The sequence below is a fragment of the Lacerta agilis genome, chromosome 4, assembly GCF_009819535.1.
Source record: "Lacerta agilis isolate rLacAgi1 chromosome 4, rLacAgi1.pri, whole genome shotgun sequence".
NCBI classification, from domain to species: domain Eukaryota; kingdom Metazoa; phylum Chordata; class Lepidosauria; order Squamata; family Lacertidae; genus Lacerta; species Lacerta agilis.
Window position 1 is genome coordinate 20,159,960 of NC_046315.1, and position 252,924 is coordinate 20,412,883.

General features: G+C 43.4%; 5 protein-coding genes across 10 annotated transcripts; 2 read left to right on the forward strand and 3 right to left on the reverse strand.

Annotated features, from left to right (window-relative positions):
* Positions 1-3,503: 3,503 nt before the first annotated feature.
* Positions 3,504-6,055, forward strand: LOC117045296 (vitelline membrane outer layer protein 1-like). The gene is made up of 3 exons (XM_033146221.1): positions 3,504-3,740; positions 4,885-4,979; positions 5,712-6,055. The coding sequence occupies exons 1-3, from the start codon at positions 3,570-3,572 to the stop codon at positions 6,004-6,006; spliced, it is 561 nt and encodes a 186-aa protein (XP_033002112.1). The 5' UTR covers positions 3,504-3,569; the 3' UTR covers positions 6,007-6,055.
* Positions 6,056-26,920: 20,865 nt separating this feature from the next.
* On the reverse strand, positions 26,921-98,664 carry CWF19L2 (CWF19 like cell cycle control factor 2). The gene is made up of 18 exons (XM_033146222.1): positions 98,516-98,664; positions 89,996-90,106; positions 88,392-88,508; positions 86,243-86,356; positions 81,069-81,188; positions 79,564-79,648; positions 77,236-77,351; positions 75,202-76,004; positions 69,224-69,320; positions 68,768-68,860; positions 47,385-47,507; positions 46,481-46,618; positions 38,737-38,949; positions 36,414-36,530; positions 31,299-31,454; positions 30,351-30,431; positions 28,296-28,397; positions 26,921-27,658 (listed from the first exon to the last, which is right to left on the reverse strand). Exons 1-18 carry the CDS (start codon positions 98,597-98,599, stop codon positions 27,518-27,520), a joined length of 2,811 nt encoding a protein of 936 aa, XP_033002113.1. The 5' UTR covers positions 98,600-98,664; the 3' UTR covers positions 26,921-27,517.
* A 20,397-nt stretch (positions 98,665-119,061) lies between these two features.
* ALKBH8 (alkB homolog 8, tRNA methyltransferase) lies at positions 119,062-167,139 on the reverse strand. The gene is made up of 12 exons (XM_033146223.1): positions 167,072-167,139; positions 163,463-163,620; positions 162,102-162,342; positions 159,506-159,637; positions 157,005-157,100; positions 154,815-154,919; positions 153,088-153,158; positions 131,440-131,546; positions 129,861-130,012; positions 127,063-127,319; positions 121,260-121,409; positions 119,062-119,714 (listed from the first exon to the last, which is right to left on the reverse strand). Exons 2-12 carry the CDS (start codon positions 163,589-163,591, stop codon positions 119,160-119,162), a joined length of 1,995 nt encoding a protein of 664 aa, XP_033002114.1. The 5' UTR covers positions 163,592-163,620; positions 167,072-167,139; the 3' UTR covers positions 119,062-119,159.
* An 8,885-nt stretch (positions 167,140-176,024) lies between these two features.
* ELMOD1 (ELMO domain containing 1) lies at positions 176,025-220,871 on the forward strand. 6 transcript variants are annotated; one of them, XM_033146224.1, is made up of 12 exons: positions 176,025-176,236; positions 188,886-188,990; positions 200,572-200,717; positions 201,126-201,154; positions 202,551-202,648; positions 203,992-204,121; positions 206,316-206,449; positions 207,456-207,524; positions 207,799-207,822; positions 213,743-213,793; positions 215,508-215,641; positions 220,225-220,871. In XM_033146224.1, exons 2-12 carry the CDS (start codon positions 188,974-188,976, stop codon positions 220,395-220,397), a joined length of 1,005 nt encoding a protein of 334 aa, XP_033002115.1. In that variant the 5' UTR covers positions 176,025-176,236; positions 188,886-188,973; the 3' UTR covers positions 220,398-220,871. The 6 variants fall into 6 exon arrangements, with proteins under 6 accessions (XP_033002115.1, XP_033002121.1, XP_033002116.1 ...); XM_033146225.1 differs by lacking the exon at positions 176,025-176,236 and adding an exon at positions 176,603-176,888; XM_033146226.1 differs by lacking the exon at positions 176,025-176,236 and adding an exon at positions 198,850-198,982.
* A 7,608-nt stretch (positions 220,872-228,479) lies between these two features.
* Positions 228,480-231,242, reverse strand: SLN (sarcolipin). The gene is made up of 2 exons (XM_033146231.1): positions 231,179-231,242; positions 228,480-229,015 (listed from the first exon to the last, which is right to left on the reverse strand). Exon 2 carries the CDS (start codon positions 228,982-228,984, stop codon positions 228,889-228,891), a length of 96 nt encoding a protein of 31 aa, XP_033002122.1. The 5' UTR covers positions 228,985-229,015; positions 231,179-231,242; the 3' UTR covers positions 228,480-228,888.
* Positions 231,243-252,924: the final 21,682 nt, after the last annotated feature.

The following is a 252,924-nucleotide window of genomic DNA, read 5'->3' on the forward strand; positions in this document are numbered from 1 at the left end:
GCATACAATCAGCTACGAAAACAGAGTCCTGTTTATACTGAAAATAAAATACCTACCCCAAACGAAGAGAAATGGTGAAGTTGACATACGAAGCACTTTGTCTTTACCCTTCCCTATAATTCTGAATGGCAAATTATTTAAATTATTTAATTGCAATGGTTCAGCAGCCGGTGGTTATGTAGGGAACATGTGGTGTGTTTATTCCTTTTTTGTAAATTGTGCCTTATACTGTCTACATGCCTACTCAGAAGTAAGTCCCACTAAGTTTGATAGGATTTACTCTCTGGTATGTGTCTGGTCGTAGGCCATGAGTGGCACTGTGGGTTAAACCACAGAGCCTAGGGCTTGCTGATCAGAAGGTCAGCAGTTCAAATCCCCACAATGGGGTGAGCTCCCGTTGCTCGATCCCAGCTCCTGCCCACCTAGCAGTTCGAAAGCACGTCAAAGTACAAGTACCTTCCAGCAGGAAGGTAAACGGTGTTTCTATACGCTGCTCTGGTTCACCAGAAGCGGCTTAGTCATGCTGGCCACATGACCTGGAAGCTGTACGCCGGCTCCCTCAGCCAGTAACGCAAGATGAGCGCCGCAACCCCATAGTCTGACACGACTGGACCTAATGGTCAGGGGTCCCTTTACCTTTAACTTTATGTGCCTGATAATGCTTACGGTTTCCTGTTTTAAGAGGCTTGCTCCAAAATGAAAAGTCACTATGGCTTACAAAACTCAAAAAGTAATAAAAACATTTAGCAATCCTGCTGATAAGATTATTTTCCACCTTCAATGGTGAAGGAAGTTCTGCAAACATATTTCACAACAGCTGACTCTGGTTTTTAAACAAAAATGGTGCAATACTTCTATCTTTCCAGAAATTGATAATATTTCTCCCTTCCTCCTGTTGAGGATGTTGTTCAAATATTAAACTAGTACTATCCACTGGCGTGCTCTGGTCCATGGGGTCACGAAGAGTCGGACACGACTAAACAACAACATCCACTGCAAAAGTTGTTTTATGTCAGTTAGTCTTTAGGATTCATGGCAGAAATTTATCCGCATTTACTCAGAAGTCAGTCTCACTATCTCAGCTGAACTTACTTACAAGTGAGTGTCCATAGGATTGCAGACTTAGGTGGCTTTCCCAAGGTCTCAGTAAAATAAATCTGAAGACTGGATATATCTTATCTCTGTGTGTACATATGTATATTGTGAACACTGTGAGGCACCATGCAATGCAAAGGTGGCCATTTTGCATAAGGACAGCTTGTTTTGAACTATATATTGTAAGGCAATAATATTTTTCCCAATTTATTTTAAACTTTATTTCATTCTAATTATCTGTTGGAGAAAAAGGTGTTGTACACGAACCCTTCCCTCACACAATTTTCCTCACAACAATCCTGTGAGGTAGGTTAGGGTGAGCAGTTGTAATTTGCTCAAGTTGGCCATGTGAGCTTTATGAGGAATCTGGGATTTGAACTTGATATCTGAGTGTGTTACTATGTGCATTGAGCAAACAGGGCAGGGGCAACACAGAGCTTCTTGGTATAAATTGGAATGCTAAAAGCATGTAACCTCTTGAACATTCCAGAGAGCACAAAACACAACAATTTGTTTTTTGTGTGCTTCGTGGTGTGGGGGCTACAGAGTCGTGTGTATTAAAGTTGTGCTTAGAAGTCTGGTTTTCGGCATATTCCATCAGCTTCATTTGCCACTCTTCTCTGTAGGGACTTTGTCTTCTTTCCAACTCTGGGCTAACTGGAAAACTCAGAAACCAAGAGAATAAAAACTTTGTAAAAGAATTGGGGGAAATTATAAGTTATTTAGGAGACCACTGTATGCAGATGGAAACAAGGGCAGGATTTTGACTCACTTGTAGTATAAAAACTACTACGGGCAATATGGTTTGATATAAAAATTGGAGTGCGGATGAATATGCAGCTGTAAATGCTTAAAATAAGAATCCGTAGATGGGATGGGGGGAAGTCTCGAGATTCAGAGAATCTCCTCATACAGATATCTTTTTACTAATTTGTGTTTATTTGTACATGGTATTTGTAAAACCAATAAAATGATTAAAAGAAGAAGTAGAAGAAGTCTGGTTTTCTTTTTCTTTTTTCAGATAAAGCAAAATTGCTTCCACACCATCACCTCCATCTCACTAAATTTCTTCCACAGCTGGAAGCAGCCGTGTTTCCAAACACTAGTTGCTGGAAACCACGGAAGAGGAGTGTGCTCTTGTACTCATGTTCTGCTCCCTGGTTCCCTGATCCTTTCTGCTTCAATGGGAACTCTGCTAGCACATGAAGTAGAAACCTGTAAATTCAGCTAGCATGACACATCTAAAGACATCTGCTCTGCAGCTCCTGGCAGCCAGAGGGAAGGGTGTGGAGGAGAGAAAGTAGATGCTCTTTTCACAGAATCCATGGCACACCCAAATTGACTCCAGAATTGACTATTTTCATGTCATTTGTTCTTCTACTGCTAGAACTGCTGCCATGGCTGATGCAGGGCCAGTCTTCAATATATCACTTTGGGAGAAGGCGTTCAAGCAAGAGGTGAAGACTCCACTCCAGGGATTCCTGAATTATACTGGTTTTCAGTCCCGCAAACAGACTAAAATGACCTTGGTGGATGATCTACACTGGAAACGGTAGACAGTGCATGAGATCCCTTCCACTCAGTGCTACCTTTAGATTGCATTGAATTTTTGTGTGTGGGGAATAACACACGCATTATAATAAGGGGAAAAGAGTAGGCCAGTGTGCCTGCTCAATCTGCTGCCTGCAAAGTGGCAGTGCAGGTCTCTGTCAGGTCCTTCCTCAGAGTGAGGCTGCGGTATATTTCAGAGGCATTGTGGGTGAGGACACCCTGAAGAATGCCTGTGTCACCGCTTTAAATAAGTGTTTATGCAATGGCTGGAACTGGCTGCATTATATAATCATGTAAGAAGCTAATAAAGGTTGCTAGTCTGGGACAACCTACTGCCTAAGTATGGGGTGGAAGGACCTGAAGGAGACCTGCACTGCCACTTTGCAAGCTGCAGATTGAGAAGGCACACTGGCCAGCAACAACAGTGGCCCCATGATCAGCTGGCTGTCTGGCCATTCAGTGTGCCACTATCTAAATGACTGGAGATGGGGCCACTCCTGGCTGTCTCCACAGAACGATCACACCTCCTACCTTCAGCATTTAGTGACAATTCCTCTGTCCTGAATTCTCATTATAGCTGTTCTAAGGGAATGGATATAGTACCCAAGTCAGTTGCAGGACGCCATCAAGACAGAATAGTTTATTTTGGTTTATTTTGGTTTGAAGAGGTTCCAACTCAAATACCCTGCTACTCTGAGGAGCTTATCAGAATCAAACTATTTCCTTAACTCCCTGGCCAATATTGACACACAATTTCTCATGCAAATGTATCTACAGGTGGTGCCACCTTGTTCTTTATTATTTCTGAGATATTTTCCTTGTTTTCCAGATGTGACTCAGCCCAAGTCTCTGGGCTATAAATTCTCAAGCCTGCTATTCTTCGATGGACTCTTTCCACCTTGATTCAGACTAGATTGCTTTCCATGGACTTCACCATCACTACGATGCTTTTCTTGATCCTCTTCAGCAGCCTTGCCCCTGCAGAAGCCAAGTACTATAATTCCATCCTCACAGTGCCAAATGGAGGACCATGGGGCACTTGGGGGAAGATCCAGTTTTGTCCACAGGGATATGCTCATGGCTTCTCACTGAAGGTAAGGTTTGCTGTTAGTTTGCTTTCACAATCAGATCTCTCTCTCCTTCCTTCGTTTTTGTCAGAACACTCTCCAGAACAGTTTTTGAACTCAATAAGAAATGTGGGGAAGCAATAGGACAGGGATGGACTCTTAACTAAGGAGATGATAGACCAAATGGCCAGAATTGCTATCAAATGTTCCCTAACCTCCATTATCCACAAAGGAATGTGTTAAGGAGATATGGATAAATGGCCATAAATCAGCTGCAGGGAGGAAAGGAGTCTACCAGCTGCAAGAATAGAAGTTTTGGATTAACTATCTGCAGTCTGGATTCAGACCGTTCCTCCTAGGCTGGAAAAACAGCAAAGACAGCTTGTTTACTGGAAGCTGAATCATGGGACAAAGTGATGCAGTGACTTTTAGAAACTGTATGATAACAGCTTCTACCGAGACAAGACGGGAACCATCAACAATTGTAGGATTAAAGGATACAACACCATATATGGATGGGAAAACATCATGGGGGGAAATTGTCACGGGCAGGAAAGAGTAAGAATTACTGTTAAAGTTCCTCACTTGAAACTTTATAAATTGCCTATTATATCAACACTAACTGAAATTACAAGATTGTAGCTGTTTACAGGTAGGTAGCCGTGTTGGTCTGCCATAGTCAAAACAAAATAATAAAAAAATTCCTTCCAGTAGCACCTCAGATACCAACTAGGTTTGTACTTGGTATGAGCTTTCGTGTGCATGCACACGAAAGCTCATACCAAGAACAAACTTAGTTGGTCTCTAAGGTGCTACTGGAAGGAATTTTTTTAAGATTGTAGCTGTTATATAAGGGATTATTTTAACTCAATGGAATGGAATAGAAATTATTAAAATTTTGGAACACAGAAAAAATGTAATGCGCTGTATTGCCGAGTCATGTTTTGGTCCGCCATTTAGATTCAAAATGGCTCCTGGTGCCCGAAATTCCACAAAGACCCTCACCTCAGGAACCATTAGGGCCAGGTTTGGTGACAATATCTCAAGAGGTGGCCATACTCATAGGGAACATACAAATGGAAAAACCATTTCCCAAAATATATACTAGATTGATGTCAGTAGTTCAGCAGTTCAAATTTATCACACTCTCTGCATCTATTTTTCCCTCTAGGTAGAGCCAGTTCAAGGTCGAGGTGATGATACAGCCCTCAACGGAATCCGCCTGCACTGCACCGATGGTTCAGTTATTGAGTCTTCAGTTGGACCGTGAGTGGCTTTCTTTCTTTCTTTTCTGCTTTGGTTCAATTCTTAGGAGGGTAATGGCTGGAGGAGCTGAACTGAAATTTGTTAGGGTGGGTTAGATCAGCACCTGATAGGAGGGCAAGTCAACATGGCTACCCAGTTCTCTTTTGGGGGGTGGTTGAGCAGTGGCAACCAACATCAATTGTCTACCACCTCTCTTCCTAAGATAGTACCGCTTACCCACCATTCCATACCTCACCAAGATCCTGTTGATAGGAGATCCCTGAATTTGGCCAACTGTTCCCTCTGGCCCAGTCTTCTGATGTCCTATTAACATCTTCTGAGGGTTCTGTTGCCTCAGAAGACCTACCTGGCTCAAAACAAGCTGAGCCCCAATAAACTGATACTTCTCCCCTTTTCAGGTTTGCCACCTCTTTTCCAGTAAACAGATAATTATTCTGGGTCATCTCAGACCCAGAAGATCTTAGGTTGTGTCAAACAATATTTGTTGCAGATATCAATGTGTAACTTAACAGTTTCATAGACTCACACACCAATAACACCTGATTTGTGATCATGGGTTTCTCTGCCTTCACCAGCAGTGGAGGGTAGAGGGGAAGGAAGGAGCAGCAGGTTCTTTTTGAATGCAATGCAAAGTCTTGTATCCTCCTGTAATGCTAGTAATGGCCTGATCCCTCTTGGAGCAAGCAGCTACCTGTCCCATTTCACATTAACGTTCAGTGTCTTCTTTGGCAGGTGGGGATCCTGGACACAGATTCAGTATTGCCCCCGTGGCAACCTAGTCTCTTTCTCTCTGAGGGTGGAAGGATCCCAGGGCAAAGGTGACGATACTGCCGCCAACAACATCCAGTTCACCTGCCAAGATGGAACTGGGCTGATGGGCCATGGACTTGCCTGGGGTAGTTTTGGTCCATGGAGCAGTCGCTGCTACTCTGGATTCATTAGTGGCATTGAGACAAGGGTGGAGTCTCCCCAAGGAAAGGGCGATGACACAGCACTCAATGATGTGAAATTCTATTGCACTGGCTAAACCCCAAGTACCTCCCTGTATCTCTGCTGCTTTTCAGTAGTCATGAATGTAAACCAAAACTAAATATTGGCATGAAAGTAGTGTGTGATTCTTTTCATTTTAATTACATAATTTTGCACCTATCACTTCTGCATGGGAAGCAATGAAATACACACACACACAATCTCCATTTCTAACTCAGCTTTCCTCCATGTACCTCAAGGGGGCACAGACATTTTTCTCTCCTCCCATTTTATCCTCACAACAACTCTGTGAGGTAGGTCAGGCTGAGAGGGAGGGAGTGGCCAAAGGTCATGCTGTGAGCATCATGGCCAAGTGGGAAGATCTGATACAATTGCCATACTGACTTCCTGTTGGACCATTAGCTGGTCTGCATTCCGATCTAGCATATACAGAATACAAGCTTTGAGGGAAAATGTGGAGGCACTATTCTGACCAACCACTTAGTGAGAAATAAGCCTGCTTCCATCTTTCAGTATTTTTAGCCAGTGAGTAAAGTCACAGATTGACGTTTGGAGGAGCAAGCCACAGAGACAATAAATGATGGAGGAACACACAAATTGTCTGCAGAAGATACTTCCTGCTTGTGTGTGAATATTGTGTATAAGGTAATACAGATTATGAAACTATTGTAGCATGCCCTCTAACAATAAAAAACCATGGGGAACCTGGATCAATTTTAATGTTTTCATTCAGTACTCATGGGCTGATTTTATACATTTATTTGAAGCCATTTTGTTCTGAAATGTAAACTATGAAATATGAGCCTCAATGAATGACATTTATTGATTCACTTGTTTTCCGTTTCTAAATGTGAAAAGAGTGCTTCCCTTAAAGAGCCTCGTGATAATACCTTCTATGAGGTTTTGACTTCTCTTCTTTTTTATTACTTGCCAGTGTATTAATTGTGATTTTCAGTTATTCGTATCAGCCTTGAAAAATTCTGTTCAAAAGCAAACTACAAATGGTAAATAAATCTTGTCCTTTGCACACATATTAAGTTGATTGCTAAATTAGTTAAAAGCTATCAATTAGTTATTTTTTCACCTGGCAATAGTCTTAGGAAGCCATTTTTGTTTGTTTGTTTATTTTATTAAATTTGCTTGACAACATTACATTATTATATATGGTATTTTGAAAAAAAAAAAAAGAAGTACAAATCAAAGACAAGTCTATGCAATTCAATTCACCATACATTCTTTCATATGTACACAAGATATGTAGAATTTAGCTGACTCACTGTATAATTCTCCCCCTCCCCCTGGATTATAAGTAATTTTTCTAGGGCCATTAGTTTGGTGCCTAGTGAAAGAATCCCACAAGCATGGGCCCACGGATGCAATATATCTCAATGGGAGAAACCCATCTCTAGGGCTAGACACATTCAAATGGCTACAGGCAGTACTTCAGATCAGTGTTCCTCAACCTTGGGTCCCCAGATGTTTTTGGCCTACAACTCCCATCACCCATAGCTAGTAGGACCAGTGGTCATGGATGATGGGAGTTGTAGGCCAAAAACATCTGGGGACCCAAGGTTGAGGAACACTGCTTCAGATAACCTGGTCTCAAACCTACTAAGCTTTAAAGCTAATGCCCTGCTCTTTAAATGGGGTCTAGAAATGAATAGGTCACCAATGCACAGTCTCCAACTGCCCTGAAAATGCCAAGACCACCACAAAACCCTTAAGCCATCACAGCTTTTCATTATGTCATGCAGGGTCAGGGCCAGATTAAGACCTTTAGAAGCCCTAAACAAGAGCTTTCCAAACTTTGTGTCGTGACGCGTTAGTTTGTCAGCTGCAGTGTGTAGGTGTCAGGAATGAGCCAGCTCCCAGTGAAGATTTGCAGCCAGCTGAGGAAAGCAGCCAGGAACAGAGAGGGTTAACTCTCATGCAGGAGGAAGAGCAGACAGAGCTAGCTCCTGTTCCCCTTGGAATGCCAGTTGATAAGGGGACGACTGCGAGCAGGCTGGAACCCAGCCAAAGTCAATCAGGCAGGAACAGAGAAGGAAGTAGTCTGTCAGACTGGGAAAAGACTGGAGCTGACCCAATCTCTCCTAAGAGTCGGCTGAGTGGCGGGCTATTAGGCAGGAAACAAAACAAATGATGCAAAGTCAGAAGATTCAATATCTTCTATAGAACCCAGAAACAGTCTTCAGAAGGGTCATCTTGATTGATGATACCAGAGGCTATGTTACAGGCGTCTGTAGCTATCTGTTTGTTTTTGCAATAATTCCTCCTTTTTAATTAACGGCGCTTACTGTGCTATCAAGCTGAGAACTTGGATGCATGACAGTAGGTGTGTCACGCAAATGCTCCCTGTGGCAGAGAAGCACCACCAGCATTGGCACCAATTTTGAGCAAGATCCCACCCCAAATTGGCATAATCTTGCCCCCATAACGCCGATGGCTGGGAGTGCAGTGGCAGCAGAGCAGGCGGTGTCGGCTGGAGTAGTTAGGTCGTGGTGGTAGTGACAGCAGCAGCTGGGCAAAGTGGATCTTCCCCTTTTGCCTCAAGCAGTGAAACAGGATGCACCGCCCCACCACCAAATAATCTGCCTGCATACCAGGGCTTATTTTTCAGCCAGAACTCTTCAGAACTCAGTTCCAGCAGCTCTCAAGTGGGCACTATTGCCATTCTAAGAGAAGAATGCACTTCTTTTTCTAGAAAAATAGCACTGCTGCATAAGTTGCTAATGTATTTCACTTGGTGGCCCAAATTACCATCTGGCTACTCAACCCAGTATTGTCTTTTTTTTTTTTTTTTAGATAAAGCAGAGGACTAATGGACTTAAAAGAGTCCATCAGTTCCCTATTGTTTCCCCATCTTCAGAAGGTGTTCAAAAAGAAAGGGAGGGAGGAACTTCAAAGCGAGCCGATGGTGACAGCAAACAGTAACCCTGGAGGAAACCTTACCTTCAGTGAGAAGCCATGAGCATATCCCTGAGGGCAAAACTGGATTGCCCCCCAGCTACCCCAAGGTCCTCCATTTGTCACAGAGAGGAAAGAATTAAAGTCCCGGGCTTCCACAGGCCCAAGGCAGCAGCAGAGGATCAAGAAGAACACAGACGAGGCAGTGAGATCCATGATATCTCTGCTCTGAATCGAGGTGCACAAAGCTAGTTGAAGGAAAGCAGCTTTGGGAATTTATATCCCAGAGTTCTGAGCCGGGACATACCCTGAGACAATGAAATATTTTCAAAACTTGTAAAAGGTAAAGGAAGACCACCAGTAGGTTTATTTGCATTGAATGTGCAATACATGTCAATAGCGACTACGGCGTTAAGGGAGCAGTTTGATTCTGCTAAACCTCTCAGAGCTGCAAAGGGTTTTGGGGCTGGAAGTGGTCTGAGGCAAAGTAAACCAGAAAAAGTGACCTTTTGGTGACATCGTGTTGCTCACTTAGCCATTATTATTCCTTAGAACTGCTATAACAAGAATTTGGGGAAGGTAAAAGGAGGAAGAAACTGTCACTAAAAGCTACTTTGTTCCGTTCATGAAGTGTTAGTCTCATTTATCAGATTTATGAACACGCAATAATAAAGGCTGCTGGTGTAATCATTGGGGTTAATGGCAATGCAATAGAAAAAACACCATCTGTGACAATTCAAGTACACAGAATTATCACAGTGACCAGAGGCACCCTTCTCTTCTTGGTTTCATCTTTTCTAGGGCCTGGTCCTGGCACTGAAAATAAATTCAAGGTCTAAACCAGGGATAGAGAATGTGGCCTTCCAGATACTGCGGACTACAACTCCCAAAAGCCACAGCTGGCATGGTCAATGGTCAGAGACGATAGACACTGGAGACCAACAACATGTGGAGGGCTGCAGATTCTCCATTCCTGGTCTAGCCCTTCTCAGCTCTACTTCAGTGTGGAACCTTCCAAAGATTGAACCATACTCTGGAATCTTCTATCTAGCAGCAATCTGTTTTGCAATGATTACATCCCTGAAATGGGTTTCAAAATGGATGCTATGTTGCACTTGCCAGACCTATTCTAATTTTCTAATTCCTGATCTTCAGAAATCTCTCCCCTTCTTTTTCTTGTATTTCAGTAGCGCATAAGAAAGAAGACTGGTTGCCGAAGAATTGATGCTTTTGAATTATGGTGCTGGAGGAGACTCTTGAGAGTCCTATGGACTGCAAAAAGATCATACTTATCCATCCTTAAAGAAATCAGCCCTGAGTGCTCACTGGAAGGGCAGATCCTGAAGTTGAGGCTCCAGTACTTTGGCCACCTCATGAGAAGAGAAGACTCCCTAGAAAAGACCCTGGTGTTGGGAAAGATGGAGGGCACAAGGAGAAGGAGACGACAGAGGATGAGATGGTTGGATAGTGTTCTTGAAGTGACTAGCATGAGTTTGGCCAAACTGCGGGAGGCAGTGAAAGATAGGCATGCTCTGGTCCATGAGGTCACGAAGAGTTGGACACGACTGAACGACATATATATATATATATATATATATATATATATATATATATACACACACACACACACACACACACACAATCTTGTTGTGTCACCATCACTCACTCGTTCTCAGGTTGGCTGCACAGCACATAGATTTTGCTCTTAGTGTTTCTTCCCAGTAACCTCAGTTCCCTGAGCCTTTCTGCTTCAGTGGGATCTCTGCTAGCACACCAAGTAGAAGCCTGTAAATTCAGTCGGCATGACACATCTAAAGACATCTGCTCTGCAGCTCCTGGCAGCCTGGGGAAAAGGTGTGGAGGAGAGAAAGTAGATGCTCTTTTTACAGAATCCATGGCACACCCAAATTGACTCCAGAATTGACCATTTTCATGCCATTTGTTCTTCCACTGCTGGAACTGCTGCCACGGCTGATGCAGGGCCAGTCTTCAATATATCACTTTGGGGGGAGGCATTCAAGCAAGAGGTGAAGACTCAACTCCAGGGATTCTTGAATTATACTGGTTTTCAGTCCCGCAAACAGACTGAAATGACCCTGGTGGATGATCTACACCAGGAACGGTAGACAGTTCATGAGATCCCTGCTGCTTCCGCTGCACCACTCAGTGACCTTTAGATTTCATTGATTTTTTTGGTGGGGAATAACACACACATTATAAAGAAGGGGGAAAGAGTAGTCAAAGGGGCATTTGGCAGTGTTGGGAAGCGGAGTGAGGAAAGGCCAATTCTTCGCAGGAAGAGTTAGTCACCTACTAGGTCATTCATCACGAAATAACAAATTGGCTTGTATCTGTACAGCTGACCACCTAAATTCCTCCAATTATGCAAAACCAAACAAAAAATAGAAAGGGAAGTGTTTATCTGGTCCTGTTAATCTAGATTGCTTCTCCCTAATATGTGTTTTGGAAGTCAGCCTTCTATGATAAGTGTCACTTTTTCAGCTTTTACTGAAAGGCACCAATTTCTTGTGTGTGTGTTTTTTTTATAATGCAATTTTTGATTTTATTTTTTATGAATTGACTTCAAATTGAATAGTTACATTATTTCATATATTGACTTTCCACCCACAGTGTTTTTGCTCATAACCTTTTCTACTGCATTATATATTAAACTATTATCTATTACAGAAATCCATCTAATACTTGTCTTTTTTCTACCACTACCCCTGTCTCGAATCCCGCGATTTCATTTGATTGCAGGGCTTTTTCAAATAGTCCAAAAAGGCCTCCATTCCTCTATTTAAAAGTTCATCATTTTGATCTCTTAATATTTCTGTCAGCTTTGCCATTTCCACATAGACCATAAGCCATCCCTCCTTCAATTTCTTATTATGTTAAGGCAGCTTTATATGTACATACATATTTAAGAATTGCCTTGCTGAGTCAGAGATCAGGTTTGTCTAGCCTAGCAACCAATTTCTACTGGACTCCTGGTGTTTTATTGAGGACCCTTTGCTGCCTTGTAAATTCTCCATCAAAATTTTAAATCAAATTAATAAATCCTGAGAGTGGTGGTGGTGGCAGCATAGGGAACTAGAGATGGGGAGAAAATCAATTCTGCTCACATTCAACAGGTGTACCTACCTGAATTGCATTTTCCAAAGCACTCAGAGAACCACAGTACAGCTGTCATTCAAAATTCACAGTTCTCAGAATTTTGCAATTAATACAATGTGCCAATGTACAAAAATGCATCTATCAGTGAAAATAGCATGAGGAAATGTCTTATATTTAGAGAAATGGCTGTATAAAAACATGCCTTTTAGGAGAAATTCACACTTAACTGCTGATGAATGGGGACGTTTAAAAAAAAATCTGAAACTGGTATGCGAATGTGGAGATCTGAACTTAACATTTGAAAAAGGAAAGAAAAGTAAAATTGACAGAATCACCCCTTTCTGTAGGGAACAGCTGCAGCCTGAACACTTCCAGCATGACCTGGGGCTTCTCACATTACCTGAGCAGTGTGTGGGGTACCTGCACTGAAACATCTTCTGAATTGTAAATGTAATATGAGAAGGGGCCCGTGCCATCCAGTGCCGTCTGCCCGGCTATTTGCTAAAACTAACCTGACAGCAAATGATATCAGCGTTGCAATTAAATGTCACATTTAACACTCGCTCTGCTATGCCATTATGAATGTAAATGGTAATGGCATTAGCAACTCATGTATCACATTAGAACACCAGCTGCCAGCTGTTTTGCTGCCACCTGCCTCCTCCTTTGTTTTCTGTTGTTAAGGGGCAGGGGCAGCTCTTATTTTACACGCACATCACACCCTAACAAAATAAAAAACTGGACCTCTCTCCCCCATTTTGTTCCAGGAACTTAGAGAGACTGATTCCAGTGTGTAAGCTGAAAAACATCTCTTTCAAGGACAGTTAAATAGGAGATTTAAATCTGATTCTGCAGCATCTTTGATAAGCTACATAGTCTAACAAATGGCTGTTTTGGAAATAAAGATGTTAACTTAATTTCAGTGATATACGGATTACACTGTGAAATGCTAGGTCTCTTTGGTGCTGCGGAAGCATTGCTTTCTGCAATCAGCTGGAAGCAGAGTTAAATGTGGGCTTGACAAATGTATGATGCTCTGTTAGCCAGCTAGCTTCACGACGAAGATCCTTTACTGAGATGCAAGTGCCCATTCAACAAAGTTCCCCTGCAACCTTAATTAATTAATGTTCCATTATTGTCTTTATTCACAAATGTGCACAGTGCTTTGAAATCCTGCAAACTAGACACAGTAAGCTTTGGCGATTTCACCAGGCTAGAGGTGAAATCTTTGCAACCTTGCTTGGAAAGAAAGACCCAAGATTCTCGGGAAGCTGAATTCTGCATACAGAAGAACATTCTGCACACTTTGTTGCTGTTCTGCAGCATAGCCCTGCATATGGGGGCTTCCACATAACTCTCGGTGCATCGCTGACAACAGTGGTGCAATGTGTGATGAGATAAGGATGATAAGAGGGAGGAGAATTTGAGACCTAGTAGCAGTGGGGAATCTGTGGCCCTCCAGATGTTGCTAGACTCCAACTCCCATCAGCCCCAGCCAGCATGGTCAACAGCATGGGAGCTGTAGTTCCGCAACATATGAGGGGCGAATGTTCTCAATCCCCGCGTTCATCTCGTCCTCATATATTCTAGAACAAACACAGAAACTATTAGGCTCTTCCTACCAGCTCATGAAACATGACACATCATAGGCTAAAAAAAATTAGAAGCCAACTAGACAACAGTAATGGATAAAAATGTAAACTTTTCAAATCAGCATATAATGCTGTCTTTAAAAAAAAAAATCTTATAAAAAAATAACTACAGATTAAGGTCTAGTACATTTAACATTAGCAATTTCTATGTGAACCATGCCAGGGGGTGGAAATAATATGCCAACTGAAACTGATAAATGTGCCAAAGTAACGCATTAGAAAATCGCTGGCGCTTGAAGGTTCTAATCTTGTCCATCTTCTTCAGCACAGCATGCTTAGATCTGGATTATGCAAAGCTCCCTCTTTTTAAAAAAAACAACAGTTTTTCAGAAATCCATATGGAAAAGTCAAATTGCAGGATAACAGCAAAAATGTCTAGGTCTCACTCCTCATATTAGTTCCTCATAACAGAAACTTTAATAGTTGCTACTAGTGAGAGCGGTCCACAAATGCATATATAAAAACCTAAGTGGAATTAATATATTCGTCTACTTGTCACTCAAGCCAAAATCAGGCACATTTCCATGTAGATTGCCTTGGAAATGAATATTAACGTGAAATATAGATGTTAATATTCATTTTCAAGGCAATCTAGATGGAAATGCACCTGATTATAGTTTGAGTGACAACATGACTGAAATGTGGAAATTTTACTTTTATAATATTAAAGGCTTTCAAACTTATTCAGTCAAGGTGCTTGGGATTGGGCTGTGGCAATGCCCTTTGCAGAAGACCAGTCACTTCAGGAGGGTTAGGAGTAATAATTGCCAAAGAAGGTCCTAAGAGTGGCAGACTTAGAAAAGAAAAAAGTGCAACTTTCTCATAGGATAGGAATTGCCAAGCTCCTTGGAGCCCCCAACCTATTCTATTGACTGCAAATTAATTTTTTAGTGTGGCAGCACCCATGTGTTTTTAACAGTCATTCAGTTTATTGTTGATTTTAATTATTTTTGAATGTTTTATACCGGTATATAAATTGTTTATCCTCTATTTGACCGAGAAGCTGGGTAGCTTTGGTACACATAGAGGGGTCCTTCACTGAAGAATTTGATAAAGTAGAATTTGATAAAGTTGAAACCAGACATACTTAAATCATTAGTAGCTCTCCACAGTTGTTTTTTAGTTAAAGGTTTGCCATTTTGAAAGAAATCTGCCATTCTAGGGAGCTCTGTAAGCCTTCTCATGAGTGTCAATGCCCAATCCTAGCCTAGCAATGTGACAAAGTGCCCCTGCTCCACAATCCAAACTGAGATCGCACAGGGCACAAATAGCCAACATCGATGTAACTGTACCTAGGTGCTTCCATTTACAAACAATAAGAGATGGGGGGAGGGAGGGAGACTGTTGGGGGTCTGTGTCGGATCACCCAAAGAACGGGATGTAGGCAAAGACATCATTTGAGACCCCATACTCTCTCCTCCCATGGGAAATTAGCATAAAATGTAACCATGCAATCAGTAACTGGGCAGTTTTTTCGGCTTACGCAAGCAAGTAGTGGTAGTGGTTGTTGCTGTTCTGGAGGGAATCTTCTTTTGCAAAGGGATCTGCAGTAAAGTAGGAGATTTTTAGTTATTTCAGGAGCTGTTCAGCTCATCACTAGCAGTTTAAAAATTGCCCTTGTGCTAGACACTAAGTTTAAATGGGAACGCCCAACAGTAGAGATCCCAACATCCTTCAAAGTCACTGTGTAGGGATGGAACCCTTGTCTCTGCTTCAAGACCCCAATCAGATATCTTGGAAGACAACCACAGTTAGCTCCTCATATTTGAGCTCCCTGAAGTTGTGACGTGTCCTAAAAACTGAGTTCTTCAAGCAGTAACCTTCCAAATGGATGGTGGTACTGCAGCGGAAGTCATCAGAGTGAGATCGCTGGCCCAGGGCTCTATGTGCCCTTTCAAAATTGTCAAGGGAGAGAGAAATGTTCAGATCCAATCCATTAAACCACTAAAAAGATGGCCATGTCTGCCCCTACTTTTCCTCTGGGGACCCCGCCCCCCATACCACTCAAAAAATCTTCCTACGCTCGTGGTTTGAATATTCCTCAAGCTTCAATAATAGCAGTCACCGTTTTTAATAGCGCAAACTCAGTCTGATTACCTATCACTAAGGCCATATCCTCACTACCAGTTTTTGCAATGCCTGGCAGCTGAGTGATGAGTATCTAGAGTTCAGCCACCCAGTCACCCTGAAGAGCTTCCCTCATTTTAGCAACGTACTTGTTCTCAGTCAGAGCATTACTCAATTTCGACTTCCGGCTGGCGACGCCATAGCGGGAGGTCGGGGCTGCTTCGGCTCCGAAGCGCCCGATCCATCCCGGGGGTTAGGAGCCCCGCAACCGCAAAGCGGGGCTCCGGTTGGGGTGCGGGAAGAGCGTCCCGCACCCTGGGCTCCCCGGCGGCGCCCGTAGTGCTCCGAACCCTTCCCCCGCTCCCCCTGTAAGGGGGGAGTGGGGGTGAAGGGACCACGGAGCCGGGCCATAGGGGATATGCCCCAACCGGGATGCAAATGCGGCGACCAATCCCGAGATGAGCGTTGAAGTTCTACCTGCGATGTTAGGTCCTGAAGAACCTGGTGGTCGTGAGTACGAGATGGGATTAAATACTATACTGTTTGGAACGATCCGGGGGAAGAAGAAAGGCAGCCTGCTTCCCTCCCCTTGGCTAATAGAAGTTAACCAGCTTGAATGACTGTTGCTACCAAATGGATTACAAAGTAACTAAATTTTGGAGAGTGAGACTGTTACAATTTCCCTTCGGGGAGTAAAGGAGTGGAAGATATCTCAGTTTGAAAGTTTCGGTCTTTGCATGCTGATTTCATGGAAAAATGGCGACGAAAAGTTCCAACCGAGGTGGAAAACAACCCTCACAGAGGAAAGGACATAGAGACAGGAACTGTAATATGATACTTACTCCTACCCCTCTTTCTACTGTGCTGGACTTTGTTTGCAAACTTGTTTTGAATTCCACTTTGACGGATGAACAAAGACTCCTTGAGCTGAGATCGGAGATTCTTTACTGGAAAGTGAAAGCCTTGTGTGGGGGCCTGATAAGAAATGAATTCCCTGCAGAGGAGGCTGCTGATCATTTTGACACTTTGGAAGGACGCGTCTGCAGCGAGCTGAGAGGGTGGATAGGAGGATGGGAAGAAGAGATAGGGCTGCTCCAAAAGGGAAAAGACTCCGTTTCTGGGGGTGGCAGCCCCAAAACGGTGGCAAGTTTTATTATATCCAGCCCCCGAGGTGTGAGCTCGAGGGCATGGGACAAAGAATGGAGCTACTTTCAAGAAGAATGGTTTGGAGAAATGGAGCAGCCGGAAGACCGTGGGAAGAACACCCGGGAGCTCGCTGCAAGGAGCGCTTTGAATTGTGCCTGCCTCTGTGACTTTCAGGGAAGAAAAGACAATGGGAAATTCGGCTCTGGCACTGCTAGGAGAAAGACAATGGACAGAAGGGGTGTGGGGTGAAGTACTAAATAGAATCTAAAACGGCTGGATATGGTAATATGAAATTGGAATGTGAAGACTCGATGGTGTATTTAGATTTTTTGATTTCTAAATGAGATATCTGAAGATTTATGTGATTAGCAGCAGACTTTAGGTTAGAAGAGTAAGTAATGTACAAGAATAAGATAATGAATAACAGAAGAGGATTTAAGATGAGGTATGATCATATTGGGGTAGAATTAAGAAAACTAGAATAAGATGAATTATAGATCACGTTGAGTAAGATGATTACTGTATTTTATATATAAAATTATGTTTAATTTTGTAAAGAAGGGGTTAAAAAAAAATAGATTAGGGGTAAAACCAAGGGTGAAAAGGCAGGGGAAGTCGCGTCAAGATATGGAAATAGAAATTTTTTTTTTCTGAGAAGAAGTTTAAGGAAGAAGGAGAAACTTGGCAATGTTTTTGTTTGTATTATTGTTGGTGTGGGTGGGGGTTTCTGTTGTAATAAGAAAAATGCCAATAAATTCTTATAATACAGAGCATTACTCAATTTCATGCCTCACAGTACCATAGAAATGCCGTGCACCATTTTGACAGCTTCTCCTCAACTGCCATCTTGGAGATATCGTTGTGAGTTTCAGGCTCTATATCAAGTCTTATCAATCTTGCATGAGATTCTCAGGTCTCTTGAAGCATCGCCTTAGTAAGCTTATATCATTATTTCTTAATTATTATTATTTCTTAAATTTCTATACTGCCCGTCATCCGAGGATCACAGGGTGGTTTACAATATAGAAATACAAAAATACATAGCACAGAAAATCACAGGATAGTTTCAGAAAGTCACTGCCCAGCGTGTTAATGGCCCAGTGGCCCCCGGAAACCTGAAATCAGGCTGAATTCATGCATGAGCCACACCCCTAATCACAAATACCATTGCCTCACGCGCAACTTTTCATGAAAGCCTGTCACAAAACAACTCCTGTCTGGATGCCTGACGTGCTAACTTTTGTAAATGTTGCTTGTCTGCTTTGAACAAAATTGCCTAAATACGGCTCTGTCATTCGTAATGAGGTAATAGGCCTTAAAATTACTTGTGTGTCATCTCATTGCTTCTACATCTGATCCTCTACCTAAATTGCTGCCATTATCACAGCATTCTTTCTGTTAGAGCCTATTCTGTATATAAATCAGTTTCCCAGAATATTTACAAGGTAATTCCTGAGGTGGCAGGTGGGAGGTTTAAAATGAGTTTGGGATGGTTCCAGTCTTCAGCACTCAACTTCTGGAGGGGGTGGTGGAGTCTTAGGAGTCAGATATGGCCTACAAGTTGTAGGTTAGCCCCCACTGCTATAGAGTCTTCGCTGATAAGATCACGAAGGTGCTGAGACTTAGTAATCTCACAGTGTAGAAATATTCACCGTCCTATTAACTATCCATGGGACGCGGGTGGCGCTGTGGTTTAAACCACAGAGCCTAGGGCTTGCCGATCAGAAGGTCAGCGGTTCGAATCCCCGCAACGGGGTGAGCTCCCGTTGCTTGGTCCCAGCTCCTGTCAACCTAGCTGTTCGAAAGCACATCAAAGTGCAAGTAGATAAATAGGTACCACTCCGGTGGGAAGGTAAATGGTGTTTCCATGCGCTGCTCTGGTTCACTAGAAGTGGCTTGGTAATGCTGGCCACATGACCCGGAAGTTCTACGCCGGCTCCCTCAACCAATAAAACGAGATGAGTGCCGCAACCCCAGAGTCGTCTGCAACTGGACCTGATAGTCAGGGGTCCCTTTACCTTTAAGTCATATTTGGCCCCTTCATGGATCACTGCCTTGTCGTGGTGAAGGGGCTTGAATAACTCCAAGAAGCTATGAGCTATGCCATGCAGGGCCACCCAAGATGGACAGGTTATAGCCGAGAATTTAGACTAAATGTGATCTACTTGAAGAAGGAACTGGCAAACCACTCTGGTATTTTGCCAAGAAAACTCCATGGACATAAAAAAGGAGAAGCTTTGAGAAGAAAGTAAGACTTTCCAAGGCATGCTCTGGTTCATGGGATCACGGAGAGTCTAAACAACAAGAACAAGTCACATTTGGGCACTCTGTTGAGATGGAGAAAATTTCCATTGTTATTTGTCTCCTATACTTTAACGTGGGTATTTGAACTTTTAGATTAGTAAAGCAATCCAGCCTGAAGACTGAGTGGATAATAGCAGATTAAGAAACTGATTGGTTTAAAAAAAAGAAAAGACATAAAACCACAGTTAAAATAAGTATGACATAATGAGCTCTAACATTTTCAGTCCATTGACAGCAAAAAAAACTGATTCTATAAAGCCTGTCCAAATTAAAAGAGCTTGAAAACACTCAATAAGAAGCTCCTCTGCTTTAAGTTTTGGTGTGAACATTTTCCAGTAGCTAGAAAAATTAAATCAGGATTTTAGGATTATCAGCCAGAATGGAATTTAGCACTTATTCAAGCCATAACACATTTCCCTCCATGATCGGCAGCTGAGATATATAACCAAGAATTGTATTTACAGGTGGGAAGCCATGTTGGTCTGCCATAGTCAAAACAAAATAAAAAAATTCTTTCCAGTAGCACCTTAGAGACCAACTAAGTTTGTTCTTGGTATGAGCTTTCGTGTGCATGCACACTTCTTCAGATACACTGAAACAGAAGTCACCAGATCCTTAAATATAGTGAGGGAGTGGGGAGGGGTATTACTCAGAACGGTTGTGGGAATGGGACAAAGCTATCTTTAGCCACCTCACCCCTTGCCTTTCCCTGCAAGGCTAATTGCAGCTGTTAAGAGTTGTCAACAGCTGATCACCCATTCCCACCACCCTCTTGCGGGGATTCAAACTGCCAACCTTCCGATTGGCAAGCCCAAGGTTCAGTGGTTTACACCACAGCGCCACCTGCGTCCCTAGCAGTAAACACATCTACAATTTGAAAACCCACTCATGTAAAACTACAGTAAAAATACAATCTGCATTCTTCTTTTGGAATATTGGAATCCTGTTTTTTCCCAGGAAGCATGGGAGATTTACAAGAATAAAATAATGAGATGTTGGCTATACTTTTCATTTTGTTTCTCCAAGAAGCTTTCTGTTTTCTCAACTGTTCTTTCAAGAGCTTTCTGATCTTTTCTTCGTATCTTTTATTTCTCAAGGGAGCCATGTTTTGTACAGTACAGAAGCAACAGATTGTTTAAATTGTCATCTGACACCTGTATGAATAAATATATCTTGACCCTGGATGCAACTGGATGCTGAGTTGTGTGTGAAAAGCAAATGTTCTCCCTTCCCATTCAAAAAAGGAAAAGAAAAGAAAAGAAAAGTTAAAAGTAGATCTTAATACCTAGGGGGGTTATGAGTGAAGGAGTGAGTGTGTTTAAACTAATAATAATAATAATAATAATAATAATAATAATAATAATAATAATAATAATAATTTATTTGTACCCCGCCCATCTGGCTGGGGTTCCCCAGCCACTCTGGGCGGCTTCCAACAAAGATTAAAATACTGGTACATAAAAATATCACACATTAAAAACTACCCTGAACAGGGCTGCCTTCAGATATCTTCTGAATGTAAGGTAGTTGTTTACCCTTACAACATATGTCACCAGTATTTTTGTAGGCTGATCGCCGTAGAATTGATGCTTTTGAATTATGGTGCTGGAGACTCTTGAGAGTTCCATGGACTGCAAGAAGATCAAACCTATCCATTCTCAAAGAAATCAGCCCTGAGTGCTCACTAGAAGGACAGATCCTGAAGTTGAGGCTCCAGTACTTTGGCCACCTCATGAGAAGAGAAGACTCCCTAGAAAAGACCCTGATGTTGGGAAAGATGGAGGGCACAAGGAGAATGGGACGACAGAGGATGAGATGGTTGGACAGTGTTCTCGAAGCTACTAACATGAGTTTGGCCAAACTGCGAGAGGCAGTGAAGGATAGGCGTGCCTGGCGTGCTCTGGTCCATGAACAACAACATTTTTGTAGGTATTAAAGTGATGAGCATGCCTTGCTCACGTTTACTCAAATCACTTTTCTCCATCAATGGTGAGGAATCTTTGACCTGCCAAATGCTGTGGACTACAACTCCCATCAGCATCAGCTAGCATGGCCCAAAGACCAGTCTTTCCCAAATTTGAACCCTCCAATGTAGTCCAAAACATTGGAGGGTTCAAATTTGGGAAAGACTGGTCTGGAGAGTTCTGGTGTTTGAACATGAATTATCTTCCTGCTGCTCCATGCCTCCTTTGTTCTGAGAAGGACATGTGGTGTTTTCCCTTTTTAAGAAATGTAAACAAGGGATTATTTACTGAGCCAAGTACTTGAGGACTTCCTGGTCAGATAACATCACTGGGCTGGTATTGCAAAAAGCTTACATTGTTCTTGGATTTTCCCATTCTGCTTCAAACTTCGTTTTCCTCCTGCAATTCTGAATGCCATGTAAATTCCCTCTTCCTTCAACTGAACATTAACACTTATAAACTCTATGCCTGAGATTCCCCCCCCCCTCTTCTCAGTCCTACTTTTGTCTGAACTTTGAAAATGATAATACATGAAGAAGCTGTGGCAGAAGGTTGTTAACTCTCAATCAAGCAGCTGTTCCTACCTGGTCATATGGCTCATTTCTATCTCTTAACCCAAGGTGTTCAGAACATCAGTGATGCAAGGGGGGGGGTTTCCTCCGCCTCTCATAATGCCAGAGGAAAAAGAAGAAGAAACGCCGTGGTGCATCTGCAGCAGCACAACCAGATGCCTTCATCTGCCCCAGCTGCAACAAAACATGTCTCTCTTGTATTGGTCTCTACAGCCACAGCAGGCACTGTAGCTCTCCAACGGTTTGACTTCACCCCTGAAGGCACACTCTTCCATTGTCTCCCAGCCCTCCTAACCTGAACCCAATTCCTCTGGAACAGAAGGGTGGAAAATTTGGGACAGACAAAATAAAATACTTCTTCACACTGCACACAGTTAAATTATGGTGCTTGCTATTCAAAGATGTAGTAACTTGAGCAGCTTTAAAGGGGGGGGGCTTATCAATGGCTACTAATATTCCTCCGAATATCACATACTGGTGGACAGCAGCAGGAGAGGGCTATCGCCTTTATCTCCTGCTGGAAGGCTTCCCATAGGCACCTGGTTGGTCTCTATAGAAAACAGGATGGGTCAGATAGAGATGGCTGGGGCCCCCACATTTAGTCCCCTGAGGTTCCCCCACCAGAGATTTGGCCATGTCCAAACATGATACACAAAATGAAAGAAAGCATGATTGTGCACACAGATATTGGGATGCACTGTGGGGGGGAAAGGCATCTTTGCAGCACCACAATGCTCCACAGAAGGACAAACAGCGCCACAACCTGTATCTATAATCACACTGTGTATTTTTTTTATAGAAGCATGGCAAGAGGCTGGTCCATTAACCTCTTTTCAGAAAATGGCAGCAACGAGAACTTAGTCATGAGAATACAATTCTTGATTCTTTCCAGTAGCACCTTAGAGACCAACTAAGTTTGTTCTTGGTATAAGCTTTCCTGTGCATGCACACTTCTTCAGATACAGTTACAGGTAGGTAGCCGTGTTGGTCTGCCACAGTCAAAACAAAATAAATAAATAAATAAATAAAATTCCTTCCAGTAGCACCTTAGAGACCAACTAAGTTTGTTCTTGGTATGAGCTTTCGTGTGCATGCACTGGAAGGAATTTTTTTTATTTATTTTGTTTTGACTATGGCAGACCAACACGGCTACCTACCTGTAATTAAAGGACAGTTAATGAAAATTTGCAACAAAACAGGCAGGCAAAGCGAAAATAAAATATAATCATGCACTTCATTCTTCCCCATTCTTCTTTTGCTTGGGCAAAAAGGAACATCTTTAACCTTTAACCAGGATGAAAACAATGTAGAGGATGATGCACTTTGGAAGGGAAACTATTCCAAAGCTCTGGGGTCACCACATAGAACGCCCTTATCCAGACCCCGGTATTGCAAATCTCGCTCCACAAGTGGCCACCAAGAGGGTTCTCTCTGCAGCTTGGTATGGGGGGTGGGGGGGTGAGCGACATTCTTTCAGATATTTGAGGCTCAAGCTGTCTGTGGCACAAACTCTGTGCTGTTATAGAAGTACCTTGAATCGGGCCTGAAGTATCACAGGCAGCCAATGCAACTTTTAAACTTGACGTTATTTGCAAGTGACTAGGACAGGGGTCAGCAAACCTTTTCAGCCATGGGCCGGTCCAATGTCCCTCAGACCTTGTGGGGGGCCGGACTAAATTTTGGAGGGGGTAATATGAACAAATTCCTATGCCCCACAAATAACCCAGAGATGCATTTTAAATAAAAGGACATACCTATATACTTGAGTATAAGCCTAGTTTTTCAGCACATTTTTTGTGCTGAAAAAGCTGCCCTCGGCTTATACTCGAGCGAGGCGGGTGGTGGGGGTGACGAGAAAGAAGCCCTTTCTCTCCGCCCGTGCCGCCACCCGCTCTCCCCAGTCAACTATTCCTTAAGAAGTGTACAAGAACGGCGGTTCTTACTCTCCCCAGGCAGCTTGTTCCATTCCTGAACTGCTCGCATAAATGCAAACTTGGCAAAGGAGGAAGAGGAAGGAGCAGCCCAAAGGGCTGCTTTCGGGCTGCTCGTTCCTCCTCCTCCTCCACAGCGGCAAAGGTGAACCGGCTTATACTCGAGTCAATAAGCTTTCCCAGGTTTTTGTAGGAAAATTAGGTGCCTCGGTTTATATTCGGGTCGGCTTATACTCGGGTATATACGGTATTCTACTCATGTAAAAGCACGCCGATTCCCGGACCATCTGCAGGCCGCATTTAGAAGGCGATTGGGCCACATCCAGCCCCCGGGCCTTAGTTTGGGGACCCCTGGACTAGGAGGAGCACCTGCTAGTGCCTTGGCTGCCACATCTTGCACGAGTTGTAACCTCCAGGCAGTTTTCCAGAAATGCCCATTTACTCCTCGGTAATGCATTCTCTACTAGATTGCCACTACAGACACAGAAGTCTCAATGCAGAGATTCAATGTGCTGCTGCCTGGGTCTAAAGCGAGAAATGCTACGAGAATCAGTATGTGCTGCGTATATGTACAGATCATGTGTGACAAGATGTGGTTATACACCCCACAATGGACTAATTTAATATAGAGTCAAACGTCTGTGCAATTAAGACTGAGAAGCCTATCCAAGTAAGACACAAAGCCTCCGAAAGTGGAGGCCACAGCACAGTGGGAGAGCAGAGTTTGCAAGAAAGTGCAGGGTTCAAACATCAGCTTCTCCAGTTAAGGAAAAAAGATATACCCAGCTGCAGGTCTGGAGAAAGCATCTTTGCCAGAGAACTGCTGCTGGAGTACACAAGCATAGGTCTGCTTCAGGCAAGTCGGCTTAATGTGTTCTTTGAAAACCTTGAAAAAGATTTCATGCCATCTCCCAAGGCACCAAGCATGCTATTTGCAGGAGCTTCTTACAAGCCCGATTGTGAAGGGAAGTGAGCTAACAATACTGCTTGTTTCTTCCAGTATTGCAGAAGGAGCCATAAAGACTATCATGGGGATAACGGCTGCAGTTCTTTTCCCTTGCATAGGACAACACTGCAAATATCCAAAGAGCTGCCTCTTTTTGTCTGACTAGTTTCTGATTCTTATCTTGGTCACTTAAAAAAGGGAAAAAAATATCCCAGTCTCTCTCCCTCGGGGGCAATGCTTTAGTTTCAGCTTTTCATTTCAGCTGGAAATTCCAGGGTCTTTAAATGACCGGGCCAAGTGACTCCCAGTATAGCATGACTTGGAAAGTTTATATTTGCTTTGGCTGGACTCTTGCCCTTTAACAGCAGCCAAGGTTTTCCTAGTCAAGTGCATACTTTAACATTCTCACCATATAAATGAAATGTATTTTGCATTGTCTAACAAAGCAAACAAAAGGAGATACCTTTCTCCTTTAACCTCTGGAACCACCCAGTAAGCCATCGGGAAGACAGAAGTCAGATAGTTGGCAAACCTAATGCAAGTGGGTGTTGAACTGTATTTGAGCCCAGATGATCGTTTAATGCAGATACAGCCACGGAGAGAGCATTTATGGTGTGCATGATGGAGTGCTGTGCTTTAAGTTTAGGCTTAGAATGGGAAGAAACCTCAAAGGTAAGTTTGTACAACCCTTTTGATGCAAGAAACCCTGCACTATGACATCTCTCACAGGTGGTCACACAACTTCTCCTTATCTAATATGGAAAATCCACCCCCAGTACAGTATATTCCACTGTTGAGCAGCTTGCACTAATGCACTATCAGGAAGCTTCTCCAAAAGGCTGAAATCTCCTTTCTTGTCCTTTGAACCTCAATCTCCCCTGGCAGACTGAGAAGGAATGTAAAGTAATTAATCTGTTAGACCTGCAGGCACTGGTTATCTCTGCTTAAGACAGGAGAGGCCTACTCTTCATAGGTTCAGATTCCTGAATAGGTATGTTGTCTGCTTGATCTCCTGCTGCTGTAGCTTCCAAAGTAATGGGGACTTCCATACAATACAGGGATAGTACACATGGTGCCCTCCAGGTGGACTAGAATTCGCATCAGCCTCAGTCACCATGGTCAGGGATGTTGGATGTTGTAGCTCACAGCATCTCAAGGGCATCATATTGGCTAACGTCAAGTCATCAATTTAGAATACGGTACTTGGCTACGTGCACTATTCTCCATGAAAAAAGAAATCATCACATGAATGTGTCACTGTCAAAGAGCAAGCCAGAAGTAAATCACACCATTCAAAGTTTGAGTTAACTCTTTATTAGCAAAATCACCATCTTCACAGACTTGATGCAGTGTCAGGCCCAATGAGCACAGCAGCTCATCCCTGGTAGGTCTGGCCCCATGAATCAGTTGCCGAGACTGAAAGTCCCCACAGCCGTCTAAGTTCCCTCCTCTCCGGGGCTTTTTCCAAGCGGAGGAGGCTTTGCCTGTGTGCAGCCAACCTCTCCCTTGGTGGTTTCCCAGCTTGTTCCTCCCACCATTACTCTGCGTCCAACCAGTCCATGACACAAATTTAGAGACTGGGCACTTTCAAAGTAGCTGATCCAGTTTTGTGGGATCCCAAGAATCTTGAAGTAATAACTTGTGTGCAGTGCACATGTGAACTATAGCTATAGTCCACCATGGTCTGCAGCAGAATTACCAAGGTATTCTAAGCACAACAGTAATTCAGTTTCTGGCAGTGTTGTGACTTCCCCAAGGAGTTTCCCCAACCCAGTTTAAATTCCTGTAAACTTTACAAGTACTTTCCTTTAACCACCCAAATCTGAACAAGCTGTTCTACTGCACAGGGAAGGGAATGAGTTACAGCCAAAACCATAAACAAGACAGGTTCAGATCCTTGTTTTGACATGACCTGCGAATGCATTTCCATCATGAGAGGAGAGCTAATATACTGTGTGCCCGTGTGACAAAAATATCCTACACTGTTTAGCTTCCCATCGCAGCGGTACCTATTTATCTACTTGCACTGGTGTGCTTTCAAACTGTTAGGTTGGCAGAAGCTGGGACAGAGCAACAGGAGCTTATCCTGTCGTGCAGATTCAAACTGCCGACCTTCCGATCGGCAAGCCCAAGAGGCTCAGTGGTTTAGACCACAGCGCAACCCACGTCCCCTATTCAAATTCCACTATCTGAATACTATCAAACACAGATTTCTGGACCATCTATGTACCTTTTCTGGGATTCCTCCATGCCACTGTGCCTTTTGAAATATTAATCCAATTGTGAGGCAGAAATTCCCTTCCTGCAGAAATGACCTAAGTCATGCTTTACCCATACCAGTTTACTTTGTTCCAAACCTTTATTTTGTTGCTTCACTGAAAAACTGTTAGTTACTGGACTTCAACAGGGGAGTGAATCATCTTGTGTCAAGATTCCTGCCAAGCTCAATTCTCTCTCTACCTAGTCACTCTCTCTTTGGGAGAATACTGGCATTTCCATTTTCACAAGGCTGTTGAGAAAGGTATTTGCCTAAGTAGTCTTTAATGCTGTTTAGCCAGTTTTGGAGATATTTTCTCTCTGTGACGTTTAAATGTCAATAAATCAATTTTCTTTTTAAGTGCACAGTGTGCATTTGACAGCACCTCCCAGAGGCCATGATTTAAACAAGGTATTATGAAAAGGGCTTTAAGAAAAAGAGCACAGAAGAAAAAATGAGGCATTAAATATAAATAAATGACACTGTTGAAATCAATTTGCCTTGTAAATAACTCAAATTAAATGTATGAACTGTGTTCTTTTAAAATATATCCCCCCCCCCAAAAAAAAATGTTCACCAGGAATGTAGAAAACATCTGTATCGTCCTTAACACATGCCTTTCTATAAAATGGACTGATTTTATGGATCTTGATAGTCTATTGGCAAGTACTGCATCGTCAAAGCTTCACTCTTTGCTTTTGGTGAAATCGTACGGTTTCCACCTCTGAGCAAAATGCAACACCTTCTTTCTCTGGTCTTCAAAGTTTTCTCGCAGTCCCTTTCTCCACAGCCTGGGCTCCAAATCCAGCATGCCACCAATTATTTCCTTTTAAAGTAGGACAGACAGAGAAGAATATTAGTGCTCTTAATTAACCTTGGAAACTCGCACCTGTTCAAAACAAGGACTGCAATGTACAATTGGATTGATGGGTGGGGTAGGGTCATTCCAGCTCTGCATTTTAACAAGTGACTCACCCACATGTGCTCTATGCAAACTACTTCCTTTAAGGACTATGGGGGTGGAGTGGGAACAGGAGATTTAAACTGACAACCACATCCCCTGCAAATCTACCCACAGCATTAGAGATTCTGTTTGTGGGGGGGAAAGAAGATTAAGTTATTCCCTAAATCCATTATTGAGTCTCTCTCTCTCTATCTCTCCACTCACAATATTGATCCTGCTAAAAAAATTAGTCCTTTACCTCCAGGCAAACATTTATTACAACTCTCGCTTTGAGTGGTAAGATCTCAACATCATATATAGAATGGCTAATTACACAACTCAAACCCTGAGATAACAAATGTTCTTCATGTCCCTGGGATGTTCTAAAGCACACAGTAATAAAACTGCCATGTATATTCAACTTTACTAATATATGCAGTGAGCTTCTCAGCATGGAGCGTGCAGGCAGGAGGGTCTCTGGCATCCGCCTCTTTGAACAGGTGCAGTACGCAATAAATACCTTTCCAAAATAAAGGGGGAACTTGCGTTGATCTTCAATGACGTGAGCAAAGCCCCCTTGTAGGCCAAAGTCTACGGAGAAATAGGGCAAACCTTTTGGAACCTAAAAAGACAGAGAGGCAAAGGAAAGACAGTTCATGGGGCTGTCTTTTGATGCTTAAAAAACTGACAACCAGCTTATTTAGACATATCTTGGAGGCTGATGAAGCAAAAAGCAACACATACACAAACAATTCTTAAACCCTGAACTGCAAGGAACTGAACAATGAAGGGCAGAAACATGTGAATAAGCTGTCAGGGTCATGAACTCATGGCTAAGTTCCCTCCTCACTCACTAACTACAAACCTTGGCTACAGCTCGCGCTCGGACAACACACCAAGGCACACTTTGGCTTATGTCAGAGCCACAGAGCATTGGAGTAAAAAGGACTAAGAAGGAGCAAAACGGCGCCATGGTCCTCCCCAGGAGACAGCAAGTTTGTCTTGCTGTCAAGTTTTTCTTACCACAGTTTTTGGCTTACCACAATGTGCAAACTGGACAGAAACACAATGTCCCTTTACTACTACTAATAATTAATAATACAGTCAAACCTCTTCTTACGTCCGCCTTCACTTGCGTCCATTTCGCCCAACGTCTGCTGCAAACCTGGAAGTAACCGGCGGGTTTGCCGCCATTCACACATGCACAGGAGCAGCGGTCGCCGTTCACACATGCCCAGAAGTGGGCGATCACTGCCCGCGCCTGCGCACAACGGCGCCTCTCCCAGTGACCTGTTTGGACCTCCGGAATAGATTATGGTCCCAGGTAGAGGTTCCACTGTACTTTATTATTTATACCCTGCCCATCTGGCTGGGTTTCCCCAGCCACTCTGGGCAGCTTCCAACAAAATATTAAAGATAAAACATCAAACATTAAAAACTTCCCTAAAACAGGAATAATAATAATTTACTAACAATTCCTCATGCTTTTTATGGTTTTTAAATATGCCGTTGTGGCACACACAATTTTCTTCTACTGAGAAAAGGTCCAATTTTTAAAAGGATAAATGGAAACAAAAGAGTAGCAGTAAATAAAACTCTATACACTAGAATTCCCTCTTGGGAAGCATCAAGTGATTACGACCCTTCCACTAATCCTGAAATGTGAATACGGTCCACACTGTCACTGAAAAGGACACGTGGAGACTAATTTTGGGAGGCAATGAACCACCAGGTGCCCTGAATAAGGACAAGGAAATAAGCAGAAAACAGGGGGCAAGAGCAAGATAAACAGTAACTACAACAGGCATAGGCAAACTCTGGCCCTCCAGATGTCTGGGACTATAATTCCCAGCATCCCTGACCACTGGTCCTGTTAGCTAGGGAAGATGGGAATTGTAGTCCCAAACATCTGGAGGGCTGGAGTTTGCCTATGCCTGAACTACAACTTCCAGCAGCCTTTCTGCATGGCAAACTATATTCAGCAGCCATCTTTGTGAAAAGAAGTCTGTATATTTCAGAGCTTTGCCTCTTGCCCCAGCCCTTGAGAAGGATATAAACCATCTTGTTGGTTGGAAAGGAGGCTGCATTGACGCCAAGCAAAGACAACCATTTCCGTAAGCCATCGCTACGTAAGGGCAGGCTATGCAGTGTGATCCTATACACGCTTATTCCAAAGTAAGTCCTGCTGAGTCAGAAGGGCTTATACCCTAGCAAGTGTGTTTAGGATTGCAGCCCTAGACAATCTGACACTTGAGTCGAAACATTAATACGAAACCCTCAGCCATGATAGCTAGTGCCTTGCAAAACCAGGAGTAATCTTTAAAAGGTTTGTGTTACTGGCATCAATTTATCCATTTTAACTTTCGGAACTCCAGCAGAAGATCTGTGTATTAACACCACTTCAACGGTATTTGACTTGTGAATTAAAACCTCACGTCTTACATAAACTGTATTTTAATTGTCTTTTCTCCTTTTACTGCTCTGGGTCCTTTAAAACCTGGCCCACTTTTTTTTAAAAAAATGAGAACAAAAAACAAGTGCCCACATGTTATAAGGGACAAGCTTCAATACATACCGACTTGCGAACATCTTTCGAAGATAGATCAATCAGCTTTTTATTCATGGACCATTCTTCATCAGACTCCATTATGGCTTTCTGAAAAAAATATTGCAACAACATATGAAACACTTTCAGAATGGCACCATATGCCATAAAGTAGAACTTGATTTGTAATAAATAAATAAAATGCAGTTAGAATACTGTGCAATTCCAAGAATGAATATTAATTTTATAATGCCAGAAACTAACTTTGTGACATTTCTCCAATTTGTAGAATTCAATTTACATGCATTAATGCATAATGAAGACTGATTTTATACTAATTTTATTCAGTGCCTTTCAGTTTTTATAGCTTCACAACTACGGTCTAACTTGGGCCTGATACAATTACCTTGAAATGAGAATTTTCAGTTTGCCGAATTAAAAAGGCCACAGGAATGAATTAAGTTATATTGGCCCTTTTTTGTACATAAGAAAAACCACTGAGACAGGGCATAAGCAAGGAGCAAAGCATGCTTTGTGTTCGTTCGGCTCCCTCCGCTCCATTATTTTTAGTGTGGGATGTCCGGTAGGGAGTTTGTGCAGTTGGAAAATATGGTTTTTAAAAAACCCTGGCTGTTCATGCTGCCAACTCATGGGCCATAGTGGGCTATCCAATCTGCACAGCAGGATTAATATGATACAACAATACCTGTTTCCTTCAGAAGTCTACTTTCTATACTTCCAGTTTCGCTCAAACAAATAGTTTGGGAAACTTGAAGAAGTGAAATAAATTTCACTTGAAGAAGGGGAGTTAAGTTAATCTGATGTATTTTAGGGAATCTATTTGCTTTTTTGAGCTTCACATCACCAACTTTAGTTAGGTTTAAAAAAAAGAAAACTGCCAATTCAGTTCAGTTTTAAAAAACCAAAAGTGGTATGGTCAAAACACAAAACTGAGGAAACTGGAAAATTTGTAGATACCTTAAAGTATATGGGAGCCATATCACCCACTTCCTTTGGGAGTGGGATGCATTCATATACCATGTGGTATCGCTTCTTTAAATTTAAGTTTGTCTCAAGGAAGACACAATCCAACTCTTGAGCTTCAAACATCTTCACCAAAGCTTTCCTGAATATCTGTAAAAAAAGAGGGGGAGTGGAGCAAGAAGTGTCAAAATACGTATAGTTTTCAATCACAGAAGTGTTAGGCAACAGCTGCGGTAAGTGTCTGGCATTACTGAGAAGTCAAACTTTCATAGGTTAATGTCGCATTGCATTCAAAATAAAATGAGCTCAACACTGGAACATGATGAGTAATTTTAAATATTTATACTACGTGCATAATGGCAACTTTAGGTGCTGTTTTCTGTCAAATGAAAGGCGCACTGAAGTTCAAAAAATTGGAGGGCATCATAAATGGAAGCAGAAACCATGGGAGGCCTCAGAGTTTCATTTCCTCAAAAGTTAATACCTTGACTTGCATAGACTCCAAATGCCACCATCCCTCCAATTACACAATTTATCAAAAAGTGACATTTTCATCAGGCATGATTGACCTTTAAGTCAGATACTAATATTTCCTTAAAGAAAAGCAATCTTGGGTCTCTCATCTCCATTGTGCAGAGGTTTACCCAACCTGGTACTGTAACAGACTTGACCCGTGTGTATAGTCACTCATTTTCCTCTATAGGATAGAATGTCACAACTGATTATGGAGTAGATCAGTTTCTATCTTGAGTGGTGCCTAGAAGCTGGCATGTTTTAAAACAAACAGATAAGGTAGAAATCACAGTCTAGCTTTCCAATAAATGAGAGATGATTTTGGTACCCAAACTTGAAATGGTGCGACGGCATCCGGCAAGAGGAGGCAGGTGCCAAGAACTTATTTCAAATTGAGCTCATATGAAATTATAACAAGTTGGAAACCAAAAGCCTGACGTAACTTAAGCTGACTGAGCATTTGAAATGTGCCAGGGCCATAAATCACAGAATTCACATTTCATTTTACAACCTCATTATCTTCATGGGTCACACTGGAAATCAGCTCCCTTGTGCTACATTTCCAAACAAAACTGCATATTTGCTTTTGATGTTTTGTCGTTCTAAACGTTTGTGGAAAACATGTGAAAGCAATGGCATTCGTTTATCACAAGACCAAATGATGCACACCAATGCACACATCCATAAATCAAAAGAAATATGCTCTTCTTTCCCAGAGAAGTCAAAGTTGTTGCCTAATTCACACATTTGACAATTGAAGAAGGTTGCACAGCCCTCTCCCTAAAAATTATAATGAACACATTATGGTGCTTTATACCAAGTGACTCTGACTGGTAAGAGTCCTCCAGGGTCTCGAAGAAAAATATTTCGTATCACCTGCTTCAGTGAGGATGGGCAACCAGATGAGTTATCCAGCACATTCATGCTGTACCAGAAACCACTGTGACACATGGGAGAATGGGGTCCTCAATGGTGCAGAAATACTAGTTTGTGGTCATCTTCTGGCATGCTAGGAATCCTGTGCTTCTGTACTCCAGTACTCCAGTAGAATAGCATATACATTTATTGTCAGGGTCGAGCTTTTGCATCTTTTAAAGAATGACACTTAAGAGATACTGGGTCTTTAAGAGCCACAGGGTCAAGTTATGGAAACATTTCCCAAGCTAGAATGGTATTTCCCAACTCTCTTGCCAAATAGCACTTGGTTCTGTTGTGCAGTGGTGCATGTTTAAAACAATAGCTGGGGCGGGGGCAAAGTTTATAGCACTTGTGAGGTCAAAGGAAGTTCTCTGCAAAATTTATTTAGAGAATATCTGAAGGAAGGGCACATGAAGTTTCCATCTCTGACTTTGCTTTACAGTTTACATTTCTCCCCGAAAAAAGCACATCTGCCTCAAGATTGCTATGAAGCAGCCAAGCAAAGGCCGTGAAGGGAAGCTAACGGCTGTCAAGCAAAAATACTGGCACCAGCATGTCCGAGAAGCCATGACATTTAAATGCAAATTAAATTGAAACGACCCCCTGGCCAGCATTTTCAAGAATCACACATCAGTAAGCAGAACTGTTCATTATCCTGTTCTAGTTGCGGAAACGAAGAATTAATTCAACAGCTGACACATTACTGCCTGTCACTTCCACTAGCACCCATTCTACCAATGATATTTTGGAGATTTTCAAAGCAAATTAAATGGGGAAATGCTCTTTTGCCGCCGCCACCGCAGCTACTAAGGTAATTTAAAGAGCTTCAAGAAGGCAGTAAATCAGTGGTAGAGCACTTGCTTTGAATGCACAAGGCTCTACATTCAGTTCCTGGCATCTGAAGCTCTGGAGAGCTACTGCCAGTCAGCACTGAACTAAATGGACCAACAGTCTTATTAAAAAAAAATAAGGCAACTTACTAGGTGGCTGTCACTAAACTTCTAAGCTTTTGATAAACAACCTACATTTGCTTTTCAAATTCTAGTTGGTCTAAACGACATTTCCCCTTCCCTGTGCAATACATAATTAACTTGCTACATACAATATTTTTTTAATGGAAGTGCCATATCTTGACAAAATTTTATAGCCAGAAGATGCTGAGAGACCCCTGTGCATTTTCACAACTAGGTAAGAGGTCCTCAAGCAGGATTGGTGCTGCAATCTTCCATTTTCCTGCATTCTTTCCATTTCCCTTGAGATCAGCACGCTTGTGCCAAGCATGGCCTACGGAGATACACTTGATCCTAAGCAAAACGGCCTCTCATTTTAAGCAATCAACTGAGCTTATGCCAAGATATTGACATGAGTTTTTATATCCTACAGAACAGACATGTCGAAAGTCCGTTTCGGGGGCCTAATCCGGCCTGCTTGTCGATTTAATCCAGCCCCTGTGGCAGTATATGTCCTGTGGTTAAATCCTCAAGCTCAACAACTCTGGTTGGCCTTTACACATGCTCACTTCTATCTGGCCATAGTAGTTTGGTGTTCAGTGAGTCAATAAGCCTTGGCATTTCAAGGGAATCATTTCATTGAATAATCACCTTCATGTGCTATTTTACCTTAAGTTTTTTTATTGGGGGGGGGGTCAAAAAATATATAAATCATCCTTTTACAAGACTGTTTCCAGGTTGGTCTTTAGAGAGCCTCTTGAGTATTTTTGGAAGAACAAACATCTTCACAGATGGTGAAAATTTGAAAACCTATCTTTAAGACTTCTTATGGTTGTCAGTTCTTAGCGTATCGTTTTATTTTATTTTGACTGATTTTTATTGAGGGTGCGATTCTGCATTTTGTATTTTTGGCTGGCTGGCTGTAAGAAATACACTAATTGTTCTATATAAGGTAAAAAAAAAAATTCCCACGTACACTTCTGATGTAACCACACTAATTTAAATCAATTAGACAACATAATGGCTCCCTATAGTTCCTTAGAATGGGCATGGTAGATAATGTTCATGCAATTCAGAAACAAAATAAAACTTACTATGCTTGTTTTAAAACTTACTATGCTTGTCTAGGCTTGCTATCAACACTGTTAACTTGGTGTTTACAAAGTATTACTGGAATATTGAGGGTGACCGAAACTTAGTGCATGATTTTGGGGTTTGCTTGTTTTTCATGCTTATCTCTATACTTTCTTAGCCTGAACTGGAATAATTAAGCCATGCACTACCAGTAGAAAGCAGAAACAGATGTTTTAAATGACAAGTGCCTCGGCATGTTGCAAGGGAAAGGGAGCATGAAAGAGATTTTGTTAACAGAAAACAAATTTAAAAGACCTCTGCATCTTCCCAGTGATTATAAAAGCTCTGTTAAGACTTTTATTTATTTAGTGGGTCCATAATTAGCCAAGCTACTCTGGAGACATGCTGTTTGTGGAATAAAGGTATCTTCTAAGCATTTTTTCAGAATTTCCCAGGCATATTTAATTACACTTTCCCATTATATTGATATTCCAAGAGTTTATATTTAGCTCTTAGTTAAATTTCATTTGCCTCCTACATGAGACCAAATCCTAGAAACTTGAATGACCTCTTGCTCACTCAATTAATCCTCCCAAATAAACATTATCTTCAAATGTAAACTGTCCATGTGCTTTCAGTTTAATAACATTAATGTCTGGTTTGAGAATAAATCGTTACCAAGGAGCTCAGCTAAGGTATTTTAAGTATGCTGGACTCCAAAAATCTCCATGTCGTATATTAAAGAGACTCTTGATGCACCAAGGGCAAAGTTGTAGTCTGAATTTACTATCCTCAACTTTAGACTGATCAGTGAGAGAGATTCGCACCAGGTATGCGAAGCAGCATGAGAACTCTGGAAAATGCAAACCTCTTTCTTTTTTGCTTGGTGTCTAACCTAACCAAACCATCACAGACGCATCCCAACTTGATCCACTTAGAGATTGCTCTATGTCCGAAGTACACAAGCTTGTTCAATATAAACTGGGCCCATATTCTTTTATGCCAATTTGTAGATATACTAGCCGTTTAATGTGGTCCAGTGCTTGGCATAGATGTGCAAGTACTATACTGATTCAAACAAACAGTATTGAAATTTCTCTTTCAAATCAGGTTATTTGGGTTGGATAAACTGGCATGTTAAATGTCGCTAACCTTTATACACCCACTTTGTGTTATTTTTATACTTCACAGCATATATTCAGAATGCTGATTTGTAGCCTGAAGAAAAAGTCTCAGTTGCAGAAAGTTAAGTTTTGGCTATGAACTTCCCATAACTCTCTAAATGATTTCAGTTATAAAAAAAATCCCATCTATTCAAAGTCTTCAAATAAAGCACTCAGAAGCCCCTTGTGTATTATTCCAACAGATGATGGAGAAGGCAACTCATCTCTGAATACATCTACCATATCACGGCTGCAAGGAGCAAGCTGCATATAACGGTCCCTTCCCCACCCCACCCCAAGCGGCAGCCTGCCCTTCTCACAGCAAAAGGGACAATCCCACCAAAAAGAAAACTCCAATTCCCACCAATTACAATGAAGGAGCAAACAGATGCTTAAATGTTCCCCACTGAAATTAAGAGGACTAAAAGTGCCAAGTTTGGCTGGTTCGGTGTTTAGATATGAATCCACGCAACAAGTCACATCAAGCCTACCTGGATTTCTTCCCAGATGTCTTCATCTAGAAGAGTGGCTGCAATGTGGTGCTGCATAGGAACTATCAAGCAATGGCCTTCAGTAAGAGACTGGTAGTTTGGCAATGACAGGAAGACCTAGAAGGGGGGGGGGTGAAATACAAGATGGTTTAAGCTTCTATTTATGTATTTTATGTTCTGTCCTCCCTCCTGAAGGAGCCCAAAGAGGCAAATGTGTGTAAGATACAGCAAGCGAAACACCTGAAAATAATTCCAGTACAGATGCAGACTGGGAAAGATTTTTACTTTAAACCCCCTTTTTTTTCACGAAGCCTCTGGCACAAATCCCCATGTCCCACACCCTGCACTAACTAAGCCAGATCTGGGTTACAAGTTAGATTTTGTGCTCTTAAAAAAAAACCCAGAAGTAGCCATTTCTTCTTCATCGCAGAATCCTGGGTATGCAACCTGATACCTGTAACACCTAGCAGAGAATTATTCCTGCAATTTCCACAGAGTGTACAACCTAACCCCATGGCTACAAATTCACCCTAATTTTTGTACTCTCCCTCCCTTGCCTCCCCAGCCCCACCCTTGTTTAACAATTTCCACAGTTAAGAACTCCAGAGAACTGAAGGGCATGCCACGTTTTGGTTGGTCCTCATAAATGTATTGCCCATTGTGGATTCTGGAATATTCTCTTATGGATCCAACAATGCTATTTATAAACCTCAGTATATGTAACTGCTATAATCATATATTACCCTCTTTTTTATGCTCCCTGCTGCCCTGGTCTCTTTACTGATTTGCAGATTGCGAGCCCTCCAGAGCAAGCCTTTTATTCTCTGTAAGTTTGTTACTGAAAAATCATCATCATCAACGCAAGCCTCTCAAAATAATCATTCTGCGGCAGCATTTCATACAAGAAATTCAAGGCAACTCAATGTGTTAAGGCAGCTCACTCTGACGCTTAAGCCTTTATCCTCACTGACAGTATTTAGTCTTAGTCTATTTTGCTGTACAAAAATAAAATAAAATAATCTTTTGTTATGGCAATTATATGCTAAAGCATACTGTAGAAACACTTTTATTCTATGATGCAGGGAATTTTTAAAAAGTAAATGCTATGTCAGATATTATCAAAGAGATGCCACCTAAGACGTTATACCACATACAGAAAACCGCAAACACAATTTCATGCAACCCTGAGTCAGTGTATGCTTCTCCTATGCGTGGTTATACTTGTCTTTTTCCTCATTTGGACAAAGCAATAAACCACACCTTTGCAAGGAGTGCAATGAGCCTTGCCTTTGCATAGAATCATAGAATCATAGAGTTGGAAGAGACCACAAGGGCCATCCAGTCCAACCCCCTGCCAAGCAGGAAACATGATCCTCCCTTCCCTTGTCCTCTGTTCCTTTTGTTGTGTTTTAAGTTTTAGCCCAGTCATTACTGAGGTCAAAGCTAAGCATGCATCCTGTGGTCTGTTTCTGGTTATTTTTATCTACATTTTGTTGAACTGTACATGTATTTTAGTTTAAATGTTTGGTCACCCAGAGTGTCTGGATGGGTGAAAGGCAGAATACTTTTGGGGGGCAATAAACTTGAAGAAATAAGATTCTTGTTGAACTATGGATCTTGAAGTAAGCATATACTTCTGACAAGTTTTTTGAGGTTGGTGGGTGGGGCAAATAGGAAAGTCTAAAACAGGAACAGTATCCTCCAAACATTTTGGGGGCTACAACTCCCATCAGTCTCAGTCAACACCGCCAATAGTTATGATGTTGGGAGTTGTAGTTCAATGCCATCTGGACTGCAGCAAGTTGGTGACCTTGATTCTCAATTAAAATCTTCCACATGCACTTTGCAACTACCGTAACCCAAAATTTATTTTAAAAGGCAGTGACTACTGTCTATAGTGCTGCTGAAATCTGGATGACTTTGCTTTGCCTTTGTGGACCTTATTATGTTTTCTGGCTTCTAATTTCAACTTCCCCTCTATGACCCTTTTTCTCTTACCACGATTTGGCCTCCAAATTATTTACCCACCTTGTGCAACCTAAATATTCAGCTCTTGCATATCATTGCAGCAAGGTCACCTGCAAATCTGAAGTACTGACGAAGATTAACTTGATCATTCAAGACAAGAATCGTATCATTTTAGTCGCACCCTTGAGGAAGTGGCTCTTTCCTCCTAATTGGAAGGGCCGGGAACATTCAAAGACAATAACTCATGTCACAAGAAGCAATCTCACTTTTAATCTCATAAAACCACGGAATGGAAAACAGCCCTCTTTTATTTCTTCCTATTTCCATCTCAGAACAGGCTGTGCTGCTTCCTTACCTTGTTACCAATTGCAATAATCAGGTGTTTTGGAAGTTCAGGGCTACCAAAGCAGTAAGCGCACTTCTCCATGCGTGCAGCAAGATGCTGATGCTCACGGATTGCTTGATTCCTTTGCCTTCCATCTTCCTCACCGCTTCGCTCGCCCGTTGCCGCTTTGGAAACAAACATATCATCCAGAGTGTAGTACTCTCTATCCGTTTTGTCTGAAAACTGAAGCAAAAGGAAGATTTAGTCAATGTGGACAAAGATGGACTTTGATCAGGGATTCCTCCTTGGCTATGAAGTTTCCTCGATGACCTTGAGCAAATCACCAACTCTCAGCCCAATCTCTCAGGGCTGTTGTGGGTGATGACAGGTAACACTGCCTTGCTGGGTGGAAGAGGCAGGGTACACATATGAAAAAAGCTGACAAGAACAAAAAATGCATAAAGATGAAGCACATTACAGCCTTACCTTGGTTTTCAAATGCCTTGGGAGTCGAACGCTTTGGCACTTGAACGATCAAAAACCGGAAGTGAGTGTTCAGGTTTGCGAACGTTCTTTGGAACCCGAACATCTGACGCAAATCCCATGGCTTCCAATTGGCTGCAGGAGCTTTCTGCAGCCAATCAGAAGCCGCACCTTGGTTCCCAAAAGTTCTGGAAGTCGAACAGACTTCCGGAACAGACTCCGTTCAACTTCCAAGGTAGCACTGTATTCTTATTATGTTATCATGCTGTTTGATTATTTAGGCAACATCCGTATGGAATATGATATACAACACGTGGCAAGGTCCATACGCAACTGCAGCACTTCAATTCTGCATTAAATTGGCTGGAGTGGGGGTTGCAAGAGAACGTTCTGAACAGCAAATGAGGAGGGATAGGGTAGTTGGTTCTAACAGTGTGACATTGAATTCCTCCCATGATTTTTGACATACTGACTACAGAAGTGTGGCCATAAAGTTTCCCACAATCCAGTATCACTTCCTTATTCCAATTCATTATAACAAGTTATTATTAATATATATGCTCTACTATTCTCAATTTTGAAATAAAATTAAAAAAATAAAGGGTATTGTTACCGTCCCCAGTTCTGCACTCTCTTGCAGTACACCACTATAGGAGAGCTCATCTAATCTTCTTTAAAATCAAAAGGCAAGCGAGAAAGCGATCCTGCCCCAGCAATGCGCCATTTTTTTAGCAACTTCTTATGAAACTGGACAAACTGATCCATAACACTGTGAGGCCCCATTAAAACGTGATGGTGAAGATAACCACAGGCAAGGAACTTACATAAGCTTCCCATGGAAGTGTAACCATACATGCCAGTCAGATACTCCTGGTATCCAAACTACCCTGGTCCGACATATATGATTAATTGAAGCCATTTTTATTAAACAAGATGGCAGCCACACAGAGCATTTAAGTGTGTTAGTACGTACCCTACAACCACAGTTACAGGCCAAAGGGGGTCTTTTAAGAAAGGCGTGTTATTTGAATGATGTGATCCCCATCTACAATGCTGAAGCGGAAATCTCCGCCTCTTAAGCAGCAGGACTGCTATCTCTCAGCTATCTTTTGGTTATCAGAATTCTGCCCCTTTTGGGTTTCCTTGCTTGCTGGATACAATGCTCTCTTGGACATCCAGAGCGACACCAGCTCTAGCACATCCTTCTCTGTTTTTCCTACAGAATTTATATCCAGAGATAACTACGATATGTCCCATTGGTTCTCTCTGTTCCACCAAGTATCCATCATCTCTATTCTATCAATGCCGGCCTCTAATACCAAGCACTCCAGTTCACTCACCCCGGCTCAGAGTCATTAGCATATACCGTATATACTTGCGCATAAGCCGACTTTTTCAGCCCATTTTTTGTTTTTTTTAAAACAGAATTTATTGACATTTTCACAAAATAACACAAACCCAACCCCCACACCTACAAATATCAAAACAAATACAAATACACATAATGTCAGGATTCTTCTTCTTATCTGTATACCTTACTAAAAAAAAAAAATTTCTAGTTCCAAATCTTGACGTTTGACTTCCCCCGCCTATACACCTTCGGTTTTAAAACAGTACACTATTTCCTTAACAACTTTTCTCTATAAAGATTAACTTTACTTAAAAAAGAAAAAACACCTTTGTCTTAATCTTTGCATTATAACCTAAAACTTAACCAAATATTCTTACAGCTAAACTTGTTTCTTCTATCATTTATCATGCTGCTTTTCACTTAAATTCAATATCTCCTTACTTATTTAAAATAGACTTGTAATTAACAGACTTCACACTCCGATCTCGGGTACCATGGCAGACCATCTATATTATACATTAATTGGTTCAACCCACTCCCCTTCTGTCCATTATCTTCTCCTGTCTTTCACCAGAACCGGATCTCCTATTATATTCTTCTGAATGTCCACAGATCCAGGTTGCACCCACAACAAACCCTGCATCGAGCTCCAAGATGTTCATCCTCTCCATTCGGAGTTTCTCCGTGCCTTTGTACCATACTTCTTCTTCTTGTAGAAATCTTAATTCTGTGTCCCTCGACCCCGAACTGCCACCTCGGAGTCTGGATATTAAAAATCTTTCCGTTCCAGGGCTACTGCCACCCCCTGAAATCGGCCCCTGTTCCACTCGGATTTGCTCAGCCATCTCAAACCATCCTTCCAACACATCTTCCAGCTCTTTGCAAAAGTCTGTTTCCATTGAATAAAACTTTCGAAAAGCCTCCTCTGTGGAAAACAAATTCTTTCCATTTATAATCCCACTCAAGGCTCTTAATTTTCGATCAAGCAGTTCCAATTGAAAGACAGTAAACTTTTCCTCATCCTCCCAGTCCTTCAGTGCCAACATAAGCGCAAAGTCCAACATCTTCGGGGGGAGGTGGGTATCAAGTTACGTTTCCTGTCTTTTCCTTCCTTTGTCTCAATTTTTTCCTACGCAAGTCCAAATCGCCGCCATTTCTTCCGATGTCGGAGTATAAAGACCAAAACTTCAAACGGAGATATTTTTTCCTCAGTTAACCCCCAAAAGGAGATCTCAACAGACTCAGCTTTCAAATTCAAAATGCTTTCAATTGATTGTTGTAGCAGCAGTCACTTAAAGGGTTAATTTCCTTCACCACCCGAAGGGAGAGAGGCGGGTTCAGCCCATTTTTTGGGCTGAAAAAGTCGCCCTCGGCTTATGCGCAAGTGAGGCGGGCGGTGGGGAAGGAAAAGCAGAGAGAAAGAGCTTCTCTCCGCTTTCCTATCCCTCCCCCCACCCCACCGGGAAATGTGCAGGACGGGGGCATCTTCTCCGATCCCGTCCTGTGCGTTTGCAGCTGTCTGCGAGGTGGTTGGGAAGGAAAAGCGGAGAGAAAGAGTTTCTCTCCGCTTCCCCACCCCACCCCACCAGGAAATGCGCAGGATGGAGATCTGAGACGCGTCTGCGAGGTGGTTGGGTAGGAAAAGCGGAGAGAAAGAGTTTCTCTCCGCTTCCCTCCCCCCCCACCCCACCAGGAAATGCGCAGGATGGAGATCTGAGACGCTCTTCTCCGTCTTCTCTGATCCCCGCACGATCCCATCCCGTGCGTTTGCAGCTGTCTGCGAGGTCCTAGCGCCTCCAGACACAAGCTGGAAGGGTAAAGACGCCTCTGCCTCCACTCACCAGCAGAAAGGCACAGAATGGAGGATCGGAGAAGCACTGCACAATGCTTCCCCCTCTGTCAGTTGGGGGGGGGGGAGAGAAGTGGAGAGAAGCTCTTTCCTGCGAAAGGCACAGGACAGGATCAGAGAAGCTGGGGGCACTGGCTTGCCAAGGGTTAAAAAGGATTGAGTGGGATTCCTAGAGAGGTCAGGAAATACCAAGCCCACCTACAAAAGGAGGAGGGGGCCTTTGTCTCTCTCTTCTGCACGTGCTGCATCCCTGGCGCCTCCTGAATCCAGTGAGTCTCTGCTCATCTTGCAAAGGGTCCATTGGGGAGAAGAGGGGGTCCCTGGGATGAAGGGGAGGGTGCAGGAAGGACCCCCAAGTCAAGGAACAGAGCCTCTTGCCCCCCTCCTCTCTGCAAAGCCCAGGAGGAGGCAAGGTCACAGGAGCTCTGCAACTCTTATCTTCCTTTGGATCCATTCACAGCTTGGCTGTTTGGGAAGGGAGGGGTCTTTGGGGAGGGAAGAAAAGGGCCTGAAAATAAACCCCCTCAGACACAGGAATCAGTCCCATTTATTGATAGAGGTTGTAGGGGGATGGAAATATTGGACATAAAATACACCAAAGAAATAAAAAGGAAAGCCTAACTGTTGGAAGAGGGGAGGGGGCAAATAAAAGAAAGCGCTTATTCCTGTGGTGCAGAGTCAAGCCTATGGAACTCCTTGCCCCTGTTTTTCTTTGAAATAAATATTCAAAAACATTTAATCTACTGATGTCTCAATTAATGTAATTTTATTTATTTTTATTTTTGAAATTTACCAGTAGTTGCTGCATTTCCCACTCTCGGCTTATGCTCAAGTCAATAAGTTTTCCCAGTTTTTTGTGGTCAAATTAGGTGCCTCGGCTTATATTTGCGTCGGCTTATACTCGCGTATATACGGTAAACACTTGAAGACCATCTCTCTCTTCAAGTGTGGTGCTTTGGCCTCTCTGAATTGCTATGCTGTGCTCCTGCACTCACAAGCCTAGTTCTATGCCACCCGCATTCTAAATTCATCCCTGTGGGTGAGATTCATTCCAAATGGCGCCTCCTCAGCTCTTACCAGCTTTACCCCCTCCCATCAATTTAACAGCTGCTCTGCCACCTTTTTTTATTTTAAGCGCCAACTGTCTGTTTCCATCCCAGTTCAAGTGGAGTCCTTCCCTTTAGTACAGGCTTGGCTTGCCCCAGAATGTGCGCAGCTGGCTAGGATGCTGAGGCACGAAGTTGACTACAACTTTTCTCTCTCCTTTCTTCAGTTTCCAGTTATGGGGACGGCTTTTAGGAAAGTGGCAGCAGAGCCACACACAAAAACCGACATAAAAATGTATACTTTGCCTAAGAATGCCATCTCAAAGTATAGTGGAGAAAAGCAAAAAAAAAAATTAAAAATTTTAAAAAATCCCACCTTCTGTTATATAAAGTCCTGTTAACACATGCTTGCGTATTTGGGCTCTATTTATTACTACGGTTGTGCAACTAGTTTTCCATTCACCGTCTTTCGTAAGCTGATACGCTTCTCCCTTGCCTTCACCCACTGAACATTTGTTTCTCCCATAATAACACTAACGCAATCGCAATTCAAGATACACCTTCTACATGAATGCAAGAAGCGTTACTGCTGTTCTGAAAATCTGCCAGAAAGGAAAAAGGTGTATAGATTGTATAAAATGGATCCGTGCGATTTTCAATTGCCATGGTAACACTGACATCACCCATTTTAAATGGAAGCATTTAGATTTCAGGAATGTTATACTCCAAATACATGACAGGAAGCTGGGGGGGGGGGAGAAACAGAACCCTGCTGGTGTTAGGAAAAACAATAGGTTTTAGCCGAAAGGACTGTGAATTATATATATACATATATATACATAAACACTGTAAATGTATTTAGGGCTCAGCTCTAATGCAATAAAATGAAGGGAGCTTTTATCCAGGTGTTAATTAAATATCGCATTGATGAGGATTCATTATGCAAATTTTCCTTATTACTAGTTTAAGTCCTACTATGACTGCTGAAGCCTAGGTTTGCCAACTAATCCGCACATTACTAGATTGTCTGCCAACAGCTTCTTCCTACTGAAACAAAACAACAATACTTGTCTTGCGCAATGGTGGATAGATCCAATGTCTCCTACTGTGTCTGGATTGCCCTTGTCTACAATGCAAAGCAGCTTTCCAAATGCAAGAGGTGGCCTGGGCAGGTGAGAGATATATTCAGTGGTTGGAAGAATAAGGGAGAGGAGCTGCTGGTGGTAGGGCTCTGTACTTCCCCTCTCACACTCAAGGCAGACGTCTATTTCCCTGTCCAGCTTATGAAACTGGTAAGTCCTCACATTTGGAACCTAGGAATCTGCCTTATGTTTATGTTTTCTGATTGGCAGCATTTCTCCATGACCTCAAACAGAGGGCTTTCTCTTCCATCATGTGCTTCCTGGCCTTTTTAGCTAGAGATGCCAGGAACTGACACTGGGGACCTTCTACCTGCAAAGCATGTAGTCAATCACTGAGCTACTTGCAAGCAATTTTAAATTCATCCAACTCCATCCCCTTCTCAATCTCTAGTTAGTAATTCTTCCCAACAGTATCTGGTTCTTAATTTTCAAACGTGTCAAAAAATGTCTCTTCCCTAAAATTTAACACTTCTCGTTTTGCTACTCTTACTCTTTCCGTTTCTCGGAATTGATTATTGTATTTACTCCAAGGTGCCTTCCTCCTTCACAAATCTCTATTTCTACCAGTAGTTTCTACTAAACATAATGCTGCTTTAAAACTATCTAGTTGGACAGCTTTACACACAAGTGAAATCTAGTTGACTTTCATGTTGACAGCAAAGGCACCGAGACTGATCTCAATGTGATTTTACCGTCAAGTTTTCAAGTTCAAAAAGTTTGTTTAAAGGATATATCAAGGCAAACTGAAAAAACAGAAGATACCCTTGCTTCCTTACTGCACATTAGAAATCACATTTCATTATTCTGCTGGTTGCAACAGAACTGAGGAACAGCCGTTGATTTAAAATAATGCAGACACACCAAAGCCAATATTTCAGTCAAAAAGATGAATGAAAATCCTCTGCAGTATTGAAGGGCCACTTTCTCACACACTAGTCAGAATATCATTTTTAGAGTTTCAGAAATATCAAGAAGACGACATCCATTTCAACTGTATCCCCGCTCCCCCGCCCCCCGTTTTCCTCACAAATGAAAGCATGAAAGAGAAAGCCATTATATGGGTGTCAATTCTGTGCACTTCATTAATAAAGATGACAAAATGGCTTCAGATGGTGCTATTACAGCAAAAAAAATTAAAATTGCTACCTTTCACTTTAAGTTTATCTACAGAGTTCACATACTTGAGATTTTTATAAGATGTATTGCACCAAAGTATTATGATTGTATATGCACTGAAAGTCAGTATGGTGTACTGGGGTCGGTCCAGGAAAATCTGGGCTCAAACAGAAGTTGGAGGGCAACCCAAATGCTGCTGCCTGTGAAGTAGCTGCAACTGCTTCCTGTCTCTCTCTTCTCCTGCCCCAGGACCCCAGTTATCTTTATTTATTTATTATTTGCAAAAATGTCTAAGCCACCAACATTAAGAAAATGATACCATTGTGTATTCATAACACAAATATAAAGCACTGGAACAAATCACATTGTTTCCTCAAACTTGAAACACTCACATGAAGATCTTGATACATCTTAGAGCAGGGGTAGGCAACCTAAGGCCCGGGGGCTGGATGCGGCCCAATTCCCTTCTCAATCCAGCCCACAGATGGTCCAGGAATAAGTGTGTTTTTACATGAGTAGAATGTGTGCTTTTATTTAAAATGCATCTCTGGGTTATTTGTGGGGCATAGGAATTCGTTCATTATTATTTTTTTCAAAATATAGTCTGCCCCCCCCCCCACATGGTCTGAGGGAGGACCAGACCATAGCTGAAAAAGGTTGCTGACCCCTGTCTTAGAGTATGTTATTCCAAACAATTTTTTTTAAAAAAAGGTTGAAAGTAAGGGTTTTTAATATATTGGAAGTGCTCATTAGGTTTCAATATAAATTCAGACACATTGGGCCTTACCTTTGATGCCATTCTCATGAAAAGCTTATTTTGATCCTCTGCTGTCCTCATCTTTTCATTTCTTACCAAATCCTTCAGGCTCAGATTATCATCATCCTGAAAATAGCGGACCCTTTCCTTCTCCACGTGAGTAGTGACCTGAAAACGAATAACAAGTACACAGATATTCATTTGGTGCCACTGTCTGGTTATGCTAAAATGAATCCAATCTAAAAACAACTTTATAAAAGTAAGCTAACCCAATTCAGCACTTGAATTTTACAAAGCATGCCTAATTTCAGCAAAGTAGCACCAAACTGATACACCGAGGAATTTGTGGAATTTCTCATTAGACACTGTCAACACAACAGTCTTCAAATTATTGGAAGATGTACATCAAAGGCAGGTGCTCTTACGCTTGTGGGGAAAGCACTGATAAGCATTTATTACAAATGGGACTACATAAGATTTATTATTGCCACTCCAGTTGGGAGAAAAACAGATACCAACTTCATGTCTGTGGCTTCATGTCTTTCACAGTGACATGAGAGAAGGATGCGGGGATGGGGGAGTTATTGACTTTTGACTATTTCATGGCAACATCGTCATGGTTTTATGCTGGTTTTCTGTGTTGATCTGCATTTGCACTGACGTTCTAGTCTTGGACTGTACTTGTATTTTATTGTTGTGAACAGCCCAGAGGGCATTGTTGACTGGGCAAGATACAAATGCCCCAAATTTATACAAGTAAATTCTGTAAAATAGTCTGGTAGCTTTCTTATATGGTATTTGGAGTTTCCTCACAATCCACCTGCCCGAACCCTTGTCCTATACTCTACATTTAAGAAAATAATAATAATAACAATAATAATAATAATATTTATTATAACAAAAGATGTGAAATAAGCATCTTTATTACACATACCTTCTGCTTCTTTTTTCTGCCACTTGGTTCCAACAGTTCTCCTGGAATGTTAACAGGCCATGCTCTACCAGACTGATCTGTTCTGATAAGGACCACTTCATTATCTTCTTTGAAGCCTGCTGTCTGTACGAAGGTGCAAAAATAGAGGACATAAATTGAAATGGGGGTCATTTAAAACCGTTGTCATATCATATGTCTAAAAATGGCACTTATAATAAAACCAAAGAAAACAAGCTATCCGAACTGCAATTTTTCAATGTAAGAATTACAACTGAGAGTGTTTCATTAAACATGGTTTATCCACTATCAGATGTATATAGATAGTTTGCCTGGAATTATCCACTTCAGAACAACCTGAGCTGTAAACTGCCCTGAAAAAACTTTCAGTTGGAGGTATGAAATATTTCAAATAATTACATGCATAATTACACAGCTATCCTATACATAAAGCATCCTTTAGGATGCCTGCTTTGGTCTTTCATGAAAGCAACGAAGGAAGCAAAGTGGTACTGTGACCTCCACTTACACGAGAACTTGTAATCCTGGTTTCAAGTGGTTGGCAAACACTGATAAAAGGAACCTCGAGGAGCACACTATACTCTAAACCAGAGTTTCCCAAACTTGGGTCTCCAGCTGTTCTTGGACTACAACTCCCTACCTAGCAGGACCAATGGTCAGAGATGGTGGGAATTGTAGTCTAAAAACAGCTGGAGGCCCAATGGGAAACCCTGCTCTAAACCATCATTAATACCAACAAGAGAAGGCAAGAACAAATTTGATCTAGAGAAGGTAAGAGGCATAGTTCTCGAGACTGGATTCGTAAACCATGATTTGCAAGTAACTAGCATTATATCTGTATCAGATCTTAGTCTGGTGTCTTTAAATTTAAAGAGGGAAAAATTAGAGGACAGAATATAAGCTTCTCACTCAGTAATTAGAAAGCAGCAGCTCATTGTATGTTAATTGATTAAATTAGCTCTAATAAGGGGAATGTCATCAAAATTGGGCTCATTAAAATCCAGCTTTGTCAAGTTCAATAAATGCCTATATAAATCTCTATCCAAGTCATTTTCAGACAAATCAACTATGTGTCTACCTCACATCTGTTCTCCTTACCAATAATGACAGCTTATCCCTGACAGCTCTGTGAGAGTAAGAAGGTTCTGTGGTTATGAAAGCACCAGGGCTCTAAGGGCTTAATTATAGACTTCAGGTGAACCTACACAGAAATATTGGATAAAGGCTCCAAAACAGAAAAAAGGGAAGCACAACTACCCTTTACTACATTTGCATCAGCAAATGGTCTTACTCCTTCTTTATTCAGAAGAATAAGCATAGATTTTACCTTAATAAGATTTATTTATACATTAAATCTCTGCTCACAAGGGTCCAAAGCAATACTCTGGGCTATTCCCAGCTACTGGGCAACCTCCAGTTACTAAACAATCTCAAATAAAAATTCTGCAAATTGTTGAACACAGAAGAAGAAATAATAAGTCATGTCAAGACCGTGCATGTATCTGTCTGGGGAAAGGTCAGTGTTTTTCATCAGTCAAGCATTGGCATGTAACAGAATTCACTGGAACATTTGAGGAGTGCAATGCAACAGGCCTCTCATGCTCACCAGATGTTTTATATGTCATATACTGTAGTAGTTTGATTTATTTCCCAGGGTTTAAAAAAAATTCAGATCCAAACCCCTATGCATACAGGTTCTGAAGACATGCTTCTTATAGCCCTATTAAACTTTTTCTCCAAAAAGACCAACTGGAAGTCACCTATACCTTATTCAGCTTGATACGTATCCTGAAATTCTACAAAATATCCTAGGGTGGCTTACAATTAGGGTACAAATACATGAAGTATAATCAAAACTATAAAATTAAAAAGCAGTATCGATACCAAGAGAGTCAAGGGTATAGAAACAATTTTAAGAATGGAATTCCATAAAAAGCTCTCCAAAATTGTCTTACACTTATCAAGACTGCACTACCATAGCTAGTGAAGAGCAGTGAAATCCTATGCAAGCTTACTCAGGAAGTAAGTCACATTGTGTTCTAAGGGGCTCCTCCCAGATAAGTGTGCATAGGATTGCAGCTTAGTTTTACAGTGAATGCCACACAAGCCTTTCCAGAAGTACTATTTGTTTGGATGGGGGCTTACTCCCAGGAAAGTGTGCACAGGATTTCAGCCTTAATAATGAGTTGACTTCTTTTGAAGTCAACACCCGCCTTCCGCAACCACACTCAGACTTTTCTCTGAAATGCAGGAGTGATAATGACCTGCCTACTGTACAACGATTGAATAATGTATGCCAAGTGAACTGGTTTTAAATCAAAACTATTTAGACCAGGGGTAGCTAACCAAGTGGCTGCCAGATGTTGTTGGGCTACAACCACTAGTCATAGAGGCAGTTGGAGTTCAACAACATTTGGAAAACACTACCATCAGGCTACCCCTGATTCAGACCAGGAAGAAAGCTATTGAAAAGGAAGTTTTACTGAACAAGAATTCATACTAAATGGTTAAAATAGCCATGAAAACATTTGATTTTCAATGAGATAGAGCCGTTAGAAAACCCAGAAACATAATTTACCTGCCATGCTACCCACACCACCTACAGAATTATAGTTGAGGTATAATTCTAATTAGCTGGCCTGGGGGCTGCAGAATTAAGGAGAACAACACCCTGGCCTCTGCCTTTGCCAACCTTTGCTCCCCATTATCCATAGCCAGCAGGAGCAGCAGTCAGGAATGATGGGGGTGGTAGTTCAACAACCTCTGGGAATCCAAGGTTAGGAAAGGCTGAGCTAGAGGAACAAAGACCACTAGGAGGATGTACTTCTCTCTCTCCATGGAAGTATCCAGTGGCAAGGAGAAGCATATTCTGGTCCTAGTCAATGGCCAGAAAACTGACAGACACAGGGAGACTGCTTCCAGTCTCCATACCAGAAAGAACACCCAAGACCTGAACACAATGAAGATCTCAGGAAACAGGAGGGACTAAAAGAGGAATGACCCATATGGCCATAAGCGATCTCAAGATTTGGCCTGAAACAGAAATGAACAGGTATGAGGGAGAATGAAAAAATGCCACAAAACCTTTCTACACTAATGATTGATTGTTAAGAGCTATTCTTAAAGCAATTATAAGGAAAGTAATCATGAAGCATATTATTGTTGTTGTTATTATTATTATTATTATTATTATTTCTACCCCGCCCATCTGGCTGGGTTTCCCCAGCCACTCTGGGCAGCTTTCAACAGAACATTAAAAACAGAATAAAACTTCAAGCATTGAAAACTTCCCAAAACCATGGTTTGTAAATTGTAAATTAGAAGCTAGCAATCTTCCTGCTTTCCTAGTGTTAACCGGGGTTTCATGTCACATGTGCACCAATGCAAATAAGTTTCCATCATAAAATGGGGACAGTATGTATCTTGGTTTGGATTGCACTGTGGTTTGCAATGTTATACAGTGGTACCTCTGGTTAAGAACTTAATTCGTTCTGGAGGTCTGTTCTTAACCTGAGGTACCACTTTAGCTAATGGGGCCTCCAGCTGCCGCTGTGCCGCCACCACACGATTTCTGTTCTCATCCTGAGGTAAAATTCTTAATCCGAGGTACTACTTCCGGGTTAGCGGAGTCTGTAACCTGAAGCATTTGTAACCCGAAGCATTTGTACACTGAATATGAAACTATAATTAGCACCAGGAATGGAAGCTAGCAAGGCAAGAATTGTATGGAAGAACAGAACTCATTGACTATGGTGCTGGAGGAGACTCTTGAGAGTCCCATGGACTGCAAGAAGATCAAACCTATCCATTCTCAAAGATATCAGCCCTGAGTGCTCACTAGAAGGACAGATCCTGAAGTTGAGGCTCCAGTACTTTGGCCACCTCATGAGAAGAGAAGACTCCCTAGAAAAGACCCTGATGTTGGGAAAGATGGAGGGCACAAGGAGAAGGGGACGACAGAGGAGGAGATGGTTGGACAGTGTTCTCGAAGCTACTAACATGAGTTTGGCCAAACTGCGGGAGGCAGTGAAGGATAGGCGTGCCTGGCGTGCTCTGGTCCATGGGGTCACGAAGGGTCGGACACGACTGAACGACAACAACAACAACACAGAACTCATCCCCTAAGGACAGCTTCTGATTTGTAAATCATGATCTACAGAGTGTTGGCATATTGAGCTGAGCAACTGCACAACAAGAAGGTTGAGGAGACTGTAGAGCAAAACTAGGAGTGGTTTAATGAAAAGCAAAAATAACAGAAATTACATCAGCTAACATTACATTACATTACAGAAACATGACCCATACGGTGACCCACCACCCAGGGCAACTGAGGAAGGTACACAGACCTCCTTATATACCGTACCCGATTACTGTCACGCCCAAATCAAGACAAACTCAGCATCACCTGCTGCACTGTCCCACAGCTGGAAAACTAGGTCAATTTACTTCTTTCATTCTCTTAAAGAGATATCCCTGTGGAACAATAATGAACCTTGAATTAACATCCAACATATCCCCTGCGGTTCATTAGTGTGAAACACAAACATTCAATATATTTCGTACATGTCTTTCATGCGTGACCTTCGGGAGTGCCTTAGTAAAAATGTCCGCAATTTGATGGTCACCTGAAACTCAATTATCTTATCAGCAATCAAATCTTTTACAAACTGTAAACGTAATCTTAAGACTCTAGTACGTTGTGTATTAGTCTCTGAACACAGAATAGCAAGTCCACTCTGGGAATCAAGGAAAACTTTTACTGGGAGTGTGGCTTGCATACTAATCCTTCAGTGGCCAGTACACCATCAGGAACACGCATAAAAATCTGTTCCTTTAAATCTGCAAACAAATAGGCAGTTTTTATATCTAGATGATAAACAGAATGTCCACGTTGGGATGCATCTTTCAACAAAAGCTTAACAGTTTCATACTTTACACTTGGTGAATAACACAAATCATAATCTTCACCTGGAACTTGCTGAAAACCTCTGGCTACTAATCTAGCCTTGTATCTTACAACTTCATTCTTGTCATTCATTTTCACTTTATAAACCCATTTAGAATCAATGACTCTCATCTCTGGGGTTTGTGGTACAAGAGACCAAGTGTTATGCTCTTTTAAAGAAGCTATCTCAGAATCCATAGCTTTGTACCAATTTACAGCTTCATGCTTAGGTAACTTCTGAACATCATTGTAGCTTTTAGGCTCAAAGGTTGCCTTATTGGCATACACAGTGTTAAACTGTTCTTTTGAAAATCGTTTTGGCTCCTGTCTCTTTCTATGGGAACGTCTCAGTCCTGAAGAAGAGCTAGACCCTTCAGAATCAGTGGAACTAATTGGGCTTCTAGCTTCTGACTTTAAATTATTATCGTCAGACTGAGAAAGCTCCTGTGGACTTTGCTTACTATCAGGAAATTCAAAAGAGCTTAATCTTTCCTCAGGTGTCTGTGACTTTAAATTTTCAAATAAATCACTAGACCCAGTAGGCTTTACATCTTCAGGTTCACCACTATCCCCTGCTGCAGGTTCTATTTCTTCATCTGCTTCTTCCACCTCAGTATCATCTCTACCATCATTATCTTGAAAAACAGCAACTCTATTCCATTTTACAGTTTGTATCATGCTTCTGGTTATATGAAACTTGCCAGTTGCTGGGATATAAACTCTGTACGCCCCCTGCTGGTAGCCCATTAATTTTCCTTGAACACTTCGCTCATCAAATTTGTGCTTAGCAGGATAGTGCATAATCACATCTGAACCCCAAATTCGCAGATATTTTAGATTAGGGCGCTTTTTAAACAACATTTCATAGGGAGTGACATTTAAACCAGAATGATAAGAGCGATTTCTCACATAACAATATGCATGGAGTGCTTCAGCCCAAAATTCTTTAGGCAAATTAGCATCATGCAGGTAAGTTTTAACACCTGCCTGCAAATCACGCTGTGCTACTTCAACAAGCCCATTTTGCCAGGGACTTCGGGGACAGGATAACTCATGAGTAGTCCCCTGCGCTTCCAGGAAATTCTCAAAATCCTCAGAAATAAATTCCCCTCCTCGGTCAGAAAATAGGTTTTTTATAGGTTTGTTAAAGTGGGTTTTTACCCAGTTGCAAAAAACTTTGTACTTCTCAAATGCTTGGGATTTATCAGCAATTGTAAAAATCCAAACATATTTACTAAATTGGTCAATCAAAGTGAGCCAGTATCGTGAAAATCCCAATGATTTAGGGAGTGGCCCGACCAAATCAGCATGCAAACGCTCAAAAACGTCCGTTACTTTTCTGTCTGAGTATTTACCCTTGCGTGCAACTTTTATCTTGTTCTTACAGCAGGATATACATTGCATATAGTATTTACATGGCTTCAAATTTAGTCCATCAACAATCTCTTTCGTCTTAAGCACATCAGTAAAGTTCAAATGTCCTAGAAGTCTGTGCGCTTCATGAATACATCCAGAATGTGGTTTTACATTTTTCAACCCCTGTTTTGGCTGTATTACCTTGCAATCTACAGGTGGTTGTGAATACTTTTGGAAATACAGTCTATATAAACCTCCAGACTCCCGGGCATATAATACACGTTCATTTCCTTTGAAAAACTCACATATTTTCTTAGTGAAACGCACAGTTATGCCTTGTCGAGCAAAGCAACTTACTGATAATAAATTGTCCACTGAAGGGCAGTAAGTGCAATTTGCTATGGTAATGTTTAGAGAGTCAAGTTTCACAGTACCTCTGCCAAACGACTGCATAACGTCAGAGTTAGCTAAATGTATCTTGCCAATCTCCTCTTCGAAAGACATAAACAGGCTCCGGTCATTACAGAGATGGGTCGTCGCTCCAGAGTCGACCACAAAAGAATTCCACGTGGCCCCTTTAACTCTTATGACCAGTAGTCCGAGCATGAAAGGCTTGGGGCTCATGTCCATCTTTACGATACGCTGCTGACTGCTGGGGCGTTGCCTGCGAATTACGACCTGAAACAGTCCTGGGAGCATTTTGCTTCCTTTTAGATCTGCAGTCCTTGGCAACATGGCCACGCTTATTGCAGACCCAGCAACGCTTGCCAGCTTTAAACGCAGCTGAATCTACACAAACTTGCTTACGGCGTTCCTCATTATCTCCAGAAATAGGAGTGCTTATCTCACAAGCCTCCCTTCTGTCCAGCTCGCCCATTAATCTTGCCGTCACCCCTTCCACAGTTTGTTGTGCTGGTGGAACGGCAGATATCTGGCTAGCTATAGCACCAAAGTCTTTGTTAAGCGAACAGAGAATAATAAACACATATTGAATGTCAGGTATTACCATGTCTCTTTGAATTAATTCGCCACGTATCGCCTCCAGACGCCTCAAGTGTGCTGCCAAATCACCACCAGGCTGCAACTTTGTCTGGTACAGCTGCTTAAAGAATGTTAAGGCAGACGCTGACTCCTTTCTGACATGAACTGCTGCAAGGCTGTTCCACATCTCCTTAGCAGTTTTCTTGTTTCTTATATAGACTACCTGCTGGTCACTCACAGCCAAGTTAATTAATGCTCTGGCTTTTGCATCTCCTTTCGACCAGGCATCAGTCATAGGGTCAGGAGGGCTTTCAGTTACATACTTCCAAACATCTCGTGAAGTCAGGAGCGCCTCCACCCGAAATGACCACAAACTGTAATTTTCATCAGTAAGTTGTGGAAACGTCAAAGCCTTTTCAACTTCAGAAACCCGGTCCACCATTCTTCTCAAACGCACAGGACCGCAACAGCAGCAGCAAAAAGAAAAAACCTTTCTTAAGCTATTCTCCAACTCCAAAACTATACAGTCATCAACTCAATGGCTGGGCCCATAACCAGATGTTGGCATATTGAGCTGAGCAACTGCACAACAAGAAGGTTGAGGAGACTGTAGAGCAAAACTAGGAGTGGTTTAATGAAAAGCAAAAATAACAGAAATTACATCAGCTAACATAGCTAACATTACATTACAGAAACATGACCCATACGGTGACCCACCACCCAGGGCAACTGAGGAAGGTACACAGACCTCCTTATATACCGTACCCGATTACTGTCACGCCCAAATCAAGACAAACTCAGCATCACCTGCTGCACTGTCCCACAGCTGGAAAACTAGGTCAATTTACTTCTTTCATTCTCTTAAAGAGATATCCCTGTGGAACAATAATGAACCTTGAATTAACATCCAACACAGAGATCTAGCATTCATTGTCCAAAGTAAATGATCCATAACAGTGGACAGTTTTAAATATATTTACATTTTTTAATAAGAATTGCAAGGATTCAAAACTAATTTCTGATCTAGACCTGCTTTCTGGGGCACTAGAATAGATTATTCAAGTTTAGGTTATCTACATTCAAGTTTAGGTTATCTACATTCATTAAGCGTTGCCCACATCAATGTAAACTTATGTAAATAGAGTATCTGATTACTCAGATAGCTGATTATTCAAGTGTTGTGCATATTCCCCCCAGATCAGCTGAATTATTGAGACTGTGTGCAAGAGACTCTCACCAATTAATGCATTACAATCTAGGAAGGCCAAAACAAAAATCTCAAAGGATAGCGTCTTAAGTGAAATACAATCTTAGGGACTTATTTGTGTAGCCTCTTGAGAGGGAGACTGTTCCATAATTTAACAGCAGAAAATGAAAAAGGCTCACAATGCACACAGTTTAATTTGCAGAACAGCCAGTTGACTCTGAGCAGCCAAGCAAAGGAAGTTGACAGAGGACTGATAACTTGGAAGTCACCAACTGGAACTGCTTCTCAGTGTTTAGCAGCTAAAGAAAATGATAAAAATTTCAAGAGTCCCTATATCACAGGGACATGAAGGAAAAGAAAGGAGTGTGTGTGTGTTAATGAGCAGATGCATATTGCATGATCTCAAGATGATGCAAGGATAATTGCAGTTCTACACCAAGTGTTAAACAAAATTAATCCAGGCATGATATCACAAAGGCATTAAAGATGATATATAATGTTTAGATAGAGACTAAATCTTAAAACAAAACACACATCTTCTGTTTGAAGATTTAGCTATGTCACTCCCCTTACTATCAAACTTGAGTGATCCCCTGCCTAACTTGAATGATTTGTAGGCAAAACAGGGACACCCAAACACAGGGTACCAGGAAGCTCTATGGTCACTTACTTCCAGAAAATATGAATGCCATCTGTTAGCTGGAAAAAGAGAGGGCCTGCTCTGAGCCCCCTGCAACATACTGTGTCCTGGAGACAGGGATGAGATTCACAGAGGAGTGAGAGGAATATGTGCCATTGAGGGATATTTTTTTTGTTTGTTTTTTTGTTTTTAAAGGCTTCCCCTACCTGTACTATAAGTGGAAGATACATAATGGAGGAGATAGGAAAGGGGTACCTTTTCCTTTCCCCACTCTCCAGAATACTCCCTTCCAACCTATACAGCAATAAAACATTTCAGAGAGGAGCAAAATATAAACACGTTCACTTTTGCACTACGTGGAATACTTGTGGAATATTGCAGGGAGGTGGAAAGGGGGTTTCTTTTCTCTTCCCTCCCATCTACAATCCCTACAAAGAGCCTGATTCTGACTAGCTGGACCATTCCTGCTATGGGCTGCATCTACAGGGCAACTTTTGTTGATCAGCAGGCACCTTCTGTGCCAACATCTAAATGCTTATTCAAAATCTTTTTTATTCTGCCAGGCCTCTGCAGGCCTATGGCTATCATTTTAGTGTTGTGAGCCACTTCGATATGTTTTGTGAGTTAGCATATATAAATAATTTTATTATTATATACTTATTTATTATACCCCACCTTTTTAACCAGACAGGGAATCATGGCAGCTTACAGATAAAATTCATAAATAAATAAATTAGACAGTTTCATGCCTACAAATGGGTTACAACAGGTCTTTATCAATGATATCTGCAGTCAGGTTGTGGCAAAAATAGTCTAGAATCTCAGTACTAGCATTGCAGCTACAGCAATTCCACTAACTTAAGCTGCTTTTCACTTTTGTTGGTTTAGTTTAAGCCCTTCTCTCGTTTTCTCAAGCAAATCTATGGTGTCTGAACCACTTGACCAAAACTCTGCATTCGGGGACACCATTCTACTTCAAAAGCAGCCTTAGAAATAGCTGCTGGTCTGGGTTCATTTGGTGAGTAGGAATTACCACTAGGCACTGAAGACTTTCATTAGGCCGGACATTTTGTAGAAAAGATTTCTACAGCCTTCAAGAAACTTACAAAATCTGAAATAGCACAATTAACAATCTAGCCATCAGTTAAAGAAGTAGAGGGAAAGTCAATAGTAATCACCATATGAAAGAACATAAAACATTTATGGCCAAAGATGTAAACACATCAGTTCAGTAATAGTTGTAATATCAACAGCATCAAGACCAAATGTCTGAATGATGAAAGAGAAAAGGAGTAGTTGCTACCCAGACAGGCAACCTCAGCTGCCAGGCTCCCACCAGCTAAATGTACTTAAATATGCACATATTACAAACTGTGCAGTTAATTGAAAGAACTTCCACACACCCCAGATGCATTGGCTAAAAGCCAAACATCTTCATCTAAGGAATATAGCTTAATTACTCATCTTAAACTGTGTAATTAGTTTCATGAAAGTGTTTTCCTTACGTTTTGGAGACTATTGACTAATGAACCTTAGAACGCCAATTACACATACTGTTATACTGATGAGCTTCCTTCTTAATGGATTTTCAAAACTCAAGCATCTCTAATTTTATCAACACAGAAACAGGGATGTACCAAATTAATGTTTAGTTAACATATAGTTTAGATTTTGAAAATGGGCCACACATGGTTTTGTAGCCCTCAAATATTTGCGCTCTCTGAAATGAGGGAAACAAGCAGTGAAAAACTGATGCCTTTTATGAAATAATCTAATTTTGGATTATGAGTGTTCAACCTGCCAAATTTAACGGTGCTCATTTAGACAGGATGAAAACACTAAATTTTTGCTCATAGCTTCTGTACAAAACCAAAAAGTACTAGTGTGGAAATCATCTACATTAATAACTTTTTAATATTTTACAATGATTTTCAAGAGTAGTATGATATTATTGTCTAGGAACCACACTCTCGAACTTTCCTGTAGTTCATAAGATGTAGTGTTCTACGACATTTTGCTTTTGTTCACTGCAACACAGCCAACCTGTCATATGGTTAAATAAGGCTGTAAGCCTGTAAAACTGAAGACCACACACCAAGAGAAGATTGCCTGCTACATCCCTGCATGACTCACTGCCCTGGCCTTGCCCCCTTTCCAATCAACCTCCACTGGGATCAGGTAATTCAGCAGTCTCTGAGCATCAAGTAAGATTTAAATGGCAGAATCATTCCCAATACAGGTTTGCAGGACACAAGGGCAGATGCTGCTCTTTGCTTTTCTACATGAACTCTGAACTTAACACCTTCCAGTTAGGAAGCATGCTCAGAACAGTGACTCATGCAGTAACTGTGAAATATATATTATCTGAAGGTAGGCAGTTCTTACGTCTAAAGCTGGCGTGATATGTAATGTGATTTAATTTAATGTGTCTAGTTTTGTCCTAAGTAACAGCCAAGAGGTAGTGAGGACTGTGACAAACGGGAGTATTAAGCCTTCCATTGCATTTAATATAATGTCTAGGGCAGCCCTTAATCTTTTTAGGAGCCCCAGAAAGGAAAGGTAGAGTGGGTTGGAGCCCTCCAATGTTGGCTGTGAGCAACTCAGGCTCCTTGGAAATGATCAGCCCCCCCCCCAAAAAAAACCAAACTTACTGTTGTAGTCAAGATCAGTTTTGAGAATGATTAGTGAAGCAACCCATTTCTAGATGCCAGCAGCTGATTGATTCCATAGCTTAACTTGCAACTCCGTGGAGGAAACTGCTGAGCTACAGAAAACTAAAACCTTAAAGGGCACGGAACAGTGAGTTTCTAGTTCTACCACTCTATAATATTTATGAACTGTGTAAAGGTAAAGGGACCCCTGACCATTAGGTCTAGTCATGGACGACTCTGGGGTTGCTGCGCTCATCTCGCTTTATTGGCCGAGGGAGCCGGCATACAGCTTTCGGGTCATGTGGCAGAGCTGGACATGGAAACGCCATTTACCTTCCCACCAGAGTGGTACCTATTTATCTACTTGCACTTTGATGTGCTTTCAAACTGCTAGTTTGGCAGGAGCAGGGACCAAACAATGGGAGCTCACACCGTTGCGGGGATTCAAACCGCTGACCTTCTGACCTCCGGCAAGCTCTAGGCTCTGTGGTTGAGACCACAGCGCCTAGAGCTAATTTTTTATTTCATACTTAGCCTGCTCTCACTTTTTGAAAGAGAGCAGGCTATTAATCTAACTGATCAAATCCATCTATATGTTTACTCCTACGTAAGTGTCACTGAGCTGAGCAGGGCTTGCTCACAGGTAAGTGAGCTTTTTAAATAAATGGTTGTATTGGCCTCAGCCAATGGTAGGCAAATTGGGCTGCCTGCAGATAAGAGGGAAGCAATGCCCCATAACGCAGAGAGGTGCCAAATAAACAAAAAATAAAAGCTATCAGAAGCCAAACTTTACAAGCCATCTGCTTCTAATAGTGGCAGCATAAGACAGAAACTGATGCTGTGTCTACTCCCCCTCTCTTCTCATTTTCTAAAAGATAAGTGTGGTTCTTCCCCTAATACTGCCCTTAAAAAAACCAAATAAACATTAGTGAAAAATCTGTATGTGCACAAACACAGTGGTAATTCACCAAACGTGTTGCTTAACTAAGAAACAAGACTGTTCTTGTTGAATGCCTGGCTGATGTATTTTCCAGAGGCGAGTTTTATTTGTCTTATCTTGTCCTTGGTACAGATCACTTAGCTGAGCAACTCGTGTTGTAGCTGACAATTATTTCTGGTTTTTGTAAATGCACAGTGTTCTTTAAGCTCACACTGTACAAATAACTAAAGGACTGAAAAAATGCATTTTTTCAGTTGAAAAATTCAAGCAAAAGGACTGTCAGATATTAAAAATTATGATGAGCTGGAAAACATTTGCAACTGGGTATACAGGCCACAACCCATCTGTTACTAAATGTATGTTATCATCCAAGTTTCTGTAGGAGACTGCCTGCATTACATGCACTTATCTCATTACTAAACCCCAAGGATGCAAAATCTCATTAGTTCTAACTAACAATACTATTTTCCTGGGTACAATATTTAGACATTTTTCCAATTTATCTTTAATTAAAGTGGTTAAAAAACCTAGGGGGGAATCGAACTTTGTGCTTCGATGAATGTTCTGTCTGCACAAGCCTTGCAGCCTGGCAGATGGAATAAGAACGCCTCTACTCCCCAAATGCTGTTCTGGGGGTTCCCCAGACCCTGTCCAGAGCCAATTTGGGAGGGTGCAGGGGCAGGAGAGCAATAAATGCCCACTGCCCAAGCAGAAGTCTTTGCAAAGGCCTTCCACAGATGGGGTTATTGGGCGAATCCCGCTCCTACTTCTCAAGAAATGTTGAGGGCAGAGTGTCATGGCTTAGCACATCATGCTGTTATATTTCAAGTGTAGTCAAGATCCTCTGACTTGTTTCACGTGCCCAAGGGAATTTTGGGCTATTATTCTCCCAGCAATGTCCCATGGTGTATATCAAACCTCTTTTAGGATAGTCTTAAAAGGAGTATGCCAAACAACAATGTTATTGGTTGTCTATGCCAACTGAGTCTAGTAATCTGGCAGAAAGTTCCATGATGGTGTTTTATGTCCTGAAAGGCCCTCTCTTGTCTCTATCCATCTCACCTGTGAAGGTGGTGGCATTATTCTGAGCATAGGTTCAGACAATAATCTTATTGACTGGATAATTTCATAAAAGAGCTGTCTGGCAGTCCATGTGGCACAGAACCTGCAATTCGACAGGCTCTCCTCCTCCTAGCCCAGGACTCTTCAATGAATATTAGGGATTGACTGAAAGCAGGGACAACTACAAGAAAGGATTGTCTAAAACCAACCCAAAATTTAGAGACATTGAAAGAAAGAGAATCTGACCAATTTGGCCTCTGCCATTAACTACCAGTACTACTGACACACTGTTCACAACGTTGTTTCTTATATTTGTAGTGCAATTTTTGAAAAACATTCAAGATTTAATCACCTGTAATAAAATCTCTGGCATAAATTTTTCTTGTTAATGCCTGCAATAAGAACACAAACACTGTCGCTATGAGGAACCCGAACAGCGTATTCTCTGCCATGGTACAAATATATATGGTGTATTTTTAATCTTTCCTAAGATGGCTTAGTCCCCAGAAGTCTCTGGCAGATTCATAAAACTAATTGTATTCTTACTAGTATATCTCTGACATGTCACTTGTCAAATTTCAGAGTTTGCCTGCCTTATTATGCATTTTGTCATGCTTGCAGGCACAGCTCACCTGCTTTTGCTTCTTCCATTTTAAGCAAGCTTTCTTCCCCTATGCCTCTACTCAACAGCTTGACTTTTTCAGTTTGTGGTGTGTATTTAACCCGAGTCTCTATTAACAACTTGTAACAACTTGGTGCACCTTCTACGATGTTTAATTTTGTGATTGCTCCTGTCATTTCCTTCCAACGTCAACAGGATACTGAATATAAAACCACACTAATTACAGCATAATTTGGATCAGAACCTGTGCCCCATTTAGATAAGATAAGATTTCTTGATTGTCATTGTACAAGTACAAGTACAACCTTGTACATGTGCAATGAAATTGAATGCCATCCCATAAAAACAAGACAAAAAACAAAAAACACACTTTCAGCCACACATGCACATACATACACACCCATCACAACTCTCCAAAGTCATATTATCTGGTTACAGCATTTAAGATGGTTATAGCTCTGGGGTAGAAACTATTTTTTAATCTATTTGTTCTTGTTTTAATTGTTCTATATCTCTTGCCCGAAGGCAGTGGTGCAAAAAGACTGTATCCTGGATGAGATGGATCCTGTAAAATATTGTTTACTTTTTTAAGGCAGCGGGAACTGTATAGTTCTTCCAAAGATGGGAGAGGGTGACCAATAATCTTTCAGGCTGTGGTTATGACCTTCTGGAGTACCTTCCTCTCCATGGCTCTGCAACTGGAAAACCACGCACAAATACAATATGTAAGAATGCTCTCTATGGAGCCTCGGTAGAAAGACACCAGCAGTCTCTCACTCAGATTGTTCTTCTTTAAAAGTCTGAGGAAATAAATTCTCTGCTGGGCCTTCTTTACCAGAGCGGTAGTATTTGCGCTCCAAGTCATACCCTGCTCGATTGTCACTCCCAAAACTTGAATACAGCCACCCTCTCCCCGCCGATATACAGGGGCTGAATATCTGCCTTTCCCCCCCTGTAATCCACCACCAGTTCCTTGGTCTTGGCAGTATTAAGAGCCACATTATTTTCTCCACACCAAACACAGAGCCGCTCCACCTCATCCCGAGAGGTGGACTCATCTCCTCCTGAAATGAGCCCCACTACAGTAGTGTCATCAGCAAACTTGATGATTTGGTTGCTGGAATAGATGGCTGTGCAGTCATACGTATAGAGGGTATAAAGCAGGGGACTCAACACACAACCCTGTGGTGAGCCGGTGTTAAGGCTAAGGTCTGTGGAGATATATGACCCTACTCTAACCCTCTGAGAACGATCTGACAAAAAGTTCAAAACCCAGAGACAAATGGAGTTAGAAAATCCAATCACCTCTAGCTTGGACACCAGTCTATGGAGAACAGTGTTAAAAGCAGAGCTAAAATCCACGAACAGCAGCCTCGCATAACTCCCCGGCTGCTCCAGATGAGACAGAGCAGCATGGAGAGTGGTAGTGATAGCATTCTCCATGGATCTATTTGCCCTGTATGCAAACTGGTAGTTGTCAAAAGTCGATGGAAGACAGGAAATAATGTGACTGCGTACCAGTTTCTCAAAACACTTCACAATAATCGGAGTCAATGCAACTGGTCTGTATTCATTCAAACTACTAATTGTGGATTTTTTAGGCAGAGGAACAATAGTTGACGACTTCAGGCAGGGTGAGACAATGTTGTTGTTCAGTCGTTCAGTCGTGTCCGACTCTTCGTGACCCCATGGAGCAGAGCACGCCAGGCACGCCTATCCTTCACTGCCTCTCGTAGTTTGGCCAAACTCATGTTAGTAGCTTCGAGAACACTATCCAACCATCTCATCCTCTGTCGTCCCCTTCTCCTTGTGCCCTCCATCTTTCCCAACATCAGGGTCTTTTCCAGGGAGTCTTCCCTTCTCATGAGGTGGCCAAAGTACTGGAGCCTCAACTTCAGGATCTGTCCTTCTAGTGAGCACTCAGGGCTGATTTCTTTGAGAATGGATAGGTTTGATCTTCTTGCAGTCCATGGGACTCTCCAGCACCATAATTCAAAAGCATCAATTCTATGGATCACTGCCCCCTTCATGGATCAATGCCTTGTCGTGGCGAAGGGGCTTGAATTACTCAGGGAAGCTATGGACAGGTCAAGATGGACAGGTCATATTGGAGAGTTTGGACGAAACGTGATCCACCTGGAGTAGGAACTGGCAAGCCACTCCAGTATCCCTGCCAAGAAAACTTCATGGGTGAGACAATAGACTGGTTTAAAGACTTGTTGAAGATCTTAGTAAAGACCCTCGGCAGCTGATCCGCACAGCCCCTCAACACCCTTCCAGTGATGCCATCAGGTCCAGCAGCCTTCCTCAGATTCACCATCCTCAATACCTGTCTCACCTCATGCTCCTCTACAGTAAATGAGGGGCCACTATGGGCTGGTGGCTGTAATACAGCCGTCTCCAGTGGCTCCCTCTCGAAGCCAGCAAAGAAGAGATTAAGTTCCTCCGCCAGCGAAGGGTCACTGTCGACAGCACCAAGGTTCGGTTTGTAGTTGGTAATATGCTGGATCCCCTGCCACACCTGCCTCTTGTTGTTACTACTGAAGTTATCCTCAATCCTCTGCCTATAATCCAGCTTTGCCTGTCGAATACCTCTCTTCCAGTTTGCTCTTGCCGCACTGTAAAGCTGCACCTCGCCCAACCTGAAAGCCCTGTTCCTTTCCCGCAACATGCTCTGGACCTCTCTGTTCATCCAGGGTTTCTGATTGGGATAAACCCGGATAGATTTATTTACTGTGACAGTATCTGTGCAGTGATTGATATAGCACAAAACTGCCACCGTATGCTCCTCCAGGTCTGAATGATCGAAAATATCCCAATTGGATATTTAGCTATAATAGTTGCGTCTCCTGTTGTTGGTTACAGCCTTAGCCTGGAGGAAGACATTTATTGTGTCTTGAAATTAAATGTCCACGTTTCACAAGGTGACATTGTCCTTGACAAAATGAGCATGAATTGGGGCGGGGGGGGGAACATGCTCATTATTATTTTTGCTGCATTAGTAGCTTCTAAAAGTAGAAGACGCATAAGTTTAACTGCTCAGGGAGGCACAAAGGACATTTAGGGTCGTTGTAGACGTAAGAATGAAAGATCTTATCAGCATATTTAAGAAATTAGGAGTGTGCTGCAGGACTACATGCTCCCTCCCCAAATCCCCCCCCCCAGTTAAACATTGCAAGGGTTACATTAACCAGTGTTAAACCAAGGGCTTTTTCAGGAGGAACTCACAGGAACTCAGTTCTAGCACCTCTCAGGTAGGCACCATTGCCATTCTAAGAGAACAAGGGAGGTGTTCATGGTGAGTTCCAGCACCTCTTTTTCTAGAAAAACAGCACTGTTTAAATCTAACCAAGTTCCCCAATTAACCAGCATTTGAAGCTGGTTAACTAGTCAAGCCTATGCATATTTACAAAGTGAGCCCTACTGGATTCAATGAGAACTATTATTGAAAGCGTGCATAACAACAACAACAACAATAACAACAACAACAACAATTTATTTTTATTATTATTTATACCCCGCCCATCTGGCTGGGTTTCCCCAGCCACTCTGGGTGGCTTCCAACAGAACATTAAAATGCAATAATCTATTAAATATTAAAAGCTTCCCTAAACAGGGCTGCCTTCAGATGCATAGGACTGCATTTTAATTAACTGTGATTAATATGTGTGGCAGCCTGTCCCTTAGCTTCTCTTAATGTGGGAGGAAGTGAATTCATTCTAGAGATGTAATGCACAATCATTACATCTACAGTGGTCCCTAAAGAAGAGGAGAACTGCACAGATTCATTTGGAAAGAGAGAACAATCAACAGAAATTTTGAAACTGTAATTCAACATTGGAACATCACAAATCTGCATTAAGTTGATTTTTCAATTTGGTACCAAGCTCAAGGGGCAGCAGATGATTTCAGTCTTGAAGGTAAATTTCAGTTACTTCTTGTGTACAATCAACTTTCAAAACATACCCAGAATTTTACAAAACTGTCAACACCATAGTCGAATTACTAATCCTGTTAAGATCTCAGAGCAAATACACTCTGAAGCAGTTACTGCAAGCTCTGAGTGTTCTTACTTACAAATATGCATATATTTTTAAACAAAAATGGGGAAAATAAATAAATATTCTCTTAAGGATTCCAAGGAAACTTTACCGGAAATTCTGTTTTTGGCTTACATTCAGTTAATTTCCTTCTTATGGCTCATGCATCATTATTAAAGAACTATCTGAAACAATCACACTGGAGTAAAGAGATTTGCTTTTGTTATTTGAATGCCAATAATAAAAGGAAAGACTGACTGTTTAAAACTATACATCACTGAAGTAGCCAACTTTAAAAAAAACACAGAAAAATTGTCACAGGAATTTCTGTATTATAACTGTGCAGTCTTGGGAGGACAAAAGCTACTTTTGGACTTTTATTTAACTAATTTGATTTTTGTTGTTGTTACATGTGTGCATTTATGTGTAATCCTAAGGAGAACTTTTGCATAACAAATGAATTCCAGTTGATCCAGCAGTCCTGAAAGCAAAATAAATATTTCTTGCCTTTAAGCTCTTGAGCTAACAACACTGCAACCAAGATGTTGATTTATGATTACAGGTCTACAATGTGAAATTTAGGTTGATGATATACTTTAGAGGTGTGAATGCAGGAAATTTGATCAAAGTGTCCTAGATTGCCAATTAGGTTTTCCTTCTAGCTTACGCATGGACATTTATTTAGTTCAGTTTGCTCGCACTCTTAATGCTTCTTTGAAGATTCAACAATTTTAAAATGCTTACTTTTGACAGAGAACGTCGTAACAAGGAAAAGCTTAGGCACCTTAACCAATACAGGGAAGTATTTAAAAGCTTAATCTACTGTAAAACTAACTGAAATCTTTGGAGGTGGGAAGGTTGAAACGCCTTCGAAAAAAATTATGTCAACCAAATAGTGCACTTCTAAGAAGCATGTTAGGGACAAAGAATGAGATAGAGCTATTACAAACCGTGGATCGCACTCCTCTATCAAGTATCTTTATTAAAACAAACATATCACAGCTAAGCATATAAACAAATTAATCAAGCCTGATACAATCACTCCTCTCCAACGCAAGACTTGACCCATCTCTATGACTACTGAAATAATGGAAGCAAAGGCATTGTAGAATATTACTAATTCCACTACATGTATCATCAGCTTACAGCTCTTCCTAACCAAAGACCACAATATGCCACAATCGAAAAAATCAAGATAGTGTTGGTTTTGAGTGGGACGTAGGATGAATGTTTGCTATTAAACAGAGAGCCAGTGGGCCACGGCTGCTGCAGAATATCACCATTCCCTGGAGATGCATCCAGGAGTCATCAGATTGAGCTCTGGATGCTGAGATAAGCAACCTGCCAGCCAGATGCAATCTTCAGGCCTTAATGCTTACAGGAGATGGAGAAAACTGCATTTTCCCTAAGATCGTCCCTAATTTACTTAACAATGGCGTTAGTTAAGCATTTGTGTAACGGAACTGGGACAAAGAAAGATTTTTGCTAATTATAAATGCCCAAGTTTGTGAACTATTAATTACGAATCACAATGTTGCACAAATATCTAGCGATATCAAAGAAGTTGAATTATGCTCCCTGACTTAACATTTGAATCCTCAAATTAACTTCAAATAGTTACAAATCTGGTTCTAAATAAAATTTGACACACAGCAATTATAGAATACAAAAGTTAATTTTTAAAAATGCAGCTGCAGAGCAAGGCATCAGAGAGTGGAGGAGTCAACGACTGTATTACATGCACATCTCTCGGATTCTCAGAAAGAAATTGGTCTCCTGATCTTTTAGAAGACTCCATCCAATCATCTTGCAGCTGGATATTCCCAAACCTTGAACTCATAATACTAAGGTGATGCCACCTCTCGTATCTCTCGTCCTTCAGACTTCAGCATAAAAACCACTTATTTAGCTAAGGCAGTGGTTCTCAACCTTGGGTCCCCAGATGTTTTGGCCTACAACTCCCATCAACCCTAGCTAGCAAGACTAGTGGTCAGGGATGATGGGGACCCAAGGTTGAGAAAGGCTGAGCTACTTGCTAACATTCGTCCTTCGCTTCATTATCCTACCTCTTACTTCCCACCATTGTCTACATTTATACTGTAAGCTCCTCAGACAGGAACTTGTCTTTGGCTTATTCTACTCTGTGGAGCTCCATATACATTAATGGCATAGTAGCAAATGTACAAGATATGCAAACATTCATGCAGATTAGTAGTATAGTATAGTATAGTATAGTATAGTATAGTATAGTATAGTATAGTATAGTATAGTATGGTACAGTGGTGCCTCGCTAGACGAAAATAATTCGTTCTGCGAGTATCTTCGTCTAGCGATTTTTTCGTCTAGCGAAGCACCAAGGCAAAAAGCGGTTTTCGCGCGACGGAAAAAAAATTTTTTTGTCTTGCGAAGCAGCCCCATAGACTTTTTCGTCTTGCGGGGCAGGCTTCCGCTAGCAAATGCCTTTCGTCTAGCGAGGCATTCGTCTAGCGGGGTACCACTGTATACCAATTCAGATTCTTGGGTCCATCTCAGAGTTGTCTACACTGACTGGCAGTGGCTCCCTAGGTTTTGGAAAGGAAGCCTTTCCCAGACCTACCTGGAGACGCCAGGGATTGAACCTGGGACCTTTGGTATGCAAAGCAGATGCTCTACCGCTGAGCTACATCCCTTCTCCACTGAATGTATAAACTTAGTTGAACATGGCATTTGCTGTGCTCAACTGTGTCTTAAGAAAGATTTTCACAGCTTCCCTCCAGAAGATAATATTTTAGCACACAGCATTGGTTCCTGATTGTTTTGTAGGTACACTCTGCCAATGCTAGCAGCCATATTCGATGGCACCACAGCTCTAGGTGCTGCAATTCTGTCGCTGCTGCTTTTGTTCTACACTCCAAAACACATACAGGACATGGTTTCCTTACCTCCTTCTCAAACTTTCTAGTTTGAGTCTGTGCTGCGCTTTCTTTCAGCCTGCGTGCATTGTCAAGCTTGGTCTGAAGTTTTACTGCTAAATCCTTTAAAGAGAACAAATATTGTTGAATTTTGTTTCACTAGCAATATCAAATGCATCATATACAGATTTTCATTTTTATATACACCACTTTTCAAAAAACACCTTACAGTAGTCAACAATCCTTACTACAAGCATCAAGAGCTTTCACTTCTGGCTGCTGTGTGTACCAAAGGCAAATCAGTGAAAGCCACTGAAGGAATTAAATGTACATTTTGGTAAATGGGCTTAATTATCTGATGGCTTCAGGGCTCCCAGAGCTTTTGAACAATGATCTCTCTTTATTAGTATATGTTTCAACTCTCAGTGCTTCAGTCTGAACATATAGCAATACATTAAGCACACTCAATACTCTTGTTCTACATACCTTTTTCCCCATCAATTCTGCTTTTACAATCTTGGCTCCCAATTTGTTCATTTCCTCATCACTAAGAATTTGAGGCTTTTCGTCCTCTGAAAGAGACCTGGTCAAACACACATAAGCCATTCAGCGTACAGAACAGGAGAAATAAAGAAAACATAATCAACACATGCACCCCCATTCACCAAGGCCGGTGCAAAGTTGAGAATGTTGTTACAAAGTAACTTTGCTTTTCTTCTATTACTATACCTACATCATTGATCTTTATTTGCTTACAATGCTACTGTATAATTCTGTAAATTAATTGGTATAAACTGCAAATAAAATTTGATTTCTGCATAAAATTTTCCCATTTTGAAGTGCGGCCAAATGATTACAATTTAAGAAGCAACATGAATAGCAACTCATCCATAAGCAGAAAAGTACTAACTCTTAACCAAAATTCTCCATTTGAAGAATATTTCACATATTATACACAAACACAAACACACACACACACACACACGATCCCAGAACGCATAAGCCTCATCCACCTTATTTTAAGATCCTCTGCAGTGAAAGACAGTATCTGCTAAATATCTGTTTGGCCCATGACAGCAGTGAAGAATCACAAAGTAAATGAAGAGGAAGAGGAAGAGGAAGAGGAGGAGGAGGAGGAGGAGTTTGGATTTGATATCTCGCTTTATCACTACCCAAAGGAATCTCAAAGCGGCTAACATTCTCCTTTCCCTTCCTCCCCCACAACACTCTTTGAGGTGAGTGAGGCTGAAAGACTTCAGAGAAGTGTGACTAGCCCAAGGTCACCCAGCAGCTGCATGTGGAGGAGTAGGGAAGTGAACCCGTTTCACCAGATTATGAGACTACTGCTCTTAACCACTACACCACACCCCTAGTAAAGCAATTCTGACTTGGTATTTTATTCAAGTTTAGAAAGAACTGCTTCTGCAGATGTAAAACACTATTGAGAATTTTATACGCCCTTAACAATATAAGCCACCCCCTTATCACAATTCATTAATAAAGTAATCATTGTCTGATGTGTTACTGTGTCAGATTTTTATACTCTTGTAGTATTACAGAAACATGTATGGTTGATATCTGCACACATTACAGCACCAAGCTCATGATTTTTTTCTTCCCATTCCCCCCACACCACTCCCCTTTTCTTAATGTTTTTGGCTGCAGGACTTCATAAAGATGAAAGCAGCTTGAAGAAAAAAATTAATGGGGAGCTAATTAAGGCTTCTAAATATTTAATTAAAACTTAAAGACAACTGAATCAATATTTGTCTCTCCTCCTCATTATAAAGAGAGGCTACTTTGTTCAAGGATGAACTTAATGAGCAAACTAAGTAGTGAAGGTTTGGTGTGCACATTTTAGTAGCTCCAAGTCATGGTAGAAACATCTTTAGGGGTTCTCTTCCAAATCCGACCCCTTCAATTACAATTCCACAGCTATTTGAGACTAAAGAAATTCTTTCTTTAGAAGAACTGGTAACTGGCTCTAGTTAATGGCTCTACAGTGGCTTGTTATTTTTTTTTTAACCATGCATTTTATTTCCACTGTATTATAACCTTCTCCTTGCCCTAGCCTCAAAATAGCACACGGAAAAGCCTACTGGATAGCACCTTAAACTTAATTCTGTAATTAAATTTAAGCAAGGACACATCATTTTTGCCAATGCTTCGAGGCCAAATCCAATGCATTTCTAGTGGGCTACCCAATACATCGCAAGTTGTACTCCTCAGTCCCAGGCTGACAGAGGAGTTAGCAACTAGCAGCAAACTTAGCTCAGTGCAGATCCTGGGAGCTCGCGAACAGACCTCGGAAACAGGGGTGTTTGCAAGGGCGTTTAGCGGGGGTGGCCCAGAGTTCTGTCTCTTGGTGTGTATAGGACCAGAAATATGGAGGGGCGAGGGAGCTGCTTGTGGCGATCACACAGGGTCCCCGGTCGTTTGACGGACTATTGATCCCTGTGCCACCACGGCGCTTTGCTGCCACCAACCAGGATCCCCTCCCTGGTAATAACTTTCACAGTCAGGGTGCAATTTTAAACAAAATAATAAGTGTTTATTTAAAAACTTCAACAACTCAAGATATTGGTTACAACCCTGCCTACGCTCACCACTAGACCTCACCACCAACCCTCACAATCAACAACCACCCACCAACCAACTCCCTCGATCAACTGCTCTTCAACAACTCCCTCAACTCCCCACTCTCTACTCTAACTGACTCCTTCAGCTGCCCCTAGCTCCTCCCCCCCCCTCTGTTTATTGGACAGCCTAGGGTCAGCCACTTAACCCCTTTTTCACTCCTGCTCTTATGTGTATTCCCTAGAAAGGCAAACGCCACACTGCTGCAGTGACCTGTAACACTTGTGCCGCGTTTGTCATTCTGCCGGAGAACAAGCAACAGTACAGTTGTGGCAAGTGCAAGCTGGTTGCCTTGCTGGAAGAGAAGGTGCAGCAACTTGAGGCCTGCCTAGTCACACCTCAAGCAAAAGGACAGCGTGCAGAGTTACTTGATAGAGCTGAGTTGGCTGAGATTGAGCACCAAGATAGATGGGGTGCCCCCAGGGTGGAGAAAGATTGCCCACTGCAAGAGTCTAACCCCTGGAGGGATGTGATGCACAGAAGTAGGACAGTCACAAAACACACTTTGTCATTAGAGTTGCAAAACTGTTTCTATGCTCTCAACCTTGGACACTGATTCTGGGAGGAGGAGGAGGCCAGAAGAATAAATGATGTAAGGAGGGAGCTGCAGCCCAAGATAGGAAAAGAGGTAGTAAGGGAACATCTAGCTACTTTAAATGAATTGAAATCCCCAGGGCCTGATGAGCGGCATTCAAGGGTAATAAAGGAGCTTGCAGGTGTAATTTCAGAGTCTTTGTCTATTATCTTTGAGAATTCTTGGAGAACAGGTGAAGTCCCTACAGACTGGAGGTGGGCAAATGTTGTCCCCATGTTCAAAAATGGGGGAAAGAAAAACCCAGCTAACTAGCAACCGGTGAGCTTGACATCGATACCAGGGAAGGTCCTAGAACAGATAATTCAACAGTTGATCTGTGAGCATTTAGAAAAAGATGCTGTGATTACTAAGACCCAGCATGAGTCTCTCAAAAATAAGTCATGCCAGACCAATCTGATTTTTTTAATGCAATTAAAAACTTGGTGGATCAGGGAAATGCTGTGGCCATAGTGTATCTTGATTTCAATAAGGCTTTTGACAATGTCCCACATGATATTCTCACGAAGAATCTGATAAAATGTGAGTTGAACGAGGTAACTGTTAGGTGGATTTGGAGCTGGTTGACTGACCAAACCCAAAGAGTAGTCATAAATGGTCCCTCGTCATCCTGAAAAAAAGTGACAAGTGGGGTGCCGCAGGGTTGTCCTAGGCCCATTGTTGTTCAATGTCTTTATAAATGAATTGGATGAAGGAATTGAGGTGATGCTCATCAAATTTGCAGATGACACCAAACTGGGAGGGGTAGCTAACGCTACAGAAGACAGAATCAGAATTCAAAATGACCTTAACAGACTGGAGAACTGGGCGCAAGCTAACAAAATGAAGTTCAATAGGGACCATAGCCTTCAACTTTCCCCTTTTTTTAAGGGCAATTCCCTTATTCCGAATAGGATTCCTCGCAAGAAAAGGGAAAAGTTGACAGCTATGATAGGGACAAATGTAAGGTTCTGCACCTAGGCAGGAAGAACCAGGTGCACAAATATAGGGTGGAGGACACCTGGCTTACTTAGCAGTACATGTGAAAAGGATCTAGGGGTTTTGGTGGACCACAAGCTTAACATGAGTCAACAGTGTGATGCAGCAGCAAAAAAGCTAATGCTATTCTAGGCTGCATCAACAGAAGTATCGTGTCCAGATCAAGGGAAGTAATAGTACCACTCTATTCTGCCTTGGTTAGACCACACTTGGAATGCTGTGTCCAATGCTGGGCACCACAATTTAAGAAGGATATTGACAAGCTGGAACATGTGCAGAGGAGGACAACCAAGATGATAAAGGGTCTGGAAACTAAGCCTTATGAGGAGCGCTTGAAGGAGCTGTGTATGTTTAGCCTAGAAAAAAGGAGAATGAGAGGAGATATGATTTGTTGTTCAGTCGTTCAGTCGTATCCGACTCTTCGTGACCCCATGGACCAGAGTACGCCAGGCACGCCTATCCTTCACTGCCTCTCGCAGTTTGGCCAAACTCATGTTAGTAGCTTCAAGAACACTGTCCAACCATCTCATCCTCTGTCGTCCCCTTCTCCTTGTGCCCTCCATCTTTCCCAACATCAGGGTCTTTTCTAGGGATTCTTCTCTTCTCATGAGGTGGCCAAAGTACTGGAGCCTCAACTTCAGGATCTGATATGATATGATAGCTATCTTCAAATATCTTAAGGGCTGTCACATGGAGGAGGGAGCATGCTTGTTTTCTCCTGCTCTGGAGAGTAAGACTCAAACCAATGGCTTCAAGTTGCAAAACTTTCTGACAGTAAGAGCTGTTCAGCAGTGGAACAGACTCCCATAAGAAGTGGTGGACTCTCCTTCCTTGGAGGTTTTGAAGCAGAGGTTGAATGGCCATCTGTCATGGATGCTTTAGCTGACGTTCCTGCATTGCAGGGGGTTGGACTAGAAGACCCTTGGGGTCCCTTCCAACTCTAAGATTCTATGATTCTATGAAGTTCGTGTTTCTCAAGACTTAAAAGTTCTTTGTACAGGAAATGCAAATGCTTGGGAGAAAGAGGTTAGAAAGTGAATCCACTCAACTCAGGTTTGTCTAAATGTGCATCGTAAATGTAGCACAAAGTGTTTCAGCCTTCCAAGTATTTCAAGTAAGTGGTATCATCAACTTCGCATCTAGGTAGTGCCGTTCACCCTGAAGAATCAGAAACACTTTGCTCCACATCCCTTCTCTTGGGCAGAATACAAAAAAAAAAAACCTATTTCGCAGTGTACAGACACACTCAATTGCCATCCAAGTTGAAAAGAAAAGCATGTTGTCTGCATACAAATGAAATCAACATACTACTAGGAGATAAAGTTTATACCAAGACTAATAGCTTTTTAACCTAAAGGTTCTGTGGATTTTTTCCAAAAAAAAAAAAAGGTTCAGAGATTAACAGCACCCACTGGCATCATACCCTAGATATTTGTTTTGTGCTTCCTAAAACTTTTTACACCTCTTTTTACACCTCTTTTATCCAAGGACCAGAGGGCAGGAGACATTAAAGACCTCCAAAGAGCACTGAACAAGATTTAGTCCAATGTGTTTCAAGTCTTGGAACACGTCTTAAGAGGCTAGTGGTTTAAATCCATTCAAATTAAGTCAGGGGCATATTGGACTAAATGAATTATTTCCAGTGCCCTTTGACGTTTCCTCTCCCCCATCCTTTCTATTCAAGTAACCAGGCACCTTTATGAGTTTAGGCTTTATACTGTAAGATACCCTGTGATCTTCAGATGGAGGGTGGTATATAATAGTGATAGTCCCTACAACAAATATTGCCCTATGTGTGGATGGTAGCCAGGCTGAGAAGGAAGCCTAATCCCACCAGGAACACAGAGTGTAATTTCAGGCACTCTTTTGTTTAATTGCAAGGCTTCATTTGCTTTCAAAGCCAACTTCATTTGCTTTCGAGGCCAGCTCTCAACTTACAGAATTTGAAAAATAGATTAAAGTTCCCCTGAGCAAATCCAGTGCATGTTTCTCTTGCCACTAACTACAGAGCTCCATGAATTAGGGGGAAGGACTTCCAGATAAACGGGGAAGTTGTTTCCAGGCTGATTTGAGCACCAGCTTTAAAAAAAAATATGTTTATTTTCTTTAAAATTACACAAGCCTCGTGACATGTACTTAACCAGGATGTAGGCAGAAAAGTGATGATCAACAACAACGAAAAGGTTGCAATCCTAAAAATTAAACCTCAAGCAAAACTAGTCAATACCTTCCCACAAAATTAAATTAAATTAAATACCCCATAGACGGTTTGCTGTCCAATGGCTCCTTTCTTGGTACAGCACCTCTGGGGAACTCTTCCTGTTTCTCTCTTGAATCTTTCTCCCTACTGGTAACAGCCATTTCAGTATTTAATAAGTTTTCAGCAAGGGTGGGTCTTGCTTCTTCTTCCTTGGGTTGTGCTTTGCGCCATCGTGGAACGGCACCTTTTGTTATCTCTCCCTGTTTATTTCTTGAATCTTTCTCACTATGGGTAACAGCCATTTCAGTTTTTAATGGGTTTCCATCCAGGGTGGCTCTTGCATCCTCTTCCATGGGTTGTGCTTTACGCCATCTTGGGGTAGCATCATCGCTATAGCCAGGCTTTCTGAAACCACGACTCATCAAACTAGGAGCAAGTAATTGGGATGCAGGACTCTGCAGCCTACTGCCTTGGTCCCCATCATCATTAGGTTTCAAAAATGCAGCTTTGAAAGAGCTTGAAAAAGGTTTATCATAATTTCTTATCTGATAAGACTCCTTTGCAGTTCTATAGGGAAATCCTTTATTGCTATGCCTTGGTTGTCTGTCTTCTGTTGTTCTGTCTCTCTTGTAACTTCTCTGTTCTGGAGAATGTTCTTTATTAAATCTCCCCTCCAGTCGTTCTTTCACTGCACGTTTTTCTATACTGCTTTCCTCTTGCTCCCCTTTTTCCTCCTCCTGTCTCGTACTACATTCGTTTCCTGAATATTTACATTTCTGCCAGCCTCTCCTATAATAAGCTTTTTGGGGGGCTACTGCTTTTTCGGCTTCTTCAAGTCTTGACTGAAATAGCTCCATTGACTGCAAGAAAGAAGGGAAAGCAAATGACATTTTAGCATAAAGCAGCAATTGAGAACGTAACTGCATGGCAAAAAGAGTGTGGTCCATTTTTAAACGAACTATGTTTGAAATGGACACACAAGCTATATAAGTCTGCTAACATCCCAAGAACATTAAAATCATTCAATACTTCGTTATTCTATGCTTTCCTGAAGGAGCTCACAGATTCCCTCCCTCCATTCACAACAATCCCATGCAAATTGGACAGGTAGGTCACCCAGTGAGCTTCATAGCTGAGCAGGCATTTGAACCCAAGTCATAAGAACATAAGAAGGCCAATGGCTCATCTCAAGATGCCTCTGGGAAACCGCTCCTGCAATTTCCAGTGGCAGGTATTCAGAAGCATTACAGTTTCCAAACACGGAGTCTTGAGAGTCTAGGCTACATCAACTATACCAGTCTGGGAAAGCTTTGCCTTCCACATGTCTGGAATTAGCACCCCCATCAGCCCAAGCTGGAACAGCTGTGCTGGCTAGCCCTTCTGGGAGTTGTAGTCCAAAACATCTGGAGGGCAGCAGGTTGGGGAAGGCTGTGTTATACAGTACCATTAAAAAAACTCTATTTATTGGCCAATTCACATTTTCTCTAATCCCAAACTCAGAAGCCCCACTGATTTTAACAGGAGATATTCCAAAGCTAACTCCATGGAGCTGGGTGAGTGTTTGGGGGGGGGGGGGGGATCTCGTTGCACAAACCTTAATCCTTGCACTAATGGGATGGTTACTTAGTGCTGCACTGGATTCAATCCTAAGTGTTGGTTTTCAACGTACTGATCTTGATACACTGGAAACCATTTAGAGATACTGGAGGAAATGTGTGGCCCAATACAGATAGGTTACTCTGTGCACAGGACTACACTTGCACAGCACTGACTAATGCACACACAGCTGGACAGCAACCACGAAGTGAACACTACCAAACATAAACTATATGTTATCACAAACCAAGTGTTTACTTACTTTTATAGAACTGGACCTATACCTGTGAGTCCAATTATAAATTATAATTTTATATCTACATCAATATCTACTGAAACCATATGAATTAATATTGGATTTCATTGGTCCTTTCTTTACTTCTTTTTTGCTTGAGACAAGGTAGATTTACTTATTGAAACTTTACAAGGGAACAACCTTTTCCCACTGCACTAATATTTTATGGTAGGGGGAAATAGTACTCTTTCAGAACTTACGCCGTATCTTTCAGCCACAATTTCTTCCAAATCCCGTTTCTCTCTCTCAGACTGCTCCTTCATTCTTTGGTAGGATTTCTTCAGCCAACTTAACCCACCATCTTCGACTGCTGTCACTACAAAAGAAAGCAATTAATTGGGATATTTGCATACTACAAGTTAACATCATAACCTTATCACTAACTACATATGCCGTGCGTCACAGACGTAACATGTGCTAGCTCTGCCAGAAATATACTTCACACTGGCACGGCTCTCCATTCTGAGCTCATGTTCTTACACTTATTTGGAAACACAGCCCAACTCGCTTTAATATTAGTCCTATTTCAAATGTGTCGAGAGCAGAATTAACAGGCTCCCCATCTTCTTGCCAATCATTATTCTAGCAAATTCAGAGAACAGGCTCCGAAAGAAGATTGTTATTCAGTTTCTGCTTGAGAAACTGGGAACATGGAAAGGGGATCTATAGAAAGAAAACTCATTACCACGGATAAGGCAGCATTCATAAAGGAAGCATGAGGTCTATTTCATACATTCCTCTTTTTACAGATGTACATCTAAACCATTTAAACTTGAATTGCCCAAATATGTCCCTTGCTTACTTACTTTCCCAAATGCAGTTCTTGGTCTGAAGCATTTGGCTCTATCACAACCTTTGCCAACCTGGTACCTTCCAAATGTTTTGGACTACACAAATGGGGAGCCACCACAGAAAAGGCCCCCTCATGTTCCCACCCTCCAGACCTCTTATAGAGGAGGCACACAAGGAATGATCTCAGATGATGATTGCAGAGTCCAGATCAGTTCATATGGAGAGAGGTGGCCCTTGAGGTACTGCGGTCCTGAACTGCATAAGGCTTTATAGGTCAAAACCAGCACTTTGAATTCAGACCAGAATCTAATTGTCAGACAGTGCAGTAGGTGTCCTGGAGAGCAACCTTGCCACCAAATTATGCACCAGTTGAAATTTCTGAACCACCTTCAGAGGCAGCCCTACATATAGTAAATTGCGGTAATCTAACCTAGAGATTACCAGAGCATTGACAACAGAAATTAAGCTATCCCTGTCCAGACAGGAGCACCAGCTGAAGTTGATGGAAGGCACTCTGCACTACTGAGACCACCTGAGCCTCAAACAACAGCCAAGGATCCAGAAGCACCCCCAAATTACGTGCTCACTCCTTCAGAGGGAGTGTAACCCCATCAAAAGCAGGCAACCTCCCATACATTCAGTCTAGGCAACCACCCACTAACAGTGCCTCAGGCTTATCTGGATTGAGCTTGAGTTCAGTGCCTCTCATCTAGTCCGTTACCAAGGCAAGACAACAGCCCAGTACATTCACTGCCTCACCTGCAGATGTAAAGGAGAAGTAGAGCTGTGTGTCATCAGCATATTGCTGACAATGCACTGCAACACTCCAGGTTACCCCACCCGGTGGTTTCAGGTAGATGTTAAATAGCATGGGGGATAAAATCGAACCTGGAGGAACTCCACATTCAAGATTCCACAAGGTTGAAGAGCACTCCCCAAGCATCACCCTCTGGAAACGACTATCCAAGTAGGACTGGAACCATTGCAAAGCGGGGCCACCCTCCCCTAACTCAGACAGCTACCCCAGAAGGATACCTTGGTAGTTTATTCCACCTCTCTTCACCTCCAAGCAAAGAAGGCTCTTTAATAGGACATACACAGAACTGAAATATCGAAACATTTCTTTTGATGGTGTAATAGGTAGATGGCATTTGTTCCTCTTAAAGTCTTTCTAAAAGGGCAGAGGAATAACTTTTATATGACAATCTCTACCATTCAAAACACAACTGTTTGTACAATTTTATAAAGTGGATACAATATGTTGAAAAGTACATTTTTTTCCTTCATCTGCTCTTACCACAAACAGACAAAATAACCCTTGAGGAAGAAGTGAAGTGGGGGGGGAAAGGTTACATAAATAATATTCTTCACCAACTGCATCCCGATTTCACTTCACTGAAAATGGGACTCACAGAGTTCAGCGGCTGAATATTTTAAAGCTACAATGTGTGTAATGGAATGAAAAGAGACCAAATGAGATGACAACAGTTCATCATGTCCTAACGCAATCAGGTTTTCTGTTTTAATTAGTTCACAAGCAAGAATTCCGTTGTACAAACTGAAGGTCAAGCCACTCAAGGTTTTAAAACTATATTCTGCAAGGCTATGTGCTAAGATTTTAATCCAGAGATTGTAGTAGAATCTGCATGCAAATATTTGGTTTTCTGTTAGCACGAATAAGGGGTTGCAGAGAAGAGAGACAGAGCTGCCCTATAACTTGTATAAAAAGATGTTACCTTTTGCTGATGTGCTCTCTTGCGATGGCAAGCCTGTGCCTCCATCTTTCCAGTAGGGGTTGAGCTCTCTTTCAGAAAGTATGGCCTGTTTACAAAACAGAAACAAAATCGACAGCAGCTTTGTGGAAGCCCCCTTCACCCCCATACCAAACGCACTTTGATACTAGCAGCATCTTAAATAATTCTGTATGGAGCACCAGTTTTTTTATATATAAATGTTATGCTTTCGCTTTTAAAAATATGCAGCTGCAAAAAGATGAAGTCTAGCGAGGTTGAGAATGTCTCCCATTACTTACTAAGCAGCAGCTGCCAGTTGCTCTCCCGGCTTCTCAACACCACACACACCACTGCTGCTTACCAGGAGGGAGAGGGGGAGAAGTTAGGGGGTGCATGTGTGGTAAATAGCTGAAGATAGGCTCTACCGCCACACCCACAGTGTGTCAAGCTTCCTGGTCTCTTGCCCCTCACCCTCCCAGTGAGCAGAAACCATGTTTGGAAGTTGTGAGACCCCCCACTGCCCTGCCAGCCACTACTGCTACTAAGTGGTCTTTTATATGAGCACCATAAGCATAAGCATGAATTCCTTAATTGTGTCCTTTGGTGCCTTTCAAATACAGCCCTCCTGGACCAGTTATGTATTTTGCTTGCAGGCAAATATGTGTTCGCTACCACCCAAAGAAACAAAATTTGCTCTTGCAGCTAAGTAAAATATGAGCCAGGATTCAAAAAACCTGGAAGTGGGTAGTTGAGGTGTCCTTTCTTTTGATGGCATTTTTAAATACCTATAGACCTTACTCTACATATGATCTGTATTGGAGAGAATACTATTTTTCTGTTTCCTATTTTTCCTGTGTGTGTGTGTGTGTGTGTGTGTTTTGCTTCCTTTATTTATTTCTTTTGTGAATGAGTCGAAATGATTGTTTGCTCTACTTATATTGTGATAGCTTGTGACTTTAAGCAATAAAGGATCTTAATTTGTTCAAAAATATCAATAGTATTTAAAAAATATAAAATCCCCTAACTGAACTGAAAATGAAGAGTGATTTAGCTTCATCAAACCTGTAATGCATTAAATAAGGGTGGCGGTGATCCAATCACTTCTTTGCAGTACCGAAGATTCAAATAAAAGGTAAATGAACAATTGGTTTACTTAAACTATCTTGATATAAATGATAGAGTGCTTTGCTAATATTCTTACCATATGACTGATATATTTTAGACACCAAAACAGAAACCCAATATAGAACAAGTAAACAATCAGGATTGTTGGACAGGTTTGTTTAGTGGGGAGCTGTTTTAAACATTAAGTTGTCTACTGAAAGTTAATCAAAGAACCAATGACTTATTTTGCAGAGCAATGCCTGATGCTAAAGTTCAATAAAAAAAAACCTAAAGTCCCAAAATGGAAGAAATCCAAATTTTGTTTAGGGCAGCTAATAAGTACCGTAAACGTACCACAATTACTAGTCTCTCACAGCACTACACTAGTTAAGAACCTAACATACCTGTTCATCTTCTTGCGCTTTCTGTTTCTCCAGTAATTTTTCCATTTGCTTTTCAGCCTTCAGTGCTGCTGAAGACAGTGTTTTCACAGACATAAAATCCAAGGACATCCACTCATCCCTCTGTAAATAAAACAAGACAATTTCTTGCACATTATGACCAACTCAAATTCAGTAATGACCTAGTCTGAGACAATTTTTTGGGAGTCAAAGCCAAACTTAGTGATGTTGAAATCAGAATGCTTGGTCGATACTTTGAATACTTTTTTTTTTTTTTTTTGGTACACGTAAAATAGGAATTCCATTAACAGGTCTTAGGAGAATTCATAGACAAGATTCCTCTATCATGAGATGGATACCCTGAGGCTCGTTGCAAGGAGTGTTCTGAACTGTGCCTGGATCTGTGGACATTTGGAAAAAGAAGGCAACTGGAAGTTTGGTTCTGGCGTCACTAGGAGAAGGATAATGGATAGAGGGGGAGTGGGGTGAAGTATTAAGTAAAATCTAAAACGGTCTGTTATGGTATTCTGAAATCGGAGGGTGAAGACTGTTAGTTGTATGTAGTTTTTCTTAATAAGAAAGGAGATATTTGAAGTTTTTATGTTATTAGCAGCAGATTAAAGAACAGAGGAGATAGTGTAGATTTGATAAGAACGATTTGTGAAGATTTATGATGATGTATTGCTAGTAAATCTAGTATAAGATGATTAAGTTTATAGACTAAGACGATTAAGATGATTGTCTAATTCTATATATATAATTGTGTTTAATTTTTAGAAGAAGAGGTTAAAAAGCAGATTAGGGGTATAAAACCGAAGGTGAAAAGGTAGGGGAAGTCAACCGTCAAGATTCAGAAATAGAATTTTTTTTTTTACGAGATGCTTAAATAAGAAGAAGAATCCTGGCAATGTTTGTATTTGGTTTATAATTGTATTTGTTTTGTATGTGTATAAATGTAGGTGTGGATATGGGTGTATGTTGTTATAAGGAAAAAATGCCAATAAATTCTTATTAAAAAAAAAAAGATTCCTCTATCATTCTTTGTTTTCATACTTTTTTACATAGTGTGTGTTTCTGTGTGTGTGGTGGTACATGTGGGAGTGAGAACATATGCAAATTCATATGAAGGTTAATAATATGGATTTTTTAATTTCCTCCATTTGGGTCTTATATTTTGTGACTCATTCCTCCAAGAGAATTTACATACCCCCAAACCCAAGAGTGCTGAAAAATAGATGGCTCTCTTTGCACACAGCTTCAGTATGTGTCCTGGCCAATTTGGCAGATGCATCATCCATCATGGGTCACAGGTGCACTACATAGCTCTCATGACATGTAGCTACTCAAAACTGTGCCCAGACATCAGATGGACCATTAAGTGGTTCCAATTAGTGTACATATTTATCTGCGCCTTCATTTGGAAGCACAAAATTGTATCTACAGTGTCAAGGACTGGGTTGAAGGCCTTTCAAGAAAAGCAATTTCAGAAGCCTAGCACAAAAATAAAATGAATGGGATGATACTGGCAGCTATACAGTAGCACCTGCCACACCAGATAGACAAGAAGATGCACTCCTGGCGCAAGGGAGGGAAGCAAGTAGGTAGAACAGGGAAGGCGCAGCAAGAATGCATTTGGATTTACAATAAGATGTAAATCAACATTACGGCAATACCTCTATTAGGAAAATCTTCTCACAAAATTGTGTACAAGTTTTTGAGCTCTCAGAAGATGGATGTGGTGAGAGGGAAGAGGAGAAAAGCTGGCTGGTGTTGAAACCATGGAGGGTGCATTTAGTGGCACCTTAAAATGGAATGTGAAAGGAGATAGCAGACATTCAAATTACAGTCTACTAGATGCAATGCAGGTGTGGTATTTCACCTAGAACTACCCCAAAGATTGCTGGCAACGAATCTGAATTAGTCACTGGAATTTACATTTTCAAAAATGGAGGATCAACAATTGATCTCCCAATTCTGAAAATATAAAATCCAGCTGCTAACTTGGATCTGTCTCCATCCTTAGGCAAACGTTACATTTAGGTAGAGTTTCAGTATCTGTACTTCCCCCACTCCCAACTTGTTACTGTAATTAACATTGCAATTTTTGCAAAAGCTTGGTGTGGTTGGCATCACAACACAACAAGCATAAAAGCAATCAATTCAGAATCAAAAACCCATACCGCAGAATGTAATAACCCTAGCCTGCTCTAAAACTTGCCAAAACAAATATTTTAACTTGGGTTCCAAAATCTTGCAAGCTCTGCAGGAATGTTCCCCAGCTGAGTCAAGGCATTTGTTCCCTTCTCCAAAAAGCAGTGTCAGAGTTTCTTATGGAAACCAGTTTCCTCTCTCAGAGGTTTTGAAGCAGAGACTGGGTGGCCATCTGTCATGGATGCTTTAGCAGATATTCTAGCCTTGCAAGGGGCTGGACTAGATGCAGGTAGCCATCCAATCTCTGCTTCAAAACCACCAAGGAAGGATAATCCACAACATCCCAAGGAAGTCTGTTCAACGGTCAAACAGCTCTTAATATCAGAAAGTTCTTCCTGATGTTTAGTCAAAATCTTCTTTCTTGTAACTTGAAGCCATTGGTTTGAGTCCTACTCTCCGGAGCAGGAGAAAACAAGCTTGCTCCCTCTTCCATGTGACAGCCCTTCAGATATTTGAAGATGGCTATCATATCTCCCCTCAGTCTCGTCTTTTCCAGGCTAAACATACCCAGCTCTTTCAGCCATTCCTTGGTTTCCAGGAGCTTGATCATCATCTTGTTTGCCCTCCTCTGCACACATTCCAACTTGTCAACCTCCTTCATAAAGTGTGGTGCCCAGAATTGGACACAGTATTCCAGGTGTGGTCTGACCAAGGCAGAATAGAGTGGTATTACGTCCCTTGATCTGGACACTAGACTTCTGTTGATTCAACCTAGAATAACATTGGCTTCTTTTACTGCTGCATCACATTGTTGACGCATGTTAAGCCTGGGGTCTACTAAGACCCCTAGATCCTAGACCAACTGTTTAATTATGAACTCTTGAAGATGCACTTCAAAATTTAATTGCAGAGAATCAACTTGGTGTGAATTTGCAGACCAACAAGTGCTTGGGTGAACCCCCTGGTCTGAAGATTTTTGCCTAGTTGTCAAAACTCAACCTTTACAGCCTGTCCAGATCAGTGAAGCCAGAAAGAGCATTTGAAATTATAGAAAGAGAATCATCAACCACTAGCCGCAAGTGTCTAGAGGAATAAAAATTCCTATAAATTAGCAAACTTTGCGTGAAAACTTCACATGATGGAGCAGCAGAGACACCTAGAGAGCAATGGTGCCCCCCAAAAGACCCTGGAGCAAGAATGGACAGCAGGTAGTTAGGAGCTTGCAAAGACATGTGACATGAAATAAAATCAAGACAGCATGTGGACATTTAACCACAGTGCATTCACAGTCCTAATCACCGGAGAAATGCTGCCACACTTGTGTTGAATCAACCAGAAATAAAGTGTTTGGATATAGATCCACCTCCTTCTAAACCTTCTAAACTCTGCCTGAGCAGAATGTTGTATTGCCTCGGGTGCCATCACAATCCCAATGCATAAGTGAATAAGGTTCACTTGTTTCTCCCCAACATCTTTTTTCCATGAAGTAATAAATAAACTGACTTCTTTAAAACATGTTCTAATTATTATAATGTGGACAAACAGATGAACAAGCAACCTAAAAAATTGTAATACAGGTTTAGGAAAACAGAATGTTCAGTTCTTAAAACTAAAGCTTGTGTGTGTGTGTATGAATTCCAGAAAGCACATATTAGCATTCAAGTAGCTTTATAACCTGCCAAATTCTTTTTTAAATTAGACCAGCACACAGAATTTTTCAGCTGTTCTCTTCCTCTCTCACTGATTTCTTGACATATCTCATATTCAATTTCTCAAGGGTATGTCAGCAAAATGGAATAGCTAATTCGTAGTATGATTAGGAGGGCTAGAATAGGAGTCAACAGTTAGGAAAACCACACAGGCTCAAATATGGTAGATTTGAAGCATTTTTGCCCTCCTCTTCACCCTAAAGGCACCCAGAGCAGCTTACAGATTAATAATAAAGCATTATCATAGTGACCATGAAACTTCCATGCAATCAGTATTAGTCTATAAACAAGAACACTTGCATAGGATACACATTTTTGTTTCAGAAATATTAAATTCATTCAAGTCAATTAGGCCAGTCTAGTAGATATTTTTCTACTGCATAGAAATAACTCTCATAATTATATAACTGGTCAGAACACTGTTCAGCTAAGAAAAAACTTAAACTTGCATGGCAGTCTCCTCCTTTGTGGAGCACCCACCCTGGTAAGGTACACCTGTCCCCCACATTATTAACATTCAGAAGAAATTTAAAAAACAGCACCTGGATAGCTCAGCTGGCTACAGCATGGTGCTGATTACAGCAAGGTTGCAGGTTCGATCCCTGTATGGGGCAACTGCATATTCCTGGATTGCAGGAGGTTAGACTAGGTGATCCTCAGGATCCCTTCCAATCAACAATTCTATGATTCCTGTTCAACCAGGCATTTGGCGGCTAGCTTGAAATTACTAGCTAGCTGCGAGAATGTGCAACTGTTTTTATAAATGCTTTAAACACGTTTGTATTTTATTTTTAATTATACCGACCGTAGGCTCCTTTGAGAGAAAGGGCAGGGTAGAAATGTAATTAATAAATAAATAAACTCGGGGGTAGTCCAAAGGGAGGGATTGAGCTTCTGCTCACCCGTGACATTTTATTGATTTAAACCATCACCTTTCAAACCTGCTCAAAGCTGCAGAAAAGAATGTGGGTTCCTTGAGTGCAGCTCCTGGATGGATAATATAAACTGGATGAGTGCCATGAAGAAAAGCATTAAAATCCCTACTCTCCAATCCAAAACAACTCTCCACTCCCCTGAAAGTTTCCTGAAAGTTAAGAAAACCACCACCTGTTTTGGCCTTAAGTCTTAAAACAGGCATCCCCAAACTTTGGCCCTCCAGATGTTTTGGACTACAATTCCCACCATCCCTGACCACTGGTCCTGTTAGCTAGGGATCATGGGAGTTGTAGGCCACAACATCTGGAGGGCCGCAGTTTGGGGGTGCCTGCCTTAAAAGAAATCCTAAATACTTCAGAACAGTTAACCACAGGTGCTTACCTGAACTGCCTTAGGACTTCCTGCACCATCTGATTCTTTCTTCTTCGCACTCCAGGCCTTTTCTGTGTTCGAAGACTGTGAAACTGAAGCCTCCACCCATTCCTCTGATGAATCCTAAAGACAAATTGGGGAGGCGGGGTGTAAATCGAAAATTTGTAGAGGACTGAAAAGGTCTTTATGCCTTTAAAATCAGTCCAGTTTAAAAAAGAAATAGTGACAGACTTTCAGAGGACTACCTTATGTCGTGAAGAAAAAGGGAAGTAGAAAGAAATTTCAAATTAATAGAATTGGGGTGGCATTACATGCATTCACGAGAAGGAGACATGAAGATAAAAAGTGTCTGAGTCAGGAATGGCTGAGATGCATTAAAGCAATTTTTTTCAAAAGGAAAAGCAGGACCAATTTATTAGTTTGGATGCCATCAACATTAATACAACACTAAATAAGATTGCGGACTATTAAACCTTGAAGCACGCTGTTTCAAAGAATAATGATGTGCGTATATTTTTCCTGTATTAAAATGACCTCTTAGAAATGAGGAAGGTTTTCCCAGTATCATTTGATTCTTACAAAACTGGGTTTATAGCACTACAGAATGGGGGTGATGAGAGAAAAGGCAACATTAATACTGTATTTCAATTATTTTATTTTAAATGACATGGGGCGGAATTAAGAAGGCATTCAGGAGAGAAACCTAATCAAACTGTTTGGGGGCAGGTCACTTGAAGACTCTTGTCTTTCCATTTATGCCTGCAGACCATAAGACCATCATCTGACCATCCTAAGACCATCCTCTTCTATGTGTCTCTGCCAAAAGAGGCAAGATGGGAGGAAAGAATATTTTCAAGGGTAGCACAAGTATTGAATAGCCTCCCTGGTGCCTACATTGCAGTCTTTTTGCTATCATGTGAAGCCCTTTTAATTTCCCCAGTCTTTCGAGTTTTAAGAACATGTTTTTGTGCTCGGCGTCTCTTTGATGCTACAGTTTTATTTTGATTTTTTTAAAAAATGTGTTCATGATTTATGTTACATTTTATATTTAATGGGCTTTTTAAAAAAAAATCTGTGAAAATTTTCATAGTGAACAGTTTTAAAACACTACAAATATAACAGCATTGTTGATTCAACCCCTGATTTTATATGAGAAGAACCTAAACTCTGAAATAAGAGCAGGTCAAAGTAAATTCACAGACTAAGAGAAAGCATCCTGGCCATCAGATATAAGGAGTTGCCTTACACAAAGTCAAACCAGTGCTGAAACTAGCCAAGTATAATGGAGTTTGACTGGCAGTAATTCTTCAAAGGTCTTCTGCTTATTTGAGGTCCATTAACCAGAGATACCAAGAACTGAACCTAGAACCTTGCACATGCAAAACACATGCTCTAATTTTGTATGATGTTCCCCTGAGCAGCACAGATCACAGCCACTGAAAATGCATCAGTAGAAGCAATAAATTTGAAAAAATATTTTTCTTCCCCAAGCATCCCACTAGAAGCGCCACCATCATTCTGCCTGGCAGCACAACGTATCTAATGGCTAATTGACATCTGTGCTGAGGCTACTACAGAGATGTGATGAGAGACACAGTGAGGAATTTGCCTCTTATTTCAGCTCCTTCCAGAAACACCCACAAATGTGAGCAGGAATGAGTGCTAACTTGATGATGTACTGCTGTGAACTCAACTTTCTGTCAATTCGCTGAACAAATTGTATCTGTCACTGGTGTTGAGTTTGAGAGGATTTATAATGGCAACAGAGAAAGTGCTCTCTTGGTGTAGAAAAATACATTAAGATTGTATTAAAACTTTCTTACAAAATAAAAAAATTGCAGCCAACTTTAAGCCCAAACAGATATGTTTATTGCACCCAATTGGTATCAATGCCCAGCAAAGGCCCAAGAGATTGGAGACACCAAAATGCTACCAATACTGGCACTTGCCTTAATTCAGATGCTATCCAGTTACAGCGGAGACTGAATCCACACTCTTGGTTTTAAAAGAGATTTATGTTGTATTGTACTGGCAATAGTACTTTAAACGTACAACATATTTGTCCTTTAGAAGTACATAAAAAATATATGAGCAACAATGTCAAATACTGCTGGCAATAGCTTTTGACCAACTGGTGACTCAGATTATTAAAACTTACAGAGGTGCTATCAGATGAATCATTGTTTTTTTCAACTTTATGCTTCTTGCTCTTCTTTTCTTTTTTATGTTTTTTTGAACGCTTCTCCTTTTTCTTCTTTTTGGTAACAGAATGTTCCTAAAGAAACACCGATATCAACATGTCAGGCTACAAGACTTGAAGTAAGAAGGCACAACTTATTTTATGAAATAGCAATATGAAACTACATGTGAAATAAACATTTACAGTGGTACCTTGGTTCTCAAATGCCTTGGTTCTCAAATAACTTGGAACCCAAACGCTGCAAACCTGGAAGTAAGTGTTCTGATTTGCGAACTTTTTTTGGAAGCCGAATGTGCTCCGTTTTGAGTGTTAACACTTCTGATTTAGGTGCCACACTTCCGCTTTGAGTGTTACGCTGAGATCTGTCTGTTTTTGCTATTTATTTTGCGTTTTTGTTTTTGTGGCTCTTTTTGTTTTTGCGACTGTGTGGAACCCAGTTCAGCTACTGATTGATTAACTGTGTGACTGCAGTACATTCTTTACTGCTTTCATTTTATGGATCAATGGTCTCGTTGGTAAAATTCATGTTAAATTGCTGTTTTAGGGGTTGTTCTTAAAAGTCTGGAACGGATTAATCCATTCTGCATTACTTTCTATGGGAAAGGGCACCTCGGTTTTGGAACGGACCTCCGGAATGCAATAAATTTGAGAACCAAAGTACCACTGTATGTTGATAGAAGCTGTAGTCAGTGCTCTGCAACAAGTGCAACCATTTTTCCAGAAGTTTCAAATTGTTATGATAAGAATTCCTGAAATGTATCCCAGATTAGATTAGCAGAGATTAACACAGTTTTGAAAAGTTAAACGAGAATCTATAAGAGGGTCCACAGCTGTCTCCTGTGAGAAATTATACACACGTTCCGATGAAGTGGGAAACAGGATTCAATCCAGGAGATCTCGGGGGTTCAGGTGTCGATCTTAAAGCTCATGCAGGTACATACAAGCGGCCCATTTAAAAACAGTTACATACATCCTGTAAATGCAAATACCCAAAGATGGTGCCATCACAGAAAAGGATCTTGCAGAAGATTTGTTTAAAATATTAATCTACTGTTTAAAGAAGCCTCCATCTTCTCCTATATGAATCACATGATCCTTAATATCTTCTTCAGACGACCTTCCCCAGATGCCTGTGTCTTCAGAGATATAATAGACAATGGTGAATAGAGAGCCTTTTACGTAAGTGGTGCTTGTTTTGGCATTAGCCAAGAACTTTTTGATCCATTGTTTTTACTATTATTATACTGTTGATGTTTTAATTTGAAATCTAATGAAACTTTCTTTTTCATCCTGAAGTCATTGAGAATTTCAGCAGGTGCTATATTTTAGTTTTAGTTGGCTACCTATCAGGAAACAGACAGTTAAGCACATGTTTGATATTTGCCTTTAAACCATTGTTACCTATCTGAACATCTTTGCAACAGGAGCAAGTGGAAGCCTTTTTACAGAGCAAATGAATACAACTGCAATGCCAAAAACAGCATCATTTTATATGATGCTGGTTTAGCACAGTCATTACACATTAATCACAAGTATTTATTAGTTGGTGCGACAAACATCACCTTTCCCAATTCCTCTAAACGTTCATTCACATCAGACAGCATCCACGTATCCTCCCCTCGCAGTCGCTTCAGTTCTTTGCATCGCTCTTCTTTTTCAAAATCTACTTTTGCCTTAATTAAGAGAAAAGAAGGAGAAAAAATTAACGTCACTTTGGTGAAATACAGTACTCTAATTTTGGGCAAGTATGCAATACTTTGTTACTTTAATTTGTCAGACCACTGGTGCATTATAATAGCAATAACAGCTTTTTAAAAACAGAAGAATTACAATCACTGCTTCTTCCGTGAAAGTTGGACTAAGATCTGAAAAGTAGCGTTATATCTGACCACACAAGCAAAAACTGAATTCCCAATCTAGTCTATTATAACAAAAACATAATTAAGTCATCCTGCAACACTTTATAAAGATTCGGGGCCCATATTAAAAGCAGAGCTTGAGTGTAAGTACAAAATATGTATAAATTTCCCCATTTTTATTTTTATTTTGCAACATAAGCAAAGTGTTAAAGAGTGGATGCAGTGGAACAAGCTGAGCACCTGGTGGCTTATCAACCAAAGCACAATGATTTATTGGGTCATCACTTCACTCACTCAACCAAGGAATGATAAAATGGTACTAACTTCCACAACATTACCTCCTCACTCATTTTACAAAAGCTTTCACAAAAGTTCGCTATCTGGTCCTGTGAGCTACTGCACTGAAAAATAAATGCCTACAATCGAGCACAGACACTGCTATATATACCACTGCAACATTACAACCTGCAGCACTGCACTAGGGGTGTAGGCTGATCTAGGTCTTTCTAACTAGTACAGCAACGTAAATCAGCACTATTGCTATTAACAAAAACTTTACCAGATGTATAACAGGGGTTTATACATGCCACAACACAAGTGCCCTCTATAGAGATTCAGTCTGAACACACAAGGGCCAGGCATGTGTTGGGGGCTCAGGGCAGGCTAAACCTACAACATCCCAGTGTATGCTACCCACGACACACCCAACCTTCACATGTTTAACACAAAGGTTGGAAGGGGACTTCGTAGGCATGATCAGTAGGATGCATTTAGAAGCGCTCCCCATACTTTCCCACCCAAAGCAGAAAGGTAAGGTTAGAAGCAGACATGCCCAAGGAGGATGGAGGCATGCCCTGCCCAATTTTTGTCTTCACGTCTTCAGGCTGACTTCCTGAAGAAGGGTAAGGAAAGGCAGTGGTTGGACAATGGCAACAAGGAAATCACATCAGGCATCCTGATCGGTCATCAAATCAGGTGCCATCCTTAAAGCCACCAACTAATCTTGTACCTCAAGTAACTCTGTGCCCATCACAAATACACACACCCTTAGGACTCAGGAGGATTTTGCTAGCAAAGATTTGGTCACCAGGTTTCAGGCCAGACTAGATGATATTCGTGATGTATAGCTCCTCCTCTTCCAACAAACAGCCCTATGCTGCTGTCTCCTCTCCCCACCCCACAAAAAATAATAATGCAAAGTATGTGATGCAACATCATTTTACTACAAATTTCCCTGCCTCATTAAATTAGCTGAGCACCGACTGGAAAAACAAAGGCATGACCAAGTGGTTTATATCACTATAAGTAACCGGAATGGGGGTGGGGAGGAGGATATGTGGAGCTACTCTTTGATGCCCAATTACAAGCTTGGTCACTCAGGGATATTTCATTGAAATTAATGCCAGGCCAAAAACATAGTTCAGGTGTTAATCACAGAACTGTGTACTACAGTGCTTTCTTTACCTACTCTTCTTTATTCTTCTTCTTTGGCGATCACTCATAGCTGAGTAAGATTGCCTTCCATGAACACAGTCTTAACAGTGAGTCTGTGAGTGAGTGTGGGTGTAGTTGATGGGTGTTGATGTTCACCTAGTGTCCTCTACTCCTACTCCCATCAGCCCAGTTGAGAAGGCCAATGGTCAGGCCAATGGACCAAACAACATTTGGAGGCCACTATGGCTGCATTACACAGGTTTCATTCCTAAATTACAATATCCCATCATTCCCACATCCAGGTCTGTTACACTTTCATTTAAACTAGCCCCTTGAAAACTTTTTTCGTCCAGACTGAAGCAGAAACAAAAATCAGGCAGTGACCTCTTGTTCCATTAGCCTAATACAATCACACATAGCTTACTGACATCAATCTCTTTCTTCCCTTCTGTATTTTATAATTAAATCCCCCTGCTAGTTGCTGGTTTCTTTCCTGTGGTACAAAAGCCAAGCCTAATTACTTCACATTTTTCAACTCTCACCCGGTGCAAGCTTTTCATTCTAAGCCAGAGCTCATTAGTGCTGTCCAATACTGCAGAAATACCTGCCAATTCTCCTTTTGCCCTTACAGATTAATTTATACCTTCCAGTAATTTTGCCTCATGTCATGAGCCTGGCTGCATTTAACTTCTATTGTTCCAGGCACAATAGGAAGTCTAAAGCTTTAAATGCATCTAACAGATGTGCACACACAAATGCACAAATGTATCAACAGGAAATTCTAGTAGCTAGGTTTGCTGTTGCATAAGTGGAATGGCCTCTAGAGATTCTAAAACATTTTCTGAGAGGACATACCAAGATAACAGAAGGTCATGTTTGGAATGTGTCAATGAATTCCAGCTCCCGACTCACTATTTTCACAACATAATCTTCAAAGTTCATGACAACACAACCTCACATAGCAGATTGCAAGAACCATGATCGACTATATATCCTTTGGCATAAACCAACCATATTTCATGCTTTGGCTACGAAAGTTTATATTTTAGTACCTATCCAGTCACTTATGCTGATAAAAGATCAACTACTAGCTTTTTTAAAAATGTGTTTCAATAATGCTGAATGCCACTCCAGGAGAAACTGAATAAGTATAAATCACAGGAAGCCCACAATTTATGTAGGTTTTACATTCCAAGGATTGTGCCTAAAGTCAAAATCATGTATAGTCAAAACACACTGGGTTCAATGGTGGGTGGGACTGCCAAAGCCATTTCCCACCCCCTTTTAAATGTTAAATGTGTGTAAATTGTGGGCTTTCTGTGCAGTCCTATCTGGGTGAGAGATGGAAAGAGAGTGGTTATGTTGCTGCTTGTTGTTGGAAAACGCCCTGAGTTGCCTGTGCGTACCAGAAGACGCAAACTCTGAGCATCCTCCAGTACGCACAGCTCTGAAAAAGGCATCTCCCTTCTCTTCCAGTGCGCTTCTAGCAACATGCATCAGAACGATATATGCACACTAAGCTTCTGGCACTTTCTCAGCAAGAAGAGTGAGACATCGTAGAGCTAATTTACTATTTATTTACACACTATGTACAGACAAAAGCATAATGGCGTCCGTTCTCTCCAGCTCCAAGAGAACAAACAGAACAAATAAAAGTGAAAGTACATTAAGAGGAAGAAATAAGACTGTCTTCCGTTTCCCACACTTGTCCCAGGCAGGCATGTGATTTACAACAATCTCATCTACAGCATCGGAGGAGTGAAATTGCTAACACTTGTTTGATACTAGATTGCCCTAGGTCAGAGATGTCCAACAGGTAGATCGGGATCTACTGGTAGATCCCCGGGAGGTTTTGGCAGATTGTGGTCAATCGCTGGGTCCCTTTCCTTAGCATAGGTAAAATAAAATCTGGCACTGCCCCGTTGCTCTGCCCTCCATTGTTGCCCGATCTGCAGAATGGAAGACGGAGTTTACTCAGTAATGCTGCTTGTCCCCCCAGCGATCTGTTGGTGAGTGGCTAATTCCCTTTCTCCCTTGAGTTTAGGCTTGAAATATCAAAAACTGTGCCTTTCCTCACTAAAAAAAAGGGGGGGTGGAAGTGGATAAATAGGCTGGTTGTAAATTATGCTTAACTGCTGCCATGAGTGGGATTCACCTAACCAGCCACATCAGTGGAAGCTCTGTGCAAGGACTTCCACTTGCGCAATTGGGCTTTCATCCCCTCACACCCCAAAATTGGCTTGGGGGGGCTTGGAGAAACTCTAGAATAGCATGTAAGCAGGTAGAAGAAGGGGAATCGTTCCATCTGGCAAGTTGCAGTGCTTGCGCAGATAGAACAATGGGAAGAGTGCAATGCTGTATTCCACCCTATGCGTTTTTGTACACCAAAAGTTTGCTTTGTAATAAATGGTGGGTTGGGGATTAGATGTCTTCTCGGTAGAGTGAGTGGTAACTGCAGAGCAGTTGCAGCAACATTGTGGGACCACACTCTCCTCCAACTTCTGCACTCTCATCTGGCGGGATGTGCGCAAGCAACCTGAGATTTCTTCTAAATGGAAGCCCTCGCTGCTCTTCCCTCTTCAGGCCCCAGGAGACAGAGACGAGGGATGGCGGGGATTTGACTAGCCTGTCACTCACCTGAACAGTGCTCATCTCCATCTCTGACAGCTCTGACCATTCTTTTCCCCCCTCCCTGCCTTGCAGGCAATGCCAAAGCCCATAAATCACTGTCCTCCTCTCCTGGAGGAAGAAGAGAATCTAGAAACCCCACTGTGTAGGCAGGTGGAAAAACTAGTACATTTTAAAAGCAAAAAAACAACAACCCAAAAACCAGAAAACTGAAAAACCATTATATTCCAAAAACCATTATATTCCATTATTTGGAGGACAAATGTTAACTATTTGAGTATGTTCACCTTTGCAAATGGAATATAGAAGCCACTCTAGAATGTTCTTGCGTAAATAGAATGAATGTAACAAAGATGGAGACAAAAGGACACTTTTAAAAATTCTTTCAAAACCCCTTCTGTATGAAATTTCAGAGAAAATCGCCATTTTACCACCATTTGGCAGAGGAATATTATTGTCTATTAAATCCTGCACAAAAGCTCCAATATCTCTATGGAGTAAGAAGCATTTTTCATAAAATTATAGCTATATTCCTGAGAGAGTTGACGTAGTTTCCAGGAGCCCCTCTTCAATGTTCTCAGAAGCAATGCTAAGCCTCACATTTTTCACAAGCAGGATAGAAAAAGAATTTCTAATGCACTTTAAGGAACAGTAAAATACACTACAATTTATATCTGCTGCAACACTGGCTGAGATATAAAGGGCTCTGAGAGGACCAGTAGCATTTAAAAACAATGATTAAAAGGCTTATTGTGATGAAACACCATGTCAAACAAACTGCTTTTAAAACTCCTCTCGCTTTTAAAAATGGTATATCCTGTAAGGCCATGGCAGGTTGGGGGAAATGTTTAAGCCAAAACAGAAGCCAAATCCCTCTCAGCCACAAGTAACTAATAGATCTTGAGATCTAAGCCATTGCCTGCTCACACCATAGTTCAGTTACAATATAAATAAAAATTAAGTGCAAATACATCACATCTTCTCAAACATGGATCACATATTGAATTTATAAGCAAATCTACAAAGGATAGGCAGAAGGAGAAAACATAGTGACTTGGACTGTCAAACAGGAACCTTTTAATTACTGGTTGATTGGAATTCAGTTCTAATAAATAAACCGCAGGTGCTTTAAGTCTGTTTTGTTACTTTTATCTTTAATACTAATAATTTAATTATTTGTTAAATTCTACAATATTATGCACAATACATGAGTCAGGTTGACTGAGCTCTATGGAGATTACCTCCAAGAAAATACACACAAGTACCAGATTAATCTCATGATTTCCTACCGAAGAGACTAAAGCAGATCCTACACAGCTATTTTTTTATTTTTGTATGAAATGTCAATTCAAAATGAAACCTGGTCATTGCATTAGTTTCCACAGTAATCAGATACCTTCAGAAATACTAGTACAGGTGCTGAAAGTGTCTGACACCACCAGCTGATGCACCCATGATGACATCACCTCGGGCACCATAACTGTTTTCAAATAACTGTTTTCAAATAATACTCTTGTAACTGCAATTCTACTAAACCAGTCTCTATTTTGATGCCCCAATCCAAACCAACACAACTTTCTCTTTCACACATTCTGATCTTCTCCAGGGTAGAAACTCTGTTCTAAATAGCCTTTTCCCTAACCCTAGAAAGGCAATCTGCACTAAAGGAATTTATAATCTGCCATGTTGCAACATCCCTAGCAAACCTCCTCAGTATTCAGCCCCATGCCACCTTGCATTTATCAGGTATGAAGGCCATTTGTTCAAAGCTGCTTGGATCATCATGGGTTTTGCATACTGTCATCAATTAAACAAGAAAAGGCAAACCAAGAAAACTGTTGCTGACTGCTGTAACCCATAGTTGTGCTCTTAAAAAGGGACCTTTTCTGAAGACAGCATCCTTGCATCGTGTTTTCCCACTAACATAGCATCACTTATCCCAAATCATGATATTCTGTTTCCCTTCACACCATGGGCTGCCACTAGCAGGAATGGGGAAAACATGTGCTATCACAACATGGAGTAAATAATCCAATATGTTGTGGAAGAGAAGGAGAACTCAACTTGGGAGTGCCTTTTCAACCACTGTAATTCTATACACTCCACTGCTTTGCGGCTATATTCGATTCATGAGAAAGGCTTCGGGAGCAAACCCTGAGGAAAAATCTGTAGTTGCTGCCTTTCAGGACAACTTCAGGAGAAGAAAAAGCTAAGGAGTAAACCCTACACAATTCCAAAGCGGAGTCCCTAAAATGGTTGGATGGTGGCTTGTATGCCTCCTTCCAACAATTCCTGCAGTCAAGCTAGAGCCAAATGTATTGCTCTGCTTTCCTTTGCACCACAACACCAAGGCCAAAAGGGTGGGGACTTGTCATCTGGGCAGCCCAGGCTTGTGCCCCAGAGACGTCATCTGCAACTGTCATCTGAGGCCCCTCACCATGTACCACATCAACAAGAGCTCAGAAGCTGGCAACACAAGAATGGGCCTTTTCAGTAGCAGCTCCCCACTTATGGAATGCTCCACCCAGGGAGGCTCACCTAGCACCATCTTGATTAACTTTTAGGCACCTGGCAAAACCTTTTCTTTTTACCTGGGCTTTTCACCCTTATTTGAAGACTTGTTACTTCTTTTAATGTGGCAGGTTCAATAAGACCTCTCTTTTATTGGAATACAGTGGTACCTCAGGTTAAGTACTTAATTCGTTCCGGAGGTCCGTTCTTAACCTGAAACTGTTCTTAACCTGAAGCACCACTTTAGCTAATGGGGCCTCCCGCTGGTGCTGCGCCGCTAGAGCACGATTTCTGTTCTTATCCTGAAGCAAAGTTCTTAACCTGAAGCGTTATTTCTGGGTTAGCGGTGTTCTTAACCTGAAGCGTGCGTAACCCGAGGTACCACTGTAGATTTTTAAAAGCTTTTTCATTAGTTTGCTTCTTTTAAATGGTTCTAGCAGTAATACTGTGCTGTAAGTCACTCTGAGTCACTTTTATGAGTAAAGCAAGTAATAAATATAAATAACAAAGTTGGGTGTCATCATCCCCAGATTCGCTGATGACAGCTCCCAACAGCTTCATATAGATGTGAAACAGAATGTATGACAAGATCAATCTCTACTGAATATTTCCCACAAAGGATAAATCCCACAGAACCAACCGACAATCAACCAAAGCTATCCTCATATTACTTGTGCATTTCTGAACATTTTCCAGCCCTCCAACTTCCTTTTTTGAGGTGTGGAAACTAGTACCGTACACAGCACTTCAAGTTCAGTCACAACATAGATGTACATGGTGGCATTATGACATCGGTGGCATTGTTTTTAATCCCTTTCCTAACAATCCTTAACACATAATTCATGTATTTGGTGCACGTGCATTCAACACATTGGACAAAATTATGAAAGGGGGGGGCGTTTACAAACAATTTCTTTCAAACAAGTAACTTTTGTGTAGGAAAGCTATGTGGTGTAGAAAGCAACACTTGGGACCTGTTGAACCTAAGTAGGTGGAAATGCATACACAGAAACCACAGAAGTTCAGCCATTAAATGTGCAGGCGATAAACGTATAACCCGGTCCTGTGATCTTTGGATGAAGGGTGCTTCCTAAATTCAATTTTAAAAAATATAAGACCTAAGGATTCATAGATGGAGACAAACATCCTCATGAAGATACTGTATCCTAAATATAAGAAGGCAGCCCACAAAAAACCCCACATTGGCTTTTCACTAGTTTTAACTGCAATTGCACTCTCCCACCTCCTCACCCAAAGACTCCTGCGGTTTGGGGAGGGTACTCAGAACTACCACGCAGGGGGGGTCCTTAGCCCCACTCCGAGAACTACATTTCCCAGAATTCTCGGGGATACTTCCTGCAATTACAGAGGAATTTAAACATGTCCTGTCGTTGCAGAGAGCTGCTGTTCCGAAATAGGGAAATAGCCCTATTACCTTTTTTGGGAGGGGGGGTTCAAAACAAGGGCTGAAGGGGGCGGGGGGGCGAGAGCCTCATGTTATATACACAATAAAAACAAAAAGGGGTGAAAAACGTCCCGTTGACGCTCGAATGGGGGCGGAGGGAAGAGAGAAAGAGGAGGGAGGTTCCTTCGGAAGTGGGGTGAGAACAGGGCCCAGCAACGGGGTGACAAGCCGAGCCGGTCCGTCACCTGCTGTAGCAGCGCCTCGCGGTGGCGGCGCCTCTCTTCCTTGCGCGCCGCCAGAGTCCTCTCGCTTTCAAACCCGGACGCCATGCTTGTTAAGGGAAAGCGCCGAGAGCCGCCGTAAAGCAAAACGGCCCCTCTTTCCGGGCCCCGCCCCCGCGCTAGTACGCGTGCGCAACGCGCTGCGCTACCAATGTAAAGAAGCGACGTAAAAAAAAAACCGCGAGGGACGGAGGGAGGAGCGAAAGGTAACGTCAATGGTCTCTTCCTCCTCCTCCTCCTCGCGCGTGCTCAGTGTTCCTAGGCGTTGCCATGGAGCCCCTTTTCATGTTTGCCAGAAGGGCTGAGTTCGAACGGATGACGTCCTACAGCTGGATGCAGAGCGTTGCTTGATGGAGGCACCACCAGCCTTGGTCCAATGAGGGAAACAGCCCTAGGCTTCATTATGGAGTTGCTTTTTTCCTTTCTCTTTAGAAAGAAAGAGAGGGAGATAATGTCAGCGGCATTGTTTATTCATTATTATTTGTTACATTTGTTAGTCGCTTTTTTTTTTCTTGCGCAGGGCAAAACCCAAAGCGACTTGTAACCAAACAAAAAAAAAAAAACAACCCTCACATAAATACGTTAAAGCCAAGGAGAGGTGAAACGCATTGAAAACACCCCACCCAATGTTGGACCAAGACTGAGGTGATGCAGGTTCAAACCCCACTTCAACCATGAAGCTCACTAGGGGATATTGGACGGACCTGTTACTCTCTCTTCATCTAACTCACAGGGCTATTATTAACATAAGGATGTTTGAGAAAAAGACAAGCATCACAAGAAAATGTCGGCAGTGGGGAATCTAGCTTTAATATTTTGAAAGTTTTTCTAGAAGAATAGGTGCCGGTACTCACCATGAAGTTGTTACAGTAACTGCCACACTTTTTAACAACAACAGAAGAGGTGTCGGTGCTGCGTGCCCCTTGAGTACCCCCTGAAAGGGTAGCAGTTTCTACAGTGTGTATATCCTTAATGACTAACTTTCAAGATATTTAAGCTAGATTTCCCCCTTGACATTTTCTTGTGATGGTTGTCTTCTCTTCAAACACCCTTGGACACGTAACATTACACATTGAAGTTGCTTCCCACTGCATATTTTAAAAATGATTTCCTCTTAGACACCTAATCACAAGGGGGTGGGCACAGAAGTTGGATTAGGCATCTGAGACCCAGATAATGTAACAGGGCTAATTATATACCATTGCATCGCAGCCACACATGCTTTACTTTCAAGTCCAAGTTGTTCATTAGAGGTGTGGTTCTAAGTTGGCCAGGTTTTCTTTCTATCAACCTCCACTGATTCAGGTAACTTACTGCAAACATTGATCATGGAATCATTGAATTGTAGAGTTGGAAGGGACCTCAAGAGTCATCTAGTCCAACATCTTGCAATGCAGGAATCTCAAATACAGATCATGCATGACAGATGGCTGTCCAACCTCTTCTTAAAAACATCCAATGAAGGAGAGTCCACAACCTCCCGAGGGAGACCATTCCAACGTCAAACAGCTCTTATTACCAGAAAGTTCTTCCTGATGTTTAGTCAGAATCTCCTTTCTTGTAACTTGAAGCCATTGGTTTGACTCATACCCTCCAGAGCAGGAGAAAACAAGCTTGTTCCATGTTCCTTGTGACAGCCCTTCAGATATTTGAAGATGGCTATCATATCTCCCCTCAGTCTCTTCTTTTCCAGGCTTAACATACCCAGCTCTTTTAGCCGTTCCTCATAAGGCTTGCATACATTTCAGCTTGTCAACATCCTTCATAAATTGTGCCCAGAATTGGACACAGTATTCCAGGTGTGGTCTGACCAAGGCAGAGTAGAGTGGTATTACTTCCCTTGATCTGGACACTAGACTTCTGCAACCTAACTTCTTTTACTGCTGCATCACACTGTTGACTCATGTTAAGCTTGTGGTCTACTAAGACCCCTAGATCCTTTTCACATGTGTTATTGACAAGCTAGGTTCTGCACCCACCCCAATCTTATATTTGTGCATCTGGTTCTTCCTGCCAAAGTGTAGAACCTTATGTTTGTCCTTGTTGAAATTCACTTTGTTAGTTTGGGCCCAGTTCTCCAATCTCTTAAGGTCATCTTGAATCTCGATTTTGTCTTCTGTGGCATTAGCTACCCCTCCCAGTGTAATGTTGATACATGGGTGTCATGATCTGGGACCCAGGTGGCTGTTGTGGCCCAGGAAGTATGTCAGAACCAATTGCAAACACACCTATGTTCACACCTTCTGCCACAGAACACATTTCTGATATACAACTGACCTCAGCTTGCTAAGTGCCAAGTATAAACACATTATCACAGCCACAACCACAACCACAAGGTATCTGTGCTATTGTCTATATTGGAAATGTATTGAAAGTATAGCAGTCTCTCTCCTGCCTGCTTATTTTGCAATGGATTCAGAGCTGCCTTGGCCCTGAAGTCCTGACAGCTCGTTAGTTTGAAGTTGCTTATTGGTTTAAACTTTTCTTTTCTCCCTGTACCCCCTACCTCTGAATAGAAGCTGCATTTCTGTCTTTTGATGGGATAGCACCCACCATGGGCCTCTCGCTTCACCTTATCAGGTTAGTAAAACATGCAAGTGCTCGCAGGCCATCAGCAGCTCCAGGGGACTGGGATTAAAGCCAGGAGAACAATAAATTCTCCAGACCAGTCTTCATGTAGCAAAACAACATTTTGCATGAGACAGAAGAAAAGTGAATTTATAAACTTTGTTAAAAACTATCCGTTGCCATAGTACAGCTAGTAGACAGGAACGTGCTTTTTGTAAACCAATTAGAAGTGAGTCCACAAGCTGTCCACACATCCTGTTACCCAATCATATTGCTGAAAAGGATCGTGCATAAGAGGCGATCACACATGTAATTGTTATAAAAGTGTCTTGAATTTTGTATTCAGGGTCCAGAATTTGGAGAATTCCTCTGGATCATTTAGTCTTGCTGCAGCCTGCAATAAATATGAACTCTTTCCATGCTGCTGCTGTCTTTATTTGGTTAAAGAGGACCAGCGTATTTCCAGACCCCCTTTGTAGGGTAACAGTGTCATCTGCAAATTTGATAACCATCCCCTCGATTCATTCATCCAAGTCATTTATAAAGATCTTGAACAACAATGGGCCCAGGACAGAACCCTGTGGCACCCCACTTGTCACTTTTCCCCCTAGGATAATGTTTTATTTCCAACATGGAGGAAATTCTAAAAGGGAGGGGCAGCCCCCCAAATAGCCCAATGAGGACTGAGCATGCTCAGTGCCATGGAATGCTGGCTAACTGTTGAAGTGGAGGACAAAAAAAAATGGGGCGTAGGGAATAGAATAGAAAATGCCATGAAAGGCTGCAGAGCTGGCTGGTAGGAGTCCAAAACAAAAGCACATTTTGTTGCAGTGCCCTCTTGTAATTACAAATACTGTAATGTAAAGGTAAAGGGACCCCTGACCATTAGGTCCAGTCGTGTCTGACTCTGGGGTTGCGGCGCTCATCTCGCGTTACTGGCCGAGGGAGCCGGTGTACAGCTTCTGGGTCATGTGGCCAGCATAACTAAGCCACTTCTGGCAAACCAGAGCAGCGCACGGAAACACCATTTACCTTCCCGCTGGAGTGGTACCTATTTATCTACTTGCACTTTGATGTGCTTTTGAACTGCTAGATTGGCAGGAGCTGGGACCGAGCAATGGGAGCTCACCCTGTCGTGGGGATTTGAACCGCCAACCTTCTGATCGGCAAGCCCTAGGCTCTGTGGTTTAACCCACAGTGCCACCCGTGTCCCACCACAAATACTGTAGTTGCCTCAATAATCAGCAACATGATGAAGGTTTAAGAGGAGATGGCCCAGGCTTGTACAGTAATAGGATTGCTCTCACTCAAATATTTATCCCACCTATTGGGTTTCTAAAACAATATAAAGGGCATTGTCAAAGTGTGAGATGGTTAATCCTACTTATGCCATTTTTGAAGGGGGGGAATGTCCTGCAAGTCCTCCCTCAGGCTCTCTAATAACCACAGGAAAAGCATTTTTAATAAATAAAGATAAAGGGGAATGAGAGGGCATTATTTCAACTGTCTGTTTTAAAAATCTTGCCTAAGTATAGATTCATGTTTACAAGAGGGTGACGTTTTGCTCACCTTTGCTCTATAATCCTTCCTACTGGGAGGAACAGCCATGTTAATAAAAGACAATGGTCTCTGGTGACATTGCTCCCCATAACTGAACTCCAACAGGGAGGCATTAACCTTTGCAGTGTGAGTCACCATTTCCCATTTAGCTGAGAGTTTTATGTGCTCTCAGCATGAACCACTGGCGATTTCTACAATGAGTGATTGCACATGCCTCCTTCAGTGCCATGTGCAACGTTATTCACAGAAAAGGCAATCATTCTCTTTAAAAAAAAAAAAAAAGGCCAGGAGGAAGAAATATTATTCAGTGTCTGTGAGTGGGGGCACTGTGGGGAGCAGCTCCTGCAAAAAGGAAGATTTCACCAGGGTGTCAAAGGTGGGAGGAAAATGCTTCTCCCTCTTTTTGCTTGGGGAGCTTGTGCTTTGTTTGAGACAATGACGACGAAAGCTGAAATTTAATGGGTAAAGCCTGGACGTTGCTGTATGAGCTCTCAATTTGAGCAGTATTCGGAGAGCAAAAATGCCATAACCCATGAGACAGAAAGTGGTAGGGTGGGGTGTTATAGGAAATGGCAGCCCTGAAGACCAAAAAGGGGCTATATCTAATTCTGTTTATTTCTGAGAATGCTCCATTTCTCAGATCAGTCTCTTTGCTTTTGAAAATGATCCCTTGGATTGAACTGGAGCTATTTTATGTATTGACCAAAAATAAATAAATAATAGAGTTAGGCTATTGAGAAATCATACAAACAACCAAAAACCACCCAGCTCCCCTGCTTTCCACATTGCTGGACACGTGAGCTGTAGTTCCATGGTAAAGCAACAGCATTGCATGCAGAAAGCCCCAGGCTCAGTGCTCAGCATCTCCAGGTAGGGCAGGGAGAGAACCCTGCCTGAAACCATGGAGAGCCGCTGTCAGTCAGTGTAGACAATACTTAGCTGGGTGGCCCAATGATCTAACTTGTATAAGGCAGCTCCCTATTTTCCTATGTGTAGGGAGTTTGTGCTAGCAAGCCCAAAGAAATGAACAGAACTGGTGGGTGGCCCTCTCCCATTTTTTTTCTGTGCTGGTGCATGTGTTGAAGATGTACAAAGCAGGAGGAGGTGAAGTGGTGCACACTTTTTTATTACCATTGGGTGATAGTCAACTAAATTGTTGTCCTAGTGAAAGGATTGGCTCTAGTGCAATGGGATTTCCCCTCCCCCCTTCCCTTTCCCCTTGTGCATATCCTCAACCCAGCCACAAAATCTCCTTTTGAGGCGGGGGGGGGGGGGCAAACCCAGAATAGGTTTAGGAAGTGTGCACAGGGGAGGAGACAGGGAGATCATTCCATTGCACAAGGAAAAATCCTTGCACCGACGGAACAATCTGCTTAATGCTATGTTAAATACAAACCATTATCCTTACAATCATTACTCTCTTTCTTTCTTTCTTTCTTTCTTTCTTTCTTTCTTTCTTTCCTGCCTCCCTATAAATACCTAACCCTCCATTTTGTCTACTGTGAAGCATGCTTGAGGCGTTTGTTTTGGCGGAAGTTCATTATTACACAATTCCAGTGGCAAAGCGTTTTTTTAAAGGTGTGCATGCACAGGTAAGCAGATACCTGCCCACACACCCACAATGGAGTTTGGGTTTCTAGAACTGCTGGATACTCATTTTTAAATGAATGAATGAATGAAGATGTGCAGAAAAGGAATTGGAAGGTGGGGGAAGTAATAATTGATGGGACAGGACAAGATTATACCATGTGAATACATCCCATCAAGCCCTATCCCCTAACATAGACACGAAACATCAAGATGGATATAAAATTGAATGTTAACGTGGGTGGACAAAAGTGCAGAAGAGTCTACAGAAAAAAATGGATCTGTGTACATACACATTAGCACCTCATTATGGTCCCAACTAGACAGAACTTCTGTACAAGTAAGAGTTGAATCAAAGAAAAAGAACCTGCCTAATATGGGTTCTCCTGTCATTGCAAAAGCTACACCTGGTGAATTTTTTTTCCTTTCTGTGCAAAATTTTAAGAGACACACAAATCAACTTTGAGTCCAGAGCAAGGAACCTCACATGTTGACATCCAGACACTATTGTGCCAGGAGCTTTAAAAAAAGGAAGTTCAAGTCCTTCAACTTTGTAATTTTTAGGCTGTTTATGGACAGCTGCAGGGAAACGCACTATTGCAGAAGAGACCATAGATTGAAGTGGCTGAATTGTTTAAAGCCTTCAGCAGCAAAAACATTTTTTGAATTACACACAGCTTCATTTTATGCGTCACCGATCGTGAGAAATGCGTGTGAGTCTCAGGAACTTCTATGCACACAAGAGCGCGAGGCCAACATCTTCACAATCTAGAGGGCAAGACCTCATACGTAAATGCCTTCACTGTAACATTTAAACAGATGGATTAAAATTTCACACACCAGATGGTTTCAAATAGTCATTGTTAGGGAATATCGCTAACAGCCCTGTATCAAGTTTTTAACGTAATCTCTGTGCTAGGATAGATATTTAGCCATAAAGAAATCTACAAAGTTCACACCAGAAAAAATATACCCTAGAACATTTATCCAGCAAGCAGAATTTCCTCTTATTTAATTTTAGTTTTGCTCTAATCATCCCTTAAGGATCCACTTACCTGGGAGTAAATCCCATTGAACTTAAGGGAGCTTACTTTTGAACAGACGTGTGTTAGATTGAGCATTGCAGTTCCAATTTCAGTTCTTGTAGTTTTCTATGTGAGGATACAAGAATATGAGGAATTGCTATTAATTTATGTATCACTTGTTGCAAACCAACCCTATACATCAGTACCCCATCTTCCTTTGTTCGTTAGGATCAGCAGCTTATCTAAAAAGAAACTTACCTATGTAGGGTTACCTGTTAAATAGGTGTCATGTCCTAGTTTCACACATGCAGCATTAAATTTAATGCCTTAATATGATGCATTAAACATTAAGTATAGCAACAGAGGATGCACCCTGAGTATGGGTTCATAGTGTTCTAATGCTGTACACTGAGGCAGAGTACCACTGACCCATGGACCAGTCTTGGCCTACCAGGGGCTCCAGGTTGGCCTGCACACTATTTTTTTTCCCAAACCATACTCGCCTGTCAATCAGATGGCATAACTCCAATGAGCTAGTGACCGCTGATGGGCAGGACTTGGGGACTTCAAAGCATCATATCAACTGGTGTCATTGCGTTGCCAGGTGATTGACAGGTGAGCAGCTGTGCCCACCTCTCTAATTTGGCCCACAAAGCCAATTCTGATAAGGTTCTGGCCCGTGGAGTCATCCCTGCTGTATGCACAGGGACCAATTTAAGTAGGATCATCTAACATTTTAATTCATGGAGTATAAAATGTGTCTCCTGTAAAGGCTAGAACTACCAGGAATGGTATTCATGCAAACCAAGTCAAGGTGCTGTCAGACAGCTGAGTGTCAGGACCATGGAAAGCTCCCTTGTAGAATAAGGTTCTGAATTAGGCTGAATGTAGATTCTGTGGGATGATGTCAGTCAAGTCCAACATTTTAAGGCAGGACCAACTACCACTTTGTGTCAGTTAGTCTTTGGTCTGTTGGTCAGTTAGGCTGCTGCTGCTTAAAGATGTGTTAAGAGACTCACTAATATAGTTTGTATAGTTTATATCTCCAGTTTTGTAACCTAAATGAATGTACATGAATGAATCTGTCAGTAAATTACTTTATTTCAGTTATTCATGTGTATCTTTATTTTGAAGGGGATATAGGGATTGACAATCAAGAAAGGACAAAAGACTCAAACGAGTCAGCAGCCGTTTGCCGCTGTGCAGGTTTAAATAAGGAACGTTTAAGTCTGCTACTATATTATATAAACGTTCCCACAGATTCATCAGATGGTAACTAGGAATGTTGCTCCAGCACTAGTCAGGAGCTGACCAACCTCATGAAGTCCTGCAGACCTTGACTGATGTAAATTATAACCCCACTCTTATTGTTCACACAATCCCAGAGCAAGGAGCAACATAAAAAATAAAACAAAACAAAATTTAATGTAATGCAACTTCATATAAAATCAAACAATGCGCTAACAACATAAACCATGTGAGGGACACCCCTTTGGCCAAATACTTGGGTGAACAACCATGTTTTTTACCTGGTATCAGAACTCTATTAGTGTTGGTGCTGATGACAGCTGAGAGAGGAGTTGAGGGGCCACTGTTGAGAATGCCCTCTGGCTAGTCACTACATGCTACATCTCAGAGAACTGCAGAACTGTGGGAAGGGCATCCCCCAATGACCTCAAAGCCTGGGCAGGCATATAAGGAAGCAGGCAATCTTTCAGCTACATGGGTTCCAAGCACTATTTCCCTAGAGAGAGCCTGATTATAGGTGAGTACTCTGACGGTGCTGAAGTGCCCCCTGCAGCCTCTGCTGTAGAACGTGGTTCTGGGTCCAAGTGTTGCATTGGGCGAAATGCCCTTCTTCTGAGCTACACCAATAAAACTCAGAGACTTGAGAGGAGCTTGGAGTCCATTTTGTTTTCTTTATTGCAAAGCAATAAGGGTTACAGTCGAATCGTTTCACAAATCTGTAACCCCGCCCAAAGGTCTGGGCAGGGGTATTTATAACATTTCAGACAAAGGATTACAATTTAACCAATCATCTTTCATTACCTCATTTCAGTTTAGTACGCATGTACATTACCTTATCTAATACGCATGCGCAATAAGCATTGCTAACTAAACCTTGATTCTCAGAGATTGTTACATTCTGTTAGTGTGCAATGCATGGGAACCAGTGTTACGTGTAGCCATTTTCATGTATCCACTTATGTTCTAACTTATGAATGCATCTTTATGATTGAATATTTGCTTGTTCTTCTATCTCAGTGTGAGACAGCATCTCGCCAAAATCATCGGTTCCTTAAAACAGCAGGTTACCATAATTCTCTATTAGAAGCATATTCAAAGATTTATTGGGGTTCACTGCCACACAAGGACAGAGCTACATTATTGGGAGCTAGGGAAGGAGTTCTTCCCGACTGCTAGGCCTTTACCTCCATTGAAGCCTCTATTGGGGTTCATCATTTTGGAGCCTCCCTACTGGGGAGTTTCAGGGATCCAATCAACTCCACCTGGGGAGTCTTTGGAGCTCTCCTCTGACCAAGAGGGGTCAGGGTCCTACACCATGAAACTATGGAGCTGGCTTCTACTACCAGCTATGACAGATGGAGTTGCACACATACAATAATAAGAGTTGGAATGGTTTTTGGAGGCCACCTAAGTCAACCCGCCGTTCAATGCAAGATCTAGCAAGAAGCTCCCCCCCCCCCGAAAGCCAGCAATGGGGCAGGGGGGGGTCTTTGCTTGGATTTAGCTATGATAATACATTTAAAGTTTTTTCTTAAAAAAAAGATACAGTGCAATAAATGAGAAGCTGTATATGCAGAACTAGGCCTAGAAGCTGTATATTAATTAACAGTGCAATTTGATTATCTGTGCAACAGAATGAAATTATGGCTCTTGTTAATGACATAAGGCTCTTGCTAATGGGATAATTCCAGATAAGTGAATCAGTATGCTCATCAAATTAACACAGTGATGGAAGACCTGTCCTTTCCCACAGCATGTTGTGAAACGTAGCACTGGCCTACAAACAAAGTGGCAAGGATAAGAATGAATTATTTATTATTATTATTATTATTATTATTATTATTATTAGTATTAGTATTATTAGTATTAACTGAATTTACATACTGCCCTATACCCGGGAGGTCTCAGGGCAGTTCACAGAATAAAATAAAAATACAGTGGTACCTCAGGTTACAGATGCTTCAGGTTACAGACACTTCAGGTTACTGACTCCGCTAACCCAGAAATAACGCTTCAGGTTAAGAACTTTGCTTCAGGATAAGAACAGAAATCGTGCTCTGGCGGCGCAGTGGCAGCGGGAGGTCCCATTAGCTAAAGTGGTGCTTCAGGTTAAGAACAGTTTCAGGTTAAGAACGGACCTCCGGAATGAATTAAGTTCTTAACCCGAGGTATCACTGTATAAAACCACAAAATACATAATAAAAACCCCAATAGCCCCCATTCCATATAATGTGATTGACTTACAACACCAATTAACAACAATACCTGCTCACCTCGGTTCCCCTGGCGGTGAGAAGTTCCAGGGCAACCCTGCAAGGTTTATTGACTGATTGATTCTACATATTAAAAGTAATCTCACAGCAACTTGCAATAGAACACATTCAAAACCAATATTAAACTAAAGCAAAATCAAAACTAAAAATATTCATGTACATAAAAGGTGGTCTAACACATCCAGTCCCCTAAACCCACACTATCTGAAATTCTCCATGTTAAAGGCCCAAAGCCTTGCTGAACAGAAATGTTTTTGCCTGGCGCTTAAATGTCAGCGTTACACCAAGAGCTGAGCACCCATGCATATCAAAAGCTGACCCAACAATGAGCACGAACTTGACATTTATCAATATATTTCAACTGTCCTGAAGAATACATATGAAACGAAGACCATACCCAGGCATCTGGTCAACCAGAGTCCTTCGTGTGCACAGTCTTATCTAGAAAATTTACTTCATAGTTGAACTATTGAACTCTACCTTGTGTGGATATTATTTTGAATCATAATCTCCCTGGGGAGAGAATTCCATAAGCGTAGAGCCACCACTGAAAAGGCTCATCCTTGTATTTCCACCAGTCACAGCTCCCTCTGAGGGGGTATACAGAGAAGGACCTAAGATGATAAACACAGGGTTCAAGTTCTTTCATGATGGGAGAGACTGTGCTTGAGGTACTGGAGCCCTGAGCCATATAAGGTTTTATATGTCATGGGCCAGGAGTCAGATTCATCTGCTGAGCAGCAGCCTGAAGGCAATGTGACTCCACCTGCTGCTGATCAGCCTTCTTGCTCCTGAGAAGAACCAGCTGGCTCCAGTTCTTAAGCAGGGTTTTCAGCCTCAGTCAGTTGCTGGAAACAACATTTCTCATTCCTGGCCAGACCTCGCTGGTTCTTGCTTCTTGAGAGCCAGTGTGGTGTAGTGGTTAAGAGCGGTAGACTTGTAATCTGGTGAACTGGGTTCATGTCTCCGCTCCTCCACATGCAGCTGCTGGGTGACCTTGGGCTTGTCACACTTCTCTGAAGTCTCTCAGCCCCACTCACCTCACAGAGTGTTTGTCGTGAGGGAGGAAGGGGAAGGAGAATGTTGGCTGCTTTGAGACTCCTTAGGGTAGTGATAAAGCGGGATATCACATCCAAACTCTTCTTCTTCTTCTTCTCGTGACCTTGGAGCCTCGGTTTTCTTGACCCCTAGATTGTTTGACTACATGAACTGGGATACTCCTGACCTTAGGACTGAACCTTTTATATGGACTCTGCCTCCAGGCAAGAACCCTCTGAGACTTGGCTGGTTGGCTGGCTTCTCCCTCCACTCAGCTCTGTCATGGCTGGCAGCACAGGACTACGACATTATAGGTCAAAACCAGCATTTTAAATTGACACTGGAAACTAATTGGTAGCCAATGCAGTCATGCTAGAATTGGTGGGATTTACTTTGGGTGAGACAGCACTGAAGATTTATGAAGTCCTCTTCCTTTGTACTTCTGTCCTGATATTGTCTTCTCTGGCTGGCAGGAGCTGTCCAGTGAAGATTCTCCACATCACCTCCTACCTGACCATTAAAACAAAAAATCCTTTTTGGAGATGCTGGAGATTAAACCCGGAAGCTTCTCTGTGCACGTCCTGTGCTCTGCCATTGAGCTAAAGCTACCTCTCATTGGTGCCTTTGTAGTATCGCTTTATTTATAGACCATGGTGGAAGCAAACAGACTCTCCTATAGCCACTGACTGCTATTCAAGCAAGAACACCAGCAAGGGAAAAGATAGACCTTGCCTAAAACTGAGGATAAATGCCCTCTTTATAGGTGATTTCAACATAAGAGCATCCTGCTGGACCAGGTCAATGGTCCATCTAGTCCAGCATCCTGTTCTAAAATTGGCCAACCAGATGCCTGTGAGAAGCTCTCAAGCAGGATCTGAGCACAACAGTACACTTTTGCCTCCTGGGTTTCAAGCAGTGAATATGTATTTGGTATTGTCTGTCCTGAATGTTCCAATATCCAGCTTCACTGGATGGTTCCAGGTTCTAGTATTATGAAAGAGGGAGCAAAACTTTATTTCTGTTCATTTTCTACAAACCATGCATTGCTTTACACACTTCTATTGTGTGTCCTTCCCCTTTCCCCCCTTGCCTTTCTTCTAAACTAACATGCCACAAATGTTGCAACCTTTCTGTTCATTTTGGCTGCTCCTTTCTGCAACTTTCTCAGTTTTGGAAGATTTCCAGGAGGTGCATTTGACAATATATAGGCCTTCCCCTCCTCACAGAGGCTGGCTGGATTCCTCTGGAACCTGCCACCAATAGGGATCTTGATGTTCTACAGATCCTCCCCACCCATCCTGCCTGGCTGTGAAGGAGACTGTACCACTGTAGACTGCAGGTGGTTAGGACTGTCTTTCTGAATGCTCCTCTTTGTTAATAATATTAAAGGAGGAAGAGGAGACAATAAAGAAAATGAGCTCAGCAGGGAATGGGCTGAGTTATACACACACACACACACACACACACACCCCGCTCTGCCAGCTCTCTTGTTGCAGGAAGCTTTAGCTTATACAGAAGAATTACATGTGTGGTTTCCCCCCTGCAGCCTGATGTGTCTCTCCACCACCTCATTTCGCTGCATGTGTGACAATGAATTTTGCAAGCAATACTGTAGTAATGAACCATCACTATCATTTTGCTTTTGTTACGTTAGAAAGGTCATTCCAGAATTCATAAACAAGCTGCACCATTTATCTGAATTTCAGCTAATCCAAATGTTGTCCTTCTTACTTCATATTTCAGAGTTTGCTTGGCAGAGTACTTTATCTAAATTGTTGACTGCTTAGGCCTTATTCATGCCAACCTGAGCCTTTTAATGGGATCCACAGTCAGAGGCAGCAATGCTCCTGAATACTAGTTGCTGGAAAGCACAGGAGGGCTGAGTGCTCTTGTGTTCAGGTCCTGCTTGAGCGTTTCCCACAGGCATCTGGTTGGCCACTGTGAGAACAGGATACCGAACTAGATGAGCCATTGGCCTGATCCAGCAGGTTCTTCTTAGGTTCTTATGCTGTACAGTATTTTTTACTTCTGTTACCTTGTCTGGCTGTTATATGGGGCTGACTACTTCTCAGCTGACTTCTGCCATTGTGCCTTTAATCTGGCAACCCCTGAAGCCAAGCTGGTGCCCAACGTATTGCTTTCCTTTCCTTTGGACCAGATCAATGAGGCCAAAAGGCAGCCCAGGACCTCCATGCACACTGCCCAGGCTTGCGCCCTGGGGAGGTCACTTTTGTGCTGCTAACACAGCAAAAGCAATATGGGAGGCATCCGTTACAAGATTCTGGTCTCTGCAGCCACATCAGGAGCTGTGATTCTCCAGTGGTTTGACTTCACCCCCAGAGGTGCATGCCATAGTCTCTCGAGGCAGACAGATGCCAACAACTGTAGATAACAACAAGTGGGATCTCCAAGAAAATCCTGCTGTGCGGGCTGCTCCTATACACCGACAGATCAGATCAGCCATTGAGCCACTTTCACTGTCCCCTCCACACATAAGCACCCTTAAGAGTTTTTCCCCTTAAGATTTTTTCAGACTTCTGCCAATCTTGGGGATCTCCTAAGTCTGCTGATGCACAATACAAAAAAACAGTCTTGCAATCAGGAGCCCCAAGTAAATTTCCTTTCAGCAAAGACATAGGGCCACCCCCCACTCCATCCTCAAATGAACCTATGAGAGCTTAATGGGTCTGGCCAATGGCCCATCTAGTTCAGCATCCTGTTGTCACAGTGGCCAACCAGATGCCTATTGGATACCCACAAGCAGAACCTGAGAGCAACCGACCTTTGCCCTCCTATGGTCTCCAACCACTAGCATTCAGAAACTTCTGACAGTGGAGGCAGAACTTAGCCATTGCGGTTAGTAGTAGTTGGTGGCCATTGCTGCCTCTTGTGGAAGAGAATTCCATAATTTAACTTTGCCACTGTGTAAAGAAGGGCTTTATTTTGCCTGCTCTGAATCTTCCGACATTCAACTTAATCCCTCTTGTGCACAGCCAGGGCTATGTTTTCGCTACTCATGCCAAAACATCATAAATAAAGGTAACTTATATCTCTGTAACATTTTTTTTTTTAAGTCGCCCTGCTGACTTCTGCATATCAAGCTTCTGTTTGAAGCACAACATCAGACAGCATGAAGGGTTTTTAAATGGTCGATTGGCAACCCTAGTTTGGAGAATGCTGGTTAAGGGGTGATATGATAGCCATGTTCAAATATATCAAAGTATGTCATATAGAGGAGGGAGAAAGGTTGTTTTCTGCTGCTCCAGAGAAGTGGACACGGAGCAATGGATTCAAACTACAAGAAAGAAGATTCCACCTAAACATTAGGAAGAACTTCCTGACAGTAAGAGCTGTTCGACAGTGGAATTTGCTGCCAAGGAGTGTGGTAGAATCTCCTTCTTTGGAGGTCTTTAAGCGGAGGCTTGACAGCCATCTGTCAGGAATGCTTTGATGGTGTTTCCTGCTTGGCAGGGGCTTGGACTGGATGGCCCTTGTGGGGTCTCTTCCAACTCTATGATTCTATGATTCTACAAACTACTGGGCAATTCTGCATCTTTCCCAGGCAGGGCCATACTAAATCGTTGATTTTCAGAGTGACACCAGGTTTTGCACAAAGGTGTGCAAGAGTTTTCAGAATCAGTCCCCGACGTCCCTCTTCAGCCTCTAGCTAGAACTTCCATGGACATTTGCAACTGTCTGCTTCTAACCTACTTGAGCAGCCTCTCAGTTGGCTGCTGCCATGCAGAATGATGACTGTGCTTCTGTGCTATATTTAATATCTACCATGGTCATTTATTTTAATTGCTCCCATCTCTGTTCCCATTCCACTGGGCTGACTCCATTTAATTGGCTGCCATTTGTCTCAGCTTCCCACTGTCATGCTCATTTATCTGGTGGCATTAAACCACAGCGGCTGCAGCGGCTGCATTAACCCAGTTCTCTCACTTTGCACCTTCTCCTGGCCTCCCAGATCTTCTGCTGGCTAGTGCCTCGCCTAATAATGTGCAGCGCTTTCTCTGACCTTCAACAAAGGTCTGTCCATCCTCTCCCCTTCCCCTTTCTCCACCAGGTAGTGAATTTTCCCATTCTCCTCCATTGGCAACTTTTTATTCTCATAAATTTATACACACCACTCAAAGAGGGCAGTGCAGGGTCTTTCCCGGGGGGGGGGGAGAGGCTATTCAGAGGGAATGTTCTACTTATTTATTTATTTCATTTATTGATTTATTAAGGGGCACCCCAATAGCTCAGACCTGGCAGCAATGTATGAATGATCTTGTACCCTATCCCTGATCATCAAAAGCCAGCTTTGTCCCCGTTAAAAGCAAAAATGGTGACCCATGACTTAAGACCATCAACCCAGTTTCTTCTGAACTAAGCCAATAAGCTGGGGAGCCTGGAGAAGTCTTCTCTAATGAGGGGTTGTGCAGGCATCACTGAACTCCCAACTCCCATCACCCCTGAGCATTGGCTATGCTAGCTGGGGCTGCTGGGAGTTGTAGTCCAAAACTTCTGGAGGACACGAGGTTGGGAGAAGCTGGCCTAAAAACTTGGGAAGAATCTGGCATATGACTCAGATTCCCAGTACATGTTTAGCATCTGGGTGTAGAAGTTTCATTTTCAGCCAAGTGAAATAAGCTTATGCGGTTTGCAAACAAGAGCTCACAGCCTCCACTCCCGAACGCTTCAGGTTCTCTTCGAGTGCTTAAGAAAAGCTGAAGATAATCAAGCAAGCAGTTTGGTTAATTCACATTAGCCCATCGTTTGCTTGACATCAAGGGAAACTGCTCAATGGAAATCAATGTCTGCATTTTAAAACCTGTTATTGCAAAGCTTTATAAATATTATAAATTACAATAGTCACTATCCTCTGTTTGAACTCCTTAAATGATGTGCAATGATCAAGGAACATATTTCATGCATTACTTTTATTTTCATTTCTTTTCTGTTAAAAAACACATGTAGTTTGTTCAAATAGCTAAAAAAAACAACCATGAAGTTAAAGAAGAGAAACCACAGAAAAAAAGTATAAACACTGCAGAGTTATTGCTGTTGTTTTATCATTGCTTTCTCCCTGGAGGTACTTAACTAGTCTATCTCCTTCCCTTCATTCCTCCAAAGTTAGCGTTATATACACTATTTACACAATGGGCCCCACGTGATTGGCTAATTCCGGGATACTCCAGTATGCCAATCGGGTTGCGGATTCACTTCCACATGGAGCTGGATTGGGTGGCTCCTGTGGACCAATCAGACTGCTGCAATCTCAATCCTATTGTTCTAGGACCAATCAGGCTGCTGCATTTTTGATCCTATTCAACTCAGTACATAACAGTTAGCAACTGCACTTTCCTTGGGAGACCCCCCACAACATAAGTCCACTGACATTGCAGGGTAGGAAATATTTTTCAGCCCTAGGGCATCTTACCTTTCTGGGCAATCTTCTGGGGTCCTATGTCAGTGACGGGCAGGGCCAGGGGCAGAGTGATCATGGTAAATTTTACCTTTTCACAGCTGCTTAGTTCCTGCACATCCTTACGGAACCCTCTTATTCCCCAATGCAGACAAGCAAGTGGCATTATCAGAGTTCAAGGACAATTTTCACCCAGTCTAAAACTAATACTCTACAGTCAGAACTCGCCGTGAACGCCTCCCTTGTTCTCTTAGAATGGCAATGGTGCCCACCTGAGAGGTGGCAGAACTGAGTTTCAACAAGTTCCAGCTTGCGGGGGGCGGGAGCCCTGTGTTTACTTGTGTTTTTACCTTATATTTTTATCCTGGGAGCTGCCCTGAGATCTTGCGACGCAAGGCGGTATATAAATCTAGTAACAACAACCAACCACAACACTAAATTCGGGCTGGTAAGAGGGTTAAATGGGTGCATCTGGCCTGCAGAGACTCCCAAGGGCCTGACCGAAAGACCTGGGAGGCCGCATTTGGGCCTCAAGTCCTAAGGTTTCCCCACTTCTGCTTGCCTGCTCAGAGATGACAATAGCAAGGAACAACAGCAGTGCATGGGGGGGGTGACCTGTGGGCCTTAACAGGTGCCTCATAAAGCTGACCCCCTGGTGGCAAGTCCCGGGGCTGTTCATCCTCGTGGATGAAATCAGTATTTCCTGAGGTAAGGCAATACCTCACAATTCTAGGCCATTTGTGTTTATGTTTGGCTGATTGGATTTCTCCCTTCTTCTCCCCACCCCCCGCCCCCGTGCACTGTTCTGGGGGGGGGGGGTTCTCCCAACCCTCCAGATCAAATATGGGTATTTGAGAAGGACAGGAGAGGCTGTTTCTTTATTGATCTGCTTTGGATGAGCGGTAAATGAATGGTTCAAAACCTACAAGCCCCCACCCCCCATGCATGCCTCCTTGAATTTTTTTTATTTGTGGTGGCTCACGAGATTGGAAAGTTTCAAGGTGCCGAGAAGGTCGAAAGGTATTTTATCAGTCCCACTTGGAAAAAAAGGTCAGAGAGGAATATACACTTGCACACAGCTGCATCTGAGTGGAACAGCTCACATTTTACATGCCGGGAATCTGAGGTTTGATTCCAGGGTATGACTCTATTTGTTTAGAGATATGATTGCATCGTACAACCTCATTTATTTATATATATAATGATTTGTGTGTGGGTGTGGGTGTATCTACACAATTCCACGTTCCAGGCAAACTTAATGAGGATTCTGTGTGTGGCTACATTTGAAATTCAAACTATGCGATGTCGGCAGCAGGGCCCTAATTTATTTCTGTTTTCTCAGAGAGACAAAACATGCAAGCATAATCTGTAGGTAATTAGGGGGAAAGCATTATAGGAATTCTAGCTGGAGACATATATTTCTGAAATGCTTGGTTGGCGCTGCCAGTTTCACCCTTTCTCCCTTCTCCTTTCATCCTGCCTATAAAGCGATTGTTTCAGCACCTGCAACCAAAAAGACCCACATAGATTATGATCCTTCGACCTGCGAAATCACATCTTCTGGTTTAAGTTTCCACAGCATCCAAAAAAACATATTTTTAAGGCTGCTCCCTGAAGTAATTTGCAAAAATTAAGTTTCACCCCCTAAAATGACACACCGTATTATGTATTGGGATTGTGTTATCCATTGACACAAGTTTGTTAGCTGAAGGGGGCAGCATGTGGGTGTCACCACCAACATGGCACCTGATTGGTGGACCTTGGTGGTATTTCTGTGGAAGTTAGAGTCGTGTCTTCCCCCACTGTTTGAGGATTTTCTGGTTGTGTGTTTTCCCCCTCCCCTCCCAGACAGAGTGGAGATTGGATAGGCTAGCCGTTCCACTGGTGTAGCAGCCAAGTATCTCCAGTGTGACTATAGGATTTCTTGGCCAGTGTGCTTTATATTGTCATTTGCATTGTGTTGTGGTTGAGTTGTCTGCTATGTCATTCTGGCAGTCTCGCTGGGCCTTGCAAATGCATTTGCAATAATGAAAGCAAATGCAAAGGAAAGTAATTGGTTATTGATTTACCCTCAGGGCTATAAACACGCAGTCTTAAAGCCAATGAGAATTCTTATCCACCCACACATTCTCAGGGTTAAAAGAGAGAAAAATATTCTCTTCACCCCAACATGAGACAGCATCAAAGAGACGAGCTGAGGATTCTCAAGGTAGTTCAAGCTATCACATAATTCCTGCCCAGCGCTGGACATCTCCAAGACATCAGTTTCTCTTACTTTGGCACACAGATGTGTTTACACCTACACTTACAAACCTCAGCAGTTTATTCCCATGTTAAGGTCAGCAATAAACCATCTGTTTGTCCACTTTAATTGGCAAGAGCCTGTGAGAATCATGGCAAAGAGGTACCCCAAGAGCACCACACATACATCAGCTGAGCCTTGTCAAGTAGTCTAAGAAGCTGTTAGGTATTGACCTATTTTTGAGATGGGCTGCAGGTGGGGGTCCAGTTAGGTCCATGTAAAGGAAGACTAGAAAGCCAGTAGCTGGGGTAGAGGTCAGGCAGACACAAGGAGCAAAGGAATCGGAGATAAGAGACGTGTTTGTAGAACAGCTGGAGGTCAGGTGCCAGAACAGGTAGACCAAGACTAAAGGGTCAGAATCAAGGACAGAGACATGCAAAAGGCTGAGTTCCAAGGAAGGATTGCAGCACTAAAGGGACCAGAAGTAGATGTGAGGCCTCAGGCAGGGATTCATCACAGTCTGAGCAACAGTCAGGAAGAGGAAGCAGCAACACCTTTACGATCAAGATGCTTAGGCTGATGAGTTGGCTTGGCAAAAAAAGGGCTTTATAGCAACAGATGTGCCTAGGTGGACTTGGGAGGGTCAGCTGACAGCATTCAGGAGGACTGGCGGTGCAAGAAGTAAGGAGCTGGAGAGCAGGGGCTAGACATCATGGTTTGAGACCCGCTTGGTGCCTTACAGAAACTTTAAACCCCTGCCTCTTTTAACCCAGCCCTCAATCCATTGCATTCCATCTAAAAAATAAAATGTCAGGCTTACAAAGATTGTGGAAGGTAAAGGGAACATTGCTGAGAACCAGAGATGAAAATTATATCTCCATAAAGAGTTGGGGAACATTTGTACATAAGGAAACTGGGGAAATGAGCCAATGACTGTGCTGAACATTATGGTCTCTTATTTGTGATTCTGCATTAGTTTAAAGTTTATGAGTCTCTGCTTATATTGCCTTTTTAATGGGTTCTTCTGTTTGTTTGTTTTCTACTTGCCAACGCTACTTAACTTTATATAATAAACTTTTACATTCAGGACAAACATTTGCTCTTATGCTCTTAATTGTTTTTTCCATGTAACTTCACGATCCATTTTCCTCAACCTCCTCTGATTTCAAAACCACTATACACACACACACACACACACACACACACACACACACACACACTGTCCTAGACAATCCTTCATTTTAGGCTCATTTACAGTATTCAGCACCTTATCGTTACTCTGTTGGTTGACTCAGGTTACAGATGCTGCTGCATGTAGTGACACGTGCTGATTCAACCATGTGTTCATGCAGCTGCTGGGGCTGTCCTTGTTAAGGGGTGTAAACGGCCTTGAGAACCTCAGTGCTGAAAGGCAGAATACCAAATTTAACAAGAGAAATGAAATATACTTGGTTGGTAAAGCCAGAGCAATATACAAGTTCCTAAACTGGTAAGTAAAATAATCCCAGCAACACTGTAAAAATAAGATTTATTTTATAAACATAAAGTCATGGCTAAAAGCCAAGAGGCTGCCCAAATCACCTTTTGCAAGCAAATATTTATGTCAAATATGTTCCCTTTCCACTCTGGCAGCCTGCAAGGTATTGTTGACAAGTTACCGCTTTTCAAGAACTACACACCAGTTCCCTTGGTCATAGTAACTCTCTTGCACCTCTATGCAATCTAGCATCTTGCAGAGCGCTTCCAGTTCTCCTTTGGAGAAGACATGGTAATAACGGTGAAATATGGGACTAAGTTCCTGCGAGTCTGCAGAGCATCCCACAGGTTGATGAGACTGGACATGCCTGGATTTTTTCTTCATGCCATCTTTCAGGTGCCAAGGGACCAGCAAGTCTTGGGAAACAAAGGATGTTCTGTTGGTATGAACGGGCAGTTTGGCATGAACAGCCTGGTTTGCATTGCAGCACCTGCTCTTGATATGACCGACGCCCTGGTTGGGGTGCACTGAACTTTGGCAGTCACTGTCACCCGTTTCCTCTACTGTGTCACTGCCGAGCTCTTCCGACGCACCACTGCTAGCTCTTTTTCCTTTCAGGTATTTAGACTTCTGGTTCTTGTATTCCTGTTCCATAGCCCAGACATAAATAAGGGCTCTTCCACCCGGCGTCAGCAACCGGACTAGTTCGCGGAGAGCGGCCAGCCTTCTCTCCTGGTCAAGGGGAAAGCAGATCAAATCAGTCCAAAAGTTAACAGCAGCAGGACTCCAAGTGAGAGTAACGCCTCAAGTACAGCAAAGGAAAACTGATGTGCTCTAGTGGTTTATATAATCAGGAACACCTGTACTGCTCTTTATCTGTTTATTTAGTAAAAAAAAAAAAAAATCCTGCTCTATAATACCCAAGGCAATTATCAACCTCCATTTAAACGTTGTTGTTTTTCTCTTAAAACACTGCTTATGCTTGCCATTTTTATGATTGCTTGCTCAAACGAAAAATGAGCAACCAACACCACAAGATGTGAGCACATTGTTGTAAGGTGTGCCTAAGTAAGAAAACAGATAACAATTGGTGCCTAAATCTGGATGTTTCCAAACCTGGCAGAGGGAAAACAAGCACTTAAGACAGTGTTTGAGTGACACCACCTTTTCTGCTGGTTTAATTTATGCTAGGTGGCCGGGTCACATGACCATTCTGAACAGGCTTCGGAGTTACGCCTGGGCAATATATCGTCCAAAACCGGTTTGAAGTCCATATCAGCTTCATAGTTTTTGACCTGGCAATATATCGCAAATTACCGGTGTGTGTGTGTGTGTGCGCTATGGAAAAATCACGATGAAGCCTTGAAGCCAGCTAATGCCTCTACATAGTCCCATCTTTATTTCAGACATTGTAATATATCAGTATATCACAATGTTTAGCTAGTGATATATTGTGATGTTGAAAACCAGATATCGCCCAGCCCTACTTAAGATCCAGCCTGAGTCGCCCCCTCCACACATCCTTTTTAGGGTTGCAATGGCTTAAGATCCACCAGGCTTAACTCAGCCAGCTGGGCCCTAGCTAAGCCTGGATGGGGAAGATACCTGCACCTCTGGCTGAGCCAAGAATGGGGTGTTATGCCAATGTAGCCTGGCTACACCAGAAACCTCCCAGCTCAGCCAGAGACCCATTGGATCCTGCCCACCCCTGGTTCACCTCGCTATAGGATGGCTCTCTTAGCTAGCTAATGGCTGAGACATTAAACATGGGTGTCCTGATGTTCTAGCTCCACCCATCATCGGGAAAGTGAGTGCAACTGAAACCAGCTCATATCAGCTCAGTCTTAGCCACTGAAAGTCCAAGTGGATGATGGGTCTTGGCCCGAGAGCCCTGGGAAGCTGCTGTCTTTCGGAAGACACAATACTGGGATAGATGGACAAGCAATCTGATCCAGTACAGTTGTACCTTGGTTCTCAAACGTAATCTTTTCCGAAAGTCCATTCGGCTTCCGAAAATATTCGAAAACCAAGGTGAGGCTTCCGATTGGCTGCAGGAGCTTCCTGCACTCAATCAGAAGCCACAGAAGCCATGTCAGACGTTTGGTTTCCGAAAAACGTTCACAAACCGGAAGACACACACTTCCTGGTTTCTGTTGTTCGGGAGCCAAAATGTACGAGTACCAAGGCATTCAAGAACCAAGTTATGACTGTATAAGCCATCCAGTGTTGCTGTGTAAAGGATATGGCAACAAATCATAGGAAAGAGTTTTAACTTGCCACTGTTGAAAAATGGTGGATGACAGCAATGGAGATACAGGCATCACATGAGCTGCTTCGTACTGGTACTCTGAGTGCATCGCACACAGAGGCTTGAAACCCCTTCTCTCCACAAATGTCCACAAGAGCCATGCTACGGTCACAGCCAAACTGCAAGAGAAAATGGGAAGGATTGCACTCTTAACAAGATACATACAAAAGTTTCATGTGGATTTTGCAAAAATCACCTACAGGCAAGAGATCTACTTTCCTTCAGACATTTTTTTCCCCCCAACAAAGCCTGCAAGTATTTTGAATTCCTGGCACATTTTTTGCCTCTGTGGAAGAAATAATTGAGTATCTCTAGGTTGGATCTCACTTCTTCAAAATTTTAACTGCATACTTGTATAGAAATTTGAATAAAAGAGGACTGTCGAGATATGACACACTCAAATGGCACCTTTGGATTTCTCCAGCATGTGTGGTAGAAATGCCGTCTCCTTTGAAATGCTGCACTGTGATGGCTGTCTTGTCTTCTGAGCCTCCTCTGTCCCACAATGTCTCAGTGAAGTAGTTCATTATTATTTGCATTTTGCAGAGGGTGTCAAAAGCTAAGTGCTCCTTACTCCCAGAATAAAATAATTCGGTTTCCTTTCCTCAAAATGTCATTGGCCTTTGGTAGAAGCTAACACCTATTTTTTATTTTTAAAAATGCAATAAAAAAAGAATTTAAAAAGTATTGCAAAGGAGGCAAATTTTGACCAGCAGAAATTTCTACCAGGAAGCTGAATTATAGAGTCCATTTAGCTCAGAACTGTCTGTGTTGATTGCCAGCTGTTCTCCAGGGTTTCAGATGGGGATATTCCATCCCAGGCCCAACTGGAGATGCTATGGGTCATGGACAGCAGATGCCCTACCAATGAGCTATGACTCCCTCCCTGAAATCTTGAGAGAGATGAAAGAAATTTAAGGCACCACTCAACTTCAAACAGGCATTTTAGCCAATGAAGTCGCAGCACTTAAGAGTCCAATGAGGTTCAAAGGTTTAAGTAACATTATAGCTCAGCTGGTTAAAGCATGGTGCTGATAACACCAAGGTTGCAGATTTGATCCCTGTATGGGACAGCTGCCTATTCCTGAATTGCAGGGGGTTGGACTAGATGATGTTCAGGGTCCCTTCCAACTCTAGAAGTCTATGAACAATTCTATGAAAGGGTCCCATGTACAAACAAGCAGCTGAAAAGAGGAGAAAGTTAGTGCTTCATTGACTGTATCTGTGGCCACCTTCCATGATTAAAAAAAGAGTCACAATTCTTCCGATTTCAATCACACTCTGTTCCAAATATGTACAGTATAAATTGACTGGGAAGCAGGAATTCAATCAAAAAGACAATACTGGAGTGACCTTGAAAAGAGGCAACACTGTACTCTGATGAAATGTAATGAGCTGCAGCTAAGCAAACCAAGAGGAAGAAAGCCTACGACCGGCAGAATATGAGGTTCCTAATTTGCATCTAAATTATATCAAATAATTGTGAAGTCGGGCTTACTTGTAATGTCCTATGTATTAAAGCGAATCCACTACTGCCCAAAACAAAAGATTAGATCTTGCACTGAGGGAGGGCGGGGGGAAGACCCCGGAGCATTGCCTACCTCAATTGAGATGCAAAGAAGAAACTGCAAAGGCTACACGGGCTTCAGATTAAATTTGCATTTGATATAAATAATACGATGGGAGCTGCAGGCATGCCCATAATGACTGGACACAGATAATTACGAGTTGCTAAGAAGGTGTAATGATCTTACTGGATTATCAGAGGCACTTTCATATTATTTTAATTAACTCATTCTCTCTCTCTCTCCCCGCCCCCAATGCTTATGTGAACCAAGGTTTCATGTGGCTCAGCCCATCATCCCATCTGAAATCCCAACGTTTAGCCTTGCAGCAGGTAAAGTAACAAAGATGAACACTCCTGAGCATCTGCAGAGTGCCTTTGCCTCACATCCATACCATACATTTGAAGCAGTATTATACCACTTTAAACAGTCACAGAATCACAGAATTGGAAGGGATCCAGGGGATCATCTCGTCCAACCCCCTGAAATGCAGGAATCTCAACACATGGTTCCCCCATGGCTTTCCCCAAAGAATCTTCCGATTCTTAGGATTCCAAAGAATCTTAGGAATCTTAGGATTCTGTTCTTCCTGTCCACATTTCTTGAGGCTGTGAAGGAAAGAAACCAAAGTGCCATGGTTTCACCCTAGAATAGAGCCATATTTTTGCAGTGGCCACATTTATTTCTATTACCAGGTTAGCAGCAGAGATAGGAAGATGCAAAATATAATAATTATTAGGGAGCCCGCAATCCACAAGATGCTGATTATCTCCCCAAGCTTGGGGAACAAAAAGAACCACAGGATACTGTGGTCATTTTAGCTTTACCTCACAATAACTAACTCCTCCTGGTGGAATTAGATCATTTAAGTCCATTTGAAACCTGATTGATGCGACTCATCAGAAAGCTGATGGAGAGAGAACTACATCTAATTTTGAAATCCAGCCACCAAATGAAATTATGTGGCTCCCTAGAGAAACATCTCAGCTATAACTAATAGCATGAGAGTCTCGAGGAAGCAAATTAAATTCGGGCAAATTCATACAAACACAGCAAGAAAGATGACAGCATGCAGCCACAGTGCGAGACAGAGAAAGGAGAGAGAAATTCCCTTGCTTCACTTGTTCTGAGGCGGACCTTTAACATTTCTTTCACGTAGTGTTTTGTTTTCCCTCACAGAGAGCTGCCGCGTCACCTTTCAGAGAGAAGGGGCTGTGTCTAAAAACTAGAAGGCCATCTCTCATCGCCAGGAAAAGGAGAATTGTGTAATATACCCAGTGGGCTCCCTATTTTTATTTTTGGCTTTCTTTTTGTTTGCCTGCTGTCCTGAGTCCTTCATCTGCAAGATATGTTCCCTTTTCATTGGCCAATAAAGCAATACTTGGATTGAAAGGATGCCCGAGGTTCCCATCATCCCAAATCCACATTTGCCTTTTGGCCAGTGTAGCAAATCTATCACACGTTTCCAATCCCCAAGGGTCTCTCTCAAAAAATCTCTTGGTAGTTTCAACACTCCTTTGGCCATTTCTCACACACTCTGTCAAACAATTCAGATCCAAGCTAAAACCACACCAAATTTATGAAGTGAGCCGTTGTGATGTTGCCGGGCATGCTGCAATAATACCGGAGCAACCTGATGTATGTTTATTATTATCATCGTCATTATAATTGGCAGGCATGTTTGTCTCTGTTCTTTCTGCTCGCTGATAAAATAAAAGTTCTTATTATAATTCCCTGTCTGGAATTATAATGCATCTGCTTTAGGCAATTTATTTTTAACCAGAAGGAATCTACTGATTTATAAGCGGGCGTGTTTATGCCTGAATGCTGTAGCCTGAAAATAATTATTAGTCGATTTGGGATATTAACTACATTGCAGGCGCCAGTTCCTGAATGAGAGAGCTTGCTGGAGAGACAAATTTTAATGACAGATTGCTGCAAAGAGGGAGAAAGTTAAGCAAGTCAGCTTGGGGTTTGCTTACTGTCTAAAAGTGGCTTTCGAATTGTGTGCCAGTTAACATTGTATTACTCATACGGAGCAATCTTAAGGCTAGGGTCTATCAGCTGAGATGTCATAGGATTTGTTAGAAGACCTGCTACACTGGCAGAAGCAGAATATGCCACCATCATGAGAGGTAGGCCAGTGGAAGACTTCAGATATGTCGATTGAACATCAGAAGAGCCTGCTGGATCAGGCCAATGGCCCGTCCAGTCCAGAACTGTATTCTGATAGTGGCTGACCAGATACCTATGGGAAACCCAAAAGCAGGATTCAAGCACTTGAGTTTCAAGCACTCTCTACTCCTTTGGTTTCCAGCAAGGGGTATTCAGAAGAATTGCTGCCTCTAACTGTGGAGGCAGAACACAGTCAAAATGGCAAGCCCATTGATTGCCCTTCCCTTCATGCATCTGTCCTTTAAAGCTATCTAGGTTGGCAGTCATCACTGCTTCCTGTGGGAGCAAGTTCCATGGTTTCACTATGCGCTGAGCTGATTAAAGTTCCTGGAATATTTCAAACTAAGGATACCCGAAAGAAGACGAGAGAAACACATTTGTGCATGTAGGCTTTGTGCTGTATAGCAGGGGTGGCCACCTCACAATCCACAGGGCCATATCTGCCCTACAAAGCAATTTCACCTGGCCCCTGACAATCTACCTACTTTTAATCAGTGTGGGCTTAACATTTTGCCCCCAGTGCGGTAATGAAAGAGAGGGATTTTCTTCCACAATGTCATGTTTCACGTCTCTGAACTGTGCATGTAATTCCTTGGCAATGTCTAAGATCCTTTTTATTAAGAGCTATGAAGCTCATACCACTAGGTGCCATTGACTTGACGATGGTCTGGAAGGCAATGTGGTTCCTGAGAAAACAGAAATTGGTCACTTTTGCTCTGGGGTAGGGAACCTGTGCCCCTCAGGAGACCTCAGCCAGCAGTCAGGGATTATGGGGGTCAAAGTCCATCAAAATGTGAAAGGCCACAGATTGCCCACCCTTGCTCTACCCCCCCCCTCTGGCTTTGTACTTTGAACAGCAACTGTGAAAAGTACTCTAAAGATGAAAAAGCTCTCCTGGGGTTTTAATCTTCAAGCACTGCCTGGAAAGGGGGGGAGGAGATGGAACTTTGCTCTCTGTGCTATCACATTTTCTTCACTTTTCTTGGGATTATTACATATAAACTCAGGTATCATTATATGGTAATATAGAATGAATCCAGGCACAGTCGGCCAAACCAGTTAGGCTTGTAATGGCAAAATTTAGTTGTCAAAATACAGACGCAGCAGTTTCAGGACACACTCAAGAGGAAAAACTCCAAAGGCAGTGGGAAAAGCCAAGATTGGACTGGGTGGCACAACTTCAGGGGGATCCTCAGCTGGAACCAAGAGCTGCAGAAGTCTAGGTCTATGGCCAAGCCTAAAAAGCTATAACAATTGTTTCTGCACAGGCTTGATCTGGTGGTAACGGCAGGCAGTATAAGTGTCCTGATCCATATCTCTGTCCCCACCAGGAGGCAAGATGCTACAGCTGCCCCTGCTGGCTGTGTGCTGTGTGCCTGGACAAGAAAGAGAAGCCAAGAGTTTCAGGACCATGGAAAGCAGCCCTGCTATTGAGAAGAGGAGGAGGGAATGAGTTCACTCAAAGATAAAAGGGATACTGTTCATTTTTATTCATCTCAAAAGCCAGTGCCAATCTGCCTCTCCACATCCATAATTTCCAGCCGAGTGCATTACAGCCAGTGCCAGCAACTGAGAGCCAGGATCCCACTGTGATGGCAAGCACATGCTCCAGTTCCAGATTCGGCCACCCACAACCCTGGCCTACCTGTAGTTCTGACACATGCCACAATTGTTACAACGGCTTTATTGGTCTTTAGGAACTCTTTATCATTTTGAATGGCTGTTTGAATATTGGCTCAACTCAGGTGACCTTCCAAAGCCAAATAAAAGTCCGAATTGCCATCTAAGGGATTGGAAACATTAGTCACAGGCTCCTCCCCATGATTCCAGCCTATGTATTCGAAACTCAACTACTGTGTTGTAAGTCACTTTGTGGGAGCTTTTCAGGAGGGAAGGTAAAGAAGGAGAAAGAAAAAGAAAAAGGGAGGGAGTGAAAGCTTTCCATGCAGGAAAAATGTCATAGGAGATGCAATCCTGATAGGATAACTATCCCCTTCAAAGCAAGGTGGACTGAAATCACATAGTTCCTTACCATATGTAAGTCTTTGCGGACTCCTAAATACTTTCCGTTGCCACAGCCAACATCAGCCACAACAGCCCCACATGGCAAAGTCCTCAGGAATTCAACGACTCGCGGCCATGGGCTGTGTCTCGTGCTACTGAAGTGCGTGGCAATCCCTTCATACACCTCGTGGACATACTTTTCTTCTAGCTTCGAGGCTTCTCTCTCATTGTCCAGGAAGGAGGGCTCTGTGTCCTTACGCTGACTGTCACACACAGAAGGATAAGCTACAGGGTAGGAAAGGATAAGGATTTATTTGTCCGTAAAGAACTAGAGCAGTCCATTTTGGATTGCGCCCACTTAACAGAGAATTCTGAAAATCGCAAACTGAATTGCACATTTTGAGTTTCAGTTTTAAAATTGAATTGAATTGAATTGAAAATGGCACACCCTTCATCTATTACCTAGTTAGTGATCTTACACTAAAGCCTATATATTTGATGAACTAAATCAGTGTTTCCCAAACTTGGGTCTCCAGGTTTTTTTGGACTACAATGCCCATCATCCCATTATCCACTGGTCTTGCTAGCTAGCTGGAGACTCAAGTTTGGGAAACACTGAACTAAATGGTAGACCTTGGTTTCAACTGAAATACTCTAAGAGGATCAGGGTGCAACTATGGCATGGGCAGAGTAGTTACTAGACTTAGGTTTACATCTTAGGAACTGTATCTGAAAAACACTACGGCCAGGATCCAAAATACTAGAAGTATTCTACCCATGTATAGGGGCTTTCCAGATCCTACCCCTTGTACTTTGAGCCCCCTGTGCACCCTCCAAAATTCTGGGGATCTTTTGGAGTGCCATCTCTCAAGGCATAAGGGGCTTCTACTAGAAGGGAAGATCAGCAACCCTATAAGCATGATTACAAAACTCACTTTGCATGTCTGCATATAACTGTCAACATTAACCATGGTTTAGAGCACCAAAGTTAATGGTTCGTGTGAAACCATAATACCAAATTCTGGCACAAAAGAGAACCATGGTTAGAATAAACTGTTGCATAGTTAGCACCAGTGCACAAATAACTCTTCAAAACTTTTAATGTTGAGATAGGAAGGGAGAGAAGACTTCTCTTTGGGGAGGGGGAGCAGGGCAGGGGAGTGAGTGCGTGCCCCTAGGCTGGATCTCAATTTACAAACCATTGTTTCCATGCTATATCTGCACCACATTGCATGCAAAAACAGTACAACTGCATCGTACAAGTTTAAATAAGGGTGAAGAGAGGGTGCTTCAGCGCATGGTGTGACATCAGCATCAAAAAGCCCAAACTTATATTGGGTGACTACCAAGAACCACCGTCCCTAGATGGCAACAAACCTTAACAGCAATTCCCAAAGTTTACACCATAAGAAGCAAATCAAAATCTTTTTTTCTCTCTCGGAACACATCGATCAGATTGTTTGTGTAAAACTGTCTGAACTACTAGAGCTATGCTTGACTCAAAAGTCTTACTTTGATTAAGGGGCTTGTTGTGTGCTAAAGGGTGTTCTTTGGCCAAAGGAACGCTTTCTGGAAGGTAAAAGGTGGGAAATATTGCTTACTCCTGTTGAACTTTCAAAGACAAATTTGTCACTAGTCCAGAAGAAGGGGTAGTGGTTTGTTTTAAAAAGGAGACAACAAAGGAAAAAGGTTACTTCCAGGTGAAATCGGTATTGTGTAGCAGCAGCAGACCGACCAAGGAATAAAAGCCCTGTGGTGCAACAGACCCAGTCAAAAGGGCAGGAATCTAAGCGCTCACCTGCTGCTGCTCCACCTGCTGCTGCTCCACCCAACCAACCAATCAGAGGTGGCAAAGCTGGAGCGAGGGTGGGGTTTGGAAGGGACAGCATTAAGTGTTGCAGAGGAAATGAGTCAGCCCTGGGTGAACCATGACAAGTTGAGAGTCCTGGGAGTGGGAAGGGGAAGGGGAAGGGGACCAGTAGGAATGTAGTGGTCATCAGTGGTCACGCCCTAGGGCACGGTTGGCAAGAATATCCAGAGAGGAGGGAAGAAGTGCCAATACTTCCACTCGGCCCTAGTTTATTTATTCCTTTGCCCAAAGTGGGGCTCCCATATTGCCAAGATAGCTAGTTCCACAACTGGAGGCCAGGAGAGCCTAGAGACGAGTGGCCGACACCCCTGATACAGGAGGGATAGACTATATGGTGCCCTTCAGATGTTGCCATACTACAACACCTATCAGCCCAGCATGGACAATGGTGAGGAAGGCCAGAGTTGCAGTCCGCAACATCTGCAGGATACCACGTTGGCTACTGCTGCAATACGTGGTAAGCGTCCCAAGATGCTGTAGCCTCAGCAAGACATGCTGAAGCTTGCTTTTTTAAAATGCATTTCTTTTACAGAATTTGCATACTGCTTAACTGTGAAAATGGTTTGCGTAAAAAATACATTAATATTATTGATAAAAGTCAGAAGTTGACCCAAAATAATTTAAAATTATAAATAAGACCTGCAGTTAAAAATACTCATTCTAAAGTAAATCACTCATTAAAATATATGCTGACTTTACATAGCTGGCCAGACTTCCCTAAAGAAAAAAAAATTGTTTAGCAGGTGCCCAAAACAGTATGGTTAAGGTGCTGGTCTGGTGTCAATGGGCAGGGAGTTCCACAGAGTGTTTGATTCCGTACAAGTGTAGAATGAACATGGCACAATGTTTAATGAGGCCATGCCTTTGAGAGCTGAGGGCTAAGTGTGGGGAGCATAGCCTTAAAGGAATGGGACCCAACAAGCTCCATTGTTTGCAACTGAATAACTGGAACTTACAGCAATTGCAAGGGCTTCTCCTCACTTTTCTGAAAGTGAAAGATGTCCTTTCCCCTCTCTTGTTCAAGGTTAAATCTCCAATGTCAGCAGTGACGGCTCCAATTTTCTGTCCTTCAGATGCCTGAACAATGTCAAACTTCCTAGGTGTGATGCTTTAAAACAAAACAGAAGCTAGGATTATTATCTAACATGACAAACATATTAGATGAAATGGTTCATTAAAACCTGTGAAATACTGAGACAAGTGTCTAATGACTATGTACCTGGGGGGCGGGGAGAGACCCATCTCAGGCTCTGCAGGTTTCGAACCACCAGCTCTTGAAACACCTGCATCAGGAGCTTGGCTTGATTCCCCAGTTGGGGGTACAACAGCCCCCCAGAGACAGCTGGTTCCTCCTTCTCTTCAGAGTTCGAGACTATGACGCTGCTGGGCTAAAACGAATTGCTCTGCACTACAACACATTGCTGCAGGTCCCTCTTGGATCTGCATACCTCATTTGCTGACATTGTTTACGGACCTTGATACTGACAAGGGAAATGCCCACAGTGAGGACCTTTCAGAGGAAGGGCAATGCCCTGGATAGTGCCTCAAAGGAGCCTGGGTTCAAATCCCTGATCAGCCATGATGTTCTCTTTGGGCAAGACGCTGCCTCTCTATCTAATCTACCTCACACGGTTGCTGAGAGAATGAAAGTGGGAGGAAAGACCCATAAATACCATTCTTGAGCACCTTGGAGGATTGGTGGGATTGTAACATAATAAATAAATCTGTCTGGTACAGGAAAATGAATCTTGGGAACTATGTTGCCCAAGTATCCCTCCATACAGTCTGTTTGAGATTCCTCAGGGAAATCCTGCAAAACTCCAAATCTTTCTCACGTCCAGCCTCCCCCCCCCCCAACTTGATAAACGAGCTTCATCAATGCAGAATTTGCCTCGGAGGGGCGGTATATCTGTCCAGGGGACTAGTTGAGAGCCCATCAGAATTGCTGACTTCAAAAGTCGTGAGCACTTGACTCCCAGCAAGACAAGCGCTCAGCCTCTTATTGACTTTTATGCTGCTGAGCCGAGTTCAGCCGTGGCAGAATAAGCTGCAGCAAACCATATCATTGCTTTGCGAGTCTGAACAAAGCAGACCTAAAAACCACATACCTGTGCACACTACCTCACCATTTTTTAGTTATATTAAAACATCTAGCCTGGTTTCTAAAACCAACATAAATGGGCATATCTTCAAAAGGTCAAAGGGCCCACGTCATATTCTGACATCTCCCTGCCTATCACCTTTATTCTTCTAGTTCATGAGTAGAGAACCTGTGGTTTTCCAGCTGTTGTTGGACTCCGACACCCATCAGCCCCTGCCAGCATGGCCAATGATCAGGGAGGATGGGAGTTGGAGTCCAGGATCATTTGGAGGAACACAGACTTCCTAGCCCTGCTGTAAATAAACAAAAAACGGCAAATGGATTATCATCATTAACTGGTGACTGCTAAAGAAACAAGAAGGGAAGTCTGCCGCCAGTCTGCTCTGCCATTTTTATGCATGTAATATAATTAACTTGTGACTGTCAACACCTACCCATGGGTCCAGAGGTATCTAGATTCTCCAGACATTACCAGCAAGCTACGCTGAGGCAGCATAACTGCTGCGGCATGTCCATCCGGATGTTTGAAATCCATAACAATCTGTAGAAAAGAGGGGGAAATCATCTGTTATTTCTGAGAATTAACTGTAAGTGGGCAAGATTTGCCACAGAAATCAGCATTTTGATTGTGTGTTTACGGACACAGCAGGCATTTGCACTCAGAATCACACAGTCTTTGGGAACACAGAAGCAGCCTTGTACAGAGTCAGGCTACTGGTCCACTGAGTTCAGTACTGCCTACACTGACTGACAGTGGCTCTCCAGATATTCAGGAATGGGACATTCCAAGGTGTACCTGGAGATGTTGGAGATTGAACCTAGGAACCTTCTGCATGCAAAGCAGAAGCTCGGCCACTGAGCTACCACCCTACAATTTTACAAGGCATTTTGTGACGGACTGGCTGGATGCAGAGCAGTGGTGGGAGGCACCAGTTGGGGAACCCCCAAGGGAAGAAGCCTCGGGGCCAGAGGATTGGTGGTGGGACAACCATGAGTGGTCAGAGGGAGAAGACTGGGAGGAGGAGCTGGCAGAAGCTGAAGAGGCAACAGGGTTTAGTGAGCAGGAAGAGTCTGTGACTGAGAGCACTCCAAAACCAGAGGCTGGAGAGGAGGAGAGCCAAGAGGCAGCAATGTATCAGGCTCATGAGGAGGCTGGGCTGTCCCCCACTTCTGTTGCGACCAGCTCCCCTCCCCTCCAGTTTCCCAGAATCCAAAGAGGTAGGACGAGGGCGGAGCAAAGACTGGCAAGATGAAGGAGCCTCAGATTGCTTGGGGAGGAACCAGGGGAGGAGGAGACTTAGGGAGCAGTGGGAAGGCAGGGACCTTCAGTCCTCACAACTGCCTCATAGGGGCAAGTTCTACCAGGACATGTTGCTGTGCTCACTAGGCCTGGCCTCCTGAGCTGTCTTGCTTCTTTGAATAAAGAGTTAACTGAAGCCGTGTGAGTTATTGCTGACGTGCTCCTGTCAGGTTTGGACAAATTCATACATAATAAGGCTATCCATAGCTATTAGTCAAGACAATGATATACTACCTCCAGGATGAAAGCCAATATGATTCTGAATACCAGTAGCTGGGGTACATCGTGACAGAGCTATTGCCCTCTTGTCCTGCTTGTGGGATTCCCAAAGACATCTAGTTGGCCATTCACTGATGCTGAGGTTGGCTTGCCAGGACCTAGACATCACCCCTGGTTTTGCAGTCCAAGGCAGGCAGCAAAAAAACAAGGAAACTTACTAAGCCCTTAAAGGACTGCCATACCTGGCTGGTGGGGCTGTGCAAAACTTGGTGGGTTGCAGGTTGTACGGACCACACATGGAGCAAAATAAAAAATTAAATTAAATGTCTCTCCCCCTCCCCCCCAGAAGAGGCACAACCTAGCATTGGCCATGGCTGAGAGCCAGCACTCAAAATGCTCCATTTAAGTACACAGGAACCTGCTGAATCAGGCCAGTGGCCCATCTAAGTCCAGCATTTTCTTCTCACAGCAGCCAACCAGATGCCTATGGGAAACCTGCAAGGAGGAACTGGTATTTAGAAGCATTGCTGCCTCCGACAGGGGATATTATAGTGGCAATATGTGTAGAAGAATACATGGAAAAACATTGTTCCAAAACAAATTTACTGATATGCATCAGCCAAATTTTGTAAAGGCAAAATATGGCTAGATGGCTTATGGGGGAAATTAAAAACAATATTCACAACACAATAGAAACAGAGTGTTAAACAGAAGAAGCTGTTAGGTGGTGGAGGGGAAGTCACAGGGTGGGGAATAAGGAAGAGTTATTTAGATACATGAACATAGAATTGAAAATAGCTATAATTTGAAATGTACTGTAAAGTGTGTTATGAAGATGTAAAGGAATGAAATAATTTAAATTAAAGAATATCAAGAGAGAGAGTGTGTGTGTGTGTGTGATATCCACATTTTGCAACAGGGTTTTGCTCTAGTTCTGCCTCCTCAAATGCCATCATAGAAGCCTTCCAGAAAGTAATTTCTACCCCACTTTTAATAATAATAGCAATAATAATTATGAGAACAATAATCCTTTTGCAATTTCGATAGCATCTCCCTGACTCTTTGTAAGTCTTTATCCCAGCAGCACAATCCAAGTCGCCACTTCTTTGTCTCGTTCCCCCCCCCCACACCCACAGACACAAAAGGAAATAGAGGGAGGTGCATTAAGGCTCCTGGTCTTCTTTTTAATTCACTAAGGACTCGCAATCAATAGCGCTACGTCTGCCACTGCCAAATCAATCCGCCTCTCATGACAGCTTTCCTCCACAGGACCGATTTCCAATTACTATTTTCGTTTCTACCCATTTTCTTTATTCTCGGAGGTGGCAAAGTCAATGAAGATCAAATTTCCAGCTTGCCCATTGTGCACCGCTAAGGACCGCAGTCAATAATACGTGTTATATACACAAATTTTTATATGTCTTATATGTTATGGGAGGCAATGCTGGATATTTGTTCTCACACAATCCTTTCCAATGTTTCTTTCAAAGAGGGGGTTTCGGAATAGTGTGTCTTCACACCCAGCCCTTCCCTCACAAGTGTGAGTGATACGCATGAAGCTAATAATACCACTCTGCAGTGTAAACATGACGCTGGAGCAAGCGTTCGTGACGAGGGAATGCGTGGCAGAGCATGCAAAGATGCCTAGATAGACATCAGAGCAGGCGCTTGCATTCTGAGTGCTGCTCCCACTGCTAAAGGCATAGGCAAAATAATGCAAAGAAAAACAAGCAGGGGGAGGTGGGGGGGGGGTGAGAGAATTCAAAGAGAAGAGCGGCCGGGAGAGAAAGGGGCATTTCTTAGAGCTAGGAAAGTTCCGCAAGGCTGCTTGCACAGAGATGAAATTGCATTTGGCGGGCCATGTAGACAAAAAAAAAGAGAAAGAGAGAGAGAAGGAGAGGGAAATCATTGTTAAAGAGGCTATATAGAAAGTGAGTCATTGTTTGATAATGATAGCTATAACATTGGCATGGAGAATACAGGATGCAATGTGATTTTAAAGAAAGAAAGAAAGGAGGAACAAAAGCCCTGCAAAGTGATACCTTTATTTGGATCAAATTCTGCAGCTGTAGGAGTAGGCCAACTTCCAGATTACACTTAACTCTTCATTCGGCAGATCTGAGGGACTCAACAGCTTGCAAACTCCTACCACGGGGGTTGAACAGCAGCTCACCTATTTTAAACTTCTATTGAAATGGAACCTGTTTATCTATCACATCTGATAGATAGATAGATAGATAGATAGATAGATAGATAGATAGATAGATAGATAGATGATAGATAGATAGATGTCTCCGCTCTTACACACTTCTTGAACATAGGAAGCTGTCTTATACTGGCATGATTTGTACACTACGCTAAGCCAAACTACGACTAAGTGTGAACGGCAAGTGTGAGAGCACACTTAGTGCATTCTGCTGCATTCTGCACTTGTTAGAGCTTCCAAGCCCTCCTCAAGGGAAGTCTCATGTGCAGTGCACTGCAATAATGCAATATGGAGGTAACCAGGACATGGGACACCGTTGCCTGGTTACCTTTCTCTAGAAGAACTGCAGCAAATATGAATGGACTTTCGAATCGAAACTGGAGTACCATCCACCCATCAGATGGGAGCGAAGCAAGAAATGGGTCAGCAGTAGCCGGTGCAGATTAGGGCGAGAAAGAAGAAACGGGATCTAAATCGGCTGACGTGCTGATGTCTTTCTTTTTTCAGATACCAGGAGAGGGGAAGTGTTTGGGTTGTATCCAGCTAAGCCCTACTCGGAGCAGGCTCACTGAAATTAGTAAAACTTGTGGAACATGAGGATAAACTATGGCCCAAACTCAATTCCAACATGACAGATGCGACTACCACTACATGCTCTTTGGTTCTCTAAAAACAAATTTAGACCTTGCCCTAATTTTCAAAACAGATGCTTATGTATGACTTTTAAGTGCTAGACACAGAAAGGAGTTTACTTGTCTCCTTCACCATCCCCCCTCTTCCTCTTGGCATCTCATCCAACGTTCAATAAATGGCATAGCTATGGTACCAGGAGATGGAGGGACAAAGGCATTAAATTTCTGTGTGATCTTGACGTGAATGGAACCCCCATCTCTCAAGAACAGCTAAAATATAAATTAGGTAACCAGCCTCTCCTGTGTCTACTCTTGACAACAACTTCGGAACATAAACGCACAATAAATCTTTCTCAGAAAGCGCCACTCGTCATTTAGCCCTTTAAATTAAAAATCAGAACGCCGTATCAAGGGGTTTAATTTCATCTTTATACAAATGTGTTTTGGTTACTGAGTACAACAAACTGAAGGGGACCATGATGGTGTGGGAAGGACTTGGATCGCATCATTCTTGTTAATACCTTGCTCAGACTGTGGCAATGAGCCCCCCCCCCCAAAAAAAATATAAATCCATCTCAGAGAGGAACAGAGAGTTAACACTAAAATTAATTCACTGATGATATTTAACCCCTCGTGGATTGGCATACATGCCTCCCTCTTCCTCAGCGAGGTGCCAGGAGAAGGCACATGTGTCCACATGTGGCGGTATTGTGCCAAACACCAAAATTCTGCACCTCAATTTCCCAGGAAATAATTAAGATTATAGGTCATAGCAATTACCCTCTCCCGCCCCCTGTGGCACTACTGAATATATTTGAAAACGGAGAAGCACCATCACATTGCAAAGAATTGGGGTCAGATTTGTAAACTGCTGCCTAAGCTATTATAGGAAGGACTTAGTAGGTGCCAACCTTGTATCCTGGTATAATAAAGTGTGGGAGATTGCCTTATTTTGGGGGGGGGGACTTACTTGCAGTACAAATTGAGATTGGCTAGAGAACAAAGCAAGACAGACATGCTTTGTGTGTGATTTTATTAACTATGTTAACGACGATTCGCACAAATTAAGCCCACACCCAACATTTAACAGATCTTGATTGATTCAGTAAGATATACCCAACTGTCCCCTCTTCATCTAAATCTTAGTAGACTGACTACAGCAAGCACGTCCAACTCCCAAGAGACTGCGATCTACTCACAGTATAAAAAGACCAACTGTGATCTACCCATTCTCATTGCCAGGAGTTGTTAAGCTTTGGGGGGGGGGGTTGATCAAAGTTCTGGAGCTTTTTTAAGGAGAAGGTTGGCCAAAGTTCTGGAGCTTTTTTTAGGGGAAGGTTTGCCTAAAGGTGGGACACCCCCGCAATCTACTGGTAAATCACGATCTACCTGTTGGACATGCCTGGACTACAGCATTGGAAACAATCCTTTGCTTCACAATTGCTCCCCAGTCCTTACTGAATGCGAGGCTGGATCCTTCCAATACAACCAGTAGCCCAGCTACTATTGCTTCCAAGGTGCATATGAAAGAGATGTGGGGGGGGGCACTCTGGACAAACCAACATTGGCAAAAAGTGCTCTCAACTATCATTTGATATAAATAATGCTAATTTGAAATTATATTACCTCCCAAAGCCCTTTCAAAGCACAATGAAGTCTCCAAGCTACATCTAGGGTTGCTAGATCTAGACCAGGCTTCCTCAACCTCGGCCCTCCAGATGTTTTTGGCCTACAATTCCCATGATCCCTGGGACCAGTGGTCAGGGATGATGGGAATTGTAGTCTCAGAACATCTGGAGGGCCGAGGTTGAGGAAGCCTGTTCTAGACCAATGATGAGGAGCTGGTGGCCAGCCAATTTGGAATGCAGGCAAATCCCACCTGATGAAGTACAAATGACTTGACCTCACATGTCTTCAATATACAACTTGCCATCTTATTGCTTGTCTGGCAACGCCAGGCCACAAGCCACCCCTACTTATCCTTCCTATCAATTTGCTTATTTGGAATTAGAGTCTGTCTGCCCTAAGCCACAAAGTATTTGCTACTGAAAGTTTGCTGCTGGGAACTTTTGGCTCCTGAGGCCGAGAGTTTAACAGTTTTCATTGCCTCTTGATCTCTCACACGCTGACTGGTGTAGCGAGAACTTAATCCCCCCCAGGAAAAGTAATGCAGGCCTTGGGTACCTCATGTGATTACAAAGCCAAGGATTCAAGCCAGGCTTCCAGCATAGCCTGGTTTATTAAATTTTACCAACTGCCCACGCTTAGCTTCTTACAAAAGGCTCCCACTGTTTCCTCAGCTGCCTTCCTTCTGCGAACAAGAAGCATTTAATGCTGTTTAGTCTCTGTATTGTTTGCCTCTTTGAGAGGATTTTGCTATATTGGAATATGCCTGGAACCCATAAATTTAGCACTGATGCAGGCAAGTGCCGCCCCTCTGACGTGATCAGACCCTCTGGACGCATGAGAACATAAGGGCTGCCTTGCTGGATCCAGAGCAAGGTCTGTCTAGTCCACTATTCTCTTCTGAATGTCAGAACAGTGTGCTTACGAGCAGAGCATGACAATTATGTCCTTCTGTTGCTCTTTATCCCAGCAGCAGGTTTACTTATGCTCCACTTGGCCACAAATGTCAATTTTGTTGACAAGTGGGGCCTGCAACAAAATGTTGCAGTATGGAGTGTGCCCTGTTCAGGATTCCAGCTGCCCCATGTCATCCCCCCTGCCAGCCTCTTGGCTTTCCATATTCAACCTCTGTGGAGGGAAGTGGGTGGGTATTTACTTACTCCTTAATAACAAAACCCAACTCCCAATCCAGCGGTTCTCCTAAACCCGTATTGGCTGTCACCAACCAGTCTCCTCCCTTCTGAACCCTTAATTTACTGGTAGCTCAGTAACTGTGGGGTACAGGCATGGCACAGACCCAGACAGATACAGCTGTTATGCCCATCTAATCATTTTAGGTACATACACTGCCGTGAAGTAAGTCCACAAAAGTTACTAGCCCACAAATATTTTTCAGGAGCTCGTCTGCCTTCACATACGCAGGAGAAATCATCGGTGACGTTGTCAGCATCCCAAAAGAGAGAAAGATTGAGAGATAAATCTTTTATTATTTATTTCTTTGTAACAAAAAACAGCCACCTGGAGGCAATGTTTTACTTGCGATGGGGAGCTCTTTACTGTTGATGTCCATTGGAAGTTTTCTGTTTTGCACTGTGCCTGGCACATAGCTCTGGGGGAAGCATCTGTCTACTCCTCCAAATCTACCATATGCACACCTAATCCCCCTCCTCCTTTGGGTACTACTCCTCTCCATACCTGCAGCACCATCCCAGATACATGTCTCTTCCGAGGCTCGCAGGGGCTGTAGCTCAGGTTCAAAGCCCAGAGAGCTATTGCTAGTCAATGCAGAATAACAGACTTCAACCTTTTCAGACCTGGGATTCACTTTAATCCCAACATACATTTGGGGACCAAATTCTTAATTATTATTTTTTCACTTTTATGTCCCTTTCAGCTCAGTACATATGCTCAGTAGTTAAGTCCCAGTGAGGGCATCCTTCCACGTAAGAGCAAACACTTTCTTTTATCTATTATTGAAGGGCCCCCAAACCACCACACAAGGTTCCCTCTTTTTCTTCCTTCTTTCCTTATGGGTGGAATTATGGGTGGTAGGCATTATTGAGCACATGGCCACGCTCATTCATGAGAAAGGGCCTTTCTCTGGCCCTTGCTCTCATGGACCCGCTCACCAGGCCTCTTTAAACATGTAAGCATGAGGGAAAAGATGCTTCCAAGCAGGAATTTCCATGGCTTGGGGGGGAAAACCTAGACTGATAGGGGTCCCTGGAATTCCTGTTTGAAAGTATTAAGGAGGATTTTCCAGGCCTGAAATACAAGAGTATATGCTTAAAGAAAGACCACTCTTTAGCAAGAAGACCCACAAACTTAATGAAAGCTATCACTTTGGTCAACGTTATCGTATAGGAAACATGTGGATTTAATTTTGACGCAGCATGGCTTGCTTTTGAAATGGATTTGTAAAAACCCATTTGGGGATATTGCTCTCTGAGATTACAACACTCTTACAGTCATGCTTAACTCCTAATGAAGAAAAATGGGGATTCGCGGAAACATAGGAAATACTGCGTTTTCAAAGACATTCATTCTATTTTATATGCAAAATAAAAGAAATCTATTTAACTCGAAACAGGTAGATGAAACCTTTCGTATCCCTCCCCAGAAGGTTGGGGACAGTTAAAGGTAAAGGTGAAGGTACCCCTGACCGTTAGGTCCAGTCACGGACGACTCTGGGGTTGCGGCGCTCATCTCGCTCTATAGGCCGAGGGAGCCGGCGTTTGTCCGCAGACAGCTTCCGGGTCATGTGGCCAGGGACAGGTAGCAGCAGTCAAAACAACGCACACAACCCCTCAAGTTAATAAGCTATGCCACACCTGATCAATCCTGGCCCTTGAAGCAAAGCTGGCATCAATGGCAGGCATTATTGAGCATATGGCTAGGCTCATTCATGAGAAAGGGCATTTCTCTGGTCCTTGCTCTCATGGACCCGCTCACCAGGCCTCTTTAAACATGCAAGCAACGACAAGAGAAAGGAGATGAAGCAACACCCTCCATTTGCCCGGCGGACTGGTCAAGTGAACAGGTTGCAGAGACAGCAAGGAAGCCCATTCAGGCTGCGGCCTAGCCTGCACCTTGCCCAAGCCCTATTGGAGGTTGCCACCCACATACTTCTACTCCACTTGCTGCTGGTGTGGTGGCTCCTCTGCAAAACCACTTTAAACAGCTTGTAGCAGAGTTTCTTCCTGGCAGCAGATGACAAGAGACTACAAGACTTGTGGCAAAATACTCAGTCAAGAGTTACTTTATTTCTTGGCTGGTTCACAAGCGACTATGTACAAAACTATTTACATACATCTTTCCACCATAGTATAAACTCACAGTGTGTGGGTACTCCAGGCAAGTGCAACCTGCAACTTCCTCTTTTTTATTTTCATCCCCAGCTCTAACCAATCAGCCTAGATTGTCACTCCTAACTATTAAAGAAAACTTATTTAAAGCTACAAACACCTTTTTCTGCTTCTTTGCAGAATGACTTCCTAACAAGCCCCGCGCTCGAAAATCCTGGAGCTGCCACTACAAAGAAGAACATCCTACAGAAAGAATTCGTTCTTTGATTGTAACAGACCTCTAAGAAAAGGAAGTTCACAGATGTGTTATCGCTGCTCTTCATGTTTGTTGCAACAGGTGGTACGATCAAAATGATGTCCCCCGTTGCTTTTTTAGCAGTTTCAGTGTTACTAAGAGGTCTCGGGAGGCATGTCTAACCCAAGCTAGTTAAGGGCTTTTAAAGATTCAAATCAGTGCTTTGAATTGTGCACCTTGCTCCCCCACCACTCTGTGGGTACACATGTACACACTTGTGGTTAGTGCTTGGCAAATTAGCATTCGCACTCAGCACTGCCCAAGCTGAAGAATAACTTTTAGATGCCCTAAAAGTTGTAAGATAGTGCCCATGTCGCCCTGTGGACTCAACATTCCTTTCCTTTCTCGTGCAGATACAAACAGATATTACACCCCATCAAAAGCAAAAGCAACAAGAATATACTTTGACTGGTATTTCCATCTGACAAACTATAGTGCTGGAATACAGATACGGTAAATAAATGTGGTTTTGCTGGTTATACAAATATTCAACATATTGTTCTAAAATCTCCCCTCAGGGCTCAAAAGGACACTGCTGTATATAGGACATTTTATCCAGACATAGTAATGGAAGTATAAATCCCCAGGGCTACGGCTTTTGTGTTGAAGATATTATCCAAGTCCATTTTACATCCAGGAGGGAAAATACCACCAAACTAGTGATTGCCAGTTTAAGTTTGCTTCGCTGCTCGAAAGACCAATTGTGCCTCCTTCTGGTTTTATCATTCCACAGCCGCCATTTGCATGCAGAAAACTTTTCTGACAAAATTTGCCACAGCCTTAAAATAGACTCTTGTAACAAAGGGGGAATGACGTCACAGGCTCGATGAAATTAGCCCTCTTTATTCAATCCCTGAGCAGAGGTACTGCTGAAATGCAACAGCTACTTTCTAATGCTCCTCAGTTCAGCTCGGCTGCTGCTAATTTCTGACAGGCATCGGATGCAGCAGGTTCATTTCATGCTCTGATCTTCCAAAAATAGCTCTGAAAGTTTATTTAAAATAAAAAGTAGCCACCACTGATAGAGCTCTTGCAGAAATCAAAACTATTATTGGGGGGGGGGGGGTTAAGTCCCAGGGTGCTTGCAAATCCCTGAGGGTTCGAGGGAGAAAGAGATATAAAATGCTGACCTGCATAATTAAGGATAACAGATACTGAAACCCTTTATAATTCATATTAAGAATGTAGCAAAAAGGGAACAGTAAGAGTAGGAATGAGGATAACACAGGTTTAAAATGTCAGATAAAATAAAGGAGAGGCAAATGGGGGGAGGGGGCAGATTCAAGCCAACAGCCCAACTGGTCAGGTATCAATTAGAGGCCAGGTAACCTAGGAAACTGCCCCTCAGTCCCAGCCCTGGAGGCACAAAATGGAGTACCAAGAGAGCGCGGTCAGACACAAGCCTAGGATGAAAGGGAGAAAAACTGCATGGCGGTTGCTAAGCAACTTCTGACACCCTCCTATTCTCTAGAAACAACGGTGGTTGCCTAGCAACTCAGACCTGCATTCTCCTACCTCAGTAGAGGCCTTGGTCAAATAGAGCCTGGAGTCTTCTTGTAAACCTGCACCAACAGAGGCAATTGCAAAACAGTGGAGGCAGAGTATGCCTATGTGTGTGTGTGCAGAAAAATATCTCAGCATAAATAAGAACATAAGAAGAGCCTGCTGGTGTAGTGGTTAAGAGCGGTGGACTCGTAATCTGGTGAACCGGGTTCGATTCCCTGCTCCTCCACATGCAGCTTCTGGGTGACCTTGGGCTAGTCACACATCTCTGAAGTCTCTCAGCCCCACTCACCTCACAGTGTTTGTTGTGGGGGAGGAAGGGAAAGGAGAATGTTAGCCGCTTTGAGACTCCTTTGGGTAGTGATAAAGCGGGATATCAAATCCAAACTCCTCCTCTTCCTCCTCTTCCTCCTCCAATGGCCCATTCCATCCAGCATCCTAGTCTCACAATAGCCAACCAGGTGCCTGTGGGAAACTTGCAAGCAGGACCTGAGCACAAGAGCACTCTCCTCAATATCTGTGGGATTTCCCCTTCCTCCTCACTCCCGGCCTTCTCCGGAGGATGGAGCTTGCTCCAAGATTCTTGCAGCATATGTATGTTACACACAGTGGGTGGTATTTAATAAGAAGATTGTTATCTCACTGCCTAATATTACAAAAAGCTCTCTGTCAGAACAGTGGTGGCTAACCTTTGGCCCTCCAGGTGTCAGGCATAGGTCAGCGGTAAAACACCTGGTGTCAGTGGACTTAGCTCTTTATTCAAAGAAACAAAACAGCGCCTAGTGATCACAACAACTCTTCTCAGTAGGTCTCGCCCCAATGAGGCAGTTGCAAGGGCTGAGGGACCCTGCCTTCCCGCTGCTGCCTGAGGCTCCTCTCCCAGTTCCTTCCCAGGCAATCTGAGTCTCCTTCATCTTGCCTCTCGCCTCTTTGTCTTTACCCTGCTCCACCCTTGTAATTTCTCTGCGTGTTCTGGTATACCAGGGGAGACATGGGCTGGTCGCAGCAAGAGGGGGAAGACTCCCTGGATCCTTCAGCAGCCTGACTCATCTCTGTCTCCTGTTGCCTCTCCTCTTCTGCCTCTGCTTCTGGACTTCTCTCTGCCACAGACTCTCCCTGCTCACTAAACCCTGTCACCTCTTCAGTTTCCAACACCTCCTTCCTCCCAGTCTGCTCCCTCTTCTTTATCAGACCATTCATTGTCATTCCATCACCAGTCTGAGCCTCCTTCCCCTGGGGGTTCCCCAGTTTGATGCCTCCTACCACTTCTCTGCATCCGGCCAGTCCATGGCATCAGGTATTGGTGGACCACAACTCCTAATATCCCTGATTATTGGCCAGGGCAGTTTGGGATGTCGGGAGTTGTGAGTCACACAACAGCAGGAGGGCAACAGATTAGCCACTGCTGTGTTAAAGCAATTCCACAGCACGATCCGCTGTCCTGTAGTACAGTGGTACCTCTGGTTACGTACTTAATTTGTTCCGGAGGTCCGTTCTTAACCTGAAGCACCACTTTAGCTAATGGAACCTCCTGCTGCCGCTGTGCCGCCAGAGCATGATTTCTGTTCTTATCTTGAAACAAAGTTCTTAACCTGAAGCGTTGTTTCTGGGTTAGCTGAGTATGTAACCTGAAGCGTATGTAACCCGAGGTACCACTGTAATGATGAGATTTTAAAAAGGAGATACACAACAAAAACAAGACAGGAAGTCGAGAAAACACTGGCCAATTAATCTGGAAATAGTTGCTCTGGTTATGTACCTTGGGAAGGAGACATCCATCTGATTCACTGACTTCAATGGGGTTTACTTCTGGCGGAAGTGTATAGGATTTCACTACAATCTTACAAGTACTTGTATTGATTAGCGAAAGTACAGAAGGCCTGAGCCTGATAACAGACAGTAAGAACATAAGGGCCCTGCTGGATCAGCCCAGTGGCCCATCCAGTCTGGCATTCTGTTATCACAGTAACCAACTAGATGCCTATGGGGAGGATCACGCAAGCAAGACCTTAAATTTGCAACAACGCTCTCTCCTCCTGAGGTTTCCAGCAGCTGGAATTCAGAAACATACTGCTCCCAATCATTCTCGCCTTGCAGTAAATGGACAATTGAAGACGTTTGAAAGATGGACAGTGATTCCCCCATGGAGACACAATTTAAGCAGAAGTAGCATTTTCTGGATTTTGCTGTGGCTGCGATTACCCTGCGGCAAAAAATGAAAAATGATGTGGCAAAGTCAACAGAACTCTGGGACACGCAAAAAGTAATTCTGCAACTTTGCATTAAAAAAAAGAGTGAGAGCTTAACTCACTCTGCAATTTTCGGGGATTTTTTTTAATATAATAGTACAAAATACCCAATGAGAATCCTTCTACCAGGGTGCCAACTTGAATAAAATATTGGGGGGGGGGGTAGATAAGCCCCACCCTGCATAATCGGTCACATGATGCAGCACCCTCACCCCATTTGAATGACAATGTCCATTAACCGGGGGTGGGGGTGGCCCCCTCAAATATTTTATGGGAGGACAAAGAGACCTCAGCCCCTATGAGTTGGCTCCTATGCTTCCTACAAAGAATAAGTATTGTGTCTCATTGAACATACATTGAACATCAAAGCAGAGTCCTTCAAAAGTACAGTGGTACCTTGCGTTAAGAACTTAATTCGTTCTGGAGGTCCGTTCTTAACCTGAAACTGTTCTTAACCTGAGGTACCACTTTAGCTAATGGGGCCTCCCGCTGCCGCCACTGCGCGATTTCTGTTCTCATCCTGAAGCAAAGTTCTTAACCTGAGGTACTATATCTGGGATAGCGGAGTCTGTAACCTGAAGCGTTTGTAACCTGAAGTACCACTGTAACTGCTTTAAGAGCGACGGTTCTTTGAGGGTTTTTTGCAATCAACATTTTATGAAATATATAAACAGACACATTATATTTTTGTCTCTTTGGGTGAAGATACCCAGCTCTTTCATTACACAGATATACTAGTCTGTGCCACCCTTCTCATTGGCTGCCTGTAGTTTTAACTTTGGCTTTAAGAGAGAAGCCCGCTTAGAAACAGGCATCGCCATAGGAGGATGGAGACAGGTATGCATTTGTGTGTGAGGCTGATGAGCTGAGGAATTTTACAATGTGGGGTTCCCTTTGAAGAATCAGAACGAAAGCTGAAACCATACCTTTCCAGGGCCCTTGCTATATATATTGATAAGGAAGAAACAACAGCAGGGCGTAAGATTTGCGGGACGAGTCTTTGAGAGAAATGTGGGAATATAAAGAAGCCAGAGACAAAAGAAATAAACTAGGGCAAGTGTCTTAACAGAATAGCCTGTCTAATTTTTATTTTTTTAAAGGGGAGAGAGAGAATACAGGGATCCACATGCTGGGTTGAAGTGTGCTCTCATTGTGAGGCCACATTCGCCACTCACTGAGCCTCTTGCATCAGTGGAAACTAGTTGCTGAAAAGCTCTGAAAGGAGCCTTGAGAAGCCCCCTGGGATAGACTGGTACAGAATTACAAAATCACAAAGTTGGAAGCTTTTGTCTCAAGCAGGCAACAGGGGATGAAAAAGATCTTTCTCTGCTATAGACCCTGGAGAGGCACTTCTTGCAAGAACAGACAAAACTAAGCTAGACAGACACACGGTTTGGCCTGCTATGAGACAACTCCCCATGCTCCTAAGTGATCTAGTGGCTGTGCATACAAGGCAGATACTTACCGTATCTAGGGGGACCCTCTCTGGAAAGGGGATTTTGCTTGGTTGCAAAGAAGGGTTGGGGGGGGAGTACTTGTGATGGTGCAGAGTGGAGAATGAAAGGCAAGGAGAGATCAGGGTTCAATTCCTCTCTCTTGAAAACACCATTTTACAAAAATAAAAAATAAAAAATAGAGTCTCATCCTTAAGGATGCTTAGCTCTACAAAACATAGCTTCATCTGTCACATCTACTTTGGCAGTTTGCAAAATGGGACCCCGACTCTTTCCGTAGGCTCAAGTCACTGAAATCTGTTTAGAGCTTGACAGAAGCTGAGCCTGAGTTGAAGCAATGCTCCCGCAACAAGGCAGGCATGCAGGCAGTTTGTGCATCTCTAGAGACACCATCCGGAAGCCATGAATACAACAGTCACACCTAACCAGGCAGCTTAAGAAAATGCCATTTTGCAGGTCTGCTTCTTTGCATTTTCCAAGCAAATGGGTTATTTCCTTGGGGGAAGCAGCACGTATGCAATTCCTAGTGAGCTGCAACACAAGCATTTGTTTTATCAGGAACACATAAATCAGGAGGCTGCTGCTTATTTAACCAACAGTAAGACGGAACAATCTGACAGTAGAATCATAGAAATGTAGAGTTGGAAGGGGCTACAAAGGCCATCTAGCCTAACCCCTGGCAATGCCCAATGCGGGGCTCAAGCCCACAACCCTGAGATTAAGAGTCTCATGCTCTACCAACTGAGCTATCCTAAGCTAAGAAATTACTATAGTGTCCTAGGAGTGGGGGAATCCCAAGTCTCAGATGTGCAGAAAGAAAATGAGCATTACAATTGTATTTATCACGACCAACTCATTGTGTTAGCTCCACGCAGGAATAGCTACAATCATTTGAGTACTTTCTAGGTAGGAATCAGAATTTGGCACTTAAAAGATCCCTGCATTCTGTGACCAGAAATCCCACTATTTTAGTCATTACCCAAGACTGAAAAATGCCCCCCTGCCCAAATAGTTCCACCACTGTTCCTTTTCATGGAGCACCCAAGAACGTCGAAGGCGGCCTGAGAGAAATCAGGTAAGGGGCTAGGCCAGGCATAGGCAAACTCGGCTCTCCAGATGTTTTGGGACTACATTCCCATCATCCCTGACCACTGGTCCTGTTAGCTAAGGATCATGGGAGTTGTAGTCCCAAAACATCTGGAGGGCAGTGTTTGCCTACGCCTGGGCTAGACCGAGCATATCTTGGCTGAGGGTTCCCAAAATCCTAGAGCCAGCATAGTCTGGTTGATCACAGAGCAGTGATCAACCTGAACAGGCCTGGCCAGCACCCCATTTAAAAGGACTGTGCCCAGAGTGGTCATGCATCCTACTTTACAGAGGACAGTTCTCTTATCTGAAGGGTTGCCTGGTCCAAGTCCAGTACAGGGATAAAGAACCATAACAAAGGAAAGCAGAGGCCTTGGAATTTCCCATCAAGCATTGGGACCGCAGGTGACCTGGTCACAGTCTTTTCCACTATGATGAGATGTGCTGCATTTTTATTTAAACTCTACAAATTATTTCTGAACTGGCATCTATACACATAAAGTTGCATATGTAAGTTATATGCTAATATCTGCCATATTTTTGTCCTGTTTTTGCATTGTGTGTGTGTGTGATGTGCAAGTAGCCCCCTGAACTCTACACCCCTAGGACAAGCCCCAGGGAGGTTTCTACACAAACACCCACAGGTAGACAGATTCCTCAGCAGATAAATCAATGTGCAAAGGCTTTCCTTGAGAAAGGAAGCTTTAAAACCACTGGTTTAAAGCGGATTTTTCTTAATGCTGCATTCTCCCTTTTTATTATGTTTTCTGGTTTTATCATAATCACCACCTACACATCCCTAGCTATAATACCCTACCTTTTACAGAGTTCTCGAAAGGTGTTTAGCCACTGTGTTTTCTGTCTGCGACAGGAGAATAATTGCACTTCTCCACTTCACAGTAATGCGATAAACCGCAATAAACTTTCAAAGTGCTCATTTGCCTTCATGGTTGGAGGTCTGGTTAAAAACCTGAACTGCAGAAAAATCAAGTGGAATTTTAGACATTATGTACCGGTACATCATGCTTCTTCTTTTTTTAACCTTTTGGGAAGTACGATCCATTCCCCAGTTTTTATTACGTGATTTTCTTAATTATGAATGCAAATTTAATGCAAGATGCAACAGAAGGGTTTTTAAAAATGGCAATAAATTACTTGCAAAATGAAGAAGGCCTGGGATTATTATTTTTTCAGGAAGAGCAAATACATTTTAAAGGATGGGCTAAGATGGTTTCCTACAGAGTATCTGCTTACAGTTGACTTACAGTCACACATAATTTCAGGTGGGGATGTGCACATCACAGTATGAATCAAATGGTGTATCCAACTGTTCGGTGAGGTTCCGATTAATAATAATTACTATTATCTGATTTCCTCTTCTTCAAATATTTAGGGTTGTTGCTCATGAAGCCAAAACAGAACCACCCATGTAAAAATAAAAATAAAAAAGGTAAAGGACCCCTGGATGGTCAAGTCCAGTCAAAGGTGACTATGGAGTGTGACACTCATCTCGCTTCAGGCCGAGGGAGCTGGCTTTTGTCTGCAGACAGCTTTCCGGGTCATGACTAAACTGCTGCTGGTGCAACGGGACACCGCGACGGAAACCAGAGCGCATGGAAACGCCGTTTACCTTCCCGCCGCAGTGGTACCTATTTATCTACTTGCACTGGCATGCTTTCAAACTGTGAGGTTGGCAGAAGCTGGGACAGAGCAACGGGAGCTAACCCCATCGCGGGGATTCGAACAGTTGACCTTCTGATCAGCAAGCCCAAGAGGCTCAGTGGTTTAGACCACAGCGCCACCCGCTCCCTGGAACCACCCATGTACAAAAGAGGGGCATCAGCAAGCTTGGTGCAATTTTGATATACACAGGACAAATTTCAGAGACATCATGAATACGATGGATCCTGTTATGGAAACAAGAAGTAAGCCAGGGGTCGGCAAACTACAGCCCGCGGGCCAGATCCGGCCCAATTGTCCTCAGGATCCGGCCTGCGGATGGTCCGTGGATTGGCATGGGGATTCTGTTCTTTAAAAAAAAAACTTGCCGCTGCCATTTTTTTGGCGCCATTTCCCCCCCTCTCCCTATCGCACACCGCAGCACCTCCTCCCTCCCTCCTCCTAGCTTCTCCCCACCCTGCATAGAGGAGGAAGTGGGCTGGGCTGAGCTGGCTGAGTGCAATTTTCAGCAGCACCTCTCCATAGCCAGCCCTTTCGCACCACTCGTCCCTCCTCTGCCACCGCCACCACGCTCCTTTGGGCAGTCCAGAGCTCTCCCCGCTGGCTGCACGGCAGCAATCTGGCCTCTGCTGGCGGCGGGAAGCCTCCAGACTGCAGGAAGGCCTCTGGAGACCTTCCCGCAGTCTGGAGCTCGCCCCGCCGCCAGCACAGTGGCAATTCAGCCTCCACTGCCGGCGGGAACGCCCCTATCCCACCCCCAAAGTGCGGAAGAGGTACTGGCAGCAGGAGGCCCAGCAGGCCACAACGCAGCACCAAACCCAGGCGAGGATTCCCCCCCCCCATCCAAACAAGGACTATCATCAGTGCAGGTAAGAAAAAAATGTAATTTTAATTTTTATCATCTACAATACTGTCTGGCCTGCCTGGAGGTCTTGCATGGAATGTGTCCTTTTAAAATGCATCTGTGGGTTATTTGTGGGGCCTGCCTGGTGTGCATAGTGTGCATAGGAATTCGTTCATTTCTCCCCCCAACAAAGAAATAGTCTGGCCCCCCAAAAGGGCTGAGGGACAGTGGACCGGCCCCCTGCTGAAAAAGTTTGCCGACCCCTGAAGTAAGGGAATCCCAAATAAAGACAATTGTCATGAGTCCCCACTGAAGTGTCTTGTGAGTGGTCAAGACTCTGAGGAGCTCGAGCTCGGGGAGTTAGACCTGGAGGACCCCGGGGAGGATTCCAGCATGGTAGAGGTTACAGATTACAAACCCTTAGAAGTGTCTGGTCCCAGGGAGGACCGCAGCAGTTTAGGGGGGTGGAATTCTAAGAAGAGTTTGAATTTGATATCCCGCTTTATCACTACCCGAAGGAGTTTCAAAGCGGCTAACATTCTCCTTTCCCTTCCCCCCCCCCAACAACAAACACTCTGTGAGGTGAGTGGGGCTGAGAGACTTCAAAGAAGTGTGACTAGCCCAAGGTCACCCAGCAGCTGCATGTGGAGGAGCGGAGACGCGAACCTGGTTCACCAGATTACGAGTCTACCGCTCTTAACCACTACACCAGGCTCAGGCAAACTCTCAGGACTGCCTCCCATTACCTCCCTTCCAAGAATGCCCCTCTGCCTCAGATTCTCCTCTGGCCCCTGCCCCATCACACAGGGACCTCCTTCTTCAGGGAAGGCAGCAAATCTGATGCCAAGCCAGCACCCACTCCACCTCTGGCACCTAGGAGACCAAGATGTAAACACACATAACCCTCACCAGCTCACTACTTAATTTGCTACTCCAGCTGCTACTAATCAACAGTTACACAGCTTTTTAATCTATAAAGACCTTTACAATCACACAGCACTCTATGCCGGATGTTTTACAATGAATGCACCAATGTACAAAACATATTACAGAATCACCAGGAACAAAAGGATGTTGCCAGAGGCAAAGGCTGCCACAGCAGGAACTGATCCATCAGGCAATGACTGGGCTGTTGTAGCTGCCTTCACCAAAGCAGGGAATTAATATTCTGTTACAAAATGGCATCAAAGACCTGGATGGAACAGGAGCTTTAGGGCATTTTGTTGACGAGATTCATCTCTCACAGGTACTTTTCCAGACAAAGAATGTGGATGCTGGCTCTCTCTTTAAAAAAAAACAAAACCACCCATGAATTCTGTTTTTACTTTACTGCCGGACACATGGCTGTATTGGGGTGGAACTTACAAGGGTATCTCAGCAGTGAAACCAAGACCCGTCCTGCCGTCCTCAGTTTAGCAGCTGGCATCTGTCTCTGCCACTTCCCCAAATTCTTGCTATGTGAACTGGGCGGAAGAAGCAGACCGCCCCCATCAAGCCCTGTTTACGAAGCCCAATTCCCAACTTTTGCTGTTAAATAAGTCTGCAAGCGGTTATAGGAACATAGGAAGTCTGACCACTGGCATTGTCTACACTGACTAGAAGCCACTCTCTGGGGTTTCAGGCAGGAAACACTCCTGTCAGGGCTTGGAGTCAGATGCAGGTCATTATGAAAGACACAGGGCTCTGTTGTCAGTGAAGTTGACTCTGTATTCAAGGAAACAGCATGCAACTCTGCAACACTTCCCAGCAGGCCTTGCCCCTATAGAGCAGTTGCCAGGACTGAAGGCCCCTGCCTTCCACCCTCTCTAATGCTCATCCTCTCCAGGATGTTTCCCAAGCAGTCTCAAACTGTGCATGTGCATCAGGCTTAATCTCTGGCATCTTCAGTTAAGAAAGGGTCAGGCGATGGCAAAGGCCTCTGCCTGAGAACCTAGGCCTCATTTGCAATATACCTCTAAAGCTGTATCATAACCCTTTAAGGAGTCATGGCTACCCCCCAAAGAACCCTGGGATCTTCAGTTTATTGAGGGTCTTGAAAGTTGTTAGAAGCTACAATTCTGAGTGTGTTTTAACAATCAATCCCTCTTCCCAAAGAATTCTGGAAATTCTAGCTCAGTGAGGGCTCTAGGAGCCTCCTAACAACTCTAAGCACCCTTAACAAACTACACATCCCAGAATTCTTTTGATAGAATCCGTGACTGTTTAAAACAGGATGTTGGTTGTTGTAGTCGTGTCCGACTCTTCATGACCCCGTGGACCAGAGCACGCCAGGCACTCCTGTCTTCCACTGCCTCCCACAGTTTGGTCAGACTCATGTTGGTAGCTTTGAAAACACTGTCCAACCATCTCGTCCTCTGTCATCCCCTTCTCTTAGTGCCCTCAATCTTTCCCAACATCAGGGCCTTTTCCAGGGAGTCTTCTCTTCTCACGAGGTGGCCAAAGTACTGGAGCCTCAGCTTGAGGATCTGTCCTTCCCCACTGAGCACTGATTTCCTTAAGAATGGATAGGTTTGGTCTTCTAAGCAGTCCAGGGGACTCTCAAGAGTCTCCTCCAGCACCATAATTCAAAAGCATCAATTCTTTGGCAACCAGTCTTCTTTATGGTCCAGCTCTCACTTCCATACATCACTAGTGGAAAAACCCTAGATTTAATTATACGGACCTTTGTCAGCAAGGTGATGTCTCTGCTTTTTAAGATGCTTTTTAAGAAATGGGATGATACTGCTTTAAATGTACTGTAGAGTGCAGACAAGATCAGTGTAGATAATAAATGGGCTAGATGAACGAAGAGTCACTGCTTCCCATGTTTTGAACCCCCTGTTAAAGGTTTCAGCAAAACGCAATCAGCCGACAGACCCACTTCATTTAGAGCACTCTGCTTTAAAGTGCTTAGCTGCAGCATATGAACAACACAATCTCGGAAACTCACAGATGTCCTTCCTGCTCAACCTCCTGCCTCTGCTTTTGTTGTCTCTTCTTAAGAAAAGGCTTCGGTACACCAATGTCAGCTTTCATAACTGACAATGGAAGATAAGAAGCATCCATTAGTTCCTGGATCAGGATGGACCAAGACAGACAAAAGTACTTTAAGGCCAGTACATCTTAAAAATAACCTATGAAACAGCGGAATAAAATATTGTGTTTTTTATTCACAAAGGATTCTCAGGCAAAGCCCCCTGCAAGAATTCCACCGGCGGCACGGCTACTTCTAAGAAATCCTCATCTCATATTTTTTTAAAAAAATTTCAACCGGTGTAGCTAAAATAGTTTCAGGGTGAAGAAAAAAGATGGCCGAGTCTATCTCAGTCCTGTAGGCAACATATTTTTAAGACCAGGAGGGTTTTTTCCCCCATAACATGAAATTACAAGCGCTCAGAACATAGAAATACTTCTGTTGTCCTGAAAGCAACACTGAAAACTTGGATAGGGCACAGAGATTATTTCCTCGTCCCAAGCAAGTTAAGGCATGAGTGCACTACAAGGAAGGTTGGCAGTATTGTCAAAGGAGACTGCATACTGGGCTCAGTTCAGATGTGGTGCAAAACTACAGTAAACACACACTTCTGTCATCTCCCCGTCCCTCAGCATCTGCTGCCTGAGGCAGTCCCCTCATTCTCCCTAATAGCTGGGAGGAACCCAACTTGCCTCTTCTCAAAAAACCCAGAAAAATATACACAAATTACCTCAGCTCCTAAACTTAGAGCTATGATTTCATCCTCGAAAGCAGAATGCGTATCTATGTGAGGAGGGATTCCTGCAACATAAAACAAAGCCGTGGTTCAGTACATGTGAGAATCTATTTTTCAACTTTTGCTCACCATCAGTCTTACTCTTGCACACTGGTAGGCCAAGAAGCTTCCCTCATTCTCTACAGCAGTCTCAATCCACCTAGTGTCCTTCAGAAGTTTTGGAGTATAACTCCTAGCCGTCCAGCCCAGTTTATGACAGGTAATAAATCAAATTTAACAACAACAAAAGCCAAAGAAAAAAGAAATCTTGTTACAAGTGCTATGAATGCCTTAGGCTAGGACTAGAATTTATGGCAAATGGAGATTTGGCACCAAACACAGCACCACTGTCACTCCTCTTACTATTTCCCCATCTAAGGGATGCAAAATTTAGTATATGATGCCTTGGAGCCATGCATTCCTCCACTATAAGCTTAAGTTTGTAGGGAGCAGGGCAAGTCACTGCATGATGCTATCATGTCATGTGTTTTGCATCACTAGATGTTTTAGGAGGGAGGGGTCTTGCTCTGCGGTACACATTTTGCATACAAAAGATCCATATATCCATCAAAATTCATATACCACTTGATTATAAGAGAACCTCTCAGCGGTTTACAAAAATATATAATAATACATTAAAACTATTGATAAAAACAGGGGGGAGTTGAAAGATTATTACAATCTACAGTAGCTAAAAAAGAGATCACTCACTAAGATAACCAGCTTTATATAACCAACATGCTCAAGTTCAATTAATGCATGAAGGGGTTAACGCCAGAGAGTAAGTTTTCCTGCCAGGCTTAGCTATGTCACTTCCTCTCGCCTTGGGAGGAAATAGGCAATCAAGTCCATTATTGTACCTGAGAAGCTCAGTGTGTGAAGAGCTTTAAACTGGTTGCTCCAGCTCAACCGCATGGCTCTCACCAGCCATTTTCAAGTTCCTATACCAATAATGCAGGAACTTTCACCACTTTGTAACTCAGCTAAATTTTACTACCTGTGCAACTTTTCTGGCTGATGAACGGGAAAGCACATGAATGTGACCTTTGCAGAGTTTGTAAGTAAACAAATTTTTAACTTACCAAATGTGTGGTCTTTTCCTGTGCTAGGAAATTTACAGGAAATTTAGCACTCACTTGGAAGGGCATATTTTAAAGGTCAAACAGCCTATATTTCCACGCTTTACTTTGCTGCATATATTGTGACTTTAAATCTCTGCCAGGGTTCTCTCAACAAAGACTACTTGCTCTAAACTTGGATGTTAACATCCAGGAATTTGCCTTTGTATATTTTTATTTGCACCAACAGTAACATGTCTAGATAGGTTTGCCTAAACAAAGCACACATAAAGATCAATTTCTTTCCCCGTCTTTAAGAAGGGCTGGGAAAAGACTCCTACCTAAAACTCTGAAAAGCTGATACCAACCAATGTCAACCATGCCCAGCCAAATGAACTAACAGACTTGATAATATAAGGCAGCTTTCAATGTTCCTAACAAGATGTAGGACTGCTGTCTTCAGTTTTAACTGGGTATCAACTGGAGACTTTGGGGAGCTTGCCCCATATACCCAAGGAACTGACACCTCCCATGTGTCCAATAATATTTCTGCATTTATTGAGACATTTCTATTAAGGGGTGTTTGTGTCAGGTTAAAGGTGTTAGTGCAACACATGTACATACCCTGTCCAGGTTCATATTGATTTATAGTCAGTTGATCAGGTTTCTCCTTAATATGCCCCATCTTCAACCATTTCGCAAGAAGCGTGTTACAGATATCTGGGAGACCTGAGGTTGGTTGTGAAAAAATATGAAAGCAGGTTTTCTCTCTCTTCCCTCGTCCACAACAAAACATTCCCACATCAGAAAACAAATAAAGCATACAATTAAGAAAGCTGAGAAGTTTCAATGCTGAACTCTTCATACAGAATACACCACAAAAAGGAAAACATGTCAGTTACATTATATGGTGTTTTTTGTGTTTTTTTGCTATTATGGCGTTGTAGCTAGAGCGTTGGACAAGGACTACAGAGGTTTAAATCTGCACAACTATGAAGCTCGCCGAGTGACCTTAAGCCTGTCACAATTTGTCAAATTCTACCTCACAGGGTTGTCATGATGTTAAGAGGAGGAGGGAGAATGACAAGTCTGTAGCTTTGAGCTCCTTGGAGGATAAGTAGGGTATAAATGTAATAATGAAACAAATGTAGCCATGGCTATTCACCTTGCACATTTCTGCTCCACAGCTGAAAACATTACACTTGATGCCATTGTAGAAGAAAGCAGCTTGGGATTTTCACAGGGACTGTTTTCATGTTTCTTAAATGCGCTAGCAGCATAAAGCAATTGGAAACAGGCTAATTGCAACTAAATGGTCTCGGCATCTTTATAAGCGTGAGTTGCGGTGGGAGGGGGAGCGGTGTTCCCTGCATCACAGCACGAGTTTGCTTACTGGCGTGCCCATTGGAGAAGGCAACTTTGAATTTATTTGCCAAATTAATGAATTTGAAATTATCCCACTGTGCCTCTCGCTTGGAGTGAGCTAATTCTGATGCGCAGGGAAAGGGATGAAGCAAACTGTAATGTGCACGGTCTTAATGTGCAAACGATCAGGCTTCGCACGGCTACTTCTTGCTGCGAGCAAAATTTCCTTCTCCTAACAGAATGTGAGGTAAAAGTGCTTAGGAGTCGCTTACAACTCCGTCCTCCCGTAACTGTTGTCATCCGTCTGCCTCAAGAGGGAATGGAGTGTGCCTCTGGGGGTGAAGTTAAACTGCTGCATTAGCAGCACCGAAGTGACCTCTCTGGGGTGCAAGCCTGGGCAGTGTGCATGGAGGTCCTGGGCTGCCCATACGACAAGACTCCGCTCTCAGCCTCAATGCTGTGGTCCAAAGGAAATCAGAGCAATACATTTGGCACCAGCTTGGCTGCAGGAGTTGCCAGAAGGAGGCATGCAAGGTGCGCCTTAAGGACTCCACTCTGGATAGTGTAGGTTTTACTCTTTATCCTTTTCTTCTCCTGAAGATATCTCTCAAGGCAGTGGAGGTTTAGGATCAGAGTTTTCTCTTTCCTAGATGGGCTACCTTCCCAGGTTGACGAGCCCCATCAGCCTCTCACTTCTCTCTACAGCACATGCAGAAACCACTTTCTTGACCACTGGACCCACCATTGGTCTCATCCGCTCAATCCTGTCTTCGCATGCAGGGGAAGTCCCTAACTCACTGAGGATTTGAGACACATCGGCTACCCTCATCTGGTTAGGCAGCCAGTCGAAGCCGTTCTCAGGGTGTGGCTGCCGTCGCATGCTGACAGCTTCTAGGAGCCACAGGTGAGAGGTAAGAGTGGGGTGGAGACCAAAGGTGGACAAACTACCCCAGAAGGAGCGCAATGTGTCCCCCCCACCAGAGGTACTACCCCTCCTCTAACATCCCATATACTCCACACGCCCACACTAGCTGTAATATTGGATCTTCCAAAATGTTTTGGTCTTCCAAAACTCCTGCTACCTTCTTCAGGGTTTGTGCAGCTCATATGCATGTCAGATTTTCAAAGCCACTCGTTGTCAAGCATTTTCTGGACTCTTCCCTAAACACGTTAAAAGGGAAATGATTCAAACACATATCTAGGCCAAAGTCCTTTAAGACCCACTTACCTGGGAGTCGACCCCATGTTTAAGATTACACTACAACCTAGGTGAATGGAAGTCTTGCACTGCAATCCCATTTTTCTTGTATGCTTGGAAGCAAGTTTCACAGATTTCAACGACAGTTACTCCCCAGTAAGCATATACAGAATTGCAACCACTCCTAATCAGTGAAGAAAGCTGATTATTCAATGGAGCACACATAACAGGCATTCCATCCGGATGCTCACCTCCAGGTAACGGTCTGTCTCTATCAACATTGTTGTTGTCATATCGAAACTCGTATCCAAAATGTTTTACCCTCCTGTGTTTCAAAGACTTCTGAGCTGTGAAAATGGGAAGGAAGAAAAACAGAACCATGTTCGGAAGGGGAGAAAAAAATTAAATAACCACAATGTATATTTTGAGCTGCTCTTGTATAGTGGCTTCAGGAAGTTCTGAGTTTGAAAGTTCCCTGTGCCCTCAACTCACTCTGTGGTCTCTGATGATCCACATTTTCTCTCAGTCTCAGTCCCTCCCACCTTCAAGATCAGGGGATAATAATACTGGCCTAATTTATAGGGTTGTTGTACAGATTACTAGATAATGCTTGTGAAGTACAGTGGTACCTCCGGTTGTGAACGGGAGGTCCAGAGGTCCGGCTGGATCCCAAGGTTTCTGCAACCTGAGGATCACTGTTCTGTGCATGCGCACAGGGCAGTAGACCGCTTCTGTGCATGTGCACGTGGCAAAACCCGGTCAGATACTTCCGGGTTTGCTGCTTTCGTAACGTGAAGTTTACATAACCAAAGGGTTATGTAAACTGGGATGCTACTTACTATATTGAGTAATCCTGTTTTTCATTTCATTTCACTTTTAATTTGCACACTGCCTTTCTAGGCAGTTTACAAGCGGAAGAAGCAACAAAATATACAACAGGAATCACACATCTTACAACAATCCAAACAAGACATTATATATATATATATATATATATATACTCCTTCCCACAGAAGGCTTTTTTGTTCTTACTACGGTTTTTGTTCTTACTACTGTTAAATAACATAAAGAGGCAATGGGCATAAATAGCAGCCTTCAAGACAACTTGGATACTGCAATTGCTGCAATGAATACACAAACAACAGATGAAAGATTCGCTTCCACTGCACAGAGTGAGTCACTTGGTCAAATTCATGAATCCTCAAGCCTGTGTGTCTGGTCTCAGGTGTGTGCCAGAGATTTGCACGTTGCTTTATCAAAAAGGTTGCACATCTGCTGTCTATTGTAGTGCAGTTAAACCTCCAAACCAGCTCTTAAGTCACTGTTGTCTATGTAGATGATGGCAAGGGTGCCTGTTATAAACCAGCACCATGAGCAAGCAACTAAACTGATCAAACCACCGAGGATGAAATGCTTTGCCAAAACGATTCCAGATTTTGCACCATGGAAACTCAAGTTCCACGACCATAACTAAGGAAGCTTACGCAGATAAGATTAATATGCATGTTTATCTTTTGCTGTAAAACACTTCAAGCAGAATTTTCTTGGAATGGAATGACACAAATCCTTAAAACAATTAATCATCTTTATTTTCACAGTTCCTGTCCCACGGCACTTGCAAGAATTTAGGCAAATAATTCATTGTCCAGCCCAAATTTCAGCACTGTTCAGTCCAAAACCATGACAGCAGAAACAGGAAGCATTTGACACTCTGATGCTGTTCGACTATATCCCCATTATATCTGAAAGCTGGCCATCCTGGCTAGGAATGATGAGGATTGTAGCTGAGCAACATCTGGAGGCTCCCAACCTGTCGACTAAAAAGTTAGCAAGATGGGAACCTACATCTGTCCATGGATTCCATGGATTAAGAACAAGCATGGCTCAAAGCACCTTTACCTTGGTTGGATAGAATTATAATCTTTCCTATCGAGATAATAATTACAGGAAATAATATTATTATTTTATTTATACCCCGCCCATCTGGGCGGCTTACAGCATATATAAAAACATAATAAACATCAAACATTAAAAACTTCCCAATACAGGGCTGCCTTCAGGTGTCTTCTAAAAGTTGTGTGGCTCTTTATCTCCTTGACATCTGAAGGGAGGGCGTTCCACAAGGAGGGTGCCATTACCAAGAAGGCCCTCTGCCTAGTTCCCTGTAACTTTGCTTCTCGCAGTGAGGGAACCAGCAGAAGGGAACGAAGCTTTCTTATTTTCAACTTCTGCAGAGTGCTTTCACTCCAAATGTTGAAAGATAGCTCTATGCAGCACTCGGGCTGGAACTGCCATTATAGCAGAACCTCCAATGCTGGCTCATCACCAGCCAACCTCAAAGAGGACCTGCTTTATCTGAGTAACTACTTCTGCCTTCAGCAAGAGGAGCCTCCTCATTTAAAAGGGCCAAGCCTACTTTCACGATTTTAGCTCCAATGGGGACAGGAGGAACCTGTGGATCCACTAAGTCTTCCAAAGCTGGATCTCATGTGGGAATCAGCATTTCCTCGGGCCAGGAAAGTCCTGCCACAACAGGCTCCCATTGGCACCAGTGTTTCTGGCTTAAGCGGAGTACCTGGGAATAGTTCTGAGGGAAGTTATTTCTCTTGCTCCAAATCCCTAGCTTCATTCCCCCAAATTGGGGAGCCGAATCTGATTTACCATACCCCCCAAAAAAACCTCAAAGAATGAGCAAATATATGTTTGGCAGAGTCATCCAAAATAACAGCCATTCTTAGGAAGAATTACTTACCAGTTGAGGTGACTTCATCTTCTGCCCAATCAATGCTTTCTAAAAGTTCCTTTTCTTCTTCAGGCAAAACCAGCTCCTCAATTATCTTCAGGCCAGGAGGCAAGGCTGTAGGTGTCATGTCTTCCCAAGGAACTAGGAGCATAAAAAATTTAAAGAACTCCCCATGTTGTTCTTTCAAACTGCATAGACATACAGTTCTCAAACAAACAAGTTCTGTAATTATCTAGATGTTTAAATTTGCCAATTTTTAAATGCTCCCTGGGCAGGCAGCAACATCAAAAATGACAAAGCAGTTAAATATAGGACTTGGCTGGATGCAACACTAAACCATCGTTTATATTACCAGAAAGAGTCTAGCTACCCACTCCTATCCCTCCAGATTCGCATGCTGCCTCATTCCCCTCTGAAGCAGCCAGTAGGTGTAGTTTATAAGCCTTTACTTCCATTTTTAGTTAACTGAAGCTTGCCTTATTATCCTCACTCAGACAAACTGTGGTTAATCTTAATTTTGGTAAGTGGAAACAGGGCAACTTCAAACCACAGTTTATAAAGCTGGCTTACTTTCACCAAGCACAGTTATGATTAACCACAGTTTAGGGTCTGAATAACATGCTAACCGGTGTGTCCTCAATAAAGGCAAGCTAAAGCTTCCAATCTCATCCTTGCAGCAGGAGCAGTGAGAGGGGTTGCACAAGCCCAGATAAGAGACTAGGCTTGTTCTTGCAATACCAAACCATGGTTGAGAATTGAATATAATATATTGACAGAAAGGTGCTATAAGAAGTAGATGTAGGGGAAAACCTGCTCACCTCAAGCCCCTGCCTGAGTAGAAAGAGCTTGGAAAACCTCTTATGGAAAGCGCATTAGTAAATTAAGCGATAAAGCCAAAAGCAATCCTAATCGGAGACAGTAATGCTTCCAGTCATGCACCACAGGCTTGGTCCCCACACACTGTGCCACGCAAACCCCCTTCTGTTTAGGACCAGAGAACCCGGCTGCTTTTCAGATTCAAACGCCTGACTGCTTTGTCAAAGCAAAAGGTCACGATTTCCCCCGGCTGTTCCAGGTGAGATGTCAGCTGCCTTCGATTGTCTCTTCCCAGGACTTCTCACGAGGATTGGGAGTTTGTTTGTGGCCAACAGGCGATGAATACAGAGCGGGGAAAGAAGACATGTCTAAATGCTACGTCCAGGATCAAAAGAACGACAAATCTTTGAGCCCAAAGGTGCGTGGAAGGGAGTTGGACATTTTTAGCAGCCCCCTCCCCAGCTAAAGGGAGCTTCAAAAGCCATTTAATGCTGCAGGAACAGGGTCAGTTGCTCAAAGTCACAAAATTTACTCCCTTTGGATCTTGGACTAGGGCTGCATACACAACATATGTTCATAAACGCCATCTCCAACTCCCCAAAAGATTCCATCAACGGTGTCTCCGAAAAAATTTACACATCACCTGGGAAGACAGGCAAACTAATGCCAGTGTACTGGAAGAAGCAAAGATCACCAGTGTCAAAGCGATGATTCTTCAAAATCAACTTCGCTGGACTGGTCATGTTGTGTGGGTGCCTGATTATCATTTTCCAAAGCAACTACAGTCGTACCTTGGTTTTCGAACAGCTTCGTTCTTGAACGTTTTGGCTCCTGAACGCTGCAAACCCAGAAGTGAGTGTTCCAGTTTGCGAATTATTTTTGGGAGCCGAACGTCCGATGGGGCAGCCAATCAGAAGCCTCACTTTGGTTTTCAAACATTTTGGAAGTCAAACAGACTTCTGGAATGGATTCTGTTCGACTTCCGAGGTACCACTGTACTCTATTCTGAACTTAAAAATGGTAAGCGTAATACTGGTGGTCAACAAAAAAAAAAGAAGTTCAAAGACTCTCTCAAGGCAATTTTTTTAAAAAAAAAAGTAGTATAAACACCAACAACTGGGAAACACTGGCCAATTGGAGAACAGCCTTTACCAAAGGTGTCATGGATTTTGAAGATGCTCAAACCCAAGACGAAAGGGAGAAACGCGCTAAGAGGAAGGCACGCTTGGCAAACCCTCACCATGATCAACTCCCGCCCGGAACCCTATGTCCCCACTATGGAAGGACGTGTGGATCCAGAATTGGCCTACACAGTCACCTACGGACTTACTGTTAAAACTGTGTTTATGGAAGACAATCTTACTCGGCTACGAGTGATCGCACAAGAGGGAGGCATCAGCCAGCGCGGATGAACCCCATGGTTTACAGAGGTACGCAATGATGACTGGTAAGGAAGAAGGTGGGAAGACCAGCAGAAAACGGCGCCAGACAGGCAGTGCCATTCTCCTCCCTCCTGAGCTCTACAAGGGCAACACTGAGACCAAAGAGGAAGAAACAGACAGGCAGAGCAACTACTTAGGGTGGTTGTACTTAAGAAGGCAGGCAAGGACCGGGGGGGGGGGCAGCTGGCAGAGGGCAGACTGAAGTTGATGGGGCTGTGCCCCATTTGCCATAATGGACCAGCCTCCAAAGGAAATATGATGCATTTAAGAGTGGGAGCCCTAGGTGGGTGGCTTTATTTATTTATTTATTTATTTATTTATTAAACAGGTAAATACAGCAGCAATACCTTTTTCCACAAAGTTGAAATAGAGAACAACAGTTTGACCAGAATCCTCCACTGTTATCTCCTTCCCGTTGAGGGAGTCATAGGCTTTTTTGGAGTCTTCTGTCCTTCCATATTTCACAAACGAATATGGTTTACCGGGAGGCATTAGAAGAGCTTTCACCAGCCCACACTCCTGCACCACGCCGAGCAGTTGGCATCTGCTTACACCATTGCCCAGACCTCCGTTGGCAACCACCAGGCTCTAATTATCGGGAGATAAAAAGGAGGGCAGTGGAAGAGGGGAGGGGGGACAAAAAGAGACACAGACATGAGTAATCAACACTAATTTATTCATCTGAAAGCAACATTCCATAAACACATCGGAGAAATAAAAGAGGAAATTAGGCTCTTATCCCAGAATTGCTCTGTTTGAAAAACTAAATGAAATGTTTAGATTTGAAACAGCTAAAAATATGGTTGTTGTTGTTGTTGTTGTGATTTTGATTTATATACTGCCCTTGATAAAAAGATCTCAGGGCGGTGGACAACATTTTAAACACATTTTACAGCGCCTAATAATAAAAAACATAAAACAAAGCATGGTAATAGTCATAAAAAACAATCATAATAACAGTCATCCACACACATGCACACACCTTTAACAGGCCATAGATTATTTAATGGTCAAAGGCCTGGCCAGTTTTCACCTGGCCGCTAAATACATTTAATGATAGTGCCAGGCAAGCATCACTGCAGAGAGCATTCCACAGACGGGGAGCCACCACAGAAAAGGCCCGCTCTCATTTTGCCACCCTCCAAACCTCTCAAGGAGGGGGGACATAGAGATGGGCCTCAGATGACAAGCACAGGGTCTGGGTCAGCTTGTATGGGGAGAGGCGGTCCTTAAGGTATTGAGATCCTGAGCCGTGTAAAGCTTTATAGGTCAACACCAGCACTTTGAATTGGGCCCAGGAAATACTTAGCAGCCAGTGCAGTTGGGTCGGGTCATGATTGGCATTATATGCTCAAACCATCTTGTTCTGGTGAGCAACCTGGCCACTGAATTTTGCCCCATATATAATTATTGATAGCAGCTTTCATTTATGGAAAATCTACTCAAGACATTAATCCAGGATGGGTAGCTTGAAAAGCCCAGTCGTCCATTTCACCAACAGCTTGGATTTCTGCCATGTGCTCCGTTCCACACCAGCCTTCCCCATCTCCAACCTGGTGCCCTCCAGAGGTTGTTGAACTCCAAATCCCATTAGCCACAGCCAGCCTGGCCAATGAGCCCCATTAAGATCAGTGGGGCCGATCTCTTAGTAAACCTGCTTAAAACACAATTCACATTCAGCTAGGAGCAACTTCAACTCCCAAGTCACCTTGGTGGGGTACGACACGCACTCAATCCCCTCGTGCCTTAGCAGGGTATGCCTGGCCTTCATCTGTTTTTGCCGCAGCTTCTTCTCTGCTTTACTGAGTCTCTGTTGACCGATGCCATCTGTTTCCATGCTGAAAAGGTCAACGGAGAAGATGCCATCTGGGGGGAAGAAAGGACCAGGTTTTAAATCCCTTGAATGGAACAAAAACAATCTGCAACAAATCCTGGTTTTGACCTATAAAGCTATTTATAGAACACCCAATATGGCATTAAATCCTCAGTCCCACCTCATCTGAAGATACAAACCAGTGTAACTTGCTCATCCCAGGGGCAGGTTGGGAGCATTCAGCTCGGTCACGTGACCTGGCAACCCTGCATATAGCATAGCTGTCAACCCTCCCTGCTGTTTCCCAATGCTATAATAAGGGAATTTCCCGCAAAAAAAAGGTAAAGGTTGCCAGCTGTGCCATATAGCCCAGTTTTAATAGCTTGTTTTCCCTCTGCCAGGGTTAGGCAGAGCAGCAGCCCCACTGCTGAACAGGGTTTGGATCTGGTGTGACTTTACACCAGCTTCTTGTGCCTAGGACTGCTCCCTAATCCTTATAAAAACCCTGTGAAATTGGCTGATATTATTCTCATATGTCTCATGAGATGAGCGCCATGAGATTTCCCCCGAGCCCTTTATGTTTGTTTGCTTTTCTGTTTTATCGTTGTAGCTTGTTTGCAATCCACTGTAGGAGCCCTCTGGTTGTGGGAGCAGGATATAAATGCAGCACCCAAAACCCAAATAAGGCTGTCGAAACTGCAACACAGTCCAACATTGACTGCCCTCCTGCAAATGCTTACTGGGAAGTAATTTCCAGTGAATGCAATTTTTTTCCTGAGCAAAAATTTTTTTGGGGTTGAGCTCCACAATTAGAGCTGATTCGATTTCTCACTGTACTGAAAAGAGAGAGTGTCTCCTTCGTACCAGTAGATGGTGCACTCTGCCCATTTATACTGTAATTCCCCACGCTCCCGAACGTTTCCCCCCTTTTATTTCTGGTCATTCCTAGCTTACAGAATCACAGGAGTAAAAAAATAGACTTTGCCGTAATCTTCATGCAAGTGAAAAACTTGAGGACTTCTGAAAAGGTTGGTATTAGCTAGCAAATGCCCTGGAGTTTCCATTAAAACAAAGCAAAGAGGCAGAGTGGCAGAGCAGTTAGCAGCAACCTAAGCTACTTCTCTACAGCAAGCTGCTCTTAAGCAGGTTTTAAAATAAACAAAAAGAGGGTTTTAGAAGCGGTTAGAGGCCTCGGCTGACTCAGTGGCAGAAGACATGTCATGCAGCTAGTATGCCATTTTGGGTACCCCTATTTTGGCAAGGAAAAGCTGGACAGAAATTTCTTTTATAAATAAACATAAACAAATTTGAAAGGTCCTAGTCTGGCATGTTCACTGGTACCCATAAAGATCCCCTGAGCTGAGGAAGATGCCAGCATGGAAAAGCATTTGACACAGTAGACAGCCGTATCTCCTGGATCAGTGGTTGGATTCAGTATAAGAATAGCTCCTTGGTCAATGAGCGTGGTTAGCACAACCAGATGCAAAGAGAAATTGTACAGAAGTGGGAACTTTGACTGATGCAACTTTTCTTCAATCTGCACGAGAAACTGTACAGCAGGGGTCAGCAAACTTTTTCAGCAGGGGGCCAGTCTACTGTCCCTCAGACCTTGTGGGGGGCCGGACTATATTATGAAAAAAAATATGAACAAATTCCTATGCCCCACAAATAACCCAGAGATGCATTTTAAATAAAAGCACACATTCTACTCGTGTAAAAACACCAGGCAGGCCCCACAAATAACCCAGAGATGCATTTTAAATAAAAGGACACATTCTACTCATGTAAAAACACACTGATTCCCGGACTGTCCGCAAGCCGGATTTAGAAAACGATTGGGCTGCATCCAGCCCCCTGGCCTTAGTTTAGGGACCCCTGCTGTACAGTATCTGCAGCAATTTTCTCTTCTACCTAGCTATCGAAAGCACATAAGCCCTGTTCTTACGCCCACCTGGTCACCCTAGGGCTGCAATCCTTTGCACACTTACTTGAGAACAATACTGCAGCCCTGCACACACTTACCTGGGAGTAAGTTCCTCTGAACTCAATGGGGCTTACTTCTGAGGAGGCATATAGAAAACTGTGCTTCCAAGTCTTCTTGATATACAGGTATATGCTCACATCTCTCACACTCATATAGCTATTGCTTTTAGAAATTTAAAAATATAAGACCATAATAAGAGTCTTGCTGGATCAGATCAAAGACCCATCTAGCATTCAGTTCTCATAGTGGCCAGCCAGGTGTCTATAGAATGTGTGCAAAAGAACACAAGGAAAACAGCTGTCTCCCTACCTGCAGGTCCCTAAATGCACATAGAGACATTCATTCATTTGTTTATTACAGTTATAAACCAGGTCAAACGGCACATCTAGGAGGGCTTTCAGAAAAGTAAAATATGCATTTAAAACAATATACTGTACAGCAAACAGCTCAAGACTTAAAATTAAATTAAACAGACACGTGAGAACCTAAAAGTTTAAAATTTGAGATACCATGCAGACTGACCCTGTCACCCTGGGGGCTTACTTCGACTATTTTCCCCGCAGACTAATTTGTTCCAGGAGGACAGATTGTGCCTGCAAATCTGCGCACAGAATCTGGCAACCATCCAGGTCATCTTTTGATCTGTGCCTAAGAGAAAGGCATTTAGTTTAGGCTTATCCGAAAGGTCAGCAAGAGCCATTTTTATTGCAGAGAGAGGGAAAGAGAATTTTAAGGGCCGTATTTCTGGTTTTGTTGTATGCTGCTGTGTGTACATTTAGGGAGAAGAGCAGGATATTTAAAAAAATAACATTATCATCATTATCATGCTCGAGTTCCTTGAATTCAGCAGACCGTGAATAGCATGGGATCTGACCACAAATGAAGCAACCCAATGAAATGACACAAACCACTGGGGTACCCATTCAGCTCAATGGAACGTACTTTGAGTGAGTTGGCATGAAATGGGAGGCCCTTTGGTTCTCTCGATCTTTCAACAGAATTACTCCAACTGCTCTCACACAAGGCTAAAGGCTAATGGAAGCGGTACTGACGGATAAATAAAAGTGCTCAAGGTTGTTGTTGTTTTCATAGAATCATGGAATTACAGAACTGGAGAGCTGGAAGGGGGTCCCCCAAGGTCATCTAGTCCAACTCCATTGCAGTGCAGGAATCTCAACTAGATTTTACACGGGATCAAAGCCGGGACTGTGGTATCTATTTTTTACTGCCTTTGCACCACCACCGCCGCCTCAAAAAAAGGAGTGCACTGGAAACAGCAGCTATTATGTCTGGACAGGAATTTTAGGCTACTACTGTATCCTTAAAACACTCGCTTTCCAAAATTGAGTTAGCATTAATAAAAGTGCTGATTCAGTGTCTTGGGAGCAGGAGACGTCAAGCAAGTCTGAAATCGGGAGAGGAAACCGTCCCGTCTTGGGTTCGAATTTGCAGCCGGGTTGAAAGATGTTGCCACTTGCCTTTTTGCAAAGCAGAACATAGCAGAGAAGAAACTGGCTTACCTTACAGGAGAGCAGCCATGCTGCAGGAAACAGCCCAACTACAATTCCCATGAAGCTCTTCGCCTACAACTCCCGTCATGCCTTGCAAACTCCCGGCTTTCTTTTAACCCCTTCATTACACGCATGTGGTATCACGTTGCTGTGTTCTTACTTATTTCTCAAACTACGTTGTGTCTCGATGGGATAAAGATTAACTAACACAAAAACAAAAAACTAACACTGCTTTGTTTTTCAGAGCCCTGAGCTTGATGGAGGGGAAGGAAGGTTTTGTTCTGGTGGAAATCGTACAGCATTATTCCGCACCCTTCTCTGCATTTTAAGTTTCTAGGTATTTGCAGCCAGTATGTGTGGTTTAAAAAAAATGGGGGGGGATGCAATTTCGTTGTAAGCTTAATGTGTAATAAGTCCCACTGAGTTCAATGAGGCTTTCCCCCAGGCAAAAATGTGCATCTGGCTTCAACATTAAACTTAGAAGATAACCCTTGCATTATTATTTTTTTAATTCAATCAGCAAAAGGGTAGTTGGAATGGATGAGCAATTAATTAAACAGACATGCATAAATACATGCAGTTTTGTAGTGGTGAATTCTGGAGTGCAAGCTTTCCTCATGACCACCCCCATGTTTAATTATTTCATAAAATGTATTGGTAGCTGGATTGTAAGAAAAACCTCAAAGCAGTTTACAAAAAAACAAATCAAGGGGGGAAAATACAGCCCTGCTTTAAAACATGCAAAAGTTAAAATACTAAAACAGATTAAAATTACCTCAACTTTATAAGCATCTGGCTAAAGGATTGTCTATAAACATGAATGTTTTTAGCAGGTGCCGAAGAGTACAGTTAAGGTGCCTGCTGCTTGATCTCAATATGCAGGGAGTTCCAAAGGTGTAGGTGCTGCCACGCTAAACTAGGGTTGCCAGGAGCACCCCAAACCCTGAGATTTCAGAGCCCAAACATGAGAACTGGGTGATGTGCGTGGAGGTTGCCTGAGAGCATGTCATCACCAAGCCCCCTCTGAGAGTTGCCTCCTTTGTTTCTGCAGTTTGCAAGTGGTACTGCCCTCTCTCCTGGTTCCCCTCCATGTGACGAGCATCGTCTGTGAACTATTGGAGGCCATGCTTCATTTTATTATTCCATTTATATAACACCTTTTCTTCCTTTTCTGTTTTTGGACTACAATTCCTATCATCCACTAGTCCTGCTAGCTAAAGATGATGGGAATTGTAGTCCAAAAAGAAGTGGAGGCCCAAGTTTGGGAAACCCTGAGCTAGATGAACCAATGGTCTGACTCGGCATAGGGAACTTCCTATATTCCTGTTTTAAAGCAAACCCTTAACGAGTAAATCTTTTTTAAATGCTTTTTTTTGGGGGGGGGGGAAATGTAAGAAAAAAGTAAAAACATAAACAAGAGATCATGTCACATCCAGGCCGATAAAATAAACATATGATTCCCCTCCTCCCCCCCCCCACACACAATAATTCTGATTTATTTTCTCATTTTATTTATTTATTATCATCGGTGGTATTTTTGTAGAAATAGCGGTGCCAGAAATCATCACGAATGCCTCTCTTGTTCTCTTATAATGGCAATGGCATTATAAGACGTGCAGGAACCAAGTTCTGGCTGGGGGAAAAAAGCCCTGATTATCATCACCATCATTTTTCTGGGGTTTCAGGTGAGTTCTCAGTCAAAGTTAAATCAGCAGCTACTCTCACACTCAAACCAAATATTGCCTTTTTGTGGAGCCCTTCAATTTCTCTTTGGTCTCCACTCTTGCTCCCCCGCCTCAAAACAGTCCCTGTGGGTTTACACAGGGCTTCAAGACACAACTCCAAGAGCACATCTGCTTGCCCACTGGCTTACTGGGGATTCTCTCCATCTTTTTTCTGCTTGCTGTCCCACAAATAATTCTGAGGCCAGGGGTTGCCAGCCCAGCATCTGTACCTATAGAGGCCTGTCCTGGCACCCACAGGGCCCCCTCCCTCCACTGAAATTTGGCTTGAAAGAGACGTTCCATTGTAGCTAATGGATCGGTTGTGGTGTGTACTTTGTGTGTGTGTGTGTGTGTGTGTGTTGGCCATGACAGTTTCTCCACTGTGCAAGTAGGCCCGTGGGGAGGGGGAGTTGGCAACGCCTGAGCTAAGTCAAGCATACGTTCTGCTCTCCCTCACTGAAATCACTGGGGCTCTGTCATTGCCTTGTGTCGGATTGTTCCCTATTGTATGTAAATAATGGGACAGCAGCAGAGTGTTTCATAGCCACATTTAAGTGCATGGCAGGAAAGAGGTCTGACAAAATACACATTGACCTAAATTCAAATTAGACTCCCGCTTCCAGGCAGGGAAGACCAATTCTCTATTGTAACTCCACTGAGGCAGGAGCTATCCCTCTTTAGGAAGATACCCAGAGAAGCCTTGCACTGTATGTCAGGTCGATTTTACATCTGAGCAGTTCAGTCAGGTTTTCATATTGTGTGATGTATTATCTAACGCCTGCAGGGAGGGCTAGATTTTCTATATAAAAACATCCCCAGTTTTGCAAGGAGAAAGCCAAATTGTATTAAAAAGATTCGGCATTGCCTTTACCTTATATTAAAAACTAATTGCTCAGGTGCTTGTTGCCATTTCTGATTTCTCAAGACTCCTCCTCAGATTTCAGTCCCTAGCTATGAGGGCTAGAAATTTTGTTGTGCAATGCCACACCTATGATGCACAACTAGATTTTGAAATGGATCCTTCATTTTGTTTCAGTATTGCTTCAACCATCTTTGACTTGAGATGTCAATGGGACAAAACGTATGACAAAAGCAATATTAAATCACTATTATCTCCAGTACTGATAAAACTGGTGATTCTGAAAGTCCATGCTTATCTATATTTGCTTTTCCTACATTTCAACTTTCAAGGTGGTACAAGTGCAAGATTTTGACAAAGGGCTCATCCATTCCATAGCTGTCTTTTAATGTGGATGGTAAGCTTCTTCTCCAAATCACTGCCTTTCCACAATTTCCCCTCCCTTGATCCAGATTTTGGGACACTGGCGGAGGAACAGGGGTGCAGGGGGAGCGCACCGCCCCCAGCAGCACAATCCCGGTGGGGTGCCATCGCGGCTGCCCCCCCCCCCCCGCTGGATGCCATGCCCCCGCAGGCAGTGCGCCACACTCCCAGGACACATGCCACGCCCCTGCTGGTGGCACACCACGCCCCTGCAGCAGGGTGCCATGTCCCCTGGGATGTGCATCAACCACGCCCCCATCTGCTCTCTGCCCCACCCCACCCCAAGTTTGAAGCTCCGCCACTGACCAGGGATACTCTGAGAAAGGAGAGGGAATGTGGAAATCCAGATTGAGGGAAGCAGAGATACCAAGTTGAATAAAATATGGAGCAGGGAGGGGGGGAGAGAGAGAGAGAAGGAAAGTGATATGGGAGGTAGGGGGACGAGGACATAGGAGGGATGGCAGAAAAAAAAGTTTGAAAGTAAATGGCAAAGCTCTTGACAATGTCCTCCTCCCTTGGCTCTTACAGCGTGTCTTGAATTTAATTTTTAAAAATGACAAGCAACCAGGGAGCTGCTTCCTCTCTTGTCCTATCAGAGTTTCATGAATCTGCCCCATGGAGCACGCAGTTTCATTCTCTCTTTGTGTCTGTCTCCAATTGCAAGGGCTATAAGAAATGATGTTGGACAGCAACCCTTTTACAAGTTCTTTTACAGATCTTGCTGGGAAATGAAGGGCAAACGTGGAAAAGGGAAAGGGGGGGAAAGGCAGCAATGCCGATTACTTGGAGGGCCCTGGCCTCCACAAATATTTTATGGGGGCCAAAGGGACCTGGGCCCCTAGGAGTTGGCACCTATGGAGGGAAGGGGAAGTCAGTGATTTAGAGGAGAACGTCACAGAGCAATGGATAATTAATGGAGGTATATTATTCACATTAAATGACAGTGCAGATGAACCCAAAATCTCTCACCTAATAAAACTTAGAAGTTATGGAATCAGATGTCAGGTTCCCTTATACAACAGTCTCATGGGCCAAATTAGGACCCTTGCTGGGCCAGCAATTGGGACGTTTTAGTTTTGGGCAGACAACCAATGACCCACATGGTAGACATTTATACAATTATAAATAGTGTGGAGGTGGTAAATATACATCATTCCAGTTTGGCGTGGCTTACTAAATTGCTGTTTGGGCCCATAACCAATAACTCAATTGTATGACTTTGCCATAGTCATGCTAGAATTGAAGAAGCTGGTTAAAAGGCCAGCCCAAATTAAAATAAGTATCTGGCTGATAGCCTAAGGCTGGCCATAGTAGAATAGAAATGCCTTTTTTGAATTTTCAGTGGCTTTTTTGGAATTCTCAGTGGCTTTTTATTTCCTAGTCCAATATTCCTCTTTGGCTGGATAAGCTTTTATCTTTAGGCAGAACCAGTACATGTGCAGCTCAGTCCTATGCACGTTGAGTTGGGATGTAAACATACCGCATTTATATGTCAAAATTATTTTTCAAAAACCCTTTTTCTGGCACATCAAAGTCTGCAAATTGTTGCCAGTTCTTCAAAGAGAATGATCCTACAGGTTAAAAGAAAAGAATGACTTAAAAGCTTCTTGCAGTTACTAAAATAGTCTCTCCTTTCAGCGGGGAGAGACGAGGCCAATATTTTGCAAAACTTTGCTGGTTTAAGTTAATATCATGGAATACTCTTCTGCCCCTAAGGAAAATTGTGACATTAACCTGAGAAAAAACCCAGTTCTGTCACAAACGATTAGGATTCGGTGGGCAGCTGGAAGGCTGTGCAACTTTAGCTGGTTATTCTCATGCTAGCTGTGCCAAAGAAGCAATCTTTTTGGCATTTTCTCTCTCTTTAGGGCACAATCCCATCCATTGTCAAGGAGGCTGTGAGCAGGAGATTACACATAAGCAAGCGGTTCTATCGGAATAGACATTCAGAAAGATGCCCAGAATGAGCAGGAAGACAGGAGGAGGGCAGGGAGAGGCGCATATTTTGCTGTCTATACCAGCTCGTTGTGTGATTCTTGTAATGGCCCTGTGATGCACCGAACACGCCAAAATCCAAATCGATGCTTATGTATATGGTGTAGCTTGCATTGATTTAAGGAGAGTCAGGGTCACAGGGTTACTGGCTTCAGTACAGTAAAGTATTCAAGGCCCTCCTTGTAAATTTAAGAATGTAACTAATCCTGGATTACACACTCCACTGGGGTGGTAACCTGGTTGCCTCGTCCTTGAATTCTTCGTTGGCACGAACCTGGCAAAACTGAGCAAGGTTTGCATTCCTGGAGCTCTTAAAAGGACCAAGACGTCCCCACTTAAACGCTGTAGAAAAAAGCCACGCGCCTTGTTGATTCAGATGGCAAATGGTAGTGGGAAACTTTCCAGGCTGAATAAAGGGTAATCCTTGCATTGGGCAAATTGGAGCCAGAGAAGAAGAAGAAGAAGAAGAAGAAGAAGAAGAAGAAGAAGAAGAAGAAGAAGAAGAAGAAGAAGGTCACCCAGCAGCTGCATGTGGAGTGGAGGAGCGGAGACACGAACCCGGTTCCCCAGATTATGAGTCTACTGCTCTTAACTATTACACCACACTGGCATTCTGTGATGTGAGGCAGCTGGTTAAGAGAAAGACTCCCTCATCCATGGGGGACATTTGCATCGACCTGTAACAGGGCCTTCTCGGTGGTGGTTTCCATTTGTGGAATGTCCTCCCTCAATTTAACATGAATTTTACTATCTAACGAGAGCATTGATCCATAAAATGAAAGCATTAAACAATGTACTGCAGTCACACAATCAATCAATCAATCAATCAGTAGCTGAACTGGGTTCCACACAGTCACACAAAAAAGAGCCACAGAAACACAAAATAAATAGCAAAAACAGACAGACCTCAGTGTAACACTCAAAACGGAAGTGTGGCACTCAAATCGGAAGCATAACAATCAAAACGGAGCATGTTCAGCTTCCAAAAAAAGTTCGCAAACCAGAACACTTATTTCCGGGTTTGCAGTGTTTCGGTTCCAAGTTGTTTGAGTACCAAGGCGTTTGAGAACCAAGGTAGGGAAGTTTTTAAAAAATGTTTAGTGTTTAATTATGTTTTTATATACGTTGGAAGCTGCCCAGAGTGGCTGGGGCAACCCGGTCAGTGTGTGGTGTATAAATAGTAAAATTATAATTATGGAATGGGACATCCCTATTTTCATTGGAGAAATGTTGGAGGGTATGATCTCACCATATTGGGGGATTCTGTGCTGTAGCCTGTATGCCTGCTCATTTGGCTGACTAGGTGTTGATCAGCAACTTCAAAGCTGCTGCCCTTTATTATTTTATGGTCCTTTATCTTTAAACTGGACTTGGACCAGACAGCCACTCAAATAGAGGAGTGCCCTCTGTAAAGTAGGACACACTTGCAGTTTGTGCAATGGTTAATTGCTTTATTTTTGCTTGGTGTGTAATTCCTGCCTATTTCTTATTGAGGTGGTCAACCTGTGTTTGAGCTGCCATAGTTGGATGTTCCTCATACCCCGCCCACCACCCACAAAAATCCCTGTATGTGGACAGGTAGTTTGTCAGGGTGCTAGCCTAGCCTTCTTCCTGACTTGCTAGTTTTCTATGCACAGGGAATTTTTACCAAGTTGCTAATACAGAGGAGCATTGTTTGTTCTCTTCCACCACCCTCCCTCATTAGTCTGAAGTAGTACAAGTCCTGGGGAGACCTAGTCCTTGATGATTGGCAGCTGAACGTCAACCCCTGCGCCTAATGAAATGCCTTTGGGTTTGAAGTGATGTGAGGAGATGCAACAGTTCTCGCTGCCATGTGTGTATCTGTGATAGCCCATATACAAATCATCACTCAGGGCTGCTGTGAGCCAGACTTCAGATTTTCCCAACAGCAGGGAGATTCTCCCACCTCCAACAACCGTTGTGGCCAAGAAGATAACTGGAGCTTAAGCCTCAAAATTTGTTCTCACCCTTCCCTTGCAATTGTGGAGACGATTCATCCAGTTATATGCAGAGGTTTTTTTCCTCATGGTTCACTACAAAGGAAATAAAAACAGAACATTAGGGATCCTCTGACGGGGGCACTTCTGATTATTCCCCCATGCACCTGTTACTCATTCAGCTTTTGCTAGAGTTGTTCAGTCGTTCAGTCGTGTCCGACTCTTCGTGACCCCATGGACCAGAGTACGCCAGGCACGCCTGTCTTTCACTGCCTCCTGCAGTTTGGCCAAATTGAGCCTTTAAAGCCTGTTGTGGAAGGCGAGATTGTTGGGTTGTCTTTGCTTTTTTATGCATTATCTGTTTTTTTATAGTGTGATTTTAAGCTGTGAACCGCCCTGAGATCTATAGGGTGGAATAATAATAATAATAATAATAATAATAATAATAATAATAATAATGTTGTGGACCTAGCCCTGTGGGACTCCCTGCTAATAGTTCGGCAGGAATCATCCCCGCTTTCTTTGACACGCATTCTGAAAACTGTGTTATTCAGACATTCCTTTGCCATGTGAATCTCTTTTTTTACCAACCAGCATTTACTGGTGCTGTTATTGATGTTGAAATGTTGGTTTTTTTATGTTCCACCATTTTATGAAGCTGCAGCCTATGCATATTTAAACAAATAAACCATCCTTGGGAAATTGCTGTGAGCAAGGGAAGACTCACCTCCATGGCGGGCAGAGCAACTCCCAGGCTGCTGCCCAGCCTCACTCCATGGCCTCAAGAGGACGTCCATGGGACCTGTTCCCTGGCAACTGTCAGAAAGGGAAGACCTGCCTCCATCACGGGCTGAGTGAGTTCCGAGATTATGCTCCACACTACTGCTTTATCTCTGAGTACACCAGTTGGAGCTTTTGCTGAGCAGCGGGAGGCTAAAGGGCAACGCTGGGCCTGGGGAATACAGTGGTACCTTGGTTCTCAAACACCTTGGTACTCAAACAACTTGGAACCCAAACACTGCAAACCCGGAAGTAAGTGTTCCAGTTTGCAAACTTTTTTTCAGAAGCCAAACGTGCTCTGTTTTGAGTGTTATGCTTCCAATTTGAGTGATACGCTTCCGATTTAAGTTTTACGCTTCCGATTTAAGTGTTAAGCTTCTGTTTTGAGTGCCGCACTTCCATTTTGAGTCTTATGCTGAGGTCTGTCTGTTTTTGCTATTTATTTTGCGTTTCTGTTTTTGTGGCTCTTTTTGTTTTTGTGACTGTGTGGAACACAGTTCAGCCACTGATTGATTGATTGATTGTGTGACTGCAGCACATTGTTTATTGCTTTCATTTTATGGATCAATGCTCGTTAAGATAGTAAAATTCATGTTAAATTGCTGTTTTCGGGGTTGTTTTTAAAAGTCTGGAACGGATTAATCCATTTTGCATTACTTTCTATGGGAAAGCATGCCTTGGTTTTGGAACACTTTGGTTTTGGAACAGACTTCTGGAACGGATTAAGTTTGAGAACCAAGGTCCCACTGTACAGGATTGCCTTCAGGCGGCTCGGATAACTCCATACGCCTCCAGCATTTCTCCGATGAAAATAGGGACATCCTAAGGAAAAGTGGGACATTCCTGGATCAAATCGGAAACCGGGGTGGCTTCTCTAAATCAGGGACGCCCCTGGAAAATAGGGACACTTGGAGGGTCTGTGAGATGCATTGCTATTTTAAAAAAGGAGTGGTTATTTCTAAATTCACATCTATACATATAACTCAGCACATGCATATTTTACGCCCTTTATTTTTTGGGGGGGTAATGTGTATTTTCCCCCTTTCTCTTTTAAAGTGCCTTAAGTGGTCACCTATAACAAGGGGGGGGGCGTACAAGAGGCCTCAATAGAGCGGCGGGCCTGACCCTGGAACGACGGCGGCAGCGCGCATCTCCCCCCACGGCTCCCTCGCCTCGCAGTTCGCAGTCCTCGCCAGCAGGGTGCGCCAAGAGCGCAATGTCCCTTTCCCTCCATTCAAGCTCGCCGAGGCTGCTGCGCCTCACCTTCCCGGGGCTCGGCGGCGGCGGCGGCTCTGCCTCTTGCGCGCTCCCTTCTCCTTTGATCCCTCCGGTGACCCACATTGCCGGAGCGCCGCCGCAGCTTGCTCCAGGGAAGGAAGCTTCGCCAGCTTGCCTGGCGGCGCGATGGGACTGTGAGAGAGCCCACGGCCAGGAGGTAAGCCAGCCAGCCAGCCAGCCAGCCAGCCACGGGTGGGCAGGGCAGGCTTTCCTAACCACAGCACCCCACACACCTCCGGTCCTCAGTGCAACTCTCTGCAAAATATAGAGCCTCGCCGCCATCCCGCTTCCTCGCCCACTGCAATCCCTTGCTTTTTTTGGCATTGCTCCCAGTGCTGCATAGATACGCTTGCATGCATGCATGCATGCGTTGCCTGGGCGGCGCGATTTAACCCCGCATCCTTCGCTTTGGCAATGGCCGGGGTTGGCGGGGGCAGCGGCTGCTGCTGCTGCTGCTGCTCTTTGCAAAAGCCGCGAGCCCGGCGCGGGGTCGCCTAGCGACCAGCAATCAATTAATCATGGCGAGCAGCGGCGCGAGCTCCCGGGGCGCCGCGCTCGCCCTGCACCCAGGTCCGCCATCTGCACCACCAGCCAAGCCGAGCAGATGGGCGGAGAGGAGGGAGCAGTTGGCGTGGCCGAGTCGCGGCTATTGATCGTGGCTTCTGGCACCCGTGCTGCTGGTGGTGGGGTCTGTTTTCATTGATGGTTCCTGGTTCATTTGCCGGCGAGGCTCGTTGGGTGTTACTTCCTGATAAGCTGCAAAATACTCCTGGCGTTTGCTTTCAGTTGAGGGTGGGCAGGCGAAGAAGGTAAGAGTTAGTATGGGGGGGGGGGAAGAGGGGGGTTGCTTTCTTTGCATGCTTTTATTTTATCATTGGCCGGTTAACAGAGCATTAAAGAGGTGCGGTGCAATGCCTCCTTTGCTGGGAGTGGGATTAAAACGCCTTTTTGCCTTCTGAGTTGGCGCGTGCAAGAGTGTGCCTTTGCTGTGTGGTTTAGATTCACCCCAGCCCATTGATTCGGCATCAGGCTGCAGTCCTATGCAAGCTTACATGCGAGTAAGCCCGCTTGAGCTCCGTGGGCCTTGCTTGGGGTTGTGTAGCATCGCTCGGGGGGGGGGGCCTTTGCTGTTACAGACCTTGCCGCTTGGTTCCAATGGGCCTCCAAGTGGCTTGCGGGACAATTAACAGTAGGCCTATGATTTAAAAAATCGCCTTAAAACCCGAATGAAATAATGGGGGGGGGACATGTAGGAGTTTTAACCTGCCTATTAAAAAAAATGCAGAACACCGAAGAGCCGCAAAATAGCAAAGCAATAAGGGAGGACAATTTCAAGTGGCGCAGGAATGGTGGTTGGTTTTAGCTTCAGCAGGGGAGACCCCCAATAATTCATGGCTCCAGAGGATTTATGTTTTCCCCTTCCTCCCCCTCCCCGCCCCCACTTTCCTGCTCAGCCCCCCACCCACAGGTATAGTCTCTGGAGCAAAATCTAACTTGGGAAAGGTGTGTGCTCTCAGCTTAAAAGTGACTTCAGAAGAGGTCTCCTTGGAAGTAAGTGGTGGTGCAGCTCCCAATCCCATCACGCTTTCTTGGAAGTCAGCCTCCTCCTTCATAAGGTTGCCTGATAATTGCAGCCCAGTCCTCTGCATGCCTACTCAGAAGCAAGTCCCCCTTTGCTCATGTGACTTGCTTCCCTGTAAGCGTGCGCAGGATTGCAGCCTCAATCCGAGTCCCATCCGCCCCAGAAGTGAATGTGGCTTAAGTTGGTATGGAAACCTGTAGTTTTACAATGGTTCGTAGATCACTCGGTGATTCCTTTGGTTGCGTGGTCAGGGATATATTTGATTCAGGAGCACAGAGATGCTTGTAGCATCCTTGCTCCCAACACAGGGATTGAACAATAACGTAAATAAAGCCCACCACATTTGCTCAGCAAAGGGTTGAAAAACGAAAAGCAGGATCTGGGCTGGTATCCCAGGTGCCTTGCTCTGCAGTATGTGTTTGTGTGTGTGTCGTGCTGATGGCTTGACAAGCTCTCAGCACAAGTGGAACAGCCAATATGGTGGAAAGCAGGTAACCAAAGCTACCGTAAGGAGGAAGCAACAACATCTGATTGCTGCTAATTTGGGTTATAGCAACATAGGATATGAGGTGATCTAGCAAGAGGTTTTGGTCCTGAGAGAGAGAGAGAAGGGGACCTGTATGAGCAGGATGCAGAAATTTCTGTTTTCACAGGCAGCACCTCCAACCTGTTAGGAATTAGGTTTTGCAGTGGGGAATCACTAGGGTGCCTAAGCTTGTTGCAGCTCTAGATAATGCAGTCCTGCCAGCCTGTATTGTCCCTTTAAAATAGGTTAGTGAAGGTGGGGGAACCTATAAAGACTGACACCATGATAGTTGCTGGATCCTTTTTTATTGTAGGTCACCCATCTCCATTTTTCACAACAAAGGGAGACTTTATTTTATAAAGGGGGGTTGAAAGCATTCACCTGCACACTTAAATATAACCCTGTTTGCTGCTTGTTTTGTAATCAGCATTTGCAAAATTATTGCATCATATAAGTTTATGGCCTCAAAGACTTAGCTTTGCTTGTGTGTGTGTGTGTGTGTGTGTGCGTGTGTGCATGCACATGTCCTTCCTCCCCTCCCCCAAATAGATGCATGGGACATTTCACTTGTCTTTTGTTAGTTTATGATACAGCTAAATGGAATATATATTCAGAGTGGCTGCAGACTCGGTGTCACTTAGCTATGGCCTGATTCCATCAGAAGCAAAAATCTGCTGCTTGCAATAAATATGTGAGCAGTGTCTCCTGCCTCCTTCTCATTCTGCTACGCAGTGATAAATAACTTGTGTCGTGTAAGCAACACTACAGGAAGATGAAATCTCCCAGCCTGATAACCTTTTAATATTTCAAGAGTAAATTTCTGAAGCTGTGGTCAGCTGAAATCTCCAAACTACATGGTGTCCCCCCCATGTTAGCTTTGTATGTGCTGAAAATACAACTTTGCACATTTTTAAATCGAAACGCATTGTGCAACTTCTTTGACCTGTTGTTTCCTGTTTTTATTCATTTCTGTAAAACTCTGGATCCAGATTGGTTATAAACCTTTTGTTTTTGTTTGTAATCGTGTTTCAGAAACCTGCATTTGTTTTGTTGCCCACTTGGTGGTAATAACTGCAAATGTACCCTTTTGCAGAAAATATTCTGGAAGCATGCTGTGAGGGTTGCGTTGATGGGGGCTAATAATGATGCACCCAACTAAAGTATTCCTCTGAGCTGTAATGTCTGTTGAATGACAAAATATATTTTCTCTGTTGCCTTTGCCTGGGGATCCTAACCTATTGGGGCTGGCAGATCTAATAGAACTAGGCAGCCAAGCCACATTCCAGTTACGAAATGCCAAGGTGGTGTTACATAGGCTGATTATACTTTGCTTTTCGTTTCCACCTATACACACACACACACACACACACACATACATTGCTGGTGATAGTCCCAGTAGTGGGAGTGTGAATATACACATAGCTCCAGATGGTAGCTGATGTCTTAAAACAGGTAATCTAAAATCTGCTTCTTGGCGTCGTTCCTGCTTTTTGCAGAGCCATGAGTTGTTAGCGGGCATAGCAAGTAGCTTTGCTTGCTGTGTATATAATATATAGACCCTGCAGCACACTTAGCTTGCCAATTGCTCGAGTAAGCCTGTAGATTTGAGGCCAGAACTGCATATCTGGTGGTGGAATCTGGGTCTCTTGTCAAAAGGTTGGTGATGGATTGGAGGTGGGGAATGATTTTCCGGAGGGAAGCAATGGGATGGGAAGCTCAGCACGGAACTGGAGTTCCAGAGATTTGTTTTGTCAGAACAGGGTCCACCTCCCTCGGGTCACCGTAAAGGGGATATAGGAAGTGATTGAAGAGCAAGTGTGGCATAGTGGCAAAATCCAGGTTCAACCCCCCACTCGACCATCAAGATCACTAGCTGACCTTGGATTAAGCTGCAGTTGTTCCTCTAGCGGTAGGTTTAGATCAGGCAAAGAGGTGTCCCTCCGCCCAGCCCTGCTGGGCCTCCACTGGCAGAGCTCGTCATTCCACCTGCCAAAGGTGCAGCTGAGTGCAATTTCTGCTTGCAGGATTCCTGCCAGCAGTAGCTTGCAGCAAGGCCTGGGAGGAGAAGGCATTCTTGGGAGGGATTGAACCAACTTGGGGGCGCTGGCCCCGCTGCCATCATACCACAGCATTGGGCCCTATCACTGTGCCAGGGTGGCACAGTGGTTTGCCTACTCCCACCCTTGCGCTGTGGTTGGATGCAAGTGGCGCTGTGGTCTAAACCACTGAGCCTCTTGGGCTTGCCGATCAGAAGGTTGGCAGTTCAAATCCCTGCAACAGGGGGAGCTCCTGTTGCTCTGTCCCAGTTCCTGCCAACCCAGCAGTTTGATAGCACTACAGTGCAAGTAGATAAATAGGTACCGCTGCGGTGGGAAGGTAAACAGCGTTTCCGTGAGCTCTGGTTTCCGTCACGGTGTTCCGTTGTGCCAGAAGTGGTTTAGTCATGCTGGCCACATGACCTGAAAAGCAGCCTGTGGACAGACGCCGGCTCTCTTGGCCTGAAAGCAAGATGAGCGCCGCAAACCCATAGTTGCCTTTGACTGGACTTAACCATCTAGGGGTCCTTTACCTTTACCTTTCACCTGACATGTGTGGCTGTACTGTCGAGGAAGCAGTGGCTCTGCCACTCCCTTAAGATGCGCCGCTGCCCAGCCTGGGTTTGGGTTGCAGTGCCAGTTGCTATCTCTCAGCCTAATCTACCGGTACATCACAGGGTTTTTGGTGAAGGGCCACATTCCATCAGGCAGAATCTGCCCAGGACCAAATAACTGATGGAGCCCAGTGTGAGTGGAGCCTGTCCCCCTTTTTCCGTCTTGTTGCCACCTCCTTTTCTCTCTCCATCTCTTTTTTTTACACACCCGGCATCTCCCCACCCCCTTTTCACAAAATTAAATAGAGGGCCACCTGCGTCCCACTCTGTACATACCGTACTGTCTAGAACTCCCTGGAGGGAAAGGTGGGCTTGTAACATAGATACAAATAAATTGTGTGTCTTTGTTAGAGGAATCCCCAAATGTCAAGGGTAATATTTATTTCATTCTGGAAAGCACCTGCCCCAGATGGAAGTGAGACATGTGCAGTGTGAGTCTTTGTAGGGTGGGTGGTTCTGATTGCCTCTGAAATTCAGGCCAACATCAGAGGCAAGGCCCAGTGCCTTCCCTGAGGCTGCATTAGTGGTGGTTGCAAATTTTGGCCAGATAAAAAGGCCAGCCAAAAGCTGTGCATCCCTGTTCCTGTATTCCCAGTGATTTGTGGTGCTACCTGTTCCGTTTCCCAATGCTAGCTCCTTGAGCTGCAAAGCCCCCAGCACTCACTCTGGTTTCTTAAAAACTAACTGTCGTGATAGAAGAGGCAGTGTAAGGGTAGAGGGCTGGACCAGGATGTGAGAGACCAGGGTTCAAATCCCACCCTCAAACCACTCTCTCTCAGCCCTGCCTCACCTACCTCTCAGGGTCGTTGTAGGGAGACCAAAAAACATGTATGCCTCCTTGAGCATCCTGGAGAAAGGTGAGGTATAAACGCCATAACAAAACAAAAGTTTTGCAAGTTTTCCACTGGCTGTCTTTCGGATGCCAGCAATCCGTAGCGAAACAGACGCTGCTAAATAATTAGTGCTTTCCGCCGGAGGAGCTCGGCAACGGACGAGAGACGTCACCCCTTGAGTTGAGATACCATCATTGTGGTTCATTTTACCAACTTACTGTAGCCTGAGTCTTGCGGTCCTGGGCACAGCGCGCCAGATTTTGCAGAACATCAACACAAGCACTGTAGGAAGATTTTCTTGGACTCTGCTGCTTCTGCCATTTCCTCTTCTTTTTGGAGTATGTGTTGAGGAGCGTTGCCGTTTAACAGTTGTGTAGGAAGAACTTCCATGAGAAGTTCGGAGGTTTTGGGTAGCCACTGTTTGTTGTCGTTTGGCCTTGTTCCTTCCCTGAGTGCTGACGGAGAATTTGGGGAAGGGTCTCATCTATGGCTTGGTGCTGTGCTTTGGGGGCCCTTGGAATGCCCATAATACACAGCACGAAGTCTGGATCTACATTAAAAGTAGCATCATGTCGCTTTTAAAAAACCATGGTGAAAGGGTCCTGGGAACTACAGTTTGTTGAGAGTGCTGACAAGAGGAGAAGAAATACCGACAAAGGAAGATTGGACAGTAAAATTAATGGAATATGCAAAATTGGACAAAATGACGGGAAGAATCCGAGAACAGCGGGACCAGAAATTCATCAGAGACTGGTTTAAGTTCACGAACTATTTGAGAAATAACGATTTACAATTGAATACGTTTATAGGACTTCAAGAAGCTTTGTAGTTAAATGTGGAAATATTATTGTAATTATGAGTTTTAAAGCGATTAATATGTATATGATAGTGTAAGCAATGATAGACTAAAAGAAGTATAGAACTATGATAGAAATTTGAAAGCCACGTGAAAGGTCTGAGGGAAGTCACGGCTATGGTGGCCAAAGTAGATGAATGTATGTGAATTTATATTTTATTTTACGTAGTAGTTATAGTATAAAACAATAAAAATCATTTATAAAAAAAGAGAGTGCTGACAACAGGAGACTCCTATTTCTCTCAGAAAGCTATGGTTTGCAGAGGGTGCTAACAACCAATCCCTCTCACAAAATTGTGGGAATTATAGCTGTACAAGGGGAATAGGTAGTATGGGTGGAAAACTCAAATTCCAGTTGATGGCCCAATTTCTCTCCCACAAGTTTTAAAAAGGAAAAAACCAACAACCTTATTTAGCTATTTTTTCACCTGCACAGCACTTCATTCTGCTATGTATTTTTTCTGATTTATCAAGTAATTGGAAGGATATTGACACTGAGAAAATAATTACAGCTAACCCTGAAGATAGTTCATTCGTTTGTGTGGAAGAAGTGCTGTGAGCTGCACTGGAATCTCAAACAGGGTTTGATAAGGCCCTTGAGCTTAACCTTTCGTGCCCCTCAGCTCTGCAGCAAACTAGTTAATGGCAGTCATTGGATAAATAGGTCTCTCTGTAATGTGTGTTTACTTCATATTTTTAAATTCAGCTGACATTTTTTGTGCTGGTTTAAACTGTGTTTTAGCTGTTTTGCTTGATTTTGTACCTTGAGACATGTGTGGAAGTCGATGAATAAATAATATTGAGGTCGGGGAGAACTGTGGCTCAGTGATAGTGCTGGAAGTCTCGAGTTCGAGTCCTGGCCTCTCCAAGTTGGGCTGGGAAAATATTGTGTCTGAAAACTCGGAAAATAAATTAAAAAGGGGTGGGAGAGCAGGAAAAAACAAACCCCGGAAGGGCCATCTGACATCTTGCAGGAGCCCTCATGTTTAAAACGACCACCTCCTTGTGTGGCGGGGGGGGGGGCAGTGACCACTCTGCACCAGCTTCGGACAGGTAGTGATGGTTGTGTGGGGCTGTTCTGGCCTTGTGCGATTTTGCTTATACATGCGATAGCTGGGAACTCAGCCCCTGTGTCAGAGGAGATCTACCTGTTTATGTGTAAAGGCATCACGGTACAGACATTTGTATACATGGACTTTATGAGGAAATGGGTTGGTGACTCCTTGCCGCAGCTCACCACTTGGTCCTGTTTTGTTCAACCCAGGAGTGAAGAAGGCCCAAGCAGGGCTTTTCTTGTCTCTTAGGAACGGGCAGAATAAAATGTGATCAGGTCAATAATGCCTACAGCTCATTTCAGGAGCTGCTATTAATTTTCTTCTGACATCTCTTTGATCAGAAAACAGGAAGACAGATGTCTCTGTTTATTGGCTCTGGATTCTGTTGATTTAATTGCAAACAAAGCCAAGGAATTCAGCTGCAAATTTGTTTTTTTTTTTTAAATAAGCAGCAATAAAATAAAACCCCACATTACTACTGTTGACAAACACTCTTGAAAATGCACACCAGGAAGCGGAATGACTCTTAACTTAGCATTTAATTTTACACCCTGCCTTTCCTTGCCCCTTTTTTCTGTTTTCATCTTTTATCCTCTTCCTCTAGATCTCCCCCTCTTCAGCATATTTTTTAACCTTGCATTAAAAAAAAAACACACGCCCCCTCCTCCGCCCCCTCCTTGTTTAGCATCTTGCCAGGAGGAAGGCTCTGCTCCTTTCTTGATTGCTCCAAAAGGCCCTCCTTTGCTTCCTCCTTGTGATTTGGCAGAGGTTGAATTGTCCTACAATGATGCAACAATGGCAGGATTCGCCTCTGAAGCGGTTGTGTGAGTGTACGTTGGAGGCACATGTTGTACTTTAAAAATACATCTGTACCTACAGTGTGCTGCTAGTGAATGGTGCCTCAACCCACTGCCTGCCACATCCATCTTCATCATCCTGATTTCTGCCAGAGTCACCATCTCGGCTTCCAGCCACACAGTAAACCCAACGCTTTCATCTCTCCTTCTCTGACATCAGGTGCCATTTTGAAACTATTTTGGGTGGCGGGGGGCAGTTAAGCAGCCTCAAGGGGCATCACTGGAAAAGTGATGTTTGCGTTCGAATCCTGCTTGCTGGTTTCCCACAGGCACTGTGAGAACAGAATGCTGAACTAGATGGGCCATTGGCCTGATCCAGCAGGCTCTTCTTATGTTCTTATGCTGAGGTAAAATAAAGAGTCGGGACACCTTTGGTCCCCCAGGTGTTTCTGAACTGCAACTCCCATCAGCTTTAGCAAACATGGCTGACGATCCGGGATGATGGGAGTTTTAGGTTAGCAGCACCTGGAGGTTTCCAACACATGAGGTAAAATATTTAAACATACCTTCCACTGCCACTTTTTCATTCTCACCTCCCAGAGCTGCTTGTCCTTGTTTTAAACATAATTTAGAAGTGTCAGAATCAGGGGTCAGCAAACTTTTTCAGCAGGGGGGCGGTCCACTGTCCCTCAGACCTTGTGGGGGGCCGGACTATATTGGGGGGGGGAATGAACGAATTCCTATGCCCCACAAATAACCCAGAGATGCATTTTAAATAAAAGCACACATTCTACTCATGTAAAAACACGCTGATTCCCGGACCATCCGCAGGCCGCATTTAGAAGGCGATTGGGCCAGATCCGGCCCTCAGGCCTTAGTTTGCCTATCCATGGTCAGGATGGTAATGCTAGACTAGGCCACAGGTGAAACCATCAATACAAGCTTTTGATACAGCTTCTGTGTGGCCCTTGGTCATGTATCCTAAGAGTTGGTCCTGAGGAATGTGCCTTTGCTGGTGGTGCCTGAAAAGCCCCTTTCATCCACACCCCCAGCTTTACCTGCCCCTCACCTGATGTCATATATGATGCCAGGATCTGGGGCAGGTGGGCGTGGCTGGACTGGAACAGTCTTGCAGGCTAAATGGGGAGGCTGGTGGACCAGAATCGGGCCAGGCATTCCCCACCCCAATTTAAGGATTTAAAGGTAAAGACTAAGTACTATAAATTGGGCCTCTAAAAATGCAGGGCAACTGGTTTGATATTAGGGTAAGCTGTACCTACTGCCTCACCCCTACAAGCGTCAAGGTGATGGCATTTTGCACCTGTTGACTTTTCAGTTCTTTGCTTGGAGAAACGCACAGCAAGTTTCGAATGGCTGTGAATTTCGGAGGATTGCCTTGTTTCGGTTCTCGTACCGTTCCAGAAACTGCGAATTTGATCCATTTGGCAAACTAAATTGAATCTCACCCCCTGACTCCGGCAATTGCATAGCTGTCAATTTTCCCCTTTTTTTAAAAGGGAAATTCCCTTATTCCGAATAGGATTCCTCGCAAGAAAAGGGAAAAGTTGACAGCTATGCAATTGGCCATTCGGGATGAGGTAACACAGCAGCCTCTGGAGGGCATCAGGTTGGGGAAGGCTGCTTCAGACCAAAGGCCAAACCTCTTTAACCTTTCATCCTGCCAAGTAATTGCAAATCACGTTCCAGGCACTTAAAGAATTGGATGGCTGGCTCAATCAGGGATGTCTGCAGATGCTGTAAATCTATGGAACCAGCTGTTAATTAGACTGCATGTCCCAAGAGAGCAAAAGTGAGCACTGATGTACATGGTTGTTCTCGACTTAAGGTCGCTGTCAAATTGGGGAAGGGGGCGGGCAGCTTTCCCTCTTGTATTTACCTTTCCTTTTTTGCTTTTCTACCCCCCTCCCCACCTCCCGTCTTGGTACAACATAAGGAACATCAAAGGCATCTTCAGGGAGTGTTAGAAGCCAAGCTTGCCTGCCAAGGCATTAATGAAATCAGTTTGCTGTTAGCCATTCTTTCTCTTCTCCTCCTCGTTGTCCTCAAGCAGGTGCCACTGCTGTCAGTAGTAATTGCAGCTAAATTCAGGGACAGCAGCAGGAACCAGACAGTCAAAAGCAATCTTGATGAAAGAGGCTTTCGCCGGCTGGGGCTCGCGTACTTTTTCAGCGAACACTCACATGAGATCCAACAGGAAAGTTGCTTTTGAGTGGTTTCCCTTTTAGCAGGTGACATTATAATTTATTCACAGATCTTACTGAAAGAAGAAGAAGAAAGGGGAGAGATCAGTAGGCAGGATAAAAGGATTGCATTCAAAAAAAAACAAAAACCTCACTGCCTCACTGGATTGTATGGTACAATTGGCCATGTTTTTATCCCAAGCGTGCTCAAAATGTTGGGAAGGAGGGTCAGTAGACATGGGTGCATGTCTGCCCTTTTATAGTCTTTTCATGTGCAGAATCCTTAGTGATTGAGTGTCAGACCATGATGTGGTCGCATAACAATGGGCCCAAGCTTCCCTCCCCAACAGGTGAATTGAAATTTTAATATTTTCCTGATGGCTCCAAAAGGCCTTTGCAGTAGCATGTTGAAATGTCCGCCTGTGCTAAAAATACTGGATTTGGTTGGAACCACATTCATGCCATTCCCAGCTACTTCACAGTTAGGGAGAGGCAGAACTTCATGTTTCTGCTGCATAAAGTTTTGGAAGAGCCCCAAATCAATCCATCACAAGTGCTTTTGGAGTTAGGCCAGGAAATGGAGCCCCATTGGATCTGGGGGTTTTGCCCAGCAAAAAAGCTTTCTATTCCCCTAAATGAAAACTGTGTCTGGGAGGAAAGTCTACCTGCTTCTTTTTTTCTAACAAAGATTTGCAGTGCATCGATTTGAAGTTCTGTTCGGATTTCCAGTTACTTGGTTTAAGTGCCTACACCACTGTAACATATGTACGCGCTCTCTCTGAAAGCAGTCGTGAATAAAAACTTTTACTAGCGTCTGCCAAATAGCAGCAAGGAGGGGCAGGGAGTTCCTCTTGCTCTTAAATCACTGACAATGTTCACCTGGATGTTACTCGGATAATCTTTGCATATAAGTCACACACTTTGGGTTGCATCCAAAGTAGTGCTAAGTCGCAAGTCACTTAACGGTATACTTTGTTCTGTCGTGATGAAATGTTTTGCACCAGCAGCACATCGTGTGGCAGAATGGAGAAACCGGTTGCTGGCAATTCCGTTGCACGGCAGATTGGACAAACTCTTGTGCAACGGTTTTCTGCTAGCACAGCCGTTGCCTCGGATCCCTCTGTTGCGCATGGTTAAAATTCACCCGCCCTCCCGCTAGCGCAGAAGTCCTTGTGCCAGTGTACAGAGAGCATAGGATGCAGCTCACAGATCTCCCTTTTGATATTTGCTACTTTAAAATGAGACTAAAAAAAAGGAATGCATAGCAACAAAAATTATAACGTCAAGAAAGCCTGAAGGAAACTCTTGCTCCATTACGGAGAGGAAATGGTGAAGCTGCTCAGTGTCATTTATTTCACGACACGAACAGATTCCCCTTTTCCTCATTAGCAGGCTTCCTTATAACAGAAGTTCTCTGACTTAAAAGATGTGCACTACAAGTCCTGCCCTCGGGAACTCCATAGTAGGGACCCAGATAATCTCATATCAGAACCTCATAATGATTATACAGTTTTGGATAAAAGTTGCACCTTTTTCCAAGTACCTCTGAATTCTTTACAGACATTAATTACATGCACACTATCAAGGAACTAGGCATCTCCTAATATCTCTCAGCACCCTTGACAAACTATAGTTCCCAGGGTTCTTTGAGGGAAGCTATGACTGTTTAGTAAAATACCGCTTTAACTGTAGGGTACAGGTGGGGCCATTGTCTAACCTCCTTACGAACAGATCAGGATGAATGCTCAATAAACAAGTTTGTCTGAAGCACCCACTTTAAACTTTAAATAGATAAAACGAACAACAGGTTAATTCATTGGCGGCGGCAAGCAGACATTTTGTCACCTTTCACCTTACTTTATTTTATTTGAAGCAATATGTAATTAAACGCTTGGCTGACCCATTTTTATAAAAGAAAATAAAAGAAAACTTTTAAAAATAGGTATATATTTGCTTGCTTGGATCGGATCTGTGTAGCAGTATCACAAGAGCTAGCCGACTTTTTCCCATTTAAAGTGTAACACGCAGGAAAACAAAGCCATTTTATAGTTTGTTTTGACCTTCTCCTGAACGAGAAAGGGATTCATTTAACATGAATGTGTTGAGGGCCCCCCATTCTACTCTGCAAATGCTGAATCTGACCTCGAGTGCTTAGATGCATCTTTTGGCTTTGATTATATCCCACCACACACACACACACACACACACACACACGTTAAAGACATTTCAAAAGACGACCAAACTAGACTTGGACTTCTCGTTCTCTTACCTCTCTTTCACCAAACGTGTTCAACTTGCTTTCACAGCATATTTAACTTCTGGAGAAAACATTGCTTGTGATCAGCTGAGGATAGTTCCTGAAAGTGAAAGAAACTGAAGAACAAAAACACCAAAATGAAGCACTTCCTGAGGTAACACTCCTATATTTTTGCTTGCATAGTAATATCTTACTCTGTCTATTATAGAGCCAAGGTAATATTTCTGCATCAAGAATAGCTCCCATCTTGTGTGATCTGTTGAAAGTATAAATGGTCTCATTGTCTGTGCAGGGTACTGACACACCAATTTCACTGGGTGTCCTGCCTAGCACCTTCCTTAGCCGCCCTCAGTAGGCATTGGTTGTTCAGACTTTCAAACGTGATTTGCAGCCTTAAGGACCAGGAGCATGAAAACTCAGAACAGAAGCCACAAGTCTCTGAAGTGCTAAATTTACATGTCAAATGGAGAGGGTGCCATTTTGTGTGTGTGTGTTTTAGGGACTGTTGCTAATTGGGATGAAAATGTGCAGCCGTTGAAAAAGTATTGCCCTGGGTAGTTTTTTGTTTGACCTTTGAGACATCATCTCATGCACTTTGTGACTCATGATAGACAGGATGGATGTGAACAGCCCAGGAAGAATGGCTCTCATTCTAAACTGGCTTTGTTTACCATTGATGAGACCATCATGTAGCCAAATTCAATTGGCTATGCAGCATTATGACATCGTAACAACCACCTTCACCAGTTCAGGGCAATATGGTCTTTAAGAGCTTCTGTGGGATGGGTGTCTACTGGTTATGCCATGGCCAGCAGATTGTCACTTGCTGACAATGCAAAAACAGGCCTTCTTGGTGATAGCTCCTACCATCTGAAATGCCCTCCCTTGGGTAATTTGTAAGTTGAATAATGACTTCTATATGCCTCTTAAATTTATGTGCTTATCCAAGCTTCCCTGGACTCTTGACTCTTAATTTTTATTTTTTGTTTTGTTTTGTACTGCTCTGAGGTGGGTTGTGGTTGTTGTTGTTTTTTGCACTTGTGTTTTGTTTTTATCTATTTTCTAGGAAACTTTCTTGAATGCTGTTGCATTGTTGTTTTCATATAAACCTCTTAGAGATGTTTTATTAAATTAAGATGTATGAACCTGAACGGTATGAAGGACTCTTCGATTTGAAAGCAGACATGCTGAAAGTACTTTTGTTGCTCATGAAAAATCTTTAAATAAAAACATAAAAAGATGTATGAACCATTTTAAAAATTAATAAATTAGATTATCACTGATTGCCTGTGGCTAGCTCTAGAAGGAAGCCCCAACCAGGTTTTGAAAATGGTGTTGATGCAGCAGCTGGGAAGATAACGGCACTGAACTTTCACACATTTAAAAGGCGACTGGGGACATATTTCTGCCCGTTCCTTTAAAAGCACTACAGAAAACAGAAAAAAACTCTGGGAGGAAGGTTTCTCTGGATGTTTGATGAAAACATGTTGACAGGTGTCCATTCACCCAGCTGTCCGGAAGCAGGTCTCCCTGGCCACCTTGCAAGCAAGGCACCAAGAAGTACACAGGGTGAGACCTGCTTTGCACCACTCCTTGAAGAAAAGAAATAGCAGGAGATGCTAGTCAATGCATATCTTCACCAAGCTACAATAGGGATGAGAGCAGATCTTCCTCTCTCCCAGTCCCAAGTCTCTTGGCACTTGCAGTTGGTGGTGGCAACCACAGATAATGGCTGGCGGGTAAGCCAAGTCATCATTGGTGGACCTCCTCCAGATTGTACCCTTCATAAGCTTTGTTGTCCAAGAATTAAACGCCTACGTTAATAGCAGACTGAGAAAGTTGCCCACTTTGCTGGTGTAAATAATGGATCAGTGGTCTGATTCTGCATGACACAGCTTCCTTTGTTCTTCCTAAGCAGGCGTGGGATCACGCTCTAGCAGTTCTTCTATAATTTTTGAATGTATGTTTGATAACACCTTGTGCACAGTTTTTGTCTTTGACTAGGATAATGGCGGGTTTTTTATAGCTGATTTGTTATCAGTATTTTTAGATGGTAATTTGAAACAGTAAGCAGTTGATTTTGAACAATATGGAAAGATCTGAGGAGTTTCTAAGCTAAATCTCAGTAAGGCATGTACAGTAGCAGCTTGTAGTTCTCTATGGACCAATCTCCCAGGCGCTCTCCATGGTGCTGCTTGGCTGTTCATCTGCCTGAGTTATAAATTGTTATGCAGGCATACATAGGAGATATTGCTGGTTCGGCACCAGGCCATCTCAATCAAGTGCATATCACAATACAGCATGTCCCACTTCTTGTTTGTTTGTTTGTTTCCCAGTGCATATAAAAGTTTTGTTTACACTATACCAGGGGTCTGCAACCTTTAAGACCAAAAGAGCCACTTGGACCCATTTCCGAAGGGGAAAAAAAACTGGGAGCCGCAAAACCATTGCGACATTTAAAACAAATATAACACTGCATTTTATTTTTTAAAAATACGATTTAAATTTTAAAAAATCTGATTTAAATAAAAAAAAATCCGACTTAAATAAAAAAAATCCGATTTAAATAAAAAAAAATCCAATTTTTTTAAATAAAAAAAATCATTCATTTTTATCCACCCTGGGGACCACTACCAGGTCACACAGCCTGATCCAAGGTGGGTTGCAACAGCATACAAATATTTGATTTGTTGTTTTTTTATAAAAAAAAAAAATGAGTCCTCAACTGCACACTTGTGTTAAATGTTTGTCCCATGTCTTATTGAAGACTGCTGGCTTTTACAATAATCTTAGTGTCTTTTACCCTTAATATTCCAGACCAGAGGCTATGTTCACCTCTTCCAACCTCCTCTCTTGCTAAATAAAGCACAGAATTGCACCAGAGAAGCCTGTGATGTTTGTGCTGACTTGCATACAGGTGGCTGTAGTAGTTCATAGTGTTCAAACCTTTTTAGGGGAGTTCCCTGCCCCCTTAATGACAATGGCGATAGATTTTGCACATGAACACAGATCCAAGTTAGGACTCCTCTCTTCCACGCCAACGGCTGCTTTGTCAAGGCTCCCCTAACACACACTTAGGACAGAGGAAAAACTGCAAAACGTCCCGGCCTTGTTCCGGGGCGGAGAGAGACGCGCGCCCGCGAGAGCGCGGTCTGAGGCTGTGAGCAGAACCAGGAGCGAAGGAGGCAGCGGCAGGGAAACAGGCGCCGCTTCCTCGACCATTTTTAAAAAGAGGGCTTCCCCCCTCGCCCGCCGCCCCTGGCCCAGCCCGCAGCTGCCTACCTCGTCGTCGCCTCGACGCAGCAGCCAGCAGCCTTCCGAGAGGAACCGCGGCCAGCCCTCCCCCGCGGTCCCACGACCCAGCCGAGGAGTCCTGGCCTCAAGTGCCCATGCAGGGATGCGTCTGAAGGCCCCCTTCTTGCCCCCATCCCGTCCCGCCTCCCAGCTGCCTCTGGATGCCATGGGGTCCCACATACCCGCCGACCCCGGAGCTCCCCTGTCCGCCCCAAGGCCGCCTCCCACGCTAGGAAGACTCCCGGAGCTGGGCAGGGTTGGTCCCGCCAGGCAGGCTCGGGGGCGGCCTCTCCCATGGGCGCCTGCTTCGGAGGCAGAGGCGGGGTCTTCAAAGTTCCCCCTCCCGCTCGCCCAGCTCCATTTTTTCCCGAAGGAGCGTGCGCGCCTCAGGCGCGCTCCCCGCCAGAGCCCTCGGCTGAGCTGCGCCACCTCTACTGCGTCCCCACCGCCTCCGAGCCCCGCTGTTCAAGGCCAGGTGATCCTGGGTACGCACCTGAGCAGCGCCCTCAGCCTCCGGAGGGTGGGCTGCCGGCCAGCTGGAGGGCGGTTGCTGCCAGCTGGAGAAGTGGGCGGGCGGATCCGCCCCAGAGCCCCGGCAGCCGTGTAAAAGAGCCGCATGCGGCTCCGGAGCCGCAGGTTGCTGACCCCCGCACTATACCGTAGTCTTATTACCTGAAGCAGCGTCTCCACCCCCATCGTTGAGCCCAGACACTGAGGTCCAGTGCTGAGAGCCTTCTGGCAGTTCCCTCGCTGCAAGAAGTGAGATTACAGGGAACCAGACAGAGGGCCTTCTTGATAGTGGCGCCCGCCCTGTGGAACGCCCTCCCACCAGATGTTAAGGAAATAGACAAGTATCTGACTTTTAGAAGATATCTGAAGGCAGCCCTTTTTAGGAAAGTTTTTAATGTTTGATGTTTTATCGTGCTTTTAATATTCTATTTGGAGCCGCCCAGAGTAGCTGGGGAGGCCTGGCCAGATGGGCGGGGTATAAGTACAGTGGTACCTCAGGTTAAGAACTTAATTCTTAACTGTTCTTTACCTGAAGCACCACTTTAGCTAATGGGGCCTCCCGCTGCTGCTGCGCTGCCAGAGCACGATTTCTGTTCTTATCCTAAAGCAAAGTTCTTAACCTGAAGCGTTATTTCTGGGTTAGCAGAGTCTGTAACCTGAAGCGCCTGTAACCTGAGGTACCACTGTAATAATGAGTTATTGTTATTTATTATTAGGCCAGGCCTCACTGGCTGCAGGGAGTAGAAGGGAGAAACCCGGCTCCAGGCCTAGCCAGCTCCACTTGCATGGTGAGAAGAGGGTATGACTGCACATGTTCTTGATTATGGTCCCATCCACACCATACATTTAAAGTACATGGTTTTCCCCAAAGAATCCTAGGAACCATAGTTTGTTAAGGATGCTGGGGGTTGTAGCTCTGTGAGGAATAAACTACAGTTTCCAAGTGTGGATGTGACCTCTTTACTTGGGTAAACCAAAGTAAAGAGAATCTGAGGATGGAGGGAGGGGAAGATAAAAAACATCAAAGGGTCCTTTGGCACTTTAAAGACACGCAAATTGATTTTGGCACAAGCTTCCATGGATTACAGTCCACTTCAGCAGATGCAAGAGGAAAGGGATGCAGAAAAGCAAAGGTGGTGGTGGTTATGACATTAAAAGTGGTTGATAAAACATTGATAACACAGACATCCTGGTAATTGGTAATCCAGTTAGCACATGTTGTGTGGTTAATGCGTGGTAATACATAAACAAGCAGATTGCATTTAAATGGGGTTAAATCTTTCACACGGGTAATGGAAAAGGTGAGTTGCACTGACTTCAGTCAAAATTGTTTGTGGTTGTTGCCTGACTGTGTGTGTGTGTGCGCACGCGCACACAAAAAGTATATTTGCACTGCTTTTTGGTCCAAACCCATAATTGGCAACTTTTTTAAAAGCAACATAAAATATTGTGTGTATCAGCATTTGTGCTATGGGGGCAACTCTTGGAAACATTGTGTGCTGCGATGGGATGTTCGGAGCCCGCAAGTATGACAAAGAAGGATTTTATCAGCGACGTTTTCTAAAAGAGAACAGACTAGGGTAATTTGTAGTTCTAGCTCTGTGTATGTATCTCTGCCTTATTTGTTTAGTTAAATAGTTTATATATACTGTTTAGCATCTCAAGTCTAAACAGTGCAGAGTGAGGTTAAGAAGATGCAATAAAGATAAAAACATTGGAAAGTTAAAGCAGTTAAAAATAACTGCAAGATCAGAAAACTTAATTAAAGGGGCTGCTGATTTATTTATTTTTAATGACTTCACCAGGCACTGGAAGTTCAGCAGGGAGGGAGCTATTCTGATTTCAGCCCGGAGGGAGTTCCACAGAATTGTACCCACAATACTGAACACACTGCTCCTGGTGTATATGAACCAGGCATCCAAGCCATAGGGGACCACTGACTCCCCCGAAGACCTCCGTGATCATGTGGGGATATGCGGATTAAGGTGTCCTGAACCAAGTTGTTGATGGCCTTGCAAATTAATCCAAGAACTGTGAACCTGGCCAAGTAGCCTGTGAGAAATTAGTACAAGCTTTTAGGCCAACTGTGTTATGTGCTGGCTCTACTCCATCCCCACCAACTGTGTGTGAGAGAAAAAGAGAGAGAAGAACTTATTATGACTACAGTCGTACCTTGGATCCTGAACACCTTGTGAGTCAAACGTTTTGGCTCCCGAACGCCGCAAACCCGGAAGTGAGTGTTCCGGTTTGCAAATGTTCTTTGGAGCCCAAACATCCAGTGGGGATTTGCGCGGCTTCCGAATGGCTGCAGGAGCTTCCTGCAGCCAATTGGAAGCCATGCCTTGGTTTCTGAATGTTTTGGAAGTCGAGTAGACTTCCAGAACGGATTCTGTTCGGCTTCTGAGATACCACTGTATATTCAGGTATAGCTTCCTTCCAATAAATCTGTTCTGAACGAGTGATGACACAGAACTCCATATGGCTGATCATGCAGCCCTAATTACACAACCACTATTTGGTGTGTGTTTTGCTGCTGTTTTTAAACTTTGTTTTCCTTGCTCTTGGAAAGAGGATGAGGATAGCTTCCATCTCTGCATGATAGACAGGGCCATGGGATAAAGCCATCTTGGAGTTGGAGTTCCTGTCTGCTGCTCCAACCAGCCTTGTTTGTTGTCCTGGCAACAGGGCTTTCACTGGCCTTCCTGGTCCATGCAGAGGCCTAGTTAGGACTCGGCCGCAGATCTAGGCTTGACTAGTTCCTACTATCTCCATTCCCCTCCCTCTGTTGTATTTTACTACAGCCTGCAAGAGGGACTCTAGAGGCTTCTTTTATTCATTATTCATTTCAACATTTCCTTCTTTTCTCTTCAGCTAAAAAAAGGCTCCCAAAGTACCGGTAACTTACAGATCACTTGGGGTTTTTTAAGGCAGTCTGTGCCCATAGGCTTACCAGCTTAAAAAGACACCATGCAAAAGTAAAATGGATTGGCAGGGAAGATGTGAATAAGCCACGTCTTAGGGCTTATCCACACTTCGTCTCCACTCTTTAGAGCTGTCGGAGCAAACAGCCATTCAGGTTTTCCCCAGATTGACATTTGCTCTGGTTTAGAACTAAAGAGTGGGTTTTCCATGGGAAAGGAGCAGGGGCAAACTAGAGCGCCCGGGACAAGTGGAACTATGAAGCACCCCTTAGTTACAAGTTCTTCCAATGGTGAAAAGCAATTTGAGGAGAGGGGATGCCAAAAATTGCTGGTCTCTTGGTGGTGTGTGGATCTCTTCCTCCAATCTGGTGGAACGGCTGTGACCAGTCGATGGAAGGAGGAGCCTGGCTTCTCAGCCAAACACATTTTTACCCTCCTCCTTGTCTCAGGACAGTAGGATGGGAAATCATGAGGTAAGGAAATACAGATAAATAGGTAGGTGAGTGTAAGGTTCATGTGAAAGTGCTTCACGAGTAACGGAGCAGGAGCCCAAACAGTCTTTTGCAGTTTTATTGTGCAAAATATTTACAGTGCAGAGCTACAAAAAGCATGTCTGTCTCAGTCGTTGGCAGAATCCGGGAGTGGCCCCTTCCGGCTTCTCCCCCAGCTTAATAACTTCGGCACTCCAAGTCTCCCATCTGTCCAGGCCTCCCCAGCTACTCTGGGCAGCTTCCAACAGGATATTAAAAACACAATAAAAGATGAAACATTAAAAACTTCCCTAAACAGGGCTGCCTTCAGATGTCTTCTAAAAGTCAGATAGTTGTTTATTTCCTTAACATCTGATAGGAGGTCATTCTACAGAGCGGGCACCACTACCGAGAAGGCCCTCTGCCCTGGTTCCCTGTAACCTCACTTCTTGCAGTGAGGGAACCACCAGAAGGCCCTTGGAGCTGGACCTCAGTGTCTGGGCTGAACGATGGGGGTGGAGACGCTGTTTCAGGTGTACTGGGCCAAGGCCAATAAAGTAGGAAAGTTAGAGAGGCTGAGAGGCAAGCTAGTCAGTGATATTCAGGTAAAGCAGGGATGGGAAGGAAGTCTTTGAGCCTCCAGATGTCGCTGAACTACAACTCTCACCAACCCCAGAAAGTATTGCCTATGGGCATGGATGATGGGAGTTGTAGTTCAGCAACATTTGGAGGGACAGAAGTTCTTCACCTCTGCTCTATAAAGAGAAAAGTCAAGTAAGCCTCTTTTTCCTAGTTATCTTTACATCAGCTGATGGTGCCTTTCCTTTCATAAAGGTATGTCCGCAGGTGAGTGGGTTTGCATTCCTGCCTTCTACCCACATATACAGCATCACACATGAATCTAGCATACTCAGATATGCTCATATCTGAGCATATGAGTGTTGTTTTCGTAGACGGAAGGATTGTGGGAATGGACTTGGCGTGCAGATTGTGCTGTTAGGCATCCTGTGGCTTTTGTTAACATACATGATTCCAGACCGCTGTGACTGTTGGTTGTGGCATTTCTGAAAACCTGTGTTGCCCGTTGCCAAGCAGTTTCGGGTTGTTGTTTTTTTGTGTGTGTGCCGGCTGATCTCTTGATGTATGTAGCAGCTCTCATATGTAGTCTGCTCACATCTAGAGAAATAAATCATTGAGGCAGCTGCATCATGAGGACGATCTGCAGAGTATGTAATGTTTTTGAACGACTTTGCTCTGCTATGAACTCTGGTTGCCATAGTGCCTTTCCATATCTAAACAGATGGATAAACAGAAAAATCACTCATCTCTGTATCTGAGAATCTGGCTACTACTTAGTGCAATATTGAGGAAAACAAGGAAACATGCAGAAGGAGGTCGTCTGAGAAAGGTAGCCAGTTCTCCATAATACCCAGTGCAGGTTTTTAGCAGACTCCTTCACTGACAATCTTATATAAAGCCTGTAAAAGCCATTAGATCTGGTCATATTTGCATATTCATTTACTCTGAAATTTATAAGAGTTTTCTGTATACAGAGAAGCTCCTGCTTTCTATCTGAAGCATAAACGAAGCTAATCGGAGTGTCATAATGAATGTGTGCGGTTCAGCAAACTTTATTACACCAGTCCTTAGCAGCGAAAATGATTGCCTTCTCTGTCACTTCCTGTTTAAGCCTTAAGATTGGCTTTCCTAGAGCTGTGTTCATAATGTCTGTGGGTGGATGAACGAGTTGTGTCAAGGCATATTATATGTTGTGAGCCATTCCTTCACCTCTATATTTTGACAGCCCCAATCTGTGTGAGAGCCAGAAGCAAGGGACCCAACTAGCTGTGGACTTTGCTCACACAGCTGCCATCGCTTGTAGTAGTAGTGGCTCACTCTCTTGGTGCAAGAAGAAGCTATACTACCGATTTGTGTGGAAGGGGTGTATGGGAATGTTAGAGGAGGGGTAGTACCTCTGGTAGGGGACACATCCTTCCGGGGTAGTTTATCCACCTTTGGTCCCCACCCTGCACTCAGCTCTCACCTGTGGCTCCTAGAAGAGGCATAGGCAAACTCCGGCCCTCCATATGTTTGGGACTACAATTCCCATCATCCCAGGACCAGTGGTCAGGGATGATGGGAATTGTAGTCCCAAACATCTGGAGGGCCGGAGTTTGCCTATGCCTGTCCTAGAAGCTGTCAGCATGTGACAGCAGCCACACCCCGGGAATGGCTTCAACTGGCTGGCCAAACCTGGTGAGGGTAGCCAATGGGTCTCAAATGTGAGTTAAGGACTTCCCCTGCATGCAAAAACAGGCTCTGACAGATTAAGACCAATAGTGGGTCCAGTGGTCAAGAAGGTGGTTTGTGCACATGCTGTAGAGGGAAGTGTGTGGCAGATGGGGCTCATCAGCCTGGGAAAGTAGCCCATCTAAGAGAAGGAAAACTCTGATCCTAAACCTCTGCTGCTTTGTGGGATATCTTAGGGAGAAGAAAAGGCTAACGATGAAGCCCTACAGAAACGGTTCCTAAGTGGAGTCCCTAAGATGGTTGGATGGCGTCTTGTACACCTCCTTCCAGCAACTCCTGCAGCCAAGCTGAGTTTGTGCTGGAGAGGCAAAGTGCTGGGTCAAGGGCTGTCCCACTTTCTAATTTCTTAAAAATATTAAGTCCTCCTTCTGAAAACGCTGTGCCATGTTAAAACGCTACTTCTTCTCTTCTTTTAAAAAAAGCGTTAATTTGTGATCTTAGTGGAATTAGGAAAGTCAGCTCATCTTAAAGTGTAATCCATTTCATGAATAGTGTGCTTTCATTGCAGGATTTCTACAAGCAAGAATTATTTTTTATAAAACAAAACAAAAGATTCCATACTTTTAACTCTCCATTCTTGTTCCTAAAGAAGATCTCCAATGTCATAAGTTTAAGATGGACGAGTAGTGTGTCATTTAAAGGTACCCATCAAATGAATATTATCTTACTTTAGATATCTGGCTATAATATAGTGCTTTCTAAGTAGTATCCACTGTGAGCTGTATTCTGTAATAGCTTTTTTTGTGCGGTAGAATGTGATATTTCTTACTGGCTCCACTTTGACTGATGTCGGTACTTAAGATAAGCTGATTGGACAATGCAGGCTCCCAGAGATGGCATCTGGGCCGCTGTTCTCCTTCTCCACTGCTGCTCTGCCATTGTCAACTAAGCCATGGTTTGGCTTAGCATGTTATCTGAACCTAGGCCTGTGGTTTATCTCCTACACCAAACCATGGCTCAGTTCAAAGCAACAAAGCTTCAAACCTTTCAGGGCTTGGGTGCATGAGAGAGGTCCATACGATGAACTCTGTCAGGCAACTGAACCAAGCAGGATTGAACTCACACATCAGCTCATGTGCCAGGGGTTCAGTCCTGCTATCTGCAGGAGAAGCAGCCACATCTCTGCCTTCCCCATGCCTGGTGCCAAATGGGAAGTCCTGACGGGCCAAATATGGACTGCAGGCCAGAGATTTCCCACCCCTGGACCAGGTCTCCAGTGTACCTCTGATCAGTGCAATCTTCACATTGTGCTGGTATCTGTGACACACCATCATCTGCAGACAGGACTGGGTGCTGTGTCAGCCAAGTTGTAGGCAATCAGGAGTAGAATTGGCATGGGGTGGTTGTGTGTATTGTGTACCGTGCTGTTACTTGTTGATTTAAGAACAGTTTCCTGTTTGGTGGCTCTTTTGGCTTCAACTGAAACATCAAGTGTGTAGTTTGGGCAAGGTCCTTGACTTTCCCTGAGGGGCAACATTTTCTTCTGTCAACCTAAGAGCCCAAGGTTCTCAGTATTCCACCCCCTCCACTTAACCTACTCTCAGAACAGGTTAATACTGAGCATGTGCGGGCCACGCCCTTATGAAATCCCATTGACCATCATTAGCCTCGGCAATGGCTTTTTAACACAAGCTGCAAAATGTTTACGCTTTGTTAGAGGAAAGCACGGACCAGGTGTTCCTGTTGACATGTCACACAACAACCCATTTCTGCAAACACACCATACAAATGTTGAAATGTTCCCAGGAAAAGCCACCCCAAACACACACTTACTGTCAATCTGCAGAAGTCTCTCATCAAATGGTTTTTTAGAATAAGTCATTTCTTATCCTTTCTACCCTAAGTTCAGGATTGATCACCCTCAAACTTACCTCTCATGCAGTGCCAAGTTTCAAATCAGCCCACTGAACCATTTTCTAGCTATAAACTGTAGTACTACCTCCTGCCCCCCACCCCAATTTCTTATAGCGGTGTGGTGTGAATCCCCCTAGATGTACAACTGCAGCAGCATGCCTCTTGTCTGAGAATGGCTAGCAGGCTCTCGTTTACTAAAAGGAACCTTAATTCTTTTGTTTTTGAACATCCTTACTCCTGACAGTAGGCCCCAGTAGTATGGTGTGTGTTAGAAATCTTCTTAAAGGTAACTTTGAAGAACGGAACTCTTACAGGGGGACTTTGCTTCATCTGGGGAGCTTGCCTTGAGTTCTCACTCTAAGGATTCTTTTGACAGAATGCTTGTCCAGGTTTGCCTGTACTTCTATTGCAAATGTTTATGGCGCTGCCTGAAATTCGTGGTGAGGAAACTGACGGGACGCTGCGAGTTGCAAAGGATCTGCTACAACACAAAGCCTGGCGCTGGCAGAACTATGAAAATCGGTAAGTGGTTTTAAAACCATTGCTCTGGTATTTAATGTTGTTCTGTGTCGTAATTGCTGTGTGTATGAGAGAGAGATTACATTGCAGTGTAGCTTTAGAATTAGCTTAGGTCTCAACTTGCATTTTAAACTGTAGCCTCGAGCAGAATGTCAACATACCCAGTCAACTGCAAACGCATTTTATGTTACTGAACCAATATAGCTTGCCTTTTCGTTTGTATCAGTATGAGAACCTTCTTCACTATTTGTGGGGATTTGGCTACACATTTTTATAACTGCATAAGAAAAGAGGAAAGTTGAGAAGGAGAGAATTACAAAGGTTTGTGATAGTATTTCCATTGTTGGCTGTGTTGTTGAAGATGCAAAAAGTCTAATAGAAGTTAAAGTTTTAAAAATGTTTTCTTGACAGAATCGTCATTGAGAAGTTCAAAAAACAAGGTAAGTAAATGTTTGTATTTTTGTCTCCATGTTTGGCCAATTGTATTAGCAGCTTACACAGGCTTACAAGCAAGAAAACCTGCTTGCCAACATACGTTAGCCACATTGGGCCATTCATGCAGCCTTGCATTTAACTACTTGCCTGGTTGCCAGAGGCAACTAGGAGTACCTTGCAGGCAAGTGCATTGAGTTCCATCTAGCAATCTGCTTGGCTTCCATGTGGGCTGCAGAGTGCTCAACAAGACCCAAAGTCAGCTGGTTGTCAAGTCTTGAGAAGCCCCTTTCAAAACTCTTATCATGCACAGCACTCTGAAAGCGACTAAGCAAAACTCAACCATCAACTGATTGTTGGGTGTTGCTAAGCCCTGTCCAAAGCACTGTCTGTGAGCATCATTGAGAGAGTAATTGGCAGAATGTTTTGTACGCTGAAAAGTGGTATAAAATTCAAGAGAACATTAGTCATAGTCTTTACCCAAGCATATGTTATCTAGATATCATACAGAATAATCTACGCAGATTTCAAGGCCATCAAGGAATATTGCTAAGCTTTGTACCTCAGTTTCTAAGATGCCAGGCATTTTGCAACTTTCCACATTTTTCCTCCCAACATCCTTTTGAGTTAGGACACTGCTCAGGCCGGGAGAGAATTTTGTATTTTTCATATTTAATATGAAATTTGCATTTCGCGAACCAATATTTGAACTAAACACAACTCTCCTTCAAAACTCATACTTCTCCAAATTTGCAATGCAGGCCCCAAAATGTGTGCAAAAATGCTTTAAGTAGTGAAAGCAATGTACAAAAATGCATTCTTTCATGGGAAAATTGTGGGGATGCAATGGCACTTGTATTGGGAGAGAGATGTATGCAATAATGCACGCCAATTTCCAAGCAGACTTTTATTTTGTAAAAAAAATTACAAAAACAACTAAACCTACTTAAGACTGCAGAAATGAGAATCTGAAGGAAACAGAAATGGAAAGATTGACTTTCCCCTACAACTCTCTACTTACCTCATTTAGAAGATGGAAGGAGAGACTGAGGAACAGTGACTTGTCCAAGGCACTTATTGAGCTAGTCCCAATTTACTTATTTATTTGGTTTATTTTATGAGATTTATACACCCCTCGATTTTTATTTTTTTAAAAAAAAAAAGCTCAGTGCAGTTTGCAGGAAAGTAGACTTGGTGGGGGACGGATGAGGTGTACATATTGATACAGTTAACCATGTTCAGTATGACACATGCCTAAAAAGAAGCCTAGATCTGTGGCATCACCACTGCTGGAGGGCACCACATCAGCTGTGATACTTCTCACAAAGTTGCATTCAGTTGTTCCTGTAATACTCCACTTCCCGTGGCAGTGACCAATGTGCGTTAAAAAACATTTTTTTTCAGTTGCTCCAGAATTCAGTCAGTGTTCATCCAGATGCTATTGAAAAAACTATAGATACCATCATGGAACTGAAGAGGATTAACCCAGATGTAAATCCGCAGTAAGTTCATGTGAATGGAGTGGGATGGCAGAAGTTATTTTGTGTGCTTCAATGACTGTGTGCTTCATCTCTTTGGGGGCCTGTCTTCCCACATAAGTTCACCGTATTGTGTGCTTTGATTCTTTAGTTGTGCCCGCTGATGATCACAGGTGACTTGGTCTGGTTTCATTTTCTGTCTGTTCAGCCCTTTCATTTCTGTGGTGCAGCTAAATCTTGAGGCAATGCAGCGCCTGTAACAACTGCATTATTGATCTAGACTTGCACCTTCTTGAACCATGGCTTGTGAAAGCTGCTTGAGCCATGGTTTGTCATAAAGGTGGAAATGAGCCAGTATGTAGACATATATACACACAGGCCAGACACGAACCCCCAGATTTCTGACCGTGCTTTAGTCACCTGACCACATCATCCCGAGTTTCCAACATATATCCATGATGTCAGTGCTACAGAACTGCTGTTCCTACTCCTGTTCCTAGGTTGTGTGTGAAGTTCTCCTTCAGCCTACGTTCTCACCGGCCATCCTTACATTGCCTGTGTCCTTTCTTCATGTGCCCAGGGATAGTAAACATGCATATATATATATATATATATATATATATATATATATATATATATTTACTTCCTTTTTTAAAAAAACTTTATTTAGATTTAACAATTTCACAACAAATTTAAAAACCTTTCGTAGGTACAAATAAAACATGCATATATTTTGTATTTACAATCTCAGCCCAGACCCCCAAAATAGTGCCCTACTCAGATGATTGGTATCTGTTTCCAATATCAGGCCTGACTCCTAGATTATGTGAAGAAAAGTGCGCTCTGCACATGCTCAGAAGCATTTTCCTCATCATTAAACTATTACTGTTTTTCTTCCCTAGAGTTAAGATTCCAGGCTTCTAGAGCATATGGTGTGGAGTTTTTTCCCCCACATAGACCTGTGGGGCAGCATGTCCCCTTTCCACACACAAAAATCCACACCAGGTTTTTCATTGCAACTTGGCAGAGAGCAAATCAGGTCTGCTGGAAGTGAAGGCTTGTGGGAGAGCAGCAAAGGGCATAGTTCTCAAAAGGGAGCTTTGAAAATGATGTGAGCTTGGGGGAAGCGATGTCATTAGTCTCTTTCACCTTTCTCCCTGCCGTGGGCATCACCTGTGGCAAAGCTTATTGTCTATCAGTGCAGGCAGCGCAACAATTGCTGTTCCATTGCCTCAATGAGCATGCCTTTTCACATTCGTGAATGGCGGAAAGGATAAAAGTGTAGCTCCACGCTGAGGTAATGTCAATCATGCAAAGCTAAATTACTGAGTGTAGTGTTCTAACCGTTTGTCATCTTTTCACTCTAGGCTAGGTGTCTCTCTGCAGGCCTGCCTCCTACAGATTGTAGGGTACAGGAATTTGATTGCAGAGGTTGAAAAACTGCGTAGAGAGCCTTATGATTCTGAGGATCCCCAGCATGAAGAAATGCTTCTGAAGGTAAGCCATGTAAAGAGCTCTTTTCATTCCGAGAGACTGCTAACTGAAACCAGTCTCCGCAAAAGGCTTGACCACACAATTGTTTGTAGTGGGAACAGCTTGTTACCTCCAATTTATTTGTTAGCATGATCTAGGCTAAGCATGGGTAACCTTTTCCTTTGTTGAGGGCCACATTCCCTCTGAATTAATCTGCCAAGGGCCATATGCCCTTGGGTAGATTCCGAGACAAAAGTGTTCTGGAGAAACTAATTCAGAATAAAGACTCTCCTGTTCAGAATAAAGGCTCATTTCTGTGTTTCCCTCCCCCCTCTCCTGCTTCTGATTCTTCACTTCTCTCTGCCACCAGACTCCCCCCCCCCCACACTCACTAAGCCCTGTTACCTCTTCAGCTTCCCACATCTCCTCCTGATCTCCTCCCTCTGACCACTTACCGGTACCATCACACCACCACCAATCTCCTGGCCCTGAGCCTTCTTCCCTTGGGGGTTCCCCAGTTGTTTTCTCCTCCTCCTCCCCCCCTCTGCATCCTACCAATCCATGACACAGATGCGCCTCACCCATGGCAGGTGTTTAATAAATGGGGAGCTACCACCGAGATGGCCCTGCCACAGTTCAGGGCCAGCTGTGCAGCCTCCAGAGGTGGCATCACCAACAAGGCTTCTCCTGATGAGCTCACATGCCAGTGTTGGGAAGGCAAAACAGGGCAGAGCAACAAATATTAATTTTTACCTTGGCACAGTTGGCTAGTTTCTGTGCACACTCACACACCCCTCTCTGTGCTCCATCCAGACAACCAAAGGCCTTATCAGGGACACTTTCCACCCATGCAAAAGCATTGTGGGTGCGAAGCAGGGCCAATGAGGATGTGGCCTGGAGACAGACTTCAGAGGGCCAGATTTGGTTCCCCTTGTCCCAGGTTCCTGTGTAGGGGGTGTGCAGGCTGTGTGAGACCTGCGATCAGGTTTTCTGACACTGTTTACTTTTAAAACAGCCATAGGGAAGAGGAGTGTTGGAGGCTGAAGGTGTTAATCCTTCCTTTCCTCAGAATGAGGGAATGACAGGAGTGAAAAGCCTCAGCCACAGGCCAAAGAGGAGGAAAAAGTATTGGGGTTTGGGTGTCCTGTCAGCACAGAGAGCTTGGCCAGAGGTGGTAAGGGGGGCAGCAGGGCCATCTTAGAGGGATCAGCCGCCGTGGTGCGGCAATCCCTCGGCGCCCCCGGCATGCTGCCTCTCCGCCCGCCTCCCTCCCGCGCTGGCCGCCCCTCGGGGGGGGGCGAATGGGGGATGAGGGACGTGGCGCTGGAGTGGCACAGTGCTTTGCGTGCCCTTCCAGCGCTCCAGCTGGGGCTACGGAAGGTGAGGGCGGCCGGCTTGCAACCCGCCCGCCCGCGGGGGCGGGTTGGGGAGGGGGCGGCCGGTATGCCGGCGGGCTGGCGGGGGCACTCCTGGGGGGCCCGGCGCCCTGGCGCACTGCGCCACCAGCCCCTATGGACAAGACGGCCCTGGGGGGCAGTTAGTGGGGGACAGCAGTAGGTAGACGGGGGTGACAAGCAACACAAGCAGGGGCACAGCCCCTAATGAAAAATAATAGTAAAGAATAAGGTTTAAATATTACTAAGGGTTATGGTCGCCCCTTCATTTCTTGCTGTGCATCTCTTAGGATTGAAAGAACGGATTTTTACTTGGGGGTAGGGCTGTGAAGCTCAGGGGCCCTGAATCTGCTCTCCTTCCTGAAAGCACTTGTATATGTCTCTTTTTATTTTCTTGTTTGTTTATGCCCTTGTGAAATTGGCTTAAAGGGGGCAGGGAATCTCTCAAGCCTTGGAGAATCAAGAAGGCTAATCGCCTTAGTGCTTTGAAACTGCCCTGTGATTTGCAACCAGATAAACTTGAGGGTTCCCCCCCCCAACTCATGCAGAGGCAGTGAATATGCCCAGTGAGCCCTTGTCAATATTTTTACACCATTTCTACATTAGGCCAAAAGATGGGGGGGGGGGGTTCCCCAGCAGGCTGTATGTCTGCTATGTCTAAAGAATACTTCTTCCTCAATCTATATTTGCTCCAGGCTCCTCCAAATGCCGTGCATAACAATGAAGGCAAAATCCCATAGAGAACTACTAGTTTCAGAAATGTCAATCCATTGAAGGGTCTGAGTTGTAACATACCTGTGATTTTTTCCCTCCCCCTCCTGTAGCTATGGAAATGCTTGAAACCTGATTTCCCATTGGAAGCTCGGATTTCCAAGCAGTGGTGTGAAATTGGTTTCCAAGGTGATGATCCTAAAACAGATTTCAGAGGAATGGGCCTCCTGGGGCTGTATAACTTATTGTAAGTATATTTCTGTTTCTCTTAAAGGTTGAACCTAAAGGTATAAATTATCCTCCTGCTTATATGTTTCAGGCTTTATTAAGGCAATTGTCATTTCAGATAGCTTGTAGGTTCCTACCATAGTTACTGCAATTTTTCATCCCTCTTGATGAGAAGCAATTTCTTTTTCTTTTCTAGGAACAATTTATTTCACATTCTCCACAACCCAGTTATATCCAGTGCTTCACAAGCAGACATACTGTATGCCCAGCAATTGAGCTTTCCTTCTCCTCACCCATCCCAAAATCTGTTCCAGAGGGTCCCCCAATCCTGTATATTTAAAGACAATACTCTTTCAGAGGCATCCGGTTTTTAAGAAAGCAATTCAATATCTGTCTCTCATCACTCTTGTTTTTTTTTCTCTCTCTCTCTCACGCATAGCTGGTTAATTTTGCCATTGATCTGTATCCCCCATAATTTCTCAAACAAATGCACTCACTGATGGAGCTTTCCCTTGTCCCTAGCATGCGTGAATGCATTTATTTAGATCATTTTTAATAGGAGTCTATTGCACACAATGCAAGATGTAAGATAAAGAGTGTAGCAGCACATGGCAGCTTCACAGCCACAGAAAGAAGACTGACTGTCTTGCTTAAGTGTTCAGATTACACGTTCTTTATTATTGGCCACGGGCCGAAACAGAACGAAACCTACATCTGTACAAGTAGAATATCACAGCATACAAAATACCTGAAAGTGGGTTGTAAAACATAAATGATATAAAATATCAGGAACATCCTAAACATATTTAAAGTAAGATATACAATATGATGACTTAAAATATAGAAGTTAAGAGTCAGTTGAAAAGCTTCCCCTCCCCCCCAAAAAAGAACACATTTGCCAAACCTGGTTCATACGGTACATTTTAAATGTACAAACCGGGTATCTGCATATAGGTTGAGGAAATGTACCTACGGATGTTTGGAGCGATGTTGTAAAACTCCGAAATGTGTTTTTTCTCCTCCAGATATTTTGCTGAATGTGATGCTGCTGCAGCTCAGCAAATCCTCTCTGACTCCCTTCAACCAAAATACAGGTAACATTTTGAAGCTGGAAATAGCAGCCACCTCGAATGAATAAATAAATCCTATTTGTAATAATTCTGCATCTCTTTTACTGTTAACATAAAATATTGTCTGTGTTTCTCGAACTGTTACTTAAGATTAGAGAGATAAAATGCCTCATTTCCATGTGTTCTACAGTCTGATTTTACTGTTAAATACATAAAATTTAATCCAAGTTTATATTGATTTTTAAGCTATTTATTTTTCCTTTCCCTTTCACCCCCCACCCAATCTTTCACAATGAAGGGAAGTCACTAAAGAGGAGCTAAGGTATTTTTTTCCTTTTGCCTTTTATAAGCCTTTTAAACTAAGCTTTGAAGCAGAAAAATATATATTCTAGGACAGCCTTCGCCAACCTGGTGCCCTCCAGATGTTTCAGACTTCCATCAGCCCTAGCAAGAGCATGCTGATGTGTGGGCTATGTAGAAAAAAGCCCCCATTGATTCCAGAATATAATAATGTCTATGCAGAGCCTTAGCGGGGAGACAAGGCAAAGTGGGAAAGGACAAAGACTTTCTCTGTGCTTTCCACCCAAAGACTAGATCAGGCCATAGGGAAACTCTGGCCCTCCAGATGTTTGGGACTACAATTCCCATCATCCCTGACCACTGGTCCTGTTAGTTGGGGATGATGGGAATTATAGTCCCAAACATCTGAAGCGCCAGAGTTTGCCTATGCCTGAACTAGATGTATCAGGATTAAGTTACAGGAGGGTAGATCTTGTCTGTGCTCTGGGTGAAACCTTTGAACATTGTCTGTGCTCTGGGTGAAACCTTGGACCAATGAGGTAGAGGGGTGGTGGGCTTTTCCTTCCTGGGGGTCTTCAAGCAGAGGCAAGGACAGCCACCTCTTAAGGATGTATCTATGGAATTCCTGCATCAGGCAGGGGGTTGAACCAGTTGACCTCCTGGACCACCTCCACCTCAACCAGCAACCAATAGGCTGGCCTCCTCCTTATAGGACCGTGATATGTTTTTCACACATGGGACACTTCAAAGTACCTTTCTGACTGTCTGACCTTACTATGAAAAAGGGAGAACACATTATCTAAGCATAATTGAATCTCTGGATGTCACCGTTGCAAAGTGCTGCAATGGCCACGTGCTTAGATGGTTTCAAAATAGGGTAAGGTAAATTCATGGAGGATGAAACTAGCAATGGCTACCAGTAGTCACAGTGGCCTGATAGAACCTCCAGGTTGGCCTTTCTTTTTCAGTTGCTGGTGAACAATAGCAAGAAAGGACTATAAGGGCCACGCAGCAGGCTGGGGTGTGTGCATTCTGTAGCGTGTCACTGATGCAATAATAACACATTAGTGGTGGATTTATACTGAGTCCTCCACACACTGTTCTGCTTTAATAGTTGTTCTGCAGTGCTTTCCAAATGTTACAGCGTTATTGCTGCCCTGTGCAGGACAAAACAACCACCACCACCACCACCACCCTGGAAATACTATAGCATAAAAGGTTTTATGCACTGATTGGAAACAAAATAGGAAATTCTTTCCAGTAGCACCTTAGAGACCAACTGAGTTTGTTCTTGGTATGAGCTTTCGTGTGCATGCACACTTCTTCAGATACACTGAAACAGAAACAGAAGTGTGCATGCACACGAAAGCTCATACCAAGAACAAACTCAGTTGGTCTCTAAGGTGCTACTGGAAAGAATTTCCTATTTTGTTTCCTATTTTGTTTCGACTATGGCAGACCAACACGGCTACCCACCTGTGATTGGAAACAGAGCAGGATGCCCACCCTGTAATCTTTGCAGGTCAAACAATATTGAAAGTGGAGTTGTGTATAGCTAGCATGAGCATAAATAATCAAGAATGTATATATCACTATTATGCCTTGCTTCTAGGCTTCCCAAAAACATCCTAGTTGTTCGCTTTTGGAAATACAGAACTGAATTAGATCAGTCTGGCCTAATCCTGCAGGGCTCTTTTTATGTTACTGTTTTCAGTGTAATTGAGTAGTCTGTCTTAAAGCAACAAAACCAAATGTTGTTATCTTAAATTTAAAAAATAAAATAAAAAATGTTGGTTAAAAAACAACAGCAAGCACCAGGAAAAAGCACAGAAAATCGTTATATTATCTAATGCCAGATATCGCCTCTGTTGTTTTCTGTGGAATAGGGAATCCAAGGGCACAGTAATTATACCTGAATCCCTCACGTGCAATTTCATCATTGTTTCAATCAGCCACACACCCAGCCAGAAGAAGCGCACATTGTCTTTGTTCCAAGGGTACTACCGAAACGTTTGAGCAGCACTTACATTCGTATCAAGGTCACAAGAATAGGCAGATGGCATAGAACCAGTTAGAATATTCTGGAGAGCTGGAGAGAATGTCGACAGCCTCCTGAAGGGCTTATGCCTTCAAACAGACAGCGGCTGAGGGCAGTTCCAGATGTGATATTTTTCAGTGCAGTGAATTTCTACACTGCAGCTTCTAGACATGTCTGATAGCAGCAGGAGAATTTATGACACTTATGGTTCCTCCCCCCCAAAAAGGGGTTACTCAGTAACATGAATGGCTGTGCAGAAGGGTTCGATCCAGGTGCCCAAAGTACAGTGCTCTGACCATTATGCCATACTGTCTGTCGCTGTGTGGAAGATTAATACATTACCTCTATTAACAGATGCTTAAGACAACACTGCATTCTATGAAGCTGAGTCAGTACAGAATCATCTTTATTTTTAGAATTTTCACCTAGCAATGCCAGGCAGCAACAAACACACCACAAGCTATTGGTGTTTGCAATGTGCTCTTTTTTTTAAAAGTGCCATTTCTTCCAGTCTAAACACTGTTTCCTTGAAGATTCATTAGTTTTATATAATCTGGGGAAGGAGTAGGGGAGAGAGAGAGAAAGAGAGAGAGGTGAGGGTTGTATATGTTTTTCCTTGAAGAATGCAATCCTCTTTTTCACTTCTTAGTTCTTTAAATAGGCCAAAGTAGAAAGGCTAGCCTCAAAAATGGCACAGAAGTCCAAACCTGGACTAAACTAAATAAATAAATTCAGCACAGAGGGGGAAGGAAACGGTGGCTAAAGGCGTAGGCTTTGATGACAAAATAGATTTAGAATTAAGGACTGTGTGTATTACTGCGTTTCTGCACTGTTAGATAAAACCATATTCCATTTTCTGCGTGGCAAAGTTTTGGCGCGGCAAATCCCCCTGTCGTTCTTTGTGTGCATGTCTGTGCATGCAGTTTTCCAATAAAAAGCATCTACCACACCCAGAAGTAATTTTAGAGACACATATGTTTTCGAGTGCCTTTTTGTTGCTGTTGAGATGTTGTTGGTGGTAATGAAAAATATAATGGGTCGATATTTTATTAATCTGTGAAGTGGGACTCATGCTTTGGGGTGGGGAGGGGCTTTAATTATTGCTGTCAAGTGTGTTTTGTACTGTTTGGTGCTTTCTAGTGTGTTCTACAGCGCCTGCTGTAGCAGCTGTAATAGCAAAAGCACCAAAGAAAGTGGAAAACTCCAAGGCCGTGTATTAGCCAAAATGATGGTAATGCCCTATCTTTCCTTTGCAAGTGTGCCAGGTATATAATATATACACTTACCGGTATAAACCATATCTATGCAGGTATTTAATTAAAACATTATGCCTGACCTTAGACTTTCTAGGAGAAGACTTGTATTAAGAAGTAGCTTGTGTAGTGCCTTTTGAGGAACTGATCATGTTCTTGATGAAGAGCAGGAGAGCGAATCAGTCTGTTGTTGCTCATAGAGTATTGGGCTTGGGTTCAAATCCTGCTCTGCCATAAAGCTCACTAGGTGGGCAAGTGAAATAAGTACCTACAGTGGTACCTCCGGTTATGAACTTAATTTGTTCCGGAGGTCCGTTCTTAACCTGAAACCGTTCTTAACCTGAGGTACCACTTTAGCTAATGGGGCCTCCTGCTGCCGCCACGCCGCTGCCACACAATTTCTGTTCTCATCCTGAGGTAAAGTTCTTCACCCAAGGTACTACTTCTAGGTTAGCGGAGTCTGTAACCCGAGTGTTTGTAACCTGAGGTGTTTGTAACCTGAGGTACCACTTTATTAGTTTCTGGTTACTCAGCAGACTATGCAGAAATGTATCTGTTTATAAGTTAGAAGAAGGGATTAAAACAAACCTTCCAGAAATAGCTTGATAAGGTCTGAGCATGCAGAGGGCCCACTAGATTCATTGGCAAATCCCTGCTTAGAATACAGCTGAAATACAATGAAAATAATATAAACAATTTGAAAAACCACTAAGCAGAAACCAATAGGCGCCCAGATAGATGTGGCAGAAACCAATAGGCGCCCAGATAGATGTGCCATGTTTCTGCCCCATTCAGACACAAACTGAGAGGGAGTGTGGAGATTCTCCCCAACCCCACAAAAATTGTGAGGATGAAATGGGTTAGCCCCATCTTAAGCCACCCTGAAGGTCTTGTGGGAAATACCAAATACAAATACATTTGACATTTACACAATGTGTGTTATTTCAACCGTCATTTTGGATATTAAATACACGCTTTTGCAACTGTGTGGTGTGCTGAACCCTGTTGACTTTTCCTGTGTGGTATCTCTTGTCTGATGTACTCAAGTTTGTGGAAGCCAACATGTTTGTTTAAAAATGTGTGTTTGTTTTTATCCTGGTTTTAAGTTAAAAGGGGGGGGGGGGAAATGTGGCTAACAAAATCTCTGTTAAAGCCAGCGACAAAATTTAGAAGAAGCCTCTGTAGACCATTGCTCTCCCCAAACACATAAATATAACATTTTTTGATCATTTTTCCAAATGTTGGGGTGGGGAAACTTGCTTAATGTACCACCCTGAATTTGGAAGTCTGGGAGGCTGAGATTTCCAACATGTCTTGGATCTGCTAGAAGCATCCTAAATACATCAGGTCAACTTGCTTGATAACTTAGCAAGTTTTTCCTTCCACACCAGCACCACCTTAAAAAATAAAACTACTACAGCAAAATAAAAAGCCAGCTAGACACACACTTTCTCATTGTGTAGAAAGGCATTGGGTAGCATTCAGACAACGCACTTGAGTTGGGTGGGCAACCATCATCCTAGGTCTTATACATCCTCTGAGTCTTGTCATGTGGATTTTCCTATGATTCATATAGAGAAAGTCAGTTTATAAAATGCATTCGTTGTTTTGACAGGGGCCTGCTTTCTTTGTTTTGTTTTGTTTTTACTTGGGGGGCAGTGGGGGTTAAAGTAGGGAAAAAAGCTTCAAAATGTGTTACAGATCAAAACCTCCAGCAGCTATTTAAATATAATAATAATAGTAGCTTTAAATATCACTGAAAACATTATGAGAGTTGAAATGTGCAATATTGTAATAAGATAACTTAAGAACATGAGAGAAAACTTGGTTATGTAACTTGAAAGATATAATGCCTTTGATCACTGACTGCCCACTCTGAAGAGGAATGGACCTTTGGGGGCAGTTTAGGAATGCAGCGATGCCTCTGCGTATCACAGATGTGTTGAATGGTTTAAACTGAGCCTACTGAGGGCCAGCTCACATACATCCCTAAATTTAGAAACACCTTAGCAGTGAAGCATAGTAGGTGGCCTCTGATTTGTGTCCACCACCAACCCAACCACTTTTCACTAAAGTAGCAGTGTTTGCTTATTACCTGGGCTAGTTTCTTTTCTTTTTTTTCTTTTTTAACAAAAATTTATTGGTTTTCCACATCAAAATACAACAGATACAACCAGAAGAATAACAAATACAAAAAACAAAACAAAAACACAACACCTGGGCTAGTTTCAAATGACTTGGGTCACATCTGGCTTACTGAATTTCAAAGACTGCAGTCAGCCTAGCTCAGGGCTGAAAGGAATATAGAGTTTCCCCCCTGATTCTTCCCCATCCTTCAGTATCTCAGAATTGGCCCATCCTTCTATTTCATCCTTCTAAAGGCTTCACAGAGTATACGTAAGCTGTCTTTGACAGGGAATATCCAAGGCATAGACCTCTTTTTAGACTGCACACTGATGAGCATGTGATAGGGGCACAAGGCAAGCAGGTTAGATTGGCTACAGAAGTTTACAACTTCTGGAGCTTAAAATAATACAAAAACCCGCAACACCAAGAATAAAACGATACTAAGTCAATAGACCTTTTCAGTTACCATGCAGAGAGAGAACCATTTCAGATTTGAACAGCAACTTCTGCATTTTATTTTTCAGCAAATTCAGCAAGGCTGAGTGGGAGAAGAAAAAGTTTGATAAGGCCATTGGGTAAGTATGTAATTCCAAGGTAAAATATCATGATTATGCTGTTGTTACCATGTTGATTATTTTGTTTTATTTACTTTCATTTCATTCATGTGCTTCCCAGAGGCATCTGGTTGGCCCCAGTGAGAACAAAATGCTGGACTTGATGGGCCACTGGCCTGCTCCAGCTGGCTTTCGCTTTCTGTACTCCCATGCCCTCCACCACTTTGAGGCACAGTCAACCTTCATGCTCACAGGCACCAGTTATTCGTAACTATGGGGATGGACAACCTGTGGCCCTCCAGATGTTGCTGTAAAGCATCTCCCATCGCCCCTGACCTTTGACCATCCTGGCTGGGAGATGAGCAACATCTAGAGCAGTGTTTTTCAACCTTTTTTGGGCAAGGGCACACTTGTTTTATGAAAAAAATCACGAGGCACACCACCATTAGAAAATGTTAAAAAAATTAACTCTGTGCCTATATTGACTATATATAAAGTAATTCTCTTGAATAGGAATCAAATAAACACAATTTTTCCCACGGCACACCAGGCAACATCTCGCGGCACACTAGTGTGCCGCGGAACAGTGGTTGAAAAACACTGATCTAGAGGGCCATGCGTTCCTCACCCCATGCTTATCATTGAAGTGGAGGAATAAGGGATTGGGGAGGTATTACAGTTTTGTTTAAGCTTAATGGGTGGGATTCACCTAACGAACCCTGTGAAGGGAAGCTCTGCAGAAGAGCTTCCACTTGTGCAGCAGGGCTTCCCTCTCCTCTCCTCCTTCATGCTCCCCCCCCCCAAATTGGTTTGGGAGAGGGAGAATCCCCAAATCAGCAGCAGCTGCACTGGTGGTGAATCACTTTGTTCCGTCTCTCCTCAAGAAGACTTTATTGAGCCCAAACATCTGGAAAGTTCAAAGGGCCATCGAGCTTTGTGGGCAGAAGGTCCCTGGTCAAACACCCAACATCCTCAGGGCTGAGAAGGACCTATTCCTGAAACCACTGCAGGCTCTAGGGGTGGGGGAACTAGATCTGGCTGGCAGGCCAGATTCCTCAGTCCACCACCCTCCACGGACCGCATCTGATAGGTGAGCAGGGCCATCCATAACAGCGTCAGGTGACTGTAACTGCTGGTCAGCCTATAGCATCAGGCACAGGGCAGGTGGGTGTGGTTTGTGAGGAGCAGCCTTGCAGTCCAAATTGGGATCATTGGGGAAGGCTTGTTTTGTTATTATGTTACGTATTTCTGTGTGTTTATGCTGTAAACTGCCCTGTGACCCGTGAAGGGTAGTACAGTGGTACCTCGGGTTAAGAACTTAATTCGTTCCAGAGGTCCGTTCTTAAACCTGAAACTGTTCTTAACCTGGAGCACCACTTTAGCTAATGGGGCCTCCCGCTGCTGCTGCGCTGCTAGAGCACGATTTCTGTTCTTATCCTGAAGCAAAGTTCTTAACCTGAAGGGTTATTTCTGGGTTAGCGGAGTCTGTAACCTGAAGCATCTGTAACCTGAGGTACCACTGTATATCAGTCTATCAATCAGCCTTCTGGCCAGAGATTCCTCACCACTAGTGTAGACATTACTGAACTAAGTGACTCTGTATAAAGCAACTTCCTGTGTTGGGGACTGCCAGTTAGGATCGCCTGTAGTTGGTATTGCTGTGCTGCCATTTTCCTGGATGTGACTCTTTGGTTACCTCCCACATCTTTTAATCTCCGCCCCCTGTTTCTTGCAGCTACTCTTTTGCTATTGTTGGCATTAATATCACAGACCTTGCATACAACCTGCTTGTGAGCGGTGCTCTGAAAACACACTTCTACAATGTTGCTCCAGAGGCTCCAACGTTATCCCATTTCCAACAGACATTCTGTAAGTGTGTGTGTAAGAGAGAGAGAAAATAATTGTGTTTGTTGTGCTGGTAGCGTCCTTCCTTAATTACTTCATGTGATCAGTTATACAAAGCATCGCTGGCACTCCTTTGGTTGGATTATGTCCTTACAATAAATTAGACATTTGTCTGGGGAATGATCCATTTTGTGGGACAAGTGGTAATCTCAGAACAAAGAAACTCTTTCCATGTTTCCGTTGCAAGTTTTGACTGTGTCTTAACAACCGCAAAGTAATTGGAAGCCAAATTCCTGTCAACAAAATTACTGTACCGTGTCATAATCTGTTTCCCTTCCTTCCTGATACTGTGTCATTTATCTTGTCTTATTGATTTGTTTTCCTTTTGATGTTAGTTATTTTATTTCATTTTTTGTTTTTTTCCACCTTTCTATATTACCACTCTTGAGATCTGTGGATAAAGGGTGGTATACAAATTTAACTTCTTCCTATTACTACTACTACTACTACTACAGCTATACACAAGGCGTTTTACAAGCTGAAGGAACAACAAAATATACAACAAAGATCACACACCTTATAACAATCTGGTCTGATACAAAAAAGTCATATTAAAAACATAGCATTATTAAGTAATATTCAATAATCCATCAGAATATAATAGTGCACAATAAAACTAACTCTCAAAATATCAGCAAATAATAAGTAAACAGAAATTCACTTTTAAGAATTACAGTATATTTCCCCTACTTGAATACCGGCATAATCCCCGATCCCAAGGACCCTTTTCCACTATGAATCTCTATATGACTCTGAAACAGAGATAGAACTGTCTGGGGGGCCCAGTCCCTGAATAGCACTATGGGTTTTGCAGAACCCTCCCCAGTAGAGATTAAAGGAGTCTGTGTTCAACTTAAAATGCAGCCCCAGATTAAAAATTATTTATTAAAGAAGCAGGACGGAAACATCCAAAGGCGCCATAGAAAACTGTCTTGTTATTTTTTTCAAAGTTTAATGAACACATTTGTTATTTTTCAAGAACCCTACAATATAAAGGCATGAAGGCATATTTAAGACAGAGGGGGAAATTTTAATGAATCCAAAATAATGTGTGCATTGTCTAATTAAAGTTTATAAAATGTAGTGTCCTTCAGATGACCTATTTATTGAGCATTCGTCTTGATTTGCTTGCACATAGCTTACATGGAGGTTATATCCAGTCTTCATTGAGCATTTGTTCTTGATTTATTTGTGGGGCCGTTATATAAAAACAAGTACTGTATTCATTCTCTTTTGCCTGTCCTGTGTTTATACATCTTCTTGTTCATTCCCTACTTTTCAATACATTTTCCTCTGACTCTCCCAATTGCAAAAAAATTACTTCTTTATTAAAGTGGATTTGTTGTGTTGAGGCAGCGGAGTGCTTTAATCCACTTTAATTACAGCAGACCTAAATTTCCCAGATGCTACAGTATGCGTATAAAAGCAAATAAATAAATGATGCTGCGTTTAAAAAAAAGTTGCACCCCCACAACCAGTGCTTTTTTTCTGGGAGTACGCAGGGGTATGCAATACCCCTAAACATTTTGTGAATCTTAAGTTTGGCCTCATTGAAGGGCAGTATTTCAATATGAGTAGGAAAATGAGAGTACCCCTAAACATTTTTAATAGAAAAAAGCACTGCCTACTACAACCATCACAGCTGCTCCATCCCATACGCCCTTCCTTCACTGTTATTCTCGCCCTGAGCCAAGTGAGAACTTGCAGCTTGTGTTTTGGCAACAGCAGCGGTAAAAGGAGCACCAGACTTTTCTCTGCCCCCCCCCCAGGTGTCCCCACCAGAATGATGCCACGTCACTGGGAGTAAAGAGAGGAGCTCTTTCGGCACTATTGAACCTTGGAAGCTCCCTCTCCCCCAATTCCCCCTTCCCAGATTGTTGAGCACGCCCCCCCCCCATTTCAACTGGGGCGATGAAGCAATTTCAGTTCATAACAGCTTCCTCTACATACCTCTAACAAGGAGATCAACACCAATAGTGAAAAAAGGGCATGTATGCACAGCTACAGACAAGTTTTCTGTTTGTTTCTTATCGGAACAAATCCTTTCTGAACCTTAGAGAATTCAAAACTTGTTTGTGGCATTGGAACACTTGCATTTTGACTGGCCAGTGACACATCTCACCCACGAGGTGGTGCTGCTCTATTTGCACAGCCAATAAATGCTGTTTGATTTGACTGTTCCCTGCTCCTTCTTGCAGTGACATGACCCTGATTAGTTGCAGAGCACCTGGGCTCAGAAGGGGCAAGCATTATAGAGGGACCCTACATTATTTTTTAGGGTGTTCTCAAAAATTATATCCTAGCACTACAAAGCACTTCTTAGCCATGTGTGCGATATATCCTCCCAGCCATTCTCTAAATTCTTCAGAAGGCAAGTTCATTGTTAGGGTTAAAAGATACCCCAAGCAATCTCTTGAGGTTGTGAATGAGCAGGAACTTGAACCCAGGAAATAGTCTTATGGAGGCCATTGCTCAATGCAGAAATTCTGTTGCTGCTTAATGTATACTGATCATTAGTGCTGCCCGTTGTGTGTTACGCTGCTGTTTCCAATTGCATAATTAGTTTTGCAACTGTTGGATTTTTGTGTTTATTTTTTATTTTATATCTGTAAGCTGCTTTCCGCAACTTCTTAGTCAAGGGGGAAAGTGGGGGATGATTTTTTAAAAACAAGCAATAAAATACCCACTTTGCCAACCAAACGCGGGGGGCGCTGTGGTCTAAACCACTGAGCCTCTTGGGCTTGCCAATCAGAGCATCTGTGGTTCGAATCCCTGCGACAGGGTGAGCTCCTGTTGCTCTGTCCCAGCTCCTGCCAACCTAGCAGTTCGAAAGCACGCCAGTGCAAGTAGATAAATAGGTACCATTGCGGCAGGAAGGTAAACCATGTGTCTGTGCGCTCTGGTTTCCGTCATGGTGTCCTGTTGCGCCAGACGCGGTTTAGTCATGCTGGCCACATGACCCAGAAAGCAGTCTGTGGACAAACTCCGGCTCCCTTGGTCTGAAAGCGAGATTAGCTCCGCAACCCTATAGTCACTAATTTAAAGCAGGAGTGGGTAATGCTTGGCTTGGGATGCAGGGGGATTCTATTCAGGTTACATTTAAAGGCAAACAAAGCAAATCCATTAATTTATTCACCGTGTTCCTACATTACTTAAACACTGCTGTGTACTTGTTCCTCTGTTTCTACTCGCTGAGTTCAGCTGAGGAGATAAGGCACAGATTTTACATTAAAAAAAAAAAAAAGACTTCCCCAGGCAATGTGTCAGAATTGCAGTGAGCTCTGGTTTGTGTGGCAATGATAGCTGGACTCATTTGGCCTTGCAATTATTAGGTCAGATTCAGGCTGTCTTTGCACTTGCCCGTTTCCCCTTGGCTTTTATTGTGCCTGATCGTGTGGAACTCGGCCACCCTCCTCTGTACAGAAGCAGCATTTCTGACACTCCAGGCAATGTAGTCAATTGGACTGCTCTTCCCTATTTATCTGAAACTAATTGATATGCAAGGCTGGTGCACAACTCCAAAATGGAATACGAACAAGCTTTACGAGAGCAAGAAATACATAAGAATTCACCAATTTCCGGAAACATCAATTTCCTTCTTTCCTATACCTGGATATTCGTTTGCAGTTTGGGACATCATGTTCTGGAGCCACTGGAAAATGTATTGGCAATTGGGGATTCATCCTTCAGACATTTTAGTTACCGGTATATGGAGAATGGTAGCTGACGTAGATGTAAAATAGGAGGCTGCAGGTCTGCATAGTACATATGCACCCCCAGGTTTTGTCACACTTTTTTAAAAGATGCTATACCACACTGTGTTTTAAACTCCACAAGTTCAAAAAGCACGGTGGGGATTTTGCAAGAAAAGCAGTTTAGGATACTGCTGTGGATTTTGCCAGTTGGGTTTTCTTTTAAGCTTTTCTTGTGCTATTGGAGAGGGCACTATTTGCGGACAGCTTTTGATTGCAAGCTCTATACTTGGGAATTTATTTTGAAAATCGCAAGGAACCATATTTTCACTAAACATTGGGATCTGGTGGAAGGTAGAAGAGACCAGCCTTGAGTGGAGATGGGCTCGTCTTTCACTGGAGTTATTTTAGCCAAGCTGTTAGGGATGTTGGAGCTGCCTTGTGCTTTGCATGCCCCTCGCCGAGAAACGTTATTGAAGTTTCTAAATGTCTTTAAATTTTGATAATTTTTATAGTTTTTTGCTTTTTCGTAAACCGCTCGAGCTTTGTAAACTGCACTCGAGCGGCTTATAAATTTTTACGAAATAAATAAGGAAGCAGGAGCCAAAAGGTAAGGAAGACAGGACAGGACCAACCATAGGCTGGCCTAGAAATTGGGACTGAAGAAGAGTTCAAAGGCAGATAGTATCAAATGATGCAGTGGGCAGAAAATGAATGGGGACCCTGTGAGATGAATGGGGCTGTGAAACCAAGAGGAGTCAGGAGTGGGGACTGTGGTAGGAGAAGCTAGGAAAAGGGAGGCTGGGTTTGCTCTGCTTTCCAACCGTTTGACTCAGGTATCCTTTGCTCTCTTAGGCTATCTGATGCACGAATTCCATAAATTCTGGATTGAGGAGGACCCCCTGGACATCATGGAGTTCAACCGCGTGCGAGAGAAGTTCCACAAGCGCATTCTCAAGCAGCTCCAGAATCCAAATATGGCCCTCTGCCCTCACTTCGCTGCCTCAGAAAGCCTGATCAACCTGTAGCCGTGAAACTTGGTTTGGTTTTTTGAAAACACTGCCTCATTCTTGTGTTATGCCACCATCCTAGAGATAAAATCGCTAATGTATTGAATGACCATAGCGATGGTATGCATGCTTCTTGGTGCAGTATTCATCTCTCTCGCGCGCTCTCTTTTTCCAGCCAACTCCTCATACTGCTTCTTCTGGGGGGGGGGGGTTGTCATAAAGATGGGAGAGCTCATATTGCGGCATTTTGCAGTGTTAAGACATTATGAATTGATGTCCTGTATGAAGAAGTTTGCTTTTTCCCCTGGGTTTTTTTTTAGACTTCCCCCACCATTCTCCTTGTGCCACCCCATAATTCAGCATTTAATTAAAAGAACGGCATTTCTCTAGCTGTTGGGGGTGTTTTGTATATGTGGAATATTTGAGTTGAAAATTTGTATTTGTGGACTGCTTTTGTTCTCTGATAGCTAAGAACGTGTGTTTTTTTTAATTTAAAAAAAAAAAACACAGTATGATGCAGCTAAAGGGGGGTGGGTAATTTTAAAGGTCCCATTCCCAGTGAAATCAGTGAGGCTGAAAAGCACTTAACTTCAGCTGAATTGTGTCCTGTTTTTGTACAATATTTAGAAGGCAGTGTATGTGACTTGCACCTCATGCCAACATAGTACATTAAAGGCGAAGACTTTCTCTCTCTCCAAGCAACCATGCATGTTTCATGCAGTTTTTAAAAAAAATAAAGTTTATGATTGAAATGTGGAAATACAGTTGGCATACACAGGACATGGGATGAAGCTAAGCTGACGTTCCGGGAACCTGTGTGTTGAGCAAGTTTGAGAACACTGACCACATTTTGATAGCAAAGACCAAAAATAAATAAATACACCAATTATTATATGAGTATCCAAGGGGGGTTTGTTTTCTCACAAGTTTGCATTAGCCTACAGTTCAGCCTACTCCTGTTAACATGGCCAAATTGAAATAGCACTGCTTTGAAAACGCAGAGCTAATAACATGCATTTCTAGGTGACAGAATGTGACACAAATTGATCGTGTGTGTGCTTGAGTGCTTTAGGGGGGACCAAAACATACACACACAAACAAAAACCCTGTATTTTCTTCATTGTTGAAGTATTGAATTTTAGGCCGAGAGGAATAAATTAACAAAGAGGCATCGAAGAAAACAAAGTAACTGGTGGTTAAGCATTGGACAAAGCAACTTAAAAACAAAAAAGCAAAATGCACTTTCTGTATGGAACATTCTCATGTCAACCCTGTTAGAACGGTTTGTTAATGTACATATGTATACAACATTTGGTTTGGGTGGGGAGCGGGGCCTGCAGAGGAGCATTCCCTATCGGATTGTGACCAGCACCTCTGACACCATGTGTAGCCTGTATCAAATTGTATTTACCATGGCACTTCATACCCATGGTAGCTTTTTACCTTCTGAAGTTTAGTATTCCGGGTAGTTTGTGAAGTTGCTTGCCTAGCAAGATTAAATTTGAGGTATTGCCTAATTATTTGTGGATTATATGAATAAATTGCGTCACTCCAAACAGGAAGCTCTCTTGCGTATGTGGTTTATTCCTCAAGTACCTCAGTGATATGTTTTTATTGCCCAGGTGCATTCATGAAAGGTGTTGGGTGGGGGTGGGGGGGGCAGAATGAAGCACAGTAATTCAGCTATGCTTTCTCTGAAGAAGCAATAGGTATATTTCCCCCTAATAGTGAGGTAGCATCTCGGCTTGCACCACCCATCACATTTTGGGTGACTACTTTAATTGGCTTTACTCAAGAGCTTTTGTGAAGTCTCTGGATTCTCACTCATTCCAGGTTTTAGCTGTCCACCTAAAAGTAGGGTGGGAACGTGACAAATGGTGAGGTTGAAAGCACCTGTGATTATAAAGGTGCACATCTGAGTGTCTGGATCGACTGACGCACCCTATTGCAATAAACACTATTTGCCACAGAATCGTGTAAAACGCCAAGCTCGGAAATGTGTTGACAGTGCTTGGTTTAAGTTTTTCAGGGAGAAGGGACGTCAGTGCCTCGTATAGCTGTTTGGCTTTTTCTGTTCACTAGCAGAAGCATTGCAGCTGCAACATCAAATGCAGACACACTTATGGCTTACTGTGTAAACTGCCCCAGTCCCTCCCCCCCCTTTTTTTAACAAGTTGCCTTCTGACTAATCATCCCAAAATGTAATTTGGAACTAGATTTGGGTCAGAATGTTCAGTGGGAATTTGTACTAATGAGGCCCAGGGGCTATTATTCGTAATGCTTGCTGAGGCTTTTGACTATCTCTTTGCCACTTGTGCCTAATAAAATAGCATGAATTATTTAAAAACAGGCGCTGTTTTGTTGGAAACAGTCCCGACGTCAATGAATTATTCATTTTCCTTTCACCCTTCTCCCAACAGGTATGTGACAGCTTAGATTTCACACAAGGTCTGCAAAATGCAGTGTTATTCCAACAATAGAACACTGTTGTATTCCACTGTTAGAATAATTCTACATTGCCATGCTGCAACGTAGAATCGTAGACTTTCCTGCAACATAGAATTATAAGGTTGGAAGGGACTGCGAGGATCGTTAGTCCAACCTCCTGCAATGCAGGAAACTTTTGCGCAACATGGGGCTGAAACCCACAGCCATGTGATTGAGTCTCATGCCCTAATGGCTATCCCAGCTGACATGCTGTACCACTATCATTTAGGACAGAATTTCCATCTGTTCATGGGCTGAATGCATCGTTTAGTTACCTACATGTGATTTGAGGAACCAAACACATATGCTCATCATCCTCATCAAAGCCCCATCTGTCCATGCCCTCAGGGCTGGCTTAAGGCTACCTGAGGTAAAGGATAAGATCAGGCATAGGCAAACTCTGGCCCTCCAGATGTTTGGGACTACAGTTCCCATCATCCCTGACCACTGGTCCTGTTAGGGGTGATTGGAATTGTAATCCCAAACATCTGGAGGGCTGGAGTTCTGCCTATGCCTGGATAAGATTCCATGTACCCAAACTGACCAGGGCTGCCATTTTGAGTCTTACCACACCACCAGTGATGAGACAGCGTCCACCATGCTTGAAGGCGTGTCCTAGTTTAAGGGGTGAGGGCAGACGGTAAAGGGGGCCCACCACTCTGCCTTCCACTCCCTATCCCTTAGCATCCACGATCTGAGGCAGACAACCCACTTTAGCTAAAGGTAGGACTGGGCTTGCCTGTCCGCACATTCTGCTGTGAGGCAAGTGGTGATGAGAGGCCATTTTGTTTCTGGCACCCTGTCCGTGGAGTGTGCTCCCCAGGGAAGTTCTATATAGCTATACATGTCTGGTGCTCAGCAAAAATCTTTAGGATGGAGAAAGAGGCATGAGAGGGGGAAGAAGGAGAAACGGAAATGGGAGGTTGTGCTCAACAGGTGCATTGCTGCGAGAGAAGACAGGCTGTGGGTAGAAGCTTTTACTGCCCAACCTACCCTTCCTGCCAGGCCTCTCCCTTTCCCAGCACTACACAGGGTCGAATCCTGCTGCTTACTAACTGGTAAGCAGAAGTCTCAAAGCTGTGTGCTTTGTGCTTCACAAATTGCTTCCATATGTGCGGGGAAGATACTCACGAAGGATCAGCACTGCAGGATCAAACCTGCCTCTTTGATTTTGGGGGGGTTGGCAAAAGGATGTGCAGTGCCTCTTCCTTCCCCTCCTCTGCTCTCAACCTTATGTTGAAAATAAGGTTTCAAAAATCCTTAGCCCTAATCCTCATCCAGGTGGGGCAAATCAGGAGACCTGTGCACCAACCTAGTGAATATAATCTTATCCTCTTACACTTTCCCCGCTCAATCTTTCTGCATCTTTCTCCAATCTCAAAAATGCTGGCTGTTTTCGATCATTCAGCTTGAACCATAATCGTCAACTCAAGCATCACTTGTTCTGAGATTCTGTAATATTTGAATTGGTGTTAAGGCAGGCCATTGTCAACCCAAGGATGCTAATGTGTTTGACAGCTCTTTGCCCCCCCCCAAAAAAAATGCCCCTTTACTAAGGCTGACAAGAGGCAGAATGCACAGGCCCCAATGGATCCGCTGTGGGAAAACACTTGAAGAGTAGTAGCCTGAGGCAAAAGCTTGGTAGATTTGAGTAAAAGTCCTTTTAAGGAAGTGTGAAAGCTCCTGGCTATCTGGGTCAATCATGAGTCCTCTTGACACCCCTGAACTTTCAGGCTGTTTTTGAGCTCCCAGTTTCAAGTTCTTTTAAAATAGGCAGGAGCAACAGGCATGAGAGAATGGAAAATGGGATGCTCTGTGAATGTGATCCCAGGGAAATGAATATTATATACAGTACAACTTTTTCAACTGATGGGTGTAGTGATTATGTTCCACTCCGAAAAGCTGTGGGTTTCTTTCCAAAAGAGGGCATGAAAGAAACTTCGTCTGAAGCGGGATGATGGCTATTACTCAAAAGTCTGCGTAGATGTAGACAAAAGTATTGTTTTACCATTCAATGCCTTGTGAGCAGCAATGGATGACTATGCACCACAGGCTTGTGAGGAAAAAGTGGAAGAGAAAAAAACATGTATGCTGCCCTGAGCTTCTTAGAGGAGCACATATAGAACAATAATAAAATAAAACAAATGTGACCTGTAGGGATGGGGGAGGAATTTCACTTGGTTCACATTTAAAGGTGAATCTATCAAATCCACACTTTCTGAAACTATGAGAACTGAAGCACAAGCTTTGAAATGTGTATTCATGTGTGACCTGTTCCTTTTTCTTCCCATACAAGAAGGACACGTCTCTGCAGCTGCCACAGCAAACATGCAGCTCAGGAGCACAGCATCTGCTTTGCATGTGTTCAATCTCTGAAGCGCTAGGAGAGACTCTTGTCTGAAAATCTTGGAGAGCCACTGCCATTTAGAGTACTGAGGTAAATGAACTAGTGGCTCATCTTAGTATAGGCAGATTCCTGTGCTTCTACATTATTAAGCATTATGTCAGCGCAGTGAAAATGAATGCCTTTTAAATAAGCATACCCCCGCCATGCAAAATGTTTGTAGCTTGGAAGTCCTAAAGATATATATATATTTTAAAAGCTTGAATATTTAAGTTTCAGGATAAGAGCTGACTAGCTAGTACAACTGTGCTAAATGACTTTGGAAAGCATACAGTTCCACCCCGTCCTCTGCCCCCATTCCTACAAGCTAAACTGAAAATAAGCCCTGGGCAAAGAAGACGACCCATCTCAGCTGTAGAAGTGAGGAATGATTTAGTGAGCCTTTTGAGGGCGACATTCTGAAAGTGTCAACATTTATCAGACTTCAACTCCTATTCTGTGCTACATCTGGGCAAGAACTAAGGCTTTATAAAGGTCCTTCTGACCTTTTCCTTATTTAGCATTTTAGAAAAATTATGTGGCCTTTGGGGCATCACCAAACAAAGCTATACAGACATGTTTCCCCTTGACCTCCATGGTTCTTTTAATGCTTCTTTTGTTGTCCTAAGGAATGTAGATTGGCATGCTGTTGTTGTTGTTGCTGTTGTTGATGACATGCCCTTTGTGAATGTTGTGCTTGGTCCTGAAAAAAAAAAATATAACTTGGTTGCTAAAAGGCCTGTCATGATGGAGGTGTGTGATATAGATAAGGCCTGAGGGAATGTCAGTCAATTAAGGCCACATCTGCATCATATATTTAAAGCGCTATTAACAGCCATGGCTTCCCACAAAGCATTCTGGGAGCTGTAATTTGTGAAGGGTGCTGAGAGTTGTTAGGAGAGAGGAGGGATTGATTGCGAAACCCCTCTAGAAACTGTCGCTCTGTGAAGGGAATAGCTGTGGAGGCTCTCAAGCAGTTCCTTGAATACATTTTAACGCCAGGGGGAGGCTTCATAATATCAGATGAAGACACACACGCACACTTATGTGAGACGGGCACGGCATGTGAAATATAAGACTCTTCCAGCCTATGGAAACAGATGATTAGCCGTTCTCGGGAGGTGGCTGCATGATTCAGAGGCCACTGTTGACACGCAACCGAATTGTGAGAATTAGTGAAAGTGTGGGCAGTTTCTCCTGATAGGCGAGTCCAGTGCCAAGGTTATGACCTCTCACTTAGCACAGGCCAAGTTCTCTTCTGGGACAGGGTTCTTAGGTTACCTCACAACTCTGCTCCTTCCAACACTGGTAGGGCAACATGAGACACATGGGAGCATGAAAGTGAAGTAAAGACTAACACTGTGCCTTCTCTACTGAAGAGAAAGGGTAGTATGTGGAAGAGCTGCAGAGGTGGTTCCAAACTGGCCTTGCATTTCCACAGTAATCCAAGAAAGATGCAGGGCCAGTAAGGTGAGGGTATCCAGCAAGGTGCCCTCCATTTGAGGACTGCCCTTCTCATCATTTCTGACCTTTTGCCATGTTGGTTGGGGCTAATGAGAGCTGTAGCTGAACAACTTCTGGAGGTTATAAGACTGAGGAAGCCTGTCTTAAATCTTAATGCTTCAGATGAGAAGAGATTATAGATGAGGCTTGCATAAGAAGCTGCCTTCTACCATTGGTCATTCAAACTACAAGAAATGAGATCCCAACCAAACAGATGGAAGACCTTTTTGACAGTAAGAACTGTTTGACAGTGGAACATACTCCCATGAGAGGTGGTGGACTCTCCTTCATGGGAGGTTTTTAAGCAAAGTTTATGCTCTAGCTGAGATTCCTGCATTGCAAGAACAGTAGATGACCCTTGGGGTCCCTTCCAACTCTACTGTTCTATGATTCTATGACAGGCAGTGGCTCTCCAGGGTTGCAGTGGGGGGTCTCTCCCAACCCTACTAGGCATAGCTGTCAACTTTTCCCTTTTCTTGCAAGGAATCCTATTCGGAATAAGGGAATTTCCCTTTTTTATTAAAAAAAAAAGGGGGGGAGTTGACAGCTATGCTACTAGGAGATGCTGGTGATTGACCCTAGGACCTTTTCCATGTAAAGCATGGGCTCAATCACTCAGCCACGACCCTTGACCTTAAAGCCCTTTCCAAATAGCTATCTGAAAAGGTATTCAGTACAGAATAAGAGAAGGGTTGTTATAACCAGGGGTGGCCAACTTCCAAGAGACTGGGATCTACTCACAGAGTTAAAAACTGGCAGTGATCTACCCCCTTTTGGGGGGTTCAGGTCACAATTGTTGAGCTTTTTTTTAGGAAGGAGGAAGGCCCATTTTCGGGGGTGAGGGGTTTCAGGTCAAATTTGTTGAGTTTTTTCAGGGATGAGGCAAAATGTTGAGGTTTTTTTTAGGGAAGCCACAGTTGTTCAGCTTCTTTGGGGGGAGCCAATGATCTACCAGTGATCTACCGCAGATGTCCAGTGATCTACCGGTAGATCACGATCTACCTGTTGGACATGCCTGTTATAAACCAAGTGCCATTCTAATTACAGGATGGCATTGCAGAGAGGGCTATCGTTGGCTAGCTCAGGTTGCAATCATAAGAACATAGGAGAGCTTAGGAGGAACATAATAAGCTGCCTTATGCTGAGTCAGACCATTGGTCCATCTGTGGATCATTGTAATGTCTACACTGACTTGCAGCGACTCTTCAGAGTTTCAGGCAGAGGTTTTCCCCAGCTTTACCTGGAGAAACCAGAGATTGAAACTATGACCTTCCGTGTACAAGACAGATGCTCTACCACTAAGCTACAGCCCCCCCCCCATAATTATATACCCCCTCATCTAGAAGTAAGTACCATTGAACTAAATGGAGCCTACATCATAGACAGCTATAGAATTTCACAGTTAGTGTTTAATTAAATATATATATTTAGACTGAAGTGACCTGGGACTGGTGTACATCAAGAAAAGTTCTCTCTCTCTCTCTCCATTAGTACTTCTGGTGTCTTCAGGAAGGGCCTTTCTCTAGCTTCCATTTCCCAGATTCCACAGCGCATCTACAAAGCGTAGGAGCAGGGTCTTCTTAGGAGTGGCACCTTGCATGCTATTTTGTGACAATTTGGCCGACCTAATAAAAGTATTGCCCTAATGTGGCTTTAAATCCACCCCACCCGCCCTTATGAGCCAACATATTTGTCTTTTGAAGAAAATTAATGAGAAGGGGGGAAAAGCATCCTACTTAGTTCTTTATTCAAATGACAGCAACAGAGGATGGATGAAGCTATGTAGTCACATTTCAGCTACGTAAATCAAACAAGAGGGAGTCAGGAAACAGACAGACACAGACTTGAAAGGTGCTTGTAGTCACCATAATGGCTCCATGCGTTGATTGCGAAGGACAAGGATATGTCAATGTTTTCAATGCTTTGTAGCTAGCTTACATATTTGCATCATCCTAGGTCAATTTGAATATTTGGGCAGATATAGGCAAGAGGTATTTTAGAGTATTGTTTTTTTTAAAAATTGATACACAGACAAAGAGCAAGCATAGGACTGCTCCTGTATAGTAGAATTTGCATTCTTTTTCCGAATGTATCGGTGGATCCCTCACTCACTCCCAAGGGATAGGAGGGAGTCTTTCAGTCTTGGTATGACTTCACCAGAAGCCACATGAGGAGAACTGTGATCAGTACAATCATGAAGTTGAGGAAGAGCTCTTGTGCGGACCGTTCCATGGTTACGAAGAGACGAGGGAAGATCTGAGGCCTGTGGGGGGAAACACCGAAGGTCAGCTTTCGTTTCACGTTGTCCTTGAGATCAACCTTGTCCTCTCCTAAAGAACAAGGAAAGAAGCCCAACAAAACAAGACGTGTGGAAATCGGAAAGCTGGTCCAACACTATTTATACCGCTGTAAGTAAATGTTATTTCAATTGCTAACCTTTAGAGCGAGTAAGAGATTTAAAAAAAATAAAAAAATAGCAGGAGGTATCTCTAACAGCTTATCGCCTTCTTCAATTTCTGCTGTGAAACAGGCTCTATTCCCCACGTCGCCAAATATATATACACAAGCACACACACACACACACACACACACACACACTGGAATCCTGAGCATCTCATTTGGATTTGTGATCCTTTTTCTTATGATAGATAACAATGCCTTTATTTGTGGTTTTGTAAAGGGGAATGTCATTGGTAACTGCACTTGGAGGGGAATGTAATGATTAAAATCCTAATATGTATTATTTTAAAAAGAAAAACCATTATTTCACTCCTTTGAGGGAATGGGATGGCTGGGGACTGTCAGATTTTACTAGGCTCCAGTTCTCATCCTCTCCAGCTAGCATGACCAATGGTCAGGGATGATGGGAACATCTGGTTGCCCATTGTTTTTCATCTCTTAGTCATTTTTCTTAGCAAAGTGGCTAACCCGCATGGAGGTTAGTTGTCTTCACATTGATTGGTACAAACCACAGTTCCTGTTAGCTTTTCTACATCTTTGGCAATGCTTTGGTCCATACATCTTTGAAAAGTCCTATTCTTCTTCTGTGCGTAGTTACAAAATGCTGAATTTTGCTTAAGAGGCTGCACTACCAGTTTCCAAAAAAAATTGTAAGCAGCAAAATTTCCATTTAGTTAACCACAGCCAGTCTGGGTCTTCATGTCTTTTATTTAATTTTTCAAGTTCTCTGGGTAAGTCATGGATAAAGAAATTTACCATCAATCCTGTGCCTTTTTTTAGTGAAAGTAATGGTGCAATCCTATGCTTTTTTTATTCAAAAGTAAGTCCCAATGATTACATCCTTAATTCCACTGAGTAGAAGCAGACTTAATACCAACCATGTGTGCATAGAATTGAAAATTGAAAGCAATAATACCATCAAACATTACTTTGGTAGTCTAGGCATTATAAAATAATAATAATAATAATAATAATAATAATAATAATAATAATAATAATAATTTATACCCCATCTGGCTGGGTTTCATATAACCTAATAGTATTATTTTTAAAATACATTAACAATAATAAACATTTAAATAGTGCATTTTTAAGAGGAAGTGCTTCATGTAGATTTTCTCAGTAATTCTTACAAACACCCCTGTAAGGTATGCCACCATGCTATTTCCTCTGTTTTGCAGATGAAAAGCTCAGGCTAAGAAATAGTGACTTAAAGCTGTGGTTCACCGCTGAGCTGAGATTTGGTTCAGACTTTCAGACCACAGCTTATTTCTCAACCATTATGTTAAAACAGTCTTGTGCAGTGTCAGATCAGCATAGAATCATCAAATCAAAGAATCATAGAATTGTAGAGTTGGAAGGAACCTAAGGGTCATCTAGTCCAACCCCCTGCAATGCAAGAATCTCAGCATGTGCCACCTTGTCCAATTTGAAACCGTACTTGACTTTGCTTATCTTTGAAAATGATCTTGCAAATGCTACCTTGCCTTCCGTTCTATCAGCCCTTAGGTCAAATCTGCCATGACTATTGGATTCAATCCTAATAAGCGGCTCTGATCAATTCATTTCTCATTGGTCTCAGTTCCTGGTCTGTAAAATAGGGATAATAGCAATTTGTCTCACAAGTGTAGAAAGAGAATAAATGAGACAAACAATATAAAGCTGTTGGTGCAGTAAAATTGTAGTCCTGCCCATAGAAAAGGAACAGATGTACCCTGATAAAATAAATGCTAATGATTGCAGCCAACAAGCATTATATATTATCATATTTAAAATAAAATAAAAACCTAGGGAAACTTCAGTGTTACACACTGTTAGAACCAGGAAGGATTGAGACATTTTCTGCATAAACACAAGATGCTTTAAATGTCAGACTTTTCTCAAACTTTGGGTGTTTAAGTTTTCTATCATCTTTGAAGATAGAAGGAAGATCTATGCATATAAAATAGAACATCTCTTGGTCTACCTGAAGAGGATTGATGGAGCACAGAGCTTCAGCCTGTGGTACCCAGTGCTTCCTCAGCTTCTCTTCATCTCCCAGTGCAGTCTGGATTCCCAGTTCCTCAGCTGGGACTAAAGTAGCCAGAGGAAGGAGACCAGCAAGGGAATTGGCAACAAAAACAATGACGTTGCCAGCTGCATATTTAAGAGAGGTTGGGCTGATGAGAGGAATTTTGCTCAGGCTATTTATGCATGGAGCGAGAGAGGAGGGGTATGTATTGATTTACACATTACCTTTGGATTCTTTCCTGAAGTTGGTTGTAAGAATGCCCAGGAATACTTAACAGAGGAGGGGGGCTTCTATGTTTTTTTTTAAGGCAATTCTGCTTCAAAGCCAATGGATCATCCACAAAGAGAGAGGGGTCCACAATTGCCAGGAATGTTCTGTGTTCTTCTTGATCAAGGCAAGACTTTGCTCAGCCTTTTGAGTGGATTCCAGATTCTCCTTAGTTTACTTGATAAGCGCAGCCACCTGTTGCTGTCTTAAATCCTGATTATAGCAGCCTCTTTGACTTATCGTGTTCCTATATGTTTAACCAAAGATAGAACAGTGGGAGCAAAATAGCTCTTGAGTGCCCAGTCTTAAGTAACAAAGTACTGGTGTCAAATTCAGAGAAAGGTGTTCCGATTTAAAGTATTCTGAACATGTGTGTCTTGATTTGCTATGTGTATTATTTTGTGTATTGGTTAATAGTATTTTGATGCTCTCCCCCTGACTGCATGCTTGCTTGCTTGCTTGCTTGCTAGCTAGCTTGTTTATTTCTTTAAATGTTTTTAGAGTGTTGTCGGTGCCTAATGTTTTGTAGAGTCCAAGAGGACTGGTCTCTAATGCCTGGAGCTTATGTTAGCCCATTTTATTTTGTTTCATTGAGAAAAACCGGTTTGCATTAAATGTGGGAAATGTTTTTTCACTTTTTAAAATGGAAGGTGCTTCCATACTTAACTTCACCTTGAAGCTTAGAGAAAAACAGCTAGCACAGGACCAGTTAGGACACCAACATGTGCATAAATGCCGGGTCATAGAATCATAGAATTCTATAGCTGGAAGGGACTCTGAGGATCATTTTGTCCAACCCCCGGCAACGCAGGAATATGCAGCTGTCCCATAAGGGATGGAATCTGCAACCTTGGCGTTACCAGCACCACACTCAAACCATCTGAGCTATCCATAAAGCATGTCATGCATTGGTTAAATGGGCCAAAGTGTGACTGAAATAGGGCAATTGAAAAATCCTTAGACAGTATGACCTGTGCTCTATGGATGCTCTCCTAGCATGTCAGCTTGATGTAGCTGCGGAGTCGTCATGCGACAAAAAGGCAGCAAGGAGATCCTAAAAGGCAGCACATTCAGATTTCTAATCTTAAACTGAAAGCCCCACATTGTGTCAAGGGAAAATGCACTCTTCCTCCCTTTGCCTCCATCTGTCGGGGGGGGGGGGATGAGGACCCAAGGCTATGCACATATACACGCATCATCAGCTTGAAACACAGTGTGGTTGTTTCCCGCCTCTCCCCTGTGCTGCGTTTCAAGTCACACTGCTGTACAGACCGGAGAGAGGGCAACGGTTGTCTGAAATGAGCACACCTCAGCTCAAGTGCAGCTTTTTGTTTTCAAATCGGATGGAAGCTGGTTCGAGAGAAAGTGCATCATCAGGTGTATTTCTCAAGCAGCTGCAAGATACTGGTGGATTGTGGCTGGCGTCTTGTGTACTCGGCTTCAAATTCCAGTGGTGGGAGTGTGCCAGAGCTGGATTAAACGGTCATGTGTACACACAGCTCGAGAGGCTTTCTCAGCCTGGGAGAGGAAGAGCCATGTTCAGGGAAGGTGTTGGGGGGTCATGGGAGGGAACTGAGGGGAGTTGGAATAGCAGCGGGTGCAGGCATGCTATGGAGAGAGGAGGCAAGTTGATTAAACAAGAAGGTGATTGAGGAAGTCATCAAAGTAGGCTTTGATCTCAGTCCATTTGAAATGCAATGACCACGTTCAGATTCCTCCAACGTAACCCCATGCATGTCTGCACAGAAGTGAGTTTTGCCGAGTCTCCAACATAAAATATCAGGCATCATGTTGGGCAGGCGCAAAAACCCATCACTGGTGCCTTCATCTGCTTTCTTTGATTCCACCTTACATACTTCTCTCGGATAAGGCTATCAGTGTCAGAGGCGGTACATCTCTGAGTATTAGGTGCTGGGAAGCACAAATAGGAAAAGGCTGCTGTGCTCATGTCCTGCCTGCAGATTTCCCCTGGGCATCTGGTTGGCCACTGTGAGAACTAGATACTGGACTAGAGGGGCCTTTGGTCTGATCCTACATTATTCTACCCTTTGTGGATCTTTGCTTCCCATTTCTATACAAATCCAAATCCTTTAATCTTTAAAAAAAAATGTCCGTCCCAAGTTCCTTCTTCATCCCTTACATATTCAGACTTGAGGCCCTGGTCTATATTTAACGTCCCTGTGTTTGTGACAAATTCCTCTTCAGTAATGCACCAAGCAGCATGTAGTCTTCCCATATAATTTTACATAATGGGACTGCAATTTCTCATAATGCTGTTCCGCAGAGGAGACTCAATCCAAGAAGGCTGATTTCAAAAAGCTTAAGGAACTGCTGGGTCAGAAATACTCCCGTGGTCAGAAATGCTCCAAGAGAAGGGAGTAACTCCTTTTCAAAGCTGGGAAAGCACCAGGATTTTGAAAGGAGACATGAGGACTCTAGGACCCTGTCAGAGAGCCAGTGCAGTGTAGTTGTTAAGAGCGGTAGTCTCGTAATCTGGTGAACCGAGTTCGTGTCTCCGCTCCTCCACATGCAGCTGCTGGGTGACCTTGGGCTAGTCACACTTCTTTGAAGTCTCTCAGCCTCACTCACCTCACAGAGTGTTTGTTGTGGGGGAGGAAGGGAAAGGAGAATGTTAGCTGCTTTGAGACTTCTTCCGGTAGTGATAAAGTGGGATATCAAATCCAAACTCTTCTTCTTCTTTTTCTTCTTGCACATCCTTCAGCAAACCCCAACTTGGGTTGAACGTTGGACCACCCCAGACTAGATGATCCTTAGAATCCCTTCCAATTCTACGATTCTACGATTCTATTGTTCCTTTTTTGTTATCTTCTTTGGTGGTGCATAGTTGGAAGAGCTTTAGGATAAGAGCAAAGATGACTCCAGCAGTTAAATTTCTTGAGGCAAAACTGAACACATGCATATTCCAGGTAGCAACGAAGGACGAACAAATCTGTCTGTTTTGGTTTCTCACAGTAGTTCAACTTTCGGATCTTTATTTCAGTTCTCTACATTTCTGTATCAGTTTACTTTTTAAAGAAAAAGAGAAATAGAAAGCCATCACAAAAATTCATCAGCATTTTAATGTGCATTTCTGATATCGATGATGAAAAATTAAATCCTGTCCTTTCCCTCAAAGGAGCACAAGGTGGCAATTTTGCCTAATATATCATCATCATTATCACCATCATCATTAAATTTATTATCCGCCCTTCACCAACAAGTCCCATGGCAAGTTACAGCCATTCAGCACTTAAAAAAACAATTACAACAGATTGCAATCACAGGAATAGGGTGTGCCCTGAAAACACACATCTCAGATGTCAAAGGCCAGGGAAAAGAAGTGTGTCCTCATCATTCATCAAAAGCTACATAATAGCGCAGAATTCAGAAGCACCTCTGTTGGGGAAGAAATTCCACAACTTGGCAGCAAATACACATCTTTCCCAATATGCATTTTTGTATGTTGTTTTCACTTACACACGGACTTCTATGCACACTTTCCCCTAATGCATGCATTTTTTTTGTACACATTTTTCCTTTGGAGATGTGCACTGCAAAATTTGGAGAAGTGCAAATTTCAAAGAGTTGTGTTTCAGTTTGCATATTGTTTCAGGTACCGTGACTTAGGCAGGTCTGCGTTTTAAGCTGGATTTCTCCCCAGGCCTAGTAGCAACACCAGTGAAGTGATTCGCCTGTGAGGTGCAACCTTTGTGGTATTTCCTGGCACACTTCAGCAGGTCGCTTCCTATTTAACAGGAATGGCAAAGGCATGCACACTGCTTGATCCTTGGGGAGAAGGAGCTGACTCAGCTGCCTTGAGGGAAATCAAGCTCATGGATAGTGTTTATAAAGTTAAACACTGGAGGAAGCAAAGGCGTAATATTAACAGACATCTTAGTCAACAGAAACATCAGCTGGTTTTAGGAGTAGCAATGAACTTTTCTCCCATTGGGTGAGTCAGCACCCTCCCTCCTTCATAATTTATTAAGATATTTGCAATGTAAAATTGACAGGGACATGTGACAACAATTCAAATTCTGCTGCCTTTTGTCTTCCATCCAAAACGACGCTATGCATCTTGCTGTCTGCTGTGGTGAAATTATGTAACTTACATAGTTAATTGCATAAATTACTCCGTCATTGTGTTATTCCACCCCATTCACTTCAGAGTGCAAAGGAAATGCAGGGTGGAGGGAGGCGGGCCATAATAAATTACATATTGTTTGCAGGTGGAAAGCAGCAGCAGCCCATCATATTGGCTGGATTGTTTTCCATTCCGAACATGGCAGAAATAAGTGGACATCTGCAAATTTTGCTCCCCCGTCTGTTAGAATTCTCCAACCTCTGTAGGGTCATACATACATACAAACTGATTGGGACAATGCATACTTCACATACAACAGGCTTTCACCTGAGAAGAGGACCAGGATTGCACCCGTAGCCTCACCCTAACATCCACCCCCTCCGGCAACCCCGCATACAGTGTTAATTAAACAGAGCTGTTCAGGATATTGGCCTGTTTATTTTCCAGAGCATTTTAATTTGTAATAGTGTTAAGCTTTCCTTCCTTCCTTCCTTCCTTCCTTCCTTCCTTCCTTCCTTCCTTCCTTCCTTTCTTTCTTTCTTTCTTTCTTTCTTTCTTTCTTTGTCTCTGTGACTGCTGTTATGCTGTCTGGGCCCCACATTCCCCCCTCACAGAATTGTTAATAATGTTTCAGGCGTTTGGGATAGACGCACGAAGCTCCCATCTTTGTCCTCCGAGACAAGGGAGCTTGCAGTGTCAGACTAACATCTTGACGATGCTAACGGGATGGTGATCTTGCATTACACAGTGTATACATATCTTTAATCTATAGTGGATATTTTCCTAATCTGATTCCCTGTTGGGCACAGGACAGGGAGATGCCAAGAGCATCTCTGCCAAATGTCACAGCTGTGTTTCTCACTTCTCCACTACTGAGCGTCGATCGCCGGATCGTGTTGCCACAGTCGAAACGAGAGGCTTGTGAGCAGATGGCATATTTTCTTGTATACGTGAGCCATATAGTCAAGCATACCCCGGTTGCTAGGCAACTGCAGGCCACACTGGAAATAGTGACAGCAGCAAAGTCAGAGGGTAAGAGGAGGCAAACTGAACCTCCTTATTGCAGAGAAGGACCTAAGACAGTTTCGGAGCACAGCTCTGGGTGGGATGACAGTTCCCCAGCCATTTCTTCTCTGCATCATCGTATTATTCTGTTTGAGTCACTCGGTTGAATGGCTTCCACTCATTCGCCAATGCCGTGAGAGCCTGTGGGGTGTAATGGTTAGAGTGTTGGGCTACGACCTGGGAGACCAGGGTTCAAACCCTCACTGAGCCATGAAGCTCACTGGGTGACCTTGGGCCAGTCACCATTTTGCAGCCTAACCTACCTCACAGGGTTGTTGTGAGGGTGAGATGGGGAGGAGGAGAATCATTCACAACACCTTGAGCTCTTTGGAAGATAAAAGTGGGGGTAAAAATGTAATAGATGCTGCTGATGATTTCTGCTGCATAGGGTATCTAAAGGCCAAACTATACATTTATCAGGAGACCTCAGCACATTTCAATTAAAAGTAGAGAACAGGTAAAATGCCCCTCACTTCACTAGAGCTTGCTACAGTGACCTTCCTCTTCACAGCAACTTGTGTTTCTTGCTATTATAGATGCTCTCCTTGACTTAATGTTTTGCACACACAAAAACTAGGGACAGAATGCAAGCAGCTGCTACATACTGGATTCATGCATGATCAGGGGGGTGGGTGGGTTTTTTTTGAGGGTTTTTAAAATGCTCTTGTTGCCCTTTTGAACAGCAGGCCCCTGTGCCATATCACAAATTGCAACTGAAAGCCCTTTCATTTTCAAAAAATTGTTTCCATGTGGCATGGACAGCTGCTATTTTCAGAACTCAAGTCCCAAGTCCCTTTAGGTACACAGAATTTGGCTTTGCTGCTGTTGCTTTTGGAACTCTTGCCCAGATTAATTTTGGGGGAACCTAGCCAGATGGACGGGGTAGAAATAATAAATAAATAAATAAATAAATAAATAAATAAATAAATAAATAACAACAACAACAACAGGCATAAATTAGTAGGTGCTGCCCTTGGTGCTGAAAATAAACTGTTATTCAGAAGTTGAGTATTTCTGGAGTGGAACTTAACTCTCACTGGCTGTTTTAGTGGCAAACCTGTCAATGCAACTAAACTGTGCAGAACCAAAGCAGACTCTCCCCCCAATGCAAGGATACTGAACATGAACTTGACAATGGGACAGCAGAGCTATTTAATCCATGTGTAAGTACTAGAGAGCCGATTTCAGATGCCTGGTTCAAAAATATAATTGCATCACAGCATGAATGGCTTTGCTGGGCTTGTCTCTTTCCACACAGGAGGAACTCAGTTACACTGAAACCCACAGGGCTCCTCCAATGGTGAGCAATTACTGCTTTTTTAGACTCTGAAAGGAAACTTTTCTATGTGCAAGGGTGACATGATCTTGTGTTCATCTGAACGTGCTTTGAACCCTCCTTCAGATCTTCCCACCCAGGGACGGAAGGCTGGGGAGTCAAGCAGTTTGGGATGGGAATGTTTGCCAGCCAATGTTATGTTCACACGTGTTCAGAGAATGCATGAATAGGACTTTATTTTGAGTTCTATGGAACGCTACCTAATGAAATCCAGCTAGCACCAGCTGTAGCGAGTTTTAGGCACCCACTTAAGACTTGGCTATTTCCAAAAGGCTTCCTATGAAAACAATTCCCTGCTTTAACAACCTTCTTATCAGGTGACTCATTCTGTACTCCTGGTCCTTTAATCTAGTTTGCTCTGATTTTCATTCATGTTGTGGTGGTTTTAACTGGGATCTTGTACAGTGTGTGTGTGTGTGTGTGTGTGTTTGTGTGTGTGTGTTTAAGGAGTTTGTGGTATAGAAATGAATAAAATAATAATAACAGTGGGCTTGTAGCAAGCAGGCAAATACCCCCATTTCCTGTTAAAGTGTAGACATAGCAAACCCTAGCCACCCACGCCGTTGTGTAATCAATAGTTCATATGATCAATCTTGTATCTCAGCTCCCATCAGAGTGACTAGGTCAGGCATCCCCAACCTGAGGCCCTCCAGATGTTTTGGTCGAGAACTCCCATGATCCCTAGCTAACAGGACCAGTGGTCAGGGATGATGGGAATTGTAGTCCAAAACATCTGGAGGGCTGAAGGTTGGGGATGCCTGGACTAGGTACAATGCAAGTGAACACTCTTACAAATTGTTCAGAAATCTTCCTCAGGCTTTACATTAAGTACATAAAATGTAACAAAACCATAAATGCCTTGCCCTTGCTTAGACAGAAAGCCCAGACACAAGCTTGAGTGCCCTTCATTCAAGCATCAAAATAACACAAGAATAGCCTTGTTGCATCAGAACCAAAGTCCCTATCTGGGTCAGCATTAGTGTTTCCAGCTGTTCCAATATGACATCAATGCTGTAAGAAGCAGGTCCCAAATGGTGACACAATTAATTTCCCTCATATCAGCATTCATGCAGCTTCTAGCCTGAGGGATGGTCCCCCTCAAGCAGCATCAAGCAGATGAAAGTCCACCTTCCCAAAGCAGCTGTTCACACCATAGCGGAAAATAAAAGTCATGGAGGTAGTTGGGCTGTGTATGCAGCAGACATTCAAAGCATGCTTTGCCTCCAAAGAATCATGGGAACTTTACTCCTCACAGAGTTACATCTCCCAGAATCCTTAACAAACTACAGTTTCCAGGATGCTCTGAGGTGGGAATTGTGCTTAAATGTCCAGTGTATACAGATGGAGGGAGGGAAACAGAGACTGCAGAATCTCTAGGAAAGCTGACAAGACTGGCGTCAGGAGTTGGCATTGCCAGGCCTCTGCCAAGCCTTGCACCCCTGCAGACGTGCAGAGCCTCCAGACCCTGCTGCTCTGCATCCTTGCTGTTCACTTGCCCTCTCCAAGCACGCAGTTATTTAATAACAAACTTGAGCAGATGGAGCGCTATTCGTCCTTGCACAATCACTGGGGGCACTTGTGTGGACTGGGACCGGAAGAAGAGAGCAAACAAATCAGCTGAGGTGACGGCTGTGAGGAGGTGCACTCAGGCAAGGAGGGGAACCCCCTGAGGACATCTTGCCCAAGTGCCTACCCCTCCCCCCTGGCAAAACTGGAGCTGACACCATAGAGGCCAGTGCTGTCAAGTATCCCGTTTTCCCCGGGAATCTCCCTTATTTCAAGCAGTTCCCCGCTGCCATCCCTTATTTTTCATATCCCTTTAATTTCCCGTTTTTTCAAAGGAAGCAGCTCCTCTCCCCCCCCCCTTGCTGGCCAGGGACTGGGAAGACCTCGCCTCCTTGCAGCCTCAAAGCAAGCGGGAGCCATTTCCCACGCTTACAGGGGGGCGTATTTGGCCCCCTGCATCAGCCCCTATCAGCTGCCGCCAAGCCCCTCAGCTAGACAATAGGGTTAGCTGGGTGGGAGAGCCTGGCTGCCTTTGAAAACGGGCGGCTGGTGCTTTGAAACGTTACAATACGATGGAGCAGTGCGCGCTTTGTAACTTTTTATCCGGAGCTCACTGAGCAGCCAAGGCGTCATAGCCCACGGGCAGCGTTTCCAAAATACAGTAAGCCTACTGCGCGTGTTCACACCAGTGCCGCCCACTTTTGCTTCTGGCTCCGCCCACCACTGCCATGTGACTGTCCCCGGGACAGGTGAGGCTGCTGATCCCTTATTTTCAAATCTGAAACTTGACAGCTATGATAGAGGCGCCAAGGCACTTTGGGGTCCCCCCAATGTTCAGAGGGTGGAGGAGGCTGCATGCAGACCAGGCTCAGCGCAGCTTTGGTGGCCGGCAGCTCCTCCTCCTCCTGCCACATGGAGGAGGGACAGGGGAAGCAGCCCCCAGTCGGTGGTGCAGGAGGAAGAGAAGGCTGATACTGGAGTCAAGTGTGGCATGGCTCAGTGGTTGGTGGCTCCTCCTCTTCCTCCTCCTCCTGTTGCTGCTGCTGCAGCTGCCACTGGCCAAGGGTGGCTTCCCCCATCTTCCCCTTGCACAGCAGGGGGAGGGGGGAAGATGGGGGCCGCCAACCACTAAGTCTGTGCTGCCACCACATTTGGCTCTGCCCCCTGGCTCCTCGTAACGTCACGCATGTGTCATCAAAACAACGTGCAACGTTGTGCTTGTGATGTCAGAATGTTGCGTCTGGCCCCCCACTATCTTTCCCGGAAGTTGGTGCCTCTGCCTGACACTCTGAGCTGATAGTAACAGAAGAACTGAGCAGCAGCATAAATCTTCTTTATTTGTAGTGCTGGAATTGTTTGCGTTGCTTGCAGAGACATAATGTTCGTGCTGCGTTGATTGCAGACCCATAATGATCTACTACTCTTCCAATAGTGACATGGGGAGAAATTAATCCTGAGCCAGTGTCAGTAAAGCTGGGCATGCTGTAGCAAAGGAGAGCCAACATGATGAAAGGATCCAAGCAACTTTTCGCTGGAACAAAGGCTAAAGTGTTTGGGGCTTTCTAATTTAGGAACAGAAGGCAAATAAGGGCCAAGCCATATGTTAAGTGGCAGAGCTGTGGTTGTATCTCCTGATATATTTATTATCACTTAAAAGCAGCCCTAGGGATGTGGGAGCTAATTGGGTCAGAGCAGTAGTGCTGGGGACTGTCATTGTGCTTCTCTCCAAACCCACTTTCTGATCTAAATGTCCTCACCTCCAAAGTTTCTGTTAGCCCTGCTGGAGAAATCAGCTTGCTGACAATTCTTTCCCCAACATCACAAAAAGGGCATGGGTTGGATCCAGGTCAGCAGCACCATCCTAGCCATGTCTACTAAGAAACACTGTAAAGGTAAAGGGACCCCTGACCATTAGGTCCAGTTGCAGATGACTCTGGGGTTGCAGTGCTCATCTTGCTTTATTGGCCGAGGGAGCCGGTGTACAGCTTCCGGGTCATGTGGCCAGCATGACTAAGACGCTTCTGGCAAACCAGAGCAGTGCACAGAAATGCCGTTTACCTTCCCGATGGAGTGGTACCTATTTATCTACTTGCACTTTGACGTGCTTTCGAACTGCTAGGTTGGCAGGAGCAGGGACCGAGCAATGGGAGCTCACCCCGTTGCGGGGATTTGAACCGCCAACCTTCTGATCGGCAAGCCCTAGGCTCTGTGGTTTAACCCACAGTGCCACCTGCGTCCCTCCAAAACACTGTAAATACTGTTAAATTCAAGGGGCCTAACTCACAGGTGAGTGGGATTAGGACTGAAACCTAAATTAGTTTGACTTGGTACACTTTGAAATCAATAGGACTTAAGTAATGACTGACTTACCCTGTTGATTTACTTGGGACCCAACTTCAGCTAACTTAGTCTTGGCTCATTGATGCTTCATCCACCAACATTTTCTGCTCTTTTCTACAGGCATATACGGCGGTCCGCAAACCAGTTATTGGTTCAGATAACTGAGATGGTGGTATCTTGCTGAGGTTTTCATAAGTTTGAGAAATCTGCAACTCTCCAGAAAAGAACCGGGAAGTTAAAGAAATGGCCAACCGTTTGTTCCCATTTCATCACATATCCCCTCCTGAAGACACTGAGCAGTGGCCATTGCGGTTTCCTTGTATGGATCTGCAGTGTTACTTGTCCTTCCTTGTATGGATCTGCAGTGTTACTTGCACTTTGCATCATCAGCACAAATCCGACAGGGGTTTAGAAAGTGACAACAAACCAAATCTGGGAAGGAAAGAATGATAAGAGGCACTTTGGTCTTAAGGCAGAACAGAGACGATTCTGAACAGAGGCAATGTTTACAGGAACTATTTTAACTTGACCTACTTATATTTTCTTGCTCTAAGAATAGAGCATTCCAGGCTTCTTGCCATGTTCCAGGATTTCCAACAGTTTAAGAGAGCAAAATCCCATGCACTTTCCAAGGTGGAGGGAAACAGTGGTGCTATTTACAGGGATCTGCGAGTAAATCTCCCTTTCTCCTGTTTTGGGTTTCAGATCTTGGCATGGAAAAATATTAATTAAAAGCTGTATCTGCTGTCTAGAAACAGACTGACAAAAGCCCCAGTGTGGGAGCTACTACCCTGCCCAGTGCAATTCCCACACAGTTGCATGCCGCATGGGAACTGCGCTGCTGCATAGGCAAGGCTTGGGTTCCATGATCACTGCTGATGGTGACAGCAGTCACAAAATTAGAAGACGCCTGCTTCTTGAGAGAAAAGCAATGACAAACCTAGACAGCATCTTAAAAAGCAAAGACATCACCTTGCCGACAAAGGTCCGTATAGTTAAAGCTATGGTTTTCCCAGTAGTAATGTACGGAAGTGAGAGCTGGACCATCAAGAAGGCCGATCGCCGAAGAATTGATGCTTTTGAATTATGGTGCTGGAGGAGACTCTTGAGAGTCCCATGGACTGCAAGAAGATCAAACCTATCCATTCTCAAAGAAATCAGCCCTGAGTGTTCACTAGAAGGACAGATCCTGAAGTTGAGGCTCCAGTACTTTGGCCACCTCATGAGAAGAGAAGACTCCCTAGAAAAGACCCTGATGTTGGGAAAGATGGAGGGCACAAGGAGAAGGGGACAACAGAGGATGAGATGGTTGGACAGTGTTCTCGAAGCTACTAACATGAGTTTGACCAAACTACGAGAGGCAGTGAAGGATAGGCATGCCTGGCGTGCTCTGGTCCATGGGGTCACGAAGAGTCGGACACGACTGAACGACTGAACAACAACAACATAGGCAAGGCTCTTTTCCATCCACCATTAGACCAGGTGCTGATCCAATGGTAAAGAACCGCATAGGTTGACTCCAGCCATTCAAGCGCATCATTCACAAAAGTAGCATCATAGGATCACACCTATTAGGTGTCAAGTACCATCTATACGCGGGTGGCGCTGCCTAGGGCTTGCTGATCAGCAGATCAGCCATTTGAATCCCCGCGACAGGGTGAGCTCCCGTTGCTCAATCCCTGCTCCTGTCAACCTAGCAGTTCGAAAGCATGTCAAAGTGCAAGTAGATAAATACATACCACTCTGGCGGGAAGGTAAACAGCATTTCCGTGCGCTGCTCTGGTTTGCCAGAATACATACAAGAAATGTATTCTTACCGGATAGTCTTAGAGTCAACGTGTACTGGTAGATCAAAGTTAGATGACTAAGAGTGTGTTTGTAATATATAAGAAGGAAATTGGGTGTGTTCTAATGAAGATTTAAAGAGGCAGTGATACAAAATCTACCTTAAAGATACAGTGAGGAATATAGCAGATTACAGAAAGGAAGTAAAGTCTTGATTGTTATTTAGACCTCGGGAGGAAATAGTATTAAAAAGATGAATGAATTTGCATTTAAGCATTCCCAGTTTCAGTAAATTAAATCACTGCGTTTAAAAGTTCTCGCAGACGGAATGGCTGTATCGCAATACCCCTTCGCATGTTTGTGCATGGAAGCTGCTGCATCACGGCTTCCCCCTGCACTACTTTGGATCACATCAGAAGACCCAGCCAAAGGAGAAAGTCCTGCACTATGGCATTTCCCCCCCCCACCAGTGCCAGTCCTTCTGGGATGGGGAGGAGCTTCTGGGTGGGCTTCTCCCACAAGGCCTGGGACTTCTTGTCGGTAATTCATTCTCTCATTGCTGGAAAATGTGATCCTTATTTACATTCCATACTGCTGGAGTGTGGAAACGGAAACTCAGACAAGAGAACTTCCATTCTTTGTGCTTTTGTTCTTCTGCTCTTTGTTCTGTGCTTTCGGAGAGAGAAGATGCGTGTGAGACACTGCTCACACCAGCCAAGTTTTGTTGTTTTGATTTGCTGCAAAATAATAAATTTTGTGATGCCACATGCCTACACAGCCTCTCTTCCTGCATATCTCTGCTAAGTAAGCGTGCATACAGCTGCACTGGATGTATGTCGCAGTTCTCCTTGCGTACAGGGCATTGTACGCACACTTCTGGCATTGCACAGGCGGTGCAGCCACCTGGCAGATGCTCCCATCTTGCAATGGTAACATGAGAAGGAGTCCATGTTTTCCATGGCTGCTTCCCCTGACATATATATCACCTTTGGGCTTATTTTGGTTCTTTGGCTACAAATGTTCAAGTGTTGTCTTGTGACACTCAGCAGCCTTGTTCTGCCTTTCAACAAGGAATAAAAAGCAGACTTTGACTCTGCTAAGCATTGCTATATTCATCAACACCCTGGGGGTGCCTAACAGGTGATCATCATCAGCTGATGCATGCCACCAGCCCATGCCACAGAGGTCAATCACAGAGGGACAGAAGGGTTACATCCAGGCCTGGTTTGCTTTTGCCATGAGTCTGGCAATCAGCCTTCTTTATGGTCCAGCTCTCACTTCCATACATTTGTTGTTCAGTCGTGTCCGACTCTTCGTGACCCCATGGACCAGAGTACGCCAGGCACGCCTATCCTTCACTGCCTCTCGCAGTTTGGCCAAACTCATGTTAGTAGCTTCAAGAACACTGTCCAACCATCTCACCCTCTGTCGTCCCCTTCTCCTTGTGCCCTCAATCTTTCCCAACATCAGGGTCTTTTCCAGGGAGTCTTCTCTTCTCATGAGGTGGCCAAAGTACTGGAGCCTCAACTTCAGGATCTGTCCTTCTAGTGAGTACTCAGGGCTGATTTCTTTGAGAATGGATAGGTTTGATCTTCTTGCAGTCCACGGGACTCTCAAGAGTCTCCTCCAGCACCATAATTCAAAAGCATCAATTCTACGGCGATCAGCCTTCTTTATGGTCCAGTTCTCACTTCCGTACATTACTACTGGGAAAACCATAGCTTTAACTATACGGACCTTTGTCGGCAAGGTGATGTCTTTGCTTTTTAAGATGCTGTCTAGGTTTGTCATTGCTTTTCTCCCAAGAAGCAGGCGTCTTCTGATTTCGTGACTGCTGTCACCATCTGCAGTGATCATGGAACCCAAGAAAGTAAAATCTCTCACTGCCTCCATTTCTTCCCCTTCTATTTGCCAGGAGGTGATGGGACCAGTGGCCACGACCTTAGTTTTTTTTTATGTTGAGCTTCAGACCATATTTTGCGCTCTCCTCTTTCACCCTCATTAAAAGGTTCTTTAATTCCTCCTCACTTTCAGCCATCAAGGTTGTGTCATCAGCATATCTGAGGTTGTTGATATTTCTTCCAGCAATCTTAATTCTGGTTTGGGATTCATCTAGTCCAGCCTTTCGCATGATGAATTCTGCATAAAAATTAAATAAGCAGGGAGACAATATACAGCCTTGTCGTACTTCTTTCCCAATTTTGAACCAATCAGTTGTTCCATACTACTACTACTACTACTAATTTATTTATTATACCCCACCCAACTGACTGGGTTGCCCAATGCCCCAGCCACTCTGGGCAGCTTCATAATATACAGTACTTCTAAAACTTGTTTTGACACCTGCAGGGAATCCTTGTTTTTCTTTAAGCCATTTACAAAATTTGGCTCTCAAATCTGATATTGAAGCTAATGGCATGTATTACACTAAGAGACTTGCACCACAAACCCATCTATTTCCCAGCCTGAGCAAGAAAGCAACTATGCAAGTCGTTTGGTTTAGCCTGGAGTCCACAGATTAGGCAAAATTTAACTACACTCTCATGCAGCACCTGCTGGATAGGATTAAATAAAGTCTGGGAGCTTAAGATGATCTGCTTGATCTCCACAGATGATTCTGCCAGTATTGACTTGATGTTAATAAAGTGATTAACTCGGAGCCATAAACCCCAGGCATGCGCAATCAAAACATATCTTCTGTCTTTATACTCCAGTTACAGCAGTCATTCTTTGAGGCACCAAAGCAGGAAAGATTGCCCTTCAAATCCATTTTTAAAGAAGAGCTAAGTAAACTGTTTGCAGTTTTCATTTGGTGTGCAGTTCGTCTACAGTTCGTTGTCCTATAACTTGGAGACTTTGCAGCTTTTGTCACTTAAAGACGTCCCAACTTAGTTTTGACAATGGAGACCCCAGAAGGTCAAATGCCTTCTAAATAATGAAGTTTCTTGAGTAGAACTTTGGCTGCTGTTGAGCTAAGTGGATCCCAGCCTTTGCTGAGATTCTTCATTCTGGTCAGAGGGTGGAGCAGCTGGCAACATTGCTCCCCCTTCCAAAGTGATCGAAGTCAAAGTGGAAAGGGGAGATTTCCTCCCTCCTCCCACATGGCTTCCCAACATCCAATGTCCTCCTCTGTTTTTTCCTCCTTCTCCTGGGTCAGGAGCTGCCAAGACAAGCCTCATCCCAACAAGGCTGGGGACCTCTTGACTCAGGTATTTGAAAATTACTTCAGCACCCATCCTTCACTGCACCTGAGGGCAACAGGCTAGCATATGGGGTGCTGGATTGGTCATGTGGCACATGCAGCTCTGTCCTCCAGCACCTCGCTGCTCATCCATGTCTACCAGCACCTGCTTCCTCAGGTGACCACCACCGTCTACCTAATGGTAGGGCCGTCCATGCCTCCTGAACAATGTGAGATGGGAGGGTGCTTCTGCTGCTGGGGGATGTGGGAATTGCCCAATATCAAGCTTCAATCCTAAACTAACTTTTGGAAGTTTGCAGAAGGAAAACTTGAGCAGGCATCAAGTAAAATGATGGTACAGCCCATGACATTTCAAGAATTATTGACAGCAGTTGTTTGGGAAATGAAATGTTGTGGGCGATCTTTGATAAGTAAAAGCTGTCCCCAGTACCAGTCCATATGAAGAAAACATCCTGGGATTTCTCGTTAAGTCTTAACGTTGCGTTGAAAAGGATGCCCTTAAGCAGGGTCGTAAATAATTGAAGCGCAGCACAGTTAAATATTCATGCGGTTTGTTTATAGTTTCTGGTTTGTTTATCGTCTTCCAAAGCTCTTGACTGCGGATAATGGCTGCTCTTGGTTCAAATATAAGCAACGCAGCAAAGATTTAGAGAGAGGAAGGGTAGGGTTTCCCAAACATTTGGCAGCCCATCTTGCAACACTTGTTCAGGGGAGCCTACTCCCAGGTAGCTGTGTACAGTGGGCTCACAACGTATGCAGGGGCTACGATCCGGGGGGGTGTGTGTCTGTGCACAAAGGCAAAATCATGCAAAGTAAGGACACCCCACCCCCACCCCGGAATCACTTCCATGTGCTTATCCCTACCTTACCAGGCTCTGGGAAGGTCACATGAGATCTCAGACAGCCTTTTCTGCCTGTTTCTCACACCCTCTGGCTTTGCGTTCATTTACCGGGTATTTATTATCCCACTATCCTACCAAAAGCTGCCACCGTGTAAGTAAATCACTTGTAAGTTGCAGGCCTACTTTACAGGACTGCAGCCTTAGCAACGAGAGATCAAAACATGCAGCGTCAACTCACGAAGACTTGGAACTCGTTCCACATTTTACTTTTAAACCTTAAACTAGTCATTTTTTACTTCTTTGCTTCACTGGAATTTAACATGCTATATATTCTCGGCACTCGACACAGCTACTCATGACTCGCTAATGTCCATATTCTCCTTGTCAGGTCTTCCTGATTTAGAAATAATGTTCACATAGCTTCAGGAAGCCCCTTTAAGACAGAGGGAATCTGCCAGGGTCCAGAGATTCTCTTTGTTGAAAGTACTGCCATACTGTGCCCCTGTCCACTGTCAACAGAATACAGCTGCGCAGCAGCGTTGACAGTTCATCTTTCATTGCAGTGGGCTTGTGTATGTAGTTATATTTTTAGTAGAGCTGCGAGAGTAATTTGATAAATTTTAAAAGGTGCCCTTGGTTAAACTCTGTCTGTATTTTTAATTGTATGTAACACAGCGGCTTTCTCACACATGCACACACAGACAAGGCAGGCGGCACCATCTTGGAGCACTGCTAAACTAGAAGCATAGAGTTGAAATACTACGCTTTGTTCACTCTATTTTGTCATGGGGCATGCACGCCAAGGCATAATAAAGCCAATGTCTTGTTGAATTTTACAGATACTTCTTCCATCTTTTCTCAGACGGCAGAAAAGGTGGCTTTATTTGAAAGGATGGTGCAATCTCTACAGGTGTAGAACGTTCTCAGTGCTCCTCTCCCATCTTCCTAGGAAGTGTGGTTTTAACATGCACAGTGGTATCTCAAGCCAGTAAAGTAAGCCATCAATACTGTACACAGCTTCACTATAAGCTTTTGGTAGGTACCCCTTTATCACCCCATTTATTTTTAAATCAGTATTTTGTTTAGTGAGAAAAACGTTTCTGGCTTTTTTTTTACATTACATTTACACACACACACACAGCTTTTTCTGCAGGGACGCAGGAGTACACATAACCCTAAACATTTTGTGAATCTAAGTTTGGCCTCATTGAGGGGCAGTATTTCAATATGAGTAGGAAAATGAGAGCACCCCTAAACATTTCTTTAGAAAAAAAAGCACAGTAAGAGCTGTTCGACAGTGGAATTTGCTGCCAAGGAGTGTGGTGGAGTCTCCTTCTTTGGAGGTCTTTAAGCGGAGGCTTGACAGCCATCTGTCAGGAATGCTTTGATGGTGTTTCCTGCTTGGCAGGGGGTTGGACTGGATGGCCCTTGTGGTCTCTTCCAACTCTATGATTCTATGATTCTATGTATGTATATCGCATTAGTGATTGTATGAAAAGCTGTAATCGCACTAATAATTGATTATATTAAAAAGAAAAGCCTTGCCATGTTTTCAGTCACTGCCATTTCCAGCAACATGGTTGTTTTAGTGATTAAACACTTCAAATCTACACTTGTGATACTTTTGTTTTCATTTCATAGGCATAATTACACTTAGGTAAAGGTAAAGGGACCCCTGTCCATTAGGTCCAGTCGTGTCCAACTCTGGGGTTGTGGCGCTCATCTTGCTTTATTGGCCAAGGGAGCCGGCGTACAGCTTCCAGGTCATGTGGCCAGCATGACTAAGCCGCTTCTGGCGAACCAAAGCAGCGCACAGAAACACCATTTACCTTCCCACCTATTTATCTACTTGCACTTTGACGTGCTTTCGAACTGCTAGGTGGGCAGGGGCTGGGACCGAGCAACGGGAGCTCACCCCGTTGCGGGGATTCAAACCGCCGACCTTCTGATCAGCAAGCCCTAGGCTCTGTGGTTTGACCCACAGCGCCACACTTAATCACACTTAAATAAATAGGTACTTTAACCCTACTTAAAAGATAAATATATAATTTTAAAAAATTTTAAAATATCTCGGGGGTGGGGGGGAGAGATTTTTAAAAATGACCTCTCAGGTGAATTGGGCCTTTTGCTCTCAAATCTACAAGAGCCATGTGATGCTCACTGGTGTGGAGGTAATATAGTAAGATGAACGCATGTGCCAAGTCAGGGAGTAGGAGGCGGGGGGAGGCGAATGATGAGAAAAAGGATGGTGGGGTAGACGAGCTGTGGGGTTACATAGGAGGAGGAGAGGGGGAAGGTGGAAAGAGTGAGTCCCCTCAGCTGGTGGCAACCTTGTAAGACTCACTTTGGTGGCTCAGACTTATGCCCATTTCCAAAAGTGACCATCCAGAATCGTTGGGAAACTTGCAAGGAGAGGCCCAGTAGTGATCCTTCGGCATTTGTTCCTAGCATCTGGTACATTTTTTTATATGAAAAAGGCATTTCAGCCACACTGGAAATGATTGAATAAAATGACTGATATTCTGATAATATTGTAGAATGCCTAGTTTAGATTTTTAGTATTTTTTTAAACAAAACAAAACAGTATGTACATGCATTTCTGACTGATTGTAGATCATCAATGTAGGGTTACCCATAATAACTTCGCCAAGTGCTTTGAATTGATTGTGTTTGTATATTTTCCAGGCAGAAGAGAACATTGCGAACTCTGCCGCACGGCTGATGAGAATGGACGTGTTTGTCCTGAACTTCATGCCACGTAGAACTAACATGTGTAATATGAGTAAAGGTCAGCATTAAAATAGCCATTAACTTGTTTCCTTCTTCAAATTCCAGGAGCAATGCAATCACAGAGAGATGCAATCTTTTAAATTCATCTCAGCCACATACAAGAAATTCATGTTTTAATATGTGCAGCTTTGCATTGGAGCAAGACAAGGCACCCTGTTTAATAAACCCATCTCTGAGCTGGAAAACATAAATCGGATTAATCTAAAAGACTTGCCAAGAAACTGCCAAGGACCCCCATCCCTCAGGGCCTATCAGGTTTATCAGCATTCACTTATTTTGATGGCCTTTTATTTACACATGATATAAATCTAAGAGAGGCCGCAGATACTTTGAAGGATAAGATTTGAATTTTAAATCATTTCCTACTGGAGGCAGGAGAGATGGGGAAGAGTAGATGCTAGCTCTTTTGAAGTGCAGAGAAGTGCACAGCACAAGACACAATTATTTTGGTTTAGGATGATGCTGATTACTAGGGAATGTTACTTCCAAGGAAGCTGAATGTTGGAAGATTCGGAACTGAAAATATAAAGTACTTCTCCACACAGCACTTAGTGCCTTCTTGCAAGTGGCACCCACATTAGAAAATTTCCTCCCCAGGGAATTTTGTCAAGTCAATTATATTGCAATATTCTGAGCAGGGAAGACCCTGCTCCTTGTGCTTGTCTGTCGGATGCCATGTAACTATGTACACTGTATTATGTTTTCATACCAAGTATGCAGAGGGAGGGCTAAAGACAGCAGCTTTATGGAATACCTTGTTGTTGTTCAGTCGTTCAGTCATGTCCGACTCTCTGTGACCCCATGGACCAGAGCATGCCAGGCACCCCTATCCTCCACTGCCTCCCACAGTTTGGCGATACTCTTGCTAGTCGCTTCGAGAACACTGTCCAACCATCTCATCCTCTGTCGTCCCCTTCTCCTTGTGCCCTCAATCTTTCCCAACATCAGGGTCTTTTCCAGGGAGTCTTCTCTTCTCATGAGGTGGCCAAAGTATTGGAGCCTCAGCTTCAGGATCTGTCCTTCCAGTGAGCACTCAGGGCTGATTTCCTTCAGAATGAATAGGTTTGATCTTGTTGCAGTCCATGGGACTCTCAAGAGTCTCCTCCAGCACCATAATTCGAAAGCATCAATTCTTTGGCGATCAGTCTTCTTTATGGTCCAGCTCTCACTTCCATACATTACTACTGGAATACCTTAAGAACTCCTTAATTTAGGAGTTCTGGGACTCCTCTTAACATCAGGTTTCTTAGCAGTGGCATTTAGTTTCACCCACCACTAAACCTGTTGAATATTTATAAGGGTCCTGTAGTTCCTCGCTTAAAGCCCACTTTCTCGGTTGCCCCTTCCTTGCGAATATGTCCCTTTTGGTATCTCTGGTGCTGTCCCTCCTGTTGTTTTGGAGGTGATGTGGGTCTTCCCCACCCAGTGGGCATCTTGCTTGGGAAAAGGACCGTGATCAATTGGAAAAGAACCACACTCGCTCCCTAGCAGGATGGGATCTTGTTGGCATCCATCTGGAGAGAGAGAGGGAGAGAGGGAATGGAGTGTGCCTCAAGGCGTGAAGTCAAACCGCAGTGTTAGCAGCACCAAAGTGACCTCCCTGGGGGTTGGGGTATGGAAGTGTGTATGGAAGTTCTGGGCTGCCCAGATGACAAGACCTCCTCCTTGGCTTCGCTGGCGTGGTCCAAAGGAAAGCAACACAATACGCTTGGTCCCAGCTTAGCTGCAGGAGTTGCCAGGAGGCAGCGTACCAGGTGTCACCCAACCAGTTCAGATTTGTGTGATTTGTTGCTTCTTCACCTTTCTTTCTCTCGAAGATAACCTGCAAGGCAATGGAGGTTTAGGGTCAGAGTTTTCCTTCTCCTAGATGGGCTACCTTCCCAGGTGGACGAGCCCCATCTTCCCCTCACTTCCCTCTTCAGTATGTGCAGAAACCGCCTTCCTGGCTGTTGGACCCACTATTGGTCTCATCCGCTCAATTTGCCAGAACTTGTCTTCACTTGCAAGGGAAGTCCCTAACTCACCAAGGGTTTGGGCCCCATCAGCTACCCTCACCTGGTTAGGCAGCCAGTCAATGCTGTTCCCAGTATGTGGCTACTATCTCATGTCAACAGCTTCTGGGACCAAAAGGGGACAAACTACCCCAAGAGTACAATGTGCCACCAGAGGCACTACTACTCCCCTAACATCCCATACACCCCAGCTGGGGATCACACCACAGGGGGAAAGTATGCACACTTTCTGGACATCAGGGAGCATAGACTTGTAATTTTTCTTTTTATTTGTAAAGGTCAGAAGAAAAACAGAGATTAAGTGAAGCATTAGCCGACACCATAAAAAATATCATCTTACTAGCTCTAGAACGATTTGTCATTGTTAGGTAAAGCAGAATTGTCAGCCAGGACAGTCACAGGTCTGTGGCATGTTTACGTTGACACAATGCAGCTGCAGTACTTCCGTCCCATGATTTTATCTGAGAAGATG

Coding starts and splice junctions, on each gene's coding strand:
- ELMOD1 (XM_033146224.1), top strand. Junction 206,450..207,455: donor CTGGGGCTGTATAACTTATT/GTAAGTATATTT, acceptor TTTCTCCTCCAG/ATATTTTGCTGAATGTGATG. Junction 215,642..220,224: donor CCATTTCCAACAGACATTCT/GTAAGTGTGTGT, acceptor TTGCTCTCTTAG/GCTATCTGATGCACGAATTC.
- LOC117045296 (XM_033146221.1), top strand. CDS start 3,570: ATGGACTTCACCATCACTACGATGCTTTTCTTGATCCTCTTCAGCAGC. Junction 3,741..4,884: donor CTCATGGCTTCTCACTGAAG/GTAAGGTTTGCT, acceptor TTTTCCCTCTAG/GTAGAGCCAGTTCAAGGTCG. Junction 4,980..5,711: donor ATTGAGTCTTCAGTTGGACC/GTGAGTGGCTTT, acceptor CTTCTTTGGCAG/GTGGGGATCCTGGACACAGA.
- SLN (XM_033146231.1), bottom strand. CDS start 228,984: ATGGAACGGTCCGCACAAGAGCTCTTCCTCAACTTCATGATTGTACTG.
- ALKBH8 (XM_033146223.1), bottom strand. CDS start 163,591: ATGGAAACAGATGGCATCGGTCAACAGAGACTCAGTAAAGCAGAGAAG. Junction 154,920..157,004: donor AGACAGACCGTTACCTGGAG/GTGAGCATCCGG, acceptor AACCAACCTCAG/GTCTCCCAGATATCTGTAAC. Junction 153,159..154,814: donor TCAATATGAACCTGGACAGG/GTATGTACATGT, acceptor TTTATGTTGCAG/GAATCCCTCCTCACATAGAT.
- CWF19L2 (XM_033146222.1), bottom strand. CDS start 98,599: ATGGCGTCCGGGTTTGAAAGCGAGAGGACTCTGGCGGCGCGCAAGGAA. Junction 86,357..88,391: donor ATTCATCTGATAGCACCTCT/GTAAGTTTTAAT, acceptor ATTTGTCTTTAG/GATTCATCAGAGGAATGGGT. Junction 31,455..36,413: donor ACATCTGGGAAGAAATCCAG/GTAGGCTTGATG, acceptor CTTTTTTTACAG/ATATTCAGGAAAGCTTTGGT.